Source organism: Panulirus ornatus, chromosome 59 (assembly GCF_036320965.1).
Source record: "Panulirus ornatus isolate Po-2019 chromosome 59, ASM3632096v1, whole genome shotgun sequence".
Classification (NCBI taxonomy): domain Eukaryota; kingdom Metazoa; phylum Arthropoda; class Malacostraca; order Decapoda; family Palinuridae; genus Panulirus; species Panulirus ornatus.
In genome coordinates this window covers 3288970-3556563 of record NC_092282.1, presented here as the reverse complement: position 1 = coordinate 3556563, position 267594 = coordinate 3288970, and the positions used below count along the sequence as shown (strand labels likewise).

At 41.4% G+C, this 267594-nt stretch overlaps 4 protein-coding genes across 11 annotated transcripts in view; 2 read left to right on the top strand and 2 right to left on the bottom strand.

Annotated features, from left to right (window-relative positions):
- Positions 1-37311: 37311 nt before the first annotated feature.
- LOC139767190 (serine/threonine-protein kinase tousled-like 1) lies at positions 37312-210209 on the top strand. Of its 7 annotated transcripts, none has more exons than XM_071696259.1 (17): positions 37312-37986; positions 118956-119911; positions 143142-143259; positions 146593-146855; positions 147173-147352; positions 150004-150251; positions 152383-152602; positions 155541-155662; positions 185839-185880; positions 186962-187024; positions 190370-190451; positions 193778-193869; positions 198783-198930; positions 200858-200969; positions 204969-205107; positions 206759-206978; positions 207126-210209. In XM_071696259.1, exons 1-17 carry the CDS (start codon positions 37980-37982, stop codon positions 207363-207365), a joined length of 3252 nt encoding a protein of 1083 aa, XP_071552360.1. In that variant the 5' UTR covers positions 37312-37979; the 3' UTR covers positions 207366-210209. The 7 variants fall into 7 exon arrangements, with proteins under 7 accessions (XP_071552360.1, XP_071552359.1, XP_071552354.1 ...); XM_071696258.1 differs by lacking the exon at positions 37312-37986 and adding an exon at positions 103066-103243; XM_071696253.1 differs by lacking the exon at positions 37312-37986 and adding an exon at positions 103250-103409.
- A 19338-nt stretch (positions 210210-229547) lies between these two features.
- Positions 229548-234647, bottom strand: LOC139767194 (guanine nucleotide-binding protein subunit alpha-14-like). The gene is made up of 2 exons (XM_071696312.1): positions 234480-234647; positions 229548-234298 (listed from the first exon to the last, which is right to left on the bottom strand). The coding sequence occupies exon 2, from the start codon at positions 234201-234203 to the stop codon at positions 233082-233084; it is 1122 nt and encodes a 373-aa protein (XP_071552413.1). The 5' UTR covers positions 234204-234298; positions 234480-234647; the 3' UTR covers positions 229548-233081.
- A 5445-nt stretch (positions 234648-240092) lies between these two features.
- On the top strand, positions 240093-245987 carry LOC139767196 (uncharacterized). The gene is made up of 3 exons (XM_071696315.1): positions 240093-240233; positions 240614-240757; positions 245355-245987. Exons 1-3 carry the CDS (start codon positions 240219-240221, stop codon positions 245616-245618), a joined length of 423 nt encoding a protein of 140 aa, XP_071552416.1. The 5' UTR covers positions 240093-240218; the 3' UTR covers positions 245619-245987.
- An 8485-nt stretch (positions 245988-254472) lies between these two features.
- Positions 254473-267594, bottom strand: part of LOC139767195 (uncharacterized) — a 13969-nt gene continuing 847 nt past the window's right edge. Inside the window, exons 2-8 of one of the 2 annotated variants that reach the window (XM_071696313.1) lie at positions 267529-267592; positions 265337-265425; positions 263644-263854; positions 261441-261740; positions 261123-261230; positions 256065-256202; positions 254473-255043 (exon numbers count right to left, since the gene is read on the bottom strand). In XM_071696313.1, the coding sequence (XP_071552414.1) occupies positions 254888-255043; positions 256065-256202; positions 261123-261230; positions 261441-261740; positions 263644-263854; positions 265337-265425; positions 267529-267552 (1026 nt within the window). In that variant the 5' untranslated portion in view covers positions 267553-267592 and the 3' untranslated portion in view covers positions 254473-254887. The remainder of the gene's footprint in view (positions 255044-256064; positions 256203-261122; positions 261231-261440; positions 261741-263643; positions 263855-265336; positions 265426-267528; positions 267593-267594) is intronic. The other variant, XM_071696314.1, reaches the window with a different exon arrangement.

Genomic DNA, 267594 nt, shown 5'->3' with positions numbered 1-267594 from the left:
CGCGCAATTACAAAACGCACTTGATCTTTGTATGATTACATCAGAAAATGGTTTATAGATTAATGGTTATATGTAATAGTTGCATGATTTGGCATTTATTCTATATATACATACCGACTGTGTATTTGCCTGTTTGTACTGTACGAGCAGGGAGTTGTACACCCTTGGGGCCCCAATCTTGAACATTTTCTACCATCAAGCAACTTAGATTTATAGTATGCTGTTTGCATTAATCATGTCTTATAGTATGCTGTCTACATTAATCATGTCTTAAAGTATGTAGTCTGCATTAATCATGTTTTATCGTAGGCTGTCTACTTTAATCACGTCTTACAATATGCTGGCTACATTAATCTTGTTATGCCATTCATCCCTCACTCTATACGGCCTTTCTCTGCTTTTGTAGAAGAATGCGCTTTTGAGTCGGTTGGTTTTGTGGGCTTTTTAGGCCTTTCAAGTGCCAGGGTCATTAAGGCCGTCATCGTTAAGCTACATCCACCATCAGAGAAATCCTTAACACCTTCTTCAGGTGATAAAGATCATTCTGAAACCTCTTGTACTCTCGGTACGTGAATGACCCTACACCGTCGAGTTAAAGCGGGCGCGGCTTAAACGCCAGGCTAGGGTCGCTGAGAACAAATGAGCGTTATTAAATACGGCCGAAAAACCTCGGCTGTCTTTTGCTCATCTTCATAGTGAAGATCACAGTGTGGCATAATGCCTTGATCTTTTTTGTAATTTGAATTGTAGCTTAAAGGAAAATTTGTGGGTTCTACATCCCACGCTTGTATGCCAGATATTAATCTCTGTGGAGGGTAATGGATTGCAGGCTCCGCCACACTAGCTGTCTCTAAGAGGATAATCTCGTGTACAAATCCTACCTCACCCCCATATAACAGCTCTTGTGACTCGTTCATTTTCAAATCGTGCTCGACTTTGTAGATAATGCAGCTATTACAATCATTTCTACAATTACATATTTTTCAGTAAACTAATTCAGCATTCGTAAAACATAAAGATGAAAATAAGTCATGCATGAAATGACAGACCGAAAAGATTTTAAGAATTGGCACTAATCTGGAGCTCAGTTGAGGCCGTTAACGACAGGTTACAACCGCCAATGAAAAAATCTTGAAGACCTTCTTCATGTTCCCAACGTAATCCTCCTAAAGCCTAGCACGTTCTTATAGCATGTGTGACCCTCGGCCAGAATTGAATGTCTACCATCACTGGCTTTCACGTCATTGTTGAAATTGTTTGTCCTTTGGTGTACGAATGTTGATAGCCTTATGGTAACTTTCTTCGACTTGGTTCACTTTAATTCAGTATCTATTAGATTTGTAAGAAAAATTACTGTATAAATCTTAAATCTGATTTTAAGAAAATATTTACTCAGGAAAATGGTTCAGTATATCTTTTTTGAATCTTTTAAAAAGCATTTAAAGAGATTTTGGTCAATAAACTCCACAGGATTCATTTTCATAGTGAAGAGTGTTTGTGGTCGTAGAATGAACTTTAACTGACAAAGGCAATGTTAGAGATTAATCATTTGTTGGTTATAACTCGTTACGCTGACGGCCCACATAACTAGTCGACTAACTTCCAGGCATCTTCTGCTGTTGTCTGTACAGTCTTAGGAACTCCCTTCAGCAGTATATGATCAGTATCCACCATACACTGCTTCAGGACACTCCGTTCAATATCATACTATCATTGTCAGGATGCTTTAAGTCTCAAGTCTTTCTACAGGGAGAGGTAAAGATTGTTATTATTATTGTTGTTATATTGTTATTATTATTATCATTATTATTATTATTATTATTATTATTATCGTCATCGTAATCATTATCATTATTATCAACAGATATGACCACCAGTGCCAACGGAGTTGAGCAACAGTGCCAGCAGATGGTAGTAACAGTGTCACAGAAGACGTTTGTAACAGTGCCAACAGATATAGCTACGAACAGGATGATTTTTTTATCCTTTAAAGGTAAGAATCAAATCAATTTTTGTTCCTATATTTGTAGTGGTGTTGGATTTCCTCGGGGAAATGAAATGCCTTTCGAAGAGTTAATCTCTGTTAACTGCCAAAATATTGCAACAAACCTTCGACACCTATTTCCCCAGAGAATCTCTGTGTCAGTTATATGTTCACCACGTGAATATCCTGGTCCCAAGATCACGCAATTTTAGAAAATGAGAGAGAGAGAGAGAGAGAGAGAGAGAGAGAGAGAGAGAGAGAGAGAGAGAGAGAGAGAGAGAGAGAGAGGTGTTGTCGGACTCCGTGTGATTGTGGTCATACTGTGAGTGTAAAAGTCCCTTTGGGCGAGGCTGTATCAACGTTTGCCAGGAACTTCTCCCTTTAAAAGAGTCCTTCGTTTCTCGGCTACTGATTGTAGTGCAGCGTTGACGCCGCATAACACCATTTAAGGATATATATATATATATATATATATATATATATATATATATATATATATATATATATATATATATATATATATATCACACTCTTGAGTGGCACTCCTCTTGCCCATGTTCTTGTCCGTACGTCTTCTGAAGTCTTGACAAAACAGTATGAATTCGGAACCTATTTGCTTGGCAGGCATCTGTGATTTATATCCCTCTTCCATATTCGGTTTACGTCGTCGCGGATCCGTAAAAGCGAGGACTTGACGACAGTAGTTTCTTGCGTTCAAGATTTTATGGAAACAGAAATTATGCAACAATTTATGTCTGAAAAAAAGACAAATAATTTCATATTTCTTCGAAAGTTATGGTCATTTTACCGCCACAATCATAGCTTCATAGGTACGTCAGCTTCATGTTGTATAAAAAAAAAAATCGTTCCCTACTATTAATCCGAGGGACGATTATGAAAGTTCAAATAATTGCTTATCAGAGAGTTATGTGTCAGCTGCGGTAATTACGCGTGGTTTTCCTGCATGGTAAATCATTTATACCGGTATAATATTAATTACTTCCTCCAGTATTTAGTAATCATTATGATATGTTTTTATTTATATATTTTACAGATACGTTACATTAGATGTTACATGGTAAAAATATGTATATATTCTTAAATTCCATAAAGTCTGCAATTGTTTTGATGTGCATTAAATGATTAAGTTTCCATTAAGGAAAGTATAATGAATGATATGTATACTCAGCTCTCAGTAAAACGAAGGTGACGTGGAGAACGTAACGTGATTCATCTCGTACCGTCACTAAAGCCATCCTTACCAAACATCAAGTGCGTTGAAAATTTGACTTTTTTTTTCCTATAATTCATGATAGATTGTAAGTCAGCGGTATGACCTTCCAGAAATTTTCAACGATTCAGTCGTATAAATGCAACCAACATCCACCTCCACCCCTTACACACATCCACCGCCCTCCCCACACACAGACACGCCTTAAAGAAAACAAAAAATACACCCCAAAAAAAGTAAATGACTTGTTGGTCCTGCCCCGCCACAGGTAGCTCAAGCGGCGGGTGAGCCAAGGAGAGAACAAAGCGTAAAAGTTGAAAGTCGACGCCTCCTGGGGCAGGAACAAAGACTAGCAACTGCAGCAACTCCGGGGTTGAATGAGCAGCTTCATCTAAAAAATGCAAAGCCTTGTTAAGTCTGCCCAGCGAGGGACCCCCACTTAAGGGGGAAAACGTCTTCAAATATTCACCGGGTAATGTGTAACTTGTGGTAAACCGTCGATCTGAAAGAGAAGAGAGAGTGAAAAAAGAGATATTGAAAAGTTCGTTGGATTTCGCTAAATACAGAGTAAATGTGTGGCAGACGTTAGGCGGTGTCGCACCTGATCATGATTGACGCCGGGAGGATTCGTAGTCTCTCTCTCTCTCTCTCTCTCTCTCTCTCTCTCTCTCTCTCTCTCTCTCTCTCTCTCTCTCTCTCTCTCTCTCTTTCTTACGAACGAACGAACATGACGAAGCATGGTTAACAGTAGATGGGGTTCTCCAAGTAATCTACCTTCACGCTTTTGATAAACCTTAGAATAGAACTAGCATTTTGCTAACCATCACTTCGCTGTAACAATTTCGAGAAGTGAATTTCGATATGAACGAGCTTGGAGAAAAGAAAGAAAATACGTAAATTGGATATCTAAAGCTTCACGTTAATGTTCGCGAAAGACGTAAAACCTGCACGAAAGGATAAGAACAACAATAATACGAATGGTCCTCAGAATCTCTGTAATTATTATCATTATTATTATTATTATTATTATTATTATTATTATTATTATCATTATTATCACATGCGAATATCAGTAAGATGCGAAGATAATGAGGGAGAAATATCATTAGTTACCGTTGGAACGGTGTAGTTCGTTGCTGGATAAGAACGACGCAACGGTTTCCTCCAGCCCGATCTTGAGGACGACAGGTGGTGCAGCAGCAGTGCCGCGACACCCACTGGAGAACAGCAGCTACAACGCCTCGTGCTTTGTCTTGAAGAACATCAGGGGGAACGAATTCCCACCTCCAGAACGCGTAGTAGAACAAGAGTTATAACGGGAGTCTTCCAGTAACTTATGAGGACCAACTGTTGCAACAGGAATCCTTGGGGGAGGGTAGAAATAGGGGAGGGAGGGACTCGAGGAGTTAAAGTAACAGAAACAGTGGAAAAAGTTGATTCATAGGTAAATAATGACGGATACAGGAAGCTCGTGAGAGTTAATGACGATTCTCATAGAAACTGGAAGCGTCTCAAGTTTCCAGAATTATTGAAAACAAAACGAAAAGAAAGCCCCCTGGAGGAGCTGTGAGTACTGGAACTCCCACCAGCGTCTCGGCGGTATTCGCAAAGCCATTGATAATTAACTGACTTGGTTTGCATAATACATGAACTTCCTGGAAATCAGTAAACTCTGTTTCCCCCGAATGATTGGAAATCAATTTCCCGTCCTTTGGAATCCCAGTGGTTGCTGGAAATTAAGTGACTTGTGTCAAAGATTCTCGTGGGTGCTGGAAATCGGTGTTTGGGAGGAAAGGAAACAATAAGGTTGCTGAAAATCTGGAGTCTAGCTCTGTAGCTGGTGTGGGTGCTGGAAATTCATGTAAGATGTGCCTCACATATACAAGTTTGTGATGTAAATGATTGGAAATGAATAAGACGCTAGACGTCATTGAGTAACACAACCAATGTTGACTCCATTTTTTAAGACAGCAACAGTTCATAAGTAAGAGATCCTCCGCATCGAATATCACATGGCACTTGGATGTCCACCCGCCAAGAATGAATGGCTCCTCAACTGCAGCCTTCTCAGCACAGGAAGAGAACTTTACGACATGAGATAAAGTTTGCAAACACGAGAGAAGGACCTTTTCAAAGGTCCAAATTTAGAAGCATTGAAGCTTCTTACTCCCAGGAGTTTGACGTCGAGGTGCAGTGCGAAGCGACGCGACATTTGCATCAGTGTTCACAATGCTCATGTGGCATTTAACTATCCAGGGACGATTTGAGTGTTGTGGTCCTGGACGGACGACGGGAGGTTTTGACAAGTAATTAAAGGTGAAATGGGACTTATTAACACCTGATAATGTGTTAGGATGACATACCGTAAATTGCTATACTCACAAGGATCTGGTTATCGGTCGAAATTATCTACTGAATACTGGTGATGTTCACTATGGTTGGGATGAAGCTTTTGTTGTTGCGGAGTGAACGAGCTGGATGCAGTCGTGGTGCCGAACTGCAAGTCAAGTACGAGGGATCTCTGGTGGCATAAGGTAACGCACACACACACACACACACACACACACACACACACACACACGTATATATAGTGACAACGAGAAGCTTGGTGGACTGAAGAACCTGGAGGAGGACGGGAGCCTGGTAACCGAGAGAGTGAGGGTGGGACGTGGCCTGGGGGGGCAAGAACGATGTGCTACTTCGGGCTTGGTTTAGTTGATGGTGACTTGACTGGTTCGGCTTTTGAGGTTGCTAAGGATGTTCTGGAGGGCTGATAACGCTAATGAGTTTGCGTGATATAAATTCGTGTGTCAGGAGGTGAAATGAACTACAGGTACAAGTGTCAAGAAGGTCTACAAGACCCATGAAAAAAGGTGTCAAGAGAAGAGATGAACTTTATACCCTAGTGCTAAGGGGTCTCCAGAGTCCCGAGAAAACGAGCGTCAGGGGATCTGCAGCTTGTGCAAGAAGCGACCCAAAATAGCGTTTCCAATGTGCTTGCAAAAACCAGTCCGTCGGGTCCAAGGCATTTGTAAGCAATACCCGGAAGGCAGACTCTAATGAATCTGGTTGAGTGACAGCCTGAGTCGTGCGAGTTTTTTCAGTGATCCTTCGGGGGGAATAGAAAAACGGGATCGGGGATGTAGCCATAAAATCTTTGTTGGGTGTATTGTTTCAGTTATTGTTAGAACGCGTTGACGAACAACGCCAAAATTCCATGTGCCAGTGGAACTTGTTGATATTCTTTTGATTAGTTTCTGAATAACATATAACGACCTTTAGCGGTAGCTTTGAAGTTGCAACATATATCTGTCATGTATAGGCCAATATTTCCAATGTTCTTTTTTTCTTATTATCTTTGAATTCTGATACAACTCAAACTTGTGATCTGTTTCTTCCTTATTTTCAAATCTTCCTTACAAAGAGAACCAGTATGCAATCCTGAATATCCATCTAACTAGTGAAGTAAAGATTATGTACACTATCCATCCTAATGTATTTACTTAAACAAAAGTGTGAATCTTGATACATTTACGTATGCTCCATGAGAGCAACAAAATTGCAAATTCTTGGAAATCCGGATCTCCTGACGGGTACCGCGTCAAAGACCGCGGCGATATTAGCCAGATTCCACAAAAACCAGCCAGACCGTGGTCGCTGAACCACTGGGAAAACTGTGCTTAATTAAAATCCAACGAGGCCTTTTAATGGCTTGGGAAAAATTGCTCCACTCGTTTTAATTTTTTCCCCTCCGAGTTTGAACGCGATTTACTGCGCGGGTCCGTTCTGGTGCAGTACCTTCCCCTCTTCCAGTCAGTCTTGTCGCTGTACACTCGCAACTGTCTTCCAGTCCTTTGTCTTTACTCGCTTTGAGTCGCCCATTTTCTGCTGCCGTGGCAGCACCCTTCCAGAGTCTGTAAGCCATATTGCAACATCTTTCCTGTTCTCTCTACTTGCTCTATCACGGGCCTTCTAGTCATCTACCAGTCCTCTTCCAGAGGCTTAACGGACTGCTGTTGCACCTTCCCAAGTAACCTCTAAGTTTTACTTAGGTCTGTACTTTCGAGTACGTTTTCTAGACGTAATCGCCATACTCTCTCCTTACTCTGCATCTTCTGTATGATCATCCTCAGTCTTGTGATCCAGTTACCCTCCTGTCCTTCCATCTTACAGTAATGTTTTCGTTGTGTTCCATCCGTATCCTCAGTCTTGTGCAGCCTTCCTCCTGGTTCCTCTTAGTCTTCCAACCTTTCATCAGCCTTATGGTTGTATTCTCTATCATCCAGCAGCTTTTCAGTTGAATTTTCAACCTTTTTAACTATTTTCCAGTTGTATTCACAGTCTCCCAGAAACTTTCTATTCAAAACCTTAAACTTCCAACAGTCTTCCAGTTTTATTCCCTGTCTTCCAGCAGCTTTCCAGTCAAAACCTTTAAACTCGCAACAATTGTCCAGATGTATCCCCGTCTTCAAGCAGCTTTCCAGTTGAATCCTCAACCCTTATAAAAATTTTCCAGCTGCATTCTCAATCTCGCAACAGCTTTCCAGTTGTATTCTTCGAGCCGCCTTCCTGTCCTGTCGTACCCTTTGAATCTTCCAGGATCCTTCTGGTTTTATCCTAAATCTTCCAAAAGCTTTCCAGTCGTACTCTGAAATCTTCCAACAGCCTTTCCAGCTTTCCGGTCGTCTCCCTCCATCGCCTTAATCTAGACCCGATCGTCTCTAACCATCGCATCCCTCTTCAAACTTCCTCCTCAGTTCCTCTTTTCATTGCATAAACTCTCGCTAACCTTTACTTCTTCGTCAGTCTTCCACGTTCTCCAGCTTCCGTAACCTCCTTTACAACTTTCTTCCAACTGAATACTTCAGCCAGTGTGATCGATTTTCCGTTGGCCTCTCCACGTTTCTCCTTAAGGACGATGCGCCTCGTGAGAAGTACTATCGACCACCCTGCTCCCCTCACACTCCCCCCCCCTATCTCTCTCTCTCTCTCTCTCTCTCTCTCTCTCTCTCTCTCTCTCTCTCTCTCTCTCTCTCTCTCTGGACCAGCGAGGTACTACCGCCTGAGTATAGGGGAGGGTGAGTGAGGTCGGCGGCGTAGTGAGCGAGCACCACAGTGGATTTCAAGTTCCTCCCCCGTGCCCAGGTTGCTGTTCTCTTTCTCTCAACCTCACATACACGCGGGCCGCTGGTATTCTGCCCACACACACACTCCCTCCGTCTCACATGTGACATTTAACATCACGTAAATCACACGACTGTGTTCGCAGCTCTTAAATCTTCCTGCGGTGAGCTCTACGCGCTAACCCTCCCAGTTTATAGGCTCTCTCTCTCTCTCTCTCTCTCTCTCTCTCTCTCTCTCTCTCTCTCTCTCTCTGCTGTACCATCGTTTACCTTCTTTTTCTCCCATTTTTTGCTTCCCTTTCTTTCCCTTTGCCTAATTGCCTCCCCTTTACTTCATTCTCTGTCTCTCTCCCTTTGTTTCCCTTTACCTCCCTTTACTTTGATTTCCTTCCCATTTTTGCACACTTTCCTTTTTCATTCTTTCTCTCAGTATCCCTTCTGTTTTACTCTACTTCCTTTGTTTCACTGTCCCTACCTATCTTACTCCCCCTCCCTTTGCTTCACTCTTTCTTCCTAAGTTTCATTCCCTCGTACTCTGTTTCTCTTCCTTCTTTTATCACCTTCTTCCTTTGTTTCACTCTCCCTTACTCTATTTCACTGTCCTTTTCTTTGTTTCACTATCATCCTTTTTCCCCTCCCTTCCTTTGTTTCATTCTCCCTCCCTTTGTCCCCTCATCTCCCTGGCCAAGCCTTCCTTCTTTCCCTCGATGCAAACTCCCCGATAACCTAGAACCTTCCTGGCCTCTCTTCCCGTTCCATACGTCACGCAGTTTCTAAAGTAATTTGCATCTTTTGTACATAACGATTATCTGTCATTGCCTTCATTCCGTTATTTGATAAAGTAGAATATGTAGCAACCTTAACGCATATTATCTAATAGGCTTCCACCATTTGAGGATGCTTGCTCCTTCCCAATTACGACAGTTCCTCAGTGGCAACTCTCTCGTGGTTCCCCTCACCAGGTACTGTACCCCTTCGTCGCAGCCTTCTCCAGGTACCGTGCCTACTGGTCGTCTCCTACACCAGTACTGTCTCGCCTTCCCACCCACCCCTCCCTATTCCATAGCTTTCCCTATTCCATCCCCGTCCCACAGCACCCCCCTCCTCCCCCCGTCGATCCCATGGTGTCCCGCCCACCCACCTTTCCCAGAGTCCTACCAACCCTTCCTCCTCACCCGCGTCCATCAGTGTCTCTCCCTCTCCTCCTCACACTGCCTCCCACGCCCTCTCCATCTTGCAGTGCCCCCTCCCTCCCCCAGTCCCACACTCTCCCTCCCTATCCCACAACGCCTCTTACCCCTTTCCACCCCACGTCCAATGCCCCACCCAACACTCTCCCATTCGCCACTCCCCACAACTCCACATCTTTCTATTCCCCTCTTGCTATTTACCCCCCTTGCTCCCCCCCTCCCCCTGTGTCAGCCCCGACTACTCCTCCTCTCCCGCTTCCCCACCCCTTCCTTCCACTACACACCTCCCCCCAGCTTCCATAAGTAGCAGACACCAGCTGGCCGAGTCCGAGATGCCCCTGATACAGGAAAATCAATATGGCGGGATAGCAGGGTGCAGACTCACTATTACCAGCCTCGCCCACCGCCTCTCAAACTTTGTTACACTTTCCTCCCACCCCGCACCCTCCCCAGGCCTCACCCTTCCCACGCGAGCACACTAGCGGGCTGGCCTGGTGGTCCGCCCCGCACCACTGGTAGCTGGTAGAACCGTTGCCATGGCGATCTGGTCCAGCTGGCCGTGGGGTATGGTTGACGTGGAATTGTGGTATCACTGACTGGCCATCTGCATCACGTCCTGCCTATAGTATGGTGACTGAAGGACAGCTAATTTTGAATTATATCCTATGTGCTCTCGGCGTAACTCAAGTCTCACGTGTACATCTGGAATATAATATACAGAGCCTTATCGACTGTAGGATATAGATTTCTGGCATAACGGAGAAATTCTTTTGTTCTTAACTTTACATAAGTAAGAAATATGATTAATATCTATAATGTACTTATTTTTCTTTACCCTGTCCCCAGTAACTGATGATAATCGTGTAGCAAAATCATCTACAAAAGAAAGTAATTTCGTGAAGGCCACTGCAGAAGCATATACTGGATATACATAAAAAGAAAAAAAGAAAAGAAAAAAAGCGAATAAGAATTGCATAGTTGGCGACATGTGGCAGTCCACCCCCTCCCCCTCCCCCCCTCCCGGCCACACCAACAATTTCCCGGGATCGAGTCAGTCGCGGCCCAAATGCAGGAGGGGCCATGATGGCCTGAAATGGCCCTATATCATGCCTTTCTAATTTGTTTCCCCAGTCATTAACCATACTGATTCACTCCCATACGCTGCCGTCCCTGCTGGAGAACTTCATTTTCTTGTATTCATCAAATAGTACTATGAATTTGTATTCGCATTGAAACCAGAATTTACGTTGTAAAATGCATTATGATAAAATATGTATGCTAAGAAATATTCTCCAAGTACCACGTTGCCTGAGAGTACGTTAGGGGAGCGAGGCGGGGGCGTTGCTAGCAGGCAGGCAGGCGGGCGGGCAGGCAGCAACGTCCTTGTATTACCTACACCACTCCACCTGGCGTAGTATAGTCCGCTGTGACATAAGCCCCTGCTCAATTTCCTCAGCCGACGGGTGGCGACGGATCCTTGTGAATTCTAGATTGGTCGTCGATTATGATTCATGTTGATAGAGAGGACGTGTGAGTATCCGCGGGATCCGTGGATGGCCGAAAAATATGCAAGGTTATCAAACGATTAGCCGTGTGAATTTTATCAGTCGGGTCCCGCTGAGTGTGCATCTGCATCGCATGGCCGAGCAAGTGCCGCCTACTCATTTTTCCTCTTATTTTCTACCCACTTCATCGCATTTTCCCTCTGAGTGTGATTACACTATCCACCTCATATGGTTAGATTATACGATCTAATATACCATTAGCGATATTTGTTGAGATACTCACGTACCTTTCGAGCCATTGGAAATTAATAGGACTTGGCAACTCGACCACTAGTCCTCCGTTCGAAACCCTTCAAGTAAACAAGCAAACTAACCACTTGGTTCCGATATGCATTTTTTCCCCTAGCACTTTGACACACAAAGGAACTAATTTCTTTTAGGGATAATTTCATTCCCTGAAATTAAGTATTACCCTTAATTAGATGGTAGAATTAATCAATAAATGCCCCCGGGGGATTTATTTGAAGTATGTGGTGCGAGCGGCCTTCGCGGGTCCCTAGTGACGCTGGCTCAGGTGCACAGTGGTACCAACCCCCCGGCCACGCGCCCTCCCTCCCCGCCCTACACATTGTACACATTCTCCTCTCATGGCGGGGGTAATGCTTGACTTATAAAACTGAGCAGGTAATTTAACGTATGTGATACCATACCGATGTTTTAATTCATAATTCGAGGTTTCCCCCGAAATTCGTTAGATATTTTTTGGGGGGAAGCCGGATAGATGGGTTAGGTAGGGTAAAATGTCAGAGGTGCAGCTGATGATTACGTTCTGGTACTGATGATTGCATACGGCCGCCATTTTTATCACAACCATATTTCCATTTACACCGTAAATATTTCAGAACTTCACTTCGTGTTCCAAGCTATACCATAACCCTTAGCGTTACAACCAACAACTTTACAATTTCAGGTTGTTGATGCCTCGCCGTGTATTGTATATGACAAGGATCACTGTTTTTGCCAGTCACCATTACGAAGTCGGCTCAGTTAGGACCCGTCACAATATCCGGGCCATTTACCGCCCACACCATCACCACTACTGTCGTCACCATCCGTTGTCACCATCACCAGCTGTGTAGTTATCTCACGCACGTCACCCTCAAGAACTAGAGTGAGTGCTAGATTACTCCGCCGTTGTCAAAACCTCACTATCAGTCACCATCCAATCATCACCGTCACACCATCGAGGTTTACCTTCGACGTCATCGTTACCAACAGTGTTATCCTCATTATTAGTGATGCTGTCACCGTTGGTGTCATCTTCACTTGTCATGTCACCACCACCACTACTACTGGTAGCTTCACTCTATAACCACCAGTGTTGCCATTAACATCGTCACAAGCCAATATCATCACAATAATCACCATCACTAGACCCTATCATCCCCATTCCGTCACCGCTGACACCACCCCGTCACCACTGACACCACCCCATCATCATTGACACCACCCCGTCACTCCTGACAGCACCCCATCACCACTGACACCACCCCGTCACTACTGGCACCACACGGTCACCAACCACACCACCCCGTCACCACTCACACCATCGCGTCCCCACTAACACCACTCCATCACGACTTAGGAGAATAGACACTACATCCCCACAATAAACACCATTGTATCACCTCTGAAAGCACCACGAGTTCAAAAGCACCCTTGCATCACCTCTTGCACCATTACGTCATCACCACTGACGAAAACGACGTCATTCCAATATCTTTGCTTAGACGTCTGCGTCACATGACAGGTCCGCTTTTTAACCTACCCTCGTGATTAAATATGTCTCCTGCCCGTCTATGTGTGTGTGTGTGTGTGTGTGTGTGTTGGAGAGTATGGGAAGAAAATCTTATGCTGGTGGGTCCCCCTTTGACCTTTCCTTATCATCATCTAAGTTTTGAGCATTTTAATGCTTTCCGCTGTAGCATTTTCTTTTTCATTTTGTTCCATGCATCCAGCGCCATTTTATTTATGAAGTATTTCAAGTGATTACAGACTGGGTGCTGTGTGAATCCTGTGGCCCGATTCACAAGTTGATTTCTCGACTATGTCTCCTACGAAATGGTACATAATCATTATATAAACAGCCTCCGTTCACTACGTCCCACTTATCTCTATATTCATCTGCATTGAATACCATCCATTATGAATCTTGACCAGGCGGGAAAATATCTAAATCCCGTTGCATGTTGTTGTTGTACTCTCTATTTTCCCCCCACCAGCTTTACACCAGACCTTCTCCAGCAGATGCTTTCAGCAGATCATTTCCATAGATCAAGGGTAACAGCAGCCCAGGTGGACTAAGCCGTGTGGGGAGTATGGAAAGATTTATCTAAGTGCCCTTTCTCCTCCCCTCCCTCCACTCCTCTTAGGTAATTATTGATCCGCCGAGGGAATGTCCCGCTTAGGCCAGACTGGAAATCCAATATTTTTTTTTGCCCTCACTGTCATGGGGAAGAGGGACGGTATCATACGCCCTCTGCCAGTCCGACACAGTGTACCCTCCCATGCCATTTTCTTTTCGTCAAGGTGAGTGCTCACTCTATTGTAAACGTCTGATACGTTGAGTAAACTTGACCACTTGTATATCAACTCATTCTCCTCCAGCTGGATTAGATTTTCCTTCGCTTTAATAATGTTTTTCTTTTTCTGTTTGTACAGACCTTGTCTATTAGTAACACTGGTCTCCGATTCAGTGCATTTTTCACGTCGCCTTTTTTTCTTTTTTTTTTTATAAAAACATTCACGATCTTTGGCCCTTTCACCACCATTTTCCTTTCATCAAGTTACTGAGCAGCTCAAGAGGCTTGCTGATTGCTTCTAAAGTTTCATCCCTCAATACTTCTCTAGTTTTTTTTTTTTTTCCACCAACTGTATAACAAAGTCCCCTTCATCCACTTTCCCTCTAGCTGACCCCGTGATGATTTTACGTTCGTTTTTCTTGAGGAATGAGAACGAAATTTCAGGAGGGCCAAGCGCCTCAGTTGGATCAGGATCTTTCAGTATCTTATATCATGTAGAAGAAAGTGTTTCACGTGCCATCTAAGGTGGTGTTGGAAGGTACCGAGTCCCGTGTTGTGATCACACTTTGGGACGTCATTCGGCTCCTCGCGTATTTGCTCCTCTACTTCATGTGGAAGTTTACGGGTTGACGTATCATTTGCCTCTTCCACAAGATATTCCTCATCCCTTTTTTCCTTATTCTAGTGGGAGAGAGAACGAGGAAGGATGGTGGGGGAGTGTAAGGGGAGGAGGATGGTGAGGGAGAAGGATTGTGAGGGTGGGGGAAACCGGTCAGGGGAGAACTATGATGAGGGAGGGGAGGATAGTGAGGGAGAGGAGGCTGTCTGAGGGGGAGAAGGATTGAGGGTGGAGGAGGCTGGTGAGGGAGAGAGGTCGAACAGGAACAAGTTATGAGGAATAATCAATACAGTGTTGCCAGGTGGTCACGCCGCTAGTGATAACTTCACGCCTCACCTCTCTCTCTCTCTCTCTCTCTCTCTCTCTCTCTCTCTCTCTCTCTCTCTCTCTCTCTCTCTCTCTCTCTCTCCATGCTCCACGTCGATAATCTCATCCTAGTTAGGTCCGTAACGGGCTCCTTATCAAGATATTTCAGCTTTTGTCTTGAGTGAGTACATTCACAAGTAAGATCCATCCCAAATGAGCTCGTATTTCTCGAAGATGAGTTCGAGGGAGGGATGCGTCCCCTGCCTCTATCTCTCACCTCGGTAAGACCTTCGTGTCCCCCCCACCGCTGATAAGCCTGCAGTATCAGCAGCTAACACTCGGTAGATAAGAAACAGAGAGGGAGAGAGGTAGAGGTCACGATCTCTCGCCAGACGCACCCGACCTCATTTCTAGACCTGACCTCTTGTGTAACGATAAGGAGGAGGTCATGGCGGCGACACCAGGCGCAAGTTTTTTTTTTTTTTTTTTAAGGCATAAAAGCCGCCAGCCCCGTCCGTCTTGGCTGTAGCGCCAGATCCGCTCAAGAAACACGCCAACCGTCAATTGATTTTCTATACCCAGCCATGTAGACCTACACGGATATACCTGGACTTCCAGTATCGACCCTAGAGCAGATTAGAATGAAATAAAGATGACAGTTTGTGGTATCGGCCATAACACAAACAAACACAAGGAAAAGTTCAGCTGTTAACTATGACTCATAAACAAATATGGCCGCCTCAACAAGGAATGGTACCCAGCCAGAGTGGCAACTCGAAGGCCTCGCCAGCAACACCACAGAAGCTTAAAGAAACAGACGAACTGTCAAGCTCTGAACTCATATAAACAAATATGGCCGCCTCGTCGAAGAATGATACCCAGAGAGGCAACTCTATGGGCCTTAACAGTAACATTGGACCCACGACAGAAACCTAACCCTGCCAACTCTCCGGTTGATACACTCTAACATCTGGATCTGTTGCCAGTCCCGGCACAGCTCGAACTTATTTATATACATCAAGTTTTTCATATAGCATGGGCTAGGATAATGGTGTGAGGTGTGTCCGTCCAGACACCACATGGTTTCGTGGTTAAGTGAAGTCTTTAATGAGGATTCATAATAACCTTGGTTCTGAAAAATGCTCATATTCTCTAATGATTTTATTATATAATATATATATGTGTGTGTGTTTGTGTATGTGTGTTTAGAGAGAGAGAGAGAGAGAGAGAGAGAGAGAGAGAGAGAGAGAGAGATACGCATTACCTGTTGTCGACAGATGAACGTCATTACACCCACAAGCATCCGTCCGTCTGTTTTTCCTTGACAATATCTTCTTACAAATAACTGTGTTCCGTCTGGACCAGTGTTTGAAGGTGTTCAGGTTCCCGCCCTCAGTGTCGACTTACCCAGTGCGCAGAATAAAAGATAAATGTCATTTTATGATGGTCAGCCGAGCGTCAGTTGTTTACCAGAATCCAGGCTTAATGTAAATACTAATTAGGCTTATTTTGATAAGCCTTATAGTAAATCATATTTATGTTCATTGTAGCTGTGTGATTTGTGTATATATATATATATATATATATATATATATATATATATATATATATATACTAGCCTGAAGTAGGTACCCATTTTATCGACCAACTCCTAGAGGTGGATGAACGGCTAGATTGACTGTGGACCGAATGCGGTAACTAGGATTCGAAGCTATGTCCTAAACCCTAGGCGGCCCGTGAATGCGTCACGGCCAGGAACGCTAACTGTTACACCACGGGAGTCCACTCACTATAAGTCCTCAGTATATTTACCTAGTATAACTACACAGTATATGCATTCGTTTTCAGTACTTGATACATGCAATTAATGTCAGTACGTCGAATAAGCACTCAGCATAAGTAACCAGTATATGCACTCGAAATAGATAGTATATGCACTTAGTACTTTATATATATACAGATAGTGTAAATTTTAAGTATATGCACTCACTGTAGATACTCAGTAGATGCACTCAGCATAATTACTTAATTTATTCTATCTTATCTTTATCATTGAGGGAAATTATCGTTATTTCTTTAAAACACTCGAACGTCCTCTAAGACTAGGGGTTCACCTGGTCATAGTCATGATGACCTGACTTTATGTGCCCTTAATCTTTACCTTTTATACTTCACTGCGAAAGAGATGACGGTCAGGTCGTGGATAACCTCTGCTCCACACTTGAAAAGGTTTTCATATAATTCCATAATACAGACCGATGAACATAGGCGCCAAACGCTCTCTCTCCTTTATAAGAACCACATTTTTTGTTATTGTTAATTCACAAAGGCCAGCGTGAACGGCGTTCTGTTATCTGTGTCCGTCCACGTGTGTCTGTCTGTCTGTCTGTCTGTCTTCTTTCTCAACTCCGATTGTAAAGAAGTTTTAGCTGAGTGCACACGAACTCAAAACAAAAACAAAACAAAAAAAGTATAATATGAAATGTGAGTACTCGGTCCCGAAGAGTTTTGCTCTGTTTTTAATATTGTTGCTGGGCTGGCCTGAGTCGAACAGGTGGGTCCTGTGCCGCGGGTGTTTTGAGCGACGTCTGCTGACGAAGGAAGTAAGGTCCTCGCTTGTCTATCCTCTTCCTCCATGATTTACGTCAGTTGGGTCAAAAATTACCTTGAACCAGCGTGTGTCTCATTCACTCTGCGCTGGCCACACACACACACACACACACACACACACACACACACACACACACACACACACGTCATTGATCACTTGGTATGAATGGAAGTCACTGTTTACCTTTTAAGGTCTGAGAGCCTGGTATGTACACTCCACACTCCCTCCCCGTCGACCACCGTGAAGAGTCCCAAACACTTGCCCACACCCTCCCCCCCCCAAAAAAAAAAAAAAACCCGCAGTTGCTGATAAACATTCACAAGTGATGTGTGTACGTTCCCCAGCTGGCTAAATGCGAAATATGTTAGAATTTGATTCTCATTCCACTTCTCCACCAAGGAAAAAATGTTATGTATATGCCAAGCTTCATTGTAGTTTAGAAATATAGATTCCAATGTTTACCTTGGTTTTTCGTGGAGAGATAGACATAATCAGGGGGAGGATTGGGCGCAGAGATGAGGATTATCAAGTAAGTCTTTATGAGGTTTAGCATTGCAGACTGACTCATTATCAGCTGGAGAGTTAAAGAATTCATAAAACATCATCTGGAATTTTCGGTTCAAATTTGAACATCATTGTATCCGCGAGTCAGAGGTAAAACTCGTGTTTAAGTAGTTGAAACTTTGGTGTGACAGACAAGTGTTGATGGAAACCATCATGCAGTGTGTATGTGTGTGTGTGTGTGTGTGTGTGTGTGTGTGTGTGTGTGTGTGTGTGTGTGTGTGTGTGCACGTCGCCAGTCACTCGTCCGTTCTTGCAAGACCTAATCTATTAATTCCTCAGTTTTTTTTTTCTTTTTCTCGTGTGTCAGATTCTCGCACCGACCAGACTCCAGGTGGTCCATTGACAGTGACGTCAAACCGCTAGAGCACGACGGTACGACCCTCGAGCACGACGACACGACCCTTGGGTATGGTGACCTGTCCCTTGATCATCGGGTCAGAGACCAGACTATCAAAGCCAAGGGTCATAACCTCTTGCTCAAAGACTCTCAAGTCGTTTTCATTAGGTCTTGAATCACGTTTTCTTTCCTCACCTAGGGTTTATAAAAAAATGATTATCCGCCTGTTCCCACAGTGCACAGACATTCCAGATGTTCTTTTATCTAAATTTCGTTAGAGAAATATCTAGTTGTATCTTGTTTCTATGCATAAGTAAGATTGTTCGATATCATCACAGCTTTCTTTACAATCACATAAACAGTATGAAAATATTCAATATTAACCTCAGGTACGTGTTCAAGTATTGCCAACCTATTCTCACTCCGTTCTCTTTCTTAGCTTTAGGGTTTGTGAGTAACCTCAAGTAAATTTAAAGTAATTTGGGAATTAGTGTTCCATGAGAAATTAATATGTTTGTTGGCCAGTTCACACGACAAACAGACAGTTTACCACATAGGTTTATTTACATATCCTCACTCCACGTCAGCAATTGTTTGTGTTCATGGTTGTGCCCCCCCGCCCCTCTCTGTTTTGCATGTTTGTATACATATGCATGCGACAACACGTACATATAAATGTGTGTGTGTGTGTGTGTGTGTGTGTGTGTGTGTGTGTATTTACTCACTTGTACAATACAGTCATAGAATTGTACGCTCGTGGGGCCTCATCTCTTGAACTTTATCATCATACATCTCCTTAAACTTTTGTTGTGTCTTCATTCATGATGCCATCACCTACTCTATTCCATTCACCGAGAGCACGGGCTATGCAAGTCCTCCACTCCATCTTATCTGACGAGTTTCTTATTAACTCTCTTGTCATGATGTCTGGTTAGTATTTCTTGGCGTCTTTCAGAGAACCTCCGCTCCCGTCGACACGGATTCCTGCGTGTAATAACCAGTTTGTACTGAGCGGGGAAGGAGTTTCCCACACGTGGGGCCCCAGTCTCTTGAGATTTCTCTGCTGTCATGACAAGTTCTTTTAAACATCTGTACACTGTCTGCGTTGACCATGTCTTCATTCATTTGTTTGTGTGATTATTATTTGTGTGTTGCGGAGAGAGAGTTTTACACTCGTGTTGTCCCGTCTCTTAACATTGTATATTTTACCATGTCTTTACATGTATGCGCGCGCGCGCGCGCACACACACACACACACACACACACACACACACACACACACACACACACACACACACACACACACACACACACACACATTATCCTAATGTCAGATGTGCGTGTGTGTGTGTGTGTGCCTTTTATACATGCCTACATATATTACGTGGATACACTTGGTATAAAGTAGCTTGAATCTGTATGTTTTCCTTGGAATACAGTGGTTATCACCACCACCCTCCACCAGCCCAGACCTCTCTCCTCCACCACCGCCACCACCACCAGCCCAGACCTCTCTCCTCCACCACCACCAGCCCAGACCTCTCTCCTCCACCACCACCAGCCCAGACCTCTCTCCTCCACCACCACCAGCCCAGACCTCTCTCCTCCACCACCGCCACCACCACCACCAGCCCAGACCTCTCTCCTCCACCACCACCACCAGGGTCAGCAGCTAGCATGGCGTAGCACCTGCTGCTGCTGTTGATGGCGTCAAGGCCACCGCTCTACCCATCACCCACCCCTTACGTCCCCGCCATGTCTTCTCCCCATCCCTCCCTACTTTCCCCCCCAGCGCTCTTGCAAGATATCTCTTTCTTCTTACTGAAATGGATGTTGGAAAATATCGACGATAATTTTTGCTTATGGTTTGTTGCACGTCGACAAATGGGAGCAGAGTCTCCATGCTTGGCTCCTTATTAGTTAGTAGGAGTGTGACGACAAATGCAGAGGCTCCCTGCCGGGCTCCTCATTGGTCAAGAGGTGTGTGACGTCAAATGCAGTGACTCCCTGCTGGGTCCCCCCATTGGTCGGATGTGTATGACGTCGTATACAGAAGGCTGGGGATTGAGTATGAACGTGACCAAACAAAGCTCAGCCCAGCTAAACCCTCCCTAGGAAGCCTTATTTTACGCAGTCCCAGGCAGCGTTGTCTAACCAAATTAAATATCAAGTTAAAATGTATATTCATAAAATGGCAAAACGAAAACATCTTTGATGAGGGGACTGTGATGTAGCACAACTCTGACCAATGACAGGACGGGACTATGACGTAACACTTTCAGCCAATGAGAGGGCGAGACTGCGATTCAGAACAGCTCCGACCAATGAGAAGGACGAGACTATTCTGTAGCACGTCTCCGTCCAATGAGAGGACGGGACTCTGACGTAACACACTTCCGCCCAATGATAGTGTAAGACTGCGATGCGGAACAACTCCGACCAATGAGAAGGACGGTAGTGTGCTTTAGCACACCTCCGACCAGTAAGAAGAACGGGACTGTGACGTGCCACGGCTTTGACCAGTGAGAAGACGGGACTGTGACGTGGCACACTTCCAGCCAATCAGAGGGCGACAGACGGGGACTGTGCCACAACATAGCTCCGGTAGATGAAGTGGCTCTCTCTCTCTCTCTCTCTCTAGTGGAATTAGTCCCCCTTCCCTCCCCCACTGTCCAGGTGGATATCTCCTCCACACCCCTGTGGGGACCGCCTTCTGGGGTACTCCATCCCAGACCACGTCCCTCCCCCTCCTCACCCACTCTGGGGATCCCCATGCCAGGCCACACTTCTCTGGGGGGTCCCATCCTAGACAGGATCCCACTTGAACCCCCTTCCACCCCTCCTTCTCCAAGGCCACTCCCCTCTAGGGACCCTTCCATCCCAGGCCACATCACTTTGGGTATCCCCCCCCCCTCATCCAAGCCCCCCACCCTACTGGGGACCCTCCTCCTCCAAGACCCCCAGCCCTCCAGCGACCCCCTACGAGGACCACCATCCCTCTGGGGACCCCACCCTGTTCAAGGCCACATCCCTTCTGGGGGGAACTCACATCATCCTTAGCCCACATCCCTCTGGGGACCCCCCTCCATCAAAGACCACGCCCCTCGAGGGAACCCCATCCTTCGCCAACGCCACTCTGGGGGACCCCCCTTCGAGGGCCACCTCCCTCTTAGACCCCCTCCCCTGGCCTGGCTTGCGTCACACAGCATGACTCGAGGAAAACGTATGGACAATGGTGGTTCGCGGCGGCCGGCCGGTCTGCCCCGTTGGTGGGTGGGGGACAGATGGGGATTTTTCGGTGGAGACGAGGACACCCGGGGTGGTGGGGGGGGGGATTATGAAGGAGGCAAGGACACGGGAGGGATTTATGAGCGAGGACAAGGACACGGGGGGGAGATTATCGTGGCGGCAAGGACACACGGGGCGGAGGTGGTGTGTGGGGGGATTTTATGGTGGAGACAAGAGAGCAGGAGAGACTCAAAGGATGAGTACAGGTAGGCGTGGAGAGGTAAGCAAGCAAGACAACCACCACGAGAGAGGGTCAGCAGTGATTGCTTAATGTCTCTCGTGTCATCACGACGCGTCGTGATTACCGTATTGTTTACCACGATTCTTGTCGTCATTGACTCGAGTTGGCACCTCCTTGGCTGGCTGGCCCCAGGTATTGTGTAGCGCACCCCTACCAGGAATGGTGGTGGTGGTGCATGACGAAATGGTGGTTCATGGAGACTTGAGGCTCACAGGCACATCTCCTAGAAGCTTATCCTAGTAATGTCTGTGGGACGCACATGGTAAGAAATTTGGCTGATGGACCTTCGTAGATAAATCAACTGCCATTCCCATATATATATATATATCGACGGCCATGATATCCCTCAGCATATGTACAATGTTTATATAAAACGCAGCGGTGCTGTACGAGGTGAATAGTGAAGTGATCATGTTAAGGCCCGTCTTAAACACCTTATCAGGCAGTCGAGGTGATATATTGTGACTCTGAAGAAAATCCCTCTTAGAGAATTGGTTATGTTATTAATCTGGATTTCTGTAACTGGGACGGAACCAAAAAGAAAACGGAATTGATGTAAACTCGTAATGCTGTCACTGGTCTGTGGTAATTGGTTTTATAAGCGTGTGATTAGTGTGTTTGCGTGATAGTAATTGACGTGGAATCATTCACTTCTTTATGTAAGTAATACACAGTTTGGGAATATATAAAGCTTTATTTTCTTATCTAAGGAAAGAAGCCAGTTACACTCCACGTAGATTCTAGGTCACCTCTTCTCTACGCCTTCTGATTGTTCCGAAGACACGTACATTTCGTGTTTTCAGATGACGGTAGTGAGCACAGGGATGGTTGCTGTCCAGCTGTGAGACAGGGTTGGTTTCCGTCCAGCTGAGAGACAGGGTTGGTTTCCGTCCAGCTGAGAGACAGGGTTGGTTGCCGTCCAGCTGAGAGACAGGGTTGGTTTCTGTCCAGCTGAGAGGGAAAATGAGGCTGAGACTTTCTAGATTCTGGTAGGCAAAGACTGATCAAAATCGCCAACACTACCACCGCTGAATCCTCAAGTGGTTAGTTTACAGCCGAGATAATGACATGGGAACATAAGAGACGAGGCGACCGGCACAGAAAATATGTAATTTGCATGAGGCAGGCAGGAGGAGGAGAGTAAAAACTGACATATTCAAAGATTGACTTACGTCACCCGTAGATGTGGACTCTGGACTCTCTGTTGCTGAGTGGATTGTTGCTGGCTGACAGGACTCTAGCTGCTGAGTGGACACTTTGCCCTCAGAAACTTCCGCCGAGACTTGTGATCATGAGATGAACTTCGAAGAGATCAATCTGATCACGTCTTTGCCAGTATGAGTCGGTGGTCATGGTCAGCATGCGACAGGTTGGTCGTGAACCTCGGTCATTTAGGATCGCAAAGTCTGATGTCCGAAGTAATCGTGAAAGCCTTCAGAATGCGTCAAGTATAGACACTGTTCTTCAACTGTGCGACACTGAAGGTCCTCCTCAGCCCCCAGATGATCTACATGTTCCTCCTGTTTGTCCTTGATGTTCACCAGTTGCTGCCCTGCCGTGCCCTCCGTGCCCCTCCTCCCCATCTCATTATCACCAACCTCCAAGCCTCATAACCCATATTTACCCATCATCACCCACCACCATCTCCCCCAGCCCTCCCCATCATTACCAGTGCTTCCTCCTGTGTTTATGGGGTAGTAAACTTAAGAGTCTCGGTCTCTTGTTGTAGCTACTGCACCTCACCGCTCAGGAAGGTCTTGCCATCTTAGAGTGTGTGTGTGGCTTACACTGACCTTACTGCCTTCAGCTCTTGAGCATGACGGCACGGACCTGGAGCATGACGGTACGGACCTTGTACATGACGGCGCGGACCTTGAGCATGACGCTCTGGCTCTTCAGCTTAAAGTTGCGACCCTTGAAGCACGACGGAACGACCCTTGAACACGAAGTGTCAACCTTTGACCACGACGGGACGACTCTTGACCGTGAAGGTGTGAGACCTTAGGGTATGAATGCTTGGTTTATAATCCTTGGCCCTGAAGCGTTACGTCAAAAGCCAAGCCTGAAGTCCTGCCCAAGGATCGTATCGTCGAACTCGAGAGGTTATGCACCAGAGACCTTCAGTTAAACCTCCTCTTAATAATCCATTACACACGTTTATATATTAATGATTCCACGACTTGTTGACCTCGGTCAGCATAAACCTTAATTAGTGCATAGACAAATCAGAGAGTACGACAACTTGAGTACGACACAATAACTTGATGAGTACGATGACGTCTCCTAGGGCAAGATACTTCAATCTCATGAGTACATTACAATAGCCTGCTGAGAGAGAGAGAGAGAGAGAGAGAGAGAGAGAGAGAGAGAGAGAGAGAGAGAGAGAGAGAGAGCGGAGATGTTATTTGGTAAAGACAATAAAGAGAAGTAATATGAGACGAGAGACATGTAGTGAGATGGGAAAGAAAGGGATAGGATAGACTGGAGTACAGTTTAGTATCATAGCACGACAGTACGACCCTTCTTATAAACATGATTGTACGACCAATTAGCACGACGGAACGACCCTTTCAGTATCATCATGACTTATCCTCTGATCATTCCTTCGAGCAGTTAGGCCAGAACCTTTATGAATATATACGCAAGGGTCGTATCGTTGTGCACAAGGGGGATGACATGGTTCTAAATACCATCAACCATCTCTCTGTCCATTAAAGGTCTTTACGTCACGGTTACGTCACGGGTGTTGAGTTGCCAGAGGGTAAAAGATGGACTCAGAGTAAGTGATGTTTCCCGTCTTACGCCACGGCTTGTTGCCACACGCGGCACCCGTCAAATTAATCCAGCTTCTTTTTTTTTTTTTCCCTGGCGCTCAAGAAATCGAGGTATCGTACCGTCGAGGTTACGACGTCGTACGCAGGGGAGGAAAACTTAACGTACCCAAGGAAAAGTTATGGCGTTTGAGTTAATGGAGAAGGAAATGCTTCTGGCAACGTTAACAAACGGCCCGTGACTAACCCCATAGCGGATGCAACCTCGTTACGACAGAACCACAACAAAGAGCTGATTCGCCGTGGCAAATGTTACGTAGGTTTTTGTAACAACTGTTTTCCAGCTCTTGAGGTTTTCAGAGTCGATCATACAAGGCAGAAGATTCCTCCTGACCATTGTTTCACGTATGAGAGAGAGAGAGAGAGAGAGAGAGAGAGAGAGAGAGAGAGAGAGAGAGAGAGAGAGAGAGAGAGAGAGAGTTTGGCAGATGCTTTGATAACGGAGTTACCAATAATTTTACAATATGTGATGATGTATTTACTGTGTGAGACGATATTGAAGATGCTGTAAGTTGTCACATCCGTCCTCGCTATCTATTTTGGTCATTACTCTCAAAGATTGCGGGAAACGACGATTAAAATAGAGAAAACGGATGCATAGACAGATAATGATGAAACACGTAGATAATTATGTTGATAAGGATGAATAAAGAACGCTTCGTTGGCATACAATTACGCCCCGACATTTATTAAGTCATCCAAAAGCCATTTATAGGTCACACACACACACACACACTCACTTCACGGGTATGTACATGTTCCTCGGCCTGTACAATATGGCGTCCCTTGCATGGTATGTTGGTACATGGTGTTTGTGCAGTCAGGCAGGAGAGTTAGGATTAGCTAGTCGGGTACGTGGTAGCCACAGGCAGTCATCCTCGCTGCGGCGTTCCCAAAAATTCTAGCTCTTTCTCTGTGCAGGGAGCAGGTGTTGCGGGTGGGGATAGCAGATGTCGGCGGGTACCGTAGCTTTGAAAGAGCAGGTGTTGAAACGCGTAGGTCTTGCGCAAGATTCTCTCTCTCTCTCTCTCTCTCTCTCTCTCTCTCTCTCTCTCTCTCTCTCTCTCTCTCTCTCTCTCTCTGGGCTCTGAGTTTTGTACCAGGCGAAGACTTGGGTGGAAAGAAAGAGCCACAAGGATCATTATTTCTGACGTCTCGTTCTCGGTAGATGTCGACAACAGATCCCAGTGTCGCGTGAGGGAACCAAATGATTTACGAATTATAATGACTGGAGATAATTATAGTTGGGAACTGAATAGTTCTATCAGTGGCTACCAGAGTGATATACGAGGAGACGTAGCTAGGACACCATTTGGTAAACAAGTGACTACCCAAATGGAGGTCGGGTGTCACTTGTTTACCAAATGGCTTCCTAGCTACGTCTCTTCGTTGTACATCAACTGGCTGTCATATTCCTGTCTTGTGTCTCGCCTGATGATGTGATTATTACGCGAAAGTGCACTTGAGAACTTATCGTGTTTCATTTCCCTGTGGACACATAAGAATATACTTGATCACCCGCTAAATTGTGAATTTTCTTATATATATATATATATATATATATATATATATATATATATATATATATATATATATATATATATATATATATTATAAAATATTTATGTATATATATATATATATACATATATATATATGTATATATATATATCGCGGGAAATAGCGAATAGTATGAAAAAAAAAAAAAAAAAAAATATATATATATATATATATATATATATATATATATATATATATATATATATATATATATATATATCATCCCTGGGGATAGAGGAGAAAGAATACTTCCCACGTATTCCCTGCGTGTCGTAGAATGCGACTAAAAGGGAAGGGAGCGGGGTGCTGGAAATCCTACCATCTCGTTTTTTATTTTAATTTTCCAAAGGAAGGAACAGAGAAGTGCGCCAGGTGAGGATATTCCTCTGTTCTTAGCGCTACCTCGCTAACGCGGGAAATGTCGAATAGTGTAAAAGAATATGTATATATATATTGGAAAGCATCACAATTGTGCGCTTGATCAAGAATATTCCTACGAGTCCACGTGTTTCATTTTCCACGTGAACCCATAGGAAAATATATATATATATATATATATATATATATATATATATATATATATATATATATATATATATATATATATAGTCGAGTGTAGGGTACCCGTCACCACTTTGTTATACAGGTCATTGTAAATATGCCCTGTTCTGTGTGCGTGGATGATGTGTATGCCATGACAGTGTATATGCAGTACTCTGCATACAGATGTATGTATTTATACCTTTATCGTGCACGTGTGACTGTGTGCGTATGTGTGTGTGTGTGTGTGTATGTGTGTTTTGCTGATCCACTACGACCTCTTGCGGTGGTGCCACAAACTATTGAGAAAGTTAAGGTCAAATGAGGTTTAAATGATTTATTTATAGTTTGTATTTGTATTGCATTTCTTGCGAGAGTCTTTTGTTTTTCGTTACTGGCACATTGTTACCAACGTTCTTTATTAGCGAAGTTATGTTTATAAATTCGCAAAATGTTTCTTCGAGTCAGAGAGTTGACCAGCTTAATGGACATGGTTAATATAATCAAATATAATCACCACCATGTTATTTCTAGTGTTCTAGCTCGTTGTTTGTCACGCTCGTCTGTGGATCCTTGTGTTAGTGTACGAGTATATTCTGTATAGACTTGTATATATTTTTATAGTCTTCAATTTTCATCTTCGATCATACAAAATTATTTTTTGATGTTATGGATCCTCTTTCTTGCAGTACAGTGTCGTCGTCTTCTTTTGGAAAGTCGGTAAGAATGAGAAAGAGTTGTTTATATTTGTATGTATATTTATTCATATATGTGCGGTATTTGTGCATATGGATGTGAGTGTTACATATTGCATACTTTTATGTATATTTCTTTGTCTTCACATGTACAAACATATGTATGTTTGTATGTTCTATGGAAGTGCCCGATCATATGCACTAGATTCGCGTGTGTGTGTGTGTATATATATATATATATATATATATATATATATATATATATATATATATATATATATATATATATATATGGTTTATTTTACAGATACTCTCACCGTTTGGATTCACCTCGGGTATCTGTGTGCAGTCGTGAAAACTGCATGGGGGGAGGCGTGAAATATTTCCGCTGTGAGTGGGTCGTGGAGTGTGGTATGCAGTTGGCAAAGACGACCCTCCCGGCACGACCTGAAGGTGCCACCTGTAGTCGTAGCGCAGGTGTGGTGTTGGCAGACCGGCAGGCAACGCTACGCCACAACCGCGTCGTACATCAGATGTGGAGCGCCACAGCCATAGTTATGGTAGGGACTCATAGATGGCGCTCATACTGCACGTGTGGAGGATGACGAGCCAATGGTCGTATATGTTCATGGTGGTCGGTAGACGGTTGGGTGAGCAGGTCGGGGACACAGACCACCCCGTTAAACCCGTGTTAACAGTCATGGTGTTCGAGCATATATGGTGGTTGAATGATGGATGATTGTACCACCACACGACCCATTAAACCGGTGCCAAGAACCGTGTTCTGAGGCGCAGAACATTCCTTCTTCGCTAGTTGTTCTCTGCAAACACTGTTATGTGGGTGTTGTTATGTCATCCATCGGTACGTCTATGTACTGTAGGTGTACATGTGTGTGTGTGTGTGAGATTGTATTTACTAGTCCCCCAATACAAGAACATGAGTACAGTCCCCCCCATTAAAAGTTCCCCAGTTCCCCAATACAGGCCCCTAGTATAAGTCCCCCTCCTCCCCGTAAAGAGTCCCGAAGTAAAGATAAAAAAGAGAGAGAGAAAAAAAGGTAGATAGTCGGTGAGGAAGACATGTTGTGCTTAGCACTCGAGGCGTCAACCTGCCAATATTTGAGTCGCAGGGATGAGCGAAGTTTGTTCAGTGGGGGAATTATTGCTGACAGACGAGGAGCTGATCCCTACTGTCAACAGGCAGCAGGATGGACGGAGGCGCGGACGGGTACGAGAGAGAGAGAGAGAGAGAGAGGACGCCTCAGCCATCACCCAGACAGGGACGAGTTGAAGTTCATCCTCAGCTCAGCCTGGCTTTTTAACCACATCCTGTTGTTGACCAGGGGGGGGGGGGCAATGCAGAGAGGAGGTTGCCACGGCACACACCCCCACGTGACCCTGCGTACGTCCGCCGTTGATCTGAAGGGAACTGGACACTGGAGGTGTATGGTACTCTGTAATGATAACCCCTCCGTGTAGGCCAACAGTAATTGATCAGAAATAGTTTCATCATAAAATTCTTACAGCTGGGGGTGTTGGACCTGTTCTGTAGTCTGCCATGATGATATATAGTTTTCCTATTTCTGTTTTTTCTTCTTCACAATTGGTCTTCTGTCATTAATTCCTAGCCTGAGCTTGACTGACCTTAGATTTAGCGAGTGTGTACCTTGGAACATTTTTTTTTTTTCCAAAAAGAAGGAACAGAGAAGGGAGCCAGGTGAGGATATTCCCTCTAAGGCCCAGTCCTCTGTTCTTAACGCTACCTCGCTAATGCGGGAAATGACGAATAGCATGAAAGAAAAGAAAGATATATATATATATATATATATATATATATATATATATATATATATATATATATATATATATATATATATATATATATATTCCTATGAGTCCACGGGGAAAATGAAACACGATAAGTTCGTAAGTGCACTTTCGTGTAATAATCACATCATCAGGGGAGATAAAAGAGAGAAATATAAGTCAGCTGATATAAAACGAAGAAACGTAGCTAGGACGCCATTTGGTAAATATGATATTATATATGTATATATATGTGTGTGTGTGTGTAAGGAAGATCCTGTATGTACAGAACAATAAGAGAAAGAAGTATCTCATTCTGGTGATTACGCACACACACACACACACTCCACTCCTCACCCACACCTGATCTCAGAACTCCTTCAGTTCCTTGGCTTATCGTTGCTCCACTCTCTCCTTCCGCTTCCCAGCTGCCTCCCAGATACCTCACCTCCTTCACAGCTTCCATTACTCCTCCATCCGTGCTGATTATCACACCCGGACAGACCCGAACTCTTACCTACTCACGAATCTTCTTTGTGGTGTCTCCTGAACCCAGCAACCATCACACCACAAAAGGTGACCTTGCCATTCTGTCCAGCTTCTCCTCAGACTCGTCAAACACAACAGCATCGTCTTCGCCACTACATAAAGTGTCACTCACTCTGGTCCAAGAAATGCCATAGCATTTCCACTCACCAGTCCACCAACCTCCCTCACCGTCTCGCATGTTATCCCATCCATTAAGAAAACATTATAAACAAGTATGCTGACATTGCACAACCCTGACGCATCTTAACAATTTACTGCGGACTTTTCATTCATACTCTCCACTTACTGTTACACTCGCACGTCTTCCAGAGTATAAAAGATTAACAGCATACGATAGTCTCCCATGCTTTTATGGAGTTAAAACTCCAACGTCTTTATTCATTCAATTCTATGATATTTTTTTGGGCCACAAACACTGTCCCTTGCGATAAGCCTTCCTCCTCAACATTTGTTAGTGGGATACACCTTCTTTGTTTCTCATTCTACCGTGTTCCATATCATCTTGGGGCCCTGTTACCTTTTTAATGCAGTACGTCACATCTTATTGATTACACAAAGACCATCTGTTAATCTGTAAGCCATCTGATCCCTCGTTACCTTCGCCCAGTCATCGAAGGTACAACAGCGTCAGTGCCCGACACAGTGCATCATTTACACTCACCCTCTGAGCTTTGCAACTTTCAGTGACTCACTCACCGCTTCATCCATACACTTACCTCCGCGCACACACACACACACAGCCTCCGTGGTGCACTGGGTAGCGTTGCGACCCAACAGATCTCACAGGTCCGAGTTCAAGTCCCAGACAAGGCAGCAGCCTGTTCACAGGCAGCTTAGCTGTTCATCCTCCACTGTGGGAGTGGTCGATAAATGGGTTTCTGGCGTAAGGTGGAATATATATATATATATATATATATATATATATATATATATATATATATATATATATATATATATATATATTGCTTTGTCGCTGTTAAGGCAGTGTATAAGCAAGTATGAGTGTGAGAAGTACCAGAAACATTATAACGAGACTAATGACCTCCTAAGGAATTCAACATATGTAAAGCCTTTTTAAAAAGGAACTTAGAGTACGGGCTAACATCGCACTGTCTGCTACCTGCTCAGTGTTAAGTTCGAGACTGTGGAGTTGGTACACGTAACTTTGACAGTATCAAGTTTCAAGTGCCTTGTGCCGCTCGTCTTACGTTACACGCTCGTATATACTGTGGCCTTTCCCTCTGTTTTCTGTTTACTAATATAATAATTTTGAAGAACACTAAAACAGCCATAAAGTTCCGTAAAATGTGGATATAACTCATCATTATCATTGTTTTTATTAATCCATATCTATTTGTTAATGATAATTTAATGATAATAATAATGTAATGATAATAACAATAGTAATAATAATAATGATAATATGATGATGAGGATAATACTATATGTTAGTGTTGCTCTTACTTTTCGTCTGTCATTATAACTGTACTTCCAAGGTAATCTTAAGATCTCCCCTCGTGCACCATACATCTAACCTTAATATGTTTTTCTCCTCTCTCTCTCTCTCTCTCTCTCTCTCTCTCTCTCTCTCTCTCTCTCTCTCTCTCTCTCTCTCTCTCTCTCTCACACACACACACACACACTTATGCCATTGTTAATTAATCACATAACATTCGAAATTATTTAGGGTGGGAGACGTGTGGTCGAGACTGGTGGTCGAGGAGAGAGACTTGGTGGTTATGCCATGTCTGCACACTTCCTCGCCTCTTTTTTGTCCTCTTTTTTTTCTTTCGCTCCATAAAATAGGGCAGAGACGGTGGAAGCTCATCTTGTACGTTTTTAAACATTTTTGATGTTTCTCTAAGGTCTTTCCTTGATCAGTTTTTTCTTTTCTTCCGCGAGTGGAGCTTTTCATAAAACAATGTAGAATTGATATATATATATATTTTTTTTTTTTTTTTTTCCAAAAGAAGGAACAGAGAAGGGGGCCAGGTGAGGATATTCCCTCAAAGGCCCAGTCCTCTGTTCTTAACGCTACCTCGCTATCGCGGGAAATGGCGAATAGTATGAAAAAAAAAAAAAAAAAAAAAATATATATATATATATATATATATATATATATATATATATATATATATATATATATATATATATATAGTCTTCTGGTCAAACATATGACGATGACAAAGACTTGCCACAGTTCGCCGCCATACGGTGACTGGCTTCCCACAATATCCCTTGTCCGTTAGTATAACGGTGACACTGACAGTAAATACACAGCTGGCTGCATGGCACTCCATCTCCGATATATGCAGTGGAAATGCGCTCCAGTCTCTTTCATTCCAACAACGACACAGGGGTATCACTGTATAGCAAAAAGCCTATCATTTTTGGTTTGTTTAATGCGACGACGACCTGAAAAATCACTGCTCACTACATGGCAACAGTAACCAAAAAAAAACACTTGCATAGCCAGCGTTTGCTTATCTGGTTACGACGCCGAAAATCACCGTTCGCTGCCAGTATTGGTCGGTGTGTGTTGCAGTACCTCCGGCAGTTGACTCAATCATTCATCTGCCAATTCGTTACGTAATGTACACACTGTTTCTGTGTACCGAAAGTCAATATAGGAGTCGGCAACGTTTGGTCCAACGGGGTACGAAAATGAGTCGTTTTATTACGTAATCATAACGTTGTATATGTTAATTGTCTGTTGAGCGTTTGCATATCAGTGCATATCTGTGTTTGTAGCACACACATCGTCCAGCTACACATTATTATGAAACATACTGAAATCATGTGAGAGCGGGAAGAACTTTTACCGTATCATATGTAATTTTTTCCTTCTCGTCTTCTTTTTCCATTTGTTCCACCAGGTAATGATAAGAGGAATCTAAAACGCAGTAGGGAGGCCGCCAGAGGTTTCATTGACGCATAGATGAATAAGATTTACCAAGTAGTATGCAAATGAGCTTAGGATGATCCTTAATGAAATGGGATTTTATTAAGTGACTTCTGGCTCACGATTAATTGTTCGACCCTGGGACACTTTTTAAGAGACTCCTTCTGCCTCGATGCTGCGCTACAAGCAGCTACTGGGAAAGGGTGAATTCCATTACAGTTAAGAAGTTCTTTAGAGAGAGAGAGAGAGAGAGAGAGAGAGAGAGAGAGAGAGAGAGAGAGAGAGAGAGAGAGAGAGAGAGAGAGAGAGTACTCCTTTTCGTCAATGATTGATGAGAGGTTCTCGGTGAGGGTGACTTCGATCTGCCTCGTGTATTCACTTGACGAATGTATGACAAATGATGGAGACAGAAATTGGTTTATAAAGAAAATTTATGAGGAGAATCAACGAATCATTTATCAGGAGAGTAAGATAATTACTTTTGTGCTTAATAAGGAAGGGAGTGCTAATTGTAAGAAAGCAATAATCATGTATGAGAGAGAAGCTATTAATGATGTATAAGGAAGGCGAAGCAAATTATTCGTAAGGATAAATGATTATTGTTAACGATAATGTCTCCTAATGAGGAAGATGATATCAGTCTCTTTAATGAGAAAGATAATATTAATCTTCGTAATGAGAAAGATAATGTCAATCTTTCTTATGACGAAGATAATATCACTCATATATGAAGCAGGGAAGACGAATAATGTATACAGAAAACAGATGAAGGTATTGTACATATGCTTTATATTTAGATATAATGTTTTGCAAACCTGAACAAACGTATTATAAAAATAAACCCAGGTTATTACCAGAGTCCCTGGGAGGCATGTGTGGTATTTTCGTTCTTACTTCTTTTATGTATCTTTATATTTTCCTCTGCATATCCCCGTTTTCTGATGAAATACATGTGGTTTAGATTTATTTTCCTTCGACTTCACGTAAGTATGTGAAATGTTATGAGTATGCAAGGCAGATCTGAGTACGTGGACTCACTGGTGTGTTGATAACCGTAGAGTGTGCCTTCACTGTAAAATCATAAGTCTTTACATGTTCGTAAAACTGCAGCAGTAGAGGGGTATACATAAAGATGAAAGATAAGGTGCAGCAAGACAGTATTTTAGCATCCGTAATTATCTCCCTACATTACAGAATCTCCCGCTGTTTGTTATTATTTGTTGTTTTTAAAAGATACGTGACTTACCTTTAAGGCTTGATATCATTAGTTCAGGGATTCAGGGTCACCAGCCCTTTACGACCACTAGAAATGATCCGAGTGTTACGTATCTCACGGGGAGATTTAACTGTCCCTGTACGTCATATTGGGAATGAAGACACTAACGAATCATCGGTATATATATATATATATATATATATATATATATATATATATATATATATATATATATATATATATATATATATATTTTTTTTTTTTTTTTTTTTTTTCATACTATTCGCCATTTCCCGCGATAGCGAGGTAGCGTTAAGAACAGAGGACTGGGCCTTTGAGGGAATACCCTCACCTGGCCCCCTTCTCTGTTCCTTCTTTTGGGAAAAAAAAAAAAAAAAAAAAACGAGAGGGGAGGATTTCCAGCCCCCCGCTCCCTTCCCTTTTAGTCGCCTTCTACGACACGCAGGGAATACGTGGGAAGTATTCTTTCTCCCCTATCCCCAGGGATGATATATATATATATATATATATATATATATATATATATATATATATATATATATATATATTCTAATCCACGGGAAGATGAAACACGGTTAGTTCACAAGTGCACTTTCGTGCAATGATCACATCATCAGGGGAGATACAAGAAAGAAATATGACAGTCAGTTGACATACAAGGAAGAGACATCTAGGACGCCATTTGGTGAACAGTGTATAAACTGAAAAGAGTTATGAATAGGGTAGCGAGTCAGACCGAGAAGAGTGGAAGTAAAAGTCATTTAAATGGTTGGGGAGAGAAGAGCGTTGGTCATTGTGCCCAGTATCTGACAATAGGGAAGTGAAGCCTTTGATGGGTGACGGCCGAAGAAACTCGACATCATCGCTTGAATCGTACAAGGGTACGGATTTTCTTATGATAATTCGTGAAGTACTTGGTTGAAGAGTGAGTTTTGCTTTGGCACGAACGACTGAAAGACGAGGAAACGTTGCTAAGAGTGAATCGAGGAAATAGCGTTGTAGGGAAATTATTGACTCTTCATGGCATACGTGAGGGAAAATGTTAATTCTTTTAATGAACATCTGTAATTGGAAGTAGCACGCGTGTGTGAGACAGTAAGTAATGGTGAATAAATGAAGGAATGCACCAAGGTTGTGTGGAATATGTTAACTTGGTGTTTTTATGGAGGGAACGCTACGTGAGGCGAGTGCGAGATGGGCAGCCACTAGTATGCTGATGATGCTGCTGGTCTGGTTGTCGAGTCAGAAGAGGGTCGAGACAGAGAAGCAAATTGTGCTCGTGTGTGTGCGTTTGTGTGAATGATAATGATGATAATAATAATAATAATAATAATGATAATAATAATAATAATAATAATGATAATAATAATAATAATGATTAATGGTTTATTGATAAATGTAGCGAATTTCTGAGAAAGATAAGGAGAGAATACGTACAATAAAGATGTGGGAGCTCTGAGAAGGGAGGAGGGTGTCTTAACAGCTTTTATACAAACATTAAAGTGTTATTTAGAATGTTTATAAGCGTTGGGACGGGGCTGTTCTTGTAGCAGTCTGCACCAGCTGGGGGACGGGCTCGATGCGCTGCCCAACTTCATTAGCAACTCGGGGGACGAGGGATTTCTGGCGGCAGGAGGTGACGGTGGCGACGATGGGGAGGGTAGCTTCTACCTGGACTGTTGGGTGAAGTCCGGGTGATTGGTTTGGCGAGAATCGGGAGGACCTCCTGTGTATTAAGTGATTCTTGGTGGGTAAGTTGAGGTTCCGAGGATGATCTTGCATGCCGTTTTCCTTAAGTGTGTGTGTGTGTATGAGAGAGAGAGAGAGAGAGAGAGAGAGAGAGAGAGAGAGAGAGAGAGAGAGAGAGAGAGAGAGAGAGAGACATCTTCACCACCCCCTACAAACCGGAATGTTATATTTTGTCACCACTTGCCCTACGCCACAATGTTGGTTCACTTTCCCTCTCCTACAGGTATTACTTTGGTTTCTTCTCCCGAGAGCTGGCTGCTTGTGTTCCCCCACCACTAGCTAGACCATACAATACCCGGCGAGCCGCTGCGTCACATGATTATTGTGTGGCCATCGGCAACTCAAAGGTGGGCCGTTTTGACAACTGTTTCTTTCCTTACACCTCTAAGCTTAAGAACCCTATACCTTCTCATATCTTTCCCAATAACTATGACCTGACACTTTTTAAGTTTTTTTCTATCTTCCTCCAAAGTTCGTGAATACTTTCTCTTATCTATTCTTTTTCCCTTTCATTAACCTCCCCATACTTCCATTAAGGCCAGAACTTGACGTGGTCTTTTGTCCATGTCCGGGGCCCCCATCGTAAAAGAAAAATCAACTCAATTCATTTCTTGCAATCAAGACTTAATGACGATGTCCACCACCACAACAATGTGTATGATGACGTCACTGCTGCCACAGGGAGGGATGATGATGTTGCTCACCATCAGGGATCCGAATGATGATCAATATCACTACGAGTTGGGTGATGACGTCATTGACCACCGCCGATGGGGTGATGACGTCACTTCCGCCTAAGGCAGGCGTCACTACCATTATTGGATAGGAGTTTGACGTCACTACCACCATACCGTGGGATGATAACGTCAACAACACAGTGACTTTAGTCTACCACCACAAGCCGGCTCCATGACGTCACTGCCGAAAGAAACTTTACGAGGACGTCACTACCATAGAAGTTCTGGCTGGTCACTTCATTGCCACCAGAGTCGGACCTGAAGACGTGGCTCTTAGCAGGTCTGTGGGGAGGGGAGAGGGGTCACTTATACCATCAGAGGCAGGGAAGATGACGTCACTCTACAAAAAAGTAGATGACGTCACCGACATCTCAGACCGGGATGAATGATGTCGCTGCCATCGTAAGCCGAGGTGATATCACTTTCACCACAGACCTGGTTAATAATATCACTGTCACTAAGGCCGGAATGATGACGTCACAGTCACCAGAACTAAGACATTTTACCTTTAGTCTTTGGTAAGGTTGGCGATGTCTACCACTGAAGGCAAGGATAATGATGATGTCACAAGCAGCAGCCAGACCGACAGACAGTGACATCTGTCAAGACAAAACAATAAAGAGGCTGTCATAAAAATGTTTAATAGGAAATTCCTATTTGTCTAAATCTACAATAGGCAACGGTTTAGTTAGAGGGACCAACAATGAACAAACGTCTAAAAAAAAAAAGAAAAAAGTGAAGAAAATATGTAACGAATATAAAGAAAAAATATATAAAAGTTACAAAAGAAATGACTGAGTAAAACACGTAACTTTTTTTATTAATGTAAATCAATATACGACCATAACTAGAGGTGCACCAGGAGAGGTGCTTCCTCTCTAAGCTTACACAATGTCCCACTCATTAAAGATAATGGCGCCACATCACCTCCCACCACCCGCAAGGAGTCCCGTGGTGTGTGAGTAGCCCAGCCCCGACACAAGCAAGAAAGTCTGCTGCCAGCGGCCGACCACAACCCATCTATGTAAATGATGGAAGTTGCCGACATCCGCCGCATGGAAGGTTGCTCTGGTGGCGCTGACATCGTCCTCGGGAAAGTCGCTAGAGCTGCTTCCTGACACCCACTAAAAAACTAGGCTTCCGATACGTAACACATCTAAACCAAGAGTTCCACCCGATGGACGGGCAATTAACCTAAAGTTTTCCAAGTGGGAGAACTCGAAGTTTATTAAGGTCTACCCTCGGTACATTTTCTCTCCTTTGGTTTGGGGTTGACTCAGGGGTCTTAGGTGTTCACCCGTGGACTTGCCAGGACAATTTGCGTGTGCGTGTGCGTGTGTGCGTGTGGGAGCTGGTGGGCGTCGCTGACTAGCCGGCCCCGCGTTAAAGAGTAGCACGTCGGAATCTGTGTAAGCCTCGTTGCTCTGTGCTCAGGCCGCCGGGGAGACCACTGCAAGCCACAGTTTTCGTCCTGAGTTCTCGGCTGTCACGTCCTTACCAGTGATATTTTGCCCCGAAAGTTCTAGCAGGGGCAGTATACTGTGATTACTGTGCATTCGAAATGTTTAAAAGTGAAGTATAACTCAGAAAACACGGTGAAAATCAAACGATCTTCCCTGCCCGATGGCGGTGGCCACTAGTAGGTCTGCTAGCGACCCCCACTTGGCAGACAGTCAACAGTGAAGTTTTAACCTCGTATTTTACCTTATACCAAAGTGTTCCCATGGATTCTACGCTGTGATGTTTAAAAACAAGCCGCCTTTATCGTCAAAAACTCCAAACACCTTCTACCATGTCAGGTAAGAAGCGAAACAGCAATAGACAACTCGTGCTGCCTCGGTGACGACTACGGATCCGAACAAGCATAGGGACGAGAACCATTTTTTTGTTTACTTTTTTTGTGTTGCGTATTTGGTATTGTTACGTGCTAAATTTGGCTTCTGGTATACGAGTACACAGTAGAATGCAATTATCGATCACTTTCCCATCTAAGGTTGTGTTGTAATCGGTAGTTTAATGTCCTGAGGTGAGTGTGTTATATTTGGGGAAGAAGATCTGTTGGCAGGCCTGGTGTATTCGGGCTCATTCACCGTAGTCCCTGTGACAGCCAGACGGCCAGCTCATGTTTTGACTCCTCTCAGCTCGGCTCTCGGCAACAACTCTCCATTTGTATTTTTGTGATATAGTGACGTATTCGTTAGTGTGTTTAGAACGTATAATAGGGGGAGTTTATCTTGTGACGACTATTACAGAGCAGCAAAGGGCATGACACAGATATCAGTACCTCAGCGTGTCGGGCCAAGGTCTCTGCTCTCCCCCCCTCCCCTTCCCCCAGGCATCCGCCATCCCCCCTCCCCATCCACCCCTCCCTATCACGGGTGCGTTCGCATTTAACCTGAACGTCTTGTCTATCACTCCATCGTATGGCACAAGAATTTGTATGTATTCTTGCAAGACTCTTGCGCTGGACTATACCTGCGGATTATTTTTCCGATGGCACAAGAAATGTCTATATTGTGGTATGCATTACGAAGCGAAACAAGTTTTTGTTTTTCCACGGGAACACGTCACCAGGCGGAAAGAAGCGAGGGAGGGTGGGGATCCACGCCCATATGAAGCAGACTTAGCGGCCTGGATGATGGGGAAGCCTTATAACACACACCAGACATGGTTACTCCTGAAAAATTAACTTCGTTGTATTACATTATAAGAAAAACACACGAGAGAAATAGTCTCCCAAGGGAATGTTGGTGATAGGGGTAAATGACACAATGATAAGTCAGGCAGAACAAAAGGTAGATTAATTGATAACCGAACAGGGGAGGAAGTGTTAGTAAACAGAGGGAAATGCTGGAAAAATAATGAAAGGGGAGCAAGAGGGAGCGACAGGAAGGACAGATGTTGAGATTTAGTCTTATAATAATGAGACAAAAGGCAGTTGCTGGCACCAGAAGTTTAGATATGGAAGCCATTACCGTTGAAAACAAAGATGGGGAATAGAGGAAAAATTACTTGATAATGAAACGAATGCAGACACACGAGAGAACTGTATTATACCATAAGAAATAAAAGGATGAAGTGAAAAGTGAGAGAAGGAAGGAAAGAAAGAGAGGGTGTGTGGTGGACTTATGGAGTGGTGAGGTTGAGGATGGGGTGGGAGGGGGGGGGATGTGAGGGTGGGCTTGGCCCGTCCTGGATGGAGGGAGGAGTGTCAGGGGAGAGGAGGGTAGCCGGAGGGAGGGTCAGGGGAGAGGAGGGAAGCCGAAGGGAGAGACAGAGGGAGGAGGTAAGGCTGTGGGGAAGGGGAGGAAGAGATGTTGTAGAAGAAAACACGAAGGGGGAGGGAACGATACAGGGATTGAGGAAAATTAGGAGGGAGGGTGACGGGGTAGAGAGCCAGTCGTCTGGGGGAGAAGTTTTATAACGAGTGAAGTACAGGAGGGGAGGGCGGAGGAACGGTATTGCGAAACACGTCACGAGGACACCAACTGATCAGGTGTCTAGCGGTGTGGTGATGGGCGGGGGTGATGCTAGGATGTCGTGATGGGTGGAGGTGGTGCAAGGGGTGATTCTAAGGGCTTTTATTGAAAGGCGGGGGTATTGCTAAGGGCGTTTACTGATGGGCGGGTTAATGCTAAGGGCGTTTACTGATGGGCGAAGGTAATGCAGGAATGATGTTAGGGGTGTAGTGATGGGCTGAGGGTGATGGTGGGATGTATTGATAATGACGTAGACGCTGAAGGGGAGGCGGTTGCAGAGAGAGTGAGATAGAGGAATGTTGCATCGAAGGGAATAAAGAGAGGAGACGACGAATTAATGCAGCAGGTAGTAGTGTGATAGAGAGAGAGAGAGAGAGAGAGAGAGAGAGAGAGAGAATATAGTGATAGAATCTAAATAAAGAATGCTAAAGTGAGAAAGATAGGAGAGAGACAAAAACTCGAAGTTCGAGTGAGGGAGAAAATAGGAGAACGGAAGAATGCAGAGAGAGAGAGAGAGAGAGAGAGAGAGAGAGAGAGAGAGAGAGAATATGTATAGATGGGACGATGAAGAGGTAGTAAGTACTACCTAAGAGAGAGTGTGAGTGTGTGTAACAAAGGAAGGTGAAAGGACAGCAGTGAGTGTTGACAGGAGGCGGGTAGAGAGCTTGGGAGAGAGAGAGAGAGAGAGGGGGGGGGGGAAGGGAGGGAAGCAGACTGCTCAGTGGCCAGCCGGGGAAAGAGAGAGCTTGTATTGGTGGGGGTCAGTGACGGAATTTGGGAGGGAGGGGATGGTTGGGGGAAGAGGGGGATGGGGTTGGAGAACAGGAGGGGGATGGGAGGGGAGGGGGCGCCGCCATCACGGTGGTGTGTTTAGCGTTGGCTTCAGCCAACCCGTCAGCCCAGCCTAATACCTCCGCCATGACAACCAGACCGTCAGCCATATACCACCACCACAGCTTATCAACCAACCAACCAGCTGGCATAACAACCGTGTCCGTCGACGATTGCTACCATCACTTCATATTGCTCCCACCAGTGATCATCCACGATTGTCAACACACCAACCAACAGTCGGGAAGAGGATGTGTCGAGCACGACGGCACGACCGTAGAGCACGACGGTACGACCCTAGAGCACGACGGTACAACCTTAGAGTACGACGGCACGACCCTAGAGCACGACGGTACGGTCCTTGAGGATGACGGTACGACCCTAGAGTACGATGCTACGACCTTAGAATACGACGGTACGACCCTAAAGCACGACGGTACGACCCTAAAGCACGACGGTACGACCCTTGAACACGGCTATAACATCCTTACGTATGATGATGGCCTGATCATCTTGATCGTTTTCTATAAGGTCAGGTCAATGGCTGGGTCGATGCATATGTAAGGGTCGCACCGTCTTGGTTAAGGTGGTACCATTTGGGCATTTGTTCCAAACATTCTTCCTCTGGAAAATTCCGACCGCCGTAGGGAAATTCCCGACCACTGCGGGGGGGAGAGAGAGAGAGAGAGAGACCCCGGCCCGTGTAGGGAAATTTCGAACCACAGCGGGTTGGGGAGGCCTCGGTCATCGTAGGGGAAATTTCCGTCCCCAGGGGAAAAATCCGAAATTGAGGCTCGTATATGTGTGTGTCTTTCAGGGAAAAATTACCATTTGTGGAAAAATACGGCTGGGACACCAAGAGAACATTTTACAACTGGGATTTATGACTGATGAAAATAATCGTTCTATAACATGTATTCGTTTGGCTGATGGAACGGTACAGTAGCATCACACAGCCAGTTTTTAACAGTGATTCACCCCAGACATTAAGATTGCTGCTGGCTGTGTAGCGTTAAGGCTCCCTTTCCTTAGCAACAAAGCAGCTGATTATCATTTATCTACATTTCTTTTATAAAGCATTTAAAAAAAAAAGTCCTACGTCGAAGATAACAAGCAGAAGTCGAGTCACTTGGTGTAGATGGCGCTGGGCTAAGACGATTGGAAAGTTGGGTTGACCGGCCGTAATACAGATGATCGATTAACGCCCAGTCGAATGGTTACATGTTAACAGTTATGTACCGGCACGGATCTGTGTTGGGACTTCTGTTTTTGATATATATATATGTATGTATATATATATATATATATATATATATATATATATATATATATATATATATATATATCATCCCTGGGGATAGGGGAGAAAGAATACTTCCCACGTATTCCCTGCGTGTCGTAGAAGGCGAATAAAAGGGGAGGGAGCGGGTGGCTGGAAATCCTCCCCTCTCGTTTTTTTCAATTTTCCAAAAGAAGGAACAGAGAAGGGGGCCAGGTGAGGATGTTCCCTCAAAGGCCCATTCCTCTGTTCTTAACGCTACCTCGCTGACGTGGGAAATGGCGAATAGTACGAAAAAAGAAATATATATATATATATATATATATATATATATATATATATATATATATATATATATATATATATATATATATATATATCAGCGACACTGATAATGAGTTGTGTCGCAAGATATTTAAGATTTTGTAGACGATACTAAACTGGAAGATAAAGGAACAACAGGGACTGTCTGTGTCCACAGCTACGAGCTGACGTGTACAAAAAGCAAAATTGTCGTCACAGATGGCAGAGGATTATAACATCGACAAGAGTTAATACACAGTCGTGAGTAAAAACGAAAAGATGAAGTGTAGTATGAGTTAAGTTCACTTACAAAACGTAAATGAAAAAACATAATCTTTGGTGTATAGCAGTGCCTAGCAACAGTACAAAAAACTGACTTGTTTGCACAATTCTGGTCGTCACAGGTTTGGCATTCGATTCCTAATTCAAGAAACTGATCCTCACTATTTTTTTGCTTGCCTGGTTCGTCCCAACCTTAAATACCGAGTTCTGTTTTGATCCCCCTCACTTGACTACAGCGATGAGCTACCAAATACTGTGGGAGCCGAAAGAAAGACTTCATTTTATTTAGCTTAGAAAGCAGAAGGTTGAGAGATGAAAGTATACAGATCAAAGGTCTTGATAGTCTTGATCTACGTAGCTATTGAAAAGACTTGGTCAGCCCTGTTTCACTCGTAGTAATGGATGCAAACTCGTGAGGAAACGTTCTACTTTTAATGAGGCAAAGGACTTTTATCCACATGGAGGCTATGGAGATAGGGAATAATTTCCATAGAGAGTAGATAAACGTAACGCCATAGATAACGTAACACCGTACGTACGTAACGCCAGAGATAACGTAACACCGTACGTACGTAACGCCAGAGATAACGTTAAGAGAATTTAGGAAGGGCGTTGATATTTTTCATCTTCCCGGAATCTTGGGGAGAATTCGAGATGTCTAGGAGGAGGGTTAATGAAGGGACGGGAATGTCTAGCAGACATGAGGAGACGGCTTATAGGGCAGGTCGAAAGTAATTTATAAGTAAAGGGAACGGAGGATACACCTCGCACCGTCTTTTTTTTTTTTTTTGTCAAAATAAAGGAGAGTTGCAAGGGGAGTTCCACACTGTATTGCGTCTACTCTTGCTCTATGTCAAAGATTTATCTGGGGGACTGTTATCTTCCGTGGACGTGTCTCCTGATTATGCCGAGCTTGTAAACAGAGTGTGGAATGTTTGATAACGCAACAGACATTCACACGAAGTGTCAAAGTGGGCGGACGCACGGCACACACGAAGCTTACATAAGCAGAGATATTGTTAAAAAGGAACAAATCCTCTATGGGCTTGAGTCTGGATACAAAAGTCAACTCCTGTAAAGGACCGAGGAATGAATGACTTACCAAACCTTTCACCTTACAAAAGGAATGTCTTGACGGATGACAAGGAGGAACGCGAATCATGATATCTTAGCAAATACTACGATAACTTTTGAATATACATGGAAGAATATTTGTTCAGGAAGGTTCACGCACGTTTGATTCACATTAGAATTCGCGTTGTTTCCCGCTCGGTCTTTCATCTGCAGAGGTACAAAGATTCGACAAGAAAGGTGCAACGAAGTGCCTCAGGGGCGTTATTAAAATGAAATGAGTTATGAAAGAAGAAAGAAGTATTTGTCCTTCTAGAACTAAACCAAGAGAAAGGAAAAAGTATATATATATATATATATATATATATATATATATATATATATATATATATATATATATATATATATATATATTATCCCTGGGGATGGGGAGAAAGAATACTTCCCACGTATTCCCTGCTTATCGTAGAAGGCGACTAAAAGGGGAGGGAGCGGGGGGCCGGAAATCCTCCCCTCTTTTTTTTTTCTTTTTTAATTTTCCAAAAGAAGGAACAGAGAAGGGGCCAGGTGAGGATATTCCCTCAGAGGCCCAGTCCTCTGTTCTTAACGCTACCTTGCTAACGCGGGAAATGGCGAATAGTTTGAAAGAAAAGAAATATATATATATATATATATATATATATATATATATATATATATATATATATATATATATATATATATTAGTAAGGACAAATAATCAAAGGACATCTAGAGAGGTGAAAAGCCTCCTTGCTGCAAGCGGAGCTGTTAGGAAAAGAATCTGATTTGTAATGAGTTGCTTGTGGGCGGCTGCTGTCCATAACCTCGTCCTGACACGGAGGGCGTCAGGTAGTTCTGGGAATCACTTCAACACTCGTAAGTCAGGAAATCATTACTTCCCTGGGAGGTGTTGGGGGTGTAAAACACAGGACAAATGATAAAAGTTATGGAACCTGACGAACTATTTAAACTTTTGAATGAGTCTCATGGTGTAATTTGTGCTACTCTGGGAAACGTGGCTTTAAGGACGTGGGCGATGTGATTCTTTCCTCTACTCGATCACTGTACTGGAAGCTCAAAGGTACGAACAGAAATGGTGATATGTGTATCCTCAGACTTTGTGAACTTGGGTCCATAAGGTAATATACGTCAAATTTAAATCATTGGTAAAGTGGGTTACATGGATTTGCAACTTCCAGACACACACACACACACACACACACACACACACACACACACACACACACACACACACACACACATCACAATCGTGTCTTGAACTAGACTGATTTACTGTGTTTCCTCGGGAACCACCACCACTGCTCTCGGTGTACCTAGGCTTCCTTCCACCTTTGCTGTTTCTCGTAGTGAGGATCCGACTTATGCACATATAAACCACTGCTTGGCTCATCCTTTTATTTTTTTCGTTGCACCAGATACCAGAATGAGGATGGAAATCTTATCTGTGGGAAACTGTGGCAGGCTACGAGAAGTTATCAGTCAAGTCTTTTATTGGGCCATCGATAATGACTTTCAGACGAAGTTAAGTTTCAACCTCCTTGTTGTGAAGGAGGTGACCTCGTTGTGGGGGAGGTGAAGAATTCAAACCTTGTTCAGAATTCTGAATGTACGTAAAGCATTAGAGTTTGATATGTTTCAGTACGAGAGGTGTAGATCAGGGAAGAATTGTGATGGATGGCTTTACCTTCAGCCAACATAACAGAGCATCCGTCTCCTCTGCAGTGATGGTGGTAATTGGCTGGATTCCGCCAGCCTTTAACACGAGTTAAGCCACTTATGGCGATTTTTAAAGTCTGGACGTTCTCTGGACTGAACTCCGTAATCCGCGTTATTATTACCAACTAAGGCAGACAGTGCGCTGTTGCCTTCTTAGGAAAAGAATTGCATGAAATATACACAGCATGTGATACTACTGGGAAACATGGAAATGTATACTATACTATTATGCTCTTAAGTGCAGATGAGAAAGATGATCATAAGCAGCTAAAGTACTGGAAGACACAGACCCTACCTTACACTGGATGACGCAGGCCCTACCTTATCCTGGAAGATTGTCACTTGCCAGAGCTACAGACGACTTTTGTCAAGCGCTTGTTGTTCCCTCTACCTGTAACCTCTCCACCTGTAGGAGTCGATTCTACAGTTACTGTAAGGAGTCAAATAAATCCTGTGTGTGTTTTCACTCAATATTTTACTCAATAGATGGCCTTGAGTCGGAACATGCATTTGCCATTAACTTACTGACTACAGTGAAAAACAGTGCAGAACAACACCTTCCAGAAGAAATTGGCTAAGAGCAGTGAAAAGGGATTAGTGTAAATTCTCGGGGGCCCACAAGTGTTTACTGCTCTTAACAGCAAGTGTTGGAAAAATATCAAAATACTCAATAGAAGAAGTCGGAACCCCCGCTGGATTGACATCTGTTTACTGTTCGTGGTCAGGTAGGCTTCAGCGGACCATATAGGTCTTTGAACGGCGGCCCCAGACTGCCAAAAAGATTCAAAACAAGGCTCGGTACAGCCCGGTGCCAGAGGAAGCCGCTGGGGTTTGACACATCTTCAGAACGTAAAAAAAAAATCGTATCACTTGAGGCATCTTCCTCCCCCATCTCATGTTGCCTCCGCTGATACCACTATACCTCCCTCACTCGTACCATCATCATCATAACCACTGGGTGGATTGCATCGTCGCATTGATCGCTAAATGGTAGTTCAGGGGACGGAGGTGGTTGTTGTGAGGGAAGGTTGCTTAATTGGTTACTAGAGCTTCAGGACGACTGTCAACTACCAAGGTTTAATGATTAAGGTCGTCAGTTTGTGGTAATCACTTGTCAAAAAAAAAAAAATGAATGAAATAACGCCATCTACAGGTGTTCAAGATTGATCCAAGACCACATACAACCTTCCCACAGTATATGGCTCTTGGTGAGGTTGGAGATAGACGAGTAGTTACAACTGGAACTAAAGAAGGCGTTGTGTGACTCGCCCGTCCGCGTCCATCATCACTACAAAATGCTTTGGAAAGTTTCCGTGTTGGTCGGTCAACTGTGGGAGAAGAACCCGAAGATACAGCAGTAGACGGTAGAACGATATCCCATGACGATCATAACAGTAACTCTTTCAAGGTTGATGTTCGAGTTTGTGGTTTTAAGAGGGCGTTCAACCCAGATATCCGGCCTGGCAGTGTTGCAGCTAGGGACTACCAGGGATCTAGGACGTTCAACCGAGGTAACTAAGTGGTCAGGGATCCCCAGGAGATTTAGGACTAGGACGAAGGATAATCCGTCAGGATTGTGGAATCCACAACGGTTCCTGCTGACAGCTTTTGGATGTTGTGTTTTAGCCGTTGAGTCTTAAAACCTCTTGGTTGTCATGATGTCAAAATATATTTCATCTCAGTGTGAATTATTTCACGCCAGAGACACCACCTTACGTCGAAGGAACACAGGACGAACCTATAGAAAAGCTGTACACGGTTCACGTTTAACTGGCAGTACAGACGTGCCTGTTGATGTCCTGCTGGTGCGTGGCGAACCTGCTTTAGTATGAGAATAGATTCTGCCTCCGTGTCAACCGTGTCGATTTTTGAATAGGAAAAAAAAACCATTCTGTCCTGTAACCCGTGTACGTGAGGCAAGTAGCTGTGAACATAGCAAGAAATGTGTTGGTGTATGTGTCGAAGGCATGGATGTGGTGTGTTTAGGAGGTCTTCTACCCCCAGCAGCACCTCGAGTTACAATTGGTCTCCAGCACTTACGTCTTAACAATCGTGATTGTTCCCATAGTTACGGGAAGTAGATGTTCTTGTTACAGCAGTTACGAATAGTACCATGGTAACGTTATATATATATATATATATATATATATATATATATATATATATATATATATATATATATATATATATATGGATGTTACCATGGTAACGTTTCTTTAAATGGCTGTTACCGTGGTTACAGGCTGCTGGATGACGTTGCCATGGCTATGAGAACGTTGTCGCTTTTGCCATGGTTACGCGGCCATTGGGACGCCTCTGTGATCATGGCCACCGGTGACAGGAGGTGAAGTGGGAGGGGAAATGATTAAGACATTACCCACACTCCCCCTCATTAAGAGGCTCTACGGAGGAGTGGGTATCCCACCCGCTGCCGCCTCTCCACACTCCTCCGCTGACACCTGTTGCTTCCCTGATGAAAAATGACGACTGTCCTCCGTATTTCCCCCCCCCCCCCTCTCACGTTCATCAGACTCCTCTCTCTCTCTCTCTCTCTCTCTCTCTCTCTCTCTCTCTCTCTCTCTCTCTCTCTCTCTCTCTCTCTCTCTCTCATGTTCCGTCTTGTATGTTGTTAAGCCTTGGTATTAGTTCCTCCTTCCTACTCCTGCCGCTGAGGAACCATGGCGCTCTTTTGTTATATAGCCAGGGTGCCACCACAGTTTACAAGAGGCCACTACTGTCCGAGCCTAATTACCTCTCTTGTGTATATATGTATGTCAGGCTCCTAGCGGGCGGTGGTGTGTGTGTGTGAGTTGGGGGGCTAACTTGTCGCCCCAACACTTCTCCAGAGGGCGCATCTGGCCTTACCTCCCTAGAACACTCACTGTTTGTGGTTAGATATCCCAGGTGGCGCCATGTGTTCAAAGAATCTGTCAGCGGCTAAGACAGCCCGAGACAAAAGGCTATTCTGACGGCGTGTGGCACCAGACACGCCGTTCTTGCGATGCGTGTGTGGGCTGAAAGACTCAGGCAGGATGTCTACGCTGGTCCTCCAACCGTTGACTTTCTCGGGGCAGGCAGGTCTGTCTCGTGTGGGTCGACGGAAGAGCCAGGTAGGCAGGTGTTGGCCAGGGAGGCAGGTGTAGGGAACGAGACCCACGTAATTGGTTTGGTTCGAAAGCTTCTTAGAGTGTTGGTCGAACCCGTTCCTGGTGGACGAGGTGCTTGTTGGTTGAGATAACCCGACAGTGAACAGCACGGCCGTTGTTACAGTGGATAAGTGGAGTCTCTCTCTCTCTCTCTCTCTCTCTCTCTCTCTCTCTCTCTCTCTCTCTCTCTCTCTCTCTCTCTCTCTCTCTCTCTCTCTCTCTCTCTCTCTTATTTTGTAGTCAATCCTTGGGGCCTGTCCTCAGCCCACTCTTGTCACCCTACTCCCACATGCCAGTCGACCGTCCATATAACTACATATGGGTACTGACCACGCCTGTAATCCCTTACACAGTTAGTAGGGATTCTCTCTCTCTCTCTCTCTCTCTCTCTCTCTCTCTCTCTCTCTCTCTCTCTCTCTCTCTCTCTCTCTCTCTCTCTCATAAAAGATATCTGTATGCACTCCATAAAGGGCAGGGATCAGCATGATCTGCCGGCGGTGTGGCACCTCACAGTAACTTTCAGGTCCCTGGAGTGGCCTTCGTGGTCTTCACACCCCCGGATCTCTGGAGAGGCCCCACACCCGCGCTGGTAACACTGTCTGGGAAAGGGGGGGAGGGAAGGGTGGGGGTCAGAGACCTACGCAGAACCTTATACGCTGTTACGTCTGCTGCTTCTGCTCCTGTTTTACTGCTGTTCCTCCTATACTGTTGTAGTACTGTTTCCGTTGACGGAGAAGCCCCCGTTGTTTGCGGATGTTGATGCTGCTGGATCAGGTGAGGGGCTGACTCAGGAGGAGGCCTCGGTGTGGTCCAGGTGGCCACTCAAGGGTCTGGTAAAATCAATAGTCAACAGTCGCACTTATAACGAGGTATAAGCTAAGCCTTCCGCCTCCTCCTCCTCTGACAGTGTGTGTGTGTGTGTGTGTGTGTCGTCGTCGTCGTCGTCCTCATCATCATCATCTTAGGCCTAGTAAACACTAACCTCTCGTCCCTCGACATCTGCGGGAAAATAGAAGTGTTTATTCTCCGCATAGGCTGAAAGAGAAGAGATTTCAAATAGGCTGCTGCGTCAGAACGAATGTGGTAGTGGTGGTGTTGGTGGTGGTGTTGGTGGTGGTTAAGGGGTTCTGGTGGGAGTAAGGGGTGACGCAAGTCTTGGCCGCCCAACAAAGGCGAGGGATCTAGGTCGGCAGAGGCTACTGAGATGTGGGAGGTCGTTTAGGCCATCGCTATGGGGGTTCGAGGGGGACCCATGAGGCAGCCACGGGGGTTTGGAGCAGTCGTGTGCGTAGTTCGTTTTCTGCGGCTGCGTATCAGTACTTTTTTGTCGTGGTTGTGTAGGGCTGGGGCTTTAGGCGTGGCCACGTGACTTAGGCGAAGCTGTCCGAGTGTAGTAGTAATATTGATGAGGCGGTGTGAATATAGACAGTTCTATATGTGAGTATGTTAGCGTAGACCATACGGCGTAGCTTCCAGGGCGGGTCTGCTGGGACATTTGAATGTAGGTGTGGCGCTTCCGACGTAGCTGTAGGACCTCTGGCATAGCCAGATGCGTTGAGGATTTCCACCACAGGACTTGTTTTGGTGAGGATTCCTGGGATACGTAGCTCCCTGGTGGTATCCAGAGCTATCGATGGGGGCCCCAAGGTTACAAGCCTCTCGGTGAAGCCACGGAGAGAAAGAAGAGACATATACACGTAGCTTCGAAAATATGACGTGATTGTCAACATACTGTTTGTTGTAAGGCTGAAGGCTACAGGGGGAAGCGGATATGATAGTGAGGTAAACAAAGAATACAAGAGTACGTGGCAAACACACGTAACTGAAGACCTAATAGTTTGTGACGGGATTTATCTGCTGGAGAACAATAGTGGCGTCCTAACTTCTTTTGGTCTATATTGACGTGATGGAGAGATTGCAGTAAACCACACATTGATGCTAAGAGTGACTTGTCCTCACATACAGTAAATAAGAAAAAGCTCGCAATTCATTCCTTATATTTTACACGTAAGGAATCAACTTTTCATTCCAGTGACTCATGGGCGACAGACGCTAGCTCATGTTTGTAACGAGACTTCTTTTCCTGATGTCACAACGTTATCACGTTAAGTCTGGCTTAATCTTCCCCTGATTAAAGATAAGATTGGAAATTTTAGTGGAAGTGGTGACCCGGCTATTTAATCTCTAGTTATAAGGCCACGGGACTTCGTACAGTCGATTCAATTCAGAGTCAATGACTCTTCGACGGCTGGTCACAGGGGTCCTTAAGGTTTGGACCGTCGACTCAGTTGGCTTCGACATCTGATTTCAATTAGAACTCTTATATAAGATTTCAGTTTAGGACTCTATAGGAAGTAACCTTCCATCGCAGTTGAAATCAGGAATCCATGTAACTTGATTTCGTTAAGTTGAAGACTCGAACATGGCGGCCTGGTTCGCTGGCCGTGCGCTGAGGAAGACTCGTGTCGTTGGCGTTCGTCAAGTGTGGAGCGCCGGTCCATAGTGAGACTCTCGTGTTAGCGGTACGGAACGGTACACTGCACCTCGAGAGTGACGGTACACACGGTGATATCATCCTGTCTGCGCTACGGTACGCTGCTGTACCCTGCACCACCTGTCGTAGTGGTACGCGCGGTACCCCGTGAAGCCTCACATGCGTAATTTTCGTCAGGTGTCGAAATTAGCGTTACGGTTACTGTACTCGTGACGGCACTGGTAACCTGTTGTTACGTTTATCATCATTCGTACGTCAGAAGTAACACATTTCGTTATCTTCTCGTACCATAGAAATTCTGAAGCTCTTTTTAAGTTGTCATACAGAAGATTAGTCTCCGTGATCCAGGAAGCAAGCGTTACTGATGAAGAACTGCCGACAGTCAAACTTGAAGTTATTAATCTTGAGTTAGGAGGAGGGTCCTTGACCTTTCTAACTTTAGTATGACGTCATCTGGTTTTGGAAACTCCAGGTTAACCTCAGGAGTACGACGTAAGGTATGACGTAAGACGGTACGACACTTGGAAATGACGGCACGACGCTTGGGAATGGCGGCCTGGCCGACACCAGCCTTCCCAGAACTGAGTGTTTGTAAGGTTAATGTATAACATCCCTGTCTAATTCCTGTGTGTAAAGGGGGAAAAGAAAATATATTAACAGTTAAGTACTTGTATACACTTGTCTGTTCCACTTACAAATAGATCACAATCGATCTTCATCCGATTTCGTATAATCTTGGACAAGGGTATAGGCCTAGAAGTAGGTTACCGCAGGGATCAAGCGTTAATCATTTGGCTTAGCGAGGCGATTAGCGAGTTAACCAGAGGGTTAAGCGTATTATGTCACGTAAACATAGGTGATGTCTGGTGTTGTATGTGAAGACCCCCCCTCGTGAATTTATGTCTGAAACTCAAAAGACACCTTTACTTCTTGCTATAGACATTATGGAAGCTAACGTTTGGGATGGTCTTTAAAGTAGCGCCCTGTAAGGAAACACAGGCGATGGTTTGGCTGAATCAAACTTTACGTACGACGGTTTAGATCACAGTATTATCCGCATTACTTGATGCTTTAGTCGAGGTCTGTGTCCTCGTTGTGAAAGACGAGCAAAGTTTGTTACTTTGGCTTCAACAAACCCTGATCTTATGTTGGCACTTGAGGTCTACCCTTGTTGGAATTCGAGACTGTTTCTCCAGTACTCGTTATCGAAGCATTATCTTCCAAGCATCCTTTTGTCAAAGTATCATTATCAATGCCTCAATGTCGAGGCACCATTTTCAGAGGCATTATTTTGTCCACGTCGTCGGTGCGTTGATAACTATGATGAGTATCCTCGTGAGCACGACGGAACGACCCCTCAGCACGACCCTCGTACCGTCGTGCTCAAGTGCCGTGCCTTTAGCACGACCCTCGTACCGTCGTGCTCAAGTGCCGTGCCTTTAGCACGACCCTCGTACCGTCGTGCTCAAGTGCCGTGCCTTTAGCACGACCCTCGTACCGCGTGCTCAAGTGCCGTGCCTTTTGCACGACCCTGGTACCGTCGTACCTTTATACTCAAAGGTCGTATGCCGTCGCGCTCAAGGGGTCAAGAGGTAGCAGCTATGAGGTCAGCGGGTCACCTGTTCGATGCGACATTCCTTCCTCGGCAGCAGTTTGATGACCTCCTCCAGGTCGGCGTCGCTGGTGATGTGACGTGTGTGTTGGTATGTGTCGATAACCGCGGGTCGGTCTTGCTGGAGTGTGTGGACGGACTTAAGTGTATTGGGTTGAGTGTACTGAGGACGGTTTTTAGCGTGAGGACGGTCTTTTAAGTGTGTAGGGACGGTCTTGTGCTGGGCCGAATGTTTGGACAGTTGAAGTGTGATGATGAGTGTGTGAATATTCTTAAGTATGTTGGGGATAGTATTTGAAGGGACTTAAGTGTGTCGGGGTGTGTGTGCGGACGGGCTAAAGTGTGCCGAGGTGAGTGTGTGGAGGATGATGAGTGCGTCGGGGTGAGTGTGTGGAGGATGATAAGTATGTCGGGCTGAGTGTATTTAGAGACTTGAGTGTCTCGTGATGTTTGGAAGTCTTTGAGATATGGATTATTTTGAGTTAATCGCCGCGCGGCAGGTATGTGGACCATCTGAGTGTACGGCAGGTATGTGGACCATCTGAGTGTACGGCAGGTATGTGGACCATCTGAGTGTACGGCAGGTATGTGGACCATCTGAGTGTAGGGACGGCCTACTTTTGCATGCCGTGCATGGCGGCTCCTCGCCTGTACAAAACGCCCTCTATAACCTCCATTAACGACCACGTAACATTATGCAAGGAACAGATACGACGACCGCGAAACGAGTTCCACTTAGAGTGGTTTCAGTGTGGGCTCCATTTGGCGGGTGTTCGCCGTATGGAAGGGGGTCGATCGAATCGGTGGATCGGTGTGTAAAGGTTAACCAGAAGGGTTCTTATACCCACAGAGTTTATGTATCCGGCTGGAGAGCAAAGTTCCTTCGGTCGCCTGCAACGTCTGGGTGCCCTCACAGGCAGGGAAATTGGTGTTGGTGTCAACATGTACTAAGTCTTAACTTTTCTTCGCTGTGTGTACGATTTGGTGTAACATATCGTGCCATCCGCCAATATATGGTTGACCGAAACTTCTTCGTTACGTTGAAGTTGTTAGGAAGTTGAGTTATAAGACTGTTATTAGTTTAACTGCCCCACGTAGACTTAGGTTTTTATATACGAGAACTGAGCTTGCCTTTTCCGTGATGGCTGACATTATCAAAACGTCTTCATGACGTCTTTATAGTGGCCAAGTGTCCCAGAAACCCCACCTCCCCAATTTTGCACAGCGCCGCCATCCTTGCACGAAATAACCCTTGTCATTTCAAATGGCTATCGCGGGTAGTTCGACCTTGTATGGACGACTCCACCTACGGCCACTGCGGGAACTAATACCATCAGAGCTTGTACCTGTCCTTGAGACCTTGGTATATCAGAACCTCCCCACACCAACCCATTATGTAAATCGTCATCCTGTTCAGCTCAGTCCTCGTATACTACAGAGACTGATATATGAGCAATATATATATATATATATATATATATTTATATATATATATATATATATATATATATTGGAAAGGATCACAGTTTTGCGCGTGATCAAGTATATTCCTATGAGTCCACGAGGGAAATGAAACACGATAAGTTCCCAAGTGCACTTTCGTGTAATAATCACATCATCAAGGGAGATACAAGAAAGAAATATAACAGTGAGTTGATATACAACAAAAAGATTAAACGAATGGTATGATTCATACAAAAGAAAATTAAACTGGAAAGCTAGATGATTATTTCTGCAAACAGACACACAGAGAGACAGACAAAAAAACGCGTTGTTAGAGTAGTACAGAGAGAGAGAGAGAGAGAGAGAGAGAGAGAGAGAGAGAGAGAGAGAGAGAGAGAGTAGGAGGGAGACTATTAGCACACAGAGAGACAGAGACCTGGAAACACTTGCAGGTAGACAGAGAGACAGGTGAGTGTGAGGGGTGAGGGTATGGTGAAGGGTGAGGAAGGTGGATGATTAGTATCCTCTGAGAAGTGAGGTAGTACAGGCGCGGTGATAAGATATGAGGTGGGTAGTAGGTGCTCTCTCTCTCTCTCTCTCTCTCTCTCTCTCTCTCTCTCTCTCTCTCTCTCTCTCTCTCTCTCTCTCTCTCTCTCTTGCGGGGTCATGACCCCACGTGGGATGGGTGGGTTGGGGGGGAGATGGGGGGGGTGTGAGGCAGAGCGGACGTTGACCCCTCTTCGTCACCTCTGCTCCCAGCACACGCCCCTCGTTCACCCTCTTTTTCCTCGGGTTGTTCTCGTTTACACTCGTTGATCCCTAGTTTAACTTTAGCGTATCGACTGGTAATTCGTGTAATTTCCTCGTTTACTTTCCGGAATCCTCGTTTAGATACATGCATTTGTATTTTCCCCCCCTTCTTTTAAAGGGATGCTTCTTCTTCTCGTTTAATATCGTTTTTTCAGGTTTTCTTATTTTATTTCTCACTTCTCATCAGTTATTTCAGTGTCTTTGTTGCCCTTATATTCCTTGTTATCTCGCAGTACATGCTGTATCTCTCTTACCTTAAAGGGATGTGGCGTGTGGGTGGCAACACTGTTGCATAGGAGGGAGGTCTGTCTGGCTGGTGTCTGGCTGTTACATGTGTATAGTGTCTGTCTGGTGTATGGTTAGTGTCTGGTTGATGTCTGTCTGATGTATGGTTAGTGTCTGGTTGATATCTGTCTGGTGTGTAGTTAGTGTGTGGTTGATGTCTGTCTGGTGTATGGTTGAGGTCTGTGTAGTATCTGGTGGCGTCTGGTTGATGTCTATGTGGTGTCTGGTAGCGTCTGGTTGATGTCTATGTGGTGTCTGGTAGCGTCTGGTTGATGTCTGTCTGGTGTCTGGTTGGTTGGCATACCTTTCTGTCTGCTCCATTTCCTCTCTCGCTTTTTTGCTTCGTTTCTTTTCGTTTATCTTCCCTCATTAACCAGGCTTCCCTCCAGCACCCTTCCATGGCCTGAGGGAGGGACGAAGGGAACTCTCATACCCTCCAACACCCTTCCATGGCCTGAGGGAGGGACAGAGGGAACTCTCATACCCCCCGATACCCTCCATTGTCTGAGGGAGGTAAGTCACAGTCCCTCCAACACCCTCCGTGGCCAGGGAGAGAGTAATTACGAATAAATGGCAATACTAGCGCGTCTTGCTCACCGCAGGAAAATCTACAGTTCCAGAGAACGAGTCGTGTGAGTTGCGAGCTGTAAGTGTCACATGTAAAGTGGAGAGACTGTTTATGTGTGTGTGTGTGTTTGTGTGTATGGACTGAATGCCAGCAGCAACCCCCTTGTGAGTGAGGCAGGGAAAGAAGACGATAGCCTGGGCCGAAGGAGTGACACTTTACAACCACTGAAGTACGAGCTTACAGTAGAAGGCTGCCGCTGACGCTCCTGATACCCAGGCTGGTGGTATCAGTAAGAGAGAGAGAGAGAGAGAGAGAGAGAGAGAGAGAGAGAGAGAGAGAGGGAGAGAGAGAGAGAGAGAGAGAGAGAGAGAGAGAGAGAGAATTATTAACTTATGTTCAAGGAAGAGGACTGAATAAAACAAGGAAGGTCAATAGAAGAGGGAATTGTACAGGGAAAAAATCGAGTGGAACACTTCAAAGAAAACGGAATATGAGCGAAAGAATGAACTGATTAATCCAGAGGCCCTGAGATGCTTCTTAACCTGTCAAGTAAAGGTAGACATATATTGGGAAGAGGGAAAGATCAGGATGATTAACTGCACAAATTGCCTGATCGAGGAAGAAAGGAGGTATCATAACGGTCGATCTTCGTGTACATGTGAAGGACACATAGCAGGAAACTCTGATGGTCTGTAGCGAGGTGATCTGCTGCCTTATCCTTCAATGTGGCATAAACAGGATGGTAAAGCAGTAGGCACCTCCCAACCCACCCCTCCCTATGGCTCAGCTGCCAGTGGCAACAGCATTTGAAAAGATAAACCATTTGGTGTGAAACAAAATAAATATACTGCCGCGGAAATTTTATAGGAAAGTGTAAACGGGAGGAGCTTCCAGCCAATTTTCCAAACTAGTGCACTAAGGCTGGAGACTGAAAAAGAAAGAAAAATTGAATAAACTGGGAGAAGGATCATTTACTGATAACAGATCTCATTCCAGCATTTGTCTAGTTTTGATCTGCTGGAACTGATAGTATTTGCAGCTACAAAATCCTGTAATCTTTCACTGTATACCTGAAACGTATGAACAATCTTTTGCCTCTGATTCTTTTGCATCTTCCTTATACATCTCCATAGCTGGTCTCCTTGCAGGGAAGTTGAGGAAGTATTTGTCCAGATGAGTTTTGGAAAGCGTTGGAATAAAACGTTCCCGCCGGTGACTTGTTGAAGTCCGAGAAGATGAACGGGAGAAGTTTTAGGAACAGATACATGAAACTGAAGAGGAGAGACTGGTGGTAAAGTGAATGAATAACTAATGATATGAATAAATGTAAAAACTTAAGCTATACAAGATTCATATGTATATGTATACATAATGTACCAGGATATACATGACGTATATAAGTCGAGGATTGGACACATGCATAACCTAACCCCAACCGTAATAAGCTGGACAAGTTTGGCACGTGTATGTATACATATTAACACACCAGAAAACTCATTATGCATCCCATGACAGCGGTACGCTCCTTGCTCACGACCATACCGTCCTCGTGAGCACTGTGGTACGGTCTTTGAGCAGACTACGATCCTTGTGAGCACCTTCCCTACGATCCTTGAGCACCGACGCGTCGGTACGATCCTCGGGTACGATTGTCTGGCCACTAACCTGAGTAACTTTATGTCAGATTCTCGGTAAAGTGAACCCGGCTGTTGCCAGCATGTTAAGAATGGAATAGCTTCTGCTTGAGTTATGCCAGTTATAAAATGATTAGACCAGGAACATAACTCGTCTTATTAACGTTCGTAATTCTGTCGCCCGGCATTTAAAGTAAGTAATGGCAGAAGACCTATAACTCTTCAGTTTGATTTTTAAAAGGTTTTACTTGGAACTTAGTTGAAGTCGTAAGTTGAATAAAACTTCAGCATTTGTCTTTAAAACTTTATAAAGTTGTTTCGCAGCGTGTAAGAAATGGAATGACGCAAGACCCATAACTTTGGTTACATTCTTGGTCGTTTTTAAAAAAGGTTTATCGTGAGTTGGTTCCCACTGACTGTACCGTGTTGCAGGCGACAGTTGTGTTCCATAGAACACACACTCTTTCTGGTTTATACACTGGATGTTCTCATTAGCTGTACTGCAGTTGTAGAGACGACAGGCGAGGTTGTTGGGAATGTTGTAAACAGCCTCAGCTTGTGTGTGTGTGTGTGTGTGTGTGTTATCAGCTGTGACTGTGTTGGTAGGCAAGTGTATCATCATTGTATGCAATGTGTGTGGATGTTCAAGGTGTATATATATATATATATATATATATATATATATATATATATATATATATATATATATATATATGGAGATTTGATCAATGCATTTGTTTGTGAATATGTGCACGTGCATGTCTGTATACACTAGGTGTACCTCTATGAGTCTGCATATATGTAAACAATTATTTACAGGAATGAACTTGAAGTGACTTATCCAGCCCTTGATAAGAGTGCCCCAAGATGTCTGAGTCACTGATTAGGAATATTTACTTTGGAGCACCAGGGAAAGAAAACGAGTGGAGGGAGCACTGAAAAATTCCTCCCTCGAGTGAATGATTTAGTGTGCAGTGCTTGACTGAGGACTCTGTGTTGAGTCAGTGTGAGGTGAGACGAGAGACGCTCTAACTATAAACAAAGACGCGGCCATATTGTCTCCACTCCCTCGAGGGAGCATGAGTGTAAAGATTTTCCTGAGGAGTTGGATATCATCCAGCCAGTTTGAGGAAGATCGTAGCAAGATTACTGATAGAGAGAGAGAGATATATATATATAGACGGATAGAGAGACTCGGTAGACTAACGAGTAGACAGGATAGACAGAAGAAGACTGGCTAAGCTTATTAAATACGATAGAGAGACGTCTTGGAAGGGACGGAGGAGACTCGGTGGCAAAATAGGAGGAACGGAAACCTGTTTCGAGGGAAAGAAAGGGTTGCACAGGATGGGTGAGTCAGCGGAATGCCTGGCGAGAAGCCTCTGCCTGTCTGTGTGCCTGGATGGCGTTACAGGCGCCAGTGTTACAAGCACGTAGCGCTACAGCGGCGGCAGGTTACAGACAGCCCGTAACGAGGAGAGAGAGAGAGAGAGAGAGAGAGAGAGAGAGAGAGAGAGAGAGAGAGAGAGAGAGAGAGAGAGAGAGGGGAGTGGGGTTACGCAACACCTGTCCCAGAGATGGGTCTGTGGTAGTGCCGCAATAGTACCGCTTGCCTCTCTCTCTCTCTCTCTCTCTCTCTCTCTCTCTCTCTCTCCAAACACGACACGAAGATACGAACGTACACCCTTCCTGACACAGACATGACACATAAACACATTTTACATTCGCCCCCGCACCTCAGTGACACATGACACAGGGGGGCCGTCACATGGCACGAGACGACACATATACTCTCTCTCTCTCTCTCTCTCTCTCTCTCTCTCTCTCTCTCTCTCTCTCTCTCTCTCTCTCTCTCTCTCTCTCTTTCTCTCTCTCCGTTACAGCCGTTACCTCCGGTGCCTGCCATCCTCTCTCTCCGTCTCCCTCCGTCACTACTCCATTACTGCCTCCCCCCCTCCCCCCAACACCACCACCACCACCACCACCGCCACTCCAACGCTACATCCCTCGCCACTCCCTGCCCGCCTGCCTAGCCACTCCTTCACAACCTCTTTCACTCCATCGCTGCGATCCTCTCTCTCTCCATCACTTCCCCAACACCACGCCTTCACTTCCTCCCTCAACTACCTCTCTCTCTCTCAACCACCTCTCTCTCTCTCTCTCTCTCTCTCTCTCTCTCTCTCTATATATATATATATATATATATATATATATATATATATATATATATATATATATATATATGTGTGTGTGTGTGTGTGTGTGTGGTATACGTTATTGTATATCGAGATTAGCTCGTAATCACATCACAGCGTCCTGACACTCACTACCCAAGCAACACCTGAGTTACAACACTGCATCACACGATTAGAACACTGGCGTGTGCATTACCGCAGTAGTCATGCTCTTAACCCCCTGACAGACATGACGCCATCTCGCGCCCTCCCGTCACCCGGAGTGGTCAGCTGGCCATATCACGCCACAGAACTCCAGCCATAATGGAAATCTGTATGTAGTCATTGTGTCTCCCTTAGGTGAAGGAGTTAGCTATCCTAAGCTTTATGTCCGAAAACTTCCGCATTTTGTTTAGGTCTCTGTGTAGCATTTTCGCCGTCCTTTCTGTTTCTGGCGTCTTTCGCAACGTTGGCATCATCAGCTGACATATACAGGTGTAAAATCAACTTTGTGTGACACGTCATTTACGTAGATTAGAACTAGTGAGGTCCAGCACTGGGCCCTGAGGGAGCACTCAGTTGTCACCCTCGCTCAGCGTGAGAGGACCCACTGACATGTGTTCTCTGTTCTCCCGGTTAGGTAGCTGCTCATCCACCCGAACGACCCTCTCCTGGCTCAAGCTCGGACGTTTAGCTCTGTTTGTGTGCGTGGAGAGAGAGAGAGAGAGAGAAAGAGAGAGAGAGAGAGAGAGAGAGAGAGAGAGAGAGAGAGAGAGAGAGAGAGAGAGAGAGAGAGAGGTGGGGGGCTTAGACTAAGAGGGTAAGGGACTGTCAGATAATGAGAGACGCAGAAGCAGATTATGAGACACAGATGAGGTGAGACAATCCACGCCTCTCTGGCTTCTCTCTCTCGGGAAACCAGATTTTAGGGGTAACATTACTGTCGCCGCCCTCACTTGGCACGCCCGCCAGCCCTCTCCTCCCATGCCCACCAGTCCTCTCCTCCCACGCCCACCAGCACTCTCCTCCCACGCCCGCCAGCCCTCAGGTGATGGTAGACCTAACTTGGGAGATAGGTTATAGGAAGTGGGAAACTCTACAGAAGGGACAGAATTCCACAGCTTCTCTATTTGAGGGAAGAAGTTGGTATCATTACGGTCAATCCTCGTCTATCTGGTCTCCACACGGAAACTATAGGAATCTTCAGTCGGACGCCTGTTAGGAGTCCAAGCCTTAGTGGCAGGCACACTTGCAGGCAGCTTACAAGAGCAGTGGGGGATATGATGCCTGTAAAATGGGAGAGAAATGAGCAACATTATGGACAAATGAAGTGATTGGAGAGAGGTGATTCCTGAGGAAATGATGAGAGAAGAAAGCTCTTGTTTCCAATCTGGTTAACAGACAGGTGGAAGAAGATGTGTAAGCGGTACTGCGGACTGTGTGTAAGCGGTACTGCAGACTGGGGCGAATTAAACCCTTGTAGGTATATATGAAGCAGCTGCATACTAGAATATTGATTACGACACCGTGTACAACACTCCCAGCATTTGGTGCGCAGACTGTGGTTTTGACTATTTTTTTTCCAAAAATGAGGGCAGGATATGAGTATGCCCAACATTTTTTTTTTTTTCTTTACTACAGAGGTGAGTTGTGGTGATTTGAAATTGAACAAAAGGAAGTGAGTAACATTTACACAGAGATGTAGGTAGAAATTGCGTTATAGGACTTTTGAATTTGACTAGGCTACTGCTTTCCCATTCAAAGACGCTCCAAAGGTTCGAAATGAGAGAGAAATTATGTTCATTGCGATAAAGAGAGCCGAGTATTAGCGTAGAGAGAGGAGGGAAAGTAAAGTGTGTAAGATAGAATCATCAGCGTTAGAGTAAATATTAGAAATCATATATATATATATATATATATATATATATATATATATATATATATATATATATATATATATATATATATATATATATATGTTTATATAAAGACAATGGGCAACAGGAGAGAACCCTGAGGAACGCCACTGTTAATAGGGTAAAGGAGGGAACGTCGCTTTATTAGCGACTACTGCAGTGGACCGAGTAAAGAGCAATCTCTCGTGTTTTGACGTGACCTGCGAGGATGCAGTAGCTTCTCCCAAACACACACACGCAAAGAAATGAATATAGTGTGTTCTGTTTACTCTAGTCACCCAGCAGATGAGCAAGAATCGGACATAAAGTGCAGATGAAGTGTGGGCTTTTGTTTTCTGAGGAAATTTACGTCGATCTAACCTTTGTTGGTGTTGTTACGCTGCTTCTCTGTGAGCACGACGGTACGACCCTTGACCATGACGGTACTATCCTGAGGCATGACGGTAAGACCCTTGAAGACGACGGTACGACCCTTGACCACGAAGGTACGACCCTTGAGCACGACTATGGTGGTCAGGCATTCTGGCCTAAACCGTAAGGCTAAGGTCAAAGGCTAGGCCATCATATCTAAGGGTCGTACCGTCGTCCTCACGTCATTTGCGGAGCCATGGGATGACACGGGAGGGTTAGGGTTGCAGGATTCGGCGCGCGCGCGTCTGGTCGGATGTCGGCCGCCGCGAGCGATTGTGAGCAACGTCCGAGATTACGGTTCATCAGCCTCGACAGCACGACGCGCCTACCCATGGTTCATAACGGTACGACCCCTCGGTACGACGACCTGACCTTTATAAAGGTCTTGTCAAAAGCCCTTGTGCCGTCGTGCTCAAGGGTCGTACCATCACGCTCAAGGATTGTGTCGTTGTGCTCGAGGGATGTATGATAGCTTGGATATCGTGTGTGTGTGACTACGTGTTCTTACCTTACGGGGAGGGAGTTCTACACTCGTGGGGGCCCCATCTCTTGAGCATCCTCTACTATTTTACAACTTTCAAAACGTTCATGTGCTGTCCACATCCGCAGTTCCATCCTATTCCATTCATCCACCAGCCTTTATGCCGTAAAAGTGTCTTATTACAGCATCATATCTATCCAGTTTCTTGCTTAGTTTCATATTATGGCCTCTTGTTGTTATACCCCTTGCATCACTCGAAGACCTCTTCACTGTTGGCATCATCAAATTGGTTTAAAATTTGAGAGGTTGTGATCGGGTCACCCCTCACTCTTCTTTTTTTCTCGGTGAAAAATTTTACAGCCTCAAACCTTTCCCTGTAACTGCGCTTTCGTGTGTGTGTGTGTGAAGGGTGGCAGGCTAGCCACACGCACCAGGGGACGAGTCATGAAAGGTGACCATATCCCGTCGTGTGAGAGAAATCCCCAGAATGCTATCACGTTCTGGGCGACCTGATATATGTGTGTGATAACGAACACAACCCCCTTCCCTTCACTACTACCCTCCCTCACCCATTCCTGATGTTAGATAGTGTCTCCCTCCTCCCACACACACACACACACACACACACACACACACACACACACACACACACACACACACACCTCCTACTCCTCCTTCCTCCAAAACAACTCACCCTTTCTCCCCACCCCGTCTAACAGCTCGCCTCCATCTCTCTCGTGTAAGCTCCCCCTTGTGAACAGCATTGCGACTGGAGAAAAACTGCTCCCCTTTTCAAGGAGCACACCTCCTTTACCCGCTGTTTAAGACACCATTTATCGCATCTAACTTATGAAGGTGCGGTTCCTCCCGCCTCGTATGAGGTTTGAGAGCACTACTTGACCTTCAAGAGGTAAACGCGTCCACATAAGTGTCCATGTGAGTCGCCTGGGAGTGTGTGTGTGTGTGTGTGTGTGTGTGTGTGTGTGTGTGTGTGGAAATTATTTAGTATGTTATTTATCCATCTTTTAGTGTCTTTATTCTACTCTTGGACATTTTGGAGTGTCTCCCTTTATGTCACATCTGTAACAGAAGCGAGGCACTTGCCATGTCTCCATATTGTGAGGGGGGGAGGGTCGAGTTCTTACGTCTTGTGATTGTGAGGGGGTCGAGTAGTAACTCCTTGTGATTGTGAGGGTGGTCGAGTTATTATGTCTTGTGATTGTGAGGGGGTCGAGTTACAACGTCTTGTGATTGTGAGGGGGTCGAGTAGTAACTCCTTGTGATTGTGATGGTGGTCGAGTTATTACGTCTTGTGATTGTGAGGGGGTCGAGTTGCTTCACCTCGTAGCCGGAAGAAGGTCATGTTAGTTGAGTAGGTCAGATGATCTAAGACCAGGGTGGTGTTGGACCGGTATAACGGGTCGTCCCTCTCCAGTCGTCAGTGCTGTCGGGACGACCCCCTGGGTACTCCCTTCCTCTCTAGACGACCCGTACCCTCAGTCCTGGTGGGTTGAACGACCTGTAACCCTCAGTCCTGGTGGGTTGGATGACCTGTAGCCCTCAATCGTGGTGGGTTGGATGACCTGCGACCCCCCCCCCCCCTCTAAACGTAGAGTGTAGAGGATCGCGACATTTGGACGACCTGTATGTGTTGCATACCGAGTGGAGTGATGTGTGTCGTCCTTGAGTGCCAGCGTATGGTATACTGTGTAGGTTAGGTGTTTTGTGTCGTTTTTGGCCGAGCAGAGGTTGTGCTGTGTCATGTAGGTATGTTGTGCAGCATCATGGCCTTCAATGTGTGACTTTCTTTCTCTTTTAAGATGTCTTTGTGTCGTCTAGGTGTGTCTTATGTGTCGTTTAGGTGTGCCATATGTGTCGTTTCGGTTTGTATCACGTGTGTGCTGCTGAAGTATGGCATGGAGTTGCTAGCTTGTCGTTTAGTTCAGCCTTAGCTTTCCGTTTGTCGTTGTGGGGTGTGTTTGAAACTGCAGTTTGTCGTCTGCACGCGTCGTTGTGAGAGGAAGATATGTGTCGTGTCAAGGGTGACGGTGTATGTCAGGAAAGTCCCGAACAGCGGGTCTGTCTGACATTATCTTTGCTCTCTTGAGCTGGTATCTATCTTATCAAGCCACCGAGATAGAGGAAGACACTGGGACAGGTTCATGGGTTGTCCAAAGATGGACAGGCGAGACGACAGAGGGACGGATGGGGCCTGAAAGGTCATTGAATGTCTCGTCTAGATAGAAGGTACGTGAGTATAGGGAACCTAGATGCTCTGCTTACTTGTGCACTAGATTTTAAGATTATGGGATTACGACATGAACCATTGTACAACCTTAAGATTCTAAGATGAATATACATGGAATAAGATAAAGACACTTTTATATAGAAGCATGGAATAAAGATGGATAAAATACTGTTATATAGAAGGATGGAATAAGATAGATAAAGTACTGTTACAGAGAAGCATGGAATAAGATAAGATAAAGATACTGTCATAAAGAAGCTTGGAATAAGATAAAGATACTAGACATAGAACACGGAAGAGAACTTTGTCATGTAACAAATGAAACCTTCAAAAAGATGGGTCTCATAGGTGGTAGGGAGGATGTTATAAAAACGAGATGGAGTAGAGGGTTGGGAAGGAAGGTGCTCGAGCAGATGGAAGGGGGAAGGAGAGTGACAAGTAGGATATCAAGACAATTAGAGGGTGTTATGGAGCGGCAAAGAAGATCAGACAAATATAGAGGATTAGTGGATACCAAACCTTGTTGTGGAGGTTGAGATGTGACAGAAGGGGTTTCAATGTAACTACAAGGGGTGTCAAGGTCACATGAAGAGGTTGAGATGTGACAGAAGAGGGTATTAAGGTAACCAGAAGGGGTTGAGATGTGACAGAAGAGGTTATCAAGGTAACGAGAGAGTTAAGATGTGACAGAAGAGGTTATCAAGGTAACCAGAAGGGGTTGAGATGTGACAGAAGAGGGTATTAAGGTAACCAGAAAGGGTTGAGAGATGCTCTCGTCCCGCCACAACTACCTCCATAAACCCAGATTTGGGCAAGATTTCCCGCTGGGGCGGACGCAGCGCAGTTAGGTTTAGCGCCCATAACATCCAATTTCTGTCCACCCGTCTTTCTAACACGACCGTCCCGTCTCCTTTAATGAGTATATGATTTCACCATTCAACACCGTAGATACTTGGAATCATTGTGACATCTGACTTGTTATCTTTGAAAAAAAAACACAATATACAAATAGCCAGGCGAGTCTGCTGCTGCCTCCACCAAGAAACTGGGCAAGTGCTGTACAGATGCCGTCAGTTCTTCTCCTCTGAACTGTTGCTCCGATCATATATACCGAGGAGTGAGCCGGTCCCTGTATGAGGTACTGTTCTCACATCCTTGGAAGACTCTAGTTACGAGCTGGCTTGGTGAACACAGCTACGTACATACGTTCGTACCCCCACGACACGGGAGATATATAGGGCTAACGTGGACCCTTACTCTTTTTAAAGCGTTCTTTTACACAAAGGAACTTTCAAGAACCGTAGGATCTCGTTATCCACAGCTGCAGTTGAGGCGGGCAGAAAGAACCATAAGAGAGAGAGAGAGAGGGGGGGGCAGTGTGGTAGAGGGGTCAGAACGTGAAATATCACAACCCCTCCTCCCACTTACTCTCCCGGTTACTGTGGCGGGTGTGTGTGTGTGTGTGTGTGTGTGTGTGTGGGAGGAGATGGAAGGGGTGAGGGAGAGGTCATCTGTGGCTTGGGGAAGAGGGGGTGGGGAGGAGGAGCGTGCGGGTGGCAGACGGAGTTGTACTGTTAAAAGGAGAAGCTATGGTCGTGAAAGGTCAGAGGTGACCGTCGTCGGCGGGTGGCGAGGGTTGAGATCGTGAGGAGAGGCAGGAGGAAAAGGCCAGAGGAAACAGGTGGTTCTGGATGTTGCGAGGGGGGGAGGGGAAAGACTGGGAAGGTGGTACTGTGGTGGACGGGAGTGTGTATGAGAGAGAGAGGCGCTGATGTGGTAGAGTGAGGAGGGGTGTTGGAGTATATCATGGAGGTGGATGGCAGTGGTGCAAATTAGATTTAAGGTGACATCCAGGAAGCGTGAGTGATGGGAGTTATGGAAATGATTCCAATGGAGTTAACCTAACCCCCCCCACCCCCATGAACACGATGGTACGACCCTTGAGAATGACAGTACACGACCCTTTGAGCGCGACGGTACGACCTTGGGTATGATGGCCTGATCTCTTTTACCTGATCTTCGAGTCATCATACGTTAAGGTCGTACCGTCGTGCTCAAGGGTCGTACCGTCGTGCTCAAGGGTCGTACCGTCGTGCTCAAGGGTCGTACCGTCGTGCTCAAGGGTCGTACCATCGTGCTCAAGGGTCGTACCGTCGTGCTCAAGGGTCGTACCGTCCCTAAGGGTCGTGCCGTCGAGATAAAGGACAAGAAGAACCTCGAGCGTGTGTGGTTAAGGAGACCGTGCATGAGGGGTTGACTGTGGCGCTGGCGGGGTCGTCTCATTACGTCCCACACCACAGCCATGGCGGGGCCACCTACAAGGAAAACGTGATCTTAAAATAGTTATAGAATATAGAACTCCCACCTCCACACTAAGGACCAAGTATATCAAGACAAAAAAAAAAAAGATAGTTTTTTAATTTGATATATCGTCTCGTCTCATTAACTTTGTTTTATTTATTTTTAAAAATCTTGCATAAGAATTTATGGCGTATCTGGTGCACTGATTCCGTCCATTAACTTGAAGATTAACCAAGAATGCACAGATATTTAACACTTGAATATTAATGAGTCTCTTTATTGGAATAATAAGTTAAGTATTTCTCACGACGGTGGTTAAGCAGGTTCTTAGAGGGAGAGCATGAGGAGAGGGAGGGAGGAATACATAGATGATATGTAGAAAAAAATAACGAGACTGAGACACATCCGGGGTTTGTTGTGGGAGGTCTACTGGTGACGTCACTGCCTCTGACGTCACGACAGCCATCTAGCGACAGCTCCTCAAACCATCACCTTGATATTTCCACCCCCCCCCCTCCTCCTGTTGCCAGGCGACGGAGTTTTACAACCACATTATGGTGTCTGGAATTGCTTCTAGTAAAACTTAAAGTCGGGGAGCGTCGCTGCTGAACCGTGGTCTTTTCTGTCTCTCTGGAAGTTGTTTATCAGCGTTCCAGGGTTATTACTGGCATGACCTTTGCTTACCGACCCAGCTGTTTCCACGCCATAAGAGTAAAAATGCCTGATTTAACGCCCAGCACCCGGGGTTCGATACCCGCAGCACATTATACGTCAGAATCTGTGTGTCCGTCATCTCCCTACTGCCCTGTACGGTGGAGGAGACGTGAATACATTTGCCTGGGAAGGAATGGCGGCACATTGAGGTTGGACGCGGCGTGACTCGAGCCGGACCCTCTGTGACGTGACGCCTGCCAAGCGTGTCGCAATAGCTGCCGTGGTAGTGTTTTGGTAGCTGGGGGTGGTGTTATGACAGCTGTGGTGGTGTTGGGACAGCTGTGGTGGTGTTGTGACGGCTGTGGTGGTGTTGGGATAGCTGAGGTGGTGTTAGGATAGCTTTGTTGGTGTTATGATAGCTGAGGTGGTGTTAGGAGAGCCCTGATGGTGTTAGGATTGCTGGCGTGGTGTTAGGTTAGCTTTGTTGGTGTTATGATAGCTGAAGTGGTGTTAGGAGAGCTGTGGTGGTGTTGTGACGGCTGTGGTGATGTTACGATAGCTGTGGTGGTGCTACGGTAGCTGTGATGGTGTTATGACAGCTTGGGTGTTGTTGTTGCGATAGCTTATACATTTTCAGATGCTGGGCGGCTCGGGTATCGCCTGTATCTCGCCTTGAGATCACATCCTTAACTTCTTTCTCTGTGTGTGTGTGTGTGTGTGTGTGTGTGTGTGTGTGTGATTATCATTTGTGTCTTTCAGGGTACGAATATTTTACTCATTTGTTGCCCCGTCTGATAACCTTGTATACGTCTTTTTTCGTATGTATGTATATGTACACACACACACACACACACACACACACACACACACACACACACACACACACACACACTAGCCTAGGCCAGGTGTGTGTGTGTGTGTATGTGTGTATAAAAACATGGACTCGTTCTGGTTCGTGAAAATATATAGACGAGTGGTGCAGTGGCTCCGGTTCTGTATTTATGTGGTGTTTTATTACGGTGTGGGCTGGTAATGTGGTAAGTTATAGGTCGTTTGCCAGAGTGACGTGGGTAGTTATGATGTGTATGGGTAACCTGGGAAGGGTAGTTTGGGAATTGATGAGTAGTGCTGATTAGCGGTGCTGATGTTTTGAGAGCTGGTTTACACACACACACACACACACACACACACACACACACACACATATATATATATATATATATATATATATATATATATATATATATGTGATCAACAAGGCATGGACAGAACATTTTGTTATCATGATTACCTCGGTTGAAAACAAAATAGAAGGTGAAAAAACAGAGAAATTAAACCAAGAATTACTGAGGTGATTGTAGACCTGACCCGTAAAGATGGAAAGGTTATAGGTAGAGGAAAAGATGGAGGGATCATAACGGTCAATCCTCAGATGGCCAACCTCCACACACAAACTGTGGGAAGCAGCAGCCAGACCCGTGCCGTGGAGGTCCAGTCCTTTGTGGCATGAACACAACGCAAGCAGCTCACGAGAGAGCAGTGGTCGAAATGCTATCTGTAGAACAGGGAGAGAGAGAGAGAGAGAGAGAGAGAGAGAGAGAGAGAGAGAGAGAGAGAGAGAGAGAGAGAGAGAGAACGGCAACATCACATATTAGGATAATTTCTGAAAGGGCAAAGAGGTGATGTTTGTGTGGGTAGGATTGATGTGGGAATTGTTGTGGATAAGGTTGTAACTGTGAGTTGACGGGGTTACATATGGTTGACATGGGTGAACTGTTTATCAGGTTGACGTTGATGGGGTAATCTATAACACACACACACACACACACACACAACACACAACACACACACGCGCGCGCGGAGCTTCCAGTTATCTTTGACGTGGTTTGCAAGGCACGCAGCAACAGACCTTGTGCGACCCCGCCGTAAGGCCAGAGATCGCCTGCTGCCGCGGAGGACCACTACCGGAATAATAGTTGGGGAGGGACCTCATCCCCCCCCCCCTCCCCCAGTGGCTCGCCCCCTCAGGCGGAACTGTCGCCATGTTGACGGCTGGGCGGTGGGTGGGTGGGTAGGGGGAGGGGCCAGGGATGATACCTGTTGCACCCGCGGCTGGGGAGGTCATGTGGGTAGAACAGCCGACGCGGGAAAGTTGTCTGTAATTGGGGAGGTGATTTCGACGTAAAAGCCGGAATGTGGGGTGGTTGATGATCAGGGTTGAGGGGGGAGGTGTGTGTGTGTGTGTGTGTGTGTGGTAAATGCTAGGGGAGTTGAAGAGCCCGTGTAAAGTGTGTATGTGGATGGAGTAGCAGTTGTTGGGGTAAATGTTGTATGGATAGAACAGCCGGTGTGGGGTGCAAGTTACGTTAGTGGAACAGCTAGTGTGGGGTGAAGGTAGGGTGTAGCGGACACCGGGTGTGGGGTGGGAGAAGAGTGAAGGGAACAGCTGGTATGGGGAGGAGGTACCGTAAGGTATAGGGAACAGCTTGTGTAGGGTGAAGAGAACAGCTGTGGCCCCGTCTCGTTACGAGTTTATATGTATCATTTCTTTACACACACACACACACACACACACACATTCATACAACAATCCCGAGGGAAGGCTGAGCACCTGGGTTGGGTGTTGACCGACTACCTTTCGGATTTAAACCCATGCGAGTCCGGCCCCGGGATGACCCGTGCTGACTCATGGTCAGTAACGCTAATCATTACACCACGGAGGCCCAGCTGGTGTAGGGAAGAGCCAGTGTTAGGTGGAGGTAGGGTGTAGGGAAGAGCCAGTGTTGGGTGGAGGTAGGGTGTAGGGAAGAGCCAATGTGGGAGTGGAGGTAGGGTGTAGGGGACGGCGAGTGGATGGAAGAGCGGGTCGCAGGTCCTCCACCCCGTCGACTCCACCAGACCGGAAGTGGAGACGGTAGCGAACGTCGCGGCCCTGCCAAGAGATACGTCTTGCTCTGGAACACTTGGCGGTACACTCTGTAACACTGGGGGTACACTTGGTACACTCTGTAACACTGGGGGTACACTTGGTACACTCTGTAACAATGGTGGTAAACTTGGTACATTCTGTAACACTGGGGGTACACTTGGTACACTCTGTAACAGTGGGGGTACACTTGGTACACTGTAACAGTGGGGGTACAATAGGTACACTCTGTAACACTGGGGGTACACTTGGTACATTCTGTAACAATGGTGGTAAACTTGGTACATTCTGTAACACTGGGGGTACACTAGGTACACTCTGTGACACTGGGGGTACACTTGGTACACTTCAGCTCTGGGGGTACACTTTGTACACTCTGTAACACTGGTGGTACACTTGCTACACTGTGTAACACGTTGACCACACGTCACGAAACTTGAACACGAAGGACGACCCTTGAACACGCGTTGCGACACTTAGATACACGGCACGACCCATGAGTAAGACGGTACGAACTGTGGGCAGGATGGTACGACCCATGTACGACCTGTTGTACCATCCTGTTCATATGGCTGGAAAAAATTTGAAATAAATTAGTGAATATATAAACTACACCTTAGAAGACTCGCATATATATATATATATATATATATATATATATATATATATATATATATATATATATATATATATATATATATATGGGATGAAGGCAGCATGTATGAATATGTATGTGTATATATGTATGTATACGTTGAAATGTATAGGTATGTATATGTGCGTGTGTGGGCATTTATGTATATACATGTGTGTCTGGGTGGGTTGGACCATTTTTTCGTCTGTTTCCTTGCGCTACCTCGCTAACGCGGGACACAGCGACTAAGGATAATAAAAGAATAAAAAATGTAATATATATATTGATTTGTTTATATATTTATCTATATTTAACAAGAGAAATGCCTTGGTCTTTGTGAGAAGAACAAGAGTTAATGTGTTCAAACATGATTAACATAATGATTAATTTAAGATTTTCATTCTGTCATTGTGAGTCAAGATTACTTATTGTGGTATATTGAAGGGGTTGGGTCAGGACTGTGGTAGATTGAAGGGGTTGAGTCAAGACTGTGGTAGATTGAAGGGGTTGGGTCAGGAATGTGGTAGATTGAAGGGATTGAGTCAAGACTGTGGTAGATTGAAGGGATTGAGTCAAGACTGTGGTAGATTGAAGGGGTTGGGTCAGGACTGTGGTAGGTTGAAGGGGTTGGGTCAAGACTGTGGTAGATTGAAGGATTGGGTTAGGACTGTGGTAGATTAAAGGGGTTAGGTCAGGGCTGTGGTAGGTTGAAGAGCTTGGGTCTGAACAGTGGTAGATTGAAGGGGTTGGGTGTAGACTGTGGTAGATTGAAGAGAGTTTGGTTTGAACTGTGATATATTGAAGGGGTTGGGTCAGGGCTGTGGTACACTGAAGGGGTTGAATCATGCGTGCTGGCAGGCACACACAATTACGCAGGCACGCGCGCGCGGGCCCTCACGGATCACGGGATTCAATCAGGCGTTTACATGGGCGCGGAAATTGACTCCAAAACTTTCCTCTAATTCTGCCTTTCACAAGATTCCTGGGCCTTGGCTGGGTGAGCGGTACGACCCGTTAAAACGACTTGACGACCCTTGAGTATGATGTCGTGGCCTTTCACTTGACCCAAGGGTCGTACCGTCGTGCTCAAGGGTCATACCATCGTGTTCAAGGGTTGTACCATCGTGCTCACGGGTTGTACCATCGTGCTCAAGGGTCGTACCATCGTGTTCAAGGGTTGTACCATCATGTTCAAGGGTTGTACCATCGTGCTCACGGGTTGTACCATCGTGCTCAAGGGTCGTACCATCGTGCTCAAAGATCGTACAGTCGTGCTCAGAGATCGTACCGTCGTCTTCAAGGTTATACTCTTCATGTTAATTTTTTAACAAGACTGAATAATCTATGACGTTTGTAGCGCACCCCCGAGTGGGCCGCGTTGATTACACTTTATGATTACCAGGATTTTGGCACTGGGTTTTGATTACTAGGATTATAGTACATAGGCATAATTACTTAGGTTATGGTACCTGGTTTTGGTTCCCAGTTTCTAAGTTTTGATTATTGGAATTATGGCAAATGGTTGTGATTACTTGGATAATGGTACCTGGTTGTAGTTGCTGGGCTAAAGCTGCTGTACCAGGTAGTGTGGTAATGACTGTATCAGGCTGTAATGATTGGGATTAAGCTGCTGTACCGGGTACCGTGTTCTAAGTACCATTAGTAATGGTACTGTGTCATGATTAACAGTACAGTCCCTCCCCCCCTTCCCCTCATTACTCTCTCTCTCTCTCTCTCTCTCTCTCTCTCTCTCTCTCTCTCTCTCTCTCTCTCTCTCTCTCTCTCTCTCTCTTCCCCAGAGAGAGATAGAAATAGATAGGCACTTCACTAACAGCACCGTCTCTCTCTCTCTCTCCCCTCAGGTATGGCGAACACCCCCGGAGAGGTTTGGTACCGTTGGGCAGGTACTGACGGTACGTGTGTCGTGAGTACCGTCAGGGTTTACGAGAGGCGTGGCAGGTACCGGCACGTAACGTAAATGAAGGCGTGGTGGACACGGACACCCAACCCGTACAGAACTGGTGGGGGTGTGTCACGATGGAAGGGGGTGATCGAGAGATGACGCCCCACCAGGGCAGAACTCCCCCTTCTGTGCAGGGAGATAACTGCACACCATCTCAACACAGCACAACACAGGGGAAATTTAGAAAGTAAAAATCCACCCGAAAAGAGAATCATACAACAGAGCATTACACAACAGATTACCATACAACAGAGCACCATACAACGGAGCATTACACAACAGAGTACCATACAACAGAGCACCATACAACGGAGCATTACACAACAGAGTACCATACAACAGAGCACCATACAACGGGGCATTACACAACAGAGTACCATACAACGGAGCACCATACAACGGAGCATTACACAACAGAGCACCATACAACAGAGCATTACACAACAGAGCACCATACAACAGAGCATTACACAAGAAAGAACCGTACAACAAAGAAACACACAGCAGAGCATCACATAACAGAGCGCCATACAACAAAGCATCTCTCGACAGAGAAACACACAACAGAGCATCACATAACACAGCATCACACACAACACAGCACTGGTCTGACTCGTGCCCCCCATACTACTCCTGTGTGACACCTTCCCATCCACCACTGCCTGACACCTGCCACTGCTACCACCCTCTGCCTGACACCACTTGGCTGACAAGTCCCCCCTTGACCTGACACTGCTTCCTGACGCCTCTCCTGCCACTACCGTTTGACACCTCCCCGGCCACCACTGTCTGACACCTCCCCTGCCACCGGTGTGGGACGCCACCTCCCCAGACTGCCCTGTCTGACCCACCGCGCCTGCCACCCTTGTCTGACACCTGCCCCCGTCTGACACCTCCCTCTGCCACCGGATGTTGGCCCCTGCAGGACAGTGCTTAAGGGAAATTCCCCAGATCAATAATGAGGATGAGGCGTGTCAGAAGGGTGGCAGCCGCTGGGCTCAGGGTGTCCCCCTTCATCACCTTTATGCACACTGCCACTAGGGGTTATTTTGGGCGGATGTGAGAGCCTTGGTGTGCGGCTATACCCCCGGCCGCTGCTGCTGCTGCTGCTGCACCACCACCCGGGGCGCCGGGAGGGAGGGAGTGGAGGAGGGAATGGTGGGAGGGAGGGAGTGGAGGAGGGAATGGTGGGAGGGAGGGAGTGGAGGAGGGAATGGTGGGATGGAGGCGGCTGCTGAGCTGAGCTGACCGGCAAAGAGCATCGGTGACTTCCGGGTTGGCATTGTGGCACTGTCTCTGGGGGAAGTGTCAGTGTGTGTGGCACTGTCCTTGGGGAAAGTGTCAGTGTGTAGCACTGCCTCTGGGGGAAGTGTCAGTGTGTGGCACTGTCTTTGAGGGAGTGTAAGGTGTGTTGCATTATTTTTACGGGTGTCAATATGTCTCTTTCTTAGGAAAGTGTCAACGTGTGGCACTGTGTCTGGGGAAGTGTCAGTGTGTGGCGCTGCATTTGGTTGATGTCAGTGTATAACACTGTCTCTGGGGATGTAGATGTGTAACACTGTCTCTGGGTGTGTGAGTATGTGGTACTGTTTCTGAGGGAGTGGTTGTGCCTCGAGAGGAATGTTACCTTGTGACACTGTCTCTGGAGGTGTCGGTGTGTATCACAGTCTTTTCGGGGTATCAGTGAGTGGCACTGTCTCTAGGCGTATCATTGTGTGGCACTGTCTCTGTGAGTGTTAGCGTGTCACTGTCCTTGTGGATTGCCAGTATGTGGCACTGTCTTTCGGCGGGGTAGGACAGGGAGAGGTCTGGTTCACCGTGTTGTCAACAGGACGGCGAGAGATTTGGAATCACTCGCTCACTACGGGGATCGTCGTCAGCAAGTGGGCTGAGGATGGGAGATTTAACAGTAGGCCTACCACGGCGCGGAAGCCGCCGCTCGTCGCCGAGGCATTGTCGCGGAAGAGGCATTTCCACAAAAGGGGGGGGAAGATGAGAGTTCCCCCTCCTGCAGGAGGTGTGGCGGCAGGTCGAGGATGCGACAGGCTGCGACAGAAACAAGAGCCTGGCTGATGAGTTCGTCATTTGATCCATCGAGTCGGATCCGAGTATCTGGGGACCTGGAAGGATGTTATACTAGCGCTTCTCATTGCGTGTCGTTGCCCCCCCCCCCCCCTTCATCATCACCTTACCTCGCCTAACTGTTGCTCGTTGGACGCGAGGGAAAGATGTGCGTGGACCATGATACTCGTTGGAATGCCCCTATTACGAAAGATAGGTTGAAATGTTATCCATAACAGTAAGGTAAGGGGGACCGTCCTGTGTTCGCATGTGGATCTGGGAGTAGTAGTTCTGGAAGGTGGGTGTCAACGCGGGCGTGTCAGTGTGTTTTCGTCGGGTGGGGTCTTGTCTTGTCCGGCGGGGTCTGTCTTCATCCGGCGGAGTGTTTCGTCGAGCGGGGCCCGCCTCGTCCTGCGGGAGTGTTGCAAGGACTGAAGGGGTTTTAATTTTCCATCGCCTCTGTTGAAGCCCTGAGGAACAGGAGGAAGAGGAGGAGGAGAAGGGGGAGGGCCCGGCTATAGCCAGAGCCAGCCAGACCCACTGGTGTATAGGGCGTGGCACGACTCCCACTCACTTCCACGACCTCGTAGTTTATTTTAGGACTCCCCCCTTCCCTCCCCCAGCACCTTCTCCTTCTTTAAACATCAGGTGACACTTGCGGGACGCCCATCCCGTGGTCACTGTCGGAGCCTCTAGGCCACAGCCTAGCGGCGAGGACGAAGGCTACTGGCGGGAATTTAAAAATAGACCCCCAAGGCGACGAACTGGCATTTTGAGGTGACTCACTCCACATTGAGATGACGTGTTTGCCATTGGCTCCACTATGGTGACAGATGATACTGACAGTGACAATAAGGTCGTCAGTCAGGCTTTATCTCGAGCCTTGAAGTCCCTCCGTGTGACAGACTTTACCGTCCAAAGGTGGGACCTTATGTGTGACAGACCGCTAACAGCCAGAATGACGATTTATTTTATACCTCGATTTACATGTGACAGATAACAGTTAACAGATAACTGAGGTTCTCGGTGTCCTGTTCCAATCCATCTGTGAGATACATCAGTTTAAACATCGAGACCATAAGGTCACAGTCTAACAACGAGACCATGGCTGATAGATCACATTCTAACAACGAGACCTTGGCTGATAGATCACAGTCTAATATTCCAGCTATAATCATGTGAGAAGGTCGTCCTCAGTGCTTAGGTTACGACCCGCCGGGACCGCTACAGCTGAGCAAGTTGTCGTCGGGAGAGCATTCACTAGCGCTAGGCCTAACCTTGCTTGCCCATAGGCTTAACAACAATGTAGGTCAAGCAAGCAGATAAACCTTCGTCATGTAACGCCGCGTCTCCTGTCGTCTGTCCTTCTCATGTACAAAGAAGTAATTAGTAAAAAGGCTACGCCTTGAAGGACCAGACGTATTACGAGATAAGCCAATTACTGTGGGACGTCTGGGATGTCGTGGGGAAGGCGGGCGCGGGAGGTGAGGATCCCGCCATGGTTCCCGCCTCTGGTCACCGTAGCTTCTCATGGCTTCGCTGGGCCCTGGAAAATTCCCCCTCGAACTGATGCCCATCCGAATATCAGCTTTATTTGCCTCTAATGTGGAGCCGCTTTGTGTCTCTCTGCCTTACTTCGGTGATATTTGATAATGTTATGAAACTCCTCCTGCTTATCTGATTAAAGATGTGAAGTGTAAACACCGTCCGGCATTATATTAAAGAAGTCTCTCAGTCGCTCTCGTCTCCCCGCTGTGAAGGCTGTGACGTCATATCCGCGCGGGGCCTGACGTAAGAGTGACGTCAGCAGCCACACGACCAACGAACGAGCTCAGATGCCTCGTGGTCGCATCTTCAACATAAAACCACTCATATAAGATTTTATGGGTGTTAAACGGCCCGGATAGAGTTATTTCCTCCTTCGCTCACACGGTGAAACAGCTTCCCTATTTTGGGGAGATATCTAAGGGCCAGTATGATTGATTTCCTTGGACATTCGTTGGTTCCGAACGGCTGCGAAAGGTCAGAGTTGCGGCGGAAGGAGAGCTGTCGTGCGGTAGGGTGTGGGCGACTGGACAATTACCACTTGGTCACATGAGCCTCATTGTTCCTCCGCCGAATGATTGATGTGTAAGTACACGATAACGCGTTATATGCTACGCATTATTTCGGCTGATATGCTTACCATTGAAATAAATATATTTAATTTTGCGATGAAAAAGCCTCATAGGAGATCTTTGACGAAAACAATTTGACTCGATAATGCCCTATAGATTACATCATCTTTTTAGCATACGTATTCTGTCCACTGTCATTGATATTATTGTTATTATTATTATTATTATTATTATTATTATTATTATTACTATTATTATTATTATTACTATTATCATTTATTATTATTATTGTTATTATTATGATTATTATTATTATTATTATCATTATTATTATTATCATTTCATTAATAATGATTGCTATTTTTTTTTCTTATTGCCAATACCGCTTTAACGTAGAAGTGACAGAAAGAGCTATTCTCTAGCAATTTACACATAAGCTGCTCCCTAGGAGTTTGTACACAGATGCTCTTTAGCAGTCACGTACAGTGTACCGAAACTAGAGAATATCCACAGCCAAGCCCCACAGACCTTTGTCATTTCACAGCCGACTGACAACACCTCCCTCTCCCCCATATACCACATCGATCTAATTCTTTCCAATGCTCTACTCTCGCCTTCCTGAAGCTTCAGACCCCGATACCTCAAAGTTTATCTCACTCCATCCTTCTTTCTCCCTCTTGGTCTTCCCCCTTCCACTTGTTCTCTCCACTGCTGGCAAATGCTTCCTCGTAGTCGCTCTTTGCTCATCCTCTCCACATGTCCAAACCGTCTTATCACCCATCAGCACCCGGTCGATCGACCCTTTCAAACATGCCACGTTCTCAACCCCATCCCATCTCTCTCTCTCTCTCTCTCTCTCTCTCTCTCTCTCTCTCTCTCTCTCTCTCTCTCTCTCTCTCTCTCTCTCTCTCTCTCTCTGACAGTGCCATATCTTTCACAATCAACTCGACTCCACACTGCATGTCGCCCTCGAACGTACTATCTCCACCACACACACACACACACACACACACACACACACACACACCTCTGCCCTCACAGGCTGTAACTACCCTTCCACACGCTTGTTAATGTGCCCAGGACCTTATCTTTACTCAAGCCGTGACTCACTTCCAGGACCTTACCTTTGCCCGATCTGTGACTCACTTCCAGGACCTTACCTTTGCTCAACCTTGTGACTCACTTCCAGCCCCCATGCTTTCATCGGTCGTCACGTCCACTCCCAGATGCCAGAAGCACTCCTTCCTCCAGGCCCTCTCACACACCCTCTCATACCCACTTGCTGCACCTCACTAATGATAGTATTAGTAGTAGTGATATTACAAGTAGAATAATTAGTGGTAGAAGCAGTATAGAAGCAGCAGCAACAGTAACATGTCATAGTATTACCATAATAGTTATAACTGATATAATCATGAAATCACAATCTCACTTACCGGGTTTACTGGTTAGGTTAGGTCAAAGGTCAAGCCATCCTACCCAAGAGTCGTACCGCCGGCCTCAAGGGTCGTTCCCGTCGTGCTCATGGGTCGTAGAGTCGTGTTTGAGGCATTAAATGTTTCAAATTTCTATCATTTAAGAAAAAACGAAGACTAATATTTATTTGTGTGTGTGTGTGTGTGTGTGTGTGTGTGTGTGTGTGTGCATATGAGTGTGTGTGTGTGTGTGTGTGTGTTTCTGTGTGTGTGTGTGTGTGTGTGTGTGTGTGTGTGTGTGTGTGTGTGTGTGTACGAGGTACTCATAAACTTAGCCAGTTTTTTTTATCCTTATGTTCTGGTGTTAACAGAGATCTTGGCCCCACTCAGCCGTGGTGTTCAACCCAACTGTTTGTGTATGTGTCGGACGAGGGTATAATGTGTCGGTTCCTTTCCAAGAACTTCACGTCATTTGATATTAAGTTCATTAGAATAATTAGTTAAGTGAAAGGCAATTACAAGAGGTTGTAATTATGTCAGTAGGAAATTTGGTGGTGATGATGTGTTACTTAAATACTTTTGATGGTGAAGTGTGACTTGGAGTTGGGTACTAAGGTGTGTAGTGGATTATAAGTAACTGTAAGTGTTTTGGTGTTCGAGACTGGTACCCATAACTGCTGTCCTCTTACACTTAACAACGCTTAACGCACACAACTCGTTCGTAACACACTAAAATATCCTGCGGTGAGCGCTACCCGTTAGCATTATCCGATGGCGAAACCTCGTCATAGATATTCGCAGCAAAACCCCTCAAGAAAAACAGAGGACAAAGTGCGTTTAAATCGTACCTTCAGAACATGAGATATTATCAATAATTTCTCACCACGAGCTTTATACACTGTGGTCCTCAGCACTGCCGGGTCGTGTCACCAGACATGGATCGACGGTTATGATTTGACCTTGGCGGCCTTAACGACCCTGGCAGTAGATAGGCCTAAAGCCCTCTTAACTACCTAGCCAGGCAGCCCCGGGCCCAGCGCTCGGGGTGTGCCTGCAGGTTGGCACCGACGGCCGTGCAAAAACAACTTTGACCTTTGGGAGAGGCGGGTCAGACGTCAAGGTCGCGGGGCAAGACGCGCCGCTGGACGCACATCGATCACAGGTGTTAAGCACTGCCGTGTGGAGGGCCGCCCGTGTGGACACGGACAACGTATATACCTGTAACAACACCCCCCCCCCCTCTCTCTCTCTCTCTCTCTTTGGTAACCTGACGGCCGGAGGTCACGTCTCTGTAACTCCCCCCCCCTCAGCCTAACCCTTGCCAAGGTCGCGTGACGAACTAAGGACTTTCAGTGACGGGGACGTCACACCTCTCGAGCGTCACTGGCGGTGTGTGTGTTGTGTGTGTAGCGGAGTCCCCCCCCCCCCCCCAGGGCACGTGACGGGCAGGAGGGCTTGCGAGGGGGGGGTTGGGGGTGTGTGTGGGGGTACCGTCACGGTGTAACCCCCTTCTTTGTTACATGCCACATCAGGAGTGGGGCACCACCGCCACCGTGCAACCTCGCTTTAGTTTTTTTTTTTCCCTCCCTCCCTCCCTCCCTCCCTCCCACTTTGCTTTTGAAGTGTTTTGTAATTCAATACTCGACCTGCGCCGTGTGCCAGGCCTTGTGGGGATCGAACCCCCATCCTCACGGAAGGGCAAAACATTGCCATACCAAAGTGCGACCCCCCCCCCCCCACCGCTCTCTCTCTCTCTCTCTCTCTCTCTCTCTCTCTCTCTCTCTCTCTCTCTCTCTCTCTCTCTCTCTCTCTCTCTGGACACCCCTTAAAAGTAATTCTCCTCCACAACCAAAATACCCACATCTGAAAAAAAAAAATCCCCCCAGATACATTTTCTTTTCAATGAACAAGAGAGCGAACCTTTTCCTCATAATATGGCAAGAACCTCTTGCAAACTTAAACTCGTCCCTCCCGCCCCCCAAATGAAGATAGACCCTTCTTTCCCCTCGAATAAGACTCCCCCTCCAGCAGATAGACATGTACTTCCCCCTTTCCTCCCCCGCACCACCCGGGGGGGGGAGCTGAACACACCGTCTCTGCCTTAGTCAACTGAAGTTCATTACTCCCCAGACCAGCAACTCGTTTTCTCTCATGAGAAAATAGGGGAACCTATTTTTTGTTTGATTCCTCGAGATGAATGTGTGTGTGTGTGTGTGTGTGTAAATAATAATGATAATGTAGATAACAGTGATGATAATAATGATGATAAACGGTATATTGAGGTTAGGTAGTAGGTTACAGATACACAGATGTGATATGACAGAACTGGGTCATGATATTAACTATGTAACTACATAACTACCAGCAAGTTTCTTGTTCAGTCTCACGTTATGGCGTCTGGTTGTTCTAGGTTTGAATCTCTCTAGGAACTGTTCTCTTTTGACGTCACCAGACAGGATTTAGAATCTTAAGGGTTCTCATCAAGTCACCCCCTACTCTTTTCTCTTCCATGGTGGACAAATTCATAGCTTCCATCCTCTCAGTGTAACTCAGCTCCCATAACTCCAGCGCCATCTTTGATGCCCTTAGCATTACCTTCTGTGTTAATTCTTTGCGCTTCTTTGAGTGCGTTGAACAAACTTGAGAAGCATCTTCTAGATTTGGCCAGAAGTACGATTGTGGACACTGTTTTTAAACGTTTCTTTTTACGTGTACTTATAGGAGAGTCTCGTATTTAACAGCAGTTTATTTCATTCATATTTCTCTTGAGGAAGTGAGTCTGGCGTCGGCTCCGTAAGTCCCTCTCACACACCGACCCCTGCGACTCATTCCCTATTAGACACTTTCATAACAAAGCCATTCCTTGGCTGTGTCCCAGCCTCGTTATTGCGCAGTAGCTGGTTCTGAATTGTCGTCAACAGTGTATCACACCAACTCTATAGAGTTTTTCTCGTTACCCGTTTTAATTTGACATAATCCTCATCACTTCCTACTTTTCTCATGACCTCAGCATCATCCGAAAACATTCAGGGGGATTCGGATCCTTCTGGCAGGTCATTTACAGGTACTTTGATCAAGAAAGGAATTGATCCCAGGACCGAACCCTTTGGCACACCGCTTATAACCACAACTCATTTCTTCCCTAAGTATGCTTCCTCTTATTCCCACCTGAATGCCAATCTTTCGCATCCTCCTCCCGCGTGGCATAGTATCAAAGGCTTTATATCAGTCCAGATACACAGATCGACCCATCCTTCTCTCCACAACAGAACTCGCTATCTTGTAGAAGTCGTTTTTTTAAGAAGTTTGTTATGCATGACGTCTGAATTCATACTCTCTTGCTTGGCTAGTTTCTGTTTTGCAGGTGGTATTCCATTGGCTGTCTGACCACACGTGTCAGATAGACGATTCAATAGCTCAACACAACTCCTCTGTCTTCTTTCATAAAGATAGGTACGACTTTTGCTCCATTCCAGGTCCTTGGAAATGTGCCTTCCTCGGCGCCATCTTAAGCAACATTTCATGTGTTCCTCTTAAGAGTTTCGATCTAATCTTATCCCTGTATCAAACTTTGTCTCCACTAATCCAGTCTCTGTCCCATATGTTACCTGTCTATCTGCATTGGTGTATATCCTTTTCAGTCTGCCATTCGCACCGCCGAACAACATTCTTGACCTCTGAGGTAGTAAGTGGCGGGGCTGTTCTACCTTTATCCTCTTCTGACATGTTTTTTTTTTTTTTCCCTCGCTACATTCCTTATTCTTTTTTTATTCCTTCTTTCTATCCTCGGTGTAGCTCCTGTGATGATTACCCGTCTCAGTTCCTCCTTATTCCCAAGTTTTTTAGCTTGCCTTAGTACATCATGCCTGCAAAGAATCCACATTGAAGATATTTAGTACTGGTTCTCCCATTTATGTCTTCTCTGTATCTCCAAATTGTCTTTATGTGTGTGTGTGTGTGTGTGTGTGTGTGTGTGTGTGTGTGTGTCGGTGGGAAGGGGAGGGGGGCATGAGAGGCTCGGTGTCATGGTAACACAACACTGCTTACCGCCTTTCTTCTTCACAGTCGTGTTCGCGAGGTCGACTGTCGTGTCGATGAGGTCGACTGCTGTGGTGATGAGGTCGACCGTCGTGGTTGTAAGGTCGATTGTTGTGGTGTTGAAGTCAACAGTTGTGGTCTTAAGGTCGATTGGTACGGTGGTGAGATCCGACAGTCGTGGTGATCAGGTCGACTGTCGTGTTGGTGGGGTTCTGTCGTGCTGATAAAGGTAGAGTATTGAAGCGGATGATTCCTGTGTCGTGCTGCGAAGGTCGGTTTGCCACGGTAGTCGCCCCTTCCTTTGTCGTGTCGTGCTTTTGGTACAGGTAGATAGAGTCGGTTCCCACAGCGGAGCGGAGCGTCGCTGTGTCGTAGCAGAACACGACCTGACGAGCGTCGTGTTGTGGTGGGGTGGTCACCGGACGCGGGGAGGAACAATCCAGGGTACTGAGTTATTTACAAGCTTTATTTTTGTGCTTAGGATCGTTGGTGGGGGTTTTAGTGGGGTCAGGAGAGGTTTGGGGGGATGGGAGAGGGGGAAAGATAGATTGAGAGAGAGAGAGAGAGAGAGAGAGAGAGAGAGAGAGAGAGAGAGAGAGAGAGAGAGAGAGAGAGAGAGAGAGAGAGGTGAGGAGGGAGGTGGAAGGGGAGGGAGGTAGTGGGATAGGTGGGGAAGGGGGTGGGTGAAACACTCGCCCGAGTTACCAGTCATCCTTTTTCATTTGGGTGAGCGGTCGTCGGGAGGGGGCGGCGGGTGTCATGATTCTCTTTCTTGTGGCAATACTGCGCGTCGCTCTAGCCCGACTCACCAGGTGACTCCCTCACGCCATGAGTCAGGCATTATTGGTGTTAGTAACACGAGCGACGCTGGGGGCTGGGGGATTCTGCTGGACTCACTCGTCAGTGAAATAGGTTTAGGGGGTTCATCCTCAGCATGTGAGGAGTGACTCGAGCCTGGTTTGAGTCTGTTCTAATCGTATTATAAAAGTCAACCGGTCTCGCTCTGAGTCACCTCAGTTTCGAGGAGGACCTAAGTGTAGCAGGTTGGCGCAGGAAGCGACTCCGAGAGGGAGTTGGTCCTTCACTCCCGCCTGGTGGCAAGATTCGAGGGTTAATTAGTGAGTCACCTACCCAGCAGCCCAAACTCCTCTTACCCACGTTGCTATTTGCTGGCCAATTTGATCGCCAGCATCCTCACTGGTTCATCGCAGCTTACCTCGTAATACCCCGTTTGATTGCTTTGTAATTAGATACATTATAGCCACTCGATCTCTACCTAATACTCGTTTGAAAAGCTGTTAATCTTTATCTGTTTGTGATTTGATCGTCAGCTGAACGCCCCTAGATCGCCATTTAATCGTCTCTCGACTCCCACACGACTCCTACTTGATCGCTATCGTAACCGCTTTTATTGCTGTTTGATTGCCCTAGCCACTGACTTCTGAACGTCATTTCACTGCCACTGAATCGTCTTCCCTCCGTGGAACAATGGCAGTAATTTCTTCATGTATAAGCCATCCAACGTACGACGAAAAGAGCTACGGAGGTAATGAGTTACGCTCTTGATATAACATTTTATAAATTCCCGTGTTCGTGTGCCGCGCGACTGCAGCAGGAACAAGTATTGGTGGACCAACACACACACACACACACACACACACACACACACACACACACACACACACCGGAGCTCACGATGCTTCCATCTTCCATTGTTACTCACTGGAAGCGTAATAGAATGGTCACTAAAATGCCCCCCCCCCAAAAAAAAAAAAATATTAATCAAGTTCCTTCAGAGTAGGGTGAGGTACACGAGTGGTAATGTACGCTGAAGATAAAGTTCACGTAAGGTAAGGTACAGGAAAGGTAAATAAGGTACCAGTGAGGTAAGGTACACGTAGGGTAAAGTAAGGTAAGGTACACTTAAGGTGAAATAAGCATCAGCCTACGCGATCCAAGGTGAAGACCATCAGGAGATGGTTTTTAGTGACCAAGCGACGTAACGGGTCATGTCAAAGGCCGGACCATCATACCCAAGAGTCGCACTGTCATGCTCACGGGTCGTACCGTCAGGCTCAGGGATCGTAACAGTCGTTCGTACTCGAGGGTGGCAACAGTCGTCCTCTTAAGGGTCGTACTGTCACGCTCAAGCGTCGTAACAGTCGTGCTCAAGGATCGCACGGACGCGTCGGTGCTCAAGGGGTTAACAACAGCTGTGAATTAATCATATCAAGTGTACACCTTCATCGCACACACAAAATCACATTCTCTCTCTCTCTCTCTCTCTCTCTCTCTCTCTCTCTCTCTCTCTCTCTCTCTCTCTCTCTCTCTCTCTCTCTCTCCCCCGATGTGAAGGTCATCGTAATGTGTGGGAGTTGGTGTCACTGGCGTCCAACTTGGTGCATAACTCTGCGGGACTCAGCAGTACATCTTCACTGCAGGTTGGACGCTGGGGGTGATGATCGCTCTGGTTCTCCCCACTCCGGCCTTTTCCAGTGAAGTACGTTTGTTTACTTCGTGGGGAAAATTGGGTAAATTTACAGTGAAATGTCCTGAGTGTAGCGAATGATACCCAGTCGTGAAACAGGTGGAATAAACCAAATACACTGCAAACATCTTATTAGGTGTACAATGTATAAAATACAGACGTTTAAAAGAAAGTAAAGTGTACTTCGTGTACACGGTGTATATCTTTTTTTTTTTATTTCACAGCACAGTGTGATACTGGCATCACATAGGAAAATGTACGTGATTTAGCAGAGTCACTGTCTATGTGAGATCATATTTGAAGGTACAATACAGTAGTACAGTAGTTGTAACTGTACCGAGACGATGCCTGGCTCCCTGTGTATGTATCTAACATGTTACCTTGTTTTGTCTTGTTACACCAAAGCTGTTCATGACGGACGTTCCTTCTGTGAAGTGACAAGTCCCCCCTAGGACCCCAGTCTCGCTCAGGCCCACACCTGCCACCCTCCTGTGTCAACGTATTATGCCCACAGTTCCCTCCACCTACCCTTAGACGTGTGCCCTTCACCCATGTCACCACTGAGATGCTTGGTCCTTCATACTCGTATGTTCAGAGAAATGACAGTCTTAAAATGTAATTCAAAATCAGTACCAAAACTAAGGTAATGTAACTGTTTTAGCCAGTCATACATCATTTTTTTTTCCTGTAATCCTTTACCCGCAGATCAAATTGGCCGACTGTTTCTGTACCTCGCCTGCCTCTGACGTTTGACCACCTCATTTCAAATGACAAGAACACTGGTTCGACACCAGCACAGGAGGTTATGGCTGTCGACAACCCCCATGTCCTTAATTAGCGATCGGATTTTACGTGTCTCCGTGTAGCTACAGGCACCATGCAGGTGGGGGCAGTGGTTGTGTCTCTCACACGACATGTGTCACAGGGAAGGTAGAACCGTGTGTGTGTGTGTGTGTGTGTGTGTGTGTGTTGTCATCATGAAGCTTGGGCGCCCGTCGAATTCAGAGGGAGACATTTTTTTCCATCAGTCTCTTCCAGTTTCGTAGAGTCGTTGATAGGCATTTTACTCGTCCAACCATTGTATTGATACGATGCACGATATTTTGCCAGGTAGTGTACTGGTGTGAGTTCCATTCGTTCGTCTACATTTTCGTTCTCGTCGTTTGTCAGAGCAGTGGTGGGCCTCTCCTTCGTCAGCCAGCCACTCCCAAATCCCTCCTCCAGTACACCTGAGGGGCTTCCTAGGTGTCATATCTGCCCTGTCGGACCAACGTCGGGTTAGCGAGGCCATAGCCTGCTACTGTATCGTCAACACGTCCCCTCCCGACGTCATCCGCATGGTAGACTTATCCTCATGACCTCCCTCATCATGACCACGTCTAGGTCCTGCTTCTCCCTCACTCCGACTCACACGGACCAGATGATCAGATCATCCCACTGGATATATATATATATAGTATTGCAGTGAATGTCTAGTCACATTGTAGGTGTTGTGTCACCTATAGTCTTGTGTTGGTAAGGTCTCCTTGCATTTGGGTACTTCTCTTGAGTAATATGGTTATTGATATCTCTTGTCTTCGTGTTTTTTCCTTCTAGAAGCTCTCATTATGTGACTTAGGTTGACAGAAACAGCTTCAGTCACTCATCATCTTTCGAGAGCTATGTTCTGCCTTTGTGTAGGTGTCGGTGACGAAGCCTTGGCTCCCAGACTGGCATTTCTGGTCATTCTGTTGGAAGGCATTTGCTGGCGCCACTGATGGAAGGTAGTGTTGGCGCCACTGATGGAAGGCAGTGTTGGCATCACTGGTGGAGGGTAGTGCTGGCGTCACTGGTGGAAGGTAGTGTTGGCATCACTGATGGAAGCCAGTGTTGGCAACAGTAAGGATGTGAGAGGCTTTGCTGGACCTATTGATTGCGTCACCAAGGTATGTGGGTGTGTATGTGAGTATCTACTGGTGTGTAAGCCACAACTTAGAGAAACACGGTCGAGTCACTTACACAGTGTGTGTGTGTGTGTGTGTGTGTGTCCACACTTGTACACAAAGTTGTGCCCCAAGAGTGGGGACGGGGACCGCATCTGTCACCGCCCTGTATCGATGTACTGTACCCAACTGGACACTCTGTACTTAACATCCATCTACCCCTAACATACACGGCCATTACCCTGAACTATTACAGAAGTCCTCTGTCTCTGGTTACCTGCACGAACGAAGCCATGTAGACCTAATATACTCTGATGTTCATTTGTCGTAACGTTGCATCGCTCGTCCAGCCATAGTTTGCGGACGGTAAACTGATGTGGTGGATACGTTCTTATCTCTGCCCCCCCCCCCCCCTCCCCGTCTCATCCTTCTGAGGCTTAATCACATACACTGATCCTCTGTGATGGAGGAGACACGATTGCTGAAGACCTGGCACTCCAGATGAGAGGACAGTCCTTCTGTACTCTGGTCGTTGTGGAGGAAGTGATGGTGTGCGAGGCCATGTGTGGTTTAACATGGCTACGAGGTAGGTAGGTGAAGGATGTGGTGCTGCAGGAGGTAGTAGACGAAGGACGTTGTGCACAACATCAGACATTACTGTTGAAAATGTAATCAAACATTAAACACTTGTGTGAGCTGAGTCCGAGTGAATTAATGGATCGCTTTATTGCGATATATTAAATACTGATATAATATGGTTTGAAATTATCATGTAATTACTGAATTAATGATAATCACTTGGCACAAATAACTCAGGCAGGAGAGAGTGGCAGTGATTTCATGAAATTATTTGTCTATTCATTATGGGATTATATGTAGTAATTCACGGATCGTGTTAAAATCAGAAACACAGTCGTGTTTACTGTATTACTGTAATGAAATTCTAATGTATTCTGAAATGCTGCATTTTGTTCGTGTTTTCCTCTGATTTATGGATGTTTGAGCTCAGGTCACATTCCTCACATGTTGGGTGTCAGCAGCTCAGGTCACATTCCTCACATGTTGGGTGTCAGCAGCTCAGGTCACATTCCTCACATGTTGGGTGTCAGCAGCTCAGGTCACATTCATTTCATGTTGGGTGTCAGCAGTTTATAGAATGCGACTCTTGGGTGATGTCTAGTGGGGTGTAGGATGACCCAGTAGACTGGTAACACTGGCACCACACACCTGCATACCCCACTACCATCCTCTCCCCATGTGGGTAGCAGGAAAAGTTGAGTAGCGGAGACATATGGGTGTGCGTGCGTGTGTGTGTGTTAAACACCACTTGCGGGCCACGTGTGTTAGTCCTGTTCATCGACAGATGTGGAAACCTTGCGAGAGCGTATTAGGCAGCTGTGTCAAGTTATACATCTAGCATGTGTGTGTATGTGTGGAAAGCCCGGTGTTTGGTGAGGTAACTGGGTTGTGTGTCGCCTCTACGTCTCACCGCCGTCATCTGCGCCCATGGGGTCCGGCAACTCATGCCATCATTGGACGTCATGCTCAATTCCGATCCAGCTTCGCGTCCCTGGTAGTCTCCGTCACAGCCCAGTAACAACACGTGGCAGTAGCGCTCCCCCGCGGCCCCAGACCGGAAGGAACGGGAGCATGCAAGAGAGGGAAGGAAAGGGCGGGACGAGGAATGGTCTGGGGGAAGGGGGAGTCAAGTGGACCGAGGGAACAGGGGAATGGTACGGAAAGTAAAAAAAAAAGAATGGTCAGGAAAATAAACGGGGAAGTGAATTAGAAAATATGGGACTCGGAATTCCACCGGATGGAGTGAAAAGAGGGGGACCAGGGAATAAACCGCGAATGAAATAAGGGAGGGAGAAAATGGAATGATCCGAGAAATGGACCAGAAGAACAGGGACGAACCATACATGCCAGATAACGGGAGGGGTGTAGGGGTGTGGTGGACTGCTGGTCTGTAATTCTGTGGGGGAGGATGTGTGGTGGAGGGAGAGGCAGGAGGAATGTGATCAACTGTGTGCTTTTGTGTGGGGAGGCTGGCGGGTGAATGGAACGTGTCATTTAGGAAGTAGTGGGCAGAGGGGACGTGTTGTTAGTCAGACCTGTAGTGGACGGTGATGGAACTTCCGATGGTGGACCTGATGTGTCTGTGTGTGTGTAAGCCTCGTGCACACTTCTGTATTCAGGGGGACCTACATTACCCTGCCGCGTATCTATGTGCGTTTATATATATATATATATATATATATATATATATATATATATATATATATATATATATATATATATATATATATATAAAACAATGTATTATTCATAAGGAATGAGGGGAAAGAATTCTACCCACTTTTCGTGTATATAACAGAAGGCGACTCAGAGGGGCAGTGCCGGGAATCGGAAGTCCTCCCCTCCTATATTACAGCTTTCTAGAAATAGGAAGGGATGATGGAACAAAGTGCGTAATGATCCTGGAAGGCTTCGATTCTAGTGTTACCTCACAAAAGCACGTCAATCCCTGTACACTACATCAGTCCAGTTTACTGTATCCTGGGCATGTCTTTCACCCATCTTTCACCCTCAGGCCCCAGTCGCTCAAAATCTTTTTCATTCCATCCTTCCACCTCCAGTTTCGTCACCCGCTTCTTGTTCCCTCCACCTCTGACACAAATATCTTCTTTGTCAATTTTTCCTCTCATTCTCTTCATGTGACCAGACCATTTCAGCACACCCTCCTCTGCTCTCTCAACCACACTCTTTTATATTACCATACATCTCTCAAACCCTTTCATCACCACTCGATCATACTACCTCACACCACATATTGTCCTCAAGCTTTTTCATTTCCAACACATCCAACCCCCCCCCCGCCCCTCCGCACAGTCTTTATCTATAACCCATGCCTCGCATTCATACGATAATGTTGGGACTACTATACCGTTAAACATACCCAGTTTTGCCCTCCCAGATGACGACATCTCTTTCCACACATTCTTGAGTGCTTCCAGAATCTTTGCCCCGTCACCCATTCTATGACTCACTTCCAATTTCATGGTTCCCTTCGCTGCCAGATTCACTCCCTGGTATCTAAAACAATTCACATCCAATTTTTCTCGATTCAGACTCACACCCAAACGTACCTGTCCCTCAGCTCTGCAGAACCAATGATAATAACCTTGCTCTTATTCACATTACTCTCAACTTTCTCCATTCATACACCCGTCCAAACTCAGTCACCAACTTGTGCAGTTTCATGCTTGAATCTGCCACTAGTACTGTTTCATCAGCAGACTACTGACTCACTTCCCAGGCCCCCTCATCCCCTACAGGCTGCGTACTTGCACCTCTCTCAAGGACTGCATTTACCTCCCTTACCACCCCATCCATAAACAAATCAAACAACCATGGTGACATCACACATCCCTGCCAAAGAAAACCTCTTCTTGGGACCATTCCCTCTCCTCTTTTCCTACTCGTACACATGCATTACACCTATGATAGAAACTTCTTTCTGCTTCTTGCAGTGTTTCTCCCACACCGTATATTCTTAAGACATTCCACAAGGCAGGTCTATCAACTTCATCGTATGTTTTCTTCAAATCCATAAATGCCACATACAGATCCATCCGTTTCTCTATTTCTCACACACGTTCTTTAGCGCAAACATCTGATCCACACATCCTCTACCACTTCTGAAACCACACTGTTCCTCCCCAGTCTGATGCTTTGTACATTCTATCACCCTCTTGATCACTCCCCTCCCATACAACATGCCAGGCTCACTCAACAAACTAATACCTCCATAGTTCGAACACACTTCCCTCACCTTTTTTACGTTATACTTGCATTCCATTAGTTCCCAGCACCTCCTCACTGTGATCCATACACTATATATATATATATATATATATATATATATATATATATATATATATATATATATATATATATATATATATATACATATATATATGAGAACTTCCATGCAGCAAAGGGACTAATCCGTTAGGTTCATATCCTATCTCTAGAGCTGGTACTGCAGGAAGGAAGTGGATGTTTCGGAGGGGAAAAAAGAGAAAAATATGAAATGTTTTTTACCTGTAGATGGCGTGTTGTTTTCTGTATCTCATCTCGGTACTGTTACACGAGTTACACCGGAGACTTCCTTGTTGGCCTCCGTTGGTTCACTTGTATGGCTTCCAGACGTATGATCGTGGTGTTATCACTTTTAAATCGTAGTTTTTTTCTTTTTTCCTTCTCGTATTGATATCTGAAATGTGTGTTGTTGTTGTTGTTGTTTTTTTTATACATTTTAGCGAAATTTTGAATTAAGGTTGGTTGTATCGATGCATGACAGATAGACTCTCAAATGACAGATCGACACAAACACCTTCAGCTTAAACTGTCGAGCAGTTTATTTTTTACTTCCTGCTTTCTCAAACTCACCCGACGATTTCTTCCGCATGAATTACTTATACTTCCTAAGTAATGAACAGGCCATTCTCTTTTAAAAGTGGCAATAGTTTTGGTACTTTACGAAGCTCTTCATGCCTTGTAATCTTGAAATTATTGCCACTCAAACTTTACGAAGTGGTTCTTGCTCCGTTAAGCGCGATCGGGATTTTCATCCACAAGGTTTAAGTTTAGGATGCAGTTAGTTTAGCTTCTGTCAGGTTACGGTAAAATATCCCACCTTGCAATTCGCCTTTTTTTTTTTTTTTTGCCGACAGATGCCATGTTAAAGTGCACCGCACGGAACAGTATCGATGAAGCTACTACGATCCTAAGGTTATCATATACCCCATTGGTGCAGCGTCTTGCTCAGGGGGGTTTATAAAAGTGCGGATATCCCGTTTGAACGAGGAGCACATTGCATAGATGAATACACGCTCATCCACTCCCGTTGATACAGTCAACTGTTGCCTGAAACAGATGCACGCGTCTGGCCTAGTCACCATTTCAGCACAGCTAACCCCCATATTTAAAAGCATCAGGATCCTCCATATTCAGAGGTTACATTACATGTTTACCTTACGTTGGCAGCGGTGGTCTTCTACCCCAACAGTCCGGTCTCAGATCAAGCTGCCATTCTGCTCCTCTGCTCATTCAGGCTGCTGATAGCAGTGAAAAAGAGCGTAGCCTGGCCAGATCATATCGTATAGAGGAACCTCACCGCTGTCGTCTGCGTCGGGTAAAAGGTAACGTTCAGAAAGTCTTGTCTTTCTTAGATATGACTCTAAGAATCTATACAAATATAGGGAATAAGGAGAGAGAGAGAGAGAGAGAGAGAGAGAGAGAGAGACCTCTGACCCATAATTCTTCTTGATGAAATAGATGAATAATCTCATACCACTAAATGCAGTGTGTGCGGCCAGTGAGAGATGGCGTGGTGGCTACGCCTTTTTTTTTTCTGGGTCCTGCTGCGACCCTTGCATGTTTTGGTTTACACAGTCCAGCTGATCCCGAGGGCCGGCGTGTCTTAAGTAGCTTTTCATTTACTGAGCACATGGCGCACCGCATACGCAGGTTTGTATCGACTATTTTAAGTAATACTTAGTTAAGCGGAAAGATGAGGTAAATACAGAGAAATTTGTTTGGTAACTTTAACCAGTAAGTGAAGAGTACACATGAAGTGATATAAATAAATGGCTTCCTAGCTACGTCTCTTCGTTGTATATCAACTGACTGTTATATTTCTCTCTTGTGTCTCCCCTGATGTGATTATTACACGAAAGTGCACTTGGGAACTTATCGTGTTTCATACACACACACACATCTATATCAGGGAGAGTTACATAACCAGTATGTATCCTGTTCATACTGTAGGGATACAAGTTTTCATTCAAATTTTACTATGTGTATTTTGTCTCTGCTGTGTATCGTATAAATTTTGTGTTATATGCAATTAACACTCTTGTATACATACCTAATATGTTTCTCATACATTCAACGTGGTTTAGGATACACAGAACACAAAAATATACATAATCTATTCATTGCAGATGAATGCACGATGTACGTAGAGTAGTATACATAGACGGCGGGGGCGGGTGTATGTAGGTCGACGTCCCCTTCCTCCTCCCGCCCCTCCCCTGCTCCCGGGGAGGGAGGAGTCACTCCCCCTACCCCAAGACCCGGCCGGACCGCGTTCCGTGCTCGGCGGTAGCCAGGAACACACATATCTCACGTAACACTATGTAGCATGGTAACGGGAAAGTCAGGAATGCTTAGGTACGGAACATCAAATATATGTGAGCATCATGTTACGTTACGGAACGTCGTGTGCGAAGGTGCGGACTGGTGAGTCATATGGATACGGAACTTTAAGTAAGAAGGTCATTGAGTTGTAAGTAGCACTTAACGGAACTTTTGTAAGACTCCGCTGAACGTTAAGTATCATTGTTGTGTAAGGACAAGTAGCAGAGCGACGGAAACGTAGTATCACGGACATCAAGTAGCGGGAACGTCCCAGGCGTCAGGGAACACGTAGCGCCGGTTACCCCTGCCTCCAGTATTTGGAACACAGAGTACCAGGTGCCCTCTCTATAGCGCCAGGAACATGAAGCACCAGTTACCCCTCCAGTACCAGGAACACGGAGCATCAGGGACCAGGAAGCATTGGAAACACTGGTCATCTTGTCCCAGGAGGAACACGGAAAGTACGGAACACCAGGTAGCAGAAACACGGAACAGTAATACAGGGAACTTCTGCTCCTTTCTGACCAAGGTTTTTGAGAGAACGGAGAAGTGAATGAGTATTACCCGTGTCCAGGCGCGAGGGAGGAGTTCCCTCCTATATAACTCCTTGTTTCTCTCCCTACTTCACCCTCCATCCCTTTTTCACTCCCTCCCTTCCTTCGTTCCACTCCCTCACGATACGAAGGTTCAGTCCTTCCCAACATGTCGTTTTCTGTATTTTCTGATCTTACATTTTTTTTTTTAAATGACAGTATGAAGATATGCAGTGGATAGATAGACAGATAAGCCGCTCAGAATGTTAGTAATGGCTAGGCACTCAGGTGAACCTTTTGAGCCCATCATACCACCCATCAGGGTGATATCAGCCAACGAATTAGGTTTGAATCCTCTCGTTGTCCGGATGGGGGGATGGGTGGATCCCCCCCGCCCCCTCCTCCTCCATTGAAAATGATAATCCCATTTTCTTTGTAACTTCCTGAACCCCGAAGATTCGACCCTTGCGAACGAGCGTACGACTCCTAAAGACGACGGTACGACGCTTAAAGGCAACGGTATGAAACGCTTAAACACTACGTCGCGACGCTTTAAGACGACGGCACGACGGTTAAAGACGACGATACGACACTTGAAGACGACGGTACGACGCTTTGAAACAGCGATACGATAGGGTCAGGTCAAAGGACGGGTCTCCATACCTCAAGAATCGTACTGTCGTACTGAGCAGAGGTCAAGTATGTCAGCTGCCATTTGACCTTAAAAGTATTAAGTAGAGTGAACCAAGTGTTTTGATAAACCGTCAGTATAGTAAACTAATCTGACGTGATAATCCAACTTACATGAATTATATGCATGTGTGTGTGTGGGTCTGGTTAGTACTTGGATGGGTGATCCACCTGAGAACACCAGAGTCTGGTGGCGTCTCCGTGCGGTGAGTGCCACGCGCTAGCTGTCCGTAACGAGGAAAGATCTTGTATATTCCTTTTGCGATGAGCGCTACGCGCTCCTGTCATGGTAATATGTCGTCGTAGGTAGACTCTCTCTCTCTCTCTCTCTCTCTCTCTGTTGTCCTGGTGTTTCCTGCCAGCAACATAGATCAGGTTTTCCCGCGTTTACATCCGGGATGCCCCTGGCGAAGAATTTTCTTACCAGGAACCACAAAGATATTGTGAGATCCCTATTATATCTGAATTTAATTAAAGCATTATTTAACCGATTATGATTATGAAGAGTTCAGTAATTCACTTGCAAAAATGTTGTTTTAATTTCCTGTCGATATTTACATATAGTGACTTTGATACAGTAGTTTTTATAATAGGTTTAGTTGGTTAAGGGGGTTTATCGTCTTTGTTCATCCTGGGAGAGGAAAAAGGCGTCCTTGGCTTTGTATATATGGGACACCCCCCCCCCCCTCAGACCGTCTGTTGTGACGTAGTGAAGATTTGTAGTGTCCTGTGGTATAGCACTGTACAGTGTAGTGCGGTGTAGCACTGTGCAGTGTAGTGTGGTGTAGCAATGTACAATGCAGTGTGGTGTAGTACTGTATAGGGTAGTGTGGTATAGGGCCGTAGAGTGTAGTGTGGTGTAGTGCCGTGTAGTGTAGTGTGAGGTGTGGCTCTACAGTGTAGCATACTGTAGGACCAGACAGTGTGGCAAATCTGACGGACTAGTTCTGGGACTTTGTATTCCTAGTGTCTGTGTATTTATATCATTGTTCCAGTCACCCTGAAGAACTGTATGTGTGTAGTTGCCATAGATCGGAAAGTAGGGGTTTCGTCTGGGGGGGGGGGGGGGGCTGAATACCCCAACTCGTTGCTTACACATTTTCAAATTCGTTTCATAATATGAAATTCTACTTTCTCAGGCGACTGTATCTCCCCCCACCCGCAAAATCTATACATCATCATCTCCAACAGAAAATTTTGCTCCGCGCAACGTAATAAATCGGGTCTCCAAAATCAGAATGCATCTCTTAAAAGAAATCCTGAGTTTACGTTCAAAGGGAACTTGGGCGGAGATGAGGTATGGGGTTCAGGCGTCATACGTGACAGAGGAAGCGTTCACACACAGGTGCTCTGACCTTGACAATATAACCTTGAGATATACAACTCTCATATACAGTAAACTGGTATCGTAGATTCTCTTTTATTCCTTATTAAATTACGATGTAAAGTTGTTGGGGGACGTTATGGAAATCCTCTCCTCCTGGTTTACTTTTCAATGAAAAGGAACGGAGAAGTGGCCAAGTGAGGATTTTTCCCTTTAAGGCTCAGCTATCTTTTCTTAATGCTACATCGCTAACGTAGGAAATGGCGAGTATGTATCGGAAATATATATATATATATATATATATATATATATATATATAGAGAGAGAGAGAGAGAGAGAGAGAGAGAGAGAGAGAGAGAGACTACAATTCATCCTAATCTAGGACTCGTATAACTCATAAAATTCCATTCTGAAAAGCTAATAATAAAGACAGTGTACACTGTTCCTCTTCAAACACTTCATATTTTACCAATAATTGTTCATTTCCCTGATTACATGTACATAATTGGCAATAAAGAATGTACTTTACAAATGACCACTGAAGTTGTAGAGGTGTAAGTTGTACATAAAGATACCATGAATTTCGGTGGTCCAGAAATTAGAATCCAAGACATTATCCCAAAACCTATGCAAAAAAAAAAGAAGCCAAAATTGCACATCTCATTATTAAACCTCATTCTGTGCATTTTCAAATACCATGTAAGGGTGTATGTTTCCGAATGTGTATACATTCATAATGTATAAACCTGTATAACTATGCTCACGAATAACTCCAAAAACTATACATCATGAGTTGTTGCACATTTCTATCCAAAATCTTTCCATTCTCAAAAAGCGTAAATCGCCAAAGCCTTTTTCATGTACCAAAAACATCGAACATTTTCAAAAGTTTCAACAATTTTCTTTTTTCTTTGAAACCTCGTTTTTAGAACTCAACAATATCCAGGGCGTTTCTTTTCTTTTTTTCCTTCTCAAAACTGTGCAACAGCAACACCTGTGTGTCATTAAACTCTCTGCGTCTTTAAAAAAAACATTCACATACGTTAAACCGCGAGTTTTTTTTTTTTTTCTTTAAACTCAAGCAACCGCTAAACCTGTTCATCTTCAGATCTGAACATCTTCAAAAACTGTGAATGTCAGAAGCCGTACATCATACCATCCTGTACGCTCTCAGAACTGATGCATCTGGAAAAAGAAAAATAACACGGTACAACTTCAGAGTCTGTGTCTCCTCGTAAAGTGTGCGTCTTATGGAAGACACTTGATCAGAGCTTATAAGGATCTACTGAGGGAATCCTACTTTCAGCACACAACCCCCGCTTTTTTCCACACTCAAGAGGAGTAGACAGCCTTACCCTCCTGTGGAAACTTTGTGTTTAGATAAAGGGTATTTCTCTCTCTCTCTCTCTCTCTCTCTCTCTCTCTCTCTCTCTCTCTCTCTCTCTCTCTCTCTCTCTCTCTCTCTCTCTCTCCCTCTTTGGACTTTGGAATATGTATATTTCAGTTCGATAGTGTGTGTGTGTGTGTGTGTATGTTTCATTAATATGGACCAACGCGTATTTGGAGTGTGTTCGACCATATACTTCCCTGCATTTCTCCCTCTATTTTCCACATTCCCTACCTCGTGACTTGACCCATCCATTGCTCTGTCTTCAGCCGCTCCTGCTTATCATATCTTGACTTCTCTTCCACTTTAATCGAGTTTTCTGGTTGATTGGCCCCGCCAGTCAGGCTTGTATGACCTCACCCACCTGGTATATGTTATTGGTTTCAGACTCTCGTTACTGTCTGCATTGCCAAACACTTTATTAAATCCCTTGACTATTAAAACAATACTCTAACGTCCGGCTGCTCATACGTATCTTGTAGCTTATAATCTTGCTCGCATATCTTGAGCGAGCGTCTGACGCACGCTGACTTGACATCAAAAGTTTCAACAAACGTTTTTCCACGTTGGAAATAGGTTTAACAAAGTAACCAAGGACTTTAAAGTGGATGTTGAATGTTTGTATCTTGATATCTTTATTTAAGGGGAAGCGCGTGTGTTTTAGAGATATTCATAGATAGTGACCAAAGTCTTACTAAGAATATACTGTGGTAATCATTATTATCAATATATTAACAGTATTTGAAATTTTGGTTTACAAATGTCGAGAATATATATATATATATATATATATATATATATATATATATATATATATATATATATATATATATATATATAATTGGTTACCGTAAGATATGTTTTGTATGTTGTTCTTCGTGTGATATGAGCAAATCGATGTTATGTCGTCCCAGAACTATAAATATTATTGATGGTTCTGTAATCAGTAATGGCACGCATTCGAGTACCTGTGTTTGATCCTTTCTTTCTCTTTATTACATTACTGAACAGTGGTTACAGGGTAACATTCTCAGATGATCACTGCAGGGAAAGATTTATATATATATATATATATATATATATATATATATATATATATATATATATATATATATATATGTTTCTTACTGATGTGCTCTTTACAGTATATTAGAGCGTTCCCACCTTGAATACTACGTTCACTTTTGATCCCCCTACTTGTATAAAGACAGGAGACAATGGAGAGAGTACAGAGGCGAGCTACCAAGATGATTCCCGGACTGAAGACGAATTCTGTGAGCGCAGACGAAACGTGTTCCATTTATTTAGCTTACAAAATACTTAGTGACGAGTTATCTAATGTAGGTATCTTATATAAGTACTTGAAAGTGATCAAAATTTTCGACAATCTCGACCCGACAAAGTGTTTATGCATAGATGGCTGATTTCCTTTGTACTGTACTGCAGGAGGGCATTACCGAACTCTGCATGCTAGTGGTCACTCTGTCTCTGATGTGGGAGACACACACACACACACCAAAGAAACTGTGATTGCGGGCAGGAATCTACTGATTGAAAGTGTACTTGATGATGAAAAAAAAAAAAAGTCACCTTCGGCAAAGCTGTATCCCTGGGAATAAACTCTCGTCAAAGAACTTATTTTTAAGGAGTCGGCATTTCCCTGCTTACGGAAGTGGCGCAGCTTTGGCCCTGAGGAGATTTTAGGAAGGCCTTGGTAACACTGGAACTCCTTCAAAGAAATTGGTCATAATGTATGATAATAAATGGTGTTTCCTTTGGTAAGTCCAATTTTCCAGGGTCAAGAAATCCCTCCATTAAAAGGATATGTTGCCGACGGATTGGCCTCAAATATTCTTGAGAGTTTTCTAACCTGCGCTGGTTATCCTTGCCACACCTGATGCATGCTCGTCGAAGGCTGAGGAATATTCCCGATTTAAGCCGCCACATTACCTACACATGTTTAGCTTATTTTTTTTTTCGCTGATATCAAGTTATTTCCTACAAAACCAACTTTTTTTTTTTTCCAGCAGGTCACGCCGTTCCTTGTTTCAGTCGTGATTTTCCTTTTTCTTTTTTTCTCAAAACAGATTTTTCCCTATTTAGACCAGGATTTGCCCTCCACAGTCTGGGAGATTTAACCCACTGTGTCGGTGTTTGTCTTATTTTTAATACGCAAATTAAAGACAAAAAATGGCCGCATGAAATGGATTCTTCGTAAATTCTAAAAGTTAAGAAAACGGCGTACAAAACGCATAGTTTTTAGTGTGATTAAATCGAGTAACTTTTTTTGTTCGCGTTATGAATATTAAGAAAAATATGTGGTCGACCATGGCGGTGACACTTGCTGAGACATGCGAACATGGTATTGTTTTAGGAGCGCAAATATATATATATATATATATATATATATATATATATATATATATATATATATATATATATATATATATATATATATATACACACACACACACACACACACACACACACACAGTCATTCCTTTATCGCTCATCACACTCACGAACGTACACGTTCGTGTATACACACACTTCTGGAACACTGTTGTTCCTTCCCTCACCCCTTCTCCCTCGCCACCCTACCCGACAGCAGGCAGGAGCAAAAACCACATCAACTCTTCCGGTCTCCCCCTCCCCGTATGAGACAACTTATGCCTATTACCCTGTAGCACAGAGAACATTTGTTCCTTCATAACACAACACCAACCACCATAGCCTAATTTGATAGGAGAAAATATCGTAAAAAGACGGTTTGTGGATTTGTGGAAAATATGCCACAAAACCTTCCCAAAACTGCCTCCTCGTCCCCGTCCCCCACTACCCGTAGTCGCCCGGGCGGTCATGAGGGGGGGAGGGGTACCTCTCCGACCCGCCCCGGGAGCCACCGCCTTCGCACGGGGTGTGTGTGTGTGAGTTTGTTTGTGTGTGTGTGTACGTGGCCGTGCATAACACATGTGTTCGTTAGTGTTGTGTTGTGTCTGTTTGTATATATGTTTGCTTTCATATTTTAGTGTGTGTGTATGTAATTGCTTATCTGCTCTGCACTGGAAGAAAGTTATACACTCGTGGGGACCCATCTCCGGAATATTCTTCGTTTCCATACGAGCTTTTAAACCTACGTGCTATCCAATTTCACCACGTCGTCATTCAGTTTATTATATACGCCCACCTCATAATGTAAAAATAATTCTTTACATATTTTTCAAGAATTTTTTTGCCCCGTTTATTGTTGTGTTCGTTGATAGTCATATCCCAATATCCTGCTAACGATCTTTCAATGTGCACTTCATCAGTATGGTATAAAGACTTTGTACTTAAGTGCGCAGACCAAACTTGAGAAGCGCATTCGTGTATTGGTTCAGTGTAGGATGTGAACAGCTTGCTTGAATATTTCCTCATCCATATATCTAAGTTATTCTAATAATTGCCAGCAGACTTTTTTTTTTTTTACAATGCTTGTTAATGTAGAACTCTGGCGACTGGTTCGGGACGATTTCTCACACACACACACACACACACACACACACACACACACACACACACACAGCCCTAAAGCTTATTTTCTACAAGTTAATATTCATATTGAGGGGCTCCTCTCGCTCTGTTCTGTCCTCAGTACTTTACATTTACTCAGGTTGAACGTTGTCACCATGCATTGTACCAACTTTGTAGTCAGTTAAAGTCCGTGCGTGCGTGTGCACGTTTATGTGCAGGCGCTTGCTTGTATGTAATAGTTATATTGATGACAATAATAATAATAATAATAATAATAATAATGATAATGATGATAATAGTAATAATGATAATAATAATAATATGATAATAATAATAATAATAATAATAATGATAATACCAAGGAAAGATATTTTGGACTTGTTACACAGACATGGGGACGTGCTACACAAGGGAGACATATGGGGACGTGTCACGCATGGGGACGTTATACAAGAAGATACTTGGGGACATCTCACACTAGGGGGACACATTGGGACGTGTCGCACCTGAGACACATAGGGACGTGTTATACGGAAGAGATACAATAGGGACGTGTCTGGAGACACCTCAAGCCTGATACGGACACAGGAAGCACCCACGCGCACGCACGCACGCACGCAGAACAGGCACAGAACGACATGCGCAGCTCTGCACGCCAACCTCAAGTGCGCCCAGGCACAGCAAGTGCGCGCGCGCGCACGTCTAGTAAGCACACACACACAATTACCGACGTGTACAGCGTCCATGTATGCACTTGCGTGTTTGGTGCCCATGTATACTTCAGCATGTATGGTGTCCATGTATACTTCAGCGAGTATGGTACTCATGTATACTGCAGCATATATGGTGTCCGTGTATACTTCTTCAAGTGTATGGTGACCATATATACTACAGAATGTATGGTGTCAATATACACTTCAACGTGTATGGTATCCATGTATACTCCCTGTGTTATACATGTATACTCCACTGTGTATGGTGGCAGTATTTGATGTCCATGTATACTCCCCCGTGTATGGTATCCATGTATACTCCACCGTGTATGGTGTCCATGTATACTCTACTGTGTATGCTGTCCATGTATACTCCACCGTGTATGGTGTCCATGCATATCCGCCTGTATGGTGTCCATGTATACTCCGTGTTGTGTCCATGTATACTCTGTGTATGGTGTCCATATATACTCTACTGTGTATGATGTCCATGTATACTCTTCTGTGTATGGTGTCCATGTATACTCCGCCTGTATGGTGTCCACTACCGGTTGTTCCCGTTAGGGTGCGCCCCTGCCTCTGTCGTCAACATACCTGGGAAAAAAAATCACATGCACGTATTTCCTCCGTTTAGCTTTGATCAATTATATACATATTTTTTTATGTTTGAAAGTTCGAGTGTGTGTTTGTATATCCGTTCCTGCTTCTCTTCGCCATTTTCACACAGGGGCAGCTCCTTCCTTGCGCTTTCGTTGCCAGATTGCACTTATTGCTCACATTAAGGCGACCGTCGTCCATACTGCCCTCTGGCGGGGTCTGAAACCTCGGGGGCTACTGGGCTCACCCGAGACCCTCACCTGGAAAGTCAGAAGACGCGAAATAAATTTGGAACTGATAGGAAAAACGAAATATATAAGTTAAAATTGAGGAACATGAGAGGGAAGCCGCACCCGCCGCCAGGCGCCCACCGGCTTGAGCGACCACCTCCGTATACCGGCCGCTGCGGGATTGTAGTGTCCGCTCTCTACGTGCACCTCTTCCCCCCTCCTCCTCCTCCACCGCCCTCACCGCCATGTTGAATCCTCACCTTGCCCATACGACCCAGCTTTTTTATATCTGTCATTATTAGCCAGGGTGTATCGGAAATGGGAGGAAATATTTACCCCGGGAGGTTGGTAGGTGAGATTTACGCTAGGAGTTAGCGGACGAGCATGTCACCCCAACCAGTCAGTTCTCCCTGGGGTTGAGACTTGTCTGCCTGACTGTCTGCCATGTTGGCTCTTCACTGCCTCCTTCACCTCCTTTAATCTGTTTTCAAGTGGATTATTATACATAGATATTAAGCATAGTAAGATTTACTTCCGATGACTATTTTTTGTTGATGGGTAGATAACAACAAATACGATATGCATCTGTGTATTTGACAGTCGTATTACCGGGTGTTAATGACTTTAAGAATTATTTAGTCATGCTCGTAACACTATTTGCCACTTATGACTACAGTGAGAATATTGTTAAAGGAAAATACATTTCATAGGCATTTAATTAATACACTTACTACATGTTTGCAGGTACCTCTCCATAGCAAACACGTTCTAGAATGAAAAATGCACCAATGTTTATTTATTCTAGTCAGTCATTGCCCATTTTATTATTTATCTGAAGAGCAATGATTCCACTAAGCACGATATTCACTGTGGAAGGTAAAACACACAAATTACCAAAATATTCAAGCAGAGGTGGATGTTCCCGTTTTCTATCTCCATAGTTTGCCGGCTAACGCGTTTCATACTGTTCATTGTTGACGAAGGAGGGATTGAAGATTTTGCAATTTTCATCGATTTTCATGAGTGCGAAATACATTATTAGTTTCATATAAGCTCCTGCTGGGACCTGCTACTATGAAGTAATGGACTGCGTACGCATTACGCCGAAATGTCGTTGGGTAAGTTGAACATTTTGCCAATAACGCCTTGAATCGATGGCTAGCTGGCCGAGAGTTCGTAAACATTCGCTTTTCCCGAGTATCATCTTCGCTGTAAAAAGTATTACATATGATTTAACTTGTGTTAACCGTCTGTGGAAAACTCTGAAATGGACAGACTATGGACGTAAGTGTGTGTGAATCGCATAACAGTTTTAATTTGAAGATGAAAATGGACGTTTACGGCGTAGAGGCAAGGTCGGCCAAGTAACCCTGCGTGTGGTGTAATGGACGTGTATGTCTGCCTCGGGCCCCTCTCTCTCTCCCATTTTGAGACACTCCAACGTGTTTTTCCCTTGCTTCCTCACCTATGGCCTGTGTTACATCGTATGGTATGCATAATTTCGTGGAAGGGTTTTCATAGGAAAATTTATAGAGTGATTGAAGTTGTTATTTCATCTCGCCTCACCCATCAGAGTTTGGTAGTGATAAGATGAAGTTGAGAATAATATTTCCACTATGGACATCTCCAGTGCTTGAAAATTACCGTGACAGTACTAAGGTCTGGTAGGTGAGGCTATATGTAGAAAATAACAAGCTGAAGTTTGGTTAGTAACATGATATGTGACTAACATATCCCATGAACCATATTCAGATAACTCTCAAGCCATGTTTCTCTCATGTTTACCATTTCCCAGAATGCTCCCAAAGTTTGATAAGTCTTGTTATCTATTGTACAGTATATGCTTATTATGGAATATGTGCTGCCACAGTAGTTACTGTATGTTCCACTCAATTGAAGTGAACTTAACCACTTTACCACAGCCTCTGTGACTATCTTTGATTACTTTTGTCTTTATAATGTCTTACTTCAATTCAGTTGTTTTCATCATTGTAGAAGAGCTTTTATACTGTAGTTGGCCTGTGATGTATCTTGAAAGGCAGACTTAAGATTTTGCTAATCAGAAATTCTATGAATTTTTTAACAGCACTTGTTTTTCTTGTTAAGCAGTTATATGGATTTTAATGATGGTTTGCATGTACTGTAAATGTGTACTAGTTATTCCTTGTTATGGAGCATATGGCAAATAAGGTATATTTAAGGATTTATGAGTGTTTGTATTTTTTTTCATATATAGTTACATTATTTATGTGTCTATATACATATATATGCACACAAATACTAACATGTACACATTTACACACATTTATCAAGATCTCTGTTAAATGATTTATTGGTTGTATGGTAAAGTGTGGGTATAAATTGATTTCTTCATACCCAAGTCTGATTTTTTTTATCAAGTTTTCAATATTTGGTGCAGTATTTCTACTAAAAAAAGTATGACATACAACAAACTTAATAAGTATATTCTGATTTAGGTTTGATGGGCAGAGTTTGTTTGATATATCACCTATATATGCAGTTTGATGGGCAGAGTTTGTTTGATATATCACCTATATATGCATGGCATAACCTTACCAACATTTGATTTAGACTATACAATAAGTAAGATATATATATTTATACAAATTTCCATAAAAGTTATCACTATGCCTGTTCTGTGTGGTTTTATGGTATACTACTTAAAATCTGACATATTCATTTGGACAGCCTGTTTCATATTTGCTAACAAGCAGTTGGTTGACATAAAACAGATCTTATGCAGTCAGTGTTATTGATCTTCACATGAGCATAAAATTTTGACTGTACTAAATATGCAGTTTTTATGTAGTTTGTAATCTAATCTGATAGGTTAAGACAGGTAAGAAGTGATGATAACGAAATGATATATTGAATATAGATCAGATTTACTGCCTTGGTCTTTAAGATTACTATGTGCATAACATCCAAAGAAGTTTCGATCTTGTGTTGTTATAACATACTTGAGATTAGCTCTCACAGAAGTGTAAAAACATATTGAAGACTATCCATCAGAGGGATTTGAACCAATGAATAGATCAGAAGCCATCTTAAGGGTTTGAACCAATGAATAGGTATGAATAGATCACAAGCTGTGACATTGAAGAAACATTTTAGAATTTGATCAGATACATAGGCATTCTCTTAAGATTACCTTTTGCTTGACCTCATAAGACGTTGAATCTTGTACAAATGTAAAAATATTTAAGATTTGCTCATATAGAAGTCTGAAGGCCATGATTAATGTGTCCAAATTTACGTCACTAGTAAGCTGCCATTGCAATTACTGGTAACTGTGAAACTTGCTCCTGCACATAGTATAACACATTGTAAGTCATGGGTAAATTGTTGAGATTTAAATAACTTCATTAGTATTGGCACCAGATGAGGTGGATTGTCTCCACAAAACATGTCATGACACATGTATAGAATAATTACATGTTAGAATTATGTGAACTCTTACTGAAGTGCAGTTTCTGGAATATATAGGGGATAGGGGAGAAAAATTACTTCCCACGTATTCCTGCATGTCATAGAAGGCGACTAAAAGGGAGGGTAGTGGGGGGCTAGAAATCCTCCCCCCTCTTTTTTTTTTTTTTTTTTTTCTAATTTTCCAAAAGAAGGAGCAGAGAAGGGGGCCAGGTGAGGATATTCCCTCAAAGGCCCAGCCCTCTTAATGCTACCTCATTAATGCAGGAAATGGCGAATAGTATGAAAGAAAAGAAAAAAAATACCTCTCTGCTTACTGTTATTATGCCAGTGTTAAGTTGTTAAACCTTTGATCAAATAGAAACACCACTGATGGCTGTTGGAGATTATGATCTAAAGTTGCTTACTAAGAACACGTGCTTGTTTTCATTTTCTCATGTCATTTATACAGTAGTTGATATTTGTAGCAGAGTGATACATGTAATCCGTGTTGATTCCTAAGACATGGAGATGTGTATTAAGCAAATAGGGATGGTTCAAGTAGATATGGTAGCTGTATTGTTCAAGAGGAATAGTTGCAGTAGGTTAACAGCAAAAAGATAATGAGGAATTACTCACTCTAAAGGTTGATATTTTTTTAGTAAACATTTCAGACCTCACTGGAACTGCAGTTTAAAATGGTGAAAATATGAAGATCAGTTGGAGAAAAAAATATTTTGTATAGTCTATGTTTATTTATATATTCATCATGATTACCCCTTAATCTCCTTCTTGAAAGGGTCCCAGAGGTACTTCAGCAGCTTTTGTTGATCCAATGCTGCACAACAGGGGAGTGATGGACTTCTTTGTATTGAGAAATTCATTAACAAGATTATACACCAAGAGATACAATCTTGTGAAATGTGACTTTTAACTTGTGGTGTAACCTTATGCACGTGGAGTTCTGTAATGCACCCATGTGCATATATAAACAATCCCACCTCCTTATGCTTGGTACTCACTTTTGTGCAATAACATGAGAACCCTTCCCCCAAACCACTCCATAACTAACCACCAACCCCTAAGGAGAGGTAAAGCTCACCCAGTGCCTCATACTTTAGTAACTGCTGCTCACTACCCCCAACCCCTAACAGGTATATCACTGACAAAATGTGTATACCGAAACAACCCAACAGTTACTAAATAATCAACTTCCCAATTCAGTCTTAAGCTCCATTCTACCAGACATACACCCATCCAAAACCACAACCCCCAGACAAACTTGGTTCACACTGTTCCTTCTTCTCTTTGGACATCACCCATGGCTACAGCACTACAAACACCACTTTAATATGTCTCATTTATCTTCATGCCTTTGATGCTTTCACCATCAAGAAATTATAGAGCTCTTCCTACTCAGTTCCTAACACTCTCTGCTCTCAGACACACATACGACATGGCAACACTTATGACCAATGGTTCTGACCATTAGAGGTGGCTAGCTTCTTGAGTGCTGCAGGAGCCTCATAAAGATGGAAGGGACTCCAGGGACTGAAAGTAATTATATTTAGTTGCAAACGAAACATAATAATGCATTCAGAACAGTCACTGGCTGCCTGGCAACAACAGGCTTCATACACTTACACAGTGAAACAAAGATCCACCCAATAATGTACCACCTCAATATGCTAGGCACACAAGTCTGTGTAACAACACTAGACCCCTCCAACCCAAACCACTCCATTTGTAACCAGTGTTCCTCAAGTAGAAGAATAATGCTTACCTGTGCTTCATACTTAAATAGGCTGCGCATAGATCCCTCCACCTCCAACAGATGTGACATTGAAAAACACACACATAGTAGGACCCCAACAAACATTAAACATCTGACTTCCTAATTAAGTCTTAAACTCAGCCCACCTGATATTCAGCTACCAGAAGCCACAGCCCCCAGGCAGATGTGTTACACTCTGCCATGCACACTCTAGATCTCGCCCATTCCTACAGCATTACAATCACAGTTTCAACATATGTGAAGAGGCACTCACAGAGGCACTCACATCACAATACTTTATGACCTGAGTGTTGATTGAGCCTTATGAAGATAGAAGGGAGATTCTGGAGCTGGAATTAAATAGATAGAGGTGTTACCAGCCTCAACATGTATGAGTTTACACTGAGAGTGAAAAGTCAATTTTGGCAATGCTGTATATTGGGAGAAAAGTCTTGTTAAAGAACTCCAAACTCCAAATAATCCATATTTCCTTAGTATGTATATATATATATAGAGAGAGAGAGAGAGAGACCTGGGGATGGGGAGAAAATACTTCCCATGTATTCCCTGCCTGTTGTAAAGACAACTAAAAAGGGAGGGAGCAGGGGGCTGGACATCCTCGCCTCCATTTCATACTTTTCCAAAACAAGGTACAGAGAAGGGGGCCAAGTAAGGATTTTCCCTCTTAGGCTCAGTCCTCTGCTCTTAATGCTTAGCGACCTCGCTAACCTGGGAAATGGCAAATATTAATGAAAAAAATTGTATGTGTATGTATATGTTTGGTCACATGGAGAGAATGAGTGGGCAAAGATTGACATAGAGAATATATGTGTCAGAGGTGGAGGGAACAAGAAGTGGGAGACCAAATTGGAGGGGGAAGGATGGAGTGTAAAAGGTTTTGAGCGATTGGGGCCTGAACATGCAGGAGAGTGAAAAGCGTGCAAGGAATAGAGTGAATTGGAATGATGTTGTATACTGGGGTCAATGTGCTGCCAATGGATTGAACCAGGGCATGTGAAGCGTCTGGGGTAAACCATGGAAAGTTTTGTGGGGCCTGGATGTGGAAAGGGAGCTATGGTTTCGATGCAATATACATGACAGCTAGAGACTGAGTGTGAACGAATGTGGTCTTTGTTGTCTTTTCCTAGCACTACCTTGCACGCGAGCTGGGGGAGGGGGTTTTCATTTCATGTGTGGTGGTTTCAGTATGTTTGAAGGAATAGTGGTTCCAACAATGTTGTATGGTTGCGAGGCATGGGCTATGGATAAAGTTGTGCACAGGAGGGTGGATGTGCAGGAAATGAGATGTTTGAGGACAATATGTTGTGTGAGGTGGTTTGATCGAGTAAGTAATAATAGGGTAAGAGAGATGTGTGGTAATAAAAAGAGTGTGGTGGAGAGATCAGAAGAGGGAGACCAAATTGGAGGTGGAAAGATGGAGTGAAAAAGATTTTGAGTGATCGGGGCCTGAACATGCAGGAGGGTGAAAGGCGTGCAAGGAATAGAGCGAATTGGAACGATGTGGTATACCGGGCATGTGAAGCGTCTGGGGTAAACCATGGAAAGTTCTGTTGGGCTTGGATGTGGAAAGGGTGCTGTGGTTTCGGTGCATTATTACATGACAGCTAGAGACTGGGTGTGAACGAATGTGGCCTTTGTTGTCTTTTCCTAGCACTACCTCGCACACATGAGGGGGGAGGGGGTTGTTATTACATGTGGCGAGATGGCGATGGGAATGAATAAAGGCAGACTGTATGAATTATGTACATGTGTGTATATGTATATGTATGTATATATATATATATATATATATATATATATATATATATATATATATATATATATATATATATATATATATATACGTTGAGATTATAGGTATGTATATTTGCTTGTGTGGACGTGAATGTATATACATGTGTATGTGGGTGGGTTGGGCCATTCTTTCGTCTGTTTCCTTGTGCTACCTCGCTAACGCAGGAGACAGCGACAAAGCAAGATAAATAAAAAATATATATGTGTATATATATATATATATATATATATATATATATATATATATATATATATATATATATATATATATATATATATATACCTATCCCTGGGGATAGGGGAGAAAGAATACTTCCCACGTATTCCCTGCGTGTCGTAGAAGGCGACTAAAAGGGGAGGGAGCGGGGGGCTGGAAATCCTCCCCTCTCGTTTTTTTTTTTAATTTTCCAAAAGAAGGAACAGAGAATTGGGCCAGGTGAGGGTATTCCCTCAAGGCCCAGTCCTCTGTTCTTAACGCTACCTCGCTAATGCGGGAAATGGCGAATAGTTTGAAAGAAAGAAAGAAAGATATATATATATATATATATATATATATATATATATATATATATATATATATATATATATCCCTGGGGATAGGGGAGAAAGAATACTTCCCACGTATTCCCTGCGTGTCGTAGAAGGTGACTAAAAGGGAAGGGAGCGGGGGGCTGGAAATCCTCCCCTCGTTCCCTCCACCTCCAACACATATATCCTCTTGGTCAATCTTTCCTCACTCATTCTCTCCATGTGCCCAAACCATTTCAAAACACCCTCTTCTGCTCTCTCAACCACACTCTTTTTATTTCCAGACATCTCTCTTACCCTTACATTACTTACTCGATCAAACCACCTCACACCACATATTGTCCTCAAACATCTCATTTCCAGCACATCCACCCTCCTGCTCACAACTCTATCCATATCCCACGCCTCGCAACCATACAACATTGTTGGAACCACTGTTCCTTCAAACATACCCATTTTTGCTTTCCAAGATAATGTTCTCGACTTCCAAACATTCTTCAAGGCTCCCAGGATTTTTGCCCCCTCCCCCTCCCTATGATTCACTTCCGCTTTCATGGTTCCATCCGCTGCCAGATCCACTCCTAGATGTCTAAAACTCTTTACTTCCTCCAGTTTATGTATATATATATATATATATATATATATATATTTTTTTTTTTTTTTTATACTTTGTCGCTGTCTCCCGCGTTTGCGAGGTAGCGCAAGGAAACAGACGAAAGAAATGGCCCAACCCCCCCCATACACATGTACATACACACGTCCACACACACAAATATACATACCTACACAGCTTTCCATGGTTTACCCCGGACGCTTCACATGCCTTGATTCAATCCACTGACAGCACGTCAACCCCTGTATACCACATCGCTCCAATTCACTCTATTCCTTGCCCTCCTTTCACCCTCCTGCATGTTCAGGCCCCGATCACACAAAATCTTTTTCACTCCATCTTTCCACCTCCAATTTGGTCTCCCTCTTCTCCTCGTTCCCTCCACCTCCGACACATATATCCTCTTGGTCAATCTTTCCTCACTCATTCTCTCCATGTGCCCAAACCATTTTAAAACACCCTCTTCTGCTCTCTCAACCACGCTCTTTTTATTTCCACACATCTCTCTTACCCTTACGTTACTTACTCGATCAAACCACCTCACACCACACATTGTCCTCAAACATCTCATTTCCAGCACATCCATCCTCCTGCGCACAACTCTATCCATAGCCCACGCCTCGCAACCATACAACATTGTTGAAACTACTATTCCTTCAAACATACCCATTTTTGCTTTCCGGGATAATGTTCTCGACTTCCACACATTTTTCAAGGCTCCCAAAATTTTCGCCCCCTCCCCCACCCTATGATCCACTTCCGCTTCCATGGTTCCATCCGCTGACAGATCCACTCCCAGATATCTAAAACACTTCACTTCCTCCAGTTTTTCACCATTCAAACTCACCTCCCAATTGACTTGACCCTCAACCCTACTGTACCTAATAACCTTGCTCTTATTCACATTTACTCTTAACTTTCTTCTTCCACACACTTTACCAAACTCCGTCACCAGCTTCTGCAGTTTCTCACATGAATCCGCCACCAGCGCTGTATCATCAGCGAACAACAACTGACTCACTTCCCAAGCTCTCTCATCCCCAACAGACTTCATACTTGCCCCTCTTTCCAAGACTCTTGCATTTACCTCCCTAACAACCCCATCCATAAACAAATTAAACAACCATGGAGACATCACACACCCCTGCCGCAAACCTACATATATATATATATATATATATATATATATATATATATATATATATATATATATATATATATATATATATATTTTTTTTTCTTTCAAACTATTCGCCATTTCCCGCATCAGCGAGGTAGCGTTAAGAACAGAGGACTGGGCCCTTGAGGGAATACCCTCACCTGGCCCAATTCTCTGTTCCTTCTTTTGGAAAATTAAAAAAAAAGAAAAAAAAAATGAGAGGGGAGGATTTCCAGCCACCCGCTCCCTCCCCTTTTAGTCGCCTTCTACGACACGCAGGGAATACGTGGGAAGTATTCTTTCTCCCCTATCCCCAGGGATAATATATATATATATATATATATATATATATATATATATATAAGACAAGGGAGCAAATGGGAACTTCAGTGAAGGGCGCAAATGGGGAGGTGATAACAAGTAGTGGTGATGTGAGGAGATGGAGTGAGTATTTTGAAGGTTTGTTGAATGTGTTTGATGATAGAGTGGCAGATATAGGGTGTTTTGGTTGAGGTAGTGTGCAAAGTGAGAGGGTTAGGGAAAATGATTTGGTAAACAGAGAAGAGGTAGTAAAAGCTTTGTGGAAGATGAAAGCTGGCAAGGCAGCAGGTTTGGATGGTATTGCAGTGGAATTTATTAAAAAAAGGGGGGTGACTGTATTATTGACTGGTTGGTAAGGTTATTTAATGTATGTATGACTCATGGTGAGGTGCCTGAGGATTGGCGGAATGCGTGCATAGTGCCATTGTACAAAGGCAAAGGGGATAAGAGTGAGTGCTCAAATTACAGAGGTATAAGTTTGTTGAATATTCCTGGTAAGTTATATGGGAGGGTATTGATTGAGAGGTTGAAGGCATGTACAGAGCATCAGATTGGGGAAGAGCAGTGTGGTTTCAGAAGTGGTAGAGGATGTGTGGATCAGGTGTTTGCTTTGAAGAATGTATGTGAGAAATACTTAGAAAAGGAAATGGATTTGTATGTAGCGTTTATGGATCTGGAGAAGGCATATGATAGAGTTGATAGAGATGCTCTGTGGAAGGTATTAAGAATATATGGTGTGGGAGGCAAGTTGTTAGAAGCAGTGAAAAGTTTTTATCGAGGATGTAAGGCATGTGTACGTGTAGGAAGAGAGGAAAGTGATTGGTTCTCAGTGAATGTAGGTTTGCGGCAGGGGTGTGTGATGTCTCCATGGTTGTTTAATTATGGATGGGGTTGTTAGGGAGGTGAATGCAAGAGTTTTGGAAAGAGGGGCAAGTATGAAGTCTGTTGTGGATGAGAGAGCTTGGGAAGTGAGTCAGTTGTTGTTCGCTGATGATACAGCGCTGGTGGCTGATTCATGTGAGCAACTGCAGAAGCTGGTGACTGAGTTTGGAAAAGTGTGTGAAAGAAGAAAGTTAAGAGTAAATGTGAATATGAGCAAGGTTATTAGGTACAGTAGGGTTGAGGGTCAAGTCAATTGGGAGGTAAGTTTGAATGGAGAAAAACTGGAGGAAGTAAAGTGTTTTAGATATCTGGGAGTGGATCTGGCAGCGGATGGAACCATGGAAGCGGAAGTGGATTATAGGGTGTGGGAGGGGGCGAAAATCCTGGGAGCCTTGAAGAATGTGTGGAAGTCGAGAACATTATCTCGGAAAGCAAAAATGGGTATGTTTGAAGGAATAGTGGTTCCAACAATGTTGTATGGTTGCGAGGCGTGGGCTATGGATAGAGTTGTGCGCAGGAGGATGGATGTGCTGGAAATGAGATGTTTGAGGACAATGTGTGGTGTGAGGTGGTTTGATCGAGTAAGTAACGTAAGGGTAAGAGAGATGTGTGGAAATAAAAAGAGCGTGGTTGAGAGAGCAGAAGAGGGTGTTTTGAAATGGTTTGGGCACATGGAGAGAATGAGTGAGGAAAGATTGACCAAGAGGATATATGTGTCGGAGGTGGAGGGAACGAGGAGAAGTGGGAGACCAAATTGGAGGTGGAAAGATGGAGTGAAAAAGATTTTGTGTTATCGGGGCCTGAACATGCAGGAGGGTGAAAGGAGGGCAAGGAATAGAGTGAATTGGATCGATGTGGTATACCGGAGTTGACGTGCTGTCAGTGGATTGAATCAGGGCATGTGAAGCGTCTGGGGTAAACCATGGAAAGCTCTGTAGGTATGTATATTTGCGTGTGTGGACGTATGTATATACATGTGTATGGGGGTGGGTTGGGCCATTTCTTTCGTCTGTTTCCTTGCGCTACCTCGCAAACGCGTGAGACAGCGACAAAGCAAAAAAAAAAAAAAATATTCTTTTCTTTCTCTCAAACTATTCGCCATTTCCCGCATTAGCGAGGTAGCGTTAAGAACAGAGGACTGGGCCTTTGAGGGAATACCCTCACTTGGCCCCCTTCTCTGTTCCTTCTTTTGGAAAATTAAAAAAAAAATGAGAGGGGAGGATTTCCAGCCCCTTGCTTCCTCCCCTTTTAGTCGCCTTCTACGACACGCATGGAATACGTGGGAAGTATTCTTTCTCCCCTATCCCCAGGGATAATATATATATATAAGAGGGAACAGAGAAGGTGGCCAGGTGAGGATATTCCCTCAAAGGCCCAGTCCTCTGTTCTTAACGCTACCTCGCTAATGCGGGAAATGGCAAATAGTATGAAAAGAAAAAATATATATATATATATATATATATATATATATATATATATATATATATATATATATAGATTGAATCAAGGCATGTGTATGGGGGTGGGTTGGGCCATTTCTTTCGTCTGTTTCCTTGCGCTGCCTCGCAAACGCGGGAGACAGCGACAAAGCAAAAAAAATATATATATATATGTATATATATATATATATTTTTTTTTTTTTGCCGGTCACCCACGTTTGCGAGGTAGCGCAAGGAAACAGACGAAAGAAATGGCCCAACCCACCCCCATACACATGTATATACATACGTCCACACACTCAAATATACATACCTACACAGCTTTCCATGGTTTACCCCAGACGCTTCACATGCCCCGATTCAATCCACTGACAGCACGTCAACCCCGGTATACCACATCGCTCCAATTCACTCTATTCCTTGCCCTCCTTTCACCCTCGTGCATGTTCAGGCCCCGATCACACAAAATCTTTTTCACTCCATCTTTCCACCTCCAATTTGGTCTCCCTCTTCTCCTCGTTCCCTCCACCTCCGACACATATATCCTCTTGGTCAATCTTTCCTCACTCATTCTCTCCATTTGCCCAAACCATTTCAAAACACCCTCTTCTGCTCTCTCAACCATGCTCTTTTTATTTCCACACATCTCTCTTACCCTTACGTTACTTACTCGATCAAACCACCTCACACCACACATTGTCCTCAAACATCTCATTTCCAGCACATCCATCCTCCTGCGCACAACTCTATCCATAGCCCATGCCTCGCAACCATACAACATTGTTGGAACCACTATTCCTTCAAACATACCCATTTTTGCTTTCTGAGATAATGTTCTCGACTTCCACACATTCTTCAAGGCTCCCAGAATTTTCGCCCCCTCCCCCACCCTATGATCCACTTCCGCTTCCATGGTTCCATCCGCTGCCAGATCCACTACCAGATATCTAAAACACTTCACATCCTCCAGTTTTTCTCCATTCAAACTCACCTCCCAGTTGACTTGACCCTCAACCCTACTGTACCTAATAACCTTGCTCTTATTCACATTTACTCTTAACTTTCTTCTTTCACACACTTTACCAAACTCAGTCACCAGCTTCTGCAGTTTCTCACATGAATCAGCCACCAGCGCTGTATCATCAGCGAACAACAACTGACTCACTTCCCAAGCTCTCTCATCCCCAACAGACTTCATACTTGCCCCTCTTTCCAAAACTCTTGCATTCACCTCCCTAACAACCCCATCCATAAACAAATTAAACAACCATGGAGACATCACACACCCCTGCCGCAAACCTACATTCACTGAGAACTAATCACTTTCCTCTCTTCCTACACGTACACATGCCTTACATCCTCGATAAAAACTTTTCACTGCTTCTAACAACTTGCCTCCCACACCATATATTCTTAATACCTTCCGCAGAGCATCTCTATCAACTCTATCATATGCCTTCTCCAGATCCATAAATGCTACATACAAATCCATTTGCTTTTCTAAGTATTTCTCACATACATTCTTCAAAGCAAACACCTGATCCACACATCCTCTACCACTTCTGAAACCACACTGCTCTTCCCCAATCTGATGCTCTGTACATGCCTTCACCCTCTCAATCAATACCCTCCCATATAATTTACCAGGAATACTCAACAGACTTATACCTCTGTAATTTGAGCACTCACTCTTATCCCCTTTGCCTTTGTACAATGGCACTATGCATGCATTCCGCCAATCCTCAGGCACCTCACCGTGAGTCATACATACATTAAATAACCTTACCAACCAGTCAACAATACAGTCACCCCCTTTTTTAATAAATTCCACTGCAATACCATCCAAACCTGCTGCCTTGCCGGCTTTCATCTTCCGCAAAGCTTTTACTACCTCTTCTCTGTTTACCAAATCATTTTCCCTAACCCTCTCACTTTGCACACCACCTCGACCAAAACACCCTATATCTGCCACTCTATCATCAAACACATTCAACAAACCTTCAAAATACTCACTCCATCTCCTTCTCACATCACCACTACTTGTTATCACCTCCCCATTTGCGCCCTTCACTGAAGTTCCCATTTGTTCCCTTGTCTTACGCACTTTATTTACCTCCTTCCAGAACATCTTTTTATTCTCCCTAAAATTTAATGATACTCTCTCACCCCAACTCTCATTTGCCCTTTTTTTCACCTCTTGCACCTTTCTCTTGACCTCCTGTCTCTTTCTTTTATATGTCTCCCACTCAACTGCATTTTTCCCTGCAAAAATCGTCCAAATGCCTCTCTCTTCTCTTTCACTAATACTCTTACTTCTTCATCCTACCACTCACTACCCTTTCTAATCAACCCACCTCCCACTCTTCTCATGCCACACATATATATATATATATATATATATATATATATATATATATATATATATATATATATATATATATATATATATTTTTTTTTTTTTTTTATTTATTATTTTTATATTACATATATATATTTATATTCCAATATTTGTTGCTTCCTATGCAAATGAAATAGCATGAGGAACAGATGAAGAAATGATCTCATTCAGTCACATCCATTCTTTAGCTGTCATTTGTAATGCACTAAAACCACAGCCAGGGCACAGAGGACTTTTAAATGGTGTCCCTCAGTTGCTTCATATGCCCTGGTTCAGTCCACTGACAGTGTGTCACACTATGTATACCACATTGTTTCAATTCACTGTATCCCATGCATACCGTACTCCCTCCTTCATGTTCAACCCCTGAGCACTTGAAACCTTTATTCACTCCATCCTTTCAACTCCATTGTGGTTTTCCCCTTCTCTTTGTCCCTTCCACTTCTGACATACAAACCCTCTTTGTCAACCTCTCCTTGCTTACCCTTCCATATGTCTGGACCATTTCAGTATGCGCTCTTTAGCTTTCTCATCCATACTCTTATAATATTTGACACCTTTCTCTAACCTTTTTGTTTCATATTTGATCAACCCTCTTCATGCCACATATTGTCCTTGAGCACTTCATTTCCTACACATTTATCCTCTTTCATATTCTATTATATAGAGCCTATGCCTCACATCCATACAACATCAAACATGTCCATCTTTCCCTTCAATAATAATGACCTTTCTTTTCATGCACACCTCAGTGCACCTAGGATCCTAGAACCCCCTCACCTACCTATGACTTACTTCAGCTTCCCTAGTTCCTTCAACTTGTGTGTCTACCCCCGGTTATCTGAAACATCCCATTTTCTCTAGGGTCTCTCCATTCAAACTCAGCAATCCATCTAACCTGTCTCTGTCCACCATTAATCCTAATAACTTAGCTTTTATTCACATTTACTCTCAACTCTCTCCTTACACACACTCTTCCAAACTCAGACACCAGCTTATGCAGTTTCTCACTCAAATCTACCTCCATCACTGTGTCATCAACAACTATTAATTCATCTCATCTCCCCCACCCCATCCCTGAAAGACTACAGACCATCTCTTTCCAAGACCCTTCCTTTCAACTCCCTTGCTACCTTATCCTTAAGCAAATTAAACAGCCATGGTCTTCCAGCCCAAATCATTTCCTTTCTTTAATGCCTCCACAAAGCTTCACTCTTGCGTCCTCTATGTCTATGTAATGGTCAGACATTGCACCACGTGCCCCTTTCATAACATTCATATCCAAGAGTCTCTTTTGCATGTCTGTCAGTTTATGCAGAATTTAGTAATGCCCACTTTTGATCTACCCTACTCACCTATGTCCTTTTAGAAACAGGTATTCTCAACCTCCATTCCTTTTTCAGCACACAGTACCACAAGATGTTCATCAATTTCCTGTACATCAATTGAGTATCCCATGCCCTCCAACTATGCCCTTAACTGCAACATTGCCTTCTCTCACATACAGATCACCTATCACTGATACCTAATCTCATCAGAATTGCTCATGCATTAACTTAGCCTCTCCTAAGATACTTGTTTCTCTTTCTTTCTCTTCTCACTTCCAGGAGCATAAGCACTAATGGTCACTTAATTCTCTTAATCCTCTTTTATTTTTACCCACAACTGTCTGGGGTTACATTCCTTGCATTCTTTCAAACATTTCTGCAACTTCCTCATTCAAAGAAACTGTACCTTTTCCTTAGCTCTCACTCTCACACTAACCCAATTAGCCTGTGACATTACCCATTGAACATTTCCAAACTATCCTTCCCCCTTTCCATTGAACTTCGTTTCACTCAGAGCTAGAACATCCAGGTTCCTCTCAAACATATTACCTATTTCTTCCTTCTTCTCATCTTGGTTACATCCATTCTCATTCAGACTCCCAAGTGTTGCGAAGGAAAACTTTCATTGATTGGCTCCCTCTTGTGTTTCAGCTTTTGAAAATTGAAATACAAGAAGGGGAGGGTTTCCAGCCTCATGTTCCCATATCTTTTAGTTGACTTCTGTGACTTGCAGGGATTATGTAGGAAGTGTTCTCTACCTCAATCCCCAGGATAGATTGAGGGTTGAGGATGAGCAAAGGCTGGTTGTCTGCACACCAGATTATGACGGTAGGAAGGTTTATACCTGTATGTTCTTAGGGAATATATCTGATGCTTATGGGACACCACCTCGGAGAAAAAAGACTTTCAGTTTTCAAAACATATTTTTTCTTTTAGAAAGTAGTACTTATAATTGTACTAGTGCCGTTGGCATAACTGTCTTGTATCCTTACAGTGTATGGATCCACTGAATAATTTTGGCTAAGGGAAGGAGTTTTGTATTGTTTTGAATGAAACCAAAGGGGAAAATATTAATATTAGAAATTTCCAATGATTTCTGTACGTTGGTCTAATTCATGTCAAATCTGATGAGTATATTTTTCCACAGGAGCGGTGACAGGCTTTAAGATGGAGCACTTCAATGCCCTGGATCCTCGTAAACAAGAGCTCCTGGAGGCACGGATTGGTGGCCGGGTAATGGAACCCCCCTTTTTGGTTACTTCAGATATTGAAAGTGGTGCAGAAACCCCAAGAAATGGAGGTTCCCACTTCAACCTCCAAGTACCTGTTCAAACTAGTTCAGGTATACATGAAACTGGAAAAACAGCTATAGGTGTAGGGGAACAGGCTACATCTTCCTCTTTTGTACCCAGGTTAGATCCACCAACATGTTTGGGCACAAGGCAGCCAGTTCCTGTTTCTCCAGCTCCTTTGCAGGCTAGTGTAGGTGGTCAGAATCTTGTGTTGAAAAAAAGTTCTGGACAGTATGGAACAATACAGCCTGGTTATGTTCCGTATAGATCTGAAATAATTGTAAGTTCCAGTAGACAAGGCCAAAGTCTTCCAGTTACACAGGCTAATACATCTGCTTTTGGAGGCCAAGAAAGGCAAGTAGTAAGATTAGAACATATGCAAGATAGTGGCAGAGACACTCTTAATAACCAGGCACAGGGTTTATCCTACAAGGGCTGGAATTCGAATCAGGAAAGTGGCTACAGAAGTAATCAACTCCCCAACTCAGTTAGTCTACAATGTAGTACTTCAGAAAGTGCTCACCCTGGGGCACCTGAATCGGAGGATAGCTCTATACCTTCTGTCAAGAAGATTCAAAAATCCTGTGATTATTCTGGGACTTCAGACAAGCCTTTGGTAGGAGGCTTGGAGTTCGATCCCACAGGTGACCTCTCCAGAAAGATTGTTAAGAAGAATCAAAAAGCCAAGCGGCACCTGACATCCCCCAGGGGTGCCCGCAGGAGTCCTAAACTGACTGGGGAGATGGCCAGGGTTGGAGCCAGGGTGGACTTCCCCATGTACCTGAACCTTGAGGCGGGAAGACTGGAGAAGGTTAGAAATGCATTCAGTGACAGTAAATTTTCTTTCAATAATGTGGGTGTTGTGTAAAGTGTAAGTGTCTTTGAGGGTATAGGAAGTTATACCCCAGATATCTTGAGTTGAAATAGAAAATTATGGCAGTGTGGTCCTGACTTGTTTATGCAAGATTCTTGGGTATCACAGAGAGGCCTTTGATATCATGGTGAAGTAATGGCCTTGTATTATAACAGTGGTGTTTCTGACAACCTTTTTTGTGGATGTGAAAATGAGAAGTAATTTTGATATGACCCTGTTCATGAGTTTTATGAAGAACTAGGAATGGCAGTACAAATGAGATGCTAAGCAATTAGTACCCAGATGCAATAATTCTTCTTTTTCAACTGTAAGAATTCCATTGTGCACTGTATACAGTGGCAAAGCATGGTTCGTAATAGGCCTATATATGTGAAATATTAGATATGAACAGATTTTCTCTTTTAGGGTATGTTGAGCTTGAAACATATTATTTGCTTATAGTATTGATTCTTTTATTTCTGATGCTATGGAAGATATCTAAGAAGTACTCAGCTACACACAGTATACTTTGCTTTGATTCTTTATTCATTGATTTACAACCTGTGAAAGACAGCAGATGATTGAAGAGTGTTATTGGTAGAAAATGAGAGGCTGTCCTGGGCATATATCAGCTTTCAGAGTTAGTGATCCCTAACTGATAACCCTTGTTTGCATATGCCAGTCAAGTTTTTGTGTATATCTACACTATTGTAGTATATCTATACTCTTTATCTTGTGGTTCTCTTCATTTTTTGAATATTTTTTATTTTTCTTTTGCCTGAATTGTAGGGCTGTATTTTCTGTGGTTTTGTTTTGCTCTTAATGCTGTCCCTTCTTCATGTCATCATTTATTTATGTATCTACATATCCATATATTATGTATGCCTTTTCCCACTTTAAAGCAGGATATTCATGCATTATCTATCTATGACATTTTAGGTACCAGCCATCTCCATACCTTTCATTTTTACAACACCCGTAGTAGTGCTAAAGTTCTTCTCGACTTTCACATCATGGAAACCTAGTTTTAGTAGAAGATTGAATAGCATCTGTTTCAAATGTCTAATAGCCAGTCTATTTTTTCTTTTACTTTGTTCCTACATATGTAGGATAAAAAAACACCTGAAGTTTCTGGACACAAAAAGCCTGTAGCTGTTCCTACATATGTAGGACAAAAAACACCTGAAGTTTCAGGACACAAAAACCCTGTAGCTCTGTTGGGCAGATATTCTGGCTAAGGTATGTTCAGCTGCTCTCCTGAGAGTGAAATTACAGACGCTGTAAGAAAATAAGATAGGTTGAGATAATTAGTACTTATTTTCATAACTTTATGAGAAGTTACTACTCTTGGTGAGTAGACTAGGTAATTAGATGGGTTTAGTTTGTCTCTTGGCTTTATGTATGAGCTTTCTCTACAGTTATCAGTCTTTGCTTAGATGGCATCTGTTAAGACATTCAGATATGGTAATGGATCTCTTCATTTGCATGGCATTTCTCTCTCTCAGACTATTATTTGTGATGTAAAAGATGTTTAATTCATCCGTCGCCCATTGCCTCTTCTCTATCTTTACGATTTGATGACTCATCCATTATCTTTCTTGCATCATCATTTTTCAGCTTCAAAACCATTTTTTCATTGATCTCAGAAAAGATGGAGCAAATATTGCCTGAAGGCTTGTTGTTTTATTCAATTCGCAACATTTTCATATTTATCAAGGAACTCAGTAGCATGTCCAGCTCACTTACAGAGTAGCACACAGCACTGAAGTACCATAGAACCCTTTACCATCACTTTTAGAATTACAGCACTATCAGTGATTATTGTTCTTTGGTGTTCTGTCTACAGACTTTTGAACATGGATGTCCATATAGGGTAACCTGGGCTGGTTAGGCAAGGTTGATTATATCTGTATACATATTGGCTGATTTGGGTGAGAAACTGCAGAAGCTGGTGACTGAGTTTGGTAAAGTGTGTGAAAGAAGAAAGCTGAGAGTAAATGTGAATAAAGGCAAGTTTATTAGGTACAGTAGGGTTGAGGGAAAAGTCAATTGGGACGTAAGTTCGAATGGAGAAAAACTGGAGGAAGTGTGAAGTGTTTTAGATATCTGGAAGTGGATTTGGCAGCAGATAGAACCATGGAAGCAGAAGTGAGTCACAGGGTGGAGTAGGGGGCGAAGGTTCTGGGAGCGTTGAAGAATGTGTGGAAGGCGAGAACATTATCCCGGAAAGCAAAAATGGTTATGTTTGAAGGAATAGTAGTTCGAACAATGTTATATGGTTGCAAGGTGTGGGCTATAGATAGGGTTTTGTGGAAGAGGGTGGATGTGTTGGAAATGAGATGTTTGAGGACAGTATGTGGTGTGAGGTGGTTTGATCGAGTAAGTAATGAAAGGGTAAGAGAGATGTGTGGTAATAAAAAGAGTGTGGTTGAGAGAGCAGAAGAAGGTGTATTGAAATGGTTTGGTCACATGGAGAGAATAAGTGAGGAAAGATTGACAAAGAGGATATACATGCCTGAGGTGGAGGGAAGGAGGAGAAGTGGGTGACCAAATTGGAGTTAGAAGGATGGAGTGAAGAAGATTTTTGAGCAATCTGGGCCTGAACATGCAGGAGGGTGAAAAGCGTGCAAGGATTAGAGTGAATTGGAATGATGTGGTATACTGGGGTCGATGTGCTGTCAATGGATTGAACCAGGATATGTGAAGCATCTGGGGTAAACCATGGAAAGTTTTGTGGGGCCTGGATGTGGAAAGGGAGCTGTGGTTTTGGTGCATTATACATGACAGCTTGTGACTGAGTGTGAACAAATGTGGCCTTTGTTGTCTTTTCCAAGCACTACCTCGCACGAGTGCAGGGGGAGGGGGGGTGTCATTTCATGTGCGGCAGGGTGGCAGTGGGAATGAATAAAGGCAGCAAGTATGAATTATGTACATGTGTATATATGTTTGTCTGTGTATGTATGTATATGTATTCGGTGAAAAATATAGGTATGTATATGTGCGTGTGTGGGCGTGTATGTGTATGTGGATGGGTTGTGCCATTCTTTCGTGTTTCCTTGCGCTACCTCGCTAACGCGGGAGACAGTGACAAAGTATATGTAATAATTGAATAAAATACATATTAGGCATATATTTATCACATAGTTTAGCTAGTTGTTGTTATGACTGCATCTTGAATTTCAGTGCTGGAAGACAAATAATAGGATATGTGGTGCAGATTATGGCGTAATGATGGTTTAGTGTTACATTGTTTATTAAATCCTACAAAATACACAGCACTTGACCATCAAATGACCCTATGGACAATTACTAGTTATTGATTATTCAACCTTCTCCCAAAAGTCTTCATACTCTTTTCTCTTGTTCATGGTTACAAATATATATATTTGATCTTTTACTCATGGCCTAAAAGACTTTGGTCTTTGACTTCCTTAACTCACTGCATTGGAGCTTTCGTCGTATTTGTTGATGGTCATTATAATATTCTTTCTCTTTTACAGTCTCACCATATTGAAATCACTTATCTTTGCTGTGGTCTCCACTGAAAAATTACATGAATGTCATTACATCATTTTAACAATGTCTTTTAGATGTATGTTGATTCCACTTGGCTTTTTGTTCTCGTTTCTAAAGCTCGAAGATTTTTAGTTTTAGCTCTCATCTTTCTCTCGTGATTAGATAAGCCTTGATTTTGGCCTTATTATTGACTATGTATTCTTCCTGTATTGTCTTTGTCCATAAGAACATACTTTAGACAACATTGTTTTGAACTGTCATAGGAAAGGCAACATACCACCAAGTGAATATTTAATTTAAAACATACTGCAGTGATTACTTCAAACATCAGCTATCAAAGATCTGCTAGTTATGAGCCAGGTTGATCAGTGCACCATTTAACTAAATATTAATTAACCCAGCTCACCCCACATGGTAACTAGCTCAGCTTTAGGTAGCAAACCAGCTTGCGCCACAGTTTAACTTTTTGCCAAGATGAATTATACATCTGCCAGAGCATAACCAATGTCAACAAGAATTAGCAAGGTAAGTGAATCCCATCCTCTTGCTTTAGGGTGGATGATGGAGATTCATTTTATCATACCATTTTTATGTTTTTGCTTTTCCTGCCCATACTGTTTGAAGTTCAAAGGAGACTCAAATTTTGCATAGAGGGGTCTTCATCAAATTCAGCACCTTCTGTCAGTACTCTGCTTCAAGAACTTCATTGTCATAAATTTCTCTGCAGGTTCTGATCTTTCAGGCTTCAAAAGTTTCAAGTGTCACAAGCATTTCTAAATCCAAAAGGTGCCATCATTGTAGCAAGAGAAAGATACTAAGTGAATACAGAGGGCTTAAAACTGATCCATTTATTTCCTATGAGTATAGAAACATCACAAATTGCCCATGAAGACACTATTCAAGAAGTTGTTGGACAAATATTTATAAAGTGCACCTAATGGGGCAAGTTTGAAAGTTACAACAATCATAGGTCTGTACACTTTCTTTCACAATCCTTTAAGTAAGAGAAAGTATACTCCCACTGTCAAAGAGGTTTTGCTCAATTCCTGCTCCCACTGTCAAAGAGGTTTTGCTCAATTCCAAACTTGTGTATGTTAATTCCTCTTCCCTGTGTGTTATGTCTCCTTCCATCTTGCTCATGATCTTCCTTTTCCCTTCTGTTTTGTCACCTCACTTATATGCTGCTGCATCATCCTTTCATTACTCATCCATTTCTTATGCCCATACCATTTCAGAACTCTGTTTTGTGTATTATCAGTCACTGTTTATTACATTCTGCTTGCATTTTTATTTCCATTTTGTACTCTGTTTCCAGTCAACACCAGGCCTTTTGAAAATCATTTACTGCAGATGGCATCCTAAAGTCGTTATTCTGTGAAAACTCTACATTTTCAGTACGCTGTTTTTGCTGTCTGGTTCAGGACACATGCAAGCTCATTTTGATACTTCACATGATTTTCCTCGAAGCTTGAACTACTTTCATAGCCATGATTTTTCTTTTCAAAATTTCATCAATCATTCTTTTAATCTCATTAAATAGTCTCCCCAAATATTCAAAATCCCATATAAACCAAGTCTCATATTTTCAGTCCCCCTTTCAAACACATCCACATTGCTTTTACCATGTATAGACTGGATGCTGGTTTCAGGTTTTGTCCAATACACCTATAACTTGGTTTGCAACTAAGCCTCCCATGTGAGAATATGGTTGGCAGATTGTTTGTTGTTTTAGGTCTCCATCTATTTTATGTTTTGGATTCTAACTGGTCTGTTGCACCTTGGTGGAAAATGTCCACATCCTTTTAAAAAAAGATCCAAGGATCCTCGTGTAAATATCTGAATATTTATTGGTTTTAGGTAAATTAGACATGGGCCACTGTTATATGTGCTATATTCCCCCCCTTTTTTTTTTTTTATCATATCTCTGCTAGTCAGTGGATTTGATTTGTACATTCTTTCCACTCAGTCTTTCCAGCAAAGAGCTATCTTTGTAAGTGTGGGACTTAGCATTCCAATATTTTTCTTGTGTATATGACGATGTCTCTCATATATTAACTGATGAGTACACTTTAAAGTTTTTAGCTTGTCCAGTGATTCAGATGTTTTACTGAATCAGTGCAGGTTTCAAGGACCTTTGGATGTTTTCTAGCTCAGCATTTCTATGGCTGTATTTGATAATGTTAGAACCTAGCTGTATCCCAGTTGGGAAAGTGCAAGTGCTTTGAGTAGTGTCATCAGTGGTCTTTTTGAGCCTTTTTTTTTTCTTGTAAATTTTCAATATCCATCCTATCATCATCATCACAGATGCAACAGTTCTTTTGTTACATTCTCCAAATGTGAGGTCATCCGACATCATCACACCTAGATATTTGGCATATCTTTTGTTTGTGATCAGTCCTGTTTCTGTTCTGTATTCAGTATGTGGTTTGATTTGTACATTCATTCTGTGACTGAGGACTTGAATTTTTTCCATATGCGCATCATGTTACTTTTGGTGGCCTACTAAGAGACTGTTTATTTGTATGTACTGTCAGCATCCTTTTCCTTTATATTTGGCATTTTGATGTTCTGTTCTTTATCAGCTTCACCCATTACTAAGTATAATCCAGACCCAACCATGTTTCAGAGCTTCACTTCTCTCTCTCCATCATTTTCTTATATTACCTAGCATTATCTACTTATAGCATTCATGTTTGTAAGACTCTGAATAACATCGACGCAACTCTTTTGTTTTATCCTGAGACGAACTCCACACTACTTACTCATGCCTTTGCTCATCATTAAACATACTTCACTCTCGCCTAAAATTCCCCGTTTCCATCATTTTCCTCATGCTTTACATACATACTAAATATGCTCCATATCCGTTTTCTGTCAGTCTTTGTTGTGGGTTGTTTATGAATCCTTGATGGAAGTTTTTCTTTTCTGGAATATTGTAAGTTTTTTGTTGTTTATCAGAACCACTTTCTGGTATGTGTTAGAATAGAGGGAGGTTGTGGGAGGTGGTTGATTGTCCTTGCATATTTTTCATGCAGTGAGGAGTGAAGAACAGAATAGAAGGAGCTAAGTGGGTGCTTTGGGGGTGTTGATGTAAGGGATCAGATTTTAGTCCTAGGGAATCTGAATGCATGATTGGGTGATGCGATAATTTAGGGTGTAATTATGGAGCATAGAGTTCTTGAGATAAAAAAAAAAAGGAAAGCTTGTCAAATTGTGTGCCAAAAATGGAATGGTGACTGGTAAAATATATAATCCTTAAATGGTGGGCATGTTAAAAGAAGTCAATTAAGGGGCATGCAAGAAAAAAGAAATTGATTGATCTGCCTGCAAAAGCATGAGAAAGTTGACTGCTTCGGAAGGGACAGAGGACTTTCATTGACTTGTCTAACAGTTCCTGATGAGATAGAACGATGTGAAGATATTGAACTTGGCTGAGGACTCTACTTTTATTTCACATACAAGCACAGTCTTGGTAGTGAATAACATGTATATATTTAGAAATATTACACTGCCCATGCGTGATATGAGCAAGGAGGGAGAGTGGATGTCTCATGTGGGAAGGAATACTGGAAGTTTGGTATTTTTTATATCTATTTTTAGAACATGATGTTTCATACTTTGCCCCAGTTTCATACACAGGCATAGTGTTGCTAATGAATAACATGAATGAAAATATTACGCTACACACACTGAAAAAATGAGTATGAGTAGGGAGGTTAATTTACATGTTTGGATAGGGCATTGGAGGTGTTTTTTCTTGAGAAATAACCAAGTTCTTGACAATTGTCTGTTGACAAAGCCCTACATCACCCCATGATAATGTAAACACAATGTCTGGTGCTATTGTTACTTTATCTCTTTAATGCAAACAAAAGCCAAGTCGAGGATGATGGGAAATGTTACTGGCCTCCTCCCTTATTTAATTTTATTAAAATCGCTAAGTCACTTAGATCCTTATACTTATTATGTTATTCTTCACTTCCCTCTCTAACTGACACATACGATAAGTGTTTGTCATCACGGAGGTAGTAATTATTTTCTATATCAACATCTATGATGAAAGTTTATCCCTGGAGATAGGGGAAAAAGAATACTTCCCACGTATTCCCTGCATGTCGTACAAGGCGACTAAAGGGGGATGGAGTGGGGGGCTGGAAATCTTCCCCTTTCATTTTTGATTTTCCAAAAGAAGGAACGGAGAAGGGGTTCAGGTGAGGACATCCTTCTAAGGCTCAGTTCTAAGTTCTTGACGCTATCTCGCTAATGCGGGAAATAGCGAATATGTATGAAAAAAGATATGAAAGTAAAGCAGTTAAAGTTGTGCATTTGGACTTATAAAAGAAACTTGATAAAGCTTAGAATCAAAGATTACTGGCAAAAGTTAAGTCACGTGGTATAGCTGGAATCGACCTTCAGTTATTAGGAAATTGGTTGATTAGCTGTGAAAAAAGAACAGTGGTTAGTGGTTAAACCTCAGAATGAATAGGCGTGACAAGTGATGTTCCAGATCAGTCTGGGACAGGTTTATTAATATTGATATTGGTCTGCTTTGTAAGATATCAAAATTTTTAGACAATACTATGCTGGGAAATGAATTTACAGCTGATATTGAATGTCTGCATCTTGAAACTGACAGACAAACTGATGGGCTAACCTACTGTGGCAAATGAATTATAGTATTGGAAATTAGAATTGTAGAATTTTACGTCAGTAGTAAAAACAAGAAGGTGAGCTACAGAATTTATTCTGGTGAGCTGTAAAAGGTAGATGAGGAAAAAGACTGGTGCCATAAAGCCAAGTAAGCAGTGCACAGAAGCAGTAAAAATGAACAAAATTCTTGGATTCTTAAATAAGGCTTTCAAATCTAAGTCTAGGGAAATCATTCTCTTTCTTTATAATTGCTGTGTCCCCATTTGGACATTGTGTTTAGTTTTGATCATCTTTTCTGATGAAAAGACATAGAATAGAGAGTTTACAGTGTTGAACTACCACTATGATTCCCAGACTGAGAAACAGATTGTATGAGAGTTGACTAAACACCTGAGACTTGTATGACTTAGAAAAGAAAAGAGAACATTAAGAGTTGATCTAATATAGATATTCAAATGATCTAAGGCTTTGATAGTCTTAATTTAACCAGATTTAGACGTAATTTGTCTGATTTCACACTGAGTAATGGTTAAAAACTTGTGGGCAAACATGTTACACTCAGTGAGGTGAAGTACTTTTTCTTCAACAGGATTGTTAACGGAAGGAGTGTTTTTCTTATTTGGGCAGTTAAAAGCAGTATCATAGATACAATTTAGAATAGACCTAATAATTGATTCACTTCAAGTCTCTAACTGACATTATTTGTGTATAGTTATATGAAAAGTTTGCTAGTTTTGTCCTTCAGACGTGTTTGCTTTTCAACTCGTACCTCTAATCTTTGAGTTTCTGACATCTTCTACTATTATAGACAACCTCAAAAGGAACCAATTGTCTGTTGCTGTTAATTCCTTTGTATTCCTTTGTATCTACATGTTTTCTACAGGGTCACCATCGATGCACAATTTGCATGTCAACAGCTGTACATCAATAATGGTGATAAAAGGGGAACTGAAGAGAATATATTTTTTTTCCTGCTCCTTCCTGGTGGTGGAAGAAATCTAAGCAGATAGTACGGAATTCACCTAGATAGGTAGACAGACAGAAAAAGTTAGATAAGTTGATGCAGGTTACTGTTCTCTTGTAGCACATCAGTTGCAGCGGGCTGCTGTGTAACCCTTTTGGTGCACAGTTGATTTTATGGCTGGTGAATGAGCAAGATTTGCACAACTAGCCATAATGCAAAAGAATAAGATTTCTACTTTGACAAAACACGAGAGGAATTGCGTCTTCAAAAGCAATATTGCAAAAACTAACACAGCAGTGTTTTACGAAATTATAGGATAAATTATTAACCCGTTTTGCTGCATTAAGCAGGTATATCTGCTCTCATGTCTGTTCCCAATAATTGTGACAATTGGACTTACTACTTGGCTTCAGAAAATTTTCCTCTTACTACAAGTGAAAACACCTCATACATCCTTGAAAAGCCCACCACATCTCTATGTATGCTGCCATCTTGTGAGTAACATCGCACTGAGTGCTTGTATACAGACGCCAGCTGACCGACCTTGTAGTAAGTTGATTTCTGATGTTTTAAGGTTGATTTTGTTGATTTATTACTAAATGATATACGTTATATATTATCAATATATTCAGTATTAAAGCATCTATCTTCTGATATACTAATATATGCCTGAAATTTTGTGATGAGCTGCTAAAATGTGTTTATACACCAGCGTTCACAGTTTTTGCTCAAATTTCTTCATTCACGCTCCATGTGTATGATAGTTAAACATAGATTTTTATTCGTAGGTTAGTCCCAGATATTATATTACCCTGTTTTATATCCTCTTATAGGTGTATATAAGCCAGAAGTTTGGAGGATGTAAGAAGCGCAGCTTGTAATGTTTGTTTACATTCGATCAGCTGACTGATTACACAGTGAGTGAGTAGCCGTTTGACTCCTGTGTTTTGATTGTGATATCTATTTATTAATCAGCTGTCTATTAATTTCAAGTATAACTAGTATGATTTATTTTTCCTTTTATGGTGATATAGGCCATAGGTTATAGAATAAGCTGCTAAACAGTGTTTTACGTTCGTGGTTATGATTTCCAAAATATTTCATTTCCCCTGTAGCAATCAAGAGTAGCAAGAGGAAGAGAGCTGCTGCAAGTGATGCAGAAATTGAAGCTGTTTTGTTAGTGTCAGATTGGGAGTGAGTTTGCAGGCATGATGAATACTGATTATGATGCCTCAGAGGTATAATTGAGTGATGAAATGGAAACATGTGACCTACTTCCATCAAGCTCAGCTACACCAGTTCCTGTACACAAATGGCATAAGACTGAGGGTGTCATGGCCAAAACCTCCCAGATTCAGACTACACTTGACTGCTGTGAAAGATTTTTATATTAAGCCACAGGTATCAGTTTTTAGATTCACGATATTTGCCATATTTTCAGTGAATTTAGATTTAGATGATTCATAATATACATAGTACTGTATTTTGTATTATCATTATCATAATTTTCCTTGAAGAAGTTAAAAAATAAAAACCATGGCAAAATAACAACTTTTATTTTTCACCAAATATATGTTACTTTTCCAGGATCCTTCACTTCCTATATGAGTATTATTTTAGATTATACAATGTATGTTGGTATTCAGATTTACTTTTTTGTGATTAGTAATGATTTTAGCAGTTTATTGATTTATTTGGGTGAATTTATGTGCCATATATGGGAGAACAATGTTTTACAGATTTTTCTTTATTTGCAAGTAATTTTTCATTGTCCTGTATGGATTTCAGAGACTTTGGTGCCATATCTAGAAAACATCAAATTGTTAATTGCATTTTTAGGTATATTAATGACACTTTAAAGGCACTCCCTAAAGATTTATTATGCACCAAAAGGATTAATACCACATAGAAAGAATACTCCCCATGTATTCCCTGTGTGTTGTAGAAGGCGACTAAAAGGGGAGGGAGCGGGGGCTGGAAATCCTCCCCTCTCGTTTTTTTCTTTTTATTTTCCAAAAGAAGGAACAGAGAAGGGGGCCAGGTGAGGATATTACCTCAAAGGCCCAGTCCTCTGTTCTTAACGCTACCTCGCTAACATGGGAAATGGCGAATAGTGAAAGAAAAGAAAAGAAGAAAGAAAAGCAGTGTAAAGCGAAAGGTGTCAAGAGAATAGAAAACTGTAATTACATAGAAGAGAACGGAAGAAAATGAAAAATTATGCAGTAAGCAAAGCAAATGTAGATGAGCTGGAGGAAAGAATTAAGAAATGCTTTTAGAGGAAGCATGGAGTTGCAGAGAAGTGAACAGAGAAAAATGAGGGGAAAATGATACAAACTATTGTGGATTACAAATGTTCTCTTATATGAATATAGCAAAGAACTTAGAATTAAGAGATTGGGCCCTTTATTGAGTGAAAAGATGAAAGAAACCTTTACAAAGATATGCCAGATGCTAATCAACCAGTACAAGTTGATGTTCACCCAAAGGAAGTTAAAGAAAATGTAGATGAAATGTTTAATCTGTATGAAGAGCATGCCATTGGAGGTATAGAAGTTACTGAGAGGAACATAACTGAAACAGTCACTGAACTTTAGAGAATTTGATGTCATGATCTGATGGAATCCTAGCTTCTTACTTAAAAGAACAAAGACGACTAGCAAAACAATTGTATTATTGAGACAAAACTCTCATCATTCCAGTGTAGCAGATATACAAAAAATGTCATGCATAATACCAGTACACAAAGGAGGGTCAAAGCTGCTCCAAATTATAGACCATTTGGTCTAACATCATGTATTGTCTGCCCAAGAGTAATATACAATCACATAATGAAGCATATCATTAAAAACGAGTATAAGAACAAGGCCAGGACAGGTTTATACTAAGTAAAATCACTCATGACTTAATTCTTAGTTTGTTTCTGTGAATATGTGAAACTGTGTTGCAAGGAAAAAGAGTGGACAGTTCTTCTAGAAATTTGCAAAGCAAAATGTTTGGGTTAGAACAAAAAATAAATCAAAGAGTTTTTGATTAAGAGAAAATTCAAACTGGTGACAGCTGGAACCATGTCTAAAGAAAAGGACATTCTGTTAGGTGTGCTCTCTATCTATTTATCTGTAACTCTGATACTTGTTTCCCTAGGGAACTCCCATCAAGGAGGTGGCCATGGTAAAAGAGACTTCACTTATCCCTGTCCTTACATGCCTACCTGACGTACACCATTCCACACACGCACTTTCCCCATTTCTCTCCCTCCAGTCCTCATCCTCTGTTTTTCACAACAAATTATATAGTATCATCCTCACTACTATTTGTATGATTCCGGAACCATGGAAGCGGAAGTGAGTCGGGGTGGGGGAGGGGACAAAAGTTCTGGGAGCATTGAAAAATGTGTGCAAGGTGAAAGCATTATCTTGGAAAGCAAAAATGGTTATGTTTGAAGGACTAGTGGTTCCAACTATATTATATGGTTGCGAGGCGTGGGCTACAGATAGCATTGTGCAGAGGAGGGTGGATGTGTTGGAAATGAGATGTTTGAGGACAAAATGTGGTGTGAAGTGGTTTGATCGAGTAATAATGAAAGGGTAAGAGAGATGTCGTAACAAAGTGAATGTGGTTGAGAGAGCAGAAGAGGATGTGTTGAAATGGTTTGGTCACATGGAGAGAATGAGTGAGGAAAGATTGACAAAGAGGATATATGTGTTAGAGGTGGAAGGAATGAGGAAAAGCAAGAGACCAAATTGGAGGTGGAAGGATGAGGTGAAAAAGATTTTGAGGGATCAGGAAATGAACATACAGGAAGGTGAAAGGTGTGCAAGGAATAGAGTGAATTGGAAGGATGTGGTATACCGGGGTGGACAATATGTCAATGGATTGAACCAGGGCATGTGAAGTGTCTGAGGTAAGCCATGGAAAGTCTTATGGGGTCTGGATGTGGAAAGGAAGCTCTGGTTTTGGTGCATTACACATGACAGCTAGAGACTGAGTGTGAACGAATGTGGCCTATTTTGTCTTTGGCTAGTGCTACCTCTTGGGTGGGCACATGCAGGGGGGATGCTATTTCATGTGTGGGCAGGGGTGGCGACAGGAATGGACAAAGGCAGCAAGTATGAATATGTACATGAATATATATGTATATGTCTGTGTATGTATATGTTGAAATGTATAGGTATGTATATGTGCATGTATGGGTTTTTATGTATATACATGTGTATGTGGGTGGATTGGGCCATTCTTTTGTCTGTTTCCTTGTACTGCTTCGCTAACGCAGGTGACGGCGATTAATTATGATGAATATAGATATTATACTTAATCACTGTTTCCTGTGTCAGCATGGGAGCGCAAGGAAACAGACAAAGAAATTGATGCGGAAGTTGAATTAGATATTGTCTGGCGTTTTGCAAAGACACAAAAGTGATAGACACTGTAGGATCAGAAGAACAAGAAAGACTGAAAAAATTGAATATAATCGAAAAATGGTTAGAAGAGAACCTAATGGAATTAATTGAAAAGAGAAATTCAAGCAAATAAGTCATGGACTTTTAATGGTATATTGACATCTTCTCAGAAAGATTCTACAGGAAAGGATGAAAATGAAAAATGTCAAAGACCAAGAAGTTTTTATTAGTGAGAAATGAATGCAAGGAGCACATTGATAAAGTAAAAAGATACTTTCAAGCCAAATAATGACTGCTGTGGTATTGATCACTTTTACAATGATAGAGAAATTTGATGAAAATGTTTATTGTATACAGAAGAGGGAAAATTGAATACTTCTGTATTATATACTTACAAGGCATCCAAATGGGTGTAAACAAGTTAAAGAGAAATCAGAAACATTTCATAAGTAAATCCTGTTGTCTGGAATGTGTGAGATATCATGAAAGGTTGAAAGAATTTTGAACTTGATAGCTTTGAAAGAAGAGAGGAGATATGCATGATAATATTTACATGGCAGCAAATAGAAGGCATAAAGAGTGATTTTTTAATCTGCCTACATCACTACAAGTAAGATACAAAATTATCAAGCCTAGAATAATACCTTGGAACAATTGAAAAATATACAAGTGTATAAAAATGCCCTGCAAGAAAGTTAGAAAGATTATTCCATTTACCAGTAGAAATAAACATACAGAGGCAGCTACAATTTTTCCTACTTGAACACTATTTCCTGCATTAGCAAGGTAAGGTCAGGAACAAATGGAAAGGCCACATCAGCTGATGTCCATTGTCTGGCTGTCATGTGTAATGCAGCAAAACTACAGTTCTCCATCCACAACCAGATGCTTCACATGTTCTGGTTTAGTTCATCGATAGCACATCTACCCCTGTATACCCCATTGTTCCAATTCACTCTTGTCTCGTGCATGCCTTTCATCCTCCTGCATGTTCAGGCCCCGATCGTTCAAAATCATTTTCATTCCATCCTTCCATCTCCAGTATGGTCTCCCTATTCTCCTTGTTCCTTCCACTTCTGACACATATATCTTCTTTGTCAACCTTTTTTCACTCATTCTCTCCATTTTGAACTAGATTTATTAAGGTCAATCCTTTATGAACTACAGATTGACAACAGTTAGATGCATGGATGCAGCAAGAAACAGTATACTTCATTAAGGAAGATATGTAGTGAGCACTACATGCTAGCCCCGGCTCTAGCAAAATCTTAGTCATGGACTAGCAAAGGCTTGAGTAAGACATTAAAAAGGCAAGAAAAGGAAAAGAATTACTGTATTTGAAAACTTTAAAGAAAGTATAGAACTTTCCTTTCAAAACTTTGTTGGTTGGAAAAACATGTAGAGGTAAAGAATACCAAAGCTTATTGGTAGAGTGAAAGGAAAAACATGTAAAGGTAAAGAATTCCAAAGCTTATTGGTAGAGTGAAAGGGACAGGCATTATGGAGAACTACCCTTGTTCCAGTTTCCACAAAGAAATTTGTAATGTGCTGACTTTCCAAATATACTTAGCCCAACAAATGGCTGAGACTTAGAAGTAGTCATTTCTGGAGAGCATAAACTGAAGAAAAAATATTTAACAGAGGGAAAGAGTACAAGGAACATGGATTGAGCTTTGATGTAAGGTTGGTAAAATTGATAAATCTGATTGCCTTGCACATGACTCAGTTTATTAAGCAGATGTAAAAATCAGAGCTGCATCAAATGTTCGACTATATTTCTATCCAAGGGTGAGTCAGTCCTCTTTATAATTAGATTAATTTTTCAGAAGAGTTAAGTCTTCAATTTTTAGAGGCAGACTTCGTTATTTGTATAATTTGGGGTTTCAGGATAGATTGCTGGGATGTTTATTGCTTTGAGTGTTAGATTTATAAAGCCTTCAAAGGAAATAGGATGTCAAGAGATGACAGATAGAAGAGGAAACTGGGCTTCAAAAGCATTAATCATGGCTATGTCTGGCCCATGGGGAAAATCTTCCCATCTGAGTTTGCATTTCAATCAAAAAATATAGATAATGATGCCATAGGTCACTGGATTCTTGCTGGTTTTGAATGTGTGGGCTTATCAAGATTAGAGTTTAAAATTTCTTTAAAATCTTATGTTTAAATGGGTTTGGTTCATTATATAGCTCTGTTTTATATTTAATGGCACTAATATTCATTATGATATTTAGAAATTTAATTTCCACCTCTGTAGGAGATGTATTTTGTACTTTCATCCTAAAAGGATAAACCCATTGGCTGCTGATATGCCTTATATGGCATGGAATGACTCTGCCAGTTGACTGCGAGGGTGCCTAATATGGTCTTGGGAGTAAAGATTCCTTAGTGCATACAACAGTAGAGTAGTGAGTCAGGAAGTAACTATTGGGAAGTTACACAATACTTCCTTATCCTTTGCTTTCATGTTTACAACTCATCTGCTCAGTAACCATCAAAGTACATCGTTTTGTGATACCCAGGCAGCTAAGAAAATGTGTATAGGTTTATATGAATAGAGTATATAGATTTTGAAAAGTTATGGAACGTGGTAATGAGAACTCTAACATGATAGCAGAGTGAGCTGTGTTTATGTTTTGCCACTGGGGAGATATATGCCTTGCTGTGTTACAGCCTGAACATTTGTTTATTTGATTATTTCATCATGCACATAAGTAAGCTCTTTTGAATGGTAAGACAAAAAATTGAATGAAATATATTAAATCTATTGAAAATTGCCACACCGAGGGCACATGGAGTATTTAGAGTAGTTATGGACAATGATTTAAGGAACAAAAAAACTCTTTTCAGCTAACTGGATTTGCCTGACTCACATGGCTGGTTCACAATACGAAGGGTCTCATTAATGATATCCTATCTGTATTCACTTGAAATGAATGTCAAATAAACCATGCTTCAAGTTCTGTCTATGATACAGCCACTTGTAAAACCTTGCAGGTGTAATTGTATTTTGGTTTTTATCATAGTTAGTTTGCCATTATATAATGTATCATTACAATCCATTGTTTATTTAGGCCAAGTGAGTTTAGCTTCTTACAAACACTGATAAACTTTTTTGGACATTTTATGAATTTTAGAAATATTATCCTGGACTGTTGATATTGATTACCCTTCTTGAATGATTGATTTTCTGTACTTTGATATGAGTAACTAACACATTCTTGGTTTTCATCCAGCCAGTCATTTCTGTACGAGAAGTATTCAAAGAGTGGGCAGCCCTGATATCTCTTTCTTTCATCATTCTTGTGTGTACTAATGCACTGAATTTGAGGAAGTCTTTAAACTGTAGATGATTTATTTAACTTTGTCTTACTTTTATTTCCAAAAGTAGATGAAAAAGTCACTAATAGTAAAGGGACAGTTATAATTTTTTTATGAGGGTCATGATGCTGTATGAATGAAGGTACTGAATTGTTATTTTAAAGTCATCTGTTGTTACTTTAATGATAGTATTCATATAATCCTTTTTAACTAGAAGACAAAAGAACCTGAGTATTTGTTGAAATGTTTGAAGTATGTATTTGGAAGGAAAAGAAATATGTAGATTAATCTCAGCAAGGACCATCTTATATAAGGGAAGGGAATCCTTTTATGAATGGTGAATGGGAATGAAGGGAAAATTTGCCTCTGTGGGAGTAGGCATTAGTGTATTCAGATGATGCTTTGGAGGGATGCCAGTAGAGTTTCGTGTTTTGTCTCTGGTTTTGCTTTATGTGTATTAATCTGTGTTTTCTTTATATTTACAAAGGTACTGATGCCTCTCTTGAAAGCTGCATATGAGTAGACTATCTTTTCAACCACATTTTAAAAGGGACATAGCTTAATCATTGAGGGTAAAGAAATTTGATCCTGAATTATGACATATAATGTGTTGTTTCTGTTTTGTGAAAAAAGTTTTACTCATTTTTAGATCAATTAGTATTTTAGTGACCTAGTCCATAAATGGTATGTTTAATAATGATGTGTGAAACAAGTGTTTTCAGTATTGTAGACAGTGGCTCAAGGTGACTAGATGGTGTGAGCTGGATTCATGTATGTAATTTTCTATTTGTAAATACGTGTTTATACTATATGGGGAGGGAGTTTTACACTCATGGGTCTTCATCTCTTGGGCATTCTCTACCTATCACACAGCTTTTCAAATTTATAGTTGCTGTGTGCATTATTTTTGTCCACAGAGGTCTTATTCCAGTCATTTATCATACTCAGACAATAAAAGCACTTGACAATTTAAAAGAAAATCCCTTGCTTAATTTCATGATCTATTATATGGTTGCTCTTTTACCTCTTTTGAAGAACTGTTCTTTGTATACATCTTTAATCTGTTGTAAAATCTTGAAGTTTGTGATCAGGTCACCTCTTTCTTCTCTTCCAAGGAGGACAAATTTAAAACCTGTAGACTTTCCATGTAACTCAGCTCCCTTTATTGTGGCACCATCTCTCTTAGCTCTTTGTTCTTCTCTAGATGCACTAACCAAACTTGAAAAGCATTTTCTAGTTTTGGCCATATTTAGGATATGAACAGCTTGGTAGATATTTCCTTGTCCATATACTTGAAAATTGTTCTAATATTTGCCTGCTGATACTTTGTCTCCTTAATTGTTCTCAGATGTGGGACTCTGGTTAAAGGTGAAGGATAATGTTATCTCCCAAATTCACACACACACAATCCTGAAGTATGTTTCATGCTAGGTAATAAATCATGTTGAGGTCTTCTTTCAACCTGTCCCATCCTTCAGACTTCAAATTTGGCCAGGATAAATTTCTTCATCCATGTATCAGACCTACTCTGGAATCTGTTAAGGTTCCCATGTAAGTTGCTGCTTGGAGTTAAAAGAGTGAGTGAAGTCTTTTTTAGATGTACAAGCCCCACAAAATGACAAATTTAAAACCTGTTTTAGTGTGGTTCAGAGAGTAGAAGAGGGTGTGTTGAAATGGTTTGGTCACATGGAGAGAATGAGTGAGGAAAGATTGACAAAGAGGATGTATGTGTCAAAGGTGGAGGGAACAAGGAGAAGTGGGAGACCAAATTGGAGGTGGAAGGATGGAGTGAAAAAGATTTTGAGTAATCGGGGCCTGAACTTATAGGAGGGTGAAAAGCATGCAAGGAATAGAGTGAGTTGGAACGATGTTGTATACCGGGTTCGACGTGCTGTCAATGGATTGAATCAGGGCATGTGAAGCGTCTGGGGTAAACCATGGAAAGTTTTATGGGGCCTGGATGTGGAAAGGGAGCTGTGGTTTTGGTGCATTATACATTATAGCTAGAGACTGAGTGTGAACAAATGTGGCCTTTGTTGTCTTTTCCTAGCGCTACCTTGTGGGGGGGAGGGGGTTGTCATTTCAGGTGTGGCAAGGTGGCGATGGGAATGAATAAAGGCAGACAGTATGAATTATGTACATGTGTTTATATGTATATGTCTGCATATGTATATATATGTATATGTTGAAATGTTTAGGTATATATATGTGCGTGTGTAGACATGTATGTACATACATGTGTATGTGGGTGGGTTGGAAAGGATCACAATTTTGCAAGATATTCCTATGAGTCTACAGGAAAAATGAAGCATTTTCCCCGCGGACTCATAGGAATATATATATATATATATATATATATATATATATATATATATATATATATATATATATATATATATATATATATACTCTAGCCTGAGCCAGGCATCCATTTTATTGATTGACCAACCCCTTGAGGTGAATGAACAGTTGGGTTGACTATTGACTGCCTGCAGCGACCAGATTCGAACCTATGCGCTTGACCCTGGGCAGCCCTTGAATGTGTCAAGGTCTGGAATGCTAATCGCAACACCATGGGACAGTGTGAAATGCTTTGTTGATATTTATTGCTGCTAGTTTTGTGCAGGATGGGGGTTGTAGTTTATTGAAGCCACTCAGGATGTATTGTTTGATGTTACTGTGTAGAGTGAGGGTGGAGTGATTGGGTCTGAAGCTATGTTGTGCAGTAAGAATAGGATAAGTTGCTTGATTTTTTTGTGGATCAGTTTTTCACATACTCTTGATCTTGAAGACAAAAGTGATATAGGGTAGTAGGAGGAGGGGAAGCTAGGTGGTTAGGGAGGTTTTAGGAATAGTATTATGTTGGCATATTTCTAGATGTCAGGAATTTCGTTGTATAGTCTGGAGTGGTTGAAGATGTTTGCAAGTGCTTGGATTGCTACTGAACCAAAATGTTTTATGTGAAGTTTGATATATTGTCACAGTCTATTACAGGAGAGTTCTTTGAGGACTTAAAGGCATTGCCTGTATCGGTGGGATTGAAGGTGGATAGTTAGTTGTTTTTGGATGGGTTTTGTGTTTTTGTATGACTTTCTTACGCATGGATGAGTTTGGTATGTGACTGATTCTTGGGTAGTGTATCTTGAGTATGTGTTCTTTTGAAGGGATGTCATTAGAATAAGTTCAAAATGTTTTATGAGTGAGGACTGGATTAGTTCAATAAGTGTGGATTATCTATAACATGCACCATAGTTGTTTGCTATGTGTCTTGTGGTTCATTGTGTTGAGAAACGAGTTCCACTTTGTAGTTTACCTTTTAGTGATTAGATTAGTGATCCTGTTATGTAAAGTTTGGATTTGTTCTTGGATTTCTTTTGATAGTGAGTGGTTTTGTAAGAGGTGGTTTCATTATTTTATGAGGTGTGTAAGTTGTAGGAAGAAGTTTGGGTTATATTTCTTTTGATGTCCATGTAGTATGTGCTTTTTTCTAGCTTGGTTGGAAATGTTGATGAAGTGTAAGACTTCCTGATTTAGAAATGGGAAATAATTTACACTGCAGTTTTGGAGCTTTGTTTCCATGTATTGTATTTGTGAAGGCTGGCCAGTCTGTATTCCTGTAGTATACGTAAGCCTTTGTGGTGGTTGTGTAGCATAGGTGGTTTGTTATGAGAATGGGTAGGTGATCAGAGAACAGTTCATGTAGCATACTGCAGGCTATCTTTGTGTGAGCAGTTGATTTCTGGTGAGTTTGGCTTTTAGAGGTAATGGGTTGGGAGACTTGTTGGCTGGTTGCATGAGTTGGAGTTTATTAAGAGGTTACAGTTACAGATGAATAGATAGGTGTATGTATTGTGGTTGAGATGTTTTAGCATTGATCATTGTGGCTGCTTTTTCTTGTTTTGCTGTTTTCTTAGGAATTCTCCATAAAAATTATTGATATGTCGAGTTTGCTATAAATAATCTTGTAATGGTGTCTTGCAATTTGGGCTCATCAAGTTGATAAAGAAAATGTGATTAATAATTCCCATTTATCGATTGTTTTATTGGAATTAATTTCATTTTTAGTTATAATGCTTGGCAGGTAAAAGATTGAGGTGATTCATTGTGTTGTAGGTTGTCCCACATCTTTTATTTTCACCTTTTTTCTTTCACATAGTTGCAGTATTCAAATTAAAGTACTTCTGTGTAAAAGACATTATTTTTGTTTATTAGTTAGTGCAGTGTTTCACTTTCATGTTAATTTGTTTTCATATTTTGAATCAGCATTTAACATTATGTAATGATATGGTAATCATAGATGTATGCATAGGGACAGCTCTGTGTTCACCTTAATGTCACAGTGTTCCAATCCCAACACAACTTGTCAAAGACATATTATTCTATTCTTATCTGCTATCTCCTTGAAGTTATTATTCTTTTGTTTCTGTGTATTGTGATATCTTCATTTTTTATCATATTTTGATGACTAAGTCTTATGTTTTAGTGCAGTCCATAAGACTGAGAGATTGATGATTGTTGTATATCCCTGCTTTGATAATTAGTATGGACACTGCATGAAGATAAAGTACAGTACAAGCTATGGATTGCATATGTCAATTTGTTTCCCAAAATGGCCTTATTCAACTCAGAAGTAATGCTCATGTTTTGTATACTGTATATTGTAGACTCTTTATTGTTATTTGTACTTCACTGTGTAGTTTTGGTTTTACAAGTTATGACATATCCTTTTGTATTGTAAATCAGTGAATCCACATTTTTTTTTTAACTTGATAAGGTTCAACTAACATATAGCCGTAAGTCTTATTCTGATGAATAAGGAAGTAAAAATTTTATTCATGATTATGAGAGCAATTTCAGTGAAATATGACTTTCATTAATAATTCTCAGTATATTATGCTGGCAGTTGGAACTGCTTTTGTTATATTTTGGTACATTGAATACAGTAATCCCTTTTTACAACCAAATGTACTCAGGAAGAATTTAAACCATTTTGGCTTGATAATCTACACAAAAAAAAAATATGCTCTATGGCATGGTCAATCATTGACAGAAATTTATCAAGTTAAAGGTTGGAATATTGATTTGAATTATAATTACTGACAAAATTACCACTTGCACAATATTTGCATAAATTCAGAGCCATTCAGTGATAATGTTTATTATAGTAAATACTAGCAGCAGTGCACTAGAATACCTCAAGGCAAGAGCCTTCACTTTATGATCTAGTCATTCTTTATTTAGTATTGGCTTTTTGCTCATCTTCCATATGTTTGCCACTAACACAACAGCATTTGTTACTTGCATAGCATGACAAACAATTAGGGATTGATTTGTCCCTTGTTATCATTGTCTATGCATTCTTCCATCTTAGAGAGTTAACACCTTAATTTGATGAAGGTGTGTTTCACCTGACCCAACAAACACATCAAACTATATGCTTTATACATTTGTTTCTCAGCATCTAATGGATTGAATGGCACAAGACCCAAAGCTCCTCAGTGGCTTTTGCCTGAGTAATGCTCCTTATACATAGGTTTAACTTGGAACTTAACCGGGCTCGTAACTGGAAGAAAATTTTACCTTTGGCTATGGAACAACACAGATGTCTAATATTTTCTAAACAGTATTTCAACCCATTATTGTTTCACCTTCAATAATTATGCTTCAGTGCAGGTGACACAATTGTTCCAAGTAACACCCTTCTAGTATTTTAAGTGTATGTAATGTGCTGTACTTAAAGGCAGAGAAGGAAGCTGGTAAACTGTTTAGTAATTGGTTTAGTTTTGGCTTGTTTAGAATGAAAATTCTCAGGTGACTCCAACTCATAGAATATATCTAGCTTTGTAAAATATGGATAAAATGACCCAAAAAGCAAGGATTCCTTCATTTCATTTGGTTGTGCTGGAGATTAGTGTATTGATAGATATGAACACATACATTCCCCTTAGCTATGAATTTGGAAAAAGGCTTGTATGATGTGATTTTGATGTATATTTGACTAGTACTATGTTTTCTAAACCCAGAACAAGTTTTCAATTATTTTGCATCATCATAGTTATGTATTCAGAGGCATTCAACTATTAATATGCTCAATATTTGTGAGTTGAAGTCTCCTGCCTCTTGAGATTTTTCTTGCTGCCATAAGCTCAGCAGCTGCATGTATTATGCTTCACATTCATGCTCCCTTATGCAGTCAAGTTGACCCAGAAGAGATTTCTTTGTTTTTCAGAAATAAATTATTTGATGATTGTCAGTGAATTAAAAAGAATGCCTTTTAAACCCTTCTCTCACTCTGTTCCTTTTCAATGTTTCTCAGCTAATGGAAAACTTTGTTACATTGCAGGCACACATTGGTGGGAGTAATCCAAGCACTCCCACCTCCTCACAGCCGCCCACTTCCATGCCTGGATCTGCGTGTCAACCTATCTTATTAGACAGACAAGACTCCAACCCCAGCACTGGTCAGTTGCAGTGTATACCATCTACCGTATGAACTTTTTTTTTCACAAAAAATTCTGCTTGAATATTTTAGCTTGAAAACGTTAGCTGAGACAGTATGAGCAGCTGAATGCCCTAATCAAGGCCACCTTGTTAATGATATTTTTATGTATTTATTATACTTTGTCGCTGTCTCCTGCATTAGCAAGGTAGCGCAAGGAAACGGATGAAAGAATGGCCCAACCCACCCACATACACATGTATATACATAAATGCCCACACATGCGCATATACATACATATACATGCACAGACATATACATATATACACATGCACATATTCATACATGCTGCTTTCATCCATTCCTGTAGCCACCCCACCACACATGATATCACACACACACACACACACACACACACACACACACACACACACACACCCGCACACTAGGTAGTGCTAGGAAAAGACAACAAAGGTCACAATCATTCACACTCAGTCTCTAGCTGTCATGTATAATGCACCGAAACCACAGCTCCCTTTTCACTTCCAGGCCCCACAAAACTTTCCATGGTTTACTTTACCCCAGTTGCTTCACAGGCCTTGGTTCAGTCCATTGACAGCACGTCGACCTTGGTATACCACATCGTTCCAGTTCACTCTATTCCTTGCACGCCTTTCATCCTCCTGTATGTTCAGGCCCTTATCGCTCAAAAAATTTTTCACTTGATCCTTCCACCTCCAGTTTGGTCTCCCACTTCTCATTCCTTCCACCTCTGACACATATGTCCTATTTGTCAAGCTTATTCTCTCCATGTGACCAAACCCTTTCAATACACCCACTTCTGCTCTCTCAACCACACTCTTTTCATTACCACACATCTCTCTTACCCTTTCATTACTTACTCGATCAAACCACCTCACACCACATATTGTCCTGAAGCATCTCAATTCCAACACATCCTCCCTCCTCCACACAACCCTCTCTATAGCCCATGCCTCACATCCATATTACATTGTTGAAACCACTATTCCTTCAAACATACCCATTTTTGCTCCGAGATAACATTCTTGCCTTCCACACATTCTTCAACGCTCACAGAACCTTCGCCCCTTCCCCCACCCTGTGACTCACTTCCGCTTCCATGGTTCCATCCGCTGCCAAATCCACTCCCAGATATCTAAAACACTTTGCTTCCTCCAGTTTTTCTCCATTCAAACTTACCTCCCAGTTGACTTATCCCTCAATCTTAATGAACCTAATAGCCTTATTCTTATTCACATTTACTCACAGCTTTCTTCTTTCACTAACTTTACCAAACTCAGTCACCAACTTCTGCAGTTTCTCACCCGAATCAGCCACCAGTGCTGTACCATCAGTGAACAACTGACTCACTTCCCAAGCCCTCTCATCCACAACAGACTGCATACTTGTTCCTCTCTCCGAAACTCTTGCATTTACCTTCCTAACAACCCCATCCATAAACAAATTTAACAATCATGGAGACATCACACACCCCTGCTGCAAACAAACATTCACTGGGAACCAGTCACTTTCCTCTCTTCCTACTCGTACACATGCCTTACATCCTCGGTAAAAACTTTCCACTGCTTCTAGCAACTTACCCCCCCACACCATATACTCTTAATACCTTCCACAGAGCATCTCCATCAACCCTATCATATACCTTCTCCAGATCCATTAATGCTGCACTCATATCCATCTGTTTTTCTAAGTATTTCTCACATACATTCTTCAAGGCAAACACCTGATCCACACATCCTCTACCACTTCTGAAACTGCGCTGCTCTTCCCCAGTCTTATGCTCTGTACATGCCTTCACCCTCTCAGTCAATACCCTTCCATATAATTTCCCAGGAATACTCAACAAACTTATACCTCTGTAATTTGAACACTCACTTTTATCCCCTTTGCCTTTATACAATGGCGCTATGCGTGCATTCTGCCAACCCTCAGGCACTTCACCATGAACCATACATACCTTGAATATCCTCACCAACCAGTCAACATGACAGTCACCCCCTTTTTGATAAATTCCAGAGCATTACCATCCAAACCTGCCGCCTTGTCGGCTTTCATCTTCGGTAAAGCGTTTACTACCTCTTCTGTTTACCTAACCATTCTCCCTGACCCTCTCACTTCGCACACCACCTCAACCAAAACACCCTATATCTGCCACTGTGTCATCAAACACATTCAACAAACCTTCAAAATACTCACTCCATCCCCTTCTCACTTCACATGTGAAGCACTGATATAAGTAAACTCGCTGGAATAATAAACTCAGGAGCTGCAAGCCTTCCACTGTATTTCAATCATTTTTCAAGGATATAGAGTCAGTATGAACAAGAGAATATATACATAACCAACCTATACCACAGTTGAGGAAACAAGGAACAGGTGATCTGAGAAATGGTGAATTGACCCATCCCCCAGGGCAAAGGACATCAGGCCACCTACTGCTTTCTTAATTTTGCCCCATTAGAACAGAGATTTTATTAAGATATTATGTATTTTATACATCCCTTCATTCATGTTATGGTGCTTTTAACTTTGATGAGAGAGGATTCAGCAATAAGCTTCTCTTTCAGTGACACACAAAGTTAAACAATTTTTACCTTCCCAATTCATTGGATGTGAACAAGCTTGTATGTGTTTGAATACTGTGTTTGATTTTGAGTCTGTCCTTACAGAATATTCATGCTATTGAATCCTCTCCTTTAAAAATTTACCCATTTGGTCGATATACATTTTATTACTGACTTTATATTAGGTTATATCATTGAGAGTTGAACCACATAAAAAGACTTCTTCTTTCAAAGGAGTCAGCCCATTTTTCCACACTATTTCCAGTAGCATGGCTTTGGACTACAGGAGTCTCTGGAATGAGGTAGTAACGCCAGTTGATAAATAGTATTAGAGGAGAAATTTTTGAGCTAATGTGAAGAAAAATAAGACTATCAAATTTATCAGGGAAGAGAGAAGAGTGAGAAAATAAGCAAGGAAAAACAAAACATAGAGCAAAAGTTGTTTTTCTTTTATGCATATCATTCAGGTCACTTTGATATTTAACTTCAAGCAACTAATCCTATGAGCAAAATTTTTTTTTTCTCTCTCTTTTGAACTTGTTTAAAATGAAGGGGATCACCGTACTGTAAAGCATCATTATTATGATGCTTTCATTGTATTGTAGGTGCAACTGAAGGTGGCTCAGAGCATTTTGGTTCCAGCTGAAACCCATAATATCTTGTTTCCTGTTGACTTTGTAAGATGGGTTCTAGGTGAACAGGGTCCATGTGTAAAGGGTTTTGATCTTTAACATTTTCAATGTTTACAGGGTCATCTGACCGAGAAGAAAGTACCAGTCCAGATAAAGCTCAGCAGCGAACCCCAACTGACCGGAAAAGAAAGCGAAAAAGTGGATCCCAAGGGGCACAGAATGATGAGGGAGGAGGGAGCACTGCTCCCAAGTTAAGTAGAGCGACAGAGGCCAAGAAAATTAACGATTACTTCAAGCAACAGCAGCAACAACAAGCTAACTCTCCACTCAGACATTCTGGTGCCAAGAGTCCATCCTCACAAACGCTTATCAGCCATATGGTGTGTTGTGGTCTGTTAAAATTCATAACATTTCTGGGTGAAAGAAATATAATTATAAGTAGAGGTGTAGTTCTGTTTGCATTTCTTCCATATAGAAGCTGAAATTATGTTTTTGCTTTAACTGATTAGCTTATCCTTGTTTAGAAATATATGATAAGGATGACCTGTGAATCTTCATGTAAAAGATTTTGTCTTTTGAAAAATTTAGATGCTGGTGTTTTATTTTGAAGAACTGTGCAAGCATATTTATGTTATCGGTAAGATTGATAACAAAACTTTATCTTAATTTCTGCCTCACAAGAATCATGCCATTTCAGACTGGTCAGAGTGGTGTTTTAGGTGATCCACTTGTAGGGTTGATGCCCCCTCCTCGGGGTGTACCTGTTACTCACCGTGCCACACAAAGTGATATCACCTATAGGCAGGTAGAAGAAATGGAAAGTCGAGCTTCTATGGATATGGAGGCAAAAAATACAAGAATTGATAATTTACAATGTGTAAGTAGATAAAAATTAGAAGTGAGGGTAATTGTTCATATACAGAATTTGAATAAGTTATTAAATTGTACAGTTATACTCCAAAAATTATAGTATTTATTAAGACTGTTTTAAGAAACACTGTCTCCACTCATCCTAGTTACAATAGCTAGTATTTTGACATATTTATCTTGCTTTCATTGTAGTAATGTGGTACTGTTTTAGTACAAAGCGGCAGCTTTGGCATTCATTTATTCACCCTTACTGGGATACTGATCATTGAGGGGAGCACATGGGAAGTGGGAATAAGCAAAAAGCAATGATAAGGAGGTGGAGTGAGTACTGTGAAGGACTTTTGAATGTGGTAGCAAATAGATAGGCAGATGAATTGTGATAAGGATGAGATGATATGAAGTGCAAGAGAGTTAAGGCAAATGGTTTGGTGAAAAGAGAGGTGATGACAGCTTTGTATGATATAAAGTGTGGCAGAAGTGGATGGTATTGCAGTTGACTTTCTCAACTGTATTGTTGATTGGTTAGTCTGGCTTTTCAGTGTACGTATGGCCTAAGGTATGATACCTGAAGATTGGGAAAATGCATGTAGGTTGCCTTTACATAAAGGCAAGAGGTATGAGCAAATATTACACAAGTTTAAATCTGATGAGTGTACTTGGTAAGGTGTATGGGAGAGTGATTATTAAGAGGATGGTGGCATGCACAAATCCAGTAAAGGTGGAGCAGTGAGTCTGGGAGTTGTAAGGAAAGTGTGGATGAGGTGATTGCTTTGAAATTTTTTATAAGAGTTACGTAGAGAAAAGGGGGATTTATGTGTGGCATCTATGGACTTGGAGAAAGCACTTGATAGCTTGCAGAGATTTCTTGTTATAGGTTTTATAAGTATTTAGTGTGTGATCAAAATTTGGGAAATGCAATGAGGAGTTTTGATGGGAGAGAAAGATGTGTGTGGAAATAGAAAGGTTGCAAGCCGAAGTGGGTCTGCATGAAGAGTGTTTGAATTCATTATGGCTATGTAATCAGTTCATGGACAGGATGTTGAGGGAGTTAGATGCAAGGGTCTTGGAGAGAAAGGCAGGCCAAATGTATGTCGGAGATAGAGTCATCTGAGAGGTGAGTCAGTTGTTTGCAGATGACTTGGCTGTCTGATAATGTATCTGAGTTAGGGAGAGCTTATGAAAGAAGTTGACAATTGATATGAATTGAAGTAAGTTGATTATGCATAGCAGGGGACAAGATTGGATGGTTTCAGTGTGAGTTTGAAGGGAGAATCTGGACGAAGTGGAGGGCTTTAGGTAGTTAGGAATGAACATGACAGTGGATGGAATCACAGGAACTGAAGTGAGTTTAAGGGTGGGTGCATTTAGGAGAGTCTGTTAGGGAAAAGATTGTTGTTTGAAGACGTGATACTCCTGATTGTGTTGTATGGATTCTAGTCATACGCTCTGAATGCAAAAAGCAGAAGAGGGTAGACATGCTGCAAATGAAATGCCTAAGGACAGTATTTATGAGACAGGTTGAATGCACAAGGAATGAGAGTATAAGAACAAGATGTGATAGTAAGCACAGTAATTGAAAGAGTTGATCAGGGTATCCTGAAATTGTTTGAACAGGGAGAGGATGAGTGAAGAAATACTGACTAAGAGGATATGTGTGGAGGGAGCATTGGGGAGAGGAAGACTTATGATGAAGGTGAATTAGTGGATAGAAAGTTTCTTTAAAATATCACAGCCTGAAAAGTCAGGAGGATGAAAGACATGCAAGGTATAGAATAAATTGGAGCAATATGGTATACTTGGGATGATGTGCTTTTAATGGTCTGAACCAGGATCTAGGAAGCAGTCAGAGGAAACCAATAAATAGTCTGTGGGACTTGGCTGTGGATGGTGGACTACATTTTTCATGCATTAGACATAACAGCTAGAGAATGGATGTAAGCAAATGTGGCTTTTTGTTTGAACTTGGCCCTACCTTGTCAAGGCAGGAAATGGTGATTATGAAAAAAAAAAAAAAAGTGATGCAGTGTACACATCTGGTATTTCCTTTGATAGATGAAACCTATTCCTAAGTGATATAATCATCAGATATGCTGATGGTAATTTAGTGGGGGAGTATTGAGGATATTTCACATAAAAAAGCTTTTGAAGAATTACCATATTAAAGTGAAAAATGAGGCTCATGTTTATTGAACTCGTGCAAGATTTTGGTCATTGGAATGATTGTCATGGGGATGATGGAGTCATGAGAGTTAGAAAGTCCTGAAGAATGATGGTCATAGGAGTCATGCTTTGGGAGTAGAGAAAATGTTTGTTAGTTAAAGCATAGGATTGATTACATAAGGTATGATGTAGTGATAACATGGGCTTAGGTAAGTCATGAATTTGATGAAAATGTAAAAGATGAGGAGGATATCTTAATATTGAAGTCACGAGTAGCAATAAATATGCGGTAAAAATGTCATTTATAGAAATGTTGGAAACAAGCTTACCAAGAGATTATTGAAGATATAGTGATGATAATTCATGGAGACAGTGAAGTCTTTGGCATTTTCATCTTAGATCTTGGATCAGATACCTGGGTATGTTTGACATCTACAGCAAATTCAAGTGGTACTTAATTTGACATGTTTACTCACAGTATTTCTCCTCATATTCCAGACAAATGAAGAATTATCACGACAGCTACAAACTCAAAGTAAACTTCTTGAACAGAAGCAATTACAAATTAATAAGTGTATTGAAGTAGTCAAGAAATTACAAATTGAAAAATCTAATATAGAGAAAAAAGAAGCAAGGCAAAAGTGCATGCAAAACCGATTAAGGCTTGGGCAGTTTGTCACTCAGAGAGTTGGTGCCACTTTCCAGGAAAATTGGCAAGATGGGTACGCTTTTCAAGAGATAACGAAGTGAGTAAATTTTTTAATTGTTTTTTCCTGAGGATTGAAAAGGTTAGATTGAGAAAAGAAACTAATGTTTGTTCCAAGTGAAAAGTAGATTCAATTTTCAGGTTTAAAAGAAAAAAAATGCATAAAGGCTTGACAGTAGTATCAGATTAAAGAGTGATATAATTATATGATCTAAAACAAAGTTTGGGATACAGATGTGTGTTTCTGAATGCACATGGATGTATGTATGTGTTTACTTATATGTGTAGTTACCCATTTGTGTTATACAAGTAAGGAGTTTTGCCCTTCTAGGGCTTCTTCACTCAACCCTTAAACTGCGGCTACAGGAAAACCTGCCCACCCCTCCTATCCATAGGGATAGGGGAGTGTGTCGTAGAAGGCGACTAAAATGGATGGGAGCAGGGGGGGCTGATAATCCTCCCCTCCTGTTTTGCTTTTCCAAAAGAAGGAACAGAAATGTGTGCCAAGTGAGGACTTTTCTCTCTCAGCTCATTCATCTGAAAAAACATATACATACACGTACATTTTCATGCTTGCTCGCCTTCATCCATTCCCGGCACCACCCTTGCCCACAGGAAAAAGCTTTTCCATCTCCTGCATCATTGAGGTAGTACCAAGAAACACAAAGGCCACATCCACTCACATCCTTAAATGAGCTGTCATGTGTAATGCACTGACACCACTGCTCCCTATCCATATCCAGGACCCACAGACCTCTCCGTGGTTTACCCCAGCTTTTTCAGATACCCCTGGTTCAGTCCTTATTTTCACACATATATGTATATGTATATATTTATTATTATTATTATTATACTTAATTGCATCGAAACCACACTTCCTTATCCACATCCACGCCTTACTGACTTGCCATGGTTTAACCTAGACATTTCACATGCCCTGGTTCAGTCCATTGACAGCACATCGACCCTGGTATACTACATCGTTCCAATTCACTCTATTCCTTGTATGCCTCTCATCCTCCTGTATGTTCAAGCCCTCATCGCTCAAAATCTTTTTTACTCCATCCTTCCACCTCCAATTTGGTCTCCTGCTTTTCCTTGTTCCCCCACCTCTGACACATATATCCTCTTTGTCAACCTTTCCTCAGTCATTCTTTCCATATGTCCAAGACATTTCACCACAACCTCATCTGCTTTTTCAACCACAGAGATATCAATAGATAGATAGATATAAATGATACAGTAATGATAATAATAATGATAGTAATGCTAATGATAATGATAATGGTGATAATAATGTTTTTAAGGTGCTTTGAAATTAACTTCAAAGTGATTAACTTCCTAAAGTCCCTCAGATATGATGTTCTGGGTATAGACTTAGGACTACATCATCTGAATTAATTCTATATGTAAATTCCTGTAGTTTCTTTCTTGTCAGTTTTGTCATAGTCATCCTTTCACTTTGTTTAATCTTTATCATCTTCCATTTAATTGGATTGAGCTTAATCACCCATTTTCTTTGAAGGTTTTCACTATCCTTACACCTCCTTACCTCTCATAACTTAAGTATCACCTTGAAACATGTTCAGATATGATACCTGTCCCTTTCTGAAGTTATTTTGATACGTTAGGAATTGCTGGGCTAAGACTGAGCACTATAGGACCCCACTTGTTATTCTTACCTAATTAAGTAAGTGCTTGAAGTGAAAGGAGTTTATATTTTGCTGTAATACAGTAGACATGGATTAATGATATGATGAGCTGAGAGGATATATGCACCTGATCAATCCTATGTAGATAGGACTGGATTTAAGTCATGGATACCATACTCGGGTCAGTTACTTGAAATATCCAGATGATTGCCTTACCACCTCCTTCATACTCCTTATGTCCTGTATGTGAATTCATAACAGATGCTATTCACGTAATATAATAGCCACTCTTTTAAAAGAGAAATGTTTGATTTATAGACTCATTGAGACAAATGAATCTCTGCATTTATGTATTTGAAATAATGATGTGTAAGTTTGACTGCATTTATTATCTTGTGTTTGATCATATTTGATTATTTATTTTTGCTCCTGCATTTACTCATTTTGTTCCATGCTCTGTTTTGAATTAGAGGAATATTGGTATTTTAGAAATTAATTGATACTTTGGTGACATTGCAGACGACAAGAGGAGCTACAAGCAAATAGAGAAGAAATAGACCGTCAGCGAAAACTTTTATTGAAACGTAAACCATCTGAAGGTGGGAGTAATTCTCGGAAACGAGGGGCAAACAGCAACCAAGGACAGGGTGCTGGAAATCTTCCAAATGGCCTTGGCGGTGACCATGACCACCGAGATCTCACCATTCAGGAATATTATGAATCAGAAGAAATACTAAAGGTCAGCATTTTGTCTAAAATATCAGGATTATTGAAATATTTTCCTTGTGAAGGGTTAGGTAAGACCTTCTTGAAACTATTTTTACTCCAGATGTGCATGAAATTGTTGCATGTAGTTCTGACTTAAGCATAATCAGAGATGAATATAGAGGGGAAACCTAAGATTAATTGTAGAGTGTAGTGAAATGTTGCAAGAATAAGAAGGGTTAAGAGTATCTTTTACTCTTTTTTTTTTCTGTAGTATCAAATAAATTCAGTCATGTTTTGTGCTAATGGCATATGTAAGGTGCTTTCAGATTGTAGGAGAGTATCAAACAAGTGTAGATTAAGATATTTTGAAAAAAGGGAACAGGAAGTACATTATTTGCCAAAAATGGGAAAATGTGGGGATCCACAAGGTTTAGGAAGTGAGATGGTGAGTGGAGGTAAACCAGTAGTTAGATATTTATTTATTTGCTTTGTCGCTGTCTCCCGCGTTTGCAAGGTAGCGCAAGGAAACAGACGAAAGAAATGGCCCAACCCACCCCCATACACAATGTATATACATACACGTCCACACACACAAATATACAAACCTATACATCTCAATGTACACATATATGTACACACACAGACACATACATATATACCCATGCACACAATTCACACTGTCTGCCTTTATTCATTCCCATCGCCACCTCGCCACACATGGAATACCATCCCCCTCCCCCCTCATGTGTGCGAGGTAGCACTAGGAAAAGACAACAAAGGCCCCATTCATTCACACTCAGTCTCTAGCTGTCATGCAATAATGCCCGAAACCACAGCTCCCTTTCCACATCCAGGCCCCACACAACTTTCCATGGTTTACCCCAGACGCTTCACATGCTCTGATTCAATCCACTGACAGCACGCCAACCCCGGTATACCACATCGATCCAATTCACTCTATTCCTTGCCCTTCTTTCACCCTCCTGCATGTTCAGGCCCCGATCACACAAAATCTTTTTCACTCCATCTTTCCACCTCCAATTTGGTCTCCCACTTCTCGTTCCCTCCACCTCCGACACATATATCCTCTTGGTCAATCTTTCCTCACTCATTCTCTCCATGTGCCCAAACCATTTCAAAACACCCTCTTCTGCTCTCTCAACCACGCTCTTTTTATTTCCACACATCTCGCTTACCCTTACATTACTTACTTGATCAAACCACCTCACACCACACATTGTCCTCAAACATCTCATTTCCAGCACATCCACCCTCCTGCGCACAACTCTATCCATAGCCCACGCCTCGCAACCATACAACATTGTTGGAACCACTATTCCTTCAAACATACCCATATTTGTTTGACAGCATAGGAAGTAGGTGTGTGCTACCTAATTGGATAAATGCTGTGATTGTCCCACTGTATATGTAAAGGAAATTTGAAATTAATGAAGGAAATACAAAGGAATAAGTTTTCTTTTTCGAATAAGTAAATGAGGTCATTTCTTCATCTGTTTCTTGCTGAAGCTGGAAATGGCAAACCTGTATGAAAAAAGTTCTCTTAACATTTGATGAGGCACATGGCCAGCTTTTGATACTTTTAAAAGGATTACAAGTAAGGAGCTAAGTTTATAGGAGTGGGGGAAAAGGATATTAAGAATTAGATCTCTAGTTCAGCAGATGATGGAGAAAACTCTTGTGAAAATTACGTTGCATGCTGTACTTGATACTTTTAGAAAAGATGCACAAAAAAGATATAGAAAAGTTGACTTGTATGATAGTGAAATAGAATTATGTTACTGTTGAGTGATGTGAAATGAATTTGGGAGTGCATCAAGACTTGTAATACCACCATCATTGTTTAGTGGTTTTATGAAAGGAGTTCAGTATAAGATACGGTTTGATACAGGATGGTTGTGGGGCACAGCTTAACCATGATGGAACAGAACTAAAGGTACATTGATGTGTACAAATGAATCTGTTCTTTCAACAACCATACTAAGAAATGGGTAGAAAAGTAGTTTACTTATATACGATTTTGTGAGTATGTAGAAAGAGATTGAGACCAAGGTTTCAGTTTTTGAGAGATAGTAGTTTAGTTTGAGGATTAAGATTGGAAATTAGTTAAGGTAGTTGGAAGTGATAGTCATTATGGATCCGTCTGTCTACTATATGTACATCTCTGATGCCTGTTCCCACTGGGAATTCCCTTAAGGGGGTGGTCAAGGCAAAAGGTCCTCCATAACTTGTGAACTTCAGCAGTACGTAATAGCTTTTAGTGCCTCACCCTTGACAGGCCTCTTGCAGAGGGCAACCCTGGTATATTCCCATTATCATTATGGATGGTAATGGGAAAGCTGAAGTTGAGTCATGCTAGGGATTTGCACTGAATGTAAGAATTTAAGCATATGATGTGCAGTAATGGAGTGTTTTTTTTTTTTTTTTCTAATGTATGGTTAGATCAAAGACTGTTGCTGTGGCCACCCCTTTGTGGGAGTTACAATTTGAACAGGCATCAGATATATAGATAGGTGGATCAAATACAAGGGAATTAGAGGTGGATTACATATGCAATGTAGCTAGACTTAGGTAAATAGATAAAGGAAAATTTGAGAAAGGTTTGTGAAGAAATTTAAGAGTGATATTTTGACAAAACCTCATAAAATGTACAGTATTTTTGTGTGTAAAGCAAATAATAGGATGTTGAATGAAGTCTGGTAGTATACCAAAGGCAGTAAGGGGAAGAGGTAGTGTACAAAGATGGATCTGCATGAAGGTGTTTTTGAGGGCCTGAGATATTTCTAGTGTGGATACTAGGAGAATGACTATCAAGTGTATTGGCGTACTAATTGATTTGAGGGCACTACATTAATCCTGTTCCCATTCACTCTTGACAGTGTAATCTCATAGTTATCTCCCTCTTGTAAGTAGAGTTAGCTTTGTAATTTTTTCATTTTTCTTTTCAACAGTTAAGGCAAACTGCCCTTAAAAAGGAGGACACAGATTTGCAGCAAGAAATGGAAAAATTAGAGAGAGAGAGAAATCTTCACATTAGAGAACTCAAGCGAATACATAATGAGGACCAGTCAAGGTGAGCACTCTCAGTAGTGATCTTGTTCATTACTCTTCTGGGCTTTGATGGTAGGTATTCAGTTTATCATCTTACAATGGTCTTGCAGTAAAGTAGGACCAAATCCATGATATTATAAGTATCTCTTGGACATTATTATGAGTCACCCTGTGAGATTGGTAAGTACACCATACTGAGACATCATTACAGTGGTGAAAATTTAATGGCAACCCCTTTGAATATCCTAGTAAGTAACAATTGCAGTTATAAGAATGAAAAACTAGAGTATATTTGAAATGATAAATGTGAAATATGCCACATTTTATGTACACAGCTTTGAACTGACTTTAGAATTTAGCACATCGAGATGATCTCAGCTTGGTCATTAGGATTTAAGAATAGATAACATAGATTTAAGGTAAGATTGATCTTTTTTTTTTTTTTTTTTTTTCATCTTCATACTTGATCGCTGTTTCTCGCATTTGTGAGGAAGCAAATATTGGTAAATGTGTTAATGAATTAGATTATTTAAAATGATCATGTACATAGATAGGGCTTTGCATGAGACGAGAGAGAGAAGGAGTGATTGTGGTGTGATTATTAACTGCGGCAAATTGGAAGGAAGTTGCAACAGTTATTTCCTGCTGATGATACTTATTGTCACCTAATTCAGAGAAAGGGTTGAAGAAAGTGGTAGACTGGTTCAGTCATGTTTGTAGGAGGCTGGAAGTGAATGCAGCTGACAGTAAGACACTGATATTTGAAAGGGAAGAGAGATAAGACTTAAGATTAGTTTGCCATGTGAAGAACTGGAAATTGAAGATAAGTTTAAATATGTAGGAGTAAAGTTCAGTAAAGGTAGCAGAGGGAAGCCTACGCTGAAAATAGTCATCCAAGGGAGAGAAATTGTATGTGTATTGAAAGATTTTTGAAAATTTTTAATTATAAAGTGTGCAAGGAGCCTGCATGCTGCTGTGTGGATGAAAAAACCCAACTTTTTATAGGTTAGGACAAGCTAAGAATAGGAGTCGCAGATATGAGTAATTTTTAATTTTTTAAGAGTATCATTGGGAGGAAGAGGATAGGTAGACAAATGATTTGAAGCTATACGAAGGAAAGAACTCATGAGAAAGGTATATGGGTGAAAGTGTGTTTGGATGGTATGGTCATGTAGAACATATGGGAGATTCTGTGATGGTCAGGTACATGTATAGTACAATAGAAGTGCAATGAGCAGAGGTAGATTGCAGAAGAGACAATCAGATGTAGTGAGAGAAATCATTAAAGCTTGGAAAATTGTACATAAAGATGTAAGAGGAATGACTTGGGATCTGATGGGGTGGAAGCATTTTTGTTTGGAGGTGATATGAATGGAGTTATTGGTCTCATTTGACATATCACTAAAGTGTTGGAAGTGAAAATAGTAGTGCTTTTTTGGAGTTGAAAGACCAGGTTTCCTATTAACACTTTGGACAGGGGTTGAGGATGTGTATGAATGATACTGGGAGTGCTGTATGTACCTGATCCACCTTGTGAAATTGGAATTGGAGTAATAGATAGAAAACGAGAGGTTGTGCAACTTCAAAACACTTTTCAGCAGTACAGTAAAGGAATGGAATGTAAGAAGCTGTGTAGATTACTGTAACTTGGAGTGATGAGACCTTTGCAGAACATGAATGGGGCCAGTTGTATTAGGGATGAAAATATTTGAAAGAGCAAGGAAGATGAGTTTGGATTTCTTGTATATTTAGAGAAGCTAATTTATGTTATGAACTCCGTGGAAATAGTTTGAAATACAAGAAGGAAAAAATAATGATCTTGGAAAGATTACAGTTTTATAAACCACTTGCTGTTGGTACGGCACTGGTAGCAGATTCCAGTGAAAAACTGTAGAAGTTGGTAACTGAGGTTGGAAGAGTGTGTGAATGGAGGAAGTTGAGAGTGAATGTGTTAAAAGCTAGGTTATTGAGGCAGGTTAATTGGGGTGTGAGTTTAAATGGAGAAAAAGTGGAGGAAGTGCTGTGTTGATAAAATGTGTGTGTTTGAGACAGCTGAAGATGATTTGTTGAAATGGTTTGGACATATGGAGAAAATGAATTGAGAAAGAGGATTTACATGTCTGAGGGGAAGGGAGCTAGGAGGATGGGGAGTCTAAATTGGAGATGGAAAGTTGGGGTAAAAAAGATTTTTGAGCAATTACAGCCTGATCATGCAGGTGGGTGAAAGGCACGCACGAAATAGAATGAATTTGAATGATGTGGTATAAAGGGATTGACATGTTGTCATTGGACTGAACTAGGGCATGTGAAGCTGCCAGGGTAAACCATGTTAAGGTCTGTGGGGCCTGATTGTGGATAGGGAGCTATGGTTTCGATGCATGACATATGACAGCAAGAGAATGGATGTGTGCAAATGCGGGACATGATGATAAAGTATGAAAAAAATGGAGCTAAACTGCTGATGAGTTTAGATTTAAAATCCTGGAGCCTCCCTAGTATTTTTTCTCATAGTGATATGGGTGAGTAAACCCTGATGCAGGTCTAATCTTAGGGGTCCATCATGACTACCCTCAGGAGGCCAAGGGTCCATCATGGCTGTCCTCCTCCAGAATGTGAAGCATTTTACATTTTCAGACTGCTCCAGAGGCTATGTCCAGCAATAAAGTGCCTTGAATAACATTTGATTAGATATCTAGAGTAACAGTTAACTACCAGAAGTGAATAACATTTAATTAGATACCTAGAGTAACAGTTACCTACCAGAAGTTAGCAAATAACTGATGGAAAATCTTAGCTTTGAAATTTAACATGGTATTACGAGAAATGAAACCACTATAACATTTTTTGGGTAGACCCCAGAGACAAATATTTTATAGTGATCATAGAATTGAAGGGATGGGGTGAAGGTAGATTAGGGACATCAATTAGAAACACCATACAGTGCTAATGAAAAAAAATGGATTGAGTGAAGTAACGGTATCATGTTGTTGAAAGATTGAAGTAAAGTGATTTTATTGTTTTCTCTTGTGTTTTTAGGACAGTCTCTTTGGTTATGTTTCCATGGTATTCATGTGATGAGGGTAAAAGTTGCAGGATAAATTTCGATTGCATTGAATGATATTTACTACACATGAAGAAGGCTGCACAGGAAAATTACAAAATTAATGATTTCTACCTTTCTCCTGCTGTGCAAAGGCTCAGTTTTGCATAAACTGCTTGATTGCATTGAATGATATTTCCTTTGTTTGAAGATGACTGAATGAATTAATGAATTATAAACTTAATGATTAGATCTTATTTGAACAGTGCTCAGGCCTGGTATGATTTGGTAACTTGGGAAACAGCCTTGTATATGCATAAAGTGATTGATTACACTGAATGATAATTCTTTTTTTTTGAAGAAGACCAAATGAACAAGTTGATAAGTGAAATACTGAACCTTTACCCTGCTATGCCTGGGCCCAGTATGTGTGGTTTCACTCAGGCATGTTTTATTTTTTTATTCCAGTTTCAGGAAACACAGGGTGGGTTTCACTTGTGCAGTAAGCACCAGGACAAGTGGAGTATATTGTTTAAGCCTTTCCTACAACCAAGCACCCAGGAGAGATATCACAAACCTCAATGCTACTTTTGATTCTGGGCCCCTTAGTTAATTCCTCCCTTTAACCCCACCCCATCAGTACCCAATGATTTTTCATGTCAGGTGTTGCAGTTAGCTGGCCTTGATTTCACTTTGACCGCTGTTTGAGTTTGCTGAGGCTTACAGCAATATAATCAAAACTATTGAGCTCATCATATTTTCCTCAAATTGATATGGTCACATCTGAGGACAAAGTTCAGATGGGAAATTCATCTTCAGGGAGAAAGAGTATTCTCGGTAAATAGTTCAAGCTTGTGAAATATAGTGACATAAAGATTGAAAAGGAATGTTGTATCTCTGGACTGAGCCAGGGCATATGAAGCAGCAGGGGTAGACCACTGAAAGGTCTGTGGAGTGTGGTTGTTGATAGGGGCTTTGGTTTCCGTGCATTACTCAAGACAGCTAGAGAATAGAAGTGAGCGAGTGAGGCCTTTTCATTTTCTGTACCTGGTGTTGCCTTGCTGCATGGGAAATGGTGAATTAGCATGAAAGAAAAAGAAAGACAGTTATCTCTAGGAATTAAAATCTCATAGTTTCTTATGAATTGTACAAAGTTGGGTTTATAATGGTAGAATTCAAAAATGCCTTACCTAGAGATTAAAGGAAAGGATACAGTATATATAGCTAGGGAAGAAGATGCTGTATACATTTGATATATTGTTATGCCGTTCATTTAAAAATGTTATCAGTATCACAACAAATCTTTGATTGTTATATTAGTGTGACTTTTATGCTTCCTTTTATTACTACCAACCTAGATTTGTGAAGTAGATGAAAAAGAGTTTGATATAGAAACTTGAGACTGAACGTGAACAGGATTAAGGTAATGAGGTACTTCAGGGGAATGGTCTGTCAGTAAGTTTGAATGGGAAGTGGAGTGCTTTAGATAGCTGGAAGTGGACTATGCAATAGAACTGTGGGTGCTGAAGTAAGTTATTGGGTAGTAAATGTCCTTGGTGTGTTAAGGAGTGTGTGGTAAGAGAGTTCACTGTTAGTTAGAGCAAAGATGTTCAAAGTTATAGTATTCCTAGTGTTGTTTTATCAACATGAGTCTTGGGCCCTAAATACAAAATAATGGAAGATGGACTTGTTAGAAATGAAATACCTGACATTATTTAGTGTGAGGTATGCTAATACTATAAGGAGTGACAGTGTAGGCAGGAGGAGCCTTGTTTGAAAGAGCAGTATGATCAGGAGAGCTAATAAGGGTGTGCTGAAACATTTCAGACAAGTAGAGAGGATGAGTAAAGAAGACTGACCAAAAAGTAGATAGAAGGATTGAGTGAAAGAGGCTCTTGAGTATTGAAATTTGAACATTCAAGAGGTTGAGGGGTGTGCATAAATTTGATTTGGAGTGATTTATTGTATGGGCAACATGTTGTCTTTGGACTGAACCAGGACATGTGAATTGGGCATTGTAAACCATGAAGTTGTCTCTCAGGCTTGGTTTTAGATAGCAGGCTCCATTTTTGGTGCAGTATAGATGGCAGCTAGATGTGTGCTAATGAGGCCATTATTTGTTTGTTCCTGATGCTACCAGGAGAATCAGTTGATTATATAAGAAGAAATTATTATTTTATCATTTTAATTGCAAAATGTTGTTTATTAGGGTATGAATTATGTGTAAATCAAACCAAGTAAACATAAGCATTAGGCCTTTGGTGATGGGTGAAGGGCCTGTAAGAGCATTACTGCTTAGGCTTAGGGAATAGGTACCCAGGCTTCCTATGTAAGTGTTTTCTTCAAACAGCATACTAATAGAGGCTCTTTATCAGTAATAAAAAATTTTATTATGAAATTAGTAAACACCCAGAAAGGAAGAATTTTTGCAAATGGAACTTTTAAGTGTATGAAAATTGCTAAAGGCTCTGAAAGTTTCCATTGTGGCTAGTGACTGTTTTCCTTATATTTTCTTTATTGTCAAAGACCAGCAAATTGAATTAATAAATACTAGATATTGAATGATACTTTTATATTTGGTATTACAAGAATGTTCTTATCATTATAAAAATGTTTAAAGTCAGAGTCATTGTCATAGTTGTGATAATGATGCAGTGGGAATATTTCCCATGCCTCATAATCACATTTATGGCATTGACTGACTGATGATTTTTTTAAAGAAAATATGCTTGTTACAGTTTTGAAAGATTCTTTTTGATACATATATCAGTTGATACTCTGCGAGTCCACAGATGAAAATCTAGTTAAACCATGGTGCTAACCAAAATGGAAAAACCACATTTTTAGCACATTTGGTTCATTTAAAAGTGCTTTTCAAATATTCTTCCATGTTATGTGATCTATGATACTGCATTTTTGTTATTGAAAACTAACTCCTGGATTAAATCCTTGAATTATGGTATCCTGCACCATAAAGAAAACAAATGAAATGTTGGCATTGAAGACAGACTTGAAATCACTAAACAGCCCAATGATGTGTCTGTTTCCATATAAAGTGTAGCATATGTAAGCTACAATTAAAAAAGCAAATAACACTGAAAATGCTGTGGCTTATTCTTCCTCATTAAATATGAGAATACAGATTACTATTTTGAAGCCATCAGGTCAGTAGTGTTATAATGATTAGTTATCTTTTATTCCTCTTCACCATTTCTTGCCATATGTTGGAACAGAAAAATGAGCTTTAGAGAAAGGTATATTTGCTTTTCTCCCCCCCCCCCCCATGTTCCCTCTTTTGAAAAATAACGCAGAAAGGGAGGGTTACTCCCTCACTCCTACCTGTCTTACTTGCCTTCTATGACCCAGGCATATCAAATGGTCTGGGGAAAAATGGAACTACATAGGGGAGCTCTGGTTTTGGTACATCGTATGTGACAGCTTTTGAGTGGATGTAAGTAAATGAGGCCATTCTTATGACTGTTACTGGCTTTACCTTACTATGTCACAAACAGTGAGCAAATATGTAGAAAAAATCTGGCTTTACCTTACTATGTCACAAACAGTGAGCAAATATGTAAAAAAATTACTGTGAACCCCACAAAAAAAAAAAAAAAAAAATTGACTTAATCTGTCAGCGAAAAGTAAACCATCCCATCACACACTACCTCCTTTTGTGTCACTTGATTTGAAAGTGTCCTTTTTTATGTTATATTATTACCATACTGCTATCTATCTGTCTATATCTCTGACGCACATTCCCTCTGGGAACTCCCACAAGGGAGTGGACAACACAAAAGTCTCCGTAACTGGCAAACTCCAGTACCGCTTCTTAGCCTTTTAGTTCCTCACCCATAACAGGCCACTGGCAGAGAGTTACTCTAGCAGGTTGTTTGCAGAGGCTCCTACCTAATGATCCAGCCTACTACTACTACCACCTGATGCTCAAGCTTAAATATTCCAACCTGCTGCTATTACTACCTGATATTCCAACTTACTTCTATCTATTACTATACTACAGTTGCTTCATAGGTAAATACAATACAGTAACAGTGCAAAGTAGTCATTTGACTATACTAGAATTCAGCTATAGACAGAGACTTCCAGGTTGTAAATTCACTTAGTCTGCCAACCACAGAAAATGAAGCCCCACCCACCAATCATTCCCACTCTTGCTGCCTTCTCCCCCTCTTCCTCACATGAAGCTGGATATGAATTTCCAATTTATTGATGATGTTTTTTCTAATACCACCTAATAGTTATTGTATAGGAAAAAAATAGTACAGCAAGTACAAAGCAGTCATTTAATCATACCAGAAAATCAGCTTGGTGCAGTTTTGTATGTGAGGTGTGGGTAAAGATGATGTTTAGAGGGAAGAAAAGGGATGCACAGATCCACTTGCTTCTCATGTTACCTCACCTTTTTTTTTTTTTTTTTTTTAGCTTCAAGCTCCATACTTATTTTTGTTTTACTGTCATTATACAGTTGCTGCATAGCTTAAAGCCAGAGCAAATGTCATTGCCCCTCCCCCATTTCAAAGGGGGGACTGGTGATCTTCTTAGGGTCCCTTTCTCCCTCTTTAACTTTTTTTAAGAACTCACGAAAAGAAGATCCCAAATGAGCTCATAACCCAAATGAGCTCATAAGCAAAGGAAAATGCACCTAGATTATTATGTAACTAAGAAAGCTGCCTAATGCCCAATGTAGCTATCATAGTGAAGATGCCAATACTCACTGCTTAGCTGCCCTGCACTTTCCCCTTGTAGACACAGTTTATGACCTGTGGTCCAGCTTAGTGGAGGTGGATAGCTTCCTGAATGGTCTGGGATCATCAACGTGTGAGGAAAAGGGTTTTTGCTATACATTTGAAATAAAATCAAGTAAGATTTGAAAAAAGTGATACTCACACCCAGGCCCTTGGGCAGTGAATCCCCCTTGCCCCTCTGTCTTATCAGACCATCTTTTAACAGTATGGTAATAGTGTAGAATAGTCACATAATCACACTAGGTGACCTTACTGGCAATATGTGTTTCTAATGTGAGAGGTGTGTGTGTTAAAGGGAGGGGCGCTTACACATGGGCTCACCTGCCACCTTCTCTCAGAGTCTCTGACTTGCTACTTGTTGCAGTTTTTTATGTAATTATTTGTAATTAATATACTACATTTTTTAAAGCCAATACACAGTACAGTAATATTGCATGGTATTCACTTATCCATACCAGAAAGTAAACTTTGAGGTTGTCTGTGACAGTTCCATTCAGAGCTGTATGTCTAACACAGGTAGGAGTGAGGAGGGCACCATAATGCTCGTTTACTTGCCTTCATTCCACCCTCACTCCTTTGCTTGCTGCTTAATGTAATTTTTTTTTTTTTCCGCTGTCTCCCGCGTTTGCGAGGTAGCGCAAGGAAACAGACGAAAGAAATGGCCCAACCCACCCCCATACACATGTATATACATACGTCCACACACACAAATATACATACCTACACAGCTTTCCATGGTTTACCCCAGACGCTTCACATGCCCTGATTCAATCCACTGACAGCACGTCAACCCCGGTATACCACATCGATCCAATTCACTCTATTCCTTGCCCTCCTTTCACCCTCCTGCACGTTCAGGCCCCGATCACACAAAATCTTTTTCACTCCATCTTTCCACCTCCAATTTGGTCTCCCACTTCTCCTCGTTCCCTCCACCTCCAACACATATATCCTCTTGATCAATCTTTCCTCACTCATTCTCTCCATGTGCCCAAACCATTTCAAAACACCCTCTTCTGCTCTCTCAACCACGCTCTTTTTATTTCCACACATCTCTCTTACCCTTACGTTACTTACTCGATCAAACCACCTCACACCACACATTGTCCTCAAACATCTCATTTCCATCTTAATGTAATTTTTTTTTTTTTTTCATACTATTCGCCATTTCCCGCGATAGCGAGGTAGCGTTACGAACAGAGGACTGGGCCTTTGAGGGAATATCCTCACCTGGCCCCCTTCTCTGTTCCTTCTTTTGGAAAATTAAAAAAAAAACGAGAGGGTAGGGTTTCCAGCCCCCCGCTCCCTTCCCTTTTAGTCGCCTTCTACGACACGCAGGGAATACGTGGGAAGTATTCTTTCTCCCCTATCCCCAGGGATATCTTAATGTAATATTTTTATATATTTTACAAGAATATTATTGTTACTGCACTACAATTTTTGTATACCTAAATGCAGTACACTGACGGTGTAAAGCATTCATTTGTCAGCATAGTGTTGTTGTGTTTGAATGTAGGAGTGTTTCAATGCTGTAGTATATTGTACAGGGCTGATAGTGTCTCATACTGTTATTTTCTTATTCTCTTTTATCTGTGATTTCGTAGGGTTTGAATATTTTTTCTCTTCTAGGTAAACAGTCTTTTAAGATTGAGATTCAAAATTCCTTTACAGCATAGCTTACCCTTCTGGTAAATGAGTTTGTTCCTTAATTTATCTGTTACAGTAAAGGAAAACTCCATTAAATGATTGGCCATCATGTGGGGGAAGGTTGAACATTTAGGTTTACCTTGCATAGGTTTGCTGTACCTGCATATTTCCTGGAACATATACCCTGTGCATTATGGAGGAGAGGTGTACATTAATCTTGGAAGCTGTGTCAGAAAGCAGAAGTAGGGAGAATTAAAAAGTCTCACTTTTGTTTAGGAGGAAGGCTGTAAGGATTAGAGATGTATGTCTAGCATATATCTAGCATCACTGTGGGGGCTCCTTTCTTCTACAGCTTGTTCTGTATCTAAACTGATGAAAACTTTGACAGTCAGACTGTTGATGGTGGCAGCCTGCATGCATGCATATCAGCTGCAGGTATGTTGATCAGTTACACTTACAGTTAGTTCTTTCTTGATAACATTATCTGCTCTTTCATTTATTATTTAATTTTTCTTGCCAAAAATAAGATAAAGAGACCATGTCTTGGATATTAAAACTAGCCTTTTATCATATGTATAACGTGTTTGTTGTTTTTCATGTAACGTTTTTTCATATTTTCCATTGGCCCTCTTTTAGTGAGGAATAGTTTATGGGATAAGAAAAGAGATGTGGGTCCTGTATTTTTCAATTGCACTGTCCAAACACTCTTTACCTTATCCACCCAGTGAGAGGCCATAAACTGCCCACCATGAAAGGGTATTGAGTGCTGATGGGTAACTTGATCAGAACCTCCAAGTATTTAGACTAGTTTGATGATATCAACAGCAAACAGGTATTGAAAGATGCAAAGTGAAAGCAACCAGAAGCCATAATAAAAAACTTAGGGAGAAACCAGTTTCAAAGAATTAAAGTACTTTTATACAATAGTATCAGAGTAGTGGATGAATGGAACAAGTCAGGTGATGATATAGTGAATGTTGACAGTATATTAAAGTTTATAAAGTTGTATGATGCAAAGGTCAAGAATTGGGACCCATCAGTGTACAGTTCCCTCTCCATACTGTAAAAAGATAATTAAGTGCACACATTTATTAAGACAGATGGACTTATGGTGCTCGCTGTTCAGCGAGCACCATAAGTCCATGTGTGAGTTTTAGGCAGGGAGCCAGGCATTCAGCAACTAGCAGCACAGGGAAACAGAGGGAGGTAGAATTCCTGTTAACTTGGCAAGTGTCTTTTCTGAGCTGGTTAGAGATATTTCTTGAAGTTAGAGGAGAGGAAGTGGTAGGCAGCCAACAACCAGGGAGGTATATTACCAGTACTTCATTGGTTGTCAAGTTACACTCCTCTGTAGATGTCTTTTCTTTTTTCCCTCACCTACACATGGACTGCTGGCATTCTGTCCACAAACACACAAGATCTTTCTCCCTGACACACACAACACTTGACAACACTTACCTCACACAGCTCATTCTTCACAACTCAAGATTTTCTGTGGTGAGTAGTATGTGCTAGCCCTGCGTTTTGGCAGAATGGTAGGAGCAGTAGATAGAATTAGTAGGTAGGAATATTTAGGTAGAAGTAGTAGGGAGGAACATTAGGTAGTAGTCTGTAGGAACATTAGGTAGGAGCCTCTGCAAACACTGTGCTACACTGGCCTCTGCCAGTTGCCTATTAAGGGTGATGCATTAAAGGCTAAGAAGCAGCACTGGAGTTTAGTAGTTATGATGACTTGTATTGGCCACCCCCTTGAGGGAGTTCCTAAAAGCAACAGGTGTCAGAGATATAGGTAGAGAGGAAGCACTGTTTGGGGTTTCACTGAGTCATGCTGAAAAGTGATTTTCCTTAGTTTTTTGTTTTCTATATTGAAACAAAGATAGAAAATAAAGCAAAATGAGTAATGGGCCAGATGGTTGAAAAATTTTGGTGTCACAAATAGTGAATATCAGATAACAATATGGTCACCAACAACAGGCCTGGAGTATGAGACACTCAGTGCAGCAATGATTGGAGAACTGCAGATATTACAAATAATGCACCATTCTGCAGCAGAGAAAAAAGGTAAGATACAAGATTTCTAAGGATTTAATGATGCAGGAGCCAAAGGTGGATATTCCCAAATTATCAGGTAAGAACATTCAGTATGATTTTGAAGTAGAAAGACTGTTAGAGATAGTCCAGAGGCAAGGAGCAAAGATAAATAAGGTATAAAGAGGTCTAAGAGGTAAGAAAACAACTGAGAGAGCATGATAACAGATATGAAAAAGAATAAAGGGAAAATGGAGGTGGGGGAAACTGGATGACACCATAGTTATCATTGATAAGTGGAACCACTGCAGTAGAAAGTTCGGGTGAGACCATTCATAGATAAGAATTAGATTGAACCAGTTTCTAAGGTTTTAGTGGGACTAATCACAGAGGAGGGTCAAAGGGAAACAAATGATTATCCAGTACTGACATGATACCTGAGATAGGATATAATGATGGCAAAGCCAAAGTTGGAATGATTATGGATTGTCAGTGAAGAACATTGGTATGTTTTTATCATGGAAATCTGAAAAATAGTACCAAGGCTAGGATTGAAGGTAAATAATGTAGATTAAGAATATAAATGAAAGAAGTATGGAATTAACTGAAAGACCGCAATAGTAGATTTAAGAGGTTTAACGGGAAACTTGAGGAGGAAAGGAAACTGTATGAGAACAAATGCGTTATTAAGCATGATAACTGTACTTGGGGCTGTGGAATAAGTGGGACTATTCAAAGAGAAAGATCAGGTGAGACCAGTAATAGAGAAAATTTGAGTTGGACCAGTTAAAGAGAAGGGTCAAATGAATCCAATCACAATGTAGCAAGTGGGATCAGTCACAGAAAAAAGTCGAATGGAATCATTTGACAGGAAGGGTTCAAAGGATCTAATCTTCGAAAAGGATCAAGTAAGGCTTGTCAAAGAGAAGCATCAAATGGGGCTGCTCAGAAGGAAATCTCAAGTAGGGCCAGACAAAGGGAAGTATCAAGTAGGGCCTGTCAGATTGGAGGATCGAGTGGGACCAGTCATAGAAAAGGGCCCAGCAGAACCAGTTTAAATGGCTGAGTAATGCATTTGACAAGATAAATTGCTGGGGGTAATGAGGTTGAAAAACAAACACTTGAAGTATGAGGTAATTGAAATTTTGAATTATGAAGAAAAGTTTTATATATAAGGGAGATGATTAAAGAATATTGATAAAATAGATTAAGAATTGATATTGAGTGCATGAGAAGGTGAGCTTGGGAAAGAAACATGGAAGTGGATGAAAGTAACCATCAGAATATCGTAAGAAACTCAGCAAAAAAAAAATTGAAAGAAGAAGAAAATGTCAGATCATTGATGATTTTTGAACTGGGCAAGAACCACTCAATTCTAGACGGAAAATGCAGTGAAACAAAGAAAGAGGATAGAACTACTAGAAGCAGAAGAGATATGGAAAGCATTGTTTGTGAAACTGAGTGAAAAAAGAATATAGTTTTGGAATATGAAAATATAATCAGGTCTAAAGACAAAGCTGTGAAAATATTTGCTTTTACTAAAGAATGGTATTTAAAAGCCAAGTGTTACAGAAATTGTATCAGCTTTATAGTGCTGTCATCTGCCAAGGCAGGCAGACTGACACATGTGACTTTGCAATGGAGAAACAACCCATATTTTCTCATTCTATTACTGCATTTGATATCCTCAGGCCCCTAGAATATGAGAGGAAAACACCTCAAGTTAGTTTTATGCTTCTTTCAAGAAGAATGCAGGAAAGCCATTAGTTTGGAGGTATTTTGGGATGTATTGATGCTGGTTAACTTAAGAGATTTTGTAGTCAGAAGTATTACCTTGTTTGCTACATCTCTTTTAAGTAAAACAGTATGCTCAATGTGACCCTGAGTGCAATGAAGAGCCTTTATACCTCAGGTAGAACTTGAAACAAATTTTGAATGTCTACAGGCTGCATAAGAAGTTAAGTCACAAGCTGAAAAGATAAACATTTTTATGGTTAAATGGCCAATATAAACATTACACTTACCAACTTAATTAATTATATATTAGTCTTCTTTCACTTGATGCAGTCTCATAGATTGTTGGGAACACAAATGTCAGGAAAATTCTTGTTGTTCTGGGAAAAACTACCCCATTGCTGCTGGATTGATATTAGCCTCAAGCTTTGTCTTATAGTTGTTGCTTCACAGTGTACTGCATGTTACCAATTTGGTTTACGTTGGTTTTGTTTCTTGGCCTCTCCTTGAAATATATCTCATTATCATTCAAACACTGTAACAAATTTAATGATGTGTCAGGGAGCCCCATCCTGCATAAATGCATTGAATTAAGTAAATGGTCAATAAGTAAATTCAAGTTGACTACATGGCTCATTTTTAGATTCTTGGGTAAGACACTAAATTAAAAACTTTTAGATTCTTGGGTAAGACACTAAATTAAAAACTTTTAGATTCTTGAGTAAGACACTAAATTAACAACACCATTGTAGCTGAAATAGTCCCAAATCATAAGGGTAGCATCTTGTTTTACCTTTTTTCTGTGTACTGTGTCAGGTGTGGGTCCAAGTTGGATGGTCTAAATACCATCTTTCTGGTGTTTCCTGGCCCCAAACATTGTATTTCTGGAAAGTTCACTCATTTACCCTTCTAAGTGGCAGTCAGTAGAGGTTTACTTTAGGCATGAAGACTATGAAATCCTGTCATTATGAAGTAACTTTTGAACACTCCTTAGGAAGATGTCTGAGCAAGTTAGGGTTTTTCTGTCAGGGATGGGCAGTCACCTCATGGTTCCTAGGAGACATTAATCTTGAACTTCCAGATTTAGGAAGAGGAGCTCATAAAACAGACGTACCTGATTCCTTAAACTCCTTTACCAACCTTTGAACTTATCACTGTTGGACAGCTGTTTGCTCAGTGATATATTCCAAATTATGCTGCAATGTCCTTTATTGTCATTGTCTTGTGCATAATAGGTTGATGCAAGAGCAAGGTAATAGTGGACAAATATGGAAAAAAAGTACCCAACTTGCAGACACAAACAAAACAGACATGAGCCTCATGTATGCCAGACACAAACTAATGGTATGATAAATTATCACATTATTACCAAACATGATGATTGCTGTCATTGCATGACTTAACATATTATACTTGTTTTGGTCCTCTCGCCCCTATTATACTTGTTTTGGTCCTCTCGCCCCTGTACTTTTGGCATAAAGTGTAGATTGAAGATCAAAATCTATGTAAGGTCTCATTAAATATGGTGATTATTTATTGGAATGGTAAAAGTGTTCAGTTATCTTATGATAGATTATGCAAAAGTCCATCCTTAGATGAAGAGCTAGTCAGGCCTAGCCCTTCATCTGTATATCTTCACAATACCCTCCCTACCCATGAAAGCCTCAACTTGTTACATCCTGATCAGTTTTGAGTAAGAGTCATTTGTAATGTACTTAAATACAGTATGTGCTGTGTTTGTATATGAATACTTAATAATGTATGGCACTGCAGTTCGTTCAGCTTCATAAAAAATGGGATGACAGTGTTGTTACTTAGTTAATCAGGCTATTCAGAATCTCTACGGCCCAAAATAAAGTACCAGAGGACTGGCAGAATACATGTATAATACCCTTATTTAAGAGTAAGGGGAACAAAAGTGAATGCTTAAATGACAGAGGTACAAGTCCTTGAAGTATACCTGGTAAATCTATGGTAGGGTGATGACTGATTGTTAATGTGCACAGATCATCTGATTGGGGAAGAGCAGTGTATGAAGTGTGGACCAATTATTTGCCTTGAAGAATTTGTTTGAGAAATCCTTGAGAAAAGGGTGTGAATTGTATATGGCATTTTTGTATCCAAAGAAAGCCTATGATAGAGGGAGAGTTGATGGAGAGACCTTGTGGAAGTAGCTATGAAAGGAAGTATCAGGTGAAGAGTTTTTACCAGGATTGTAAAGTATGTGTGCAAGTAGTAAGGAAGATGGGTGAATGGTCATCAGTGAAGGTATATTTACATCAAGGTTCATGGTATCACCTTGGTTGATTAATCAATTTGTGGGTGGCAAAGTGAGGGAGATGAATATAAAGGCCTTAGAGCAAGGGAAGGACCTGTGACATGTTGGAATAATTCGCACGGTGGATGAATCTGTTGCTAACAGCAAACGAATTGGCTTTAATGGCAGACTCAAGGGAGAATATTCTTAAGTTTGCTGCAGACTTTGGGAGAGTATGAAAGGAGAAAGTTGAGAGAATGTGAACAAAAGTAATGAGGTGCCTTAGGGAGATGAGACAGGGTGGTTTGAAAGTGAGTCTTAATGGTGAGGACCTGGACCTGGAGGACTTATTAGTGGATGGAACTATTGGGGCTTGAGTGAGTTTAGGGTGAGAGAAGTAGCTAAGATCCTGGGTGCATTGAGGAGTGTGTAGGAGAGCCTTTGCTTATTAAGGTAAAAATGAGTATGTTTGAGGATATGGTATTCATGACAGTGTTGTATGGATGTAAGTCTTGGGCCCTCAATACAAAAGAATGGAAGAGGATGAGCATGTTAGAATTGAAATGACTGGGGATTGTATTTAGGGTGATGCACATTGATTATGTTAGAAATGACACTGTAAGAGAGAGGTGTGGTGATAGTGCAGTATTATTGAGAGCTGACCACTGTATGCTGAAATGGTCAACAAGATTTTGAGAGAATGGCAAGGTCTAGGATGAACTGTTTCCTGTGGGGCAGGGTAGCATCGTGAATGGATGAAGGCAATCATGAATATGTACGTGTGTATGTGCATATACGGGCGTTTATGTATATATGTGTGTATATGAGTAGATGGGCCATTCTTTCGTCTGTTTCCTTGCACTACCTCGCTAATGCGGGACAGCGTCAAAGTATGATAGATAAATAGAAATAAATATATATCCCTGGGGATAGGGGAGGAAGAATACTTCCCACATATTCTTTGCATGTTGTAGAAGGCAACTAAAAGGCTCAGTCCTCTGTTTTTAATGCTTCCTTGCTAATGCGGGAAATGATGAATATGTATGAAAATATACATCTTTTTCTGGGGAGGGATGTTATTTTATGTGTGGTGGGGTGGCAGCGGGAATAGATGTGGGCAGCAAGTATGAATATGTACATGAATATGTACAGAGAAGGGGGCCAGGTGAGGATATTTCCTCGAAGGTCCAGTCCTCTATTCTTAACGCTACCTTGCTAATGCTGGAAATGGTGAATAGTATGAAGGAAAAAGAAGATATATATATATATATATATATATATATATATATATATATCCCTGCGGATAGTGATAATATATATATATATATATATATATATATATTTTATTTTTTTTTTATTATACTTTGTCGCTGTCTCCCGCGTTTGCGAGGTAGCGCAAGGAAACAGACGAAAGAAATGGCCCAACTCCCCCCCATACACATGTATATACATACGTCCACACACGCAAATATACATACCTACACAGCTTTCCATGGTTCACCCCAGACGCCTCACATGCCTTGATTCAATCCACTGACAGCACGTCAACCCCGGTATACCACATCGCTCCAATTCACTCTATTCCTTGCCCTCCTTTCACCCTCCTGCATGTTCAGGCCCCGATCACACAAAATCTTTTTCACTCCATCTTTCCACCTCCAATTTGGTCTCCCTCTTCTCCTCGTTCCCTCCACCTCCGACACATATATCCTCTTGGTCAGTCTTTCCTCACTCATCCTCTCCATGTGCCCAAACCACTTCAAAACACCCTCTTCTGCTCTCTCAACCACGCTCTTTTTATTTCCACACATCTCTCTTACCCTCACGTTACTCACTCGATCAAACCACCTCACACCACACATTTTCCTCAAACATCTCATTTCCAGCACATCCATCCTCCTGCGCACAACTCTATCCATAGCCCACGCCTCGCAACCATACAACATTGTTGGAACCACTATTCCTTCAAACATACCCATTTTTGCTTTCCGAGATAATGTTCTCGACTTCCACACATTCTTCAAGGCCCCCAGAATTTTCGCCCCCTCCCCCACCCTATGATCCACTTCCGCTTCCATGGTTCCATCCGCTGCCAGATCCACTCCCAGATATCTAAAACACTTCACTTCCTCCAGTTTTTCTCCATTCAAACTCACCTCCCAATTGACTTGACCCTCAACCCTACTGTACCTGATAACCTTGCTCTTATTCACATTTACTCTTAACTTTCTTCTTCCACACACTTTACCAAACTCAGTCACCAGCTTCTGCAGTTTCTCACATGAATCAGCCACCAGCGCTGTATCATCAGCGAACAACAACTGACTCACTTCCCAAGCTCTCTCATCCCCAACAGACTTCATACTTGCCCCTCTTTCCAAAACTCTTGCATTTACCTCCCTAACAACCCCATCCATAAACAAATTAAACAACCATGGAGACATCACACACCCCTGCCGCAAACCTACATTCACTGAGAATCAATCACTTTCCTCTCTTCCTACACGTACACATGCCTTACATCCTCGATAAAAACTTTTCACTGCTTCTAACAACTTTCCTCCCACACCATTATATATATATATATATATATATATATATATATATATATATATATATATATATATATATATATACACACACACACACACATAAGTATACGTATGTAAGTAGGAGAGATGGCCAGAGAGCGTTATTGGATTACCTGTTAATTGACAGGCGCGCGAAAGAGAGACTTTTGGATGTTAACGTGCTGAGAGGTGCAACTGGAGGGATGTCTGATCATTATCTTGTGGAGGCTAAGGTGAAGATTTGTATTGGTTTTCAGAAAAGAAGAGTGAATGTTGGGGTGAAGAGGGTGGTGAGAGTAAGTGAGCTTGGGAAGGAGACTTGTGTGAGGAAGTACCAGGAGAGACTGAGTACAGAGTGGAAAAAGGTGAGGACAATGGAAGTAAGGGGAGTGGGGGAGGAATGGGATGTATTTAGGGAATCAGTGATGGATTGCACAAAAGATGCTTGTGGCATGAGAAGAGTGGGAGGTGGGTTGATTAGAAAGGGTAGTGAGTGGTGGGATGAAGAAGTAAGATTATTAGTGAAAGAGAAGAGAGAGGCATTTGGACGATTTTTGCAGGGAAAAATGCAATTGAGTGGGAGATGTATAAAAGAAAGAGACAGGAGGTCAAGAGAAAGGTGCAAGAGGTGAAAAAGAGGGCAAATGAGAGTTGGGGTGAGAGAGTATCATTAAATTTTAGGGAGAATAAAAAAATATTCTAGAAGGAGGTAAATAAAGTGCGTAAGACAAGGGAGCAAATGGGAACTTCAGTGAAGGGCGCAAATGGGGAGGTGATAACAAGTAGTGGTGATGTGAGAAGGAGATGGAGTGAGTATTTTGAAGGTTTGTTGAATGTGTTTGATGATAGAGTGGCAGATATAGGGTGTTTTGGTCGAGGTGGTGTGCAAAGTGAGAGGGTTAGGGAAAATGATTTGGTAAACAGAGAAGAGGTAGTAAAAGCTTTTTGGAAGATGAAAGCCGGCAAGGTAGCAGGTTTGGATGGTATTGCAGTGGAATTTATTAAAAAAGGGGGTGACTGTATTGTTGACTGGTTGGTAAGGTTATTTGATGTATGTATGACTCATGGTGAGGTGCCTGAGGATTGGCGGAATGCGTGCATAGTGCCATTGTACAAAGGCAAAGGGGATAAGAGTGAGTGCTCAAATTACAGAGGTATAAGTTTGTTGAGTATTCCTGGTAAATTATATGGGAGGGTATTGATTGAGAGGGTGAAGGCATGTATAGAGCATCAGATTGGGGAAGAGCAGTGTGGTTTCAGAAGTGGTAGAGGATGTGTGGATCAGGTGTTTGCTTTGAAGAATGTATGTGAGAAATACTTAGAAAAGGAAATGGATTTGTATGTAGCATTTATGGATCTGGAGAAGGCATATGATACAGTTGATAGAGATGCTCTGTGGAAGGTATTAAGAATATATGGTGTGGGAGGCAAGTTGTTAGAAGCAGTGAAAAGTTTTTATCGAGGATGTAAGGCATGTGTACGTGTAGGAAGAGAGGAAAGTGATTGGTTCTCAGTGAATTTAGTTTTGCGGCAGGGGTGTGTGATGTCTCCATGGTTGTTTAATTTGTTTATGGATGGGGTTGTTAGGGAGGTGAATGCAAGAGTTTTGGAAAGAGGGGCAAGTATGAAGTCTGTTGTAGATGAGAGAGCTTGGGAAGTGAGTCAGTTGTTGTTTGCTGATGATACAGCGCTGGTGGCTGATTCATGTGAGAAACTGCAGAAGCTGGTGACTGAGTTTGGTAAAGTGTGTGAAAGAAGAAAGTTAAGAGTAAATGTGAATAAGAGCAAGGTTATTAGGTACGGTAGGGTTGAGGGTCAAGTCAATTGGGAGGTAAGTTTGAATGGAGAAAAACTGGAGGAAGTAAAGTGTTTTAGATATCAGGGAGTGGATCTGGCAGCGGATGGAACCATGAAAGCGGAAGTGAATCATAGGGTGGGGGAGGGGGCGAAAATCCTGGGAGCCTTGAAGAATGTGTGGAAGTCGAGAACATTATCTCGGAAAGCAAAAATGGGTATGTTTGAAGGAATAATGGTTCCAACAATGTTGTATGGTTGCGAGGCGTGGGCTATGGATAGAGTTGTGCGCAGGAGGGTGGATGTGCTGGAAATGAGATGTTTGAGGACAATGTGTGGTGTGAGGTTGTTTGATCGAGTAAGTAACGTAAGGGTAAGAGAGATGTGTGGAAATAAAAAGAGCGTGGTTGAGAGAGCAGAAGAGGGTGTTCTGAAATGGTTTAGGCACATGGAGAGAATGAGTGAGGAAAGATTGACCAAGAGGATATATGTGTCGGAGGTGGAGGGAACGAGAAGTGGGAGACCAAATTGGAGGTGGAAAGATGGAGTTAAAAAGATTTTGAGTGATCGGGGCCTGAACATGCAGGAGGGTGAAAGGCGGGCAAGGAATAGAGTGAATTGGATCGATGTGGTATACCGGGGTTGACGTGCTGTCAGTGGATTGAATCAGGGCATGTGAAGCGTCTGGGGTAAACCATGGAAAGTTGTGTGGGGCCTGGATGTGGAAAGGGAGCTGTGGTTTCGGGCATTATTGCGTGACAGCTGGAGACAGTGTGAACAAATGGGGCCTTTGTTGTCTTTTCCTAGTGCTACCTCGCACACATGAGGGGGGAGGGGGATGGTATTCCATGTGTGGCGAGGTGGCGATGAGAATGAATAGGGGCAGACAGTGTGAATTGTGTGCATGGGTATATATGTATGTGTCTGTGTGTGTATATATATGTGTACATTGAGATGTATAGGTATGTATAGTTGCGTGTGTGTGTGTACATTGTGTATGGGGGTGGGTTATGCCATTTCTTTCGTTTCCTTGCGCTACCTCGCAAACGCGGGAGACAGCGACAAAGCAAAAAAAAAAAGACAATATATATATATATATATATATATATATATATATATATATATATATATATATATATATATATATATATATATATTCATGTTTGCCATTTCCCACATTAGCAAGGTAGCATTAGGAACAGAGGACTGAGTCTAAGAGGGGAAAATCCTCACTTGGCCCCCTTTTCTGTTCCTTCTTTTGGAAAATTGAAAACTTGGGGGGAGGATTTCCAACCCCTACTCCCTCCCTTTTTAGTTGCCTTTTATGAGACACAGGGAATACATGGGAAGTATTCTTTCTCCCCTATCCCCAGGGATATATATATATTTTTTTTATTTTATTTTATTATACTTTGTCGCTCTCTCCCACGTTAGCGAGGTAGCACAACGAAACAGACGAAAGAATGGCCCAACCTACCCACATACACATGTAAATACATACACGTCCACACACACATATACATACCTATACTTTTCAATGTATACATACATATATACATACGCAGACATATACATATATACTCATGTACATAATTCATACTTGCTGCCTTTATTCATTCCCGTCACCACCCCGCCACACATGAAATGACAGCCCCCTCCCCCTGCACACACGCAAGTTAGCGCCAAGAAAAAGACAACAAAGGCCACATTTTATCACACTTGTGTCTAGCTATCATGTATAATGCACCGAAACCACAGCTCCCTTTCCACATCCAGGCCCCACAAAACTTTCCACGGTTTACCCCAGACGCTTCACATGCCCTGATTCAATCCATTCACGGCACATCGACCCTGGTATACCACATTGTTCCAATTCACTCTATTCCATGCATGCCTTTCACCCTCCTGCATGTTCAGGCCCCGATCACACAAAATCTTTTTCACTCCATCTTTCCACCTCCAATTTGGTCTCCCTCTTCTCCTCGTTCCCTCCACCTCCGACACATATATCCTCTTGGTCAATCTTTCCTCACTCATTCTCTCCATGTGCCCAAACCACTTCAAAACACCCTCTTCTGCTCTCTCAACCACGCTCTTTTTATTTCCACACATCTCTCTTACCCTCACGTTACTCACTCGATCAAACCACCTCACACCACACATTTTCCTCAAACATCTCATTTCCAGCACATCCATCCTCCTGCGCACAACTCTATCCATAGCCCACGCCTCGCAACCATACAACATTGTTGGAACCACTATTCCTTCAAACATACCCATTTTTGCTTTCCGAGATAATGTTCTCGACTTCCACACATTCTTCAAGGCCCCCAGAATTTTCGCCCCCTCCCCCACCCTATGATCCACTTCCGCTTCCATGGTTCCATCCGCTGCCAGATCCACTCCCAGATATCTAAAACACTTCACTTCCTCCAGTTTTTCTCCATTCAAACTCACCTCCCAATTGACTTGACCCTCAACCCTACTGTACCTGATAACCTTGCTCTTATTCACATTTACTCTTAACTTTCTTCTTCCACACACTTTACCAAACTCAGTCACCAGCTTCTGCAGTTTCTCACATGAATCAGCCACCAGCGCTGTATCATCAGCGAACAACAACTGACTCACTTCCCAAGCTCTCTCATCCCCAACAGACTTCATACTTGCCCCTCTTTCCAAAACTCTTGCATTTACCTCCCTAACAACCCCATCCATAAACAAATTAAACAACCATGGAGACATCACACACCCCTGCCGCAAACCTACATTCACTGAGAACCAATCACTTTCCTCTCTTCCTACACATACACATGCCTTACATCCTCGATAAAAACTTTCACTGCTTCTAACAACTTTCCTCCCACACCATTAATATATATATATATATATATATATATATATATATATATATATATATATATATATATATATATATACACACACACACACACATAAGTATACGTATGTAAGTAGGAGAGATGGCCAGAGAGCGTTATTGGATTACCTGTTAATTGACAGGCGCGCGAAAGAGAGACTTTTGGATGTTAACGTGCTGAGAGGTGCAACTGGAGGGATGTCTGATCATTATCTTGTGGAGGCTAAGGTGAAGATTTGTATTGGTTTTCAGAAAAGAAGAGTGAATGTTGGGGTGAAGAGGGTGGTGAGAGTAAGTGAGCTTGGGAAGGAGACTTGTGTGAGGAAGTACCAGGAGAGACTGAGTACAGAGTGGAAAAAGGTGAGGACAATGGAAGTAAGGGGAGTGGGGGAGGAATGGGATGTATTTAGGGAATCAGTGATGGATTGCACAAAAGATGCTTGTGGCATGAGAAGAGTGGGAGGTGGGTTGATTAGAAAGGGTAGTGAGTGGTGGGATGAAGAAGTAAGATTATTAGTGAAAGAGAAGAGAGAGGCATTTGGACGATTTTTGCAGGGAAAAATGCAATTGAGTGGGAGATGTATAAAAGAAAGAGACAGGAGGTCAAGAGAAAGGTGCAAGAGGTGAAAAAGAGGGCAAATGAGAGTTGGGGTGAGAGAGTATCATTAAATTTTAGGGAGAATAAAAAAATATTCTAGAAGGAGGTAAATAAAGTGCGTAAGACAAGGGAGCAAATGGGAACTTCAGTGAAGGGCGCAAATGGGGAGGTGATAACAAGTAGTGGTGATGTGAGAAGGAGATGGAGTGAGTATTTGAAGGTTTGTTGAATGTGTTTGATGATAGAGTGGCAGATATAGGGTGTTTTGGTCGAGGTGGTGTGCAAAGTGAGAGGGTTAGGGAAAATGATTTGGTAAACAGAGAAGAGGTAGTAAAAGCTTTTTGGAAGATGAAAGCCGGCAAGGTAGCAGGTTTGGATGGTATCGCAGTGGAATTTATTAAAAAAGGGGGTGACTGTATTATTGTTGACTGGTTGGTAAGGTTATTTGATGTATGTATGACTCATGGTGAGGTGCCTGAGGATTGGCGGAATGCGTGCATAGTGCCATTGTACAAAGGCAAAGGGGATAAGAGTGAGTGCTCAAATTACAGAGGTATAAGTTTGTTGAGTATTCCTGGTAAATTATATGGGAGGGTATTGATTGAGAGGGTGAAGGCATGTATAGAGCATCAGATTGGGGAAGAGCAGTGTGGTTTCAGAAGTGGTAGAGGATGTGTGGATCAGGTGTTTGCTTTGAAGAATGTATGTGAGAAATACTTAGAAAAGGAAATGGATTTGTATGTAGCATTTATGGATCTGGAGAAGGCATATGATACAGTTGATAGAGATGCTCTGTGGAAGGTATTAAGAATATATGGTGTGGGAGGCAAGTTGTTAGAAGCAGTGAAAAGTTTTTATCGAGGATGTAAGGCATGTGTACGTGTAGGAAGAGAGGAAAGTGATTGGTTCTCAGTGAATTTAGTTTTGCGGCAGGGGTGTGTGATGTCTCCATGGTTGTTTAATTTGTTTATGGATGGGGTTGTTAGGGAGGTGAATGCAAGAGTTTTGGAAAGAGGGGCAAGTATGAAGTCTGTTGTAGATGAGAGAGCTTGGGAAGTGAGTCAGTTGTTGTTTGCTGATGATACAGCGCTGGTGGCTGATTCATGTGAGAAACTGCAGAAGCTGGTGACTGAGTTTGGTAAAGTGTGTGAAAGAAGAAAGTTAAGAGTAAATGTGAATAAGAGCAAGGTTATTAGGTACGGTAGGGTTGAGGGTCAAGTCAATTGGGAGGTAAGTTTGAATGGAGAAAAACTGGAGGAAGTAAAGTGTTTTAGATATCAGGGAGTGGATCTGGCAGCGGATGGAACCATGAAAGCGGAAGTGAATCATAGGGTGGGGGAGGGGGCGAAAATCCTGGGAGCCTTGAAGAATGTGTGGAAGTCGAGAACATTATCTCGGAAAGCAAAAATGGGTATGTTTGAAGGAATAATGGTTCCAACAATGTTGTATGGTTGCGAGGCGTGGGCTATGGATAGAGTTGTGCGCAGGAGGGTGGATGTGCTGGAAATGAGATGTTTGAGGACAATGTGTGGTGTGAGGTTGTTTGATCGAGTAAGTAACGTAAGGGTAAGAGAGATGTGTGGAAATAAAAAGAGCGTGGTTGAGAGAGCAGAAGAGGGTGTTCTGAAATGGTTTAGGCACATGGAGAGAATGAGTGAGGAAAGATTGACCAAGAGGATATATGTGTCGGAGGTGGAGGGAACGAGAAGTGGGAGACCAAATTGGAGGTGGAAAGATGGAGTTAAAAAGATTTTGAGTGATCGGGGCCTGAACATGCAGGAGGGTGAAAGGCGGGCAAGGAATAGAGTGAATTGGATCGATGTGGTATACCGGGGTTGACGTGCTGTCAGTGGATTGAATCAGGGCATGTGAAGCGTCTGGGGTAAACCATGGAAAGTTGTGTGGGGCCTGGATGTGGAAAGGGAGCTGTGGTTTCGGGCATTATTGCGTGACAGCTGGAGACAGTGTGAACAAATGGGGCCTTTGTTGTCTTTTCCTAGTGCTACCTCGCACACATGAGGGGGGAGGGGGATGGTATTCCATGTGTGGCGAGGTGGCGATGAGAATGAATAGGGGCAGACAGTGTGAATTGTGTGCATGGGTATATATGTATGTGTCTGTGTGTGTATATATATGTGTACATTGAGATGTATAGGTATGTATAGTTGCGTGTGTGTGTGTACATTGTGTATGGGGGTGGGTTATGCCATTTCTTTCGTTTCCTTGCGCTACCTCGCAAACGCGGGAGACAGCGACAAAGCAAAAAAAAAAAGACAATATATATATATATATATATATATATATATATATATATATATATATATATATATATATATATATATATATATATATATTCATGTTTGCCATTTCCCACATTAGCAAGGTAGCATTAGGAACAGAGGACTGAGTCTAAGAGGGGAAAATCCTCACTTGGCCCCCTTTTCTGTTCCTTCTTTTGGAAAATTGAAAACTTGGGGGGAGGATTTCCAACCCCTACTCCCTCCCTTTTTAGTTGCCTTTTATGAGACACAGGGAATACATGGGAAGTATTCTTTCTCCCCTATCCCCAGGGATATATATATATTTTTTTTTATTTTATTTTATTATACTTTGTCGCTCTCTCCCACGTTAGCGAGGTAGCACAACGAAACAGACGAAAGAATGGCCCAACCTACCCACATACACATGTAAATACATACACGTCCACACACACATATACATACCTATACTTTTCAATGTATACATACATATATACATACGCAGACATATACATATATACTCATGTACATAATTCATACTTGCTGCCTTTATTCATTCCCGTCACCACCCCGCCACACATGAAATGACAGCCCCCTCCCCCTGCACACAGCGCAAGTTAGCGCCAAGAAAAAGACAACAAAGGCCACATTTTATCACACTTGTGTCTAGCTATCATGTATAATGCACCGAAACCACAGCTCCCTTTCCACATCCAGGCCCCACAAAACTTTCCACGGTTTACCCCAGACGCTTCACATGCCCTGATTCAATCCATTCACGGCACATCGACCCTGGTATACCACATTGTTCCAATTCACTCTATTCCATGCATGCCTTTCACCCTCCTGCATGTTCAGGCCCTGATTGCTCAAAATGCTTTTTACTCCATCCTTCCGCCTCCGGTTTGGTCTCCCACTTCTCCTCGTTCCTACCGCCTCTGACACATATATCCTCTTTGTCAATCTTTCCTCACTCATTCCCTCCATGTGACCAAACCATTTCAATACACCCTCTTCTGCTCTCTCAACCACACTCTTTTTATTACCACACATCTCTTACCATTTCATATATATATATATATATATATATATATATATATATATATATATATACATATATACATATATTATCCCTGGGGATAGGGGAGAAAGAATACTTCCCACGTATTCCCTGCGTGTCGTAGAAGGCGACTAAAAGGGGAGGGAGCGGGTGGCTGGAAATCCTCCCCTCTCGTTTTTTTTTTAATTTTCCAAAAGAAGGAACAGAGAAGGGGGCCAGGTGAGGATTTTCCCTATAAGGCCCAGTCCTCTGTTCTTAACGCTACCTCGCAAATGCGGGAAATGGCGAATCGTATGAAAAAAAAAATATATATATATATATATATGTATATATATATATATATATATATATATATATATATATATATATATATATATATATATATTTTTTTTTTGTTTTTTGTTTTTATTTTTGCTTTGTCACTGTCTCCCACGTCTGCGAGGTAGCGCAAGGTAACAGACGAAAGAAATGGCCCAACCCACCCCCATACACATGTATATACATACGTCCACACATGCAAATATACATACCTACACAGCTTTCCATGGTTTACCCCAGACGCTTTTTATTTTATTTTATTTTGCTTTGTCGCTGTCTCCCGTGTTTGTGAGGTATATATATATATATATATATATATATATATATATATATATATATATATATATATATATATATTTATACTATTCGCCATTTCCCGTGTTAGCAAGGTAGCATTAAGAACAGAGGACTAGGCCTTTGAGGGAATATCCTCACCTAGCCCCCTTTTCTGTTCCTTCTTTTGGAAAATTGAAAAAAAAAACGAGAGGGGAGGATTTCTAGCCACCCGCTCCCTCCCCTTTTAGTCGCCTTCTACGACATGCAGGGAATAGGTGGGAAGTATTCTTTCTCCCCTATCCCCAGGGACATATATATATATTTTCTTTTTTCTTTCAAACTATTCGCCATTTCCCGCGTTTGCAAGGTAGCATTAAGAACAGAGGACTGGGCCTCTGAGGGAATATCCTCACCTGGCCTCGTTCTCTGTTCCTTCTTTTGGAAAATTAAAAAAAAAAATAACGAGAGGGGAGGATTTCCAGCCCCCCCTGCTGGAAACCCTCCCCTCCAGATTTTACTTTTCCAAAACAAGGAACAGAGATGGGGGCCAAGTGAGGATTTTCCCTCTTAGACTCAGTCCTCTGTTCTAAACTCTACCTTACTAATGTGGGAAATGGCGAATATGCATGAAAAAAAGTATAGAGAGATAGAGAGAGCACATTAATGGGATAGCCTTGATTAGGGCCTCAGCTGCCTGTGCCATCTCAGCTAACTTAAAAGAACAATGCGTAATATGTGTGTGATAAGTTAAATTAATACTCCTGGTTTTAAGTTCAACAAAAAAGCAAGCCAGACTTAACAAGTAGGAGAAGTATTTGCAATTTCTTTAAAAGTAACATTAAGGGAATTGAACAAATAAGCTGTCATGAAAAAGAAAGATATATGGTAATCTGTGCATAGCAAGAGATATAAGGTATCAAGAAAAATGTTCTGGGATTAAAAACTATGAAATGGAAGGCCAGTAATTAGATATGCATGAATTATTAATTGTTATAATCATACAACCCCAGGATTCATTTTATGGGACTCTTGCAGCTTTGAGGCTGCTTTCAAGGCATAAAGAGGGAAATGATGGACTCTTAGGGAGCAAGAAGGTCCTTATTAAGGACACTGACAATGATACAACTTTGAGTAATGTGACGTTGTTTGTGGCCTAACCATTTGTAGGAGGAGTAAGATAACACCTTCTGCATGAATCCTCTGAAAATATATAAGAAATTCACCAAGCAACTATATTTGAGAGCCCAACAAGGAAGTTGGAGAGACCTAAGTATTTTTCCCGACAAGATTACAGTTTTATATGGAGTAAGCTTTGAAGCTATTAAATGAATTGCTAAAATGAATTAGAACAGTGGTAGATGAACTCAAGATTGGCAGCAGTGCAATGTATGGCTGCAAAATACAGTAATGTCTTGAAACAAGTAAAATACTTGGTTGTAGGCCAGATCTTGTTGTAGGCACTTGTAGGAATGTACTTCTTACCTCAGTCTCTACTTTTTCCCTGTCCCTTACCATTCTTTTCTTTCCCCTCTGAATCTTTCTTTTTTCTCTTTTTCCCATCATTAATAAATGGTCACCACCAAAAACTACATTTATCCGTGAGTGAGGAAATTTGACTAGTTTTGACACCCAAGAATCAATGCTAGGTCTTTTCACAGCTGACATAGATATTAAGTTTCACTAATGTTTATTACTGTAGCTTGAATTAATTCTTTCAGCAACCTTTTGGCATTTTTGTATGATTGAAAGCTTATTTTCTGTGAGTTACATCTGGTGCTTTGTAGTGTACAGATAATTTAAAAGGTGTTTACTCCTTCATCCATTATAAATGACTACTGACATAGTGCATGTACTTGCAGGCAGGTTAAAACTGTATTCTTCTGAGACCTAACTTAAACAAAGTTAATACATAGATACCTTAGATCTTGTTTCTTCGTACATGATTACAGTTACCAAAGTACTTTGGTTTTGTTTAATGTCTTATCATTTTGAATTTAAGATACTGCTAATGAAATATAGATATATCTAAATGTTTGGAAATTGTTATGTATGATATAAAAGATAATAAGGGGACAGAAACCTGTTTAAACATTGTTATTTTTCCTCATTTAACCATACTTTATAGCAAGATTCTTTCACTACAGCAAACTTGCATTCGTATAAATTCACATTTTACTTTGTAAGATGTTTGCAGGCTCATTCTTGAAAGCTGTATCATCTTTATGCAGTTGCATCTCAGCTTACACTCCCTCCCAGGTGTCCTCCAGTCGTTTGAAACCTTTTTTTTTTTAACTGTAACCAATCTTAACAGAATAGGCAACAGATCTCCATGCTGTACAGTATTTCCATATTTTATGCTTTAAAACAATTTATTCTTTCACCTGATGATTTATTTCTTCCTCATATGAACATCACATTAATTCATGTATCTAGTTCATTCTTTGTCACACTCTTTTGATCAAGAAAAATTACTTATGCCAGATATTCTTTTTTCAATTATGATATTTTTTCTTTAAAATGAAATCAGAACTACCAGGATTATTGTGAACTGATGCTGTGACTGATCCTTTTTCCATCATTATTAGGTTTCCCACAATTTTAGCTGTTTTCCTATTGAAACTAAAAAATCCAGAAATGTTAATAGAAATACTGGTGTATTTAGGGATTGGTGCTATGTCAGGTTTGGGGATATGTGTGATAAAAAAATCATATAGTAAGGGAACTTTTATGTTAAAAGAACTTTATATCTGCCTCAACATATGTCGTACTCTTATTCGTATATGCTAAGATTGCTTTGTCTTGGATCCAGTACTATTAATTCTAGCTTAGTGAACATGAAGTACAAAAATATTCCTGTTAACTAGAACCTGGTACTGAAGATATAATGTATTCTAAATATTGTGAGGCATAGAATAGGTAAAATGATAGGGGATCCAAATTGGGGTTGTAAGCTAAAAGTTTTGCCTGTTCCTTACAGAATCCTTCAATCCCAGTCTTCACCCCGCAACCCTCATGACATGTGAGTAGTCTCCGAGGGAGTAAGATATAATCCTGGGGTTGGAGGGATTGTGAATAATCTCTTCGGGATCGAGATATAGTCCCAGGGGTGGGAGTGAAATAGTGGTATCCTGTGGTTGGGTGGGGGTTGAAAGATACATTTAAACATGTATTTGAAATACATACTCTTGGTAAGCATGTATGTACTTGGAAACTTATCATGGGAGAAACTTAGTAATTTGAAAGTTTCTGTTAATTGGAAGACTTTTTTATTTCAATGAAGGTCTTTGAGAAGCTATTTTTTATATCAGTTATGATGATTGGATTATTATGGCCAAGCCTCCAAAAATGTTTTTTCATTGACAGTGCTGAATTCTGTTGAAAAGATTTTGTAAATGGCAGTTTCCTCATGTTTGTGTGTTGAAAATTTGTTGGGGAGGATATGGGCCTGATTATTTCATGTACTATGAATATATGTAAAGTACTTTTTTTTTGTAAGTTAATCATTTATCTTCAACAAGTTTTAATTATGGAGATAGTACAAAGAGTAAAACCTGATAGACTTGAAAGGCAGACCTTTTTTTATCTAAGGAAAATTAAGTTAAGTTAGAAAGTTCAGTATTTTCCCTTTCTTTGTATTAAGACAATTTATGAAAGTTCCTTGCATCTTTTTCATCTGAATAGTTTGGTTATTATATTTCCCCACATGTCTTCAGTATTAATGGTTAAAGTGTGTTTTACCTTTTGATAAATTCTGGAATATTTTGAGTAAAGAAGACTGATCTTTTGTGTTAGTAACAAAAGTCTTCCAGTATAATCATGTTTTTTTAGATTTAATATAAACAGTATGGTTGTTATTACATGCAGCTGGTGTAAATGCATTACATGACTAACTGTCTACAGAGTTTAAGTGCTACATGTTTCATACTGGTTTTTGCTTTGCTCTTCATTTATGGTAGGTAGTCATGATACACTTCTGATTAGTTCCTATCACTGTATCATATGAAAGAACAGGCATGTTATCTAAATATAGTAGTTCTTTCTTGTTGATAAATAACCCTTTTGGAATTGGGAGTATTTGCTGAAATCCGGCTGTTTCTCAGGCAGTGGTTTGGTGGTTTCAACCGAGCTGCCAAATGTCTGCATCTTTCTAAACCCCTAACAGAGTAAGCACTCATCCTTCTCACTTTAGTATATCATTCTAAATCAGAGTATTGTGATAGTCTAATCAGTAAAAGCAGTCATTAAGGTAGAAAGTTGACTATCATAACAGTAAGAATGGTCATTAAAGTAGCTAGGTGGCTTGAATGAGTTGCATTGTCTGTATATCATGTAATTTTCCTGCATCCACAGCAAGATGGCATTAAGAGAATCTTCTCAGAGATATATATATATATATATATATATATATATATATATATATATATATATATATATATATATATATATATATATAATGCTGACTGTCTCCACACCCTTATGTGTCAGACACAACAGCATATCTCAAAGCATTAACTAAAGAAATATTGCATGTTGATCTTTTTTTTACTGTCAGTCTATGAAACAATCACCACATGCTCTTACAAACATATGAGAATAATTGAAAAGAGTATCATTTACTTAATTAAGTATACACATTAGGAAAAACTGAGGTAGGGAAATATGAGAACTTAAAAAAGGCAAAAGTAAAGGGAAAAAGATAAAGATGAAAAATATTATTCTTTGAAAGATAGTGTGGAGTCTTAGAATAAGAAGCAGCATTTGTAGCATATGTTATTAACCATGAGACATGCACAGGCCCACATGGGTTCAAATCCTGAGTGTGGCACCATCAGCCAATGCATCAGTTCATCCTACCATCAGGGCTGGTTGATATATATATATATATATATATATATATATATATATATATATATATATATATATATATATATAAATAGATATCTTTCATACTGTTCTCCATTTCCCGCAATTAGCGAGGTAGCGTTAAGAACAGAGGACTGGGCCTTTGAGGGAATATCCTCACCTGGCCCCCTTCTCTGTTCCTTCTTTTGGAAAATTAAAAGAAAATGAGAGGGGAGGATTTCCAGCCCCCCGCTCCCTTCCCTTTTAGTTGCCTTCTACGACACGCAGGGAATACGTGGGAAGTATTCTTTCTCCCCTATCCCCAGGGATAGATATATATATATATATACACACACACACACACACACACATCACCTGTCCTCACTTTATGAGTGGGTTATGGTCCCAGACTACTGTTCATATAGTGGTTGTGCATAATTCTGAACCTATTTATCCATTGAAATGTGTGTAGTAAAGGGAGATTGCATTCCTGGCTCCTACCCAGGCCCATTGAGAAGGGGGACAGAGGGATTCACTGCCCAGGTGCCCAGGCCTGACATTCTTTTTTTCAAATCCTACTTTAAATGTAAAGGGAAAAACCCTCATCCTCACTTCACCATCATTATATGATACACTATGATTTTTCTTTTTTCAGGCTAGTTTCTGTCCAAATTAAATTTCTTTTTCATTTTCTTAAGAGAGAGAGAGAGAGAGAGAGAGAGAGAGAGAGAGAGAGAGAGAGAGAGAGAGAGAGAGAGAGAGAGAGAGAGCATCCCTAGAAACATTGCCAGACAGGCCACCTTCCCTTTCAAGGATTTGGGGGGGCAAGGTTGCCTTGGGTTGCCCTATCACTACCAACCATTATTTATATATATATATATATATATATATATATATATATATATATATATATATATATATATATATATTTTTTTTTTTTTTTTTTTTTTTTATCAATCAGTTATTAGTTCATGAGTTAGGAAAGAACCTACTGAAGAGAACTGTTTAGAAAAATATATATTTATTTGTTTAATCTGAATGTTTTGTTGTGGACACTAGCTTTAAGTTCTGCATTTCCGTGGGCCCAGTGTCCCCTCCATCTACCACCCATTTTCTTCATTATTTTTGTGAATATCTAGATAGTTTTTGGTTCATGCTTTAGGTAATAACCAGTTAAAGAAAAAGACAGAAAAATATATGAGAAATTTAGTTTACCATAACATTTGCCAAATATGAATATCTTAAGCTGAAGGCAATCAAGAGTGTTTAGGAACTTGGTAAGATATCTCCCATATATTTTTTTATGTTGATAATTATTAATTCATGCATTAGGCAAGAACCAAATGAAGAGAATTGCATTGAAAAAAAATTATGATGTAATTTACCCATGTCATTCACAGAGTATGAATTTAACTTTTGCAGCAGAGGCTAGACTGACTTTCCTGAATGAATATCAGTCAACAATTGTTAACACTCGCAGTAAAGGTCAGCATAGTTATAACTCAGAACACTTGCTACAGAAATAAGAGAGCATAGGAGAGCATAGGAGAAAGTATTCAAAGCATGTCACGTCGTAGTTGACACTGACTGCTAAAGTGAGATGTAGCACACAGCTGAAAGTAGTTCACATGGTAAATATGAATGGGTGGAATGGTTACCTGCTTATATGAGCAGATTTTTTACTATTTAATTGATCATAATTGGTCAGGCTTGTATAGTTGGATCCTTGTAACTGCAACTCATATAGTGGGGACACCCGGTGTGTGTGTGTGTGTATATATATATATATATATATATATATATATATATATATATATATATATATATATATATATATACATATATATATATTATCCCTGGGGAAAGGGGAGAAAGAATACTTCCCACGTATTCCCTGCGTGCCGTAGAAGGTGACTAAAAGGGAAGGGAGCGGGGTGCTGGGAATCCTCCTCTCTTGTTTTTTTTTTCTTTTTTCCCCAAAAAAGAAGGAACAGAGAAGGGGGCCAGGTGAGGATATTCCCTCAAAGGCCCAGTCCTCTGTTCTTAACGCTACCTCGCTATCATGGGAAATGGCGAATATGAAGAATATATATTTATATATATATATATATATATATATATATATATATATATATATATATATATATATATATATATATATATATCACATATAAGATGGCCATGGTTAGGGCAGTCAGTTATCAGTGCTGTCTCAGCTACCGCAAAGAAAAAAATGGTACAGAATAGGAAAGAATTATGTTCAAGAACAATCCCTTTACTTTTCCCCACAATATTGCTTTCTTAGGCAACTGATGCCAGTCTGTCTATTGTCTGCCAGGATTTGCTTTATACTGGTACTTCTGATTTTTATTATTTTATTGCTAAACTGAGAATTGGAAGAACTTTTAAATGCACATCTCCTCTCATCTTCTTGAGCCATATAGACCTCCAAGGATCAAGTAATCTATATGTAACTGTATATTCACTATGTAACTGTACATTCACTCTGAAAAGATGAGATACTATACATCCCATCACCCATTAATTGAATTAAAGTCATTATATCCTCTGTATCTTTTTTGTATATATGAGAAATAAGAAAGTCGCCAGAAAAGTAGTTAGTGTTTTAACACCAGGTATTTAATGTCATGCTCTATGTATTTCAGATTCAACAATCATCCTGTTCTTAATGACCGGTACCTGTTGCTCATGTTATTAGGAAAAGGAGGGTTTTCAGAAGTTCATAAGGTGAGTAAATTCTTCAAGACTGCTGTACACTTTTTTTTAGTTCTTATGTGAGATTCTTGAAATGCAGAGATCTCTGAGACCTGTAGGGCTGTGAGTAGAAAAGATTTAAACCATATATAAGTATATATATAAGCATAACAAGTTTTATTTTAAAAGGAATGGTACTGCTTACATGATTGCAGTTAATAAAACTGGAGGAGAGCTTGTACAACTCGAAAAGTCTGCCTGAATTTTTTAGGAAGTGTTTTTGGAATCAGAAACTGGGTCAGTTTAGAATAAGAAAATTGGAAGGATTTATGCTACTGTAAATATAGTGATTGATAACATGTTAAAGAAATTATATTTTACTGGTGGTTTTTGAACATTAAATCCTTCTTGAAGGTATCAATAAATGGAAGTATTGAAGTAGACATTTTATATATGCATGTGTAAGTAGTTGCCGCAAAATCTCCTACAGATGGAAACTTACCATCATAATACCTATTCCGACACCCTCCAAGCCCTCCTCCTGTCTCTAATCATTGTTGTTATTAGTGCCTAAACTTGAAAACTAATTCAAAACAGAATTAATCAAAATATATGACTCATCCTTCCAACATGGCTTCAAACCAAACACCCCTATACAACAAAACAAATTCTAGATGGCTTCAGCACACCATATCCCCCTTATGGCAACAGCAAACTACATCTTCCTTCATGCACAGAACCAATGGCCTTCAACATTAGAAGAGCTTTTAGAATCAACCCTCAGCATATCATCACAGAAACCTGACAACAACCTCCATAAAAAATTACAAAAAGTAGCTGGTCATCGTTTCCCAAACAAACCAGATAGGCCTCCCTGCCATCTGACACATTTAGAAGTCCTTCATATACTCGCACGTCTTCCTAACATCTTTACCCTTTTATTATTAACCCCTTCTGCTTTCCTCACCTAAACCCCTCATATTTTCTCATTTTCCTCCAATTTGCACCTCTCTCCAGAACATTTTCTCTTAAGATCATCATTCATCCTTTTGTATAGTTCTCATACCTTTCTTATGACTTCCTACCACTTTCTCTTGTACTCCATGTAATAACTTGCACTGCTTAATTGCAAGAACCATCCATGCATCTGACTTTCCTCTCTGATTAGCAACTTAACATTCTTGTTCAGTCATGCACTATCTTTTCTTGCATTACCAAACTCCACATGCGTTTGGTTACACCATAAGTGAAAAGTCACCATGTTAGATAAAGGAGTACAGTCTCGTTGAGGAAATCATCCTTTCCATCTTTGATTATAACACCGCCTTGAAGCAGCCAGAGCCCTGTAAAAGGGGTCATGAGGTTGCATAATTAAAAAGCCCTTTCTCTCTCTCTCTCTCTCTCTCTCTCTCTCTCTCTCTCTCTCTCTCTCTCTCTCTCAACACAAGAGTTAGATTAGGGTGATCCAGGGACATCAGAAATGTATAGAACTGAATGGAAGCTAGCACCATCCTTTTTGCAGATTTTATTGTTCTGTTTGGTGAATCAAAGGAGTTTGAATATATCATTTTGATATGTCATAGAGGGATATTGAAAGGAAATGCAAGGGCAGTGTTTTTGTTTTAGAAGTAAATAGGTATTGATGAAACAACATTAGTTTTGATGAAGTAGACTTAGATTTTAGTGAGTTCAAGCATTTTGAAATGATTGATTATTTATGATAATTGCAGAACTGAAATTGAGAAAAAGTCGTGCAAGGGGAAAAATTGAAGGTGCAGTAAGACCTCTGATGAAGGGGAAAAAATTAAATGTAGAGTGTTCAAGATTTTTGTATGATAAAATGCTAGTTACAGCCTTAATTTGTGGATGTGTAACCTATGTTTTCGTAAATCCAAAATGGGGTGGGGGAAGGATTATTGAGATAGGTAGCCTAAACACTTTACAGTCAGAACTAGAATACTTGTGGTAAAGAGTGAAAGCAGGAGAAATTTTTGGTGTGAAGAAATTTTGAGTGCACAAAGATGAATTTATCTTATTGGCATGGCTATGCAGGTTATATACAGAATATGGTAAAGATATATGATAGCATGTTTAGAAATATAAGAAATATAGGTAGTCCGCAAGAGATGGAAAGATGCATTATTTCAATTGATGAAGGCTAAAGGTGTTTCCAGTGAGGATGTTAGGGGAACTATTATGTTGTGTGCTGTGGTGGCATTATTTACTTAAAGATGGAGGTTTGAAGGGAGGTGTCAGTCTTACTTGATAAAGGAACTAAGTCTGCATTGTGGGAATTATTTAGTAGTGTTGCTGCAGTTTAGGAGACTGAACACTAGCACATTACCTATAATTTGAGGATATGGTTCAGTTTCTGAGAGACTTTACTGTACACATTTGATTCACTCTTTGTAAGTAGGAATAAAGATAGAAATAAAACGTTGATAGTACTCAAGTTTATTCATTAAGGCATACACTGGTTTATAGGTGAAGATGTCCATCAAATAGTAAAACATGTTCATTTGTTTAAAAGAAAGTAGTAGCGAGTTGCTTTATCAGACACTGCTATATTTATAGTACTGAAATCATGCAAAAATATTTTATTAATTAGAATAAATGTTTACTCAAGTCATAAAACTTGGTTCCCATTATGTACAACATAAAACATGAAAAAAATATTTTTTTCATAAAAGTTGGATAGTCATAGCAACTTCAACATAAAATAGGCAACTTTGCCTGTGAAGTTAATGCAGGAAAACAGATTATTTAACATACAGCATCATAATTCTTTGAAGCAGTGTCTTTGTCTTTAACACTGTTAGGAAAGGCATCTTCCAGCATTTGTCGGAAGGAATAAAACTAAAAAGGAACAAGGAAAGGCCATGCATAGCAGGGATGATATCATTTCTTTAGTAATCTCTCATGTTTCAGACTACCTTTTTAATCCACAACTCTTCCCATAGTTAACAGTGAATAGTGACCTGAACAACTATGACGTATATAAAACTTCATTAATTTCATCATTGGCTAAACCTGGCTTGTGGAGGACTGTTTCATTCCATAAGTACATGCTAGGTGGCCCAGTTCTAATCTTAAGAGCCATCAGGAGCCACCAATAATCACTGTTGAAAATTGATGAGCTTTAGCAATTCCTTGTATGTTATTAGCATAACTTTTTGTCTTCATTTCCTAAATGAGAATTACACATATAACAAAACACTTCAGGAATTTAAGATCTAATTACATTTTTGTGTACAATAGAGATAATGTATAGATACATATAAACATGGTAAGAATTACTAGCAATACTACTTGAGTTTGAAATTATGATTTTATGACAGATAAATATCTTACCTTTACAGGCGTTCGATTTGAAGGAGCAGCGGTATGTTGCATGTAAAGTACATCAGTTAAATAAAGATTGGAAAGATGATAAAAAGGCCAATTACATCAAGTGAGTAACAGTTGTTTTGTTAGATAAAAATAAAAGCATGAAATATTAGGTTGCTGACATTCTTCCAGTAGCAGAAAGCTACCTTCATACTGTGCATGTAGATAAGTGATATGTTAAATGAAGCCCAAATATTCCTCCTTTCCATTATGATGCCAATTGCTCATGTTAATGTTGTTGATTTTGTTCTTTATATATTTTTTTCCCTATTGAATTCCAGCCATCTTTACCAAAATATATAGTTTGTCAACCTTTTGTTTTAAAATGATTTGAATTTGTTTTCACAGTTGTAATTTCAACTGATGCCTTCAGTTATCCTTGAAAATGTGGCCTAGATTTAGAGAAAAAGTGATCTTGAAACAGTAAAATAAGCACACCAGTATTTGTATTTGGCACTTGTTAGCAATTAGACCCTACCCAATCTTTCCCCATCTCCTTATACTGTTAACAACCAGAAATGAGCCAGTATTTCCTGATCCCCATAAAAGTAAAATTGGAGGTAGCAAGGCTGGACTTTGTTGATTTTCTTGAGAAAAGTGCTTACATCACTAGCACTATACCTGTATGAAGTAAGGTGTTGAGCATGACAGTTAGAAGCCTGCAGTAGGCCTGAAAATTGATTGTGCAAGATACCCGAATTGTTTGGCCATCCTCTGTCAGATGACAGTGCACTCATATGGCTGGCTTATCACTGTCAATGCTGATTTTCATTAGTTTTAGATCACGTGATCTTCCATGCATTTGGGCTAGAAAATGCCTAGAGTTAGGATCCAGTGAGCATTGCAATAGCAGGGTAATGACTCCCAGCCAGTGAACATCAAGCTAAACCTACAAAGCCAGTCGTAGACCTAGCACTTATGTTTACTAGTGTGCTGGGCTCATGTGTGCTATTTTTGCTGATAATTTTCCACAAATAAGAATGTAGATTGAATTCTTATGATTGTGAAATGCTGCCTAGTATATTAGACTACTCTCAGAAGACAAAAAGGAATGTGGTATCAAAGTGGAAAACTTGTCTGGTTGGTATTATTATATTATATATATATATATATATATATATATATATATATATATATTTTTTTTTTTTTTTTCTTGCTTTGTCGCTGTCTCCCGCGTTTGTGAGGTAGCGCAGGGAAACAGACGAAAGAAATGGCCCAACCCACCCACATACACAATGTATATACATACACGTCCACACACGCAAATATACATACCTATACATCTCAATGTACACATATATATACACACACAGACACATACATATATACCCATGCATACAATTCACACTGTCTGCCTTTATTCATTCCCATCGCCACCTCGCCACACATGGAATACCATCCCCCTCCCCCCTCATGTGTGCGAGGTATCACTAGGAAAAGACAACAAAGGCCCCATTTGTTTACACTCAGTCTCTAGCTGTCATGCACTAATGCCCGAAACCACAGCTCCCTTTCCACATCCAGGCCCCACACAACTTTCCATGGTTTACCCCAGACGCTTCACATGCCCTGATTCAATCCACTGACAGCACGTCAACCCCGGTATACCACATCGATCCAATTCACTCTATTCCTTGCCCGCCTTTCACCCTCCTGCATGTTCAGGCCCCGATCACACAAAATCTTTTTCACTCCATCTTTCCACCTCCAATTTGGTCTCCCACTTCTCCTCGTTCCCTCCACCTCCGACACGTATATCCTCTTGGTCAATCTTTCCTCACTCATTCTCTCCATGTGCTCAAACCATTTCAAAACACCCTCTTCTGCTCTGCTCTGTATATTAGTATATTCCCTCAGAGGCCCAGTCCTCTGTTCTTAACGCTACGCTACCTTGCTAACGTGGGATATGGCGAATAGTTTGAAAGAGAAAAGAAAATATATTAGTAGTAGTATGCACACTATTTGGAACTCATTATCCTTTCTCCGTTATTATTCATATGATCAGCAACAAAATACCTTCAATATAAGACCAAATTCATTAAAACAAAATTTTTGTTTATTGATATTTGTTTTCTGTTGGAGAGGTGAATGCAAGAGTTTTGAAGAAAGGGGCAAGTATGCAGTCTGTTGTGGGTGAGAGGGCTTGGGAAGTGAGTCAGTTGTTGTTTGCTGATGATACAGTACTGGTGGCTGATTCGGGTGAGAAACTGCAGGAGTTGGTGACTGAGTTTGGTAAAGTGTGTGAAAGAAGAAAGCTGAGAGTAAATGCAAATAAGAGCAAGGTAATTAGGTTCAGTAGGGTTGAGGTACAAGTTAATTGGGAGGTAAGTTTGAATGGGGAAAAACTAGAGGAAATGAAGTGTTTTAGATATGTGGGAATGGATTTAGCAGCAGATGGAACCATGGAAGCGGAAGTGAATCATAGGGTGGGGGAGGGGGCAAAAGTTTTGGGAGTGTTGAAGAATGTGTGGAAGTCGAGAACATTATCTTGGAAATCAAAGTTGGGTATGTTTGAAGGAATAGTGGCTCCAACAATGTTATATGGTTGCGAGGCATGGGCTATAGATAGAGTTGTGCGGAGGAGGGTGGATGTGCTGGAAATGAGATGTTTGAGGACAGTATGTGGTGTGAGGTGGTTTGATCGAGTAAGTAGTGAAAGGGTAAGAGAGATGTGTGGTAATAAAAAGAGTGTGGTTGAAAGAGCAGAAAAGGGTGTTTTGAAGTGGTTTGGTCACATGGAGAGAATGACTGAGGAAAGATTGACCTAGAGGATATATGTGTCAGAGGTGGAGGGAACGAGGAGAAGTGGGAGACCAAATTGGAGGTGGAAAGGTGGAGTGAAAAAGATTTTGAGTGATCGGGGCCCGAACATGCCGGAGGGTGAAAGGCGTGCAAGGAATAGAGTGAGTTGGAACGATGTGGTATACCGGGGTCGACGTGCTGTCATTGGATTGAACCAGGGCATGTGAAGTGTCTGGGGCAAACCATGGAAAGTTCTGTGGGGCCTGGATGTGGAAAGGGAGCTGTGGTTTCGGTGCATAATTACATGACAGCTAGAGACTGAGTGTGAACGAATGTGGCCTTAGTTGTCTTTTCCTAGCGCTACCTCGCACACATGAGGGGGGAGGGGTTTTTTATGTTATGTGTGGCGGGGTGGCGATGGGAATGAATAAAGGCAGACAGTATGAATTATGCACATGTGTATATATGTATGGGTCTGTGTGTGTATATATATGTATACATTGAGATGTATAGGTATGTATATTTGCGTGTGTGAACTTGTATGTATATACATGTGTATGTGGGTGGGTTGGGCCATTCTTTCGTCTGTTTCCTTGCGCTACCTCGCTGACGCGGGAGAGAGCGACAAAGCAAAATAAATAAGGTTAGGAGCTTACCTTTGACTGCATTCCATTTAAAGTATTTATAATTGTTTATTAGAGGGAGAAATGAAAACAGTTTTGGGAGGGTTAGTGATGGCCAGCACTTCAGTTATTTTCAGGTTGCCCTCCTCTGACCCAGTTAGCTGTTTTTTTCTTTCTGCTGCACCCACTTGAGGACTACTGGCATTCTATCCACAAACATACAATCTCTCCTTGTCATGGATAACACTTGACAACACTTAACTGACACAACTCATTCTTTGTAACTCTAGATTTCCTGTGGTGAATACTCTGTGCTAGTTCTACCTTTTGGCAAAATGGTGGGAGCAATAGAGGTAGTAGGTAGAAACTTTAGGTAGAAGTAGTAGTTAGGAACATTAGGGAGGAGCATTAGAAGTAATCTGTAGGAACATTAGGTAGGAACCTCTGCAAATACTGCACTAGACTTACCCTCTGCCAGTGTCCTGGTAAGGGTGAGACACTAAAGGCTAAGCCCACTGGAGTTCATTAATTATGGAGACTTTTGCCATAACCACTACCTAGAGGGAGTTCCAGATTTGATCAGACATCAGAGATATAGATGGATAGATTACAGCTTTTCAGCACTTCATTCCGGTTCTGAAATGGGCAGTCTTTATTAATTTTGTCCAGCAGTCCTCTCTAGTTGATGCATAGTCTTTTTCTTTTGAAATTGATGGAAAAGTTTCTAATTAAGGGTATAAACTTCATGAATTTTCTCTTTTTTTCATTAAAAATGTCAAAGTGTTGGCGTAAATTATTTAATGTTTTAAATGGCCATTTTGTTCGTAAATCCGGTAGCTGTTTTGTAGAAACAACAGTATTAATGGGTTGCTTCATTGAAAAGGATAGACCGTAATGACTGTTGTATAATTTCCACTCAAGTTTTTCAACTTACTCTTTAAGAGCAATTCACAAGTTGCTCCTTAATAACAACATTATAACAGTGCTGCTTTGAAATATTCAAATCTGACAGGATATCTACAATTTTGGCTGGTTTGTCAGAAAGGGACCATCATGCAACTGGCTTTCGAGTTGTAAATAGTTAAATCAAGTTAGGGGATTGTTTTCTTATTTTTAAAAATAGAGCCTTAAGAGTTACTCTTCCACTGTTCAAAGTTTTTCTTTTCAACATAACTTAGAAACATGCATCTTCTCAAATAGGGTTTTTATGTCACATGCATATTCTTGTATTTTATAGTTGTCTTTTGTATGACAAATTTTACCACTGTCACAGTTTTCACTGTGTTCATATCTAAATCAACAGACCTCATGTACATGTATGCTAAATCTGTGTCAGCAATGTGTGGGATTTTCCATGTTTAACTTTTTTATCCTGTTTTAACTCCAATGCTTATTCATATACCATATATTTTTTCGAGCAGATCTACATATCCACACTTGTCTGTTCATTGATTTTGTATTTGTCTTAGCGCATTTTTAATATGCAACTATTAATGCTAGTTGATTTTTGTAGTGAAAGTGTAAGAGGAAAGTAATTTAAAAGTAAAGCAGTTTCTAGCATCTCAGTTCCTGTTTTTAATGCTGGAATTTTTTCTTTTCTTATACTTTTCAGACATGCCATAAGAGAGTACAATATTCAGAAGAAATTAAATCATCCCCGTATAGTCAAACTTTATGATGTATTTGAAATTGATGCAAATAGCTTCTGTACGGTCCTGGAGTATTGTGATGGTCATGACCTAGACTTCTACTTAAAACAGGTTAGTCTTTTCTCATTATATACTCTTGATGTGTGAAACGTGAAATATACTTCTTTTCTTCGACAATCCTAAATGCACCAAGGACCCTAGTCCCTTTTCCTCCCCATTTCCTTGATTCGGTCTACTGCCATGACCACTCCCAGGTATCTGTAGCACTCTCATTCCCTACATGGATGCTCCATTCAGTCTTTCCCTGAAGCCATTCTTTCAACTTCAACTTTCACACACACCCAAATTCTCCCTAGCTTCTGGAGTCGCTTTCCACACCCTCTAATCCCAGCGTACCCTAGACTTGCTCCACACTCAAAGACTTATGCATTTATGTCCCACACCAGTAGACAGGTAAAAAGTGTAAAAATTGGCATTTTTTCATTATTGTCATTTCCCATGTTAGCAAGGGAGCACCAGGAACACTTGAAGATCACATCCATTCTTTATGTCGTGTAATGCATCTAGAGAACAAATGTGTGCAAATGAGGCCTTTCTTTGACAAATTGTCACCTGTCTGTGAGGGGAAAAAAGAAAAAGCCAAGTATAAAAGGGTTAACATTCAACTTAGTGGACTCTTATTTGGTTGCTGAGAGCAGTTTTTAGCTAATATGATTGAGCTACTTAATGACTGCTATTAAACCCAGAATGTCTAAACTTTTCAGCCTGGATGAAGTATTAAGCATTTAAATTTTGGTACACCTCTGTCATTTGAACCAAGTATGTTATAGTCATTCAGTCCTTGGTGCAATGAAAGCATTTTGATCTTGATGCATTGTTGCATTTTGAACCCAGTAACTTATCATCCTCCTCCTTGCTGCCCTTGGAGAATGATTCTTCCTTTAATTAAGTATTCAGAATTATTACCTAAATGGGTATCTGAAATGTTAACGACATCTGCTTTGTGAGCCAGCACTTTTAGTGGTTGTCAAGTTGCACTCCTCTGACCTAGGTAGTTGTCTTTTCTTTCTGCCTCATTAACATGTAGACTACTGGCATTCTGTCCAAAAACATACAATTTCTCCTTGTCTTATATAACACTTGACAACAGTTAACTCAAGTAGCTCTTTCTTCATAACTAGATTTTCTTGCAGTGAGCATTACGCATTAGCCCTGCCTTTTGGCAAAATGGTGGAGCAGTAAATAGAAGTTTTTTTTTTTTTTCATACTATTCGCCATTTCCCGCAATAGCGTTAAGAACAGAGGACTGGGCCTTTTAGGGAATACCCTCACCTGGCCCCCTTCTCTGTTCCTTCTTTTGGAAAAATAAGGAAAAAAAAACAAGAGGGGAGGATTTCCAGCCCCCCACTCCCTTCCCTTTTAGTCACCTTCTACAACACGCAGGGAATACGTGGGAAGTATTCTTTCTCCCCTATCCCCAGGGATAAAATAGAAGTAGTATGTAGGAATATTAGGTTGGAGCCTCTGCAAACACTGCATTAGACTTGCCCTCTGTCAGTGGCCTGCTAAGGCCGAGGAGGCACTGGAATTCTTTAATTACGGAGACTTTGTTGCCGTGGCCACCCCTTAGAGGGTGTTCCAGATATAGATTGTTCACTCCTCATAGACTCCTGATATTACCAAATGTGGTATCATCATCCACACCTCATTAAATCTTACCTGTTGCACCTGTGGAGTAGCAGGGTGTAGCTACTAGGGCAGTGTCATTCCAGCATCATATTTTGTGGGCTACTTATGCTTCTGGATTTTGCTCCAGGCAAGTTAGAGTTGTGGATGACATGTCATCTATACATGCCTAAGTGAGTAAGGGAACTGTTGATTTCTTCAGACATGGGCTGGCAGAGTTTGTACTTAGTCTGTACTGATCAGTTAAATGTCATGAAACTTAAACCATAAAGCATTAGAAGCTTTGGTCATATGGTAAATTTAATTTTAATTGTTGTTTATTTCATATGTAACATGGTTTTCACCTCCACAGCACAAGACAATACCAGAACGGGAAGCTAGATCTGTGATTATGCAGGTAGTATCTGCGCTCAAGTACCTGAATGAGATCAAACCGCCAATCATTCATTATGATCTCAAGCCAGGTAAGGATTTCTTGAATATGTGAGTCATCACATCACTACTAGCATTCTGTCCATAAACATACAATTATTTCTTGTCATACATAACTCTTAACACCTAACTCACATAGCTAGCTCATTATTTGTATTTCTAGATTTTCCTGCAATGAGCACTATGCACTATCCCAGACTTTAGGCAACATGGTAGGAGCAGTAGATAGAAGTGGTAGGTAGGAACATTTGGGTGGGAGCATTAGGTAAAAGTAGTAGTCAGGATCGTAGACAGGAGCATTAGGTAGAAGTAGTCAATAGGAACATTAGTTAGGGGTCTGGAAATACTGCACTAGAGATGCCCTCTGTTAGTGGTGTATTAGAGCAAGGCACTGGAGTTAACTAGTTATGTGGTCTCTTATTGCCATAGCCCCCACTCTTGAGGGAGTTTCATTTGGGAATAGGCATCAGAGATGTAGATAAATAGATAGATCATCACATCATTACTGTTATAAGGTATATCAAAGTACATCAGAGGGTTCAGTAGTATTGGTAGCAGATTTCATAATTGAAATGCCATTTACAGTTGAGTACATAAGGTCTGGAAGTCCCAGAAAAGTTGCATGCTTGTATTCATTTGATGCCAGATATAGGCAGGAAGGCTTACAGATTAAATAAGCAGAAAAATGTATGGCACCTATTTCAACTATTGAGAACTCTCTCTCTCTCTCTCCTCTCTCTTTCTTTCTCTCTCTCTCTCTCTTTCTCTCTCTCTCATATATATATATATATATATATATATATATATATATATATTATCCCTGGGGATAGGGGAGAAAGAATACTTCCCACGTATTCCCTGCGTGTCGTAGAAGGCGACTAAAAGGGGAGGGAGCGGGGGGCTGGAAATCCTCCCCTCTCAATTTTTTTTAATTTTCCAAAAGAAGGAACAGAGAAGGGGGCCAGGTGAGGATATTCCCTCAGTGGCCCAGTTCTCTGTTCTTAACGCTACCTCGCTAACGCGGGAAATGGCGAATAGTTTGAAAAAAAAAATATATATATATATATATATGGTTGGGGTGGTGTGCAAAGTGAGAGGGTCAGGGAGAACAGGAAGGTTAAGAGAGAAGAAGTAGTGAAAGCTTTGCAAAATATGAAATACAGCATGGTGGCGGGTTTGGATGGTATTGCAGTAGAATTTATTAAGAAGGGGTGACTGTGTTATTGATTGGTTGGTAAGGATATTCTCTGTATGTATGGATCATGGTCAAGCACCAGAGGATTGGCAGAATGCATGCATAGTGCTATTGTACAAAGGCAGAGGGGATAAAGGTGAGTGCTCAAATTACAGAGGTATAAGTTTGTTGAGTATTCCTGGGAAATTATATGGGAGGCTATTGATTGAGAGGGTGAAAGCATGTACTAAACATCAGATTGGGGAAGAGCAGTGTGGTTTCAGAAGTGGTAGAGGATGTGTGGATGAGGTGTTTGCTTTAAAGAATGAGTGAGAAATACTTAGAAAAAAAGATGTATTTGTATGTAGCATTTATGGACCTGGAGAAGGCATATGACAGGGTTGATAGAGATGCTTTGTGGAGGGACTTAAGAGTATATGGTGTGGGAGGTAAGTTGTTAGAAGCAAAGTTTTCACCAAGGATGTAAGGCATGTTTATGAGTAGGAAGAGAGGAGAGCAATTGGTTCCCAGTGAAGGTCAGTCTGCAGCAAGGGTGTGTGATGTCCCCATGGTTGTTTAATTTGTTTATGGATGTTGTGGTTAGGGAGGTAAAGGCAAGAGGTTTGGAGAAAGGGGCAAGTATGCAGTCTGTTGGGATGAGAGGGCCTGGAAAGCGAGTCAGTTGTTGTCCCTGATGATACAGCTCTGGTGGCTGATTCAAAAGAGAAAGTAAAAGTTGGTGACTGAGTTTGGAAAAGTGTGTGAAAGGAGAAAGTTGAGTGTAAATACAAATAAGAGCAAGGTTACTAGGTTCATTAGGGTTGAGGGACAAGTTAATTGGGATGCAAGTTTGAATGAGGAAAAACTGGAGGAAGTGAAGTGTTTTAGTTATCTGGGAGTGAACTTAGCAGCAAAAACCATGAAAGCAAAAGTGGGTCACAGGGTGGGGGAGAGGGCGAAGGTTCTGGGAGCGATGAAGAATGTATGGAAGGAGCGAACGTTATCTCAAAGAGCAAAAATGGACACGTTTGAAGGAATACCTCGCTGTTGTTGGAAACAGCGATCAAATATAATAATCTTTCTTTTCTTTTTCTTTCATACTGTTTGCCATCTCCTGCACTAGTGAGGTAGCGCTAAGAACAGAGGACTGGGCCATTGAGGAAATATCCTCACCTTGCCCCCTTCTCTGTTCCTTCTTTTGGAAAATTAAAATAAAATGAGAGGGGAGGATTTCCAGCCCCCTGCTCCCTTCCCTTTTAGTCGCCTTCTACGATACACAGGGAATACGTGGGAAGTATTCTTTCTCCCCTATCCCCAGGGATAATATAATAATAATAATTATATATATATGAGAAGCGTGGAAGGTGGGCAGATTGGAAAGGGTAGTGAGTGGTGGGATGAAGAAGTAAGATTATTAGTGAAAGAGAAGAGAGAGGCATTTGGACGATTTTTGCTGGGAAATAATGCAAATGAGTGGGAGATGCATAAAATAAAGAGGCAGGAAGTCAAGAGAAAGGTGCAAGAGGTGAAAAAGAGGGCAAATGAGAGTTGAGGTGAGAGAGTATCATTAAATTTTTTGGGAGAATAAAAAGATATTTGGAAGGAGGTAAATAAAGTGCCTAAGACAAGGGAACAAATGGGAACATCAGTGAAGGGGGCTAATGGGGAGGTGATAACAAGTAGTGGTGATGTGAGAAGGAGATGGAGTGAGTATTTTGAAGGTTTGTTGAATGTGTTTGATGAGTTGCAGATATAGGGTGTTTTGGTCGAGGTGGTGTGCAAAGTGAGAGGGTTAGGGAGAATGATTTGGTAAACAGAGAAGAGGTAGTAAAAGCTTTGCGGAAGATGAAAGCCGGCAAGGTATATTCATACACGTCCACACACACACACACATATACATACCATATCTCAACGTATACATATATATACACACTCAGACATATACATATATACACATGTACGTAATTCATACTGTCTGCCCTTATTCATTCCCATTGCCATCCCGCCACACATGAAATGACAGGCCCCTCCCCCACATGTGCGTGAGGTAGCGCTAGGAAAAGACAACAAAGGCCACATTCATTCACACTCAATCTCTAGCTGTCATGTATAATGCACCAAACCACAGCTCCCTTTCCACATCCAGGCCCCACAAAACTTTCCAAAAACTTTCCACAAAACGTTTCATGTGCCCTGGTTCAATCCATTGACAGCACGTCGACCCCAGTATACCACATCGTTCCAGTTCACTCTATTCCTTGCACACCTTTCACCCTCCTGCATGTTCAGGCCCCGATCACTCAGAATCTTCCATCTTTCCACCTCCAATTTGGTCTCCCACTTCTCGTTCCCTCCACCTCTGACACATATATCCTCTTTGTCAATCTTTCCTCTCTTATTCTCTCCATGTGACCAAACCATTTCGAAACTCCCTCTTCTGCTCTCTCAACCACACTCTTTTTATTACCACACATCTCTCTTACGCTTTCATTACTTACTCGATCACACCACATATTGTCCTCAAATATCTCATTTCCAGCACATATATATATGTATTTATACATAACTTAGTTCCTGTTTCCATGGAGATCAAATACACTCTGGTATATCTCCCTAGTGAGATTTACTTATGGTGAACTAGGGTCTATAGCCTGGATCTTGCAAGCTCCTAAAAATCAGATACCTAATTCCCAGAGAGTAAATTTGCTACCATGTTACCCAGGAATCAAGAATGTACTATTATCATACATACACTAAAATTTTTCTTTATAATCATTCACAGCTGCCATTCATTTGTCACAAATGATTGTTATGTTTCATGAATTTTTTCAATTGACTAAATAACTCTCTTCCTCAGGAAACATATTGTTAACTGACGGTGATATTCTTGGGGAAGTCAAAATCACGGACTTTGGTCTCAGTAAAGTTATGGATGAGGACAGCTACCATCCTGACTATGGGATGGACCTTACCTCTCAGGGGGCTGGCACTTACTGGTTAGTAACATTTTGCATGTATATACAGTTGAATATGTATGTGTTTATAATTACCTATTTGTAAAGTTATAGGGAGTGAGTTTTGCACTCATGCAGCCCAATTTCATGAACTTTTTTGAGTAGCCTCTTTGCTGAGCCCTTGTGTGATGATGCAAAGTGGCCATTGACATTCAAAGAACTCACTGCTTAAAAAGAGCTCTCAATCATACAAGTTTTAGGGATTGTAATGCATGAACCCAACTTGTTTGTCACTTAAATATTTTCTGTTTTGCAAGTGATCATCCATTTGCTATTTGATTTTTGCAGTACTAAACAAAGCACATTCATCAGAGATACTATCTGTGTCTTTTGTTCCATGCATTATCCCAATCACCTTTCAGATTTTTAATGCTTTCTTCCACTTGGTGTCACTGGACTCCACCCTCACTTGTTTACACTGCAAATTAAAAGCCACTTTTGGCAAGGTTGTATCGTTGGGAGTACAGTCGTCAGAGTACATCTCACCCCAGAGTGTTGACATTCCCCTGTACAGGAAGTAGCACAGCTTTGGGCTGCAGGAACCTTTATTCTTAAACTGCTGTTGGTACATATGTGGTCTCTTGGAAGAATAAGGGTTTACTGTGGCTGATACATATATGATTACTGCATTCAAAACTCTTGGGCCAGAGCTTGGGAGGCAAATAGTGGTGATAGAAAACCTAATTGGCATCATTCATAATGTTTAATGTTTTTCTCTTTTAATGGAGTCGTGCTTGATCATGCAGAGGGTGTAACACAACAGCTGCAGGCTGCTGTCACTCATTTCTGACCCCACTAATTATGCTGATGTTCTTGCTGAATATGACTAATATCAACTAAGTGTATAAATAAGAGATGAATGTCCATTTCATTGAAGATGAGAGGTATAGTGACTCTGGGAGAGACAGTCATGGTTGACATTTTCCACACAGCCACATAATACACAGTGTTTGGTGGGGATGGAGCACCCAACTGTATATGGGACTGGTAAATTTAAGAGACAGGCTTGTCTACAGCCTTTTGAGGTTGAGATATGTTTGCTGCCTGTCTGGGGTTATGAGAGGTGAGTATGTTAATATTTGTAGGTGAGCAACTCCGATGGCACACTCAAAGTGAGAACTTGCAGAAGCTGGCATCTGAGTTTTGGAGAGCGTGTGAAAGGGGAATGTGAATAAAAGTAAGGTTACGAGGTTTGGCAGAGGGTAGAGAAAGGTTAATTTGAATGAGTTAGAATGTAGAGAACCTGTTGGAAGTACAGTGTCTTAGTTACTAGGAGTGGACCTGGCAGTGGATGGTACTATGGGAGCTAAAGTGAGCTTTTGGATGGGTAAGGGGGACAAATATCGTGAGTGCATTGAAGAGTGAGTGGAGAAAATAGACAAATACGGGCATGTTATATTGTACTTAGTAATCACAATTGTATACACACACACACATGCTGTTCTCTTTAATATGCAAATAGTTACCACATACTGAACCTCACTTGGAAGGTTACCACGTCATGCATAGTAGCAATTAATTTTTATCATCCATTTTCCCTTGGTAAGAAGATGGTCCCATTGTCCTTCCAGAAGAATACTCTCATCTGTATGTATTACCACATCTTACACAGATTTTTCATTTTCCTTTGCAGGTATCTACCACCAGAGTGCTTCATTGTAGGTAAAACGCCGCCCAAGATCTCTAGTAAAGTAGATGTTTGGTCTGTGGGCGTAATATTCTACCAGTGCCTATACGGAAAGAAGCCGTTCGGTCACAACCAAAGCCAGGCAACCATACTAGAAGAAAATACTATCCTCAAAGCTACAGATGTACAGTTTCCACCCAAACCAGTGGTCAGCAATGAGGCCAAGGTGAGCCTAAATGTGGTTTCTTTTTGCAAATAGAATTTTTTAGACAAAAGATGACTGTATGGGAAAATATCTATAAATTTTAATACACAGTATTGTGGTCTGTATTCTTAGGAATATTTTTCATAATGTAATAACCTCCACTTTCAGCAATTCATTCGGTGTTGTCTAGCATACCGGAAGGAGGACCGCAATGATGTGTTGACGCTGTCTTCCAATACTTATCTTTCACCACCACTTCCAAAGAGTGGTCGACAGTCAGCCAATAGTCAGCAGCAAGCAGCTGCAGCAGCATCTGCTGTAGCAGCTGCTCAGCAGCAGGGGTACCAGCAGCCCTTCTCTGCTGGTCTATTGGGCCTTGGGAACATACACTCTTCCACCAGCTCATAATGACACGCCACCCATTGTAGGGGGCATGTCCAGCCCCGACACCCCCTACCTGGCTCCACCCTGCGTCGCCCAGCCCCCTTTGATTGTCACCACCTGCCTACTACTGCCCATTGCCCACAGCTGCCACCAGCACCAGTATGGCCATATTGACCACAGGGCTTAAGTTTGTCAGCAGTGATCCATGACAATTAGTCAGGCCACTTCACATTTGGAATTTCATGGGCCAGTTACCTCAGCTTTTAATAGCCATGACAGTAAATTAAATTACAACTGCAGTAGGAGTCCTATGGACACGTTTTAATTGGAAAATATTGATTTTCAAATAAGAAAAAATAAGTTTTAACAAGTTTACTGCTTGCAGTAATTTATATTTTTTTATACTGCTTATACCAGCAAGTTACATGTGAACAGTTGCAATACTGGGATGTAAGCAACAGCACCCATATGTGGCATTTGGGTGGAAAGGGCATTGTGGTGATGAGGTGGATTGGGTGCTTGAGGGCATTGGGGCAGAGGCTCAAGACAGCACTAGAAACTCCCGTGTTCCTACTCGCTGCCACAACCACCTTCTGTTAACATGCTCTGCCAGGGAGATTGTGCAGCATACAGAGCTATACAGTCAAGGGAGTGGTGCCAGTGTGCAGCTGGAAGATATTCCATTGTGAACAATTTTTGTTTATATATAAATATATATATAAAGAGTTCTATTCTGTCAAGCCAAAGTTGTGACTGAAACAATGCCAGAGTCAAGAATATATGTACCAGTTACTGTAACTATAAAGTCAGTTATGCGGTACCCAGTGTGTTGGTGATATGTGGACTGTAGAGAGAAAGACTCTAGTGGTAGGAACACAAACAGTGAGTATGGTGCTCCACTTATGCAGTGTCATCCATTGCGGGTGGTTCGGGCTAAGCGGATGGCAACAGTCATATCGCTTCCACACACTAAAGTGGCAACAACGGGTAGGGTGGCAGAAGCGAGTGTTGTGAGCCACCAACCAATGTGATGTGATATTGTGTAGTCGTGAGTGTGAACTCTGGGGTTCCGGCACTCAGGTGTAGGTTGTGGGAGACAGAAGCCGCCGGTAGCCAGGTGTGATATATATATATAGCACCACTTTTAAGAAAGTGAGCTAATGCATTAATGTGACTTTTCAGGAACAGTATGTGTTAATCTGCAGATAAGCACTGTTCTATGGATATTGCCTTTGAACAGCCAAATTATGGCCAGATGTTATGGGAGAAAAGAGAAATGTAAAAAATTCATCGGAGCTGTATCCTGAAGTATCCTTATCTCTAAATTTGACCTAGGCCTGTTGAGTGTTGTTGAAAAAAAAAAAAGAATTCAGAAAAGGAAAATTGTTAGTTATTGAATCTTCGTAAAGTTTGGTGCTACAGAATTAAAAATGAAATTCACAGTTTATCTTATTTTCTGAAATGGAAGTAAAATATCAGAGAGGGAATCCCTGAATTCATTCCTGTGGAAATAGGCTATATACACAAAGCATTACATAGCTCCCACCATATTCATGTACATTGTTTACTGATATTCCTCTTCTGCTGCAAGTGCCGTGTATTTATGCAGAACACAGACACACCGTTCCCGTCGTGGTACGAACGGCAACCCACATTGATAGTCTACAGATCACCACAGCTTATCTTGATTATATTGTATGTATTTTAATGTCATTTTTTAGACATGTGAGATATTACCTAGTTTTGTATGTGCTGATTTTCCTTCATTTTCGGTTGTCCTCCTGAAAGCATTTTAGATTTGATTTTGTGGTGGTCAGCTATGAATTAAATTGCAAGAGGTTGGTTCTGTGCCAGCCCCTCAAACACCTGATTCGCTAACATAGTCACACAGAGCTGGGGAGATATGGTGGTAGATCTATTGGTGTCCTCTGCTTGACAGTCTGGTGAAATATGGACAGTGGGAGCAAAACAAGGTTATTTGTTTTATGGAAATTAGTAGTATTTTTAAGAAATAGAATACTTTCTGTAATTAACTGTCCATGGCTTATATCTTCTGGTATTCACAAGTATGAAGTGCTGAATTCTTCAGAAAGATCTAACTTAGCCAACTTTTCATCCTTCATCCTGATATATTATGTTCCTAATTATGCCTTGATGATTAATCTGGATGAATGTGTATTGTATGTGCAAGTACTCTTGTACTAGATGTCTATGATAACCAAAGGCTAGTGGTATCACAGTATGTTTGGACTACATGGTACAAAGAAAAAAAAATTCATTTGTATATTTGGGGAAATATGTAGGGTTGAGTGGGAAATATGCATGTGTAAAACAAGGAAACCTCTTTAATCCAGTTACTCATCATATCATAGTTTTACTCTGTTACTGGTTTTTAACTGTCTACATGACATCTGAAAGGTTATTTACAAAACTTTCATTGTGTTCCAATATAGAATAGGTACCACCAAGCTGCCTCAAAACCAATGTAAAAAAAAAAAAAAAAAAAAAATCCTAGAATCAGCATTTACCGTTAATTGGAGTGGGAAAAGTATGTTTCAATGCCTAACCAGTCATAAGGGTATCCAGTCAAGGTATTTCAGAGGCATATTTTTCTCAGTGAATCAGAAGATGGAGCCCCTGGTCTTTTTTTTTTCCCCAAGATTGCATAAAGGAAGGTACTAGTGTGAATTTACCCCATTATTTCGTCAGCTCTCTCCGGTGTCTTTAATTTTTTTATTTTTTATTTTTGTTAAAAGATTAATACCGCCATTTGGTCTGTTGCCGGCCATTGTGATAGTTATCGCTCTATACTTGTAAAATTCTATCATGTTATGTAAAATGTAATGCATAAATAAATCAATAAAGCAACTTGGCTAATTTATTATGAATGCAAACCATGTTATCCTTATTGTTTGAGAATTTTAGTTTCAACTGGATTTCCAGTACTGCATTATTTTTTTAAGGATAACAGATTTTCTTGAAAACCTCTTTATAAGGATTGTTTCCTTTCATAATTACAAATCTAGTGCTGATATATTATTTGGGTTCACCAAGTCCCTTAATTATTTATTCATATCATAATAACTGATTATCTATTGGTTAAAGGAAGCATTTTATATATACATTATATATATCCAGGTATTCCAAAGGAAAATGAAACACTGTAAATTCCAAAGTTTACTTTCACGTAATGATGACAATTTCAAGGAAGATACACGAATGACTATGTATTATACTTGATCGCTGTTTTCCCACGTCAGCAAGGTAGCACCAGGAAACAGACAAAGAATGGCCCATCAACTCATATACACATCAAAATATACAGATATACATACAAAGACATATATATACACATACTTATTCATACTTACTTGCCCTCATCCATTCCTATCGCTATCCTGTCCCACAAAAAGCATCGCTACCCCCTGCTTCAGTGAGGTAGCGCCAGGAAAACAGACAAAAGAAGGCTACATTCATTCACACTCAGTTTCTACCTGCCATGTGTAATGCCCTGAAAACCACATCCAGGCCCACAGACCTTTCCAAGGTTTCCCCCAGACTTTTCACATGCCCTGGTTCAGTCAATTGACAGCGCAGCACGTTGACCCCAGTATATAACATTGTTCCAATTCACTCTATTCCTTGCGCACCTCTCACCCTACTGCATGTTCACGCCCCGATCGCTCAAAATCTTATTCACCCCATCATTCCACCTCCAATGTGGTCTCCCACTTCTTGATTCCTCCACCTCTGACACATATATTCTCTTTGTCAATCTTTCCTCACTCATTCTCACCATATGTCCAAATAATTTCAACATACCCTCTTCCACTCTCTGAATCACACTACTTCCACACATCTCACTTACCCTTTCATTACTTAGTTGATCAAACCACCTCACATCACATATTGTCCTCAAACACTTCATTTCCAACACATCACCCTCCTCCATACGATCCTATCCATAGTCCATGCCTTGCAACCATATAATATTGTTAGAATTACTATTCTTTCAAACATACCCATTTTTTCTCCGAGATAGCGTTCTCTCCCACACATTCTACATTGTTCCCAAAACCTTCACCCCCTCCCTCACCCTGTGACTCACTTCCTCTTCCATGGTTCCATTTGCTGCCAAATCCACTCCCAGATATCCAAAACATTTCACTTCCTCCAATTTTTCTCCATTCAAACTTACATCCCAATTAACTTATCCTTCAACCCAACTAAACCTAATAACCTTACTCTTACATTTACTCTCAACTTTCTCCTTTCACACACTTTTCCAAACTCAGTCACCAACTTCTGCAGGTTCTCTATCGAATTGGCCACCAGAGCCACAACAACTGATGCACTTCCCAAGCCCTTTCATCCCCAACAAACAGCATAGTTGCACCTCTCCTCTCTCCTTACTCGCACACATGCCTTACATCCTTTGTAAAACCTTTTCACTGCACCTAGCAACGTACCTCCCACACCATATACTCTTAAGGTTTGTTGAATGTGTTTGTGTTTGATAGAGTGGCAGATACAGGGTGTTTTGGTCGGGGTAGTGTACGAAGTGAGAGGATCAGGGAGAATGGTTTGATTAAGAGAAAAAAGGTAGTGAAAGCTTTGCAAAAGATGAAATCCAGCAAGACGGCGGGTTTGGAAGATGTTGCGGTAGAATTTATTAAGAAAGGGGTCCACTGTGTTATTGATTGGTTGGTAAGGATATGCAATGTGTGCATGGATCAAAGTAAAGTTCCTGAGGATTGGCAGAATGCATGCATAGTGCCATTGTACAAAGGCAAAGGGGTTAAAGGTGAGTCTTCAAATAAAGAAGGCATAAATTTGTTGAGTATTCCTGGGAAATTGTACAGGAGGGTATAGACTGAGAGGGTGAAGGCATGTACAGAGCATCAGATTGGGGAAGATCAGTGTGGTTTCAGAAGTGGTGGAGGATGTGTAGATCAGGTGTTTGCCTTGAAGAATGTATAAGAGAAATACTTAGAAAACAAATGGATTTGTACGTAGCATTTATGGATCTAAAGTTTAAACACTCATCTTCATCCCCTTTGCCTTTGTTCAATGGCAATAAGCATGCATTCTGCCAATCCTCAGGCACTTCACCATGATCCATACATACAATGAAAATCCTTACCAACCAATCAACAACACAGTCACCTCCCTTTTTTAATAAATTCTACTGCAATATCATTCAAACCCACTGCTTTGCTGAATTTCATGATTTTTTTTTTTTTTTTGCTTTGTCGCTGTCTCCTGCGTTTGCGAGGTAGCGCAAGGAAACAGATGAAAGAAATGGCCCAACCCACCCCCATACACATGTATATACATACGTCCACACACGCAAATATACATACCTACACAGCTTTCCAAGGTTTACCCCAGACGCTTCACATGCCCTGATTCAATCCACTGACAGCACATCAACCCCGGTATACCACATCGATCCAATTCACTCTATTCCTTGCACTCCTTTCACCCTCCTGCATGTTCAGGCCCCGATCACACAAAATCTTTTTCACTCCATCTTTCCACCTCCAATTTGGTCTCCCACTTCTCGTTCCCTCCACCTCCGACACATATATCCTCTTGGTCAATCTTTCCTCACTCATTCTCTCCATGTGCCCAAACCATTTCAAAACACCCTCTTCTGCTCTCTCAACCACACTTTTTTTATTTCCACACATCTCTCTTACCCTTACGTTACTTACTCGATCAAACCACCTCACACCACACATTGTCCTCAAACATCTCATTTCCAGCACATCCACCCTCCTGCGCACAACTCTATCCATAGCCCATGCCTCACAACCATACAACATTGTTGGAACCACTATTCCTTCAAACATATCCATTTTTGCTTTCCGAGATAATGTTCTCGACTTCCACACATTCTTCAAGGCTCCCAGGATTTTCGCCCCCTCCCCCACCCTATGATCCACTTCCGCTTCCATGGTTCCATCCGCTGCCAGGTCCACTCCCAGATATCTAAAACACTTTACTTCCTCCAGTTTTTATCCATTCAAACTTACCTCCCAATTGACTTGACCCTCAACCCTACTGTACCTAATTACCTTGCTCTTATTCACATTTACTCTTAACTTTCTTCTTTCACACACTTTACCAAACTCAGTCACCAGCTTCTGCAGTTTCTCACATGAATCAGCCACCAGCGCTGTATCATCAGCGAACAACAACTGACTCATTTCCCAAGCTCTCTCATTCCCAACAGACTTCATACTTGCCCCTCTTTCCAAAACTCTTGCATTCACCTCCCTAACCCCCCCCCATCCATAAACAAATTAAACAACCATGGAGACATCACACACCCCTGCCGCAAACCTACATTCACTGAGAACCAATCACTTTACGCTCTTCCTACACGTACACATGCCTTACATCCTCGATAGAAAGTTTTCACTGCTTCTAACAACTTGCCTCCCACACCATATATTCTTGATACCTTCCACAGAGCATCTCTATCAATTCTATCATATGCCTTCTCCAGATCCATAAATGCTACATACAAATCCAATTGCTTTTCTAAGTATTTCTCACATACATTCTTCAAAGCAAACACCTGATCCACACATCCTCTACCACTTCTGAAACCACACTGCTCTTCCCCAGTCTGATGCTCTGTACATGCCTTCACCCTCTCAATCAATACCCTCCCATATAATTTACCAGGAATACTCAACAAACTTATACCTCTGTAATTTGAGCACTCACTCTTATCCCCTTTGCCTTTGTACAATGGCACTATGCACGCATTCCGCCAATCCTCAGGCACCTCACCATGAGTCATACATACATTAAATAACCTTACCAACCAGTCAATAATACAGTCACCCCCTTTTTTAATAAATTCCACTGCAATACCATCCAAACCTGCTGCCTTGCCGGCTTTCATCTTCCGTAAAGCTTTTACTACCTCTTCTCTGTTTACCAAATCATTTTCCCTAACCCTCTCACTTTGCACACCACCTCGACCAAAACACCCTATATCTGCCACTCTATCATCAAACACACTCAACAAACCTTCAAAATACTCACTCCATCTCCTTCTCACATCACCACTACTTGTTATCACCTCCCCATTTGCGGCCTTCACAGAAGTTCCCATTTGCTCCCTTGTCTTACGCACTGTATTTACCTCCTTCCAGAACATCTTTTTATTCTCCCTAAAATTTAATGATACTCTCTCACCCCAACTCTCATTTGCCCTCTTTTTCACCTCTTGCACCTTTCTCTTGACCTCCTGTCTCTTTCTTTTATACATCTCCCACTCAATTGCATTTTTTCGTCTGTTTCCATGAATATATATATATATATATATATATATATATATATATAGGGGGATAGGGGAGAAAGAATACTTCCCACGTATTCCCTGCGTGTCGTAGAAGGCGACTAAAAGGGAAGGGAGTGGGGGGGCTGGAAATCCTCCCCTCTCTTTTTTTTTTTTTTTTTCAAAAGAAGGAACAGAGAAGGGGGCCAGGTGAGGGTATTCCCTCAAAGGCCCAGTCCTCTGTTCTTAACGCTACCTCGGTATCGCGGGAAATGGCGAATAGTATGGAAAAAAAAAATATATATATATATATATATATATATATATATATATATATATATATATATATATATATATATATATATATCTTTTCTTTCAAACTATTCGCCATTTCCCGCATTAGCGAGGTAGCGTTAAGAACAGAGGACTGGGCCTTGAGGGAATACCCTCACCTGGCCCAATTCTCTGTTCCTTCTTTTGGGGAAAAAAAAAAAAACGAGAGGGGAGGATTTCCAGCCCCCCGCTCCCTCCCCTTTTAGTCGCCTTCTACGACACGCAGGGAATACGTGGGAAGTATTCTTTCTCCCCTATCCCCAGGGATAATATATATATATATATATATATATATATATATATATATATATATATATATATATATATATATATATTTTTTGTCGCTGTCTCCTGCATTAGGGAGGTAGTGCAAGGAAACAGACGAAAGAATGGCCCAACCCACCCACATACACATGTATATACATACACGTCCACACACGCACATATACATACCTATACATCTCAACGTATGCATATATATACACACACGCAAACATATACATATATACACATGTACATAATTCATAGTCTGCCTTTATTCATTCCCATCGCCACCCCGCCACACATGAAATAACATCTCCTCCCCCCCACATGTGCGTGAGGTAGCGCTAAGAAAAGACAACTAAGGCCACATTCATTCACACTCAGTCTCTAGCTGTCATGTAATAATGCACCGAAACCACAGCTCCCTCTCCACATCCAGGCCCCACAGAACCTTCCATGGTTCACCCCAGATGCCTCACATGCCCTGGGTCAATCCATTGGCAGCACGTCGACCCCGGTACACCACATCGTTCCAATTCACTCTACTCCTTGCACGCCTTTCACCCTCCTGCATGTTCAGGCCCCGATCACTCAAAATCTTTTTCACTCCATCTTTCCACCTCCAATTTGGTCTCCCACTTCTCCTCATTCCCTCCACCTCCGACACATATGTCCTCTTGGTCAATCTTTCCTCACTCATTCTCTCCATGTGCCCAAACCACTTCAAAACACCCTCTTCTGCTCTCTCAACAGCGCTCTTTTTTTTCCACACATCTCTCTTACCCTTACGTTACTCACTCGATCAAACCACCTCACACCACACATTGTCCTCAAACATCTCATTTCCAGCACATCCATCCTCCTGCGCACAACTCTATCCATAGCCCACGCCTCGCAACCATACAACATTGTTGGAACCACTATTCCTTCAAACATACCCATTTTTGCTTTCCGAGATAATGTTCTCGACTTCCACACATTCTTCAAGGCCCCCAGAATTTTCGCCCCCTCCCCCACCCTATGATCCACTTCCGCTTCCATGGTTCCATCCGCTGCCAGATCCACTCCCAGATATCTAAAACACTTCACTTCCTCAAGTTTTTCTCCATTCAAACTCACCTCCCAATTGACTTGACCCTCAACCCTACTGTACCTAATAACCTTGCTCTTATTCACATTTACTCTTAACTTTCTTCTTCCACACACTTTACCAAACTCAGTCACCAGCTTCTGCAGTTTCTCATATGAATCAGCCACCAGCGCTGTATCATCAGCGAACAACAACTGACACTTCCCAAGCTCTCTCATCCCCAACAGACTTCATACTTGCCCCTCTTTCCAAAACTCTTGCATTTACCTCCCTAACAACCCCATCCATAAACAAATATATATATATATATATATATATATATATATATCTTTCTTTTCTTTCAAACTATTCGCCATTTCCCGCATTAGCAAGGTAGCATTAAGAACAGAGGACTGGGCCTCTGAGGGAATATCCTCACCTGGCCCAATTCTCTGTTCCTTCTTTTGGAAAATTAAAAAAAAAATAAAAATGAGGGGAGGATTGCCAGCCCCCCGCTCCCTCCCCTTTTAGTCACCTTCTACGACATGCAGGGAATACGCGGGAAGTATTCTTTCTCCCCTATCCCCAGGGATATATATATATACATATATATTTTTTTTTTTTTTGCTTTGTCGCTGTCTCCCGCGTTTGCGAGGTAGCGCAAGGAAACAGACGAAAGAAATGGCCCAACCCACCCCCTCACACACGTATATACATACGTTCACACACGCAAATATACATTCCTACACAGCTTTCCATGGTTTACCCCAGATGCTTCACATGCCCTGATTCAATCCACTGACAGAACGTCAACCCCGGTATACCACATCGATCCAATTCACTCTATTCCTTGCCCTCCTTTCACCCTCCTGCATGTTCAGGCCCCGATCACACAAAATCTTTTTCACTCCATCTTTCCACCTCCAATTTGGTCTCCCACTTCTCCTCGTTCCCTCCACCTCCAACACATATATCCTCTTGGTCAATCTTTCCTCACTCATTCTCTCCATGTGCCCAAACCATTTCAAAACACCCTCTTCTGCTCTCTCAACCACGCTCTTCTTATTTCCACACATCTCTCTTACCCTTACGTTGCTTACTCGATCAAACCACCTCACACCACACATTGTCCTCAAACATCTCATTTCCAGCACATCCATCCTCCTGCGCACAACTCTATCCATAGCCCACACCTCGCAACCATACAACATTGTTGGATCCACTATTCCTTCAAACATACCCATTTTTGCTTTCCGAGATAATGTTCTCGACTTCCACACATTCTTCAAGGCTCCCAGGATTTTTGCCCCCTCCCCAACCCTATGATCCACTTCCGCTTCCATGGTTCCATCCGCTGCCAGATCCACTCCCAGATATCTCAAATACTTTACTTCCTCCAGTTTTTCTCCATTCAAACTTGCCTCCCAATTGACTTGACCCTCAACCCTACCGTACCTAATAACCTTGCTCTTATTCACATTTACTCTTAACTTTCTTCTTTCACACACTTTACCAAACTCAGTCACCAGCTTCTGCAGTTTCTCACATGAATCAGCCACCAGCGCTGTATCATCAGCGAACAACAACTGACACTTCCCAAGCTCTCTCATCCACAACAGACTTCATACTTGCCCCTCTTTCCAAAACTCTTGCATTGACCTCCCTAACAACCCCATCCATAAACAAATTAAACAACCATAGAGACATCACACACCCCTGCCACAAACCTACATTCACTGAGAAGTAATCACTTTCCTCTCTTCCTACATGTACACATGCCTTACATCCTCGATAAAAACTTTTCACTGCTTCTAACAACTTGCCTCCCACACCATATATTCTTAATACCTTCCACAGAGCATCTCTATCAACTGTATCATATGCCTTCTCCAGATCCATAAATGCTACATACAAATCCATTTGCTTTTCTAAGTATTTCTCACATACATTCTTAAAAGCAAACACCTGATCCACACATCCTCTACCACTTCTGAAACCACACTGCTCTTCCCCAATCTGATGCTCTGTACATGCCTTCACCCTCTCAATCAATACCCTCCCATATAATTTACCAGGAATACTCAACAAACTTATACCTCTGTAATTTGAGCACTCACTCTTATCCCCTTTGCCTTTGTACAATGGCACTATGCAAGCATTCCGCCAATCCTCAGGCACCTCACCATAAGTCATACGTACATTAAATAACCTTACCAAACAGTCAACAACACACTCACCCCCTTTTTTAATAAATTCCACTGCAATATCATCCAAACCCGCTGCCTTGCCGGCTTTTATCTTCCGCAAAGCTTTTGCTACCTCTTCTCTGTTTACCAAATCATTCTCCCTAACCCTCTCACTTTGCACACCACCTCAACTAAAACATCCTATATCTGCTACTCTATCATCAAACAGTGTGTGTTAGTAGTTTTGATGCACATGACCGGGTTATAGTGATGGGTGATTTGAATGCAAAGGTGAGTAATGTGGCAGTTGAGGTAATAATTGGTGTACATGGGGTGTTCAGTGTTGTAAATGGAAATAGTGAAGAGCTTGTAGATTTGTTTGCTGAAAAAGGACTGATGACTGGGAATACCTGGTTTAAAAGGAGAGATATACATAAGTATAAGTATGTAAGTAGGAGAGATGGCCAGAGAGCGTTATTGGATTGTGTTAACTGACAGGCGCTTGAAAGAGAGACTTGGATGTTAATGTGCTGAGAGGTGCAACTGGATCATTATCTTGCGGTGAAGGTGAAGATTTGTAGAGGTTTTCAGAAAAGAAGACAGAATGTTGGGGTAAAGAGAGTGGTGAGAGTAAGTGAGCTTAGGAAGGAGACTTGCGTGAGGAAGTACCAAGAGAGACTGAGTACAGAATGGAAAAAGGTGAGAACAAAGGACGTAAGGGGAGTGGAGGAGGAATGGGATAAATTTAGGGAAGTAGTGATGGCTTGCGCAAAAGACGCTTGTGGCATGAGAAGCGTGGGAGGTGGGCAGATTAGAAAGGGTAGTGAGTGGTGGGATAAAGAAGTAAGATTATTAGTGAAAGAGAAGAGGGAGGCATTTGGACAATTTTTGCAGGGAAATAATGCAAATGAGTGGGAGATGTATAAAAGAAAGAGGCAGGAGGTCAAGAGAAAGGTGCAAGAAGTGAAAAAGAGGGCAAATGAGAGTTGGGGTGAGAGAGTATCATCAAATTTTAGGGAGAATAAAAAGTTGTTTTGGAAGGAGGTAAATAAAGTGTGTAAGACAAGGGAACAAATGGGAACATCAGTGAAGGGGGTTAATGGGGAGGTGATAACATGTAGTGGTGATGTGAGAAGGAGAAGGAGTGAGTATTTTGAAGATATATATATATATATATATATATATATATATATATATATATATATATATATATATATATATATATATATTTATTTATTTATTTATTTTGCTTTGTCGCTGTCTCCTGCGTTAGCGAGGTAGTGCAAGGTAACAGATGAAAGAATGGCCCAACCCACCCACATACACATGTATATACATACACGTCCACACACGCAAATATACATACCTATACATCTCAATGTACACATATATATACACACACAGACATACACATAACATATATACACATGTACATAATTCATACTGTCTGCCTTTATTTGTTCCCATCACCACCTCGCCACACATGGAATAACAACCCCCTCCCCCCTCATGTGTGCGAGGTAGCGCTAGGAAAAGACACCAAAGGCCCCATTCGTTCACACTCAGTCTCTAGCTGTCATGTAATAATGCACCGAAACCACAGCTCCCTTTCCACATCCAGGCCCCACACAACTTTCCATGGTTTACCCCAGACGCTTCACATGCCTTGATTCAATCCATTGACAGCACATCGACCCTGGTATACCACATCGTTCCAATTTACTCTATTCCTTGCACGCCTTTCACCCTCCTGCATGTTCAGGCCCCGATCACTCAAAATCTTTTTCACTCCATCTCTCCACCTCCAATTTGGTCTCCCACTTCTCCTCGTTCCCTCCACCTCTGACACATATATCCTCTTGGTCAATCTTTCCTCACTCATTCATTCCATGTGACCAAACCATTTTAAAACACCCTTTTCTGCTCTCTCAACCACACTCTTTTTATTAACACATCTCTCTTACCCTTACATTACTTACTCGATCAAACGACCTCACACCACACATTGTCCACAAACATCTCATTTCCAGCACATCCACCCTCCTGCGTACAACTCTATCCATAGCCCACGCCTCGCAACCATACAACATTGTTGGAACCACTATTCCTTCAAACATACCCATTTTTGCTTTCCGAGATAATGTTCTCGACTTCCAAACATTCTTCAAGGCTCCCAGAATTTTCGCCCCCTCCCCCACCCAATGATTCACTTCCGCTTCCATGGTTCCATCTGCTGCCAGATCCACTCCCAGATATCTAAAACACTTTACTTCCTCCAGTTTTTCTCCATTCAAACTTACCTCCCAATTGACTTTACCGTCAACCCTACTGTACCTAATAACCTTGCTCTTATTCACATTTACTTTTAACTTTCTTCTTTCACACACTTTACCAAACTCAGTCACCAGCTTCTGCAGTTTCTTACATGAATCAGCCACCAGTGCTGTATCATCAGCGAACAACAACTGACTCATTTCCCAAGCTCTCTCATCCAAAACTCTTGCATTCACCTCCCTAACAATTCCATCCACAAACAAATTAAACAACCATGGAGACATCACACACCCCTGCCGCAAACCTACATTCACTGAGAACCAATCACTTTCCTCTCTTCCTACACGTACACATGCCTTACATCCTCGATAAAAACTTTTCACTGCTTCTAACAACTTGCCTCCCACACCATATATTCTTAAAACCTTCCACAGAGCATCTCTATCAACTGTATCATATGCCTTCTCCAGACCCATAAATGCTACATACAAATCCATTTGTTTTTCTATTTCTCACATACATTCTTCAAAGCAAACACTTGATCCACACATCCTCTACCACTTCTGAAACCACACTGCTCTTCCCCAATCTGATGCTCTGCACATGCCTTCACCCTCTCAATCAATACCCTCCCATATAATTTACCAGGAATACTCAACAAACTTATACCTCTGTAATTTGAGCACTCACTCTTATCCCCTTTGCCTTTGTACAATGGCACTATGCAAGCATTCCGCCAATCCTCAGGCACCTCACCATAAATCATACATACATTAAATAACCTTACCAACCAGTCAACAATACAGTCACCCCCTTTTTTAATAAATTCCACTGCAATACCATACAAACCTGCTGCCTTGCCAGCTTTCATCTTCCGTAAAGCTTTTACTATCTCTTCTCTATTTACCAAATATATATATATATATATATATATATATATATATATATATATATATATATATATATATATATATATATAATAATAGAATAAAAAGATGTTCTGGAAGGAGGTAAATAAAGTGCGTAACACAAGGGAGCAAATGGGAACTTCAGTGAAGGGCGCAAATAGGGAGGTGAAAACAAGTAGTGGTGATGTGAGAAGGAGATGGAGTGAGTATTTTGAAGGTTTGTTGATTGTGTTTGATGATCGAGTGGCAGATATAGGGTGTTTTGGTCGAGGTGGTGTGCAAAGTGAAAGGGTTAGGGAAAATGATTTGGTAAACAGAGAAGAGGTAGTAAAAGCTTTGCGGAAGATGAAAGCCGGCAAGACAGCAGGTTTGGATGGTATTGCAGTGGAATTTATTAAAAAAGGGGGTGACTATATTGTTGACTGGTTGATAAGGTTATTTAATGTATGTATGACTCATGGTGAGGTGCCTGAGGATTGGCGGAATGCATGCATAGTGCCATTGTACAAAGGCAAAGGGGATAAGAGTGAATGCTCAAATTACAGAGGTATAAGTTTGTTGAGTATTCCTGGTAAATTATATGGGAGGGTATTGATTGAGAGGGTGAAGGCATGTACAGAGCATCAGATTGGGGAAGAGCAGTGTGGTTTCAGAAGAGGTAGAGGATGTGTGGATCAGGTGTTTGCTTTGAAGAATGTATGTGAGAAATACTTAGAAAAGCAAATGGATTTGTATGTAGCATTTATGGATCTGGAGAAGGCATATGATACAGTTGATAGAGATGCTCTGTAGAAGGTATTAAGAATATATGGTGTGGGAGGCAAGTTGTTAGAAGCAGTGAAAAGTTTTTATCGAGGATGTAAGGCATGTGTACGTGTAGGAAGAGAGGAAAGTGATTGCTTCTCAGTGAATGTAGGTTTGTGGCAGGGGTGTGTGATGTCTCCATGGTTGTTTAATTTGTTTATGGATGGAGTTGTTAGGGAGGTGAATGCAAGAGTTTTGGAAAGGGGCAAGTATGAAGTCTGTTGGGGATGAGAGAGCTTGGGAAGTGAGTCAGTTGTTGTTCGCTGATGATACAGCGCTGGTGGCTGATTCATGTGAGAAACTGCAGAAGCTGGTGACTGAGTTTGGTAAAGTGTGTGAAAGAAGAAAGTTAAGAGTAAATGTGAATAAGAGCAAGGTAATTAGGTACAGTAGGGTTGAGGGTCAAGTCAACTGGGAGGTAAGTTTGAATGGAGAAAAACTGGAGGAAGTAAAGTGTTTTAGATATCTGGGAGTGGATCTGGCAGCGGATGGAACCATGGAAGTGGAAGTGGATCATAGGGTGGGGGAGGGGGCGAAAATCCTGGGAGCCTTGAAGAATGTGTGGAAGTCGAGAACATTATCTCGGAAAGCAAAAATGGGTATGTTTGAAGGAATAGTGGTTCCAACAATGTTGTATGGTTGCGAGGCGTGGGCTATGGATAGAGTTGTGCGCAGGAGGATGGATGTGCTGGAAATGAGATGTTTGAGGACAATGTGTGGTGTGAGGTGGTTTGATCGAGTAAGTAACGTAATGGTAAGAGAGATGTGTGGAAATAAAAAGAGTGTGGTTGAGAGAGTAGAACAGGGTGTTTTGAAATAGTTTGGGTACATGGAGAGAATGAGTGAGGAAAGATTGACCAAGAGGATATATGTGTCGGAGGTGGAGGGAACGAGGAGAAGTGGGAGACCAAATTGGAGGTGGAAAGATGGAGTGAAAAAGATTTTGTGTGATCGGGGCCTGAACATGCAGGAGGGTGAAAGGAGGGCAAGGAATAGAGTGAATTGGATCGATGTGGTATACCGGGGTTGACGTGCTGTCAGTGGATTGAATCAGGGCATGTGAAGCGTCTGGGGTAAACCATGGAAAGTTGTGTAGGTATGTATATTTGCGTGTGTGGACGTATGTATATACATGTGTATGGGGGTGGGTTGGGCCATTTCTTTCGTCTGTTTCCTTGCGCTACCTCGCAAACGCGGGAGACAGCGGAAAAAAAAAAAATATATATATATATATATATATATATATATTCACATTTACTCTCAGCTTTCTTCTTTCACATACTTTACCAAACTCAGTCACCAATTTCCACAGTTTCTCACCCGAAAAAAATATATATTTCATTTCATTTATTATACTTGGTCACTGCCTCAAGCCTTAGCGAGATAGTGCAAGGAAACAGATGAATGTATGGCCCAACCCACCTACATACACATGTATATACATAAACACCCACAAATGCACATATACATATTTCTACATTTCAACGTATACATATATAGACATATACATATATTCTTTTTTTTTCATACTATTTGCCATTTCCCGCATTAGCGAGGTAGTGTTAAGAACAGAGGACTAGGCCTTAGAGGGAATATCCTCACCTGGCCCCTTTCTCTGTACCTTCTTTTGGGAAAAAAAAAAAAAAAAAGGTATGCAATATGTTGTGGATGAGAGGGATTGGGAAGTGAGTCAGTTGTTGTTAGCTGATGATACAGGTCTGGTTGCAGATTTGGGTGAAAAACTGCTGAAGTTGGTGACTGAGTTTAGTAAAGTGTGCAAAAAAGAAAGCTGAGTAAATGTGAAGAAGAGCAAGGTTATTAGGGTCAGTAGGGTTGAGGGGCGAGTTAATTGGGAGGTAACTCTGAATGGAAAAAACCAGAGGAAGTGAAGTGCTTTAGATATCTGGGAGATTATCAGCAGATGGAACCATGGAAGCAGAAGTGAGTCACAGGGTGGGGGAGGGGGCAAAGGCTCTGGGAGGGTTGAAGAATGTGTGGAAGGCGAGAATGTTATCTTGGAGCAAAAATGGGTATGTTTGTAGGAATACTGGTTCCAACAATGATATATGGTTGGGAGGCATGGGCTATAGATAGGGTTGTGCGGAGGAGGGTGGATGTGTTGAAATGAAATGTTAGAGGACAATATGTGGTGTGAGGTGGTTTGATTGAGTAAGTAATGAAAGGGTAAGAGAGATGTGCGGTAATAAAAAGAGTGTGGTTGAGAGAGCAAAGGGTGTGTTGAAATGGTTTGATCACTTGGAGAAAATGAGTGAGGAAACATTGACAAAGAGGATACATGTGTCAGAGGTAGGGGGAACGAGGAAAGCAGGAGACCAAACTGGAGGTGGAAGGATGATGTGAAAAAGATGCTGAGTGATCAGGGCCTGAACATACAGGAGGGTGAAAGGCATGCAAAGAATAAAGTGAATTAGAACGATGTGGTATACCAGGGTCGACGTGCAGTTAATGGATTGAAACAGGGCATGTGAAGCGTCTGGGGTAAACCATGGAAAGTTTTGTGGGGCCTGGATATGGAAAGGGAGCTGTTGTTTTGGTGCATTACACATGACAGCGAGAGACTGAGTGTGAACGAATGGGGCCTTTTCTGTCTTTTTCTAGTGCTACCTCGCAAGGGGGGGAATGCTATTTCAAGTGTGGCAGGGTGGCAACGGGAATGGATGAAGGCAGCAAGTATGAATATGTACATGTGTATGTATATGTCTGTGTATGTATATGGATGTATACGTGGAAATGTTATTATATCTATATTTATTATACTTTGTTGCTGTCTCCCGCGTTAGCGAGGTAGCACAAGGACAGAGGTATGTTATGCTTAAGGCTGTGCTACTTCTTGTGGAGGGGAATTAAGAGACTCCTCTGGGATCAGAAGTTCTGACGAGACTGTACTTCAAAAATAAATACAGTCTTGTCAAAGGTGACTATTTACTCAAAGTGCAACTTCTAACTGGCGGAGACAATTAATATATATGTATTGGTATGAAAAGAAGAAACAGTTATTGTATGAAACTTGCATCTTACAAAAATTCATACTTATATAAATACAGTATTTTAATGTCATTATACACCACTACTTATACAGTACGGAAAAAATATAGGAATTCTTGTTTGTTTGTTTGTGCTTTTTCTAGCATCTATATATATTTATTGTCTAGCTAATAACACTATGATTCTGCAAGACATATTCGAACAATGAAAATAAAATATTAAAACCGTGTACCTTTCGCAACAATTATATTTCATGTCGATCTTCAAAACAGTCTTGAGAACCTTACAATCGAATCAAAACTTGGAAACACATTAGACAATATAACCAATTACAGATGGAAACCTTATGAGCTGCCCAGCAGCATGGTTGAGAAAAATTTGCAATTCTTAATGTGCTGCAAATCTGAATAATAATAGGTAGTCAAGCTAATATATATCTGACACAAAACATTAACCATGATAGCCTCATTCAGTCTGTCTGTGACTGTCTTGTTTCCTGATATCATGAGTGTCCTTGTTTTCTGTGACATTTTACACCAATTGACCACTAACCACTACCAATTTTGGTTCATGTTTTTATCAACTGGAGAACCATTTTCACAAATATCCAAAATACACCAACCAACATAGTAGCCAAGCATTTTAAAACTGTGCTGAAAAAAATACTGCTTGCTGTACTTGGCAACAAAGGAGTGTTTTCATTTCTTCAAAGTACGTACTGTGCATGTTTTGCAATGTATTATAATCCAATGTTTGTCCATCTGTGTTCTCTGTTTAGTTCAAATATTGCCTCTTAGTATCAACATCATTATTGCTAACCTTCATTTACTATGAAATGCATCATACAGTAAGATTTCCCGTGGTGTTTTATTACCATATGTAACTAAACAGTAAACTAAGTGATTAAGGAATGATGCACATGTACTTTTGTCACTATGTACCTATGCCTCCTAGAATGAACACAAGTATTTGTTAACTAACTGTCATAAGTATTATCCTCATACAGAGACCTAAATGCACACATCTTCATTTCTTCTATTTAGAGATGGCGTGTTACATTATACATTTGGAACCTCGTGTACACAATGCCATCAACTGGTCTATTTAATAATCAAAATGACCAATGAACACCTCAGCTGTTTGAACAATTCTAAAAGAAAAAGACTACTGCAGTCTGGTAACATGGGCAACTGCTGTGGATCTACTGTAAAGATTTCTTGCTAGAATTCATTAACCTCCTTTCAGCTTGAGTTTAACCCAGCCAAATGAAGATAATGATCAAATAAACAAAATGCAGTTTGGTTTGAATGCATGTATTTTCTCAGTGCTTCAAATGAAAGCTTCTTAGAAAGGTCAGAGCTACGAAGAATCTCCAAGGTCTGTTGCATCAATATAATCACATGAATGAACAGACAAAAACAGGATAGCAAAATAATGTACACAACAATGTTCTGACAGGAATGATTTTGTATACATCAGCTGCACTACAGAACAAATCAAATACAAACTGATAGACCCTATTCAAGACCACTGTGAAGGCTTGTGTAGTTGGGTTTTAAAAAACTCAGTTCAAGCAACTAGACTATAGAGGAAACTTTTGGTATCTCTCTCGGATCTAGGAGTACACATATGTCCAACAATGAAAGCAAAAGTAGTTTTTGTAAAGCATCAAGGAATAATTATTCTGGTACCACAAGCATGGCTCAAACCTTGATGAAAATCAAAATATATATAAAACCTCAAAACATTCAACATTTCCATCACTCCTAGCCCTAGCGAACATTACTCTTGAGGAACTAAACATTAACAGCAACCACTGAAACCAATTTAAGCAGAACTCTCCAAAACTCAAGGAGCTTGTCAAGTTCGGTGATGGAAAACACAACCATTGGGAACAGGTTCTGTATGGCAAACCTAAAATGATGGAAAATGAAGACTTAAAATGAGTAAATGGGTGTGTATTCCCTTATTTTTACCTGGTAAGCAAACCAAACCTTAAAGAATATCAAAACTAAAATGGCTGAATGGGTATGTACTCCTTTTTTCACAAAACAGAAAACATATATGCCTCATAACTATTCACGTTCTTATATTTTGTTTTCATTGTTCAAAAACTGAAATAGTATTCTGGAAGGTGTGATCAAAACCTCTGAAGGAAGACACTACTTATACATGCATAAAAGTCTAGGTTATATCATTGTTAAATATATTACGAAATTGCTAACACTACAATACATCATTTTCATTTATCTAATTGTAAAGTATACATAAAAAGGACCGAAAGATCTCTTTTTATTATGATCCAATTTCATGTTTAATGATTAAGGACCCCAAATGGAGTAAAAAATTGAGCCTCTATGTGTAAAAGGTGGCAGGATGGTATAATAATTAAGTGCATTACAATTACAAATCTGGGCTCTGCATTTTCTACAATCTGCAGAGAAGCAAGTCAACTTTCTCTGTAAATACTGAAACAAGGATACTACTAAGAGCGAGCGTCTGTATTTTAGCATTCTTTGGGTTTCATTGAAATTCTCTCATTACCCTAATCATTAACATTTCCTATTGATGATATTAGTTTGGAAAAGCATATTTCTTATTCAAGGCATAAGATCCTATGAACAGTGTCACGATTTCAATGAAACCCTAGGAGTAACTACAAGCTATTAGCATGATTACACATGCCACTCAGACGGTAATGCTAATGCTACGGGTGCTTGGCTGTGCTACTCTTATTGAAGTATTAAATGTCAAAATCTAGCCAACACATTATAAAAGCCGTACCTATTTACAACGCTGGTTACCGCAGCCCTCGCTCCAGTTCCTACGGCTTCTGAACGTCGTGAGTACACTGTAAGGCAAAAACTTGAATTCATTGCCTTGTGAAACGATCAAAAGCCGAGATCTCCCTCCCTTGTGATCAAATGAGTACCTGCTGATGACGGTAAAAGCATTATATTGGTAATGAAAATCTTTTTAACAGCTCAGATCCACTGACATGAGTAGCAGGGTCACCGAGTATAACTGTAAAAAAAAAAAAAAAAGGGTAAACTTTGAAGTTTAATCTATCTCTGGCAGACGGTCCATGACCTGCACAGAGGGTTGCTTGTTTACTTTCATTTGACATCTTCCCCGGAAAACAACGGCCTCCGTCACATGAAAGTCTTACCGTCCCACCATAATCTCATATATGATTCACAACGCATATAGAAAAAAAAAATTCATTGCAACGGACCACAGAGCATTAGCAACGTCTAAGCATGCTCTCTTGTGCCTTAACATTAAAATACAAACAAACATTACCGACTAGGGAATGTTTTGTTGGGAGAGGACATGCATATCAATGGATCAAAACAAAATATTTTGACCACGCCTTTTTTCTTATCACGAGTTCACTTTTATTGAAGAGATAAGGAGTTGCCGTTGAAAAGTCTAAACAAAGAAAGAAAAGGAATCTCGCATGATCGGAGGCGTTGAAAGAGTAAAATAACCACTAAAACCTTACCACGCATACTTAACCTGGGCTACCTTCTGGGATTTTCTGAGGAAGAAATATGATTAAAAAGGACTAACACAACTTTTCAGCTGTATGATAAAAAAAAATGGAAAAATCATGAGCGGAAAATTAACAGATAAAGATAGACCACTAACAGTGAGGACCACGAGGTAATTGAAAATAAAAACATCCGAAAAACAACTGATAAAACAAATCACCATTTAATTCATTAATAGTGAAAGGCTCCCTTAACAGAAATCTGAATTAGCACTTCTCGTATCTATTGATTAAGAAAATCTTAGTTAATGTATCAGATGTTGCTTCTTCCCAAGCTATAACAGGCGTGACATAATATGATTCCCAGTCAAGTGTACAGTGGGAAATAATGGCGAAGAACCAAGAAAAACCATTATTAGAAAAAACTATCAAATTAATATACACACACACACACACACACACACATATATATATATATATATATATATATATATATATATATATATATATATATATATATATATATATATATATATAAGGAAAATATCTTCGTATTAATTACAATCAAATAAATCTAATTCTTTTTTATTAGTTTTTCCTACAGCTTCACGTTCAAAGAGGTACACAAGACTACAACAGGTTTTTCGCCTGTACTTATTCTACTAAAACATTATACTATGTCAATTGGATTCATTAAGTCATCACAGAAATGTTATTAATCAGCAAGTCTTTGTCAGCTCCCCATTATTTACACATTTAAACGTACATAGAAATATGTACAGTAAAAAATGACAATATACTCGTATTTACAGCTAAGTCATAAAACATATATAATAATATTTACATTCAACAATGAAATTAAATTCAACAATATCTTATAAACATATACATATATCAACAGTCCACACACAATGAGGTCTTCATTTTCTCTATAACCTCATCCACAAACTGATTTCGACTTGCAAGATCGTTTTTCAATACACTGCTCCTTAGTAACATCCCTATGGCGTTGATCTGCCACACATACACTGTGGTATTCGCACGTGAAAGGTTCAACTTATGTACATCCGCATTGCACTGTTTTGATGCAAAATTCTCCAACATTACCAAGAGACAGCACTTCGGGTATCATCAGTAATTTACCCCCAAAACGGAAACCAATTGTTCTCAAAACAAAAGAACAAAAATTCATGCACCTGTCATGTATTTCACACTTAAACACTGGAACTATACGAAAAATACTATCTGTTATATTAACAAGCAACCTCACTAGGAAGGATTTACCAATAATAAGCCAATCAGGTACATGATGGGTGTATGGGCGGACGATCTTACCACGAAGCTGCGGATAATCCAGAACGGTTTGAGCTAAGCTAAGAAAAATGTGAGCACAAGCATGCTTTCCTCTATCACCAGTCCTGCTGGTATACGCCCCATACCACTACGTAAAAAGAAAAAGTTTTTTTTTCGAAGAAAATTTTTACGTTTATGTACATTAAACTTAAGTGTAAAGATTTTTTTTAAATCATCAGTAGCTGCTGAAACCAACTTAGAAATATATGGACCCATGACTGGATTTGTGGATCACTATATCCATAAAGGCCTCTCACCATTATATCAAAGTCGACACGGAAACAAAAACTCTATGAAACATTCTTAATGTCAACCTGCCTAAAATAAAAATAAGTGCACAGCTTCACAGGGTGAGTGCAGAAGTGCTGAGGTTCATACAAAAAGTTGCGATGACTGGTCAAGCTTTCACCACGATTTAAGAGGCTGGGTTTAATACCCTTCTCCAGGAGTAGTCACCTCCAGATCACCTCTGTAATGCAATGTTACGATAAAGCCACACTTCTGGCAGTGAATTTAGGCCGTGGTACATCTAATAACCGTCAACAGTACGAACAGCTATATCACAAATAATAAAATGCTCCAAAAGTGCAACAATCTGCAACACAGAAATGAACAAAGGCTCTCATGGATCACTCGGGAATCGAACTCTGGCGAAGGTTGTGGGTACAACCCATCACACTGACATCTGCCCTTTACCGCTTCACATGCAAGTCGAATCTGGTCACGTTTCTAACCTATCCCCCACCTAACCTATGGCTTCATCTCGACAACCCAAGCCTATCCAAGGCACATAGGATCAGCGAACAAAACAAAAACGAGTAAATACGGTAATTCTGGGAGATGGTAAGTGCAATACGAGATCCAGCACAAAATACTACGGTGAAAGATGTTATCATTACCTAATCCACGCCCAAGACATACACAGCTTTACACAGAGTCAAACAACAGAAGACCTAATAAAGTTATCTTGTGGAAAGCAGGACTGTACGACCAAAGATAATCATCACAGTCTGGAATCATAAAGCTGCAACGATTACTATCAATGAACCAATCATTACTACCACTTGCGTTAGTGACTAACCATCAAAATGAAAAGGTGGCGGCTGTCATCTAGTCGGCAAGTGGGAAGAAAGTAAAACGCCATCATGTTAATGTTCATTTTCGACATGTTCCCCTGTACCATCCCTGGGTAAAGTTGTTACATTAGGTGTGAGGGGAGTTAGGAAAAGGCTGATTGGTTTTAACCCAACACTTTGCCTACAAGACGGCGGCAGATATGAATCCTCCCGCGACTCTGCTGGACTTTGTGTAACTAAAATTTATCTCCTTGACTAAATAAATTAAAAAGTACGAGGATGTGAAAATAAGTAAATATAACAGTAAACTAAGAATCATTAATTACGGTAGATGGCCAGTGGTAGGGTTAATTAGTAACACCAAAAAGGGAAGGTGTATGAAAAACCTCCTCAATCTACCTTCAGTATGGTATCATTCCCATCACATTCTAACACAGAATCATTCCCTAAATACCATGACAAAAAACTAATCCTGTACGACCACGTCTTCTCCTGTGTACCTTAACCCAGTAGGAATTGCAAACCCTATAAAAAAAAAAAAAGTATACCTTCTACAGCGTAGTTACACGGGTCCTAAGGTGGCTCGATGCATGTATACGAACACAACCCCTCACTAACGTTTATGACATTTTCAAAACTTTTACGCTAAAAGGCATGTAACATTCCTACTGCAACAATGCAGTAAAAACCTTACATTTCTTTCCAACCAACAATATGTTCACTACAGCCTATTAATATAACACACTCACACACACACACACACACACACATATATATATATATATATATATATATATATATATATATATATATATATATATATATATATATATATATACGTAGCGGGACGTCTTTTTCCTTGACAAGGAAGACATGAAATGTGAATATCTCTCATGGAGTGACGTGAGAGAAGAGAATGCATGTGCACATTATACTCACACCCTAGTGTTTATGAATACACGAGCAGTGTGGTGCTAAACTGAAATAATGGGAGAGACCTGCGAAATCGCCACAGCAACAACAGCACACCTTAGAAACTGAAAATATTTAGTGTGCATAGAAACTGAGATGTGGCATACTAGCCAAAGGTAAAATTAACATGAAAATACGACTTAAATAACTAGCACCAGAGAGAGTCCCTCAACACCGCGGTATACCACAGCACAGCGAAAGATGTAGAGCAACACTTCATACTGTTCTTGTAGCACCTTGCATCCTACAACACGCTGGGCACTACCCTCCATTTCTTATTAACGAGTGTCATACTCGACAATTACTTCGTTCCACTTAAAGCAAACACATCAAGCGAAGCAAACCACGTCAGGTATCGTCTATACTTTCATGTCTACGAGTGTCATACTCGACCTATAAACTGATTATAGTGGGAGCTAACAATTCTGGCAGACTTAAAGATTACTGTTCCTTCACTCCTTGCCAACCTCTTCTCGTCTCCTTTCCTCATTAGCTACGTATCACAGACTTCGTATAAATTCGCTTGTACTTTTACATCGTGACTCGACTGACGAGCTTGCCAAGACATACCTTCCATGTTAGTTGCAATCTTCGACTTAGAGCGCGAGGTTATTCCATGACACAATGGAACTGCAAGAAACTTGGTAACTAATCCTTTTAATCACTCCGACTAAATAGCTCTAAGATAAGCAACATATACAAATTCTAGTGGAATGGATCCATAAAAAGTCTAATGTTATCCCACAAAATGCTTTCTCTGACGGCGGCGAAGACGAACCTTGTCTTGTTGGTGTCTGTGGCACAGGTTTCGTGAGGAAAGAAGTTGTCTCGGTTCTTGGCGAACGTCACGAAACGGTTGCGTATGTAATCGGTGGCACCGCGCGCGTCGCCCCGTGGCCCAGTGTAGTCGGGAAAATATTTGGCAAGGTCTGACCTCGCTATCTTCTTCTGTAGCACGTCTGTTTTATTTAAGAATAAAATAATGCTAGTTTTTGAGAATCCAGGATAATTCAAAGTCTCTCGGAAGAGCTGGAGGGAGAGTTCCAATCTGTTCATACCATCCTCCTCCTCCTTACTCCATGTTTGATCGTACTCACTCAACGCCGCAAGGAATATGATGGCATTGACCTCATCGAAAAGACGTAGCCATCTCCGCCTCTCACCGCGTTGACCACCCACGTCCGTTATTCTGAAGGTCCAGTTCCTATCATGGAAGTCGAAAACAGTGGCGGAACGTGTGGGGATGCGGAGCTGGAGCACATCTTCCTGGGTGGGTAAGTACGGCTGCTGCGCCAGGCGGTCGGTGGCTGACAGGTAGTAAGCTGTGCTGTCTGGGAGGTTGAACTCGTTGGCCCGCAGCCAGCACTCCTGGGCGGCCGGATCCTCCCACAGCACGCGCATCAGGTATGCGTGATCTTGGGGCAGTAATGCTGGCTTCATGTCTTCCTCTATCGAGCCCCAGTCCGCGGGCGTCACCGCAGCCAGGGTGAGGGCGGCATGAGCGGCCTCCGGCGAACCCCAGGGAACGGCAGCTTCCTGAACGGCCTCTATCAGACGCGTAACGCACGTGAGAACGTTTTCGAGCACGTGCCGCGTGTACGAGCGCAACGAGGCTGGAGACATACCGCCACTGTCGATGATTTTCATCTGTCGCATGATTGTGGATTTGCCTGTTTCTGCGGCCCCGAGCAGGAGGACGTAAACAACATGGCTGCGGTGAGTCTCCCGCCCCAGGGAGCCGCCAGGGTTAACAGGAGGTACATCTGGTGAGGGGATGCACCCGCAGCGGCACATAAGCCCACAGTAGCATGACAGCGGGCACGCCATGACTGACGGGCGCTGTTAAGGTGCTCGTGCCGCCACTCTCACCAACCCGGCCTACGCCACACTCCTCACACCACCCGTGCTGCCAGTATATCCACCTAAAGGAGAAAAAAATAACCAATGTCGCAATGATACACAATGAAACCCCATTAAGAATGAAGTTAACTCAAATTTATTCATCGTATAGTGAACAGATATAATCAATTGCTCTTGCAGCTCGTGGTGGTATATCTGTGCAGTCTCGCCTGACTACACCCGGGGCTTTTCTCTCAAACTTACAGTGTCGTGACTCGACGTAGACAAAGATGATGCTTCCTCCGTGGTTGCGAGACTTCAACTCCCCCGCATCGAGTAATCCAAAATCCATTCAGTATCACCCATCACATCCAGGGGTACTTGTTGCATTCCTTTACAATTATTCCACACTCAGGGACACAAATAACCACTAGAACAGTGCTAACACTACCAGCTGCAACATCAGGTACAGCGCGACTTGCCACACTGGGTTCAGGTTAGCGACAAAACCAGCCCGACGGCTCCAGTTGCGTGCCAGACGTATGACACAGAGCAGTTGCAACCTTAATCATAGGCACTTTTCTCGAGAAAAATAATGTGCTCTAATGGGCAAGATCTTAGTGTGAAAGTAAATCTTCTTCTAGAGTGTAGTGCGTCGGTAACAAATTCATAATGTTAGTAATAACTGGTTTTGTGGAGCTCGTCCGTATTTAAATGAACCTAACACAGGTAGCTAAAATCTGCAGATATATTCGCCTGCTTATTCCACACAACGTTGCAGACAACGTTTTGCCTCTATAATAGTGAACACACCTTGGTGAATTATAATGATATTCATATTTAGAAAATATGTATGATGTGTACACAAAGTCCCGTAACATCTGCGCGGATGTCCTTGATGCTACGCTGTCGGTCACAATACAGAAACAACTTTTTGTCATTATGTCCAACCTTTGAAATCTACTGTATCAGCTCCACCCATTAGTCAGCCTTACGCAACACAACACATGCTAATTACACGCCATAGATGCGGCAGCCTGGATACAGCATGGAACAAGGTGGGTTGAGCAATACTGCCCACAGCCAAATTCTAATAACTGACGTTGGTGAGCCAGGATGGTGACGTTGCAAAGGCGCAGGCCAATCAGTACTTTTGGTGTGTCCGGTTAATGACGTCATGACTCTTGGACCAATTAGGGCGTTGGGACTGCTGAATCCAGGGGATCCCGGTGAACCAGGGCGTATTTAGCAGCAACCAGTCATGGGTGATTCCACGCCCGACGAGGGGGCAAGAATATGGCAGCAACTCGGAGAAAGAAAGTCTAACCGGAATCTTCCGCTCGTTCTTGCTTGACGACACACATCACAGCAGTATAGGTCGTCAACACAAACCGATCATGGGAGAGTAGACGAGAGAAAGAAGAATAAGAAATAAGTTGTTAACATTAGACAACAGAGCAAATAACCAAGAAATAAGATCTTTTTTTGTCTATGAGAGAGACAGATAATCAAACCAACTATGTAACGATAACAGGACATCTGGCACAGTTGAGATCAGGATTGAAAATACCCTTATTAAAGATGACGACACATTCCCGTAAGCGAAGGCACGTCTTTTACTATATAGTGTTTTATGTGGAGGGCACTTAGCTGCCTTGTCCCCGGGCCTGACGGATGAATGAATAATTGTCAATATTGATATGTATCTCACGGGCCATTATGTGGGTAGCTTGTTTGTGTGTGTGTGTGTGTGTGTGTGTGTGTGTGTGTGTGTGTGTGTGTGTGTGTGTGAGCCTTACATGGGGTACCGTTACAAAGATGAGTATGTGTGTCTGTTAATTTGTAGCATTTCTTTGCCTACTGATTGAGCAATTTCTTTGCCAAATGATTAAGCAACTACTTGACTTCAAATTAAATTATTTAAAGGTAGGTGGCTCCAGGGCCACAATAGGGAGTTACAAGTGAATACAACTAAAAGGTCACCTCAGACAAGCCAGAGGTTCCACCACAGGTTTTTCTGAGTACACATGAAAGGTCACACCAGGGGTACATCCCAGCAGTACACACAAGAGGTCACACCTGTGGCTATGACATGAGTCACGTCAAATGACCCGCGAACTAAGGATGAGGGCTTACACCAGGTCCATGTCACACGAGATCAAACTGAAGTTCATGCCAATCAAAAGACACGGTATATCACAAAGGTCACACTAAGGCCACATCACACGTCACATCACACAGGTCACACCAAAGGTCAAAACACAAGCATCGTCTGTCATCATGGACGTCGTCGATTCCAGTCTCCATGGAATGTACAGTGGAAAAATCCCAGCTGTTAAGCACATGCAGACTGGTTCAGCCTCGCACCTGCTTTCCAGAACACACAAACACACACACATATATATATATATATATATATATATCACGTAAATGGCACGAAGCTCTAGTTATGTACCCAACGGTACGACCTTTGGTATAATGGTTTTGCATCGGACCTCATCCATAAGGATCAGGTCAGAGACCACGTTATCACACTCAAAGGTCGTACCGTGTGCTCAAAAGGTAAAAAGATAATAATATTGGGAAGCCAATCATATATATTCAATATTTCCGTTTGGTAAATATTCTCGAGTCAGTCTTTATGATTGTACTTTGGTCAAGACCAACAGTGAGGGTCGACAATATACCAATCACCATCCGCTCTGTCGCTAACTCCGTCTACAGCCAGCTAATATATATATATATACCTTGGCCTCAGTGATGCACGAGGAGTCTCAGGCACGTGACGCGGTACAGAACCCATCACTACACTATTGCGAAAGGGAAGCGAGGACACCATCTGGTGATGATTCTGTTATCATCCAACACGCACACCAGACTGGGTGATACGAGAGGATCCTCAACAGGTCAGCCAGTAACGCAAATACAAGGTAATGCAATAAGCAACTGACCACTGGGTCTTCTCGAGGCTGTCTGTGGCAGGGATATCAGAAGACATGCAAAGTACAGCGGACTGAGAAGCAAAGCTACGTCCACAACAACAGAGCGCCAGTAATACAGCCTACGACGCAGTGAATTGGAGGGAAATACCCAGGGAACCCAGCCGCTCTGATGATTTCCCCAGACAACTCAACTGGACAGAACTCGCTGCCACCAGATTGCTGCGCGCGTTGCTCATAGCATTTTGCGGTGAGACTTGAGAGTTCTTTTTACGTATTTCCCTATATAGCCCTACGTGTCCTCAGTGAAGGATTAAAAGGGGTTACATGTGGTAAATGTCTACCAAATTTCATTCTCCCTCACGCTGGCGTATTCGATGGACTATACTACAGAAATGGCACAAAATTCAGATTAATTCCTCTGCATGTCTATACTGAGGTAAATTTTCCCTAATCACGGACGTCTGTGATTCCAAGGACATCCTCTGAATGTGTCATTTGCCTGACAACCGGATGTGTCGCCACCATCACCGATGCATCCGAAAGATTGGCAATGAAAAAGAAATTATCGAGTTTTTCTTTCCTTTAAATTTCTCGGCATCAGTGGCCATGGTCAGTGGAATATGGGCATCGTGAGGGGTGAGTGAGCGGTATGCTCCTGATAAAGAGGCTCCTTACCCTTTCTTTCTTTCTCCCTCTGATATTTCTTTCAAAGAACCAAATAACGAAGGATGACACACCGTGGCAGACGAGTGGTCGACGAGATGAACATATGTATAACGAGAAGCCGGACGAACGTTCAACGAGGAACCGGACGTCGGTCGGTCTATGGAGAGGCAAACTGAGACGCGCTCGAACCCTTGCCATCAAGGAAGTTATAAAACAGATGCGCTTCAACCACTCCTCCAGCGAGGAGGCAGCTACAGCAACGGTGTGCCTTCCTTATACAGACTTCCACTACTCAAGACTTGTAGAACACAAACATCCACCTTAATTATGAAAGTTGCTGGCCTTACGATTGGCTACCAACTTCTGGATCGAGATCATCAACCTAAGATTCCGTCCTGCACTCAATCAACCACACACAGAAAAATACACACAAGCAGTCCCCCATAATAACGTATTTCTCTACTGCTTATTTTCGAGACATGGAACTAAACAACACTAATGGTTCCCGCCTGTCAATCCTAAGTTAACTTTACTCAGCTGCGAGCAAGAGGAATGGTAAGTGCTGTTAGTACCAAGGATGGCAGAAGAGGGGAAATCTATTCACATCAAAATCATGGAGAGAACAAAGCAGCGTAATTCTTAACTAAGACTTACACAAGGTTTCACCGAAACTGATGTCAGTTAAGAGTTATCTAACTTCAATCAGATCTGTATGTTTATCATAGTAATGATATTCCTCTTCATCATTATTATAGTTCCACTTGGTCTTCATGGTAGTTTCAGATGCTCTGCACCATGGTAGTCCCACCTGTTCATCATGGTAGTCCCACCTGTTCATCATGGTAGTCCCACCTGTTCATCATGGTAGTCCCACCTGTTCATCAATGGTAGTCCTACCTGTTCACTACAAAGTTAGTCACGTGAACCTGCACACCCAACCCAGGCAGCCTTGAAGATGTTCGTCCCAAGGACTTCTGGATCTGTTCTCTGCCTACACCAACTCTATCATCGCCACTACCCTCACCAACCCCTCCGTAACCATCACCACTACACTCACCAACCCCTCCTCTACCCTTAACCATTCTCCTCGGAAACACCAGTCCTCAAACGCCCTTAATGTATAAACAGGCCTCTGACCGTATGAATCTAATTTCGCTCTCATTTCTGTGGGATATCGATACATAAATGGGGGTGAGGGGGGATAAATGGAGGGGCTGGGGGGGAAGAGACTCGCACTGTTGAAATGTCAGAGGAGGAGTTGAGGCGCTCGCCCGTCACAGGTCAGCAGCCCCCGACTCGATACCCAGTGGGCAGATGCCAATGCCTCAACCCAAGGCTTGCCTGACTCAGTTTATTTGCCCAACACCAATATTTTTTTTTTTTTCCATTTCCTTCAACGATGACGTACCGGTGGTAAACTTAATCCCCTGCGAACAAAGACTTAACTCCAAGAATACAAAGACTTAACCCCTCTTTGAGTTCCACGAGTTAGCCCCCTCTTAAGCACGACGACTTAACCTCTTGAGGAAGACGTCTTAACCTCTTGTCATTTCTAAGGCGAATACCGTCATGATTACACCGTTAATGTTTAAATTCATCCCACCCATTGACGCCTGAGCCATTTCAAAGAAAATGAATCAGCGTAATCATTCCCAAGTAATCAACCTGTTCTCTTTTTTTGTGGAAATGCATTACACAATGGTTTATAGTTTCATAAAACTTCTGAAAACGTAAAATTTCTGAGCCCGTGGAGGCTGAGGGGACGGATTCGTAATTCACACACACACACAAATCAGGCTAACAAAGATAGGTAAAATATTCCATGATCAAGTGAAATGTCAGTGTCGTATTTTCATAAGAAACATCGAGTTCAAATCAAGAAACGTTTACGGACACAAAAGCAAACACAACAATGTGTGGTTGAAATGAAAATATAATGCCTCCAACGTGAATTCTACACAAAACTTTTGTCAGGTTGTCCACAAGGAAGGGTGTCTACCACGGATTCAGAGAGGAAGAGAGAACAGAGTCCCGGTGTCAAATTATCTCACGGATACGTCGACCCAACATGGGGGAGTCACCCGGGTAGGATGTCAACATTGCCACACGCAACACCCAAAACTCACTCTAATATTAACAACAGTAACTATGTATTGAATCAGGAATGTCTAATGCCTGATGAAGCTTATCTCCAGAGTACGAGAGGTCTCGAACGTCTATACATCAACGAAGTCATGAAATAAGTGCACTGAATTTAAAAAGAAAACGATATCGGACAAGCGAGTCAAATCTCTACCTGGTACTAGTCAGCGTTTAGTACCCTCGAAGCTCAGTTGTCCTTAGATCAGTAACGGCTTTGCACCGTATCAGGTCGTCCCAGTCCCATACTGCAGATATGGAGCTAAAGATTGTAAGTATAAGGATTTTAGGTGCATGACTAAACGTTACATGAACGGACCAAGACCACAATCGCTTCAACTTCCTTGAGATTTGAAAGGAATACTCAACGTAGTTTTCAGACAACATATGCCATTAACCTCCTAAGCAGGTCGGTATGGCCCTTACGAACCGAATGATAGCCTGGCCTTTGACCTAACCCTTGCGGTTAAGGTCACAGGCCAGGGTATCATACGTCACGGTTCTACTTGAGGATTATACATATATATAATGTTATGATGGAACACCACTGGTAAACCCACCCACCCACCAATATCTTTTTGAAAATTTTTATAAAACCAATCCCCCCCCCCCCCCAACCCTTCATAAAGACGAACACTGTCTCCTCTCCAGCTGGTGACGTTGGCGTCCTTCGTCAGCGGGATGCCAAAGGAGGAGGGGATGATCGAGCCACCGCCAGCCACACCAATGGAGCTTATGAAGGCCCTTACCTTTGGCGACATGAAGACGCTGCTTAAAGTGATGAAGCAGGATGAGGTTTGTAGCGTGCGTATGTGTGTACTTGCTATCAATTACCCTCACGCGCAAACGGTAAGACCCACGCCGTGACCTCTGATGTGATCTCAAGGCCCTAGTCTAAAGCCAGACTAACATACCCTTAAGGGTCATATAGTGAAGCTCAAGGAGTTAGGCTTACGTAAGCAAATATTACTGTTTCCAGTGACTTCTGATTCAGTCTTACCTACGTTTTTATTGATGATGCCATAGTCATTAAGGCCGTCAACGCCAGGTTAATACCACAAATCGAGAAAACTTGAACTCCTTCAGGTGTTCTAAATCACTATAAGGCCATACACGCTCCCACTGCATATATATAGTACTATTGTATGTATACATGCATCAAGGTTCTGTATGTATCTTGGAAAATATATTTGCACATAAGCTTATACGATCAAGTCTTACACATATACGTTAGTACGTAAAACAATATAAGCCTGCATAAATTAGAGGCTATAAATTGGAAGGTTTTATACGTAAAATGAGGCCTGTATATGTATACTGAGGCATATATACGTACATAAAGACGTATAAGTATATCCGAGTGCATCATCGCGACATGGCATCCATTTTTCTGGATGAAACCTTCAAGTTTAGGTAGGTTTATGTTTTTCTGATGGTTTCTACAAACAAAATTACACTCCGTTGCGAGATGTTCTCTATAACCACAATGTTGAATCGTCTTCAGGAATGATATTAGATTCAGTAGGCTAGGACAGTTGAACATTACTGATATCCTCACTTAGAGATCCCATAATTATGGATATGGTAAGACAAAACGATTCGGAAGGACTTTAGACTGCTCCCACGCACGTTTCACTCAGCTCACATCCGTTATTCAGTGATGGGAATACTTAAGTCTGCTTATAGTTATCCTTTGTATACATAGAAAACAGATTTGAAAACCGTTTTCTTTTATAAACGACCGGATTCTAGAGGTCGATACGTCGTCATCCGTGCAATATGCCGTAGTCCTCAGTTCCTTTATGTTCACTTTTCCTTAGTCTGCAGCATTTGTTTACACCATGACAACAATAAACACTTAATTTTTGTTCTACAGGAAAACTTTATGACACCTGTTTGATTCCATCATGGACAAGTACACTGGATGTGAAGTGGTTATGAAATCTGACCTTTAACTTAGGGCCATCCCAAAGGGTAGGCCGTCATACCCAAGGGGTGTACCTATATATTCAAGCGGTTTGGCATTTTATTTTTTTCTTGCAGTAACGTGAGGGGGATAACATTTCTGCGTTGTGAAAGACATCGAACACTGGCTTCATGTGAACCAAAATCACAACACTTCTTGGCAATTACTGAAGTCAAGAAACCAACTATCACCTTTACATGCAATTTTAAATATTTACCATTCAGAAAGTTTCTTGGCAATTCAGTCAAGAAAAGGAACCAATCATAGTCATCCCTCCGGAATTACAATATACATGTACCAATAAGAACACCTGGCTTGTGTACAATAGCATTCCTACATTTCTGCCGTTTCTGATAAGCCATCCACTTTAAAAAATAATTATTGATTTACCGAAATAGAATAGGTGCATATAAAAAAACATAAATAGGTATACGTAAGTAAACATTTCTGTAATTTAGCTATTATAATTGTGTTCAGGGGTCAAGATTGCATGAGGAATAACAAATGTGAAACTAAAATTCATTATGTTAGCTGTGACAGCACAGGCAGCTGAGGCCCTAATCAAGGCCATTAATGCTATATATATATATATATATATATATATATATATATATATATATATATATATATATATATATTAACTTTACTTTTGCTTGATTATAACATATAATCATATTTCAATAATCTTAAAAGCAAGCTGAATGCTGTGTTACCAACAGGTCCACCACATCAACAAACTGCACATATTATTTGTTTCCTTGCTTTTAAGTTGGATGTTAGAATATCAAATTTCTGCCTTCGACATTGCACTTTACATCAGTAAAATAGTTTCTATTTTTTTTTTTTTCTGCTTGATTTCCTCCCACAGAATTTTCTCCATTGTCTCTACTTTTGCCTCTGCAATTACACCCCTCACAGTGTCTCTTCCACTCTGCTTCTTTTGACTCTGCATCTTGCACACGAACCTTTCCTCATATATCCAGAAGAACTGGCTTGGTCTCTCTGGCACACTTAAACATGGAAACAATAAGCTTTACAAATCCTGTATCTTTGGGTTTCTCTAAGCCACGCTGCAATCTGTTTTTCATGACAGCAACAAACTCACGATTACTGAGCTGACCATCATTGTTATCATCAAAGAGTGTGAAGACTTCCACAACATGGTCTAACAGCTCTACATGTGCAACAGTTTTTGCTACATGCTTCAGGGTTGCCTGATCAATAGAAGCTCCAGCAATGTGGTAGAAAGTCAGGGCTGTATCTAAATCATTGAAGTTATTTCTTTTTTAATTTTCCAAAAGAAGGAACAGAGGGGGCCAGGTGAGGATATTCCAAAAAAGGCCCAGTCCTCTGTTCTTAACACTACCTCGCTAACGCGGGAAATGGCGAATAGTTTAAAAGAAAACGAAATATATATATATATATATATATATATATATATATATATATATATATATATATATATATTTTTTTTGCTTTGTCGCTGTCTCCCACGTTTGCGAGGTAGCGCACGGAAACAGACAAAAGAAATTGCCCAACCCACCCCCATACACATGTATATACATACGTCCACACACGCAAATATACAATACCTACACAGCTTTCCATGGTTTACCCCAGACGCTTCACATGCCCTGATTCAATCCACTGACAGCACGTCAACCCCGGTATACCACATCGATCCAATTCACTCTATTCCTTGCCCTCCTTTCACCCTCCTGCATGTTCAGGCCTCGATCACACAAAATCTTTTTCACTCCATCTTTCCACCTCCAATTTGGTCTCCCACTTCTCCTCGTTCCCTCCACCTCCGACACATATATCCTCTTGGTCAATCTTTCCTCACTCATTCTCTCCATGTGCCCAAACCATTTCAAAACACCCTCTTCTGCTCTCTCAACCACGCTCTTTTTATTTCCACACATCTCTCTTACCCTTACGTTACTTACTCGATCAAACCACCTCACACCACACATTGTCCTCAAACATCTCATTTCCAGCACATCCACCCTCCTGCGCACAACTCTATCCATAGCCCACGCCTCGCAACCATACAACATTGTTGGAACCACTATTCCTTCAAACATACCCATTTTTGCTTTCCGAGATAATGTTCTCGACTTCCACACATTCTTCAAGGCCCCCAGAATTTTCGCCCCCTCCCCCACCCTATGATCCATTTCCGCTTCCATGGTTCCATCCGCTGCCAGATCCACTCCCAGATATCTGAAACACTTTACTTCCTCCAGTTTTTCTCCATTCAAACTTACCTCCCAACTGACTTGACCCTCAACCCTACTGTACCTAATATAATAACCTTGCTCTTATTCACATTTACTCTTAACTTTCTTCTTTCACACACTTTACCAAACTCAGTCACCAGCTTCTGCAGTTTCTCACATGAATCAGCCACCAGCGCTGTATCATCAGCGAACAACAACTGACTCACTTCCCAAGCTCTCTCATCCACAACAGACTTCATACTTGCCCCTCTTTCCAAAACTCTTGCATTCACCTCCCTAACAACCCCATCCATAAACAAATTAAACAACCATGGAGACATCACACACCCCTGCCGCAAACCTACATTCACTGAGAACCAATCACTTTCCTCTCTTCCTACACGTACACATGCCTTACATCCTCGATAAAAACTTTTCACTGCTTCTAACAACTTGCTCCCACACCATATATTCTTAATACCTTCCACAGAGCATCTCTATCATCTCTATCATATGCCTTCTCCAGATCCATAAATGCTACATACAAATCCATATATATATATCCTAGCCTACACCAGGTACCCATTTCTTCGACCAACTCTTAGGGGTAGATGAACAGCTGGGTTGACTGTGGATCAAATGCAGTAACCAGGATTCAAACTTATGCTCTCGACCCTGGGCGGCCTGTGAATGCATCATGGTCAGGAATGCTAACCACTACACCACAGGAATCCATAAATACACATATATGAATGTTTACACATACACAAAAGTGACTATATGCACATCTCAGTGGATATGTACAGTACAATGTCAATTTATGAAAGTTAATGCATCTATCAGCTCCAGAGTCATGTACCCTGTCAGATTCAGCTCTCACTCACCACTCCTGATTCACTAACATGCCAGTAAAAGATTCACCTCAAGTTGACTTAATAATGGATTCACTTACTACCAAATGACTAACTAACAACTAGCCAATTCCACACTGGCTGACTCAAAACCAACTGATCCACTAATGACGACCTGTTATCGACTGGTTCACAGGTAATTAACAAACCACTGACTGGTAACTCAATAATGCCTCATCCATCCTCACAAATGATACCACACTTCAAAATACAACAAAATACCTTGTTGTATATAATAATACTATTGATAATACTACTATTACTACCAAAACTGATAATGATATATGTTCTAGGATGCATCAAGGGAACAGCACCAGGACCTGGCAGACAGGGAACAAGACCTGCAAATTGCCCTACACCCAATGGCTGTCCTCAAATCAGAAAACCTGGCTAGAGTCATTGAGGACACCACTAGCTACTTAAACAGTGATGGTGGAAACGTCAATATTGAAAGTGACAAAGACATCCACAGTAGTAGCAGCAGGGCAAAACTGGGTTCATATATGCTGCACCCCGGTATGATCAGCCACTCGAATGACTACCACGACGATCCATAGTGTGGCCATCACTCACTATAACATTACAGTTCTACAGCTGTTAACCTCACGAGCACAACGGTATGATTCTTGAGAATGACCTTTTAGAATGATGGCCTGACCTTTGACCTGACCCTTAAAGCCAAACCATCAAGGTCAAAGGGGTCATGCTCAAAGGTTGTAAAGCCATGCTCAAGGATCGTAATGTCAAAGTAATGGGGTTTACTAATTGATTATGGCCTTACTGCTGGGCCATGACTTACTACTCACAAGTTGGTCCTAAGCACACCATCAATCTGGATGTTTTAAAGTTAACAGTATTAAGTTTACAATATTCACAATCCATGGCAAGACTTGCTCCTTATCATAAATAAAAGTTACCCAAACAGGCTACAGAACTTAAACTTCCGTGATCAGAGGTAAGATTGCTACCTATAAATAAAAAGGGGGAGCAAATCCTCAGGTTGCCCCATCAATATCGCCAAAATTTTACTATTACTTTCTGCACATCATTATCTATTTTGTGACTAAAATATATTCAACAAAAATTTATAGCCTGAATGAATGCTTATGAGATCTCTCCTACACAAGGTCAGATTCATATTTCTCTTTAAGCATATGAACTCAGTTTACATTCCAAAAAAACAAAAAAATATGGTGAGATAAATGGAGTAATGCATTTTTCATCAGGTCACACAATTATATCAAAAATTTCACAATTGCCATCTTCATATGTTAAAAGTACATCATATTTTACTTCCACATTTTACAATACTATAGTATTGTTAGTTAACCCTACAATATCCCTATCCCTCATGACCCTACTGCTAATGAGTTTATCAATATTGAAAGATAGTTTTAAAGTGGAGTATAATAAAATCCTACCCTTTTATATCATTCATTGCAACAGCAACAAAGATTCTAAAAAAGAGAAACTAAAATATATCTTTGCAAGATTTTTGTCTACTGGCAGAGTGAAACTTATCCAATCAATATTGGGCAAATTTGTAGACATAAACTTTATGGAAAAACGTAGGAAATTCTGTGTAGATTCCTGTTATAAGTAAATGAAAACATCAACAACTTACCTACCATAAGAAGATGGTGTTTACCTTGAAATACGAGTCATATCACAATATTCCCTCTGTATTCATTCATTGCTATTAAGCTAGACTTCTTATGCCATTATCCATTAGTTCTAAATGCTTCTGTACATCAGATCTTTTACTGTAGAGTTCTTGAACCACAGGTCCTGTTGCCACAGGGAAATGAGAGAGTTCAATTATAAAATTCCAATACTTTGCAATTCATAATCAGTAAAAAAAAGTCAGCTATTTCACTAGAAACAGCATCTTCTTGTACCAGGATGTAGTAAAAAATCTTTATATATGAAGATATATATAAACATGAATTGTTCAAAATATCCTTTTTCAGTATTTTTACATGAAGAACTTTATATATTTTAGCTAAAGCAGAAAAAAATTAAGATCACATATTTCACATTCATCACACAGTTAGTACTACAGGTTCATTCTGTCAGGCAGAAGGAATGTCATCTCATAACTAACTTTATGTCAAATAAGTATGCTGACCACAGAATGATCCACCATAAGAAAGGTTAAATATACATACTGGAAACTGAATACAGTGTCAATTGGAACTTTAGGGATACTCCTTAACTACTCATCTGCAGGTAACAATTATCCAAAATATATATTCTAAAAAGAATGGTAGGTGCACAACAGAGATTTACAGACACCAAGGTGCACCAAATGCCATGTGCATCACTCCCGTGAAACATGATATTAGACCTACAAATGAGTCACAGATGTCAGGCACATCACTACAAAAAAGATGCAGAATACATTACTGTGAAGGAAAAGATGCCAGGAGCACCAAGAAACAGAAACTGACTGCACCATCTTCATCTACATCAATAAGGCCATCTACATAACCATTATTCCTACCTGCCACAATTCCAACCACCCAATTCATTTTTGGCCTTGTAGATTAATGCTCCTGCCACTCACACCATCAACTCTTCAAAGTAAAGTATTATCCTGGCTATCCACACCATTATTCTACCCACACCACCACTGTAACCACTCACATTATTTTTCCCACCCCCTACCACAATACTAGCCACCCACACATTCCTTCTTCCCATCCATATCCCTGTTCTAACACCCACCTTTATTCTTTCCGCCCATACCATGCTTGCCATCTACACCATTATTGTACCAGCTAACTACATCAACTAACAACCCTTTCTACTCACCTTTACCAACTTTTGCCATTCTTATTAATAGGAACCTTATGACATGTACATGAATCTACACTAACTTGCTCACTAATTGCAGAGATGAGGCTAGCATTTGGTTCAGGATCTTCAAACTCTCAGTGTAACAAATTCAGGTCTGGTTTATCAACTTATACTACAAAATTTTCCCCCACTTGCTCTACACTGCAGGGTTGGTATCTCTTTATTTTTTTCTGTAGATATTACTCCAGCTTCTGCCCCATGAACTGGTTGCTTGTATACTATCATTAACAGGACCACATGATATTCAGCAAGCTATCAAGAGACAATATTACTGTGTGGATGTTGACCACACAAGGGTGGACTGCAGTAATGTCTGTATCTCTCCCTATACCGCTATGGTATATTTGTATATTTCATTTAATTCTTCACTTACATGATGACTTTCATCCGCAATCAAAGCCTCTGACGTAGAAAATCAGTTTGACTACTAAACTTCACGAGCATTTCAAAACAAAATTTCTGCTAGTTTTTTACCTTCTCAAAACTTTTCAAATAAATTTTTAAAAAGTTGCCACCAATTTTATGGGATAAGATTTCATATGTAACCTCATACTATATTCAGATACAGAATTTTGTGGGAAGGATCACTAGCTAAGTTTGACTGAGTGACCCTTCCAAATGTTGGTCAAGTTCTGTTTACTGCTTTGTGTAAGAGCAGAACCTTCATGGATATAGCCTTTGCCAGTATTGCCTTCTTGACCTGGAGTGCATTGTTTTCATACTGGAATACAGTATTTATTTCTTCACTTGATATTTATGGAAAAACTTGCTCCAGGGGTTCACTTGTCTCCTTGCTCCCACATCATTCAGCTAAATCTGCCCATATTCTAGCCCAAAGAATGAAGAGTCACACAAATACAGCTAGACAGTGATATTTTTATTAGTGTAAAATAAAACATGCTCCCATGCACAATAATTTCTAATACTGTCTGAAGAGATTTAAGTGGAATATTCTAAATAGCACAATTTTTATTCTCTTTATAACAATGGACTCCATAACCAGCTGTAGCAGTTCTGAGAAAATTACCTACTCTAGCACATGAAGTAAAGAAGTCAATGTTGCATACAAGTAATATACTGGGATAAAGTACTGTTAGTAAAGGGCTGGAAAGCAGGAAAAATAAGAAACAAGATGACTTGAGTAACAAAATTAATATATTACAAATATATTAAGTGCTAGTTATTCTTCTGAAATCTACGCCTACATTTTTACTTATCAATCTAGTTATTACCCTTAATAATAATGAATACCCAAAGTGCTTATATTCAATATAACATTAATCATTATAAACAATATATGTTATTTTCTCTGTACATATTCATAAATACAGTAATCAAATTCAATAAACACTGAATTTCTACCAAGATATGTACATATATGTATCATAACATTTTGAAAAACATAGCACACAAACTAGGTAATTCTGTAAAAATATATACAGCATTTAAACATCTAAGAAAAATTTATCATTTTATTAGTAGTGACCGGTATTATAAAATTTCAAATCTATACCCAGAAATCATAGCTCCAACTAATGTGCCACTACTTTATAACCATTAAACAAATCATTATTGCAAAAAAATTGCACAAATTAAACCCAAACAGTAATATATATGCATCTATAGTCATGCTTGTCAAGTTATACGAACATCTTTTCAAGTAATGTAAGCTAACACTAATGGAAGAATGTGAGGCACTTGCACTGCCTGAGAACTTGCCACTTTGGTGCCATATAACAGTTTTAAAGATTAATAAAATTTTCTGTGCTTTGAAACACCTGAACCAAGGATTATAATATCCATACAAAATGCAGCACAGACCCTATAAAATCATCAATTACTTAGTATCTTAAATCATCACCTCAATAGGCAGCTACCAAGAATCCATATTTGTTAGCTGAAGTAACAAAAATACAACAATCCATCACACATTAGCTTAACCTTCTACCTACTAATCTCTTCCCCTGCAGGCAGTTTTCACAGCCAAAGGTATAACACTGCTGACTTATCTTTTAGACTACTATCTGAGAAGAAAACCGAAAATGGGTTACAGGTAGACAGGCACTTCATGTCTATGATCCATATGTTTTTTCAAACACAAGAGGTTCCTTAAATTTTAGTTCAAATATAATTTTCCTTGCATATTAATACAGTCTATAATCATCCTATAAGTCAGAGTTCAAGGCAGAAAGAAGCCATTTTTTTTCACAATATTCTTCAAGTATTCAAGTAATAAAGATATATGGCAGGCCAATTATTCATAAAGACACTTGTGCAAAAACAAACTTGTTGCTTTGAATCATTGGAACTTCCACTAAATATAAGAAATCTGTGATAATGCACATACCATATTCAATTCTGGAACAGGAATAATGTAACTCTTGGATAGTACATCTTATAGTCTATTCCCTAGGTTCTGCAAACTTACAAATAATTCTTTACTTGACCTTTCTCTATGCACATTATGCAGCCACCTTACTACACTAAGAAACAGACACTAACTTATTTGGTTCTGCAAAACTTACCCATTTACATATGGGATGAGTAGACTATGTTATCAACAAAGTAATGAATGAATACTGTAAAAGGCAAGGAGATTTCACTTAGGTTATAAAAATCAAATCAAAAAATAAGCCTATAATGCTTTACGAGTTCATGGGAGTACTGCATGACCATAATTCTTAAAATTCTTAATATAAAGGACTCGGGATGAAAGTAATGGAAATGTCTACCCTTATTCTTAGATCAATATTCTTTAGCATAATATAAAATCATGAATATGATCTGTCTGCTCCAAAACATGACTAAATAAAGCATATTCATCACAAATTCTCCTTGAGACCAGAGGAAAGAAAAAAATATTTTCTGGGCAGGAGATCCTTATCAGTAATATGGCAGGATATCCATAAACTATGTAGTAATGTGGTGGATGGCAGGCTGTACTGGCTACAGTTACAAGTGTTGGGGGTAGGAGTGTCTAAATCACTTGTTACATAACAATTTACTTCAATAGTTTACAATTATTTATTTACCTGTCCTGAGTTTGACATGAGCATTTGAAAATGCTCTCCAACACCTCCTCACACTAAAGCTACATGACACCACCCTATGCAATGATGACAAAAATGGTTAGCAAACTTTATAGTAGGCCACCAAGCCAGAGTTACAAACCCTTTGCTTCTAAAATCCACAACTCAACAACGAAGTTTCTTAGGGAGCAGTTATTTCTGTAACCCTCTTCAATCTGTTCCAGTATAACCTTCCATATCCTCTTGCAAACCATAGCAAGACAGTTCTCCAGAGCTCATATGACATTACAGTCACATAACATCTTGACACAATCCAAGCAACAGCAAAAATGGAACACTACCTTCACATCTACTTTTTAAATTAGAGGCTCCAGTCATGGGCAAAAGTCCACATCATGGCCAGGCCCCACTTGAAATATAAAGGTTAATGAAAGAGAGAAAATAAAGAGTCAAGGCAATGTATCTATGAAATTTGGAGGAAATAAAAGACCTGTCTTTCAAAATATGCCAGATCATAGTTATTGGGAAAACCATGAGAGGACAGAGCTCTAGATCTTCAAAGTGTATGGAAAGAAAAAGTTATCAATTATTGGGAAAACCATGAGAGGACAGAGCTCTAGATCTTCCAAAAGTATGGAAAGAAACAGTTATCAATATGACTTAGGCAGCTTGCCTAAGACTGTATGGTCTAGCTAATGGTGGAGAGCATACAAGCAGCTAGCTCTCAGGTGCAAAAACTTAACATGCATTCTCTAAACTGATATTTTAATCAATTAAATAAGTTTATGACACTGTCAAAATCATTCATACCTTAGCTAAAGCACAGGAATATTCCAGCTATCTAACTCTCATATAACCAGTCAAAAAATTTCCTCAAAAGGGAGACCTAGCCTTGCACTTTCTCCTTGAAAAAGCTTTGCAACAGCAATGCTCTTTGACCACATCTCTTCTCCACCCTTACCTTTAACCATGTTTCCATACATTCTTAAGATCAGCCCTTCCATATCTATCTATTCCTATGTCAAATCTGTGTCTGTGTGAAAACAATTAGTGACAAAAAACAAACATGATTAAAATTTCAGGTTAATGGAAATTGGAATTAAGATTACAAAAGAAACAAGATATATCTAAGCTTATCAGTGTAAGAGAATGAGATAGTGGAGAATAACCAAACTGATGAAAGATTTCAAGTTTATCCATCACAATGCATTTATATTGTACTAAAATATTTCAACCATTCAAATCTTTATGATTTCCTTTATACGCTGTTAAAGGGGAAAACACGTGAGAATATTTGAAGCACATGTTCTGCAAAAATGAGATTACATTGCATCATAGCATATACAATAAATCAAACTTACAATTTATGACTCCTTGAATATGCTGAGGTTAAGAGACAACATTTGGAGTGAGACTAGCCAAGGAGATTCCATTTTTCATTAACAGGAACACAACACTGAAAGTATATGAACACTGCAGCAAATCCCAACTATTCTTACGATAAGTTTTGGTAACAAAAATCAAATAACCCTTGTAATGGTCTGCAAAAAGCCAATGCAGGCAACTAAGATGCAACATCATTATAAAACTGCTGAGTATTATATGGTTTTCCCCAGTTTTCATGGTTTACCCCAGACACTTCACATGCCCTGGTTCAATCCATTGACAGCACATCGACCCCGGTATATCACATCGTTCCAATTTACTTTATTCCTTGCATGCCTTTCACCCTCCTGTATGTTCAGGACCCGATCACTCAAAATCTTTTTCACTCCATCCTTCCATCTCCAATTTGGTCTCCCACTTCTCGTTCCCTCCACCTCTGACACAGATATCCTCTTTGTCAATCTTTCCTCACTCATTCTCTCCATGTGACCAAACCATTTCAACACACCCTCTTCCGCTCTCTCTACCACACTCTTTATATATATACCACAGATATTTTACATACCCTAGTTCAGTCCATTGATAGCAAGTCAACCCTGGTATCCCACATTTTTCCCAAGTCACTCTATTCCTTGTACACCTCTCACCCTCTTGTATGTTGAGGCCCTGATCACTCAAAATCTTTTACACTCCATCCTTCCACCTCCAATTTGGTCTCCCGCTTCTCCTTGTTCCCTCCACCTCTCTGGGGCCTGGATGTGGATAGGGAGCTGTGGTTTTGGTGATTACACATGACAGCTAGAGACTGAGTGTGAACGACTGTGGCCTTCTTTGTCTTTTCCTGACACTACCTCGCTGAAAGGGGGGGGGTTATGCTATTTCCTGTGTGGCGGGGTAGTGACAGTAATGGATGAAGGCAAGCAAGTATGAATATGTACATATGTATATATGTATATGTATGTATGTGTTGATATGTACATACATGTATATGTGTGTGTGTATGGGCATTTATGTATATCTATATATGTGTATATTAGTAGATGGGACATTCTTTGTCTGTTTCCTGGTGCTAATTCGCTGACATGGGAAACAGTGATCAAGTATAATAATATATGAATACATTTTTTTTTTTTTTTTTTTTTTTTTTTATACTTTGTCGCTGTCTCCCGCGTTTGCGAGGTAGCGCAAGGAAACAGACGAAAGAAATGGCCCAACCCCCCCCCATACACATGTACATACACACGTCCACACACGCAAATATACATACCTACACAGCTTTCCATGGTTTACCCCAGACGCTTCACATGCCTTGATTCAATCCACTGACAGCACGTCAACCCCTGTATACCACATCGCTCCAATTCACTCTATTCCTTGCCCTCCTTTCACCCTCCTGCATGTTCAGGCCCCGATCACACAAAATCTTTTTCACTCCATCTTTCCACCTCCAATTTGGTCTCCCTCTTCTCCTCGTTCCCTCCACCTCCGACACATATATCCTCTTGGTCAATCTTTCCTCACTCATTCTCTCCATGTGCCCAAACCATTTCAAAACACCCTCTTCTGCTCTCTCAACCACGCTCTTTTTATTTCCACACATCTCTCTTACCCTTACGTTACTTACTCGATCAAACCACCTCACACCACACATTTTCCTCAAACATCTCATTTCCAGCACATCCATCCTCCTGTGCACATCTCTATCCATAGCCCACGCCTCGCAACCATACAACATTGTTGGAACCACTATTCCTTCAAACATACCCATTTTTGCTTTCCGAGATAATGTTCTCGACTTCCACACATTTTTCAAGGCTCCCAAAATTTTCGCCCCCTCCCCCACCCTATGATCCACTTCCGCTTCCATGGTTCCATCCACTGACAGATCCACTCCCAGATATCTAAAACACTTCACTTCCTCCAGTTTTTCTCCATTCAAACTCACCTCCCAATTAACTTGACCCTCACCCCTACTGTACCTAATAACCTTGCTCTTATTCACATTTACTCTTAACTTTCTTCTTCCACACACTTTACCAAACTCAGTCACCAGCTTCTGCAGTTTCTCACATGAATCAGCCACCAGCGCTGTATCATCAGCGAACAACAACTGACTCACTTCCCAAGCTCTCTCATCCCCCCAAAAAATGATGAACAGAGAAGGGGGCCAAGTGAGGATATTCCCACTAAGGCTCAGTCCTCTGTTCATGGCACTACCTCACTGATGTGGGAAATTGTGAATATGTATAGAAAGAAATGTTTTTCCTCTAACTTTATAAGACAAGAGAAATGAACACATTTAAAAAATATTCATTTAAATTTCTGTTAAACTTTGAAAAGATAAAACTTGTATTTAGAACCTATGGTTGAGCTACATCCTGAATTGTTCATGGAACAAAGTTGATATTTTGCAATAAAAAGCTACACTAACTTTAAAAAGCAACAAAAGCTACAGCAAATCATCTGCTCAACTTTTTCTAATTGTATTTATTGCATAATATCTATTTCTAGACACATTTACAACATAAACAACACTAACGAACAGTTTTCCTTTACTCTTCTTCTTCACTGGACCCTGAAGATGAGGAAGAACCACTGTGAAAACCATGAACACCTTTGTGCATCATGTAGCCACCAGCCCCTAGAGCCCCAATACCAGCCAGTGGAATACCATACTTCATTGCCTTATTTGCTTTCATGGCCTTCTTCTGTTGTCAAAAGAAAAGGGCAATAAAAATATATTATAAAAAACTCATTCATGACTGAGAAGCAAAAAATTAGTCAGGACTAAATTATTTGATATATGAGATCTTAGTATGAATTTCTTATTATAGCAAACATCACCTCACAACTAAAGCATAATCAGTCTGAAGTTACAGTATTCTACTCTCTAAATATCAGTTACACATAAAGTGACTTTCTCAAATAAATCTGGGCAAGCAGAAAGTATTGTTGCTTCATTTTCACCTCTTATATGATATGACTGCAAAAAAGTAGTGACTGGCATGAATGAATGGTCACCAGTAGGTGGAAATCTAATACATAAACATATATCTGCCATGCTGCCTAAATTTTCCACAAGCTGAAAGTACTTGATCTTTCTTTATCCAGAGTGGCCCTGTATAAATTTGACTTACTGTGCATCACCCAAGACCCTGCATACTGATGAGACATTTGCAAATACTTGTCAAAAAAATTGGAACTGAAGCAATCAAAGTACTCAAAGACAGAATAGACTGTGACAACTGAAGCCATCTTGCCTGGTTATCATAACAAATAACAAAATATAATGGGAAAAGTACATACTTAAAACTGAGCTCAGCATTGGATATGAGGTACTAACTCTCCAACCACAAAAATGGCATAAATCCTTATCTGACAACACTAAATCACTGAATTGTCAACAGCAGGTTCTAGAATTATGCCGAACAGGCTAAGAAGAAAACCAAAATACATAAAAGAGCTCCAATTGCCTTTTGGAGCTTAACTTTCATAACAAGTAATACATTAAGCCATTCTGCATAAAGAAAATATCTTAAAACATTAAAAAATAAACTCTAGCTTATTCATACAAAAGAAATTCCCTTTGAAAACCCTTTAACTTCTCCAAATAATGACATGATTTCCTAACTTTCATAGCTGCATATGAATTTTCTATTTGACTATGTGTATAGAAAAAGAAAAAATTACATTAAAAAGCTCTTACTTCCCTTATAAAATAATACTCACCGGACTTGCTAACATGGATGCTCCTGTTAAGGCACCACCCATTCCCATGATATTTTTAAGACCTCCACCACCACCATGAGAACCTCCATAACCTGGATACCCTCCATACCCAGGGTAACCACTGCTTGATTTGGCCTTCTGAAAGCAAATTAATTTATTCTGCTTTAATGTTTTACCTTAGTTTATTCATTTCTTTCACTTGTAATATCAATGGACTTACACATTCAAATCTTTTGAGGATGAATAATACAACAATGAGTGAAAGAAGCACTGAGACATTCATACTTTATTCAAACATGACTACCATGCAAAAAATCTCCTAGAGATATAGAGAAATTGGCAAAATTTGAACTACTAAAAATCACTGTTGGCAAAACTTGAAATACTAAAAAATCATTATGAGTAATATAAACCTCTGTGCTGCAAAAACTAACTTTTTTCATTTTGCATTTCATTACAGGTTCCAACTTTTTGTCCACTTTAAATGTGTCTTTACAACCAAGCTAAAGGTATGAGCCTTAGCCACCCTCTAGATGTATGAGAGTATGAGGGAGAAGCATAGATTTGTACCGTCAAACCAGAATAGTAAAATCCAACAGAGTCTACATGGAGATTTTCACCCAAAATTTCATTAATTCTAAGCAAAGCAGATATTTGCATGAACTAATATGTGTTATGGCAGAGAAGAGTGGGAGGTGGGCTGTTTAGAAAGGGTAGTGAGTGGTGGGATGAAGAAGTAAGAGTATTAGTGAAAGAGAAGAGAGAGGCATTTGGACGATTTTTGCAGGGAAAAAATGCAATTGAGTGGGAGAAGTATAAAAGAAAGAGACAGGAGGTCAAGAGAAAGGTGCAAGAGGTGAAAAAAAGGGCAAATGAGAGTTGGGGTGAGAGACTATCAGTAAATTTTAGGGAGAATAAAAAGATGTTCTGGAAGGAGGTAAATAGGGTGCGTAAGACAAGGGAGCAAATGGGAACTTCAGTGAAGGGCGTAAATGGGGAGGTGACAACAAGTAGTGGTGATGTGAGAAGGAGATGGAATGAGTATTTTGAAGGTTTGTTGAATGTGTCTGATGACAGAGTGGCAGATATAGGGTGTTTGGGTCGAGGTGGTGTGCAAAGTGAGAGGGTTAGGGAAAATGATTTGGTAAACAGAGAAGAGGTAGTAAAAGCTTTGCGGAAGATGAAAGCCGGCAAGGCAGCAGGTTTGGATGGTATTGCAGTGGAATTTATTAAAAAAGGGGGTGACTGTATTGTTGACTGGTTGGTAAGGTTATTTAATGTATGTATGACTCATGGTGAGGTGCCTGAGGATTGGCGGAATGCGTGCATAGTGCCATTGTACAAAGGCAAAGGGGATAAGAGTGAGTGCTCAAATTACAGAGGTATAAGTTTGTTGAGTATTCCTGGTAAATTATATGGGAGGGTATTGATTGAGAGGGTGAAGGCATGTACAGAGCATCAGATTGGGGAAGAGCAGTGTGGTTTCAGAAGTGGGAGAGGATGTGTGGATCAGGTGTTTGCTTTGAAGAATGTATGTGAGAAATACTTAGAAAAGCAAATGGATTTGTATGTAGCATTTATGGATCTGGAGAAGGCATATGATAGAGTTGATAGAGATGCTCTGTGGAAGGTATTAAGAATATATGGTGTGGGAGGCAAGTTGTTAGAAGCAGTGAAAAGTTTTTATCGAGGATGTAAGGCATGTGTACGTGTAGGAAGAGAGGAAAGTGATTGGTTCTCAGTGAATGTAGGTTTGCGGCAGGGGTGTGTGATGTCTCCATGGTTGTTTAATTTGTTTATGGATGGGGTTGTTAGGGAGGTAAATGCAAGAGTCTTGGAAAGAGGGGCAAGTATGAAGTCTGTTGGGGATGAGAGAGCTTGGGAAGTGAGTCAGTTGTTGTTCGCTGATGATACAGCGCTGGTGGCGGATTCATGTGAGAAACTGCAGAAGCTGGTGACGGAGTTTGGTAAAGTGTGTGGAAGAAGAAAGTTAAGAGTAAATGTGAATAAGAGCAAGGTTATTAGGTACAGTAGGGTTGAGGGTCAAGTCAATTGGGAGGTGAGTTTGAATGGAGAAAAACTGGAGGAAGTGAAGTGTTTTAGATATCTGGGAGTGGATCTGTCAGCGGATGGAACCATGGAAGCGGAAGTGGATCATAGGGTGGGGAAGGGGGCGAAAATTTTGGGAGCCTTGAAAAATGTGTGGAAGTCGAGAACATTATCCCGGAAAGCAAAAATGGGTATGTTTGAAGGAATAGTAGTTCCAACAATGTTGTATGGTTGCGAGGCGTGGGCTATGGATAGAGTTGTGCGCAGGAGGATGGATGTGCTGGAAATGAGATGTTTGAGGACAATGTGTGGTGTGAGGTGGTTTGATCGAGTAAGTAACGTAAGGGTAAGAGAGATGTGTGGAAATAAAAAGAGCGTGGTTGAGAGAGCAGAAGAGGGTGTTTTGAAATGGTTTGGGCACATGGAGAGAATGAGTGAGGAAAGATTGACCAAGAGGATATATGTGTCGGAGGTGGAGGGAACGAGGAGAAGAGGGAGACCAAATTGGAGGTGGAAAGATGGAGTGAAGAGGATTTTGTGTGATCGGGGCCTGAACATGCAGGAGGGTGAAAGGAGGGCAAGGAATAGAGTGAATTGGAGCGATGTGGTATACAGGGGTTGACGTGCTGTCAGTGGATTGAATCAAGGCATGTGAAGCGTCCGGGGTAAACCATGGAAAGCTGTGTAGGTATGTATATTTGCGTGTGTGGACGTGTGTATGTACATGTGTATGGGGAGGGTTGGGCCATTTCTTTCGTCTGTTTCCTTGCGCTACCTCGCAAATGCGGGAGACAGCGACAAAGTATAAAAAAAAAAAAAAAAAAAAAAAAAAAATATGTGTTAACACTTACATATAAACCCACTGTGTGATTAACCACCTCTTTCCTGTATGTCAAATAAGGCAATCACAAAATGAAGTGGGATGCTAGACATCCTCCCCTCTTGCAGTCAGTATTCCAAAAACAGGCACAGAAGAAGGCGCCAGGAAATGAATTGTCCTCAAAGGATCAGAAGGGTATCTAAATGTGCATGGTTGTTACCAAGATGAAAAGAATGTTGAGGTAGGTGCTATGTTTGATTAGAAAAACCCAAATCTTTTACTCTGAATGGAATAAAATAGACAGGGGGAGGAAAAAGGATGCCTTAGGACTTAAACATTCTGGAGGGTGTACTCAATAAAATCAATTAGATCACTGTGGCATATAAGGGCATGAGAGTGAGCTTATGAAGCAGCAAAGATAAACCATGGAAAGGTCTGTGGTGTCAGACTGTGGACAGTAGGTTCTGGTCTCGGTAAAGCTAGAGATTGAAGTGTTCAAATGAGGCAGTTGTTTTTCTATTCGTAATGCTACCACCCTTATGTAGGAAAGACGAATGGTATAAGTTCTTCTCAAACCTAACTGCCTCATCCACTTTAGTGCTATAATATCAGAAACAATTGAAACAATCACAATTCTCTATCTCTATGACTGTTACCTCTAGAAACTCCCATCAAGACCAAAGCGTCTCCACTCATCTCTGTCCTTCCATGCCTCCTTACATTCTTCCCCCATTTCTCTCCCTCCAAAATTCTTCCACTATTTTTCCATGTCACAAGTGGCTTTCCTCTCACACCAACCACTTTAACTGTACAATCATACACTCTCCTTATAAACTCCACGTCTTGCATACTTTCTGCATAACCAAACCACCTCACACTACTACATTTCACCCACACTATCTCTCCACAATTCATTCCTATGCATGGAATGGATGGAACCATGGAAGCGGAAGTGAATCATAGGGTGGGGGAGGGGGCGAAAATCCTGGGAGCCTTGAAGAATGTGTGGAAGTCGAGAACATTATCTCGGAAAGCAAAAATGGGTATGTTTGAAGGAATAGTGGTTCCAACAATGTTGTATGGTTGCGAGGCGTGGGCTATGGATAGAGTTGTGCGCAGGAGGGTGGATGTGCTGGAAATGAGATGTTTGAGGACAATGTGTGGTGTGAGGTGGTTTGATCGAGTAAGTAACGTAAGGGTAAGAGAGATGTGTGGAAATAAAAAGAGCGTGGTTGAGAGAGCAGAAGAGGGTGTTTTGAAATGGTTTGGGCACATGGAGAGAATGAGTGAGGAAAGATTGACCATGAGGATATATGTGTCGGAGGTGGAGGGAACGAGGAGAAGAGGGAGACCAAATTGGAGGTGGAAAGATGGAGTGAAAAAGATTTTGTGTGATCGGGGCCTGAACATGCAGGAGGGTGAAAGGAGGGCAAGGAATAGAGTGAATTGGAGCGATGTGGTATACCGGGGTTGACGTGCTGTCAGTGGATTGAATTGGGGCATGTGAAGCGTCTGGGGTAAACCATGGAAAGCTGTGTAGGTATGTATATTTGCGTGTGTGGACGTATGTATATACATGTGTATGGGGGTGGGTTGGGCCATTTCTTTCGTCTGTTTCCTTGTGCTACCTCGCAAACGCGGGAGACAGCGGCAAAAAAAAATATATATATATATATATATATATATATATATATATATATATATATATATGTGTGTGTGTGTGTGTGTGTGTGTGTGTGTGTGTGTGTGTGTGTGTGTGTGTGTCTAAAATATCAATTTGTTTGTTTTGTGGTGTCCCTATACTTTTACTACGAAAAAAAACTGGTCAAAACTGTACTTGCAGGTATGTGTTTTGGAGGTGATTCATGTATCCCTTCTTATACATAGATAGGGCACAAATAAAGATTACGATTTCTACCATATAGACCTATGAATGAGCCATCAATGAAAGAAAATAGATGGTGAAGACCTACAAAGAAGAGAGCTTAATTCAATACAACCTTCAGCTGGAACAAAAATTTATAAACATCATGGTGATATTGTGCGCAAATGATTCAATGATATCTGCAATTTCCAGTATATGACAGTCTGATATGTACAACTTTAACAAAGGACCATTTCTTTTACGTTAAACTACATAATATTTTGTCATGTACAGTTTTGTAAGTGAGAATAGTAAATGAACTTACTCCAAGGAGATGAGATGCACCTAAGGCTCCAGCAACAGCTGTTCCTGCACCAGCAACCATACCTAGCAACCCTTTGCCACTGCTACTGTTCCCACCTGGTGCTGGTTGCTGAAAAACAAAAGGAAAAAGATTAAGGCTTGTTATGATTATGTAAATTCTATGGATAAAACAAAGATTAAAAAAATCTAACTCTTATTCTTTAAGCCTCCTCTGCTCATAACTGAAATTCATGTAAATCTCTCACGCATAAAGACCTCTGCATGTGACTGGAGATTCCTACATAAAGACACCCATCCCATATACATTCATAAAACTTACTCCATATTGTCCAGGAGGTGCTGTCTGTTGATACGATGGTTGATTAGAATATGAAGGAGCAAATCCTGGACCACCAGAATAAGGGGGTGGTGGGCCATAACTGTTTTGCGGAGGGTATGGAGCCCCTCCTGGTGGCATTTGTGCATAAGGAGGAGGCTGACTAGGAGATGGGACTGGATCTTCTATCCAAATACATGCTAGATTTATATCTTGGCTTGTGCTAGCAACATTCAAATACGTCATTGTTGCTGGATTGGTGCGGTGGTTGAATTCAGCAAAGTGTTGATGATTAAGAGCAATCTGGAATGAAAAGGAAAAAGATGTACAAGAAATAAACAAAATTCATATATATAAGTTTTGTATGATACATGTAGTCTGTTCTATGAGATGTTAAAGATATCCCTAACCACCATTTTTCAGGACAATAAAGTCTATTAAGTATAAATTATGTATTGTTCATGCAATCAAGACTCATCTCTTTCCTAGCTAGGAGGCAAGCTCAGGAAATATACATGACAGGAAAATAATAAGCTTGGACAACAAAGAAAATCAATCTAGTGTTCAATAACAATATACATTTACTATATTATGAAGAAAGTATAACCCTTCCCATGTACTTTTGTCACCTATGTGGGTACAAAGTATCTGAGGTTAGCCAGCATTTTCCCTCATAAGAAAATAAAAACATAAGAGGGCTAATCATAAGCAATTGAGTCACAATCAAACCTATCATGGAGACAAAATGGGATGGTCTCATTCTTTAAACGTATTTTCCTTTCCATTTGTTCCATAAGAATCTTTTAGGTTGTTCTGTGCTCATGTCTCCTCCTCTTCCTTCTTTCTCTCAGTTAGGGCTAATCCATGGCCATTATCCTCTCCCTGGAACTAAGCTCCCATATTTCAGGTACAGCCTCTATTGCCCTCCATCTGGTTTCCTCTAATTGATCTACGTGTTTCTTCTAGAGAAAGAGGTGGGAGGGAAATAACCAAATCTGTGAAATACATTCTAAGTTAGGACTATTATAAGCTGAATACTTATGGACTTCAACTTCTCCTTGTACTGTATGATAATTTTGCAATTACTGAGTTTCATAAATGATCTATTTACATTTCCCAAAATGGTAATGTACTAGGCATCATATATCCCATTCATTCATATATTTCTGTCTATCTCCTACAAGGTGATATGCATGACTTAGCCTCCTTTAACTGTCTCATCTTATTCACTTTGTATTTGGTCAGACCGGTCTTCATCAACTTTGCATCTGACCAAGACTGTAGCCTCTCTAATTTTCTTTGTAGGCTGTCACAATCTTAAACACTTTACTTCTCATGATTTTTGCACCAAATGATAACATATGCAAGCAAAAATTACATCCTGAAATAGCTCAGAAGAAACAGTTTGAACCCTGCAGAACACAACTGGTTATTCTGACCCAATCTGAGATATCTCAGACATCTGAATTCAACTGATGTTTCATAACCTTCTCTGTGGGACAATGTCAAATTACTTCCGACAGTTTACTGTAAAAACATTCACCATCCATCCGTCTCCTTTAAGCTTAAAAACATTCACCATCCATCCATCTCCTTTAAGGTGTCAGTTATTAATACCACAGAAGTCTAATTTGATTTGACATGATTTCTTTCCCATGAATTATGCTGTCTTTCAGGTAATTTCTTCTTTGAGAACAGTAATCTATTTGGGTGATCTTTTCCAGGATCATGAAACCATGCTCAATATGATACCAGCCTGTACATAGTATATTTTCCCTATCAGCTCTACCACAATCAGGCATATAATTTGCTTTCTTCCACTCAATGGTACTGATCCCTCTTTCTTCATCAAATCCTTAAACAATGTCTACAAGTGGTATATCAAGTGTTTTCAAACATTTCTTGGGTAAATTGTCAAGTGATGAGCTGTAAGCAAAATAAGATACCTTAAGAGCTTAATTAATCTTTTTTAACAATCTTAAAGGCCTCTGTGCTTTCCCCCTGAATTTTCCCTCTACATTTACTTTTATACTGTGTTACATATTGTTTCTACTCTGAAGATAGTACTCAAATCTTTTTAAAGGGCCTTCTTTATCAACTAACAAAATAAGGGAATTTACAGCACAAAATATCCAACTGTTTACAACAACCTACATATTTCTGAAAAAACATTAACGTCATCTTAAAAACAGCTTAGGGTTCAAACCTTGAAATGCAATGGATCACAAAGGATGGTGACATCAAAGTTTTGTCCCCGAGCAAAAGCAAGGGTGCTGGTTGCCTCTTCCTGGCCCCATCCTGAGGCACGTGTAAAGGCATTCCTCCCCACCACACCTTCTGCCACTCGACCATACATACAGAGTCCAATTTCATCCGCAGGGTCACCATTTGGTCCAGATTGGAACTTTAGGACAAAGCTGAAAGTCAATAAATAAAATCCTAATTTTCCTATCACAGTTAAATCCAGTAATTTGCTCTATATCCAACTCCTTGTAACATATCACTTGCTTTGACATAACTCATTCATATCTGGGTGATACACATAAAAATCCCCAATAAAATTCAGTAACTGATCTTAGCACCTTAAAGCATCAAAAACATATAAGCAATCCATGCTTTCATATTCAGTAAAATTGTTTGGAAATCGTAAGAAACACACAAAGTCATCTTCTGTTTGGTATCTTCTGGACCACCAAAATTTTGCCAATATGTCAGCTGCCAACAAAGCAGGGGACCAGAAACTAAAAGGGTATCACTGGATGCATAACTGCACCAGGTCTAAAATTTCCGCAGGAATTATTTTCATAAAGGGTAACCCTATTTTCTTTTGTACCCTTGTTTGCAAAAACAAGGGTACAAAAAACTCTTATTTCAGAGTTGGTGGGAAAGCAGCACAATGCTAAACACATCAGCTTATGAATAATGCATTCATCCAAATATTACATACTTGTGGTACATACCATACATCTTGGTATCTATGAACACTTTTTGATGCATCTAGTCACAATAAATGATTCAGATATAGTTTCATCACTTATCAACTGTAAATGATACAGCATCCCTAAGTAAACTGTAAAGCAATCTGCCTTACGGAAAACACAAAAATTAATCATTTGTACCTTTTTTACTGGTATCAACAGTTAAATGCTTGTGTACACAAACAAAAAATGCTCTAAAATTTCTAATTTGTGAGACCCCATTTATCCCGAGTCAGTGATAATTTTCAGCTGGTCTACCTTGCAAGAAAATCTCATGGAGCTTGAGCAGAGTTCTGACAAGCATACACTTTAACTTTTGGGTCATAATCCATTACTGAAGAATGCTTTGGCAATTCCATATTCTTCAATGACACCAGAATAATTTGTTAATTCAGATGCAGAACAAGAGTCATCTATGATAGAATTTGTATCTTTTCTTAATAAAAAATTTTCTCTGCTGCCTGATCTCGGAGCAATAGGAAAATGAGGTTTAAGCACTGGTAACAACCTAAAGCACATCACAATAAAGGCTTATTTGGAAGTATCCCCAAAATGCAGCGCTTAAGCTTTTCATTGGAAATTTAGTAATTTACCATAATGTTTTTTATTTGCATTTCATTAACATCAACCTACCTAAGCTGCAAAGCCAGTCTCATTAAGTCATGTATCATTCAGGTGGCTTGCAAAACATAATATTTAGATATTCTTTTCAACTTCTCCTCCCATACAATACAAACAGGTCTTTACAAATAGGTAATTACACAACAAAATCTACTCCAAAATTTCCATGCACACTAACAGACATTTAGATAAAGTGCTTACAATCACAACTTTCCATTAACTTGGATTTGTTTTAGATTCAAAGAGCTAATTGTAACATACTATTTACAATTATCAAGTATAAACATAAATATATCTCACCTATTTGCATTTGGAGTGAAAGTTCCTGTAACATGAGCAATTTTCCCAGGTGAGAAACCTCCTGGAATTGGTGCTACATAGGGCTGACCCTGCAAAAATAAGAAATGGGTAAATCTTAAGTTACATTAAGGGGACCTTATAAACATCACATTACATTAAATAAAAAGAACATCCTTCGAAAAAACTCATTATCCCATGCTCACCTCTTATCTTCAAATCCTTCTCTTTACAATGTCCTTCATAAAATGGGATTACCTTACTGCAAGGGATAACATTATCTTTTAACAACTCTGCCTTGAGGGAAAGATTTAAACAGCCAATAGAAGTTACACGCAGAGGAGAATTGCTCGCATTTCAATGTGTACACATACAGGTAGAGAAATGTGTATTTGAATCAAGCTTTATATGGACCATATGTACTACACTACATACAGATACAGAAATAACTCCACATATGCAGTTACATGGTTTCCAAAGGATGATATGGCAGAGTATGACATGAACTAAAAAAGAAGGCCATTTCCATCAACTGGGAAACTTACATCTTTTACTCAAAATACAGTCTTTTAGTATCTGATATTCCTGGAAAGCCTGCTATTATGTATTGCATCCATAGTGGTATCATTTCTGTATTACTATCATTATTATACATTGGCAGGACCCCTTTCATTTACAGTTTATGGAGCTATAACTCCAGGACCCAGGGCTCCTCTAGCTTCACAGCTGTAATACTCTCAGTAGCAGGGATAAGATGGTCTCCTTTGAAATAAGTTCTTTGATGTGATTGTAATATCTTTCAACAAATCAAGACGACAGGCTCGCCAAAGGTTACTTCACTCACAGTGAAACCTCAAGCAGGTAGAATCCAGTATCACCACTATAATGATATATACATTAGTACCCAAATCAGCACTCAGGATACGATCAAGGAAAACAGAATATTAAGTGAAACAGCTCTCTACAATGCCATTACACCACTGCATATATGGAGATGTGTTCCTGAAGACTTTTTGTTTACAAATGAGATGTAAACAGTACTTTCAAGGAGTGGTTTTTCTTTGGCACTCTAGATGTACTCGCAATTACAAAAACTTGCAAGCAATCTTCCAGACATGATGAGTAAAAAAAAAAAGTCTCGATAATGTTAAAAAATCAGAAAGTCAACAAGAATTTTGCATACTGTAAGTGTGACAAAATTAGTACAGAACTAACAAAGGAGAGCACTTGTCTGATTGGCTATATGCATGTGTGTATGGCACTCTGGCCAAGTGAGCATAAACAATTACAGCTTCCCTCGGTGTGTTGTAAATGTTTGGACTCATGACTTTTTCTTCTTTTTGGGATCATCTTCGCTTACGCTTCAGTAAAACTAGAGCTCCAAGATGTAAGGAAGTGCGCTATAATGAAACAAGTGCTCTGCAGGGTAGCGCTAACCAAGGCACAGAAATATTAAACCATCAATGAACACTCCAACTTTTAGTAAAGCCCATTTTAAAATCTCTTACTTCTCATTGTTTGACATATCCTATGGAAATATGGTTCCACCCATAAAATCACTTCAATAGAATATAATAATGAAGACATTACTGTGCAATGATGCTAAAGCCTTCTCCTTTTCTAAAGTTCCTTCATCAACTCCTGTCAGTTCAAATAAAGAGAATATTCCTTCTTTATGGGACTAACATGGGTAAGTTTCTAAAGATCTGCCCTATTCTCCAAAAACATAAACTGCAGTAAACAATACTGTTCAAACACCATACCAAAAGAACTGAGAAATGTCAACCACTTCCAGTAAGAACATATCTGAGAGCCAAAAGACATTTAACTGAAGTGTAACTGTCATGGAAGTACATTAGAATGTGGGTTGACAATCATAACAGTTCCCCTACTGTCATCTACGCAATTCTGCAAATGTAAAAACTATCTTCGTGTTCTTTTGGTCTGAAACAAGGAATACTTTTCAGCTTGTGTGTATTCAATGATGGCCCCCAAGCTCCTTAACCTAAGTATTCTAATGTAATGAAGACTAATCTTACTTCAGAAATAGTTTCAGTTTTGGAAAGCTGTTGATGTATTCTTCCAAAAATCTATCCTCATTTACAATAAACTTCACATCTTCCTGGTTTGAATAACATCAACAAAATTTAGAGCTAATAACGTGCAGCATAAGAACATTAAAGGGGAAAACTTACGGGGTTATAAAGTGGTGAACTCATGATTATCTCCTATTCTACTTGAAGATGTTCTGCTAAACTGCT

Bases quoted from the DNA above. Each gene is read 5' to 3' on its own strand.
- LOC139767190 (XM_071696253.1), top strand. From the start codon at position 103,280: ATGGCTAGCTGGCCGAGAGTTCGTAAACATTCGCTTTTCCCGAGTATC. The intron at 185,881-186,961 runs GTGAGTAGTCTC...GCTGTTTCTCAG, and splicing joins CCCCGCAACCCTCATGACAT to GCAGTGGTTTGGTGGTTTCA. The intron at 187,025-190,369 runs GTAAGCACTCAT...TATGTATTTCAG, and splicing joins CTTTCTAAACCCCTAACAGA to ATTCAACAATCATCCTGTTC.
- LOC139767194 (XM_071696312.1), bottom strand. From the start codon at position 234,203: ATGGCGTGCCCGCTGTCATGCTACTGTGGGCTTATGTGCCGCTGCGGG.
- LOC139767196 (XM_071696315.1), top strand. The intron at 240,758-245,354 runs GTTTGTAGCGTG...TATATGTTCTAG, and splicing joins AAGTGATGAAGCAGGATGAG to GATGCATCAAGGGAACAGCA.